General features: G+C 44.5%; 11 protein-coding genes and 1 long non-coding RNA gene across 14 annotated transcripts in view; 7 read left to right on the top strand and 5 right to left on the bottom strand.

The window, feature by feature from the left end:
• The window catches only part of rasip1 (Ras interacting protein 1), a 17,666-nt gene extending 7,810 nt beyond the window's left edge, over positions 1 to 9,856 (top strand). For both annotated transcript variants that reach the window (XM_054741022.2, XM_054741021.2), the window contains exons 13-16: positions 5,738 to 6,026; positions 6,124 to 6,287; positions 8,622 to 8,763; positions 8,842 to 9,856. In XM_054741022.2, the coding sequence (XP_054596997.2) occupies positions 5,738 to 6,026; positions 6,124 to 6,287; positions 8,622 to 8,763; positions 8,842 to 9,020 (774 nt within the window). In that variant the 3' untranslated portion in view covers positions 9,021 to 9,856. The remainder of the gene's footprint in view (positions 1 to 5,737; positions 6,027 to 6,123; positions 6,288 to 8,621; positions 8,764 to 8,841) is intronic.
• Positions 9,857 to 40,921: 31,065 nt separating this feature from the next.
• On the top strand, positions 40,922 to 48,935 carry il11a (interleukin 11a). The gene is made up of 4 exons (XM_015950147.3): positions 40,922 to 41,703; positions 43,980 to 44,075; positions 44,185 to 44,346; positions 46,838 to 48,935. The coding sequence occupies exons 1-4, from the start codon at positions 41,629 to 41,631 to the stop codon at positions 47,015 to 47,017; spliced, it is 513 nt and encodes a 170-aa protein (XP_015805633.3). The 5' UTR covers positions 40,922 to 41,628; the 3' UTR covers positions 47,018 to 48,935.
• A 291-nt stretch (positions 48,936 to 49,226) lies between these two features.
• Positions 49,227 to 61,131, top strand: znf628 (zinc finger protein 628). Its single transcript, XM_015950146.3, has 9 exons — positions 49,227 to 49,394; positions 50,274 to 50,802; positions 51,038 to 51,110; positions 51,204 to 52,127; positions 54,328 to 54,498; positions 54,587 to 54,920; positions 55,832 to 55,986; positions 58,796 to 59,038; positions 59,127 to 61,131. Exons 2-9 carry the CDS (start codon positions 50,432 to 50,434, stop codon positions 60,801 to 60,803), a joined length of 3,948 nt encoding a protein of 1,315 aa, XP_015805632.3. The 5' UTR covers positions 49,227 to 49,394; positions 50,274 to 50,431; the 3' UTR covers positions 60,804 to 61,131.
• Positions 61,132 to 61,670: 539 nt separating this feature from the next.
• On the top strand, positions 61,671 to 63,501 carry nat14 (N-acetyltransferase 14 (GCN5-related, putative)). The gene is made up of 4 exons (XM_015950144.3): positions 61,671 to 61,889; positions 62,188 to 62,301; positions 62,371 to 62,676; positions 62,755 to 63,501. The coding sequence occupies exons 2-4, from the start codon at positions 62,221 to 62,223 to the stop codon at positions 63,190 to 63,192; spliced, it is 825 nt and encodes a 274-aa protein (XP_015805630.1). The 5' UTR covers positions 61,671 to 61,889; positions 62,188 to 62,220; the 3' UTR covers positions 63,193 to 63,501.
• A 2,540-nt stretch (positions 63,502 to 66,041) lies between these two features.
• aicda (activation-induced cytidine deaminase) lies at positions 66,042 to 72,042 on the top strand. The gene is made up of 5 exons (XM_070551096.1): positions 66,042 to 66,133; positions 68,974 to 69,139; positions 71,248 to 71,530; positions 71,678 to 71,793; positions 71,877 to 72,042. The coding sequence occupies exons 1-5, from the start codon at positions 66,042 to 66,044 to the stop codon at positions 71,925 to 71,927; spliced, it is 708 nt and encodes a 235-aa protein (XP_070407197.1). The 3' UTR covers positions 71,928 to 72,042.
• LOC139069878 (uncharacterized) lies at positions 66,123 to 71,678 on the bottom strand. Of its 2 annotated transcripts, XR_011520548.1 has the most exons (4): positions 71,337 to 71,678; positions 70,626 to 70,704; positions 69,050 to 69,126; positions 66,123 to 68,984 (listed from the first exon to the last, which is right to left on the bottom strand). It is a non-coding gene; the product is annotated as an uncharacterized lncRNA (long non-coding RNA). The 2 variants fall into 2 exon arrangements; XR_011520547.1 differs by having other exon boundaries at positions 66,123 to 69,126.
• A 7,054-nt stretch (positions 72,043 to 79,096) lies between the features above and the next one.
• LOC107379412 (adaptin ear-binding coat-associated protein 1) lies at positions 79,097 to 87,731 on the top strand. The gene is made up of 7 exons (XM_015950142.3): positions 79,097 to 79,254; positions 79,937 to 80,037; positions 80,346 to 80,450; positions 82,539 to 82,620; positions 82,714 to 82,822; positions 85,454 to 85,601; positions 86,290 to 87,731. Exons 1-7 carry the CDS (start codon positions 79,154 to 79,156, stop codon positions 86,400 to 86,402), a joined length of 759 nt encoding a protein of 252 aa, XP_015805628.1. The 5' UTR covers positions 79,097 to 79,153; the 3' UTR covers positions 86,403 to 87,731.
• Positions 87,732 to 87,733: 2 nt separating this feature from the next.
• Positions 87,734 to 95,351, bottom strand: mfap5 (microfibril associated protein 5). The gene is made up of 7 exons (XM_015950143.3): positions 94,697 to 95,351; positions 93,810 to 93,885; positions 93,666 to 93,698; positions 93,519 to 93,557; positions 93,363 to 93,450; positions 88,198 to 88,271; positions 87,734 to 88,128 (listed from the first exon to the last, which is right to left on the bottom strand). The coding sequence occupies exons 1-7, from the start codon at positions 94,817 to 94,819 to the stop codon at positions 88,016 to 88,018; spliced, it is 546 nt and encodes a 181-aa protein (XP_015805629.1). The 5' UTR covers positions 94,820 to 95,351; the 3' UTR covers positions 87,734 to 88,015.
• Positions 95,352 to 104,533: 9,182 nt separating this feature from the next.
• On the bottom strand, positions 104,534 to 111,258 carry sbk3 (SH3 domain binding kinase family, member 3). Its single transcript, XM_015950141.3, has 4 exons — positions 110,996 to 111,258; positions 107,930 to 108,077; positions 107,252 to 107,454; positions 104,534 to 106,129 (listed from the first exon to the last, which is right to left on the bottom strand). The coding sequence occupies exons 1-4, from the start codon at positions 110,999 to 111,001 to the stop codon at positions 105,347 to 105,349; spliced, it is 1,140 nt and encodes a 379-aa protein (XP_015805627.1). The 5' UTR covers positions 111,002 to 111,258; the 3' UTR covers positions 104,534 to 105,346.
• A 9,433-nt stretch (positions 111,259 to 120,691) lies between these two features.
• On the bottom strand, positions 120,692 to 122,288 carry LOC107379409 (ferritin, middle subunit). The gene is made up of 4 exons (XM_015950140.3): positions 121,897 to 122,288; positions 121,341 to 121,487; positions 121,120 to 121,245; positions 120,692 to 121,032 (listed from the first exon to the last, which is right to left on the bottom strand). The coding sequence occupies exons 1-4, from the start codon at positions 121,996 to 121,998 to the stop codon at positions 120,883 to 120,885; spliced, it is 525 nt and encodes a 174-aa protein (XP_015805626.3). The 5' UTR covers positions 121,999 to 122,288; the 3' UTR covers positions 120,692 to 120,882.
• Positions 122,289 to 124,962: 2,674 nt separating this feature from the next.
• On the top strand, positions 124,963 to 126,229 carry LOC107379408 (ferritin, middle subunit). The gene is made up of 4 exons (XM_015950139.3): positions 124,963 to 125,161; positions 125,432 to 125,578; positions 125,674 to 125,799; positions 125,888 to 126,229. The coding sequence occupies exons 1-4, from the start codon at positions 125,060 to 125,062 to the stop codon at positions 126,035 to 126,037; spliced, it is 525 nt and encodes a 174-aa protein (XP_015805625.1). The 5' UTR covers positions 124,963 to 125,059; the 3' UTR covers positions 126,038 to 126,229.
• A 5,621-nt stretch (positions 126,230 to 131,850) lies between these two features.
• On the bottom strand, positions 131,851 to 144,018 carry LOC107379407 (meprin A subunit beta). The gene is made up of 18 exons (XM_015950138.3): positions 143,975 to 144,018; positions 143,819 to 143,900; positions 142,464 to 142,482; positions 142,336 to 142,365; positions 142,220 to 142,245; positions 142,057 to 142,135; positions 141,815 to 141,932; positions 141,257 to 141,435; positions 140,929 to 141,147; positions 140,357 to 140,518; positions 139,318 to 139,548; positions 138,792 to 139,241; positions 138,529 to 138,702; positions 138,061 to 138,166; positions 137,909 to 137,953; positions 133,519 to 134,658; positions 132,590 to 132,634; positions 131,851 to 132,240 (listed from the first exon to the last, which is right to left on the bottom strand). The coding sequence occupies exons 2-18, from the start codon at positions 143,885 to 143,887 to the stop codon at positions 132,162 to 132,164; spliced, it is 3,171 nt and encodes a 1,056-aa protein (XP_015805624.3). The 5' UTR covers positions 143,888 to 143,900; positions 143,975 to 144,018; the 3' UTR covers positions 131,851 to 132,161.
• Positions 144,019 to 260,153: the final 116,135 nt, after the last annotated feature.

Below are 260,153 nucleotides of genomic sequence, written 5' to 3'. Positions count from 1 at the left end.
TTTAGAGGCATTACGGTAATCGTACGCAAGTTTAAAGCCAGGAGCACACCGGAGACAGATGCGCCACGGTTTTCGTCTTCATCTTCCTCCGCTTATCCGGGTCCGGGTCGCGGGGGCAGCATCCCAATTAGGGAGCTCCAGGCCGTCCTCTCCCCGGTCTTGTCCACCAGCTCCTCCGGCAGGACCCCAAGGCGTTCCCGGACCAGATTGGAGATGTAACCTCTCCAACGTGTCCTGGGTCGACCCGGGGGCCTTCTGCCGGCAGGACATGCCCGAAACACCTCCCCGGGGAGGCGTCCAGGAGGCATCCTGACCAGATGCCCAAACCACCTCAACTGGCTCCTTTCGATCCGGAGGAGCAGCGGTTCTACTCCGAGTCCCTCCCGAATGTCCGAGCTCCTCACCCTATCTCTAAGGCTGAGCCCGGCCACCCTACGGAGGAAACTCATTTCGGCCGCTTGTATCCGCGATCTCGTTCTTTCGGTCATTACCCAAAGCTCATGACCATAGGTGAGGATTGGGACGTAGATCGACCGGTAAATCGAGAGCCTGGCTTTCTGGCTCAGCTCCCTCTTCCCCACGACAGATCGGCTCAGCGTCCGCATCACTGCAGACGCCGAACCAATCCACCTGTCGATCTCCCGATCCCTCCTACCCTCACTCGTGAACAAGACCCCGAGATACTTAAACTCCTCCACTTGAGGTAGGACCTCTCCCCCGACCCGGAGGTGGCAAGCCACCCTTTTCCGGTCGAGAACCATGGTCTCAGATTTGGAGGTGCTGATCCTCATCCCAGCCGCTTCACATTCGGCCGCGAACCTACCCAGCAAGAGCTGAAGGTCAGAGCTGGATGAAGCTAGGAGGACCACATCATCCGCAAAAAGCAGAGACGAGATTCTCCTGCCACCAAACTCGACACACTCCACACCACGGCTGCGTCTAGAAATTCTGTCCATAAAAGTGATGAACAGAACCGGTGACAAAGGGCAGCCCTGGTGGAGTCCAACCCTCACTGGGAACAGGTCCGACTTACTACCGGCTATGCGGACCAAACTCACGCTCCTCTGGTAAAGGGACTGAATGGCCCTTAACAGAAAGCCACCCACCCCATACTCCTGGAGCGTCCCCCACAGGGTGCCCCTGGGGACACGGTCATAAGCCTTCTCCAAATCCACAAAGCACATGTGGATTGGTTGGGCAAACTCCCATGCCCCCTCCATCACCCTTGCAAGGGTATAGAGCTGGTCCACAGTTCCACGGCCAGGACGAAAACCACATTGCTCCTCTATCTGAGATTCAACTATCGATCGGACCCTCCTCTCCAGTACCTTGGCGTAGACCTTTCCAGGGAGGCTGAGGAGTGTGATCCCCCTATAGTTGGAACACACCCTCAGGTCACCCTTCTTAAAGATGGGGACCACCACCCCGGTCTGCCACTCCCTAGGAACTGCCCCCGATGACCACGCAATGTTGTAGAGACGTGTCAACCATGACAGCCCTACAACATCCATAGCCTTGAGATACCCAGGACGAACCTCATCCGCCCCCGGGGCTCCGCCGCTGTGTAGTTGTTTGACTACCTCAGCAACTTCTGCCCCCGAGATCGGACAGTCCATCCCCAGGCCTCCCAGCTCTGGTTCCTCCTCGGAATGCGCATTGGTGGGATTGAGGAGCTCCTCAAAGTATTCCTTCCACCGTCCGACTATAGCCTCAGTTGACGTCAGCAGCTCCCCATCTCCACTGTAAACAGTGTGAGCGAGTTGCTGCCTTCCTCTCCTGAGGCGCCGGACAGTTTGCCAGAACCTCTTTGGAGCCGATCGATAGTCTTTCTCCATGGCCTCACCAAACTCCTCCCACGCCCGAGATTTTGCCTCGGCAACTGCCACTGCTGCACCCCGCTTGGCTATCCGGTACCTGTCTGCTGCCTCCGGAGACCCACAGACCAGCCACGCCCTGTAGGCTTCCTTCTTCAGCCTGACGGCTCCCCGAACCTCTGGTGTCCACCAGCGGGTACGGGGGTTGCCACCACGACTGGCACCGGCCACCTTACGACCACAGCTAGCAACAGCCGCCTCGACAATCGCAGAGTGGAACAAGGCCCACTCGGACTCAATGTCCCCCACTGCTCTCGGGACGTGGTCAAAGCTCTGCCGGAGGTGGGAGTTGAAGACCGTCTTGACAGGTTCTTCTGCCAGGCGTTCCCAGCAGACCCTCACTATGCGTTTGGGTCTGCCAGGTCTACGCGGCATGTTCCCTTGCCATCTGATCCAACTCACCACCAGGTGGTGATCAGTTGACAGCTCCGCCCCTCTCTTCACTCGGGTGTCCAAAACATACGGCCGCAGGTCAGATGATACGACTACAAAAGCTATCATCGACCTGTGACCTAGGCTGCCCTGGTACCAAGTGTACCGGTGGGCATCCTTATGTTCGAACATGGTGTTCGTTATGGCCAAACTGCGGCTTGCACAGAAGTCCAATAACAAAACACCGCTCGAGTTCAGATTAGGTGGGCCGTTCCTCCCAATCACACCCCTCCAGGTCAAGCTGTCATTGCCCACGTGAGCATTGAAGTCCCCCAGCAGGACAATGGAGTCCCCTGATGGAGCACTATCTAGCACTCGTCCCAGGGACTCCAAAAAGGGTGGGTACTCTGAACTGATATTTGGCCCATAAGCACAAACAACAGTCAGGACCCGTTCCCCGACCCGAAGGCGCAAGGAAGCTACCCTCTTGTCCCCCGGGGTAAACCCCAACACACAGGCAGAGAGTCTCGGGGCTAACAAAAAGCCAACCCCAGCCCTCCGCCTCTCACCCGGAGCAACTCCAGCAAAGTAGAGTGTCCAACCCCTCTCCAGGTCTCGGGTTCCAGAGCCAATGCAATGTGTCGAGGTGAGTCCGACTATATCTAGCCGGTACCGCTCAACCTCTGCCACAAGCTCCGGCTTCTTCCCCGCCAGCGAGGTGACTTTCCATGTCCCAAAAACTAGTTTTCTTGTCCGGGGATTGGACCGCCAAGGCTCCCGCCTTGGTCTGCCACCCGATTCGCATTGCACCGGACCCTTCATGTTCCTCCTGCGGGTGGTGGGTCCACAGTTGGACGAGCCCATGTATCCGGTTCGGGCTGGGCCCGGCCGGGCCCCATGGGCGAAAGCCCGGCCACCAGGCGCTCGCTCACGGGCCCCAACCCCAGGCCTGGCTCCAGGGTGGGACCCCGGTAACCCTCCGGGCCGGGTACTCCGACTCTTCGTTTTAACCGCCATGAAAGATCCTTCGGTTTTGGGATGTTAAATGGCCAAACAGGACGCGCCGCTGAGCGCTTTTCGGAAAGTCACGTGATAGTCACAACATCACGTGGGACTTGACAACAGGACGCGGGAAGTGACTCTATTGTTTATACGTGATCAGACTTGCCGTCGTGTTTTGTGAGACTCTAATTCATTGAAAATGGGTAAGTATGATATTTCTTAGAATATTTTAAGATCAATAGCAGAGGTGAGACCAAGTCACTTCTTTGCAAGTCACACTTCTTTCCAGTGAAGTCTCGAGTCAAGTCCAAGTCAAAGACTACCAAGTCCAAGTCGAGTCCAAAGTCAATGATATGGCAGTCCAAGTCAAGTCCAAGTTCTTAACTTTGAATTGTCAAGTCATAATCAAGTCATCTGTCCAACTTCAATTTAATGACAACGATAATAAATAAATTCCAGGAATAAAGCTTCTTAAAGCTTCATTTATTTGCTCAAACAAGCAGAAAGTGCAACTGAACTTGATTATAAACAAAGTGCTGCTGCATTTAGCAGAACAACATCTAACCAGAACGAAAAAGGATTCATGATTTTTGTCCACGGCGTGCCACTTTTGTGCTAAAATATCAAATATGCTCAAATTATCATCAAGTCAACAGATGCAAGTTGATTCAAGTCATTCCCACAAGTCATTGGCATTCAAGTCTGAGTCAAGTCGTAAGTCTTTATAGATTTTATCAAGTCAAGTCAGAAGTCATTAAAATAATGACTCGAGTCCAAGTCATGTGACTCGAGTCCACACCTCTGATCAGTAGTACTTTAAAGTGATCAAAACTGCGGCTAGGTTTGTGCCGTAAAGCGTTAAATGCCGTAATGTCTGTTGTAAAGTGCGCGGCGCGTGAAATAGAACTGGCACCTATCTTCAGTGCCTTGACGCGGCGCTGCCTGTGTAGCCACTCTCATTAACTATGATGGCTTTGATTTAAAACGACAGCGCTGGTGTGGCGCGTCTGTCTCCGGTATGACCTAGGCTTAAGAGTGTTGGAAGGGGCGGCACTGGTCAAAAATTCTGCATGATTATCCTGCCAAGTGAACCGGGTCTGAGTTGCACTCTGTGATTTCTAAGGTCACCCAAATTTTTTTTTTTTAAATAGGATCATTACTGAGTTATTTTCACATGAAATGCTAGCTTTTACCATTCACTTACATTATGTATGCTAAGCTAACGCTACCAAAATACTGCCAGATGGCTGGGCTGGATGCAAAATGACTTTTCCCACTTATTTAACTCCAGGGAATGTGGCAAAGACTAAATTTCATTTAGGGGTGGAATGTCCCTTTAACAACTCTCTTTGTGATTTATCTGGTGGAAGTCCATTTGTAAGAATCCATCTTTGGTTTTCATCTAAAATACGGTCATGGTGATTTAAAGTAACATCAGAATTCCATCCAATCAGGCGGGGTACACCCTGGACAGAGAGCCAGTCCATCGCAGGGCAACACAGAGACACACAGGACAAACAATCATGCACACACACACTCACACCTAAGGACAATTTAGACAGACCGATCAACCTAACAGTCATGTTTTTGGACTGTGGGAGGAAGCCGGAGTACCCGGAGAGAACCCACGCATTCACAGGGAGAACATGCAAACTCCATGCAGAAAGATCCCAGGCCAGGAAGCGAACGCAGGACCTTCTTGCTACAAGGCAACAGCTCTAACCACTGCGCCACTGCGCAGCCCAACATCAGAGTTCTTAACACAAAAATATAAAAAGTAACCATGTATTGTAGATTTGGGATAAAACTTCCTGCCATTATGTAACGAATCAATAAGAGGGTAAATTGGATTAAATAAATTGCTTAAAAGCTATTTATTTTTATTGTCATTACTAGTGCTGTGACATTATCCATAGCTGTGATAATTATAGAACATCACCTGCTTGGTCTTCACGATGATTAGGCAGAAGATTCTTAGACTCGTTGTTTTTTCAGGGACTGTCATCACTTTGTTTAAGATTCAAGAACCAGTCAGGGGGGTGGGAGACCCAGAGTACAGAAGTCCGTAGACTAACTCCTAGTATGACCAGGTCGGTCCATGATCGCTTTCAGGTAACACAGGTGCACTGGATGGAACCCAGCATATCAAAACAACTCTGAAGGAGCGTCGCAAAATCAGCTTTGCTCTGCAGGAAAAATTACTTGTTGTTCGGCTTCGCAGGTGCAAAATGTCAAAATCCTTCTGGTCAAGGAGGCTTGCTCAGACGGCCGTTTTGAGCTTCTCTCTGTCTGTCTGACTTACTGAGACTGACAGTGAAGCTCTTTTTAAGGCCTGGTGTTATCTCAGAAGTTGCCAAGCATCTCAGAACACAGTCTTCCCGATGCTGGCCTAATGAGAGCAGCTATGATAACAACCATATGTGCACCAAGTTTTCACAGAAAAGCCGAAGTGTATTCAAGTCTTTTTTCTGTCCTATCGGCCCACACAGACCCTGTACTCTCTTCTTCCGGCTCTCCTGGACACAAACCCGTTTTCCAATGAGGAGAAGGAGAAGGAGAAGGATGGAGCTCGGGGTGCAGAGGGAGAGGAGAAAAAAGAAGGAGAAGTGGACGATGAGTCCGTCTTGCCTCCTAAGGTCGCTGGATTGGTGGAAGTGTATCGCTGCTCCCTGATGCTGTCTCGAGAAGCGTGTCTGTCTCCGCCACTCACCTCCCAAACCTTTGGGTACCTCTTCTTCTTCACCAACACTTCCTTGTTGAACACTTTGCTCGAAAGAGGTGAGAGGGATACATCAAGTGCGATAAACATGCTCTCTTGTTTAAAGTCATTTCTGCAATGCTTTGTTTTGTTTCATTCAATTTTTATTCATTCCAGATGGACTGTTTTCATGGTCCAGAGCCGTGCAGATCCGTACCAACCTGGACCTGGTTCTGGACTGGCTACAGGGGGCGGGGTTAGGTGACATCGCCTCAGAGTTTATGAAAAAACTCTCGGTCACAGTCAACTTCCTGTGTATTCCCAAAACACGACTCATTCAGGTAGCACGGCTTCGTGGCTAAATATTTACTAACACTGTCTCCATGCAAGTATGGGTTTGAAACCTGAACCAGAGTGACTAAGGCGACTGTAGGAATCCACAACAAATAAACCCACACATGCTTGAATGCTGACACCTAAAACAGAATTCTGCATACAGGTCAGGAACTTTGTTAAATTGTTACGGTACACCCTGTAATTTGGTATTTAAGCTGGTATAAAAAAAAACGATGGACCAAAAGAATTTAAAAGTTTTTCTTGAAACAAGAATAAACCAAAAAAGAATGAGAGATTTAGTCAGAATTACGATGAAGGGAATATCTGTTCATAGACTGTTGTTGTTCTAGTTTTTTTTTTTTACCTTGAAGAGGCCTTCACAGGCTTAAATTCCCTCTCATTATTCCTGACTTACCGGCCGAGCTACGTTCCTACCCTCACCCATGGTCTTTAGGTATTGACCGAAAGAACGAGATTGCCGATACAAGCGGCCAAAATGAGAAGCTCGGTCACCGGGAGGAGCTCAGAGTAGACCTGCTGCTTCTCCACAACAAGAGGAGCCAGTTGAGGTGGCTCAAAGACCTGGTTAGGATGCCTCATGGACCCATCCCCGGTAAGGTTTTCTGGGCACGTCCAACCGGGAGGAGACCTACAGGAAGACCCAGGACACGCTGGAGCAGGACACGTTAGGTAACACCTTTGGATTCCCTTAGAGGAGCTGGCCCAAGTTGTTGGGGAGAGGGAATTCTGGGCCTCTCTGCTTACATGACCCGACCCCGGATATGTGGAAGAAAATGGATGGATAACCTCTTTATCAAATTATGGCTACCTTGAGCAAGAGATGCACTGATTCTGGGTTTGAAGGCCAATAATGGTTCCTATCAAAGAACTACAAACTTATTTAAAAACCTCGTGAAAGATGGGATGTTGTAGTTTCAGAGTGGCTAGTTCTAATCACCAGCTGATCTTTTGACTCAACATTAGTTCTTATCAGCACTCCAGTGATGATCCACTGAATGTATTTTTCAACAGCAAGTGTGTAAACATTGAATGAACTAAAACGATGTGAGCAGTGTTGTGCCCGAACGTGTTCATTGAACGATCGTTCGTGAATTTGTTCATTTTTTCGTGAACGTGAACTGAACTCGTTCGTATTTTGCCTGACGAACGTAAAAGTGAGTGCTTTTGTCCTGGCGTGCGTGAACGGGTTTGTGAACGCGTTCTTTCGCCGTTCTAGCTCCCGATCTCCACGGAGCATTTCCGGAGCTAAAGCCTAGCTAAAACATCCTGTTAACCAGAATTTATAAAAAGTAGAACCCGCAAATGCGGCCAATCATAGGCAGTAGCGGTTGGTGCAGCGTCTACTCTTCTACGTCTATGCTGTGTGCAGAAGTCAAAGTTCATTCAGAAAAACTGGAAAGAGACTTAACTGAAAGATTATACAGTTTTTAATGTTTAGCACTTTTAATATGTTTAGTTTACTACCTCAGCCTGCTTCCCAAGACTGTTTAATAATTTCCCATAAAAAAATGTTCAAATAATGTTTTCCTCATGTTTTTGAGAATTTACTGTAGGGTAAAAACTGCAGCTGGGTATGAGTGCGGACTGAACAGGTGCCACTGCCAACTACTGGAAAAATATTTCATAAGTTTTATATATATATATATATATAATATATATATAATATATTTATATAATATATAATTATATATATAAAATTATATATATATATATATATATATATATATATATATATATATATATATATATATATATATATATATGAGAAAAAAGAACTATGAACTAGTTCATTTTTGGAACAGTGAACTTAGTTCAAATTTTTTAAATTATGAACAAAGACACGAACTAGTTCATTTTAAAATGTATGAGCTGAACTTTGAACTAGTTCGTTTTTTAAACAACCTTTCCCAACACTGGATACGAGCAGGATACTAACCATTTGTGTTTGTATTTGTCAGTAGAAGTATTGTAGGCACGTTTCTGCTGTCACACCTGACTGGGAAAACCTGTGCCATGTAGGATTGTTTTGATGTGAGCATGAATCTAGTCTTTACTGCTTCAAATTTGCGCCTGTGTGTCTAGACACGTGTCGAAAGGACGTCACAGGGACGAGTAATCAAACCCCGATTCCAACAACCACAACATTCAAGATGGCCGATAACAGCTTCACACCCAATAACATGTTTATGGACAGAAGAATAATAATTCAAATGTTAGAATCCTGAACACACCTTTGTGATAGCTGCTTTGTTCCGTAGTTTTGAAAATAGAAATGTTGACTAATATATAAGCATAACATCAAATATCTGATCTTCTAGTCGTCCTGGGCTAGTCTACAGGAAGAGCATGAGCTCTTAAGTCCTGCCCAACTGCACCACTTGCTCACCCATTACAAGCTGGGACCCACCAGAGCTCCACCTGCATCCTGGGCTCCTCCAACCAGCACAGATCTAAGTGGAGGTCATTTAAACAAAACCAGTACGCATTCATTACTATGTTAAATCTGTTGATTTTAACTTTTATTCTGTTATCTTTTAGACATCTTTGAGAGCTTTCTGGACCACCCTCCTCTTATCTTGCCCAATGAGACGCCGCGCCTCGACCTCTCCCAGCCAATCCCGAGCTCTGAGCTCCAAAAGGAAGTGACACGACTCCGCACCTACTTGTGGGGACTCGATCAGGACGAGCTCCCGGCCAATCAGAGGACTAGGCTTTGAAGAGGAGGGTGAACGCCAGAACAAAGAAGGAAAAGAACAAGACGTGTTTCTTAAATCTGACTTTTTGTTGTATTTCCTCTTATCTTCATATCATTTGATTAACAAATTAAAAATAATATTCTTGAACTAAGCAACTATACTGGGTTTGTTGTGTGTTTAAAGGTGTGGAAAACTTACTTTAAATTTTATTTCTGTTTATAATCGGCCACTCTGAGTTTTTCATACAGGCTGAACATGAAAATAGTCTCCTACACCTATTTCCTGCATTAGCTTCTGACAGAAAATAGGCGGTGAAACTCTAGGATTAGAAAAACCAGACAGATCTACGTCACACTGTCACTTAGCATTCATGGACTCACCCATCTTGACTCACGACAAGGAAGGCTGTTGTTGGTTCAGCGTCCAGGAAACACCAGAGAACATATCGGCTAGTAGAAGCTAACCGTTAGCAACTCCACCACACTGCAGAAGCTCCTCCAGGCTTGTGTTATTTGTGGAGATAAAATCATAATGTTGGACGTCAGTGGTTGAGTTCTGTTGCTGTTATCCAATCTGAGGTGAGATATCCAAACATCAGGAAATAAGACTCCAAATCCTGCCGTCTGAGCTCACCTGTGCTGTGGCTCACTTCCAGTTCCTGGAAACGGTGCACCGGTGTCGCCGTCTCACTGCAAATCTATTGATTAAACGAGAGTTCCACACCTTTAATGGGATTCACTTTAAAACGGAGTAAACATACATATCAGTTATGGTTTCTGTGACTCTTTTACTTGACTTCCACGTCTGTTTTCAAACGACCTGTTTTTAATAAAACACCCAAATTCTTGTCTGAAAGACCAACGGTTTCCGCTTGGCTTTTGTTTCCCACACCAGTGCCCCTGGGGCTTGGCACGCTTCTCAGCTCCCAGGCGCACAGAAATAAATCAAATCAAAACATTCCACAAGGTGGCGACGCAGCACTCGTTCCCCTCTGACGTTAAATGATGAGTCTGCAGGCTTGACTAAGGAGCTGAGACGTTGTCATCTGCTCCAAAAGCACCAGCTCATGCTCTGTAATCGAGTGCCGTTTCACTCAGGGTCATGAGCACACACTCCAGCACCGGAGTTCGCTGTCGTCAGTTCTAAATCCGATTACCCAAAAGCTGAGGAAAGGATTTGATTTTCTCCAGTAAATGACATACATGGACTTGTAGGGTTTCCAGTTTAAGTAGCAACCAGCAGTCAGGTGGCGAAGTTCAACCAGTCGTCAGAATTTCGTCATTTCCGGTCAGTTTCGCTGTCTAGTCTGCCAGACGTCTTATGTAAACACCTCACCTCTGTCTTTGTTTTCAGAAGCTCGCTGACGTCTTACAAGCTGTCGTGCTGCTCCCTTTGGTGTGCAGCCAAACGTTTTCCTCTCTTCCGGTCAGCTCCTCGAACTTCCCTTACAGTAAAAAGCCTGACTTAACACCGGTCCCGTGAGAAAGCCCCGCTTACATCATCCCCGTCGCCTCCGGTTCTCTCCCCTGGTTCCTCGCTGAGCCAGCATCCAAAACACGGACAGTTATAGAGGATGAATCACGTGAGGAAGATCACTGTGTGTGTGTGTGTGAGGGGGGGGGGGGGGGGGGAATAATCAATTAGGTGATTGTGATCACTCTCATTTGAGAGTCGATGTGGTGAATGAGTGAGAGTGAGGCTGTGTTTGTGCGCTAATTTCAGCTTTCCAGCAATGCCGTCTGTAGCGTTGTAATTAAACACAGACGGGGCTCAGACTGGTATAGGTCTGTGCCATGACTGGGTGATAAATACGGCAGTCTGGTGACCGCTGCCTGTTGTGATACGGGAGTCTAACAAAGACGGTTCAGTAAGACGATGACACATTCTGTTTCCTCTGATCTGAACCACTGACTTTCACCCAGATCTACCCAGAAACACACAGACACTTCTTCACCCAGGAGCCCCACACCTGTTGAAGCGGCTCTCTGTAATTAGCTCAGCACAATCATTATTGGTCGATAAAAGGAGGGGGGGGGGGGGTTCAAGACAATGGGGCAGTCATTCAGGACCTATCATCTCCTTCTCTCCCCTCGCTGTAAAGTAATGAGAGATTCGTCCCTTCTTCAAAGAGACGGAGTTTCCTACAAAACAGCTGAGTCAGAGGAGAAAAGAAGCGAGGATGAAAAGAAAAGGAGAACAGTAGGGAGGCGAGTGTGTGCTGTGAGGCTCAGTGGACCACAGTGATTGCGCTCGTTGTAATGAACACAGGAGTAATTTTCAGGAACCAGAAAAAAAAAAACCCCCGTGGCTCTCACACACTTAGCACAAACAGCTACAACCTGGCAGGGCTTCGGTATCTTATCTGGCAACACTTTACCTGAGCCCTGCGTCATCCCAAAGCCTGGAGTACAAAGGGGGTCCTCAAGTCACGCGTAATGTCAGAAGGTCAGAGCGTGAGGTCTTCCAGGGGAAAGGACAAAGCTGCTGAGACGTTTTCTATCAGGAAACCCGAGGAGAAAGTATGAGGTCCAGACTAGAGCGGAGTGTGGTTTGTCATTTAGACGATTAAAAAAGCCCGACTGTATGAGACGCATTCGCCAGAGAGTCAGCTTCTGAACTAAAACAAAGTGAGAGTGGAACATTTTGCACGGCCCGGAGCTGACTCCTGCGTTGAGGCCAGGCAGGAAACGAGGGAGCAGGGGAATCTTTGTTAGGTCACGAGCAGACGGAGAGACAGACTGGGGGTGTAGGAGCTGACCGGAGAGAAGGCCAGAGGTGCAGGGCAGGAAATCTTGTCTGCATCTGACAGACGGTGGATGAAATGGACAGCAGAGCCTCGGCAAGGTGACTAAAAGGCCAGGCGACGGGCTGCGGTTTTCCTCAAGGGACAGATCTGCTTCCTCATGGTGACGTCACCAAAACATCAACGTTGTTTTTGTTTTCTCTTTCGGAGCTCCGGGGTATAAAAGAGCTCCTGTGAGGTCAGAACTTTAAGGCCATCCACTGTTAGTAGGGCAACCAGGTCGAGCTTTAAAGTCTCACCGGCCCTACAACCACCACCACCAACCGCCGTACCTTACCCAGCCCTGCCCGGCCTCGTCTCTACTGGCGGCTGTCTGTCCGAACCTGCTGCTGCTTCTTCTCTCAGGCAGCAGAGCGTTTATGTGTGTGCTGTTCAGTTTGGGACAGAGCCAGTGGCATCAGTTTGGAACCTGCGGTCTTTTCCCCTTTTTTCATCCCCGTCCACCTTTTTCCTTCCTTTCGTCGTCTTCCCTCCTGTTCTCGCTCAGCACCTTTTTCTCGGGCCTGGGGGGCTTGTGGGCCTGCGGGCAGGGGCCTTCTTCCACCAGCCTGGGGCTTCTGTCAGAGTCTTGTTCCATTTTGCGTCATGGTGTTGACTGAACGGACCCCACACTTAACTCCCATAGAGCAATGGGGTTGGGCGGCAGGGCGGCCGGCGTGGGCTAGCCTGGCCCCGTGTTCAACGTGGTAATCTGATGGCAGTGTTTATTTTATGTAGCTCTCCTTTGATGGAGCAGCAAAAGTCTTTGGGCTTTTTGTTTCAGCACTTTCATTGCCAGGTCAGAGGTGCTCGCCGTGGTTACGCTCAGGAAGAATAATATTTGCCCTTATATTCACTCCAAACAGGCTTTTTTCCATATTAGTGTCAGGGATACTCTCTGGGTTTCTACCTTCCACTGATTCGGCACATTGGAGGTAAAGGGAGGTGGCGATGGCGAGGGAGCTGCAACTCAAAGGCATTGCTCCCTGGGGCAAAACCCCGAGTGTTCCCCGTAGGCGTGTTCGGATACCTCGAGCAAACCCCTGTCGCTGTCGAGTGAAGCTCTGAGAGACAAGCCTGTAGCCGTGTGCACGAGTCCCAGTAGTGAAGGAAAAAACGAACTCATAAACACATGAAAACACTCTCCCTCCTGCTTAGCACCCTCGGGCTCCATCTCAGCTGTCAGCCGTCCAAACTTCCCAGGGGTTCTTTTTAATAGAGTTACCAAAAAGAAGGAAAAAAAAGAAACAGTCATCTTCGCGGGCCTTGCACTGCCTCAACTCAAAGCTCACACACCCACCTATGTGCCTTGTGTCAGCTGTTTCAGATGGGTCGAAAAGCCATGAAACCACACCAAGTCGTTATGTGAGATTTTGACCAAAAATATACTAAACAGAGGCAGTCTCTAACGCTCGCTGGATCCAGTTCTGACCCCGGTTTCTTCTGCACAAACACGCCATAAAGCACAGCAGAATTCTCACGGATTGGCCCTTGTATTTTTGTTCTGCACTTATTGTTTCTCCATTAAGCTTTTACCACACAGATCTGACCCAGGAGAGGTCTCGCGTTGTCATGAATGCATGCCTTTCACTTTGAAGATTAATTAATAAAATAGCTTTTGGGAAAGGAAGCCCAGACTGTGGCTGGAAATACTGTTTATCTGTCTCAATATTGGTATTATAATTGGCCAAGGATTACGCTGTGATCATGATATTACAGGAATGAATCGGTTTCATTCAAGATAAGACACCCTGGGGAGTTTTATATGGATAATGTTTCATTTCCTTTCTCAGTTCATTATTTATAATCTGAACACAAAAAGGACTGGGCTAAGGCCAGATGTGAACAATAGGTGAGCATTTAATCACGCACACACACACGCGCACACACACACATACACACACACACGCGCGCACAAAGATTACATAAACAGAAACTAGATCACCATCAACCGTCTTCTCTTATCTTGAATGTGAAGATCCATGCACAGGAAGGATTGTTACACCTCCTGGCTCCCTCCATATATCTCATTATCCACTTTCAGTTTTAACACACTGGACTATTTTCTGCCCCCCCCCCATGTAAAGTATGTACCTAGTAACAACTCAAATTAACCTCTCTTCTGATGTAGTCCAGGGGAAACAACAAGGTAGAGGAGGAAATAACCAGGTTGCATGTAATCTAATTTGTCCTGTTGCAGTTTGGTGACTTGAAACAGTTTTCAGGTGGCTGCTCTGAAAGTCTGTGCCAGCAGCCTGATAGAAATCTACGTAGGCAGTCAACAGGGCACCGATGTAAAGTCTGATTTGCAGAGGAAGCTAATCTGGATCATTGTTTGACCATGTTGTGTCCACGAAATTTGAAAGCTTCTGCAGACGGTGGAACGAGACAGATAGCCAGGTGAGTCAGTCAAACCCAAGGATTTACCGGTCAGAAATGTGAGATGTTGTCATGGGTGATTCTGCAGGTTGAGTGCTTTGCAGTCTTGTTTCTGGTTTTATTGTATTTTTGGTACTTCCTGTTTTATTTTGTGCATTCACTTCCTGTCTCATTACAGGCAGCTTCACGACATGAGGCTCCTCACTAATCTGCCTCATGTCTTGCACCTGGGTCCTGGCTTCTCTATTTAAGCATCTTTGCAACAGTTTCCTTTGCCAGTTTGTCTTCTTCAGTTGAGTACTGTGAACCTGCTCTCAGTAACACTTTGTGAAAGTGTATTTAGTTAGTTTTGGACTTGTTCAGTTGTGCTGTACTGCCAGTAATCCCTTCTGCTGATTAAAACTGTGTGAGCTCTGCATTTGAGTCCTCTTTGTGCTTTGATAGTACAAACTGGCCAAAAATGGACTCAGCAGGCTCTGACTCAGTTTTGGGGGCCCTGGGGGCTCAGGGGAAGAGGCTCCTCCAACAGGAACAACAGATGAGCCTACTGCACCAGGAGATGGGGCAACTCAATGCTCGACATGATCAGTTTGCTACCTCTGTCAGTGATCAACTCAGTTACCTGGTGGAGAAGGTGCAGCAGCTCCAGACCTCTTCAACCCAGCCTCCAGAGAAGAACCACATGCCGCAGCCCCAGAGTAACGAGGTGGAGGTGACTCCTGGAATATTCTCTGCATCCCCTGGCCTATCTGTTCATCTTGCTCGTCCTGAGAGGTTTTCTGGGGACTCTGGTGATTGTCAAGCATTTTTGACACAGTGTAGCCTCCACTTTGAACTGCAGCCCTTCTCTTTCCCCACGGAGAGAGCCAAGATTGCTTTTCTCATCTCCCACCTTTCGGGTAGGGCCGAGGCTTGGGCCACGAGCGAGTGGAAGCGCGACGCGGACATTTGTAAGTCATTTGATCTTTTTACTAAGCGTTTCACTCAAATTTTTCAGCACACCAGGCCTGGGAGGGAGGCTGCCAGAGCTCTATGTCAGCTGCAGCAGAAGAGGAGACGTGTCGCTGATTATGCTATTGAATTTCGTACTTTGGCTGCTGCATGTGACTGGAGTCAATCAGCACTTTTTGATGCCTTTTTGAGTGGTCTTTCCAGTGAACTCAAGGATCTGTTAGCCCCTCTGGATCTGCCAGAGGATTTGGACTCTCTCATCTCTCTGGCGATCAAGATTGACAAGAGGCTCACAGACCAACAACGAGAGAGAGGTTTCGACTTCCCTTCTCCTCCGGACCGGTGGAGGCGGGGCGCTGCTAATGGTGGCTCCAGTTGGCGTGCGTCAGCCCCTGACTCTTCTCTCAACGTGTCCTCAGCTTCATCAGAGGAGCCCATGGTGATTGGCAGAGCCCACCTTTCACCTGAGGAACGTCAACGCCGCTTTCGGGGGGGTCTCTGCCTGTATTGTGGCCAGCCGGGTCACCAAGTCAGCGACTGTCCAGTAAACAAGAAGGGACCTCTAAGGAGGTTTTCGTTGGTGAGTTGCACCTCCTTTTCTAATGACATCCAACGTGCAAGCCCCACTGTCCAGCTCTCCACTCCTGAAAAGACTGTTGAGCTGGTGGTGCTCATTGACTCTGGTGCAGATGTTAACTTGATGGATGCTCAATTTGCAAGACAATTGAACTTAGAGTTTTTGCCTCTTGAAAGGCCCCTGCAGGCTGTCGCCTTGAATGGACATCCGTTGTGCTCTGTGTCTAGTCGAACCCCACCTGTTAAAGTGACTTTCGCTGATAACCATTCTGAAATGATTACGTTTTTCCTGTCTGATTTTCCTCGACACCCGGTCATTTTGGGTCATCCCTGGCTTGTTCGGCATAACCCTAACATAGATTGGTCCTCTGGTTCAATTTTATCTTGGAACTGCGATTGTTTACAGTCTACTCCTGGTAGTACCCCTCCTTCCCAGGTTGTAGGGGTTCTACCAGGCTGTGATTCTGATTTCCCTGATCTGTCTCGGGTTCCCTCTTGTTACCATGACCTTAAGGAGGTTTTTAGCAAGTCACGGGCTGCCTCTTTGCCCCCGCATCGTCCGTATGACTGTGCCATTGACTTGCTACCGGGAACCACGCCCCCTAAGGGTCGCTTGTACCCGTTGTCCTTACCTGAAAGGCAGGTCATGAGGGATTACATTGACACAGCGCTCCGGGCAGGCAAAATCCGTGAATCTTCGTCCCCTGCTGGGGCAGGTTTTTTCTTTGTGACCAAGAAGGACAACACTTAACGTCCGTGTATCGATTACCGGGGTCTCAATGACATCACCATCAAGAACAGGTACCCCCTCCCTCTGGTCTCCTCGGCTTTTGAACTCTTACAAGGTGCTACAGTTTTTACTAAGTTGGATTTGAGGAATGCTTATCACCTTGTGAGAGTGAGGGAGGGGGATGAATGGAAGACTGCCTTTAATACGCCCAGTGGGCATTATGAGTACCTCGTGATGCCTTTTGGTCTCTCTAATGCTCCCGCTGTTTTTCAGGCTCTGATTAATGATGTACTTCGGGACATGCTCAATGATTTTGTTTTTGTGTACCTAGATGATATCCTGATTTTCTCCCCTGATATGCAGTCCCATATCCAGCATGTGCGGAGGGTTCTTCAACGCCTTCTCCAACACCAGCTCTATGTGAAGGCGGAGAAGTGTGCCTTCCACGAGTCGTCTGTTCATTTTCTTGGGCTTGTTGTGAGGCAGGGGGAGATCCAGATGGATCCGACAAAGGTGGAGGCGGTCAAGAACTGGCCGGTCCCTACATCGAGGAGAGAGGTGCAGAGGTTTTTAGGTTTTGCAAACTTTTACCGGCGGTTTATTAGGGGTTTCAGTAGCGTTGCCGCCCCTTTGCACGCTCTGACCTCCCCAAAAGTCAGGTTTCAGTGGTCCTCTCAGGCAGACAAGGCTTTTCTGAGTCTTAAGGACAGTTTCACTTCTGCTCCGATTCTGGTAATGCCTGATGCCCGGTTCCAGTTCATTGTTGAGGTGGATGCCTCCGAGGGGGGAGTGGGGGCTGTTCTCTCTCAGCGCTCCGAGGTGGATCACCGCATTCATCCCTGTGCATTCCTGTCACGCAAGCTGTCTGCCGCTGAGAGGAACTACGACATTGGGGATCGTGAGCTATTGGCCATTAAAGTGGCCTTGGAGGAGTGGCGCCACTGGCTCGAGGGGTCCAAGCTGCCATTCATCGTGTGGACTGACCACAAAAATTTAGAGTCCCTGAGACGGGCCAAGAGGTTGAATCCTCGTCAAGCCAGGTGGGCCTTGTTTTTTTACACGTTTTAACTTCACTGTGTCTTATCGACCCGGTTCGAAGAATGTGAAGCCTGATGCTCTGTCCCGCCTGCCTAACACAGTTTCCTCTGTTCCTGAGGTCCCAGCACCAGTCCTCCCCTTGTCTTGTGTGGTTGGAGCAGTGACCTGGTCTGTGGAGGAGCAGGTGAAGCAGGCAGCTGCTTCGGTTCAGGCCCCTGATGGTTGTCCTGCAAACCGGCTTTTTGTTCCCCCTACCCAGAGGTCTCAGGTTATTCACTGGGCCCATGCTTCCCGTTTTTCGTGCCATCCAGGGGTCAAGAGAACAATGTTTGTAATTCAGCAACGGTTCTGGTGGCCATCTATGAGACATGATGTTGCTGAGTATGTGGCAGCCTGTCCAGTATGTGCTCGACACAAGACCTCCCACACACGTCCTTCGGGCCTACTTCTCCCTCTCCCCGTTCCCACTCGGCCCTGGTCACACATCTCTCTGGATTTTGTTTCCGGGCTACCTGTTTCTGAAGGTAATACCACTATTCTCACTGTAGTCGACAGGTTTTCTAAGATGGTGCACTTCATTCCCCTTTCTAAGTTACCCACGGCCAAGACGACCGCAGAGGTATTGTTGTCTCAGCTTTTAGGAGCCATGGTTTCCCAGTTGACATTGTTTCGGACCGTGGCCCTCAATTCATTTCCCGTTTTTGGAAGGCCTTTTGTTCCCTGTTGGGGTCTTCTGTCAGTCTCTCTTCAGGTTACCATCCCCAGAGTAACGGGCAGGCTGAGAGGCTAAATCAGGAGCTGGGAACCGGTCTACGCATCCTTGCCGCTGAGTGCCCCTCGACGTGGTGTAAGCACCTAGTGTGGGTGGAGTTTGCCCACAACACCTTGCCAACCGCTTCTACAGGTCTTTCCCCATTTCACTGTGTGTATGGTTATCAACCGCCTCTGTTTCCTGCTCTAGAGGGGGAGGTCAGCGTCCCGTCTGCCCATGCCCTTGTTCGGCGTTGTCGTAGGACCTGGGTTAGGGCGCGTCGCACCCTCCTGAGACAATCTACGTCCTACAAGTTGGCTGCTGATCATCTCAGGGTCCCTGCTCCGGCTTACAGGGTGGGACAGAGGGTGTGGCTGTCTACTCGGGACCTTGCCCTCCGTACGGACTCTCGTAAGTTGTCCCCGAGATTTATTGGGCCATTTCCTGTGTCAAAGGTTGTTAACCCTGTGGCTGTTAGACTCAAGCTCCCCAGGTCCATGAAGTGCCACCCGACGTTTCATGTTAGCCGGATTAAGCCGGCCAGGGAGAGTGCGCTGGTTCCTGCCTCCCGGCCCCCTCCTCCCCCCCGGATGGTTGCGGGGTGCCCGGTCTATTCTGTGCGGCGGCTGTTGGCTGTGCGGCATCGGGGTCGTCAGTTCCTCGTTGACTGGGAGGGTTACGGCCCTGAGGAGAGGTCTTGGGTTCCGGCGAGCGATGTTTTGGATCCCTCCCTGATTCGGGACTTTTATGACCGGCACCCGGATGTTCCCGGCCCGTCAGGCGCCGTGCGTGGGGCGGGGGGTGATGTCATGGGTTATTCTGCAGGTTGAGTGCTTTGCAGTCTTGTTTCTGGTTTTATTGTATTTTTGGTACTTCCTGTTTTATTTTGTGCATTCACTTCCTGTCTCATTACAGGCAGCTTCACGACATGAGGCTCCTCACTAATCTGCCTCATGTCTTGCACCTGGGTCCTGGCTTCTCTATTTAAGCATCTTTGCAACAGTTTCCTTTGCCAGTTTGTCTTCTTCAGTTGAGTACTGTGAACCTGCTCTCAGTAACACTTTGTGAAAGTGTATTTAGTTAGTTTTGGACTTGTTCAGTTGTGCTGTACTGCCAGTAATCCCTTCTGCTGATTAAAACTGTGTGAGCTCTGCATTTGAGTCCTCTTTGTGCTTTGATAGATGTGTGTCCTTGTCCCTTTCATCCTATTGGGGATGATCTGGGCTTCGTCATCAGGGGTAATCACCCAAAATGGCTTCGGAATATTTCTAAGTTTCATTTTTACAAGTTGTCCTAAATAAACATTCGTTAATATGCTACTGAAGCGTTAAAAACCAGGTTCACTTGTTTTTGCAACACACTTATAGTGGTCTCTAGTTTAAATTAATGCCTTGTGAGTCAATCACTGTGGGGAAATAAAGTTCTGGTGCTTTTGTTTCAGGAGTAGAAGTTAGCCAAAGCAGAGGGGAGCAGATGGCGGCATGGTTTGGTGACTTGTTTTCTGATTTTCTTACACCTAACTTCTGACTGACACGGCTCCACCACTGACTCTGTTTGCTTTGCAACGCTGATGTTTTATCTCAACAAATAACAAGCCTGAAGTTCTACCATTTTGTGGAGTTGCTAATGCTAACGGTTAGCTTCTAGTAGTGGAGACGCACACTGCTCTCTCCTGAACATTAAATCAGCACAGCCTTCCCCGTCGTTAGCCAAGATGGGTGAGTCCATGAATACAAAATTTTAATATGATGTAGAATTTACTGTATTTTCTAATCTGAATGTTTCCCCTTCTGTTTTACGGTGCCTAGTGCAGGAAACAGGGATAGAAAACTACTGTATATTCACGTTTAGCCTGCATATAAAACTCAGAGTGACCGATCATGTTTAAAAAAACAAATGAAATTTGTTTTTTCAGTGACCTTTGTCTATCAGAAAACCTTGATTTGAGGTGCGAATTTTGGAGTTCACCAAATTCAAGATGGCTACCACAGCTAATCAACCTAAGGCCAACAGGGAAGGACTATTACTCATTTAGTTTTACAGATGGGTCTCATAGTTGCTGAGTCACCTCTAACACATTCTCCAAGCACAACACACCGTGGTGCAAGTAAACTATTGTTACATGTCAGCAAAAATCTTATAAATCAATGGATGAACTTTGATGAAATTCTCAGAGAGTTTCACTGGAAAGAGGTTTACAACTAAGTGTTGGAGTCAGTCCAGTTCAAGATGACTTCTCTCAGTAATCATAGCCAAGGAAAACTGGCTACAGCTTTGTCAGTTTTTAAGATATTGCGCTACATTGTGGTGTGGTGATCCCCAACACATAGCTAGTAGTTACATTTTGTGCCATAAACCTTTGGAGTCAACACTCCCTGTCAGAAAAAAGGTCTAATGAATCACAGGGTGGATTTTAATGAAACTCTCATAAAGTAATCATTGGATGTACATCTGCAACTAATTAACTTTTAGCTAACCATAGCTAATCATCGTCAGCAAGTTCAAAATGGCTACAACTCAGTCTACATTACAAATACTGGGCAAAAATGTAGGCAGTAGTAACTAAGAATCATTCAAAACACTCATATTAAGTGCTAAAAGATAGTCTGAGACTTTGCATTATTACAAGACAGCACATCATGTTATTTTTGAAAATGTACGACTTTGACCAAAACGGGTACATCTCCATTGGATGATATAATTTAACACCCTGTGGGGGAGCCTAAAACACACAGTTAAATTTCACAATCCAATTTCTTTTTTCTATCCTTCCAACACTCTTTAGTGTCAGTTGGTATCTGACCCGGCTTGCATTTGTTCTCTTAAATCCTCCTCTATTGTGCTTATTAGCTTTTTTCCCAATTACCTAGTGTCAGTGTTCCCTGCCATGACTCTGTCTTCATCTTTAGCTTCTAATAGGAAGCCTAAAGCCTGAGTCATGCTTCTGAGGCTGAGGCGGAGACACGCAACGCCATTATACGTCCTTGCGAGCCTGCTGGAGAGCCCTCGCAAGGACGGACAGTCGAACTCTCTTTTCTAAACATCCATCCATCCAAAGGGAGAACGCAAGCTTGTGATTGGTCAGGGCACCTCTGTCATCTACATCGCCGCCATTGCGCCCTCAAAAACATAAAGCGAGCCGAGGATAACTAGGGGCAGACACGAAGAAGTTTGAAGAATACCTCGCGAAAAATCTCTAAAAATATGAACGTTTAATTCCCCCGTGACTGGAGGAGTGAAAAAATACGCAGCGTGTTTTATTTGTGGACGGAAATGACAGAAAACGTGGGTTTAGAGGTGGGGAGTGCATGAAGAAGTGGAGGAGAATGAGAGACAAATTTGTCCGTGTTAAAAGTCTCTTATATACAAAAAACACAATATAAACACACTATCTTGGACAGGATACATGACAGGATACGACAGAACAGCGCTACGCCCTCTGTTGTCCTGGCGGGGAATTGCTTTACAACACTCCCCAGGAGACGGAGAAGTATGAGGGCAAAGTGTCTCCATCTGTGCGTTTGTGTCTCTCCCTTTTGGAGCTGACGGAGAAGTATAAATTCAGCTTTAGTCTCCTCCCTTTCTGGTTGGCTCATGGGTCCCTGGAAGAATGAAAAAATGAATGCAAGTCAACAGGGCTAAAAGAGCTAATTTCTAATCCGCTTTGCCTTATGCCCTGGATCACACAAAAGTTGTACTGCAATTTAAATGAAAACTAATGATGGGTGTTTCGACCATGCTAGTCACATACTTTTAGATTCATCAGCTTGTAAAAGTTCGTAATTAGCATGAGTACAAACTAGAAATCGGCATGTCGCACATGCAACGTCACCACCATCGACATATATACTGGACAATTCGTTTCCATAGGCTCCAATAACACATTTTTGAGGAGAAATGGGAGGTGGCCACCACCGCCATTTTGACCGTGTCGCAGGTTCCGTCAAGCCCAGACAATTCCACAAAAGGAAAGAGAGGTGGAGCTGAGGGTGGGGCTGTAAGGCTGGGATCAACTGATGACACCCGGTCGAATTAGCTACAAGCTAATCAGAAGCTAACCCAAAGCTAACGCGGAGGTGGGAGCTAAGCTAACGGAGGTAGCTACCTAGCTACAACCGGAGTTAACTGTGCACAACACCAGAGCTTGTGAGTCAGAGATACGCCGGGCTGACCGCTGGGTAAAACCGGGTGGAACACAGAGGTATCCCGAGAGCTGCTGAAAGCCGGCAGCCCGCGCAGCAGACAGAAGCTGCGGGGAGGGGAGAAACGGGTGGAAAACATCGGTCTCCCGAGAGCTCCACAAGCCGATAGTCGGAACCCAGCTCCACCAACATGTTATATTTCAACCCATTTTCTAAAGAGCAGCATTATGTTAAATGCACTGGGTTTTACCCTATTACATTTAAATTTCATGGTTAAACAGTACATGTTAAAATCTAAGCTCAGCTCGGCAGTGACCTAAAAAACATAAATATAATTTTACTTATCGAAAAAAATGAAGTGGAGACTCCTTGGACGCTCTATTAGTGCAATTAATGCCACAGCAAGTCATTTTGTCCAACAATTGCACAAAAATATCCAAAAAAGAATACACAAACACAGAGACTCAAAATCCCGAAGCAGTTTCCAGGCCAGACCGAGGCTCTACTGAGGCCTTTCCACGGAGCTAGCTCTGTGGTCACGTGGGTCTGATGCTCATTAATTATACAGAATTTTAGGCTTTTAATACACTTAAACAGAAGAGTGAGAAAAAAATTCACCCCCCTCAGAGTTGTCATGAGTGTAAAACTAGATCATTTAAACCAAAAACATGTTTTGGCACCAGGCTGTAAACATGTTTATTTCTGCTGTGAAATTGGTATTTTTAACATGGGAGTCAATGAGGATTTGCTCGCTTCTGACACCAGCCCCTAGTGGATGAGGGTGGAACTGCAATTTATTTCACTTCCGCATTGGCCTCAATTTCTGTCCCGCATTGTGGGGGCTTGGTCACCACATAATCTCCTCTCCCCTAGCGTAGCTGCTACTTACCACATGACCAGATTTATGGTGGTTCTTTCCTCCTGTGGGAAGTTCGCTGAACTTACAGCCCTTTTCCCTCAGTTTTCTCCGTGTCTGGTTCGATGACGTCACTTTCGTGAAGCGCATTTGTAGTCCTGGACTTATTTTCACATAAAACCTAAAATAGTGTTTCCCCCTGTTTGAAAATAAGCACGTTTTTGATATCAAAATGTGCCTTTAAAATTCATGGACATCATGGGTGAAATCCATGGCACTAAACAAGCGGAATCAGAAAATAGCGTTGTCAGCCCCATTGACTTGCATTTGTTTTTCCGTTCTTCTGCGGGCCCATGGTGCGGAAGTAGGTGGGTGTGACTTAGGCTCCCTATGACAGCCGTTCTCACAGAGCTTATTGTCTTACGGTCAAACCTCAGTTCGGCCTCTTTCATTTCTCAATCTCTCCTCCCTCTATGTCGTCATCCCTCGTTTCTCCCCTGCGAACGTTCGGGCCGGGTTGTTTCTAAGCTTTCGGTCCAGTCTATTACAGGGGATTTCCTTCTTATCGCTCACAGGGCAATTCCAAGCATTCTTGGCATGAAAACTGATTCTGCTGGGGGTCCAGCCAGATGCGAGGGTGTCCGTAAAACAAGGCAGGCGCTGAGGCGAGCCGACAGCATTCATAGTTTCTGACGAGGACGGACGTTGTGATTGATGAGCCGAGAGAGGATGAGGAGCCGAGGAGGAAAAAGAAAAGGAAAAGCATTAAAAGAAAGTGGCGTCTGGGGGATTCTGTCAAGTGCGCTTTGAGCCAAAAATAGAAAATGTTAGATAGCTTTCATTTCTGAGTCCTTGACTCATAGATTGTTATTGATATAAGAGGACATGCAAGGTATTTAAAGTGTTCAGAACATTAAAGTTTATGGCTAATTAGGAACAGCCAAGGGTCAAAGTTCACCTAAACATTGAGAGCAAGAATAGAGGGGTTTGGATAACTTTCATGTCATTCCCTTCAGTCACAGACCTCCCAAGTTAAAGGTGGCTCTAGTTAAACCACCTTTTCACCTCACAAAGAACAAAGGTGGAGAACATAAAACACCAGAGACCTATGGGTTGTCACAGGGCGTGCAGATGAACAAGTCAAAGATATTCTTCAGATGTGTGAACTGCAGAAGATGATGGTGGTTAGGAAGAATGCAGAAAAAACACATAACTGTCATATCTTCTTCTGACCCAAAGATAAGATTACGTGTCCAAAAAGCATAAAGGACAGATGGTTCAGGATTTATATAAACATTTACAGTAACTGTTTTCATTCCACACGAGGATACAAAGACAGGAAAAACAAATATCAGCATGACAACCACAAAATCTAAAATAAGAAGTCAGTGTTTGTCCTGGCATTTCAAAGCTAAAGCTGGGTCCACCTTTTTACCATGTTCAGTCAAAACAAAGCCTCCTAAATCTGGAGTCCAAAACATCTTCAAGCATCAACCTGCTCCCAACCATTGGACTGAGCTCCCTTCAAAGAGCATAAAAGGTGACAACATGAAGTATCTCATAATGGTCTTCCGTGCAAACTGTTGTAGTTTACACATGGATTGCCAATCTTTCTGTGACAATGTTATTTGTAATTATTTTTCCTACTTTCCCTTCACATGTGTAGTATCATTATATCATGCAGGTTTTTATATAATCCGGTGTCGGTACAGGATCTGCTCGGGTGCAGGATCGGCTCGGGGTCCTTCGACTGCCGATGACGTCACATTACTGCAAATCTACTCGGCTTTCACACATACGTTTTGGAAAGACATCAGCAGTTTTGTTAATAAATTCTTGTTGTTAACACCTAAATGTTTTCTTTATAATTGTAATTTGTTAATAAAACACCATATTACCTTTGTTTTGTAAAGAATGTGAAACTGCATAAAACCAACATCGGACTGACACAAAATAGAACAGTTCTTATATGTGAAGCCATATCTGTTTGTATTAATGTGGAGTTCGTCTGTATATTTCCTTAGTTAGTAGTATCTAAATACTTTCTTTGACTCAAAATATTGCTTGGTGTCTTTCAATAAAGTTATTATATTTTATTTTGCCCCATTTCATCAACATCAAGAGCTTTTGAGGGTCACCGTTTATCATTTGCTTATATTTTACACTTCATTTAGAAATTCAAACATATTTTCCCCAAAAAGTGTTGATTTTTGGACTACAGGACTACAACCGCTAAGACCGCAGATTTGTTCTGACCAATCAAAATCATAACGTGATAACGTAACTTCCGTAAGCTTCATGTTCAGCCAATCAACTACTTTGACGTCATCGGCAGTCGAAGGACCCCGAGCCGATCCTGTACCGACACCGGACATAATTTTAGAAGGTATTTTACAATAGGCAGCCAAATCTCCTCTCCTTCCAGTTAAGCTCACGGGTCCCCGGAACAACGAAAAAATTAATGCAAGTGAACGGGGCTGACAAGGGATTTTCTAATCTTACACCCTGAATCGTACATGTTGCATTTCAGTTCAAACGAAAATAAATGATGTGACTTTCAACCATGTCTATCACATACTTTGAGATTTGTTAGTTTGTAGAAATTACTACGAATCAGATGTCGCAGATGTGACATCACTGCAGAATCTCACCCACTTACCACGTAGCCAGACGGTTTGCTTTGATTTTTTTCCACAGGTTCTGTCATCCTGGAAGAAAGAGTCGAAGCTCGCTAAACTCACAACCACTTTCTTCTCCGTGTCTGGTTCGATGATGTCAATATGGTGAAACGCATTTGTAGTTCTATGTGTCTTTTCACACAAAACTTAAAATAACTTTTGCCGTCATTCAAAAATAAGCGCTGTCTTGGCATCAAAATTCACGGACATCATAAATAAAATGCATGGCACATATCGAAGGGGATTGGAAAATAGCTTTTATAGCCCCATTGACTTGCATTAAATTTTTCTTAGTTTCATGGACTCGTGGTCCAGAAGTAGATGGGCGGGACTGAAGTCGGGCGGACACTGCGCAACTTTTTCACTCGTAGCGGTCAGTGAAAGCTACTCATAGCTAAAAAATAAGTTTTTAGCGTCGGACCTAAAAGTATGCTAAAAATAGTAGTTTTTAGACAAAATGCCAGACTTGTCTTGTGTTGTTATTGATGTCTGCTGTCCTTCGGGAGTGCTGTAGAAGGACACACATGGGTTTATGGGGGTTGGAGGAGGAAGACAAAAGACAGAAAGAAAACCAATGTTTTATCAGTTAAGTTTGACATTAATACGCTTTCTTGACAATCCTTGTCATTGTGTGCAAAAACAAAGTGTATTAATAAAAATGACAACGTGTGTTAATAGGCAATTAGCTGGCGAGGAGCGTTGACACATGTTTGCACATGTGCCGTGCGTGGTTCTGGTACTTTTTGGGTCGCTTCAACAGTGCAATACCCTCATGAGGGATGTGCAAAATATCAAACCTGGCCTTTCCATGTAAATCTACTCAGTCATTTTCCCCACATAATAAAATATTCTCCCGGTATTTGTACTTGTAAAGAATTAAATAGATACAGGAGTTGAAGGAGTACGTTAATTCTTATCTTGAGAGCCAATCACTCCCATATGTTTTGGTATTGTCTAATGGGCCATTCCCATCTGTACCGGGTCGGCCCAGGCCAGGTAGCCCCGGTCGGCCCCAGCCTGGCCCGGTTGATTCCACACATCCTTGTCTTAAGCCCATGTGGGCTGATTCTACCCACCAATCAGAGGCTTGCTCTAATGGAAGGTGTGAATTTGCTGTCAGCAGTGGGTGTGTTGGCCCTGGTCGGCCTGAAGCAGACCCCCTCGAGAAGAGGGCTGAGAATGAGCCTTGGTTGGCCCGGAAAAATACCAGGCCACCCAGATATGTAAACAACCTACGTTAACCGGCCCGGGCCGAACCGTTACAGATGGGAATGGCCCATAAATATCAGACCCTATATCAGAAAGGAGAGAAGCAGTTGGACATGGGATTAAGAAAAATCCACAAACTTTATATCTGGGTTTGGTGTCAGAAACCCAACCGGAGAACCTGTACAAAGTTACGGTCGTAGCCAGCGAGAAAACTAACAAGAAGCCATTTTATTATCCGTGTCTCAATGAATGGAGATTATGGAAGAAATATAAAAAGAGGGAAAGAATTACGCATAAATTAAGACTGAAAATGTCAATCGTTGATTTGAGATTAAAGAAATTGGAAAGCATACAAAACCCATGAATAATTTGAATTTTTGCTTTAATATGAATTATGAATTGAACATTTTTTTACGTTATATATTGTGTTGTGCAAGCATTATTTTCCAAGTGATACGGAAAGAAATACTTTAAATAAAGAGTTTTTTTTAAATTAGGTGACAACATGCGGATATGAAATTTCCTCTCCCGTGTTTGCTCTTAGTTATGATGAAATGTACACGGCGTGAATGATGTACAGGAAGCGGACAGTGGAATGAGCGTGTGTTCTGCTACAGCTTGTGTTATCTGCTATCCTAGTGATGAGAGGCAGATTTATGGTTGTCATTGTGTAATGAGCGTTAATTTAATGAATGGCCAGTGATGAAGGGGCCAGAAGTGCGTCAGCATTCAGAAAAAAACAACCAGGCCATGTCACGTTCAAAGGGGGTGGAGGGTTATAAATGGGTTTAAATGCTTAGGTGAACAGTTTCAAAGACGTAAGCGAGTGTGTTCAAGTTTGTGCCTTTGTGTGTGTGAATGTATGTGTGTGCGGTTGTCAATCTACTGGTAAAAGGGCATCCTCTCAACCCCCCATGTGAGTAAGATCCTGTCATGTTGACAAAGTCACTCGGCGGGGCAATCAGTGACATCACACAAGTCGTCTTCCCGCTCCTCTTCAGTCTTTTCCTCGTCGCCTAACCAGAGCCTTCTGACCCTTTCACACGTACCCCCCCCAGCACCCCCCATTTCCCGTGTGTTTGTCGGCGGCTCTGTGCTTCCGTAGAATAACACGACAACGGGCTCAGTGTGTGGCTGACGCAGACGCATGGCGCGCCGGTTAGTAGTGGTCAGCCCTGTGATAGAGAGCACATCACTCACACACACACACACACACACACACACACACACACACACACACACACACACACACACGGAGAAACTCACCGCCACAAAAAAAAATACAAGTGCAAGACAGACAAAGAGTCAGAGAAGCGACGACTCTCGAGGGTAACTACTGAGCATGCCGAGGAATGCACTATAAATAGAACCGTGACTTTCACTAAACTGATTTTATTTCCTCGCTTTAAGATGAAGAAAAGGATCTAATCAGAGCGAGGAGCAGAAAGAGGGATGCAGACAGGACACGCAGTAATGACAGGAGGGGAAAGAATGTTTAGGGCGCCTGAGAATGGTGGTGAAAGGAGCGGGAGTTAGAACCTGAGCTCTGAGACGGGCCTGGGCTCTCCAGAGTCTTAACACCAGTCTGAGATGGAGGGAACACACAGGGTAGATGGAAAGAGTGTTTGCACAGTAAAAAGTTCCCCTTTGCGTGGGTAGCTTTCTTCCCACCCTCTCTCTTCTTCTCCTTCTCACACTCCGTCTGCAAACTCATTGCTTCATCTTGTTCATTTAGAGATTCCCTCAGTGAGAGAGCGGCGGGGGTTGGAGGGGGGAACGTGAGCAGGTGAGAAACAGAACCAGAGAGGGGGGGGGGGAGGATTTCAGCTGACTCGCATCCATCCTTACACTCACACACTGTGTTTTGTCACATACCATAGAGTTTGGTTTCCAAACAAAATGAGCCTTGTAAAATTCTGCTTAATAAAGAGCTGATTTAAAGGGGTTTTCTGCCAGGAGAGACCTTCGCCTCGTGCGCCCTCTTTCATCCCCGCATCCTGCCCTTCGCACGGCTTCGTGGGCCGAGTCAAGGGGGGAAGCCTGCAGTAATGATGCTGGTTAATGTTCTTTTTTAACTGTCTAATAAAAAAGGCAAAGCAACAGATGCACAACAGTCGTATCTGTCTTCAGAAGGGCTGCTCGCTTGGAGACGGAAAGAAGCGATTAACCCAGATGATTTGTAAATCACATCCCCGGAGAGCTTCCTGAACCTAATCCACTCTGGAGCATTAGACTCACACAGTAGCTCAAACGGAGAGTTCTCACTCATCTCTACCTCTGACAAAGAGAAAGTCACGGACGTCACTTTATTGCCTAACGGCTGCAGCCCCCTTCTGTGTGTCACTACCCCTTAAACTATCAACACACTCACTTGCTCTCTGACGTCGTTTGAGGAGTAAGGGGCAAGCAAGGCGCGACGGATAATGAGGTTGCGATGGTGGTGGGCAGCGAGTTGATCTAACGTTACCATGGAATTTCCTCACACTGGACACGCTGCCTCCTGGGAGTTGGATGGAGAGAATGAAACAGGGGGATGAGAGAAACAGAGAGAGGAACAAGAGTGGAGGCGGAGAACATCATGAGGAAACTTTAAAGTGTATAGCGGAGTAAATATTAACCGTAATGAATCGGACATTTAGTTTTCCCTTTGAACGTAATCTCCAGGTTTGTTTAATCAGGCCCTGCTGGAATTCCCTCAAGGAAATGAGAGTGCAACATAAAAATAATGAATCCGTTGTTTCGGCTCCTCCCATAGTCCTGTTTACCGTCGGAGTACCACTGCGTCAAGACCAACATTTTCACTGTTTACTCATGACACACTGAGGTAAGCAGAACATGGGGCTTGACCCTAAAATCCACAAAACGGTTTTATCATCCACCTGGACGTGGAAATTAAGCCGCAGCAATAAAGTTTTATTGAAAACCAAATGAGCGGATTTGGCATTTGTTCTTCTAATCAGACCGCATCCATAATCACAACAAAGCAAACAGTGAAGGAAATTTCCCAACAGGAGAGAAATGTTTCTTCCTTGCCTGTTAAAATTGCCATCAGATCGTGTAATCAATGTTTGATTAATTTATGGCCATTATAGCTCATAGGGCAAGTTTACTGAAGAATCACTTTTGACTTGTTTTCTTTAAAATATGCTCAGTCACTCTGAGTTTCATAGGGATGGGTACCTTTGACATTTGAATCGATTCGGTATTAATTCCCGGTACCTAGAAATTGATACCGGTACTTAATGGTACCAATTTTAGATACTTTTGAGTGTTTAATATTTTAATTCTCTTTTATAATTAAATATATATTTTTCTCAATATGTAACCATATTTGATAAATATCACGATAAATAACATTCAACTGTTTGTTTTTTAACATCGTCCTTGTAGTTTTATAAGCTGATAATTAAACTGAAGCAAACATCCTTACTGTGAACTAAATTTACTGTGTATCTTCATTCCTTTTGCCGTCTTTTTTCATTTGATTTTTCCTACTGGGAAGTTAGAATTTCCGAGGAGAAAGCGAACGCACCATTAGCTGATAACAATGGTGGCAATAGAAGCTAACATATCAAGTTAACGTTGTCTTAAACAGTTTATTTAATTGCTGGAGCAGATTAAAACAATGATGCCTCACACTTAGATCGTTGTTGCTGGTTTCATCTTCACCCAATCACCCGTCGCATTTAGTAAAGTGAAGCTAAACTTTAGAGCGCGTTCATGTTCTTCTAGTAGGAAATTCGGAGTTCCGAGGAGAAAGCGAACGCACCATTAGCTGATAACAACGGTGGCAATGGAAGCTAACATATCAAGCTAACGTTATCTTTAACAGTTTATTTAATTGCTGGAGCAGATTAAAACGATGATGCCTCACACTTAGATCGTTGTTGCTGGTTTCATCTTCACCCAATCACCCGTCGCATTTAGTAAAGTGAAGCCAAACTTAAGAGCACGTTCATGTTCTTCTAGTCGGAAATTCGGAGTTCCGAGGAGAAAGCGAACGCACCATTATCGAAACGGAGGGTAACATATCAAGCTAACGTTATCTTAAACATTTTATTTACCTACCGGAGCAGATTAAGATGAGGATGTCTCACTTAGATCGTTGTCGCTGGTTTCATCATCACCCAGTTACCCATCACATTTAGTGAAGTGGACCCAAGCTTTAGCGTGCGTTCTTTCTACCATGCTGCTCTGTTTACAACTCGCTCTCAGCGACCGACGACATAACGCTCTTGCGCATGCACAGCTGTCTAGGCAAGTTCTCGTTATGAAGGACGGGTACCGAAACGAGGCACCGTTTCAAATGACGTGAATCGGTGCTCAGTCAGTACTATGGAATTCGGTCGGTACCTTAAAAAGTACCGAATTCGGTACCCATCGCTAGAGTTTCACATGAAGGCTGATTGTGAAAATAGTCTTCTACCCCTATTTCCTGCATTAGCCACTGATAGAAAATAGACTGAGAAAAGCTCGGGTCCAAAAAATCAGTCAATTCTATCTTGCACTGGAAATAGCATTCATCGACTCACCCATCTTGGCTCATGACAGGGAAGGCTGTTGTTGATTTAACGTCCCGGAAGCAGCAGAGAACGTCTCGGCTAGTAGAAGCTAACCATCAGCATTAGCCACTCCACCACACGGCAGAACTCCTTCAGATTTGTGTTATTTATGGAGATAAAACATCAACGTTGCAGAAGACACAAAGTCAGCGGTAGAGTCGCGTTGCTTTTAGCCAATCAAAGGAGAGATGTTTGAGTATCGGGAAATAAAAATGAGCAAGATTCCAAAACCTGCCATTTTCTGAGGCCCACTGCTCCGACTAACTTCGCCTTCATCAAACAGGAGCGCCAGAGCTTTTTTCCCACAGACATCAGCTCACAATGCATTAATTTATACTTGAAACCGCTGCAAATGTTGAAAAAACAAGTTAACTTTATCATGAATGTTTGAGTAATTGGTAACGCTTTACAATAAGGGTTTATTTATTCACGTTGCTTGGTGCATTATTAAGAATTAATAAACAAAGGGTCCCTTTATTAATGTAACTGATATTGTTGACTATTAAGTGTCTTTAAGGTTAGGACAAAGGGCCAGGGGGGTGTCTGCTTAGTAATGCATTGCATAATATGGTTAAGCAGTTGTTAATACTATATTTAATAGTTTATTAACGCTTAATAATGCACTAAGTAAATAATAATAAATGAAGGGACTCTTAATGTAAAGTGCTGCAGGATAATTTAGCATTACTTTGATAAAATTTCATTCTTCTTTCAAACATGAGCAAACTGATGGTTACATCCTGACGAGTGGCCACATAAACCTTCCTCCTCCACCAACCTTTTAACCATCATTAAGCTAGCCACCTTCCTTTAGAATTAAGTCATTAAAGACAGGATTTTACTATTTCAAAGACCGTGCCAAGGCATCATTTGTGAGCCTCGCTAATAGAGCTGTTGAGCTTTGCTTAGCTGGCAGGTGCTTCCCAAAACTAAAAGCATGGTTCTGTTGTCCTAGGCACGGTTTTCTACTTCCTGTGAGCTTTTGCTCGTTTGCTTTTCACCCACAAAATTAGGTAATAAATTCTTCAACAGCTTAAAGGGGTGGGTTTTTTTTTATTTTTTTTTTTGTTCCTGCAGCACAGCAGTCAGTGACCTCAGTTTGAAAATTCAGGAGGAAATTCTTCTGGAGAAGTCAAGCTAAGAGTAACTCACAGGAGTTCAAAAGCAAATTTCCACTTTCTAAAGAAACTCACCCAATTAGTTTAAGGAAGAAATGTGAAAATTGTACAATAAGTAACCTTTATTCTCACTTTTTGTGTGAAAATGTTGTTTTTGTTGTTATCGTTTTCTTCATTGAGCAACATTGGTGTTGCTAGGCTAATTGTAGCTCCTGAAATATCCTTGCTGCTGCCAAGCTGAGTCAACCAGGATTTGCTGTCTTTGAACGTTTTTGAACATTTATACAGGGGCGTGTCTAGGGAGTGGCCTGGGGTAGCACATGCCACCCTTGGAATCTGATTGGCCACCCCAGGTGCCACCACACTAATTTACCTTTAAATAGGCTTTTCATTGTCCACAAAAGGATTGAAGGTCTAACAAAAAAAAAGCATAACCATTGGTGCCACTCATGCACAAAGTTGTTTATGTTTATGTTTATTCATTTCGCAGACGCTTTTATCCAAAGCGATGTATAATTTTTATACCCTATAGGGCATGTTGTGATCTGTGGGGGAAACCGGAGTACCCGGAGGAAACCCACGCATGCATGGGGAGAACATGCAACTCCACGCAGAAAGGCGAGTTTTGAACCTGCGACCTTCGTGCTGCGAGGCAACAGTGCTAACCACTGCGCCACCATGCAGCCAAAGTTGTGCCTCACCTGGGCCACCCCATTTTAAAAGATCTGGACACGCCACTGCATTTATAGAATATTAAAATATGACCTTACGGTGATGTTCTGAGTTTCCCAATGACCATTAGAGCTAAGTTGTCTGATGCTTCATGCCTCTGGTAGGGTCACCCATGGTAAACACTTCCTAGGTGTGGGATCGGACAAAGTGCAACCCAAAGACCTTTTATGAAGATTATGACAAATGGAAACAGTGTTCCATCGCCTGGACGTGGGTAACCCGGGCCCACCTCTGGAGCCAGACTTGTGAGTGGGGCATGTTGGCAAGTGTCTGGTGGCCGGGCTGTCACCGATTGAGCACTTTGCGATTTTTCTTTCTGCGACAAGTGAATAAACTTCAATTACTCACTGAAGTGTATTCAGGTGTTCTGGGGAGGAGGGTCCGTTGGATAGTTGAACCTTAGATCCAGGAGGAGCAACGTGGTTTCCGTCCTGGCTGTGGAATGCTGGACCAGCTCTATACCCTTAGGGCGGTCCTGGAGGGTGCGTGGGAGTTCAACCAATCTACATGTGTCTTGTGGATTTGGAGAAGGCATTAGACCAGGTCCATCAGGGGGAACCTGTGGGGAGCTCTTCAGGAGTTTGGGGTACCAGGCCCTCTGATACGGGCTGTTAGGTCCATGTATGATCAGTGTCAGAGCTTGGTCGGCAGTGCTGACAGTAAGTTGGGCTTGTTTCCAATGAGAGTTGAACTCTGCCGAGGCTGCCCTGTTCATAACATTTATGGATAGGATTTCTAAGTGTAGCCCAGGTGCTGAGGGGATCTGTTTTAATGGCCTAAGGACTGAGTCGCTGCTTTATGCAGATGATGTGGTCCTGTTTGCTTCATCAGAACATGATCTCCAGCTTTCGCTGGAGTGGTTCACAGCTGAGCGTGAAGTAACTGGGATGAGAATCAACTCCTCTAAATCCAAGACCATGGTCTTGAGTCAGAAAAGGGTAGAATTCCCACTCCAGATCAGGGACGAGGTCCTACCTCAAGTGGAGGAGTTTAAATATCTCAGGGTCTTGTTGATGAGTGAGGGAAAGATGGAGTGCCAGATCGATAGGTGGATTGGCGCTGCATCTGCAGTGATGAGGGTGTTGTACCAGTCTGTCAGAGTAAAGAGAGAGTTGAGCCGGAAGGCAAAGGTCTTGATCTGTCGTTCAATCTACGTTCCTACCCTCACCGATGATCATAAGCTTTGGGTAGTGACTGAAAGAATGAAACTGCAGATACAAGCGACCAAACAGAGTTTTCTCCGCAGGGCCTCTCCCTTAGAGATAGGGTGAGAAGCTCGGTCATCCGGGAGGGGCTCAGAGTTGATCCGCTGCTCCTCCACATCGAGAGGAACCAGTTCAGGTGCCTCTGGCGCATGGATGTAATTTTCACTTTAGAAGTGGGGGGGACATGGGGGATATCTTTGCGGTATGCTCTAATGGGAAGCAGGCTTCAACACAAACGGTTGTTTTCCACTTGGTCCTAGAGCTCAACCAGTGTCAATTTAATATAGCGTAATATTATTTTTGGATGGTAAAAAGTGCAGGGGTCAAAACTTGACTTTGGAAAAAGTGTCCCCCCCCCAAATTACGTCCATGCTCAGGCGTCTGGCTAGGAGGTCTCCCTGGTGAGGTTTTCCGGGCACATCCAGCCGGGAAGACGCCCAAGGGAAGACCCAGGACACGCTGCAGGAGTTATGTTTCTCAGCTGGCCAGGGAACACCTTGGGATTCCACTGGAGGAGCTGGCCCAAGTGGCTGCTGGCCCCATGACCCAACACCAGATAAGTGGCTGAAAATTGATTGAAGGGAGAGATGGATGGATAGATTTTGTTCAGATTGCTGTTAGAGATTTTTATGACTGAATTTTGCTTAGAAATGAACCCGTTTTATTTCTCAAATCAGTTCTTGCTTAGCTGTTTTTACACGCAGCACACCCTCTCCAGCCCTGAAAAACTCATGTTACATGAACTGCTGAGTCACTGCTGGCCCAGAATAAAGAGCCGCTTTCAAGCAGGGCTCACCCAAAATGTATCGATGTTCAAAAAGTCAGACTAAAGTTTATTCTGCTCAACTTAACCATTGAATCAGGTGTGCTGGAGCAGGAAAACAACAAAAACATGTTATAAATAAATGATAAATGACCCGCACTTGTATAGCGCCTCTCAGAGTAAGGACTCCAAAGCGCTTTACACTACAGAGTATCATTCATCCATTCACACACACATTCACACACTGATGGTGATGAGCTACGATGTAGCCACAGCTGCTCTCTGGGGTGCACTGACAGAGGCGAGGCTGCAGAGCACAGGCGCCACCGGTCCCTCCGACCACCACCAGCAGGCAACGTGGGTTAAGTGTCTTGCCCAAGGACACAACAGCAGAATTCTCTGTCCGGAGCCGGGATCAGACCTGCAACCTTCCGATTACTGGACAACCCGCTCAACCTGCTGAGCTACTGCTGCCCCTGTTGGGCAGAAGCCCTCGATAACCATTCAAACATTTTGTTTGCATGTATATACTGAGAAGTTTTAGGTGACATAATGCCACAGCTTACTTAGTTAACATGGGACCAGTTAAGAACGGGTATCGGCACTGGTCTTACACTGGAACCACTTTGGTGGAAAAGCCATATACGAGAACTTTTTACTGATTTTCCTAATTGAGATCAACACAGTCCCACTTCAAAGTAAGCCAATTACTCCACTAAGAAAAGAAAGAAGGGAAATATCCTTCTTGTGTGTGTGTGTGTGTGTGTGTGTGTGTGTGTGTGTGTGTGTGTGTGTGTGTGTGTGTGTGTGTGTGTGTGTGTGTGTGTGTGTGTGTGTGTGTGTGTGTGTGTGTGTGTGTGTGTGTGTGTGTGTGTGTGTGTGTGTGTGTGTGTGTGTGTGTGTGTGTTGGGGGGGAATGGATGGATCAAGAAAATACTGTGAAATAGTTTTTTTTTTGTCCAAAAGAAGAAACACTTATTTCATCTGGTTGGTTTTTTGCCTTAAAACAGAACCTTTTGAAGCCACTTTTAGTGAAGTGAGCAATCGTGGATTAACCTCGCTAAAGGTGAGTGAGGGGAGTGATGCACTAAAGCCATTTGATCCCTGCGTGGTGCTGTGCGAGTGTGTGAATACATGCCACGGTGCACAGGAAACTTACAGCTTGAGCGACTTGAGGGGAGCTTGTGTGAGTAAAGCTTGTCTGACGAGCGAGTGAGGCGGCTTCCAGGCCGTGTCACAGGTTCTCCTTCCTCTCTGATGTCTTTGAGGTCGTAGTCTGAGCGTCTCACTCTGTTTCTCCTATGGTGGTTTACACAGATTGGTGATGTAATGGTTAGCATATGAAGGCCACACACAAACACACTCTCACACACACACACACAAACACTGATTCTCATGCACATTATGCAGACTCCGCACCACATACCCATAATTACACACATCTACTGAATGCACACCCTTTTACACAAACCCTGGATTCTCCCTTTTCCAGCAGGCGTGCACCGCTGTGCGCCCGCTCTCACGCGCACACAACAAACTACAAACAAAGGTAGTTAATGCTTTTTATTTTTGCATGCTGACAACCAGGCGCGCGTGCACACACTCCTCTGTTCTAAAAAGGCAGAAGGCTGCGTTTGGAGCGTGAGCAGCTAGCGCTGGTGGATGATGGCTCGACATCAGACTGTGTGCTTTCAGAACCACCCAGGAGACCCCCATCATACGGCAACGAGGGAGAGTGACTAACTTCACTCTTTCTTTTCTTCTCTCCCCAGCTGTGTCTTCAAACGTAGCTTTGATGTGGGAAATTAAAAAGAGCGAGTGTGTCGATATCTCCCTACGTCCAACCGCACTCATCTACTTCCTCCCCTTCTCCTTTTCCCAGCTTGTCTCCCATCGAATGTTGACTAGAGAAAACAGAGCATGACCCTTTTCCACCACAACAACTCCACCGCCCACTCTCTGCCACCAGTTGCCTTGGTCTTTTTTCGGAGGGTGTTTGTTTGTCTGCGTCGGCCAGCCGCTGGACTGGCAACTCTGTGTGTATATATGCATGAGTGTGCGAGTGCGCGCTTACAAAGCCCACCACTAATTATTTTCTAACCACACCATGAGTGTATGTCTGTGAATGAGGGTCTCCTAATCTTACACCCACACTCAAAAAATGCTTTTTTTCTTCTTTTTTCCCAGCTTGCTCTGGTGTGTGACTCTTTTATGATGTTCTGTACAGTTGGTGTACAGTATGATGTGCCACACTGAGGACTGGAGACTCATTTTTGCCCTTCTGCACCTGACTGAGTGTTTCCAGGCTGACCTACTAGTGTGGCACAAAGACACAAGCGTGTGGTTTGTGATGCTTCTGCACATATCAGGAATATCTTCAACATTTTCGCTCCATGTGCACGTTTTCAACGTCTCTGTGTGTGTTTCTGTGTACGAGTGTGTGTTCACTCACTGTTTCTATGCAACACATTCGGAGCCCCCTTCCAGCCTGGACAACACCTATCCGTCGCTCACTCTTTCCTTCATCCCGAGGAGGAAAAGAAGGAGCAAAGAAAAGTGGGGGTGGGGGGGGACCATGCTGCTGTCTCAGGAGGAGTTCTAAAAAAGGACTAAAGGGTGAGAAAAGAAGGAGGGAGAACTGTGAATTTCTATTAAAAGAATGTGGTTTATTGATTCAGGTGAATATTGGGCTCAGATGCAGTACCACCCCATGCCACTAGAGGCAAGATGGGAAGTTGGGTTGAGTTCATCCAAGTTTTGTAATAGATACACACGTAGACATGAATACGTAGATGAGCCGTGGAAAGGAGCGCAACAGCATCGCCGCCATATTGGGTGGTTTCCTCGCTCAATTCAATTCAAGTTTTTTTTATAAAGCGCCAAATCACGACAAGAGTCGTCTCAAGTCGCTTCACACAGTAAACATTCCAATACATGTCGGTTCATCAAGCCAATCGGTAAAAGGTTTCCTTCATAAGGAACCCAGCAGGTTGCATCGAGTCACTGACTCGTGTCAGAGTCTTTACAGCAATCCTCATACTAAGCAAGCATTTAGCGACAGTGGAGAGGAAAACTTCCTTTTTACAGGAGTTTTAACAGGAGCCATGACTCAGTCTGGATCGAGGAGACACATTACACACACACACACACACAGACACACACACACACACACACACACACACACACACACACAAGGGTAGGTGACGACATGCACCGTTTTGAGTTGAAATTCTTCCGGTTAACATCACACCTATAGGTTAAATAAGATGCAGTAAAATGCCCGAATGATAGCTGCATGTGTCTGCAGCACTCTTAGACACTCGTTTACGAAGTTTACCTGCTAAATGAAGTTGATTTGGGGGTGAGTTGCTGTTTAAAGCCGTATCGGCTCGTGAGTGGCCGAGCCAGCTGGAGGTGTACCCGAGACATGGCTGCCGTCTAGTGCATTTCAGCCACTTATACAGGCACTTTTGCTGGGTGCCTCATAGCCAGAAGCAATGGCTGATTCAAATTCAACGTAGTGCAGAGTTTTCACCTGAAGAGAGTGCAGTAATGAAGATTGTTAGCAGAATACTTAAGTTTGAAATAAGATGCTAAAATGGCTAAATAATAAATACTACATGTTTCTACAACACTATTAGACACTCGTTTATACTGTAGTTTGTCAGCAGAATTCTAATTTAAGGGTAATATGCTCCCTAAGTGCACATTATTCATCATTTACCATTTAAAGCTGTTATAGCGAAACTGTTATAGCGGAACTGCATACAAGCTAGGCAATGGTCTTCAGGTATCTTCCCTGAGCCACTTCTGAAGGAACTGGAAACCCACGACGCCAGAAAAAAATTAGATGGTGTTAAACACCAGCCACCATTTTCTAGGTCCAATCGTCTTTTGTTTCCTTGAATTCAAATAGTGTTTTTTCTTTTTGGGACTCTGGTGGTTTGTCCTAAAGTTGAAGTGGTAGCAGCCGACTGTTTCTTCTTCTTGAGCGGAGAACCTCTCACACCAGTGGTGTTCTGTTGCTGAATTTGTGAGTGTGTAGTGAGTGGAGGACACAGGAAAGCGCAGGGGTTCGGCAACAACCGGATGGTCCGATGGTTGTTAACTGGTGGAGGTTTTTAGACAAATGCTAAAGAAGCACGCTATTTGTGTTTAATTTTTTATCTTTTATATATATATATATATATATATATATATATATATATATATATATATATATATATATATATATATATATATATAATGTTGGAAGGTTGTTAATAGGCATGGAAAAAAGTTTTAGGCTCATTTGTTTTCCACATTTGCAGCTTTAATTGTTTTAGTTGCAGTTCCACCCCACCCCACTAGGGCATGCTACTGCAACGGATACAAAATCTGCGAGATTAAACAGAAATTCAACAAAATGTTGAGACTGGATCTCCATCCTTAAAAGTGAAGCTGTCGCAAGGAATTAGACTAAAAGGAGAGCAGGAGATAAAATTATTCACCGTTTCACTTTTCATTACAAGAAACAAAAAGAAAGCACGTAAAACGGGAGCAGGATATGCTACTGGAAACAATAGGCTTTTATTCTGCAGTGATAGGGAGAAGTGTGTGTGTGGGGGGGGGGGGGGGGATTTGAAGATAAAAAACTGGCAGATTGAGGCTGATTAGAGCAGGTAGCGGGATGCTATGGAGGAAGTGCTGGGACAGGACGAGAGAAAGTGATAGAGAGAAAAAAAAAGCAACGGAACACTTCTTCAAAGTTTTAGAAACAGAGGCAGGCAGCAGGGAGGGGAAGGACAGAGAGAGAGAGAGAGAGAGAGAGAGAGAGAGAGAGAGAGAGAGAGAGAGAGAGAGAGAGAGAGAGAGAGAGAGAGAGAGAGAGAGAGAGAGAGAGACTGGCTCTCAGTGTGTGTGTGTGTGTGTGTGTGTGTGTGTGTGTGTGTGTGTGTGTGTGTGTGTGTGTGTGTGTGTGTGTGTGTGTGTGTGTGTTTTATGAATGAAGTGAGTCACTGCCGATGTGTCATAGGCCCGTCTTTATAAAGGAAGTTTTAAACAAGCCTAAACACTTCACTGCGCGCAAAAATTGGACTTACCACACTCGCATCCCACTCTCTCCTCTCCCTGCACCGCTGCTGCCTCTTTTTTCTCCAAACTCATCAAGTGCCTCATCTATTCTCTTAAAGAAAAAAACAACACGGGCTCAGCTGAAACTTTACCAAAAGCCTGAAACTTTTATTTTATCCCCGCCGCGTGTTTTGGTGCCCCTCTCCGTGTGCGCGCGCTCTCATCCCTGTGCGCACCCATTCATCCTGCGTCCTGACAACTTTCCTCCTCTGCGAAGAAGAGACCCGGAGCACGTGACCGTTTCCGGACTTTGGTTTATTTATTTGTTTATTTATTTGTTTATTTATTTAATTATTTGTTGGCCTCCACTTGTCTCCCCTCCCTCTCGCGCTGTCTCTCTTGGACCCGAGTCAAAAATGAAACGTAAGTGAGAAATGATTGCAGAATGCTTTGTTTCCAAACTTTTCCTTGACGTGTCCGTATGAAGTGTATTGTTTTGTTTTCTGCGCTCTGCCCGGGTGCACGTGAAAGCCACCCGGGGACACAGACGCTCCTGCGCTGTTATTTTGGCTGTGATTCTTGCGGCTCACCTGTAATTATCATGCATTCATCATCTCAGCCCCGCTTCCCTTCTTTTTCTAACACTATTTGAACTTGAAAGGCTAAAGAATGAATGAGCTTACTGTTCGACTTGGCTGGGACTTTTTAATTTATACCGCCGCCGCTCACGCGCCTATCGGGTTGCAGGTGTGACAATCAGCTGCATTCATCAGCCTTTTGCTTATGGCGAGGAAGTGATGGAGATATTATGTGTCAAAGCCCGACTTTTTAATGCTTTAATGATGCACGCTCAGTCATGTGACTACATGACTTTGGGGATTCCTCTGCCAAGTCTGCAGCCATTGTTTATGTTGGGCTGCATCATCATCATCCTCTCCCCGAGCTGACAGCCGTGGTCCGGAGTCAGGATCATTACGGTGAGATGACAGCGCATCTTCACTAATCGCTTCCGTTTTTTTTCGCCCCTCCAGTGCTGCTGGACTCCTTGTCGCTGCTCTTCTCGCTGATCCTGGCTCAGCTGCCGGTCTTCGCGTCTGCCTCACCCATGAGGAGGTCCAGTGACCTGGACAAGCTCTCCAATCAGACCAAGAATCTGATGAAACTCACTCAGGAGCTGTTGGTAAGTGGAGATAACCTGATCAGCTGACTGTGTTTGATATGGCTCTGTCACTAAATGAAATCTGATGCTAATGTGATCACTCTGAGGGGTGGAAACAGGTTTACTAAGCAGCTTTCATTAATCACTAACTGGCTGTGGAATGTGACTGAGTGATATCACTTTTAATCCACGCTGAAATCTGCAAGTCTGACTCAGCAGCCCCCAGCTGCAGCCAGCAGCAGCTATTACCCCATCACCTCGCTCTAAGACCACAAAACACCAGCTGAGCTAAGATGCGTGAATAATGAAACAGCTCTGGTGACAGTCCCACCTGTTATTGCTAAGCTCCAGACTCGTTGAAATATCATGTTTTCTTAACCAAGTTGGTCCCTAAATCATATTTGTTTACAGTCAAGTGAAAGATCAGATCTGAGGTCAGTGGCGAGCTATCAACTCAGTGAAAAGACAAGCAGGATCACATCTGCAGATCTCTGGTCACGCCGCTGATCTTGATGCTATTTTTGCGTTATGCAAACTTTTGTTCAGAGGATAAAATCAAAAATAGCAACATACTCTCTCTAGTCTTGGCCATTAGATAGTGACTAGACAATGTGTGTGTGTGTGTGTGTTTGTGCGTGTGCATAAATTGGTGACTAAGAACAAGGTTTTTGCTGCTGTGTGAAACCTAAAATCCAAATGTGTAAAAAACCAGTATCGCCAAAGCCTGTTCTGTGTTATACGACGTTCAGAGACATAGAATATTTATTTATAATTTTTTTTCCTCCCACAATTTTTAGTATGGAATTCCACTAAAGAGAGGACAGCGTTAGGAAAAATAAATAGAGTGGGAATCCATGGAAAGTCCCTGCAAATAAGCAACGAAACTGAAGCTTTAAGGAGAGAGGAGTGTGTGAGTGTGTGAGTGTGTGTGCGTGTGTGCGCGTGTGTGTGTGTGTGTGTGTGTGTGTGTGTGAGAGAGAGAGAGAGAGAGAGAGAGAGAGAGAGAGAGAGAGAGAGGTTGTAAATGTGCGTAAATCTGTGCAAGCCAACGTAAAACGTGTGTGTGATGAACTTTCTGTAAGAAGTCCCTGTTATAAAGGTGCAAAGTTTGGTGCTTTACTGTTTATCTCCACCAACAAAAGAGGCCTGATAAAAATCAAAAAAAAGAGATTTATCACATTCAAGCATTTGCATTCAGGAAGAAAAAAGGCTGGATGCTTATAGTTGTGTGGGGGTGAGGTCATGGTCTGCAACGGCGAGAACAAGAAGAAAGGGAGAGGAGAATTAAAGATTGTGCAAAAACTACAATAAATGAGATCAGAAAGCTCGGTGTGTGCGTGCGTGCGTGTGTGTGTGTGTGTGTGTGTGTGTGTGTGTGTGTGTGTGTGTGTGCATGCACATGATGCTGCTTTGCACACCTGGTCTGATGCAAAAGGAGCAAAAAGTGCCAAGGAGATGGGAGGGAGGTTAAAGGATGGACAAAAGCAGCAGAGACAAAACATGTCCAATGTTTTGGACGATAAAACGCGCGCTCTTACGACAGACTGATGTGGAGACATGAGAGACAATGCAGCACATTCATAGCAGCAAACATCAACACGAACAGCGGCACAAAGGACAAAACCATCATAGCAGGTTAAGGAAGCATTAAGCACACTCAACCTGTTTTCCAAAACATTCCTCGGCACTCATCAACCTAATGCTGTTGTGTTCCTCTGCTGATTGAACATGACTCACGCTGCATCCATCATGTCCGTTCGCCCCGCCTGAATCAGGGCTGCATATTTCATCCTAAATTGGACCACTGATGAGCACAGCTGCCCGTTTATGAAGTCAAACACCTGCACTGAGGTGTTTTATCTCCCTCTGCTGGTCGCAGCGAGCATGGCGCCTGTAGCCTGATGATGGTCTACAGCACGAATGGAACTGGACAGCACTCTTGCGTCATTCAGTCTTATTTTAGCCGTGACCCTGGAGTTTCCCTGCAGCCTTGTGTTGTCTGTCCCACTTGGAGCCTTCTTAGTCACTGCGTGTGTTGTTATCCCAACTCCAAGCAGAAAACATCCTGTGGGTTCAGGCCATTTGCTCTTATTGTTGACATTTGGGGTGGCTGAAAGTAGGTGAACTCACACTGAACCTGATTAAGCAGACTCCTCTCAGTGAAAGCCACCATCTATAGAAAACTGCGATCCAGTGGAGATGCCAGACTAATTCTTTCCTCGCGTTGTCGTGGCTCGTTCCAGGATGAGTTCAGTTGCTCTGAAGTAAATGACTAACGGGCCGATTTTCTCTTTCAGAAGGAGCATGCGTTTGACTCAGACGTTGAGTCCCACAGGTTCAGGTCCCTGCCAGAAATGAGCAACAGATCAGCCAATGACCTCACCAGTCTTGAGGTAATGCGCTGATAATGTGGTTGTAATGTACCTCGGTGTGTGCATGTGTAGAAAGAGGGACAGGCCACACCCGTGCAGAGTCTCTAAAGTGTGTCTGTGTTGTTTCCAGCTGAAGCCCACTCTTTCTCAGCTGCACGCCGACCTGAAGCTGTACGAGCATCACTTTGAGTGGCTGAACCGGGTCTCAAAGAAGCACCACCACCCTGCAGTACCCAAACTGATGGAGATGATCAAAGAGATGAAATCGCTCATCATGTTGCTGAATCGTCAGGTAAAGGCTTGAGTTTGTCAACCTGATGCCCTGCGATTTACTTTTTAATAACTGCTATCTCACCTTTTGTCGATAGCTCTAAGACCGACCTCCCTTTGGAGAGTTAGAGCTCAATCTACAACTAGATTGATAAGCTAATGGCTAGTCTAAGGACTGCCATTAATACGAGTTAATTGCTGCTATTTTAAAACAAGTCCAGCCTTTAAAGAAGTGGTTCACTGTAAAACCATTTTTAATTATTATTTCTGATTAGAATTAGTCACGTTGAGCTTTTCATGCAGGCTGAACATGAACACCTATCTCCTGCATTAGCTTCTGATAGAAAACAGATGGTGAAACTTCAGGACTAGAAAATCCTGACAGATCTACGTTAGGGTTGAACGATTAATTGCATATGCAATTAAATTGTGATGTGACAAAAGGAGATTTTCTAATCGCAACGGCTGCAGTTTGACTGGCAGTGAGTGTTTAGCACAATGCTAATATACATTGAAAAACCCGTAGGGATGCTAATGCTAATATCGCTGATGACATTCTTACAAATTACGAATTAGGAACGTGCCAAATTATTACATTTGGAGTCTAATAAAAAGTAAAAACTATTATTAATCAAATAAGTACAGACAGATATTTTAGTAAAGCTAGAAAACTGTAAGAGACTTTAACTCCACTGGCTAGCAGCTATGAACGAAATTGAACTACGGAAGCTCTGCATGGACAAAACGTCAAAAACTCTAAAATCAGAATACTTCAATAAATGGGACACACTTCCTGCGAATCATGGTCCTTCAGTAGCTGCAAAGCATTGCACCTTAAAATACAAAATTTTGTTTTTACTTGTGAGTGAATGACAAATAAACTTGTTGATATATGTAGATAAATATGTAGATACATAAACTTGTTTATATTTAGTACAAGTTACATAGATTTATTTTTTGTTTTGTTTTGTTTCCGTTAGTTGAAAAATGAGAAAGCCCCTTGAGAAAATAATCGTGAATGAAATCGCAGTTGCAATATTGAAGAAAAAAATCGCAATTAGATAATTTTTCAAAATCATTCAGCTCTAATCTATGTCACACTGTCACTTAACAGTCATGGACTCACCCATCTCGACAGGGAAGGCTGTTGTTGGTTTAGCCTCCTGAAAACAGCAAAGAACATCTTGACTAGCAGAAGCTAACCGTTAGCATTAGTAACGCAACTACACAGCAGAAGCTCCTCCAGGCTTGTGTTATTTGTGGAGATAATACATCCATGTCAAAGAGCAAACAATCTCAGTGGTAGAGTCGCATTGCTGTTATCCAATCAGAGGCAAGATGTGTTCAACGCCTTTAACGCTGCCATTAATTTAGCAGAACACTGTAACATATAATTTTTAGATGTTAGCTAGGGGTAATAGTAGCAGCTAGCAGTAGCATTTCTGTTGCAGCCAGAAATAGAATAGAATAGAAAATCCTTTTATTGTCTCTCATTGGGGAGGTTTGGGTGACACAGCAGCTATTATATTAATTATAGGAACAAAAAAAAGGGGATTAAAATAATAATAAAAGAAAACAACAAAACATAACACATAGATACTTTTAAGATTCTAAATATTCAAATATTAAAAGCTAAAAAATGCTGAATATAGGCTCATTAAAAAAATTATAAGTATAATATTACTGTGTGAATTAAAAACAGATGACGGAATATTTACTTTTAATGGGAAAAAAACTGTCCAAATAGTGAGTGTGTGCAGGTATAATGACAACAAAAAAATGTGCAAATCACAAAAAGCTGCAGGACTTAAGGGATGCAAAAGAGATTATTTACTGGGTTTGGTGGGACCAGTGGTAGTTGTAATTGGAAGTAAAGCTGCTGGAGGGAGGACCTGTGATAAGATGCAGCAATATGCCACTAAAGGAGTTTTTCAACTCCACAACAGCTTCATACACGGGATAGATGGGGCCATCGTAGAGCTGGAGAGGTTATTCTGTGGCAGATTTATAGTATTTTAGCTGAAATAATTACGGAAGTATAAATTAGCCGTAGTAGAATTGTTCAGGAAAGGGTCATTTGCATGAAACCCAAAGGGGTTCAACTGAAGGCAAATGGACTTCTTTGGTTTCTTGAAGACGTTTCACTTCAAGAAACTGAAACTATTCCCACAGTTTCAGTCAAGGTCACACCCTCCTGCATTTAATCATTTCAATGACTCACGCACAATAGAGGCTAAAAATTCATCAGGAGGTAGGGAAGAGGGGTATTCATAGGTAGTTTCTGCTCGTTAAGCAACAATAGGCAGCTATTTATAAGTTTGACCCTCGGGCAAGAAGAGAGACGTATTCAAGAAACCAAAGAGGTCCAGTTCCCTTCGTTTGAATCCTTTTGGATTACCGTGACCTGGATGACTGAGAACTTTCACCAGCGTTTGCATGAAATGCTAATGCATGTTTTAAATTGTAGTTTTATAAAGGCAGAATATTCATATTTTTCATTTTCCTCTGAATAGATGCAGAGAATCGACGCGCCAAAGCTGACGTCTGCGACCCCCTCCCTCCCCCCTCACCTCCCCTATCATTTTGACGTCCTGCAGTCCAGTCACGAGCTTCTCCAACACTTCAAGCTCTTCTGTGATTGGGCCTACAGAGCGTTCATCAGCCTCAAACCCAAAGCTTCAGCGGTGCAATGATGATGCATACGGAGCTGAGTCAGAGTGCCACCTACGGAGTTCTGCCTCAGTCACAGGGGAGAACAGAACCGAGTCAGTGCACACTGTAGTCACTCAAGAGGCCCGGATGTTACCGTCCGTGTGAAGAAAGTGTCTTTCTGAGAGCCAATAGGGATGCAGCACACTGCAGCCCATTCTGACCATCAAGATTCCCGTTAAACTGATTCTCTAATCTGTCTCCTAACGCCTTTGTTCATGTCCATGTTATTTATGTATTTATTTATTTATTGACTCTTAGTAATTTATTTATTTTATTTATTTAAATGTGTATTGTGCCATTCTAACTTTAGTTTCTGTACTAACGTGAACCTATATGCCAACACTTTTTGTTCTCTGTCTGTTTTTCCCCACTCTCGTCTCCATGATAATTCAAAACAAAATCTAAAAATATACTAAAAACAACAAAAACATAATACAGTAGCTCTTCATCCATTTGCAGCTCTGGGTAATTTTTTAAACTTCATTTAAACTAACTCAGTTTGCTTTTTATTTACATATTTATTCAGCCAACGTTTTGTCCAGAAGACGTAGCAACCGGGACAGTCGAGCTTCTCGCTCCCTCTCACACAGAGTGCCCTTGAACATTCAGTAATGGTAAAGTTATTTCCAACAAAGTTAAATATGTCATGTGTGGACGATAACCAAAGTGAGGCGAATACTCTTCATTCGTGCCACAGACCAACTTCCTGTTTTAAATGCTGATTCCTGGCGATATTTAACATTGTGGTGAAGCTCTATGAATGCACCCTCTTGCTGAGCACTGATGGTCCTGATTAAATTCTTTGCACAAACCTATTAGGATTAGCCTTCTGAAAAAGTGAGATGGCTGATTTTGAACTTGAGCTTTGAGCCTGGCAGGTTTATTATTTTTGGTTAAACACCCAAAGCCTTCAAATACTATGTATTGTGACGCTATGTTCTGTACAGATGTACATAAATATACAAGAATGTAAATTGTTGTATACAGAGCTTTTTGTGTATTGTGTTATTTTCTACCATATAATGTAGATTAATTTACTTTTATCACTATAATTTTATTCATTCCTATTTTAGTATTTGTTACAGTATTGACTATTTATTTAAGTAACTCGGTGGATCTATTTATTTTGTGCTGCAGTGGAGCAAGTCTCCCTTCCTTTTGTACTTTTATACAGGTTTTTATTCTTATTCACTATTATTGTACTACCACATTTAAATTATGTCTGTAACAGCAAGATGCCTCCTTCAGACACTGATTGGCCTCAATGTGAAAAGTGTGCCTTGGTGAAATAAATGCTAAAGAATGTGCACAGTGGATGTGAGTTTATCTTTCATCTCATCGCAGGCCTGCTCTGGGTCAACAGCAGATAAAACATGAAAACAGTTCACAAAACAGATTTCAGATAAGAAGGTAAAATGCAATTTATTTTTCTGGAAAAACAGGAAAAAACTGTATGAAATTGACAATAAGATTATAGAATTAAACTAAAAATACAATAATTCAGAAAAAACTGATTATTTTATGCATTCAATTAGTTAAAATTATGCTAGTTTAAAGCATAAGGGTGTTGCTGCTGCTAACCATAGACTTGAAAATGTAGATGCCCTATTGGATGCTGAAAGCTCACTCTCCAAAACAAACTGGGGTCATCACAGAGTGAGCAACTATGGCCGTTTTATAACAGCCTATGAATGCAACAGCTGGCGTACTATTGAAAACAGATCATGTTGGGCTACTCTGGGACTTTTCTAGCCTACCTGTTGGGATTTTATATTTATATTTAAATTTAAATGTTTGTTTTATTTTATGCAATTATATATTACCCATCATGCATACTATACGTCTGATTTTGTGAAAAAGCATAATAAAATGTGTATTTTAATTGGGTAGGCACCTTATTCAGTATACATAAAAGCACTGGGGCGATCTCACACCTATCCAAGATGGCGGCCGGACACTACGGCAGCGCCAGTGTCTGTTAAGCCTGTAAGTACTACGTTACCCATAAGTCTCAGCGGCGGGGATAAATACAACATATTTTTGATAATCGAATTTAAAAAAATATATAGTACCATTTTATGTGGTGTTAAATTGGTAAGTTTTGTGTTAGTGATATTCCTTTTCCGGTTTATGTCACGTGGTTTATGTGTCTGTTAAACCACACAGCCAATCACAGTAGCTCTTCTTTTCCACCACAGAGCCAATCAGCGTCGCTTTTGTTGGAAGGCGGTGTCGGGCGGACGACTTCTGTTAGTTTGCGCTGTGTTTATTGTTAAGGTTGTGTGGATTAGCACTGCAGGACCCAGTTTCCTGTACTAATATTTACATTATCACCCGAGGATGCGTTAAAAGGGCGCGGTGAGTACTTCCTCAGCCTGTATCGGTTTCCTTAACGAGCAGTTTAACCACGTTATTTCGCTCTGAGAGTAGCTCCGTTAGCTTAAAACAGGCCACTGGTGCCTCTGTTGGTGCTGTGGAAATAACAACTTAGCATGTTTTCTGATGATCTGCGACGCTGACCGCTTACATTAGGACACAGATGTATCACAGTGTGTGTTAGCTGGAGCCTCTGTGCGGGATTTGTTCTCATTAGGCACCGCACTGCGGGCACGGACAGAGAGCCGATGGCCGGAGGGGAGGACCACCTCCAGGCACGGGGGGGGGGGGGGGGGGGGTTTAGGCAGGCAGGCAGGAATTTAAGGGTGTGGAACACTGAAAGAAACATTTTAAAAAGCTGATTTATGGTTATAATCGGTCACTCTGAGTGTCTCATGCAGGCTGAACATTAAAATAGGCTCCTACACCTATCTCCTGCTTTAGCTTCTAATTGAAAATAGACTGTGAAACTCCAGGATGTGAAAAGCCTGACAGATCTACATCACACTGTCACTTGTTCATAGACTCACCCAACTTGATTCGCGACTGGGAATGCTGTTGGTTTAGCTTCCAGGAAACGGCAGAAAACATCTTGCCTAGTAGAAGCTAATTGTTAGCATTAGTACCTTCACCACACAGCAGAACTCCTTCAGGCATGAGTTATTTGTGGAGATAAAACATCAGTGTTTCAGGGCAAACGGAGTCAGTGGTAGTCATGTTGCTGTTACCCAATCCGAGGCAAGATGTCCAAAAATCAGGAATTAAGACTCCAAAACCTGCCGTCTGAAGCTCAGCTGTGACTTGGCTTACTTCTAAGTCCTGAACTAGGAGTTAACTCTGTTTATTTTCATTTCATGACAGACTTGTTCCAGCATCACTACTTGGTATGGCAGCTGTGGTTTCCAGGGGCTAACAAGAATGGAATCTCTTAGTAAAATGAATGAAAAAAAGGTGAAGCTCAAACCATGATGCTGCACCAGACCTGAGCCCCACTTGCTTCCAAGGAACTCTCTCATCTGATGGCTAACTCTGTGGCCTTGGTGGTCCATGCAGAACTCCTTCCACCTCAGTCCAGCCCTTCCCTCTCCTCTTTCCCTTCCCTTCTTGGCTCAGGAGAGGATGGGGAGGACGACAGGGAAAGAGCGGAGCTGGTGGAGGAGGAAAAGGAGGTAGTAGAAGGAGGACAGGAGGTGGTTCTGGACATCGTAACGTCGGCTCAGCAGTCAGAGCAGTCGGATCATCCTTTCCAGTGTCAGGACTGTGGAAAAAGCTTCAGGTGGTCATCTCGACTGACCCACCACCAGCGCAGCCACAACAACGAGCGACCCTACCGCTGCAACCTCTGCCCCAAGGCCTTCAAGGGCTCCTCTGCTCTGCTTTACCACCAGCGGTACCTAAAACTTAAACCTTTCTGTGAAAAACATTTCATAATAAAGCTTTACAGCTTGTGTTTTTATTGGCATTTCTTTTCAGATTCCCAATTTTACAGCTCATTTCTTTTCCATTTCCTTGAGTATAGCTTATCGTAAATACTAGAAATGTTTTCAATCGTCTTTTTACTGAATATTTAAAACGGCTGATGCCTAACTGTGGTTGCCTCCTTGCTGAGTACATTTATTTTGCAGGTCTCACTCAGGAGAGAAGCCTTATAAATGCCAGGACTGCGGCAAAGCCTTCAAACGCTCGTCTCTTCTCCAGGTGAGAAACCAGACCGGGTTATTTTGTCACCGGTGATTTTATAAACGGAGAAAAAAATTAGGAAGAGCCTTAAAAACGCTGATCTGTCCTCAGGTCCATCAGAGTGTTCACACTGGAGTCCGTACCTTCGTGTGCCCGTACTGCCCCCTGACCTTCAAATGGAGTTCTCACTACCAGTACCACCTGCGCCAGCACACTGGAGAGTGCCCATACCCGTGCGATACTTGCTCCAAAGCTTTCAAGAACTCAAGCAGCCTGCGGCGACACAAAAACGTACATCTCGGCCTCAAGCCGTACACGTGCCAAGTGTGTAACAAGTCCTTCACCCAGTCTACGAACCTGAGGCAGCACATGAGGATACACACGGGCGAGAGGCCGTATGTCTGCGGCGAGTGTGGGCGGAGCTTCACTCATTCGTCGAACCTGGCGCTGCACAAGAACTCCCATTCCAACCTCAACACTGGAGCCAAGGAGAGCAAGAGGGGAGAGGAGGCACGGAAGGGGAGAGGGATAGTGCAGGTGGTGGTTGGGACAGAGGACGTGACATCATCCATGCTTACAGACATGGTCGGGTTTGTGAGCCAAGAAGGAACTGATGGCGTCGGTGTGGGGATGGAAGAAGTGTTTTTGTCAACCATGTCCTCCGGTCAGAACTCAGGCCCTTTCCCCCAGCTCACACTCACTCCTTCTGGGGAGGACGTGTGCACATCCCGGGCCATCGGGACAGAGGTGCACCTGAGCACCAACACCGGGGCCAGTGTGCTGCTGTACAGCTGTGGCAGCTGCAGCCATACGTTTGGCACACGGACAGAGTTAGAGGAGCACCAGGTCATCCACATGGCTCCTGTGGCGCATGGGGCTGGTGGAGAGGCAGGACATGTTGGCGATGGGCTTGTGGGAGCTGGACACCTGCTGGCTGACTTTGAGGAGGTGGTGGAAACTACGTCAGTGGCAGAAGTTGGACACACGGCAGAGGTGCTCCTTGGTTTAACAGAAGGAACAGATGGCTGCGGCACTGTAAGTGGGGGATTAAAGCTTTTATCACTTGAGTAAAAGGGAAACAACAACAATCTAACCTACATCTAGAGCCCACTGGTAGAAAGATCTGATGTAACTAGGGGTAGACCAGTATATCAGGCCCTTATTTAATATTATTTTATATATTAGCATCGGCACATAGACCTTAGCTGATTTAAAGGCAGGCAGATTGCCGGGCAGTCCGGTGCCGCTGCAGAATTTAATTTAAAAGTATATTTTTAGTCCTGAATAACATCTGCATAATTAATGCTCTAAAAATTATTTTCAACTAAACGTCTTTGGTCAGCTCATCGATATGTTTGATTAACTTTAGTTAGAAGTCTGATTTGTTCACTGAGCCGTGCACAAAAATTAAGATTTAAAGCGACGGTGTGTATTTTCCCCGAAGATAGGGGGCATACCTAAATCTAGACCTTACCTACAGATGGCCATTAGGGTCAAAAATCCACGGGAGCGCGGATCGTGCAACCTCCTGCAAAACGACAAGCACATCAGGCTCCCTTTCATCACTGGATACGAGCGAAGAGGTAAATGTGTAAAACGACATTTATGAATGGTGAAAGTTTTGTAACCGCCTGGTACAATTCAGTAAATGTGTTTTGTCCTCACAGGCACCCATAGAAGGAAACGCTGCTTCTAATATGGCGTCCCCCTAGAGACTTAAAGGGGCATTATGGAAGTTTGACAGCCAAAACATGTATAGAAATAATAAATGTCTTCTTCATACATTCTCCTGCAATGCCCTGGTCCTGTAGAATGAGCCCTGGCATTTTTACTGTGATTGCCTGTTTTTCTGTAAAATCACAGAAAAAGAGATGCTCGGGTCGAGCAGGCTGCTTCGTGCGCGTTCACGCTCAGGCATAGCCCGTAGCATTTGCTATCAGTAGCTTTAGCAGCAGAGAGAGGTAGTGCCAACTCAGCGACTTTGTCACTGTTCCTAACGCCTAGCGACGAACCTAGCTACATTTCTGAGGACCCTTGGCTACTTTCTGTAGAACTTTCTTCTAGATATTTCCTGCAAATTAGCAACAAAATAGCCATTTTCGCTCGGAACCATTCTTTGAACGTTGTTTCAGCTGTTATCAAAGATATAAAAGCTACAGATACAAAAGACTCTGGCGCTTTAGCTCATCTAGTAAGACGTCAGACTCCCGTGCGGAAGATCTGGGTTCGAATCTAGATGTGAACAAAATTCATTTAGAGTTTATTTTTTACATTAATGGTATATTTTTTTACAGTAAGATGCCCAAATTTTTATTTGAGACTCGCCGAACGGCATTGAATTCACAGATAAAAAAGATGTGGGTTCAACTTTCATTTTTGAACAATTTTTCAAGCAAGGGAAGGGAATGATCTGAGCATGCAGGAGGACTGACCCATCTTAAACCTTTGTCGGCTGTGCTGAAGAGAAAGGTACAGAACCAAATTATTTAACTAATTAGCTGCGCGTTCCTCTGTCCTCCGGACCACACCCACACACAGAGCTGACTGTCTCAGCTGTTATTTTCATTAAGGAGTGTGCACGTACAGCATGCGCGCCTCGTGCACGAGCCTACTATTGAAGCTGCCATTACGCTTTTGGCCTGAGGGGGCAATCACGAGCATAAAAATTCAAAACTCCGTAAAGTCCCTTTAAAGACTTAGACCTGATGTTTATGGTTATTTGTTAAGAAGCCGCCAATATTTTTCAACAACTGGGCTTCATTTAATTAATTTAATGAACATTTTGATGAGATAATTTTTAAAAACTACACATTGTCACTTTAACTGTTAAATTCTGTGTTCTTCAGTAGTTTATATTAATTCATTTTAGCATGAAAATAATACGGAAAAGTCTAAAAAATCAGCTGACCATCACCTCTGCGTGTCGGCATCTGTACTGGCAACAGAAAAACCAGGATCGGTTGACCTCTAGTTGTAACCCACAAATAGAGTAGAGTAGAAAACCCATTTTTTGTCCCACCGTGGGTACATTTCAGTGTCAAAGCTGCAATTACATTCACAACAGGAGCAAAGAAGAAAAAGGACAAAAAGGCTGTAAAGGAAGTAATCAGGAAGCATGTTTTAAGCAGCTCCAGTGACTCTACAAACACCCATCAGAATTTGTTTTCTGGGTTTGGTCTGACAGATGTATGTTTTCAGATGCATAACTTTATAATTTCCTTTGGTTTGTCCTCAGACTGTGGGCACCACCCAGGCCAAGTTTGACCTGCTGCAGAGTTTCACCGAGGTGACTCAGAGCTCGGAGGCCGTTCCGCCAGAGCCCAGAACCGCATGGGCAGGGCTGTCCTGTGGCTATTGCAACAAGGCCTTCAAGACCAGTGGAGGCCTCAACAGGCATGTGTCGCTGGTGAGAATTACTGTCGAGACGCGTCTTACGTTCATCTATCCCTGACAGGAGTTTTATTTTCTCCCGTGTTTTGCTTTTGCTCCTCCAGATGCATTCTCTTTCATCGCAGTCTCGCTCCCAGTTCAGCTGCTCCGCCTGCGATCGCTCGTTTCCTCTTCTTTCGTCGCTCCTCACCCATCAGCATTCCCACACCCCGGAGCAGCGCCTCCTGGCCGAGGCGGAGGCCGAGATCGTGTGTCCTCCGTCCCTTTCCCTGTCCCTCCCCCTGCCCTCCTCTCCCGGCCAGGCCGACAAGCAGCAGGAGAACCAGAGGGAGATCCATGTCGACATCATTGCAGTCGGCGAGGAGCAGGAGGAGCACCCGCCCAAACCTACCAAAGCCCAAAAGAAGGCAGGAGCTAGCAAGAGCACTCCTGCTGGAGGTGAAGCCCAGAGCTTTTTGGTGTTTGTAGACGAACGCTTCACGTTTCACGAGTTTTGTTGGTTTATTTCGCTGTCCTTTAGTTTTTTTAACGTAAACAAAGCCAGTTTTTTTTTATTCCTGCTTACAAGGAGGAGGGAATTACTGATGTGAGGGAATTCTTTACAGGATTGAAGCTCTGATGCAATCATTGGTTTCCTTTGATACAAAGTCTGCTCTTTGTTCTACACCAGCATACAAAACAATACAATTACAAGAGATTTGAATTAAGTGTTTCTGAAGCATCTGCCAACCCCTCTAAGTGACTATTAGAAGAAGAAGAAAATATCTTTTCTGTAGCGCCTCTCAAGACAAAAATCACGAGGCGCTTCACAAAAACAAAAAAATATAGAAAAATGTAAAAATATAAAAAAGCACTTAGAAAATGTTTAAAAATATATTTAAAATGAGCAAAAATAGGCAATTGGGATTTAAAAGAAAAAATGTTCAGAAAGAGAGAGAGAGAACAGGAAAGAGGGAAATCAGTGGATCCTGAGGAGGGTGGAATAGGTGGGGAGAGCAGAATAAAGAGAGAGTGGTGAAGAAGGTCATACAAAAGCCAGCTTGAACAAGTGAGTCTTCAGCTGCTTTTTAAAGGAGACCACTGAGTCCACTGATCTCAGGCTCAGGGGGAGAGAGTTCCAGAGTCTGGGGGCCACAGCAGCAAATGATCTGTCACCTTTGGTCTTTAGCCTGGTGCTGCACAACCAGTAGGCTTTGATCACTGGACCTCAGGGACCTGCTGGGGGTGTAGGGACTAAGAAGATCACCAATGTAAGATGGTGCTTATTCTGTTGTGTATCTGAACTTTGACCTTTTTAGCTTATAAAATGTGAATTTTTCAAAAACAGCTCTTTATGTTTTTCCGTGCAGAGAGGCCGTATCGCTGTTCTGAATGCGGAAAAGCCTTCAAAGGTTCCTCTGGGCTGAAGTACCACATGAGGGACCACACGGGTGAGAGACCTTACCGCTGCACCGAGTGTGGAAAACGCTTCAAGAGATCCTCGCTGCTCTCCATCCATCAGCGGGTAAATGTCGCCGTTTTGTTCAACTGAAGTGAACCGTATGAAGCACGCTGTCGCTGTTGTAGGAGAGCAGGTATTGTTGTAGCTCGGTTCCTTTGCAAGGGTTCTGGACGTGTCGGGGTGGGTCGTCGTTGGCCAGTATAGACCGTTATGGGTCTGCGATTTCAGGAGAGCACTTCAGTCGCAGTTTAGACTCTCACTTGGCAGGCGGGGTTAAAGAAGATGCATACCGTCGCGTCATCCCAGTGCTGTTCAGAACTAAGTCGTGCAACTACAGTGATCCCTCGTTTGTCGCGGTAGATGCGTTCCAGACCTGGCCGCGATAGGTGAAAATCCGCGAAGTAGGGACACCATATTTACAGTACAGTACTATATTGATTTATTGTATGGTCACATTCTCTTTTTGTGGGTAAAACTCAAGAAAAAAATTTTTTACTTGTTTTTTTTATAGTTACAAAAAGTGCATTTTATGATGAAATTGATGAAAAAAAAACAGGAATTTGTTGATATTTCGCATAGAAAAGTACAGCGAATCTGTGAAAAACAGTGTTGGGAGTAACGCCGTTTAAGTATAACGGCGTTTCTAACGGCGTTTTTTTATAGGTAACGAAATAATCTAATTAATTACTTTTCCCGCCGTTACCGTTACTGGGGACGGAAGGTTGTGCGTTACTATGTGCTTGTCGAACTTTGAGCAACAGCGTGAGGCTTTCTGACCGCAACACTTCAGCTGCAGCCAGGGAGAGAGAGGTGTCGGTAACACACTTACAAACACGATGATGATTGGCCGGGTGGGCGGAGACCCTCACCGTCTCAGTCGCTGCATGCACATCAAAGCAATGATGGGAATAATGCCGTTTAAAATAACCGCGTTAATAAAAAATATTTCTTTCTGTAACGAGCAAACTAATTAATTACGTCTTCTTTTAACAAAACGATCGTTTCTGTTACTGATAAGAAAATGCGTGCGTGAAGCTGTCATCATCAGCTGATCAGGAGCTAAAGAGGCAGATGTTTTCATCCAAGTGCGTCACGGCCCGTGAAGAACGAGGAAGACGTGATGAATATCTACGGCTGCAGACCCCCCGCAGATTTGTTGCTGCAGCAGCAAATCTGCGGATCTGCAGCCGTGCCCTTAGCGTGACAGCGGGACGTCCCGAAGGTCCGCTCACCTGTTCACCGCTCAGACGTCCTGATCTTCTGCCTTCCTAGATCATCCAGCTGTAACCTCCTTCTGATCATGTCTTTAGTCCCGCTGTAACACTGATGCATCAGTTTCAGACGTCATGGAGCTCAGGTGTTATTAGAACTACCTGTGTGTGTTTACCACCCAGCTTCAGCTCTTCTGTGGTTGGGTCTGACCCAAGTTAGTAAATGTAAGTCCTCCATCAGGCTTGTGCCTGTTCTAGTGTCATTTTAAAGGATTTTATTTATTTATTTAACCATTAATAGATGAGCAGCAACAGAAATGCTGCTAAAAACACACAATTATGTGAAGCTGTAAAAATTAGAATACTGTGCAAAATTACATTTATTTCTGTAATTTAACTAGACTGAGAGACCATTTAAAGGCTCGGGAACCTTTACAGGTGTTTCTATTTGCAATTTTAAATTTTAGCTGATTGGGTTTTTGTTAAATATCACACAGTGACCTTTTAATAGTCTAGATTAGTGTAATGTTCCTATTAGTAGTTCCTCCTGTTAAGTGTGTATTTGTTTAAATTATTCAGGTTTACATAAAACATTTGGACATACATTTTATTATGTTCAGTCATTAGTCATTTATAATTTACTATTGTAGTAATTCTTGCATTCTTTAATGAAAAAAGTAACTAAGTAGTTACTTTTGTTGGTAACTAGTTACTTTTATGATCTTGTAACTCAGTTAGTAACTGAGTTACTTTTTTGACAAAGTAATCAGTAACTATAACTAATTACTTTTTTAAAGTAACGTTCCCAACACTGGTGAAAAATACCGCGAATCGGCAAATTTCCCTTGAATAAGGCTCCAAAGAAAAAATCCGCAAAGTCGTGAATCCGCGATAAACGAACCGCAAAGTAGCGAGGGATCACTGTATTCAGTATTTAGTGCTGCAACGAATGGTCTGCAGAGCTAACGACAAAAAGGAAACCAACAGGCTCCACGTGTGACTCAGGCGTGCGGTTGCCGAGTCCACGTCTGCCTCGCTGCCCTGCTTAGCCGGTTTGTGGCCGTAAATAGCGTTCAGCGTGTCGTACCACCTCCGTGTATTTCCCCCGTTTCCACTCCGGCTGCTGCTGTCCCGAACTTTTCTATATTGGGCTTTTCATTTCTTCAGCTCGAACACTGTTTCGATGTCCGATCGAACCCTACGGCTGCCACCCGCTCAGAAGCCTCTCTGAAACGTTTTCATTCCTTGCCGATCCGTCTAGCTCGTCCTGACTGTGGTTATCGTCGACGACGGTGACGAGTGTTTGGAGCTCTGAAGCTGACCAACCCTTGCTGCTACTTGCTGCCATTTTCTCACATCCGTAAACAACCTCTGACAATACAAACAACAGAACTGCGGGCTTTGATTTGCTCGTTGCAGGTAGTGACGTATTGTGTTGTGTGACGCCGCTGCTCCGCTCTAGCCGTAACGCTTCATCGTCCATTGAACCTACAGCAGAAAAGGCCCACGAATGGCGCGGCCCGGGTCGGTGGCATGGGACGATTTTACAATCGGCACAGACGAAACAGCGGGGCGCCTGTCCCGGACCTCGCAGTGGAACCAAGCTATCACGGGGATGTTTCTGCTGTGACATCCGTTTTCTGTTTCACCCTTTCCCCCAGGTGCATACAGGAGTCCGGGCGTTCCAGTGTCCCCACTGCCCTCTCACATTCAAATGGAGCTCTCACTACCAGTACCACTTAAGGCAACACACGGGTGAGAGGCCATATGTGTGTAAAGAGTGTGGCAAGTCCTTCAAGAACACCAGCTGCCTGCGGAGACACAGTCAGATGCATTCAGGACTGAGGCCTTACACCTGCTCCATCTGCTCCAAGTCTTTCTCCCAGACATCAAATCTGAAGCAGGTTGGTGCAGCTGGAAGAGACCCTTGTTGATTCTTAAGCATTTCAAACTGAGTCTCACTGTTTCTTGTTTGTCTTTTCCCGAGAGCAGCATGAACGCACTCATTCTGGCGAGCGGCCCTTCCAGTGCACACACTGCAGTAAAAGCTTTACGCACTCCTCCAACCTGCAGCTCCACCTTCGCACGCATTCGTCTCGCAAGGACTTCAAATGCCCGCACTGCTCCAAGGAGTTTGTCATGCACTCGTATTTGCAGAGACACATCCGTACCCACAGCAACACCGTTTCCGTTTCCACGCCTGGCGGTGGAGGTAAAGACGGCGTGGCGGTGAAAGCTAGTGTGGGAGGAGTCACAGCCACCACAACCCTGCTCAATCCCATCACGCTGGAAACCTCGGGGAACAGCGGCAGTCTGATTGTGTCCCAGCCGGCTCTTAATATCCCCCCCAACACCTCCCAGAACTACTTTATGATTCAGACAACCAACGGCCTGCAGCTTATTCCTCTGTCGTCCCCTACACCCACTCCTCCACCACCACCGCCTCCTCCTCCGTCGCAGTCACAGAACTTTATCCTCCTTCAGTGTCCCTCCAATAACAGCGGCCCGTCTAGATTGATTCTCCTCCCCACAGCGAACAATCCTCCACCAGATCCACAGCCTCTTCCTGTTCTTCAGACCATTCAAGCATTCCAGCCTGTCCTCAACCACACACAGACTCCGATACACCAGTTTTCTGCCGTCTCTCAGCAACAGCAACCCACCAAGATCATAGTTAGCAACGCCGCGCACACTCCGGTGTCCACGCCGACTCACAGCATCCCACCGGGATCCCTGTTGACCAGGCCCATCTTAGGGAGGAGCATCCGGACGGCGCGGGGCAGACGGGGCCGCAAACCCAAGGCTGCTCTTCAGAAACCGTCACCGGCTCCCGTCAGTCAGACTGAAGGTGGAGCTGTTCCAGGAACAAAGTGTAATGTTGGGGATCAGAATGCTGCTAACGCCGACAACGTTTCATCACCAGCATCCCAGTCCACCGACTCCCACCTTCCCCTGTCGACATCTGAACTCGGTGGAGAGAGAAAAGCACTCGTGCTTCAGACTGAGACCGACGGGCAAGAGAATAATGAAAAGGGTGAAGATTTGCAAAGGATGGTGTCTCTTCTGCATGAATGGGATAGGGAAAAACAGGGTGGAGGTCACGGGGATCAGGGGAAGTCATATGTTCTCCGTTTCCACGCTGGGCCACAGGATGGTGCTTCATCCACTTCTTCCTTCAGCCAGGAGCAAGACGGCAGCGTGGAGCTTTCCTGCACGCCTGCCCATGCTTTTGTACCCCTTGACGGGCAGCAGGTGGTGTTTAATTTGGATGATGGAACCAAGATGGAGCAAGAGGATGAGGGGGGTATGCAGATGATAGCTCTGATTGAACGAGGGGGAGAAATGATGGGGGAAGAGGGGGCGAGGTGCAGTGCTGCCATCGACGAGGAAGACGGTGAAATGGAAAGTATATTTCAGCTGGAAAATGGAGATGAGATCGTAATCATTGAGGTCAGCACCAGCAGCCTCAGAGAAGGAGGGACGGAGAGAGGAGTGGAGGGGCAGATGTCACCAGGAAGCGATGAGAAATATGAAAGTGGAACAGCAGATGTGAAGGAGAACTCTGTGAAAGAACACGGCTCTCCGGACAGCACAGAGGTGCAGTTGTCAGCCGAAGCCACAATAAAAAGCAGCTCTATATCTAACTCTGAGGTGGAGATGTTCTCCTAGGTAAGAACAGGGTTTGTGATGACGTGGACGCCTCACTTTGTGGGCCATTTGGTAGCACTTTAGTCATTTATTTTCACCGGGAACTGAGAGCAATCATGCAGTTTGATGAGCATTGTGTTGTAATGCAACGGTGCCACAACTAGAAATGTTATACATTCAAAAAGGCTGAGCAAGGACCTCTGATTACTCCTAAATATAATAATTAACTTATACTGTCACTGGCAGTTTGTTCAAGTACATATGATTTTGTGAATAAATGTTGTACATGCCCAACTTTTCACAGTGTTAATAGCAAATAGTACGGCTTATTAATAAATCTGATACAATACTTTATTGTTTGACTTATTGCATATAAAAGTTTGATCAAAGCCATTCGTTTTGAAAGGTAATCATTCCTAGTTGTTTTTCAATTAGTTTATTTTAAATGAATTTAGAGACAACATACTTTTTGTGTTTTTATAATGCTTTAATAAAGAAAATATATGCTATATAAACAATTATCTTTAAAAAACGATGGCTTTGCATGATGAACGTTTTTATTTTGTTTGAAAAACTCATTTAAATCGCCTTTTTTAACCATAAGAATAATATATTATTTATAGTACTCGCGTATTTTGCGCTGTTATGGGTATTCTCGTATTATTTGCGCAGCAGACTACTGAAGCAATATTCGTATGTTGGAACGTAACATTTTTAGCTAACAGAGGCACGAGATAAGTTTCCAAGACCACCTTAACGAGCTTAATAATTAAATTAGACTTAGATAATTTGTTTAAATATTGTTATTTTTATATTTAAGGCAAATATACTGATTACGCACACGGTGTACGTAGCGCTATCGACGCTTGTTTGTATTCCTGTAGGACTTACGTAGAGCGGATTAGGCGTACGCAAATGACGTAAACCGCCGCGTTTGTAACGTGAAACGTTTCCTAAAACAGCGAATTTGATTCCAGAATGACGTTCTCTCCGCACCAGCGACATTGCGGTTATTGAATGAAACCTTCACGGGCTTCGTGGACAAACAGGGACGCTAGTCCGTGTGTCGCCCGTCCTGGGCTCGATTTGAGCGGCGCCGTGCAGGAGGTAAGCGGGACTGGGATTCGGGGCTGGAGAGTTCACGTGGGTCCGGTTCCTGCAGCCCTAATAACCATACATGGTTCTGAAGCAGATCCTTTAACTTTAACTGCGGTTGATCCAAGTTTGTTGTATAAATGCAGAATAACGGTTCATTCTGTTAATCCCTCATAATCTAGTTGTTTGTTTTACCTTGGGGGTCTGCTTGGTGGTTAAGCTGCTGTGATTGACTGGAACAGCGTTTACACGTGAACTCATTTAAACTCGTCTAGAACATGTTTCAGTCTGATCTATTAAACATACACAGTGAGCCGAAGCTGTTGGATCACGAGGCCTAAACATGGTGAGGCTGGATCTCAACCAGGTGGTGATGAGGAGGATGAAGGAGGATGACATCGAAGCAGTGAAAGCCCTCATCAAGGTTTGTCAAGCCGCTTTCATTGTGCCCATATCAGCTTTTTATTGTAAACTTGTTTTGTTTTCTTTCCAGGAAGGGTGCGAGGGCACCGAGAACCGGCTCATCCTCCACATCCTCACGCGTCCGCTCTGCCTCTTCACCCTGGCTGTTTTCTCTTCAGTGCTGCGTTGCCTCGTCCACTCCTTCATCCTGGCCCTCGCTATTCCCGTCTTCCTGCTCATTGTCTTTCTAAAGATCACCATGCCTCGGTCAACAGGGGTTCTAGGCAGCAGCCGGCCCTATTGGGACTACGTGGGCAGCAGCTACAGAGGGTGTCAGGATGAGATCCTGCAGAATCCCTACAGTAGGATCAGTGGGAAAACACCGGGAAGTAAAAAGGTTTGAAAGCAATAGCTTTGTTTTGTAAACACTTCTGATATTTAATATTGATTTTTCTTTCTTCTTTTTTTTATGTAGCAAAGGCGCAAAATTGGACCTACAGAAAAAGAGATGCCATCAGAGGAGGTCACTGCTGAGCGAGAGCAGGCAGCAGGTCAGGTGTGGGTGGCGGACTGCGAGGGGGAGATCTTGGGCTGCATCTTCCAGGAGAGTGAGACACGCCCGGGCTTCAGGAGGATCTGCAGGCTGGTGACGGGCAGCTGGTATCGCAGGGAGGGTCTCGGTCGAATGCTGGTCCGGAGTCTGGAGCAGAGGGAGCTGGAGACCGGTACACACAGATTATACGCTCACGTCCCCTACCCGTCCAAACTGGCGGAAGCCTTCTTCAAGAAAGTGGGCTATCGACAGCTGGGGGAGGGGACTGATGAAGAAGATGAAGATGAGATAAAAACAGAGACTCCGGAGAGAGGATTTATGGGATACCCCCTCACTAAAGTCTTCTACAAAGATCTGTGAGGGATGCTGGACTTGTGCAGGTAAAGAAAGCTGAAAGGTGTCAAAAACAAAGTGTCTTCTCAGTGTGGTAACGCCTCCTATGGTCGTTTTTTTTCATTATGTGCAAAATGTATTAATTTGTGGAACTTTGTTTAACTTATGCAGGTATTTATTTATTATATGAGTTACTAAAACTCAAATCTCTCATTTGAAACGGCATCTTTCTGTTTTGATAACAGTCTTCATGATTTATTTATGCAAAAACATTACGACGTCTCAGGTGTGCTGTACAAATAACTACACGTGATAAAATAAAACGCTTCTGCAAAAGGTGTCTCCTGCTCAGTTTGTTTCTCTAGCTGAGCTACGTACGGGCGCCTTCGCTCCTTTCTGAAACCGTACAGATGTGTCGGTGTTTACAGTTACTGTATAGGAAATCTGTGTGGTTTTATGTGAATCTGCATCTTTTATCCGAGCGCTCCTCGTCTGTCTCCACTCACTTTCACACAATTGCGGGTTTATTAGTCTGCAGAATTCATCGTCATCTAAATCCAAACGCTTCTAATGAAAATGTGTTACTAATATGTTTTAAATGTCCTAAAGCTCACAGTGCATCAAACGTTCACACAGAAATCCTGTGTGGTTTGCAGGAGACAAGCAGCTCATGAGTGAAACTGCACGCGACCTCCTGCCTGAGGCTAACCTTAATATGGTTAGCAGCTCTCGCGCTTTCCTCTGAGCAGACCGACCCTCCTGCTAACCTCAGACCATCTCAGTGTCGCAGCATTCAGCCACAGATAAAACACTGCCGGATGTTTGCACACCTGTTGTGTGGAGACGAATATAGGCCCTGAGAGAACTGCTAAATCCTGCACGGCACTTTCGTTTTTTCATGAAAAACACAAACCATCTTTACAATATGCACATGTGAGGTTTGCCTTTTTGGAAAACACTGATTTATCTTGCAGGCATAAGAGCTGAGTCACTGAGCTCTAGTCTTTAGACACTTTTAACTTTCCTTCAGCTGAACACTCCCTGATTTAGCTGTAGCTTTCTCAGTGGCCTAGTGGTAGAGTGTCCGTCCTGAGACTGGGAGATCAGGGGTTCGACTCCTAGTCGGGTCATACCAAAGACTTTGAAAAAATGGGACCCAACGCCTCCCTGCTTGACACTCAGCATTAAGGGGTTGGATTGGGGGGTTAAGCCACCAAATGGTTCCCGAGCGCGGCTGTGTCTGCAGCTCACCGCTCCCCCAGGGGATGGGTCAAATGCGGAGAACAAATTTCGCACACACACCTGTGTGTGTGACAACTAATGGGACTTTAACTTTTTAGATTTAATGGCTCAGTGCGGTTATTTTTGGTCATTCATCAGGTTGTTTCCTCGTTGCTGCCGAGCTGCAGACACCTGCAAGCGGAGCCTCTGCCCGCCTGATCTGCAGCTATTATTGTTGTCAGGAAACAGATGTGAGCTCACACACTGGAAAGAAAGTCTGCTTGTAACTGTGGTCTTATGTGTCTGCACGGTACCGATGTGTGTGTGAGTGTGAGTGTGTGTGTGTGTGTGTGGGCGGGTGGGTTTCGGAAAATGTGACTTGGCACTTCCTACACTCGCTTTCTCCCCTCTGACTTTAGGTTAAATGCACATGTCTGGTCTTTGTGGACAACTCCGGCACACAAGACGCAGACAGTGCATGAGAGGAGGGCTGGTAGTGCACGTGAGCGTTCACGTGTGACTGAGAGATGACCTTGGTCAGCTGCGGTTGAGCCCAGAGAGCTGGATGGGAAGTGGTTACATACAGTCTGGCGTTTGATCAGCTCCTTGGAAGTTCAGGGGAGAAAAAAGGATCCATGCAGGCGAGCGCTGTCAGTAAGATGCGAGGCTGCACAGAGCATGCAGACACACTCCTGTGAATCAGTTGAAGCGTTGGGCCACCACACAATCATAGGATCAATTAGAGAAATTTGTTCCAGATGATGTACAGCATATAGACTGTGTTAATGGCATGGCTAACACACAGATGAGCTCCAAAAACAGCCACCCTGGGAAACGGTGAATTCCCCGAGCCACAGAGTGCACCAAAGGGTGAGGGGAGTCATGGGAAAGCCGGATGCCACCGAGAGAGCAGACAGAGCAAAGGAAACACGCTGATGATGTCTGAAAGGCTCACGAGCGAGATTCACACACACACACACACACATGCTGCGGTTGGTCAGGTGGTCCAGCAGACACGTTGGGTGAAGAAGGACGACTACAAATCTGCTCCCAGACGACAGAGTTTGGGAAAACCCAGATCAGGAGACAAGAGAGTTAAGGCCTCTGTGGTCTGGGAACGCCTGTGGCTCCACAGAATGTTGAGGGCCAGAGGAAGTGGGGGACAAGCTAGGCGGGAATCTTTAATGACATGAGGAGAGTGAAGGGGCAGGGTTACAGGAGGTCAATCAAGGTGAGGACATTTGTGCAAGTTTAAAAGGAAATTTGGAAAACTGAAGGGAATTAAATCGGGGTTTGGAAGTTTTCCATCCAACTGGTTAAATTTTCCAGTGGGGAAAAAATATCAGAAAACACTGAGGATTTAAAGGAATAGTTCACTTGTTTAATCAATACATTTGCAGTGGTTTCTATTAAGGAAGAATACCTTGTTAGTCGTTGTCCGGGGTAAAAAAACCACCGGTGCATCATTTCCAGGAACCACATCAGTGAGCCACATCACAGCTGAGCTTCAGACGGCAGGTTGTTGCTGATATTTGCACATCTCGCCACTGATTGGATAACAGCAATGCAACTCTACCGCTGACTTGCAATGCGGACATTTCATCCCCACAATTATCCAAATCCTGGAGGAGTTCTGCTGTGTGGTGAATTTGCTAATGCTAACTCTAGCTTCTACTAGCCAAGATGTTCCCTGCTGTTTCCTGGATGCTAAACCAACAGCAGCCTTCCCCGTCATGAGCCAAAATGGGTGAGTCCATGAATGTTAAGTGACAGTGAGACGTAGATCTGCCAGACTTTCTAATCCTGGAGATTCGCCATCTATTTTCTATCAGAAGCTAATGCAGGAGTTATGTGTAGGAGACTATTTTCATGTTCATCCTGCATGAAAAACTCTTGAGTAACCCATTCTAATCAGAAATAATCATTAAAAATGGCTTTTCAGTGTTCGACACCTTTAAAAAAGTCTGTGCTGCTGTGTAATCTGCCACTCTATGGAACTAGGGTTGGGACAATACCAAGTTTTGTAACTGTGACTCTTGTTAATTAGCATGTAATTCACATTTTGTAACACTTAACTTTCCTTTTGTAACAGGTCATTTAATTTTGTAGCATGTAATTCTCATTCTGTAACATGTAACTTCGGTACGTACCGTATTTTTACGACCATAGGGCGCACCGTGTTATAGGGTGCAGCTTCAGTTACGGGTGTCTTTTTGGTATTTAACACATACAAAAGGCGCACCGGGTTATAGGGCGCGGTACAACGTACCGGTAAAGCATCGGTGCGGGCTCGGGACTCGGAACATATCAGTGCAAACCAGACGTTGTGAAAATTACAAACAGCCAAAAGCATGCTTCACTTTACTGGTCTAGTCCTGGTTCAGACCTGGTTTAGAGCGCACGTGCACTTCCTCATTGCGTGCGCTGACGGCTCGTGCTCTTCTTATGCGCTGTGTTGAAGTTCAGAATGTGTTTAGTTGGTGGATTTAACCACATAAACTTTCCACATGAACAAAATCATATGTGTGTTATTAACAGGCCTAAGAAAATAGTGTGATTTGAATTGTGTTTTATTAAAAAAGGCAGCGGGAGCAAATATGAGTTCGGTTGTGCTTTATTTGAGTGCTATTAATTAATAATTAGATCCATCAAAGTCCTCATCTTCTGTATCTGATAAGAACAACTGGGCTAGAGTACAGTCACACACACCAGTTTCGCTCTCGTCACAGTCAGAGTCTGTCTCGCTGCCGTCCGTCTCCTCGTGAATGAAGCCGGCTTTTGCAAAAGCCCGAACAACAGTACAAGCAGACACATTAGCCCAAGCTTCCTCCACTTGCGAACCATGGACTCATTAATGCTGAATTCTCTCGCCGCCGCTCTATTCCCGTGTTTCTCCGCGTAGCTGTTCGCTTGCAGTTTAAACTGTGCTTCATAGGCGTGTCTCTCAGCAGGTGCCATTCTCAGGGTTGTCAGGACAATGTTCAGCATACCGCGCAAACCTGCCCTTTTGAACTATTCAGGGTCTGTCTTCGTTCATGTCCGCACGTTCTCGCCACGCCCCTTGCCGTTCTTGCCACGCCCCTTGCCTCCTACTACGTTTGCGTCTCACAACAACACAATAGGCGCACCGCACCATAGGGCGCGGCGTACATTTTGGAGAAAATTTAAGACTTTTAGGTGCACCTTATGGTCGTGAAAATATGGTAATATGAAACTTTTATTTAGTAGCTTGCAGAAAACAATCAATGTACAACTTTCAAAACACAAATCTCAGTCTACAGTTACAAACATTTCGTCCCAATTCTAGCTTGCTTCCAACAGGAATCGTCTTGAGCAGGAATCCAAGACTCATGATTGGCTGGTCAGACATAGCTTGTCATTGGTTGCTTGGGAAGGAAGCTAGAATTGGGACAAAATGTTTCTAACTGTAGACTGAGATGTGTGTTTTGAGAGTTGTGATTTAAAACGTGTACATTGATTGTTTTTTTGCAAGTTACAAAATGAAAATTTCATGTTACGTGTCAAATGTTACGTGTTACAAAACAAGAATTGCGTGCTACAAAACGTAAGTTAAAATTACAAAATATGTTACTGGTTGCAAAGCTTTGTACAAGTTACCTGTAATATTGTCCCAATCGTAGTTCCATACTACTCATTCTAGCAATAAATAAATAAAAATCAAAGAAAAGTGAAAAAAAAATCCTTTCTTTAAATAAAATAAAATAAAGCAATATTCAAATTTTGAGCTGATTTGTGCTGCAGAAAGTGACAACCACCTCTTCTGCATCACGCCCGCTCAAACTGACTGAAAATTGTTTCTGTCCAACCAGAAGCTGTCTCTGCTTTATGCAGGATGTTTATGATTAGAGGTGTAGATTCTCAGTTCCCCCCTCCTTAACCCCCTAAAGACACACACACACACACACACACACACACACACACACACACACACACACACACACACACACACACACACACACACACACACACACACACACACACACACACATTCACTTTTTCTCATTTTCCTCCATTTAATCCCGAGTGACGAAGCAAAGCGCATCTTTCAAAATGATCACAAAGCTCGACAGGTGAGACAGACATGCATTTTATTCATCTGTTGCATTTTTCTGCCTTTTTCTCACGTTGCACACGCAAATCGGGTTCAAAGAATGAATCGGGAAGTTTATTCTTAAAGCATTTACTACACTAGCCTCCTTTAATGACATTTTATTCATGAACGCTCAGGTTTCAGTATTAATAATTGATGAACGACTGTCTTGGTTTCACTAAAAGTTGTGAAACTGAGAGCGAGAGAAAGGTTTGTTAGTGAATGTTAGTTGTTGTCTGAATGCCCACTGTTCACATTCAGCAAACCGCAGACTTTACATGTTTGTCTTGCTTTCTTTTCAAATGAATCTAAAGAATTTGAACAGATTTTCTCACAGATAAATAAACAGTTCAGCTCCTTATTTAATCCTTCTGATTGAGAAAACAGCTGCTCTTTAAACGTGATCCGTCTTTAGTCTGCTGAGCGACATTGGCTTATAAAAAAAGGAAATCTCCTCTTTTCCCTGTTTGTTCCAGCATTCTCCTGCCTAAAAAGAAGTTCATCTATCATTATAAGAACATGCGCTGGGCGAGAGGTCGGTGTGAGACGTACCTGTGTTTTGTGGTGAAAAGGCGAGCGGGCCCAGACTCCTTGTCCTTTGACTTTGGACATCTTCGCAATCGCAATGGCTGTCATGTGGAGGTAAATAAGCAGCGAAGAGATGATAAATAACTGAACACATTGTGATTTTATGTAATAAAACTGTACATCATGATATATAGAAAATTGGGTTTTCGATTCTTACATTTTCTTCAGATTTTATTACATTGCAGACATTAAAACACACAATATATCTAAAGTTTTATTTCATTTTAAAACTAAAAAAACAAAGTTTTGGCTGCTTTGTAATGAAGCCATTCCTTCTCACAAACCTCCCAGCCAGCACACATATAGGTGGGCTCCATATGGAATATATATGGGTCCCAACAGGGTTTGGCTGCAGTTTCCACAGTGGCCCCATGGGGGCTTGCCCAGAAAGGTTTTTGCCCACATAGATTTTAACAGGCCCTACATGGGTTTTCAGAGGGTTTGACATTGGCAAATTAAAATCTTTGCTAGCAACCCCCCGTGGAGCCACCATGGAAACTGCGGACAAACCCTTATGGGGCCCATTCGGCTTCCCCATATATATTCTATATGGGGCCCACCTACGTGGGCTGGCTGGGCTAAAATACAATAAAATGTTGAAATGGCGATGTTTTTATAGGCAGGCCTACGTGGAATTAATATTGAGCACAAAAAAGAGGATGTGTGTTTCATCTTGAGGTCTAAATATGCCGCTCTGAAATGTTGAATCACTTTCCGATGATTATGATCCCCACACAGCCATCACATCTGCCCTGATGCAACCCCAAACACCATAAAAACAGTGTTTTTTTTTTTTCATTTTTGAATGGGAAACTTTGATTTTCTTAACTTTTGGGCATATTTTAAGTGAAGGTTTTTTTTTGGATGACTTCCAGCTCAGAGAACACACTTTGGCATAAGGTACTTAAAAGTCAACTTGTTTGTATCTTTAATACATTTGCAGCAGTTGCTAGTAGAAACGAATGTCTTGTAAGTTGCTCTCTGGGGAAAAAAAGCTCCGGCGTGCCTGTTTCAGGAAGTAGAAATCAGCTGGGGGAGAAAGTAGCTTCCGACGGCAGGATTTGGAGTCTTACCTCCTGATATTTGGACATCTCGCCGCCTGTGATAGGATAACAGCAACACAACTTTACCACTGACTCTGTTTGCAACGTTGATGTTTTATCTCCACAAATACCACAAGCCTGGAGAAGTTCTGCTGTGTGGTGGAGATGCTAACGCTAACCGTTAGCTTATACTAGCCAAGACATTCTCTGCTGTTTTCTGGACGCTAAAACAACAACAGCCTTCCCCGTCATGAGCCAAGATAAGTGAGTTCATGTTAAGTGACAGTGTGATGTAGGTCTGTCAGGCTTTTCGGAAACCGAGCAATTTTCCATCTAATAGAAGCTAATGCAGGAAATAGGGGTAGAAGACTATGTTCACGTTCTGAAACAGTGACAGATCATTTTTAAAACAATGAGTAAAAGCAGTTTCTCAGTGAAATTGGTCTTTAGCATAAACCCTAAACATTTTAGGAGGAGTTTAAGGATAAAACAGTTACCGGAGCTTGACTCACACTTTCCAAAAGACACCCTCGTCCAGCTGATGATCCACTGTTCTTGATCCTGTCGGCTGAGGCCCTAAAAATGAAAGGTGTTACTCATTTCAACTATGTTTCTGTTATATGATGTATGTAAGTGAAGCTGATAAAACAAAATTTAACTACAATGCAGTAAAAGTCTAATTAATTGTAAAAATCTGGATTGTTATCCCGACTAACTCAAACTCCCATAGAGACCCATTTGAGGTTTAGATGTGGGTGACGGTGGCACAGGAGTTAAGTGCTCACCTCGTAATCAGAAGGTTGCAGGTTCGAGCCCCGCTCAGTCTGCCGCTGTGGCTGTCGTTGTGTCCTTGGGCAAGACACTTAACCCACCTTTCCTGCTGGTGGTGATCGGAGGGACCGGTAGCACCAGTGCTCAGCTGCCTCGCCTCTGTCAGTGCGCCCCAGGGCAGCTGTGGCTCCATCGTAGCTCATCCCCACCAGTGTGTGAATGTGTGTGTGAATGGGTGAATGACTGATTGTGTTGTAAAGCGCCTTGGGGGGTTCCAGGACTCTAGAAGGCGCTATATCAGACCATTTACAAAAGTGCCTTATGTTTGTGTTCTTGCGTTTTCTGTAGTTGTTGTTTCTGCGCCACCTGGGAGCCCTGTGCCCAGGCTTGTGGGGTTATGGAGTAACTGGTGAGAAAAAAGTCAGCTACTCCATTACCTGGTTTTGCTCCTGGTCTCCCTGCGCCAACTGCTCCTTCCGACTGGCCCAGTTCCTCACCCAGACGCCCAATCTCCGCCTCAGGATCTTTGTCTCTCGTCTCTACTTCTGCGACTTGGAGGACAGTCGTGAAAGAGAAGGCCTGAGATTGCTGAAGAAGACTGGCGTGCACATCACTGTCATGAGCTACAAGGGTGAGGGAGGGAAACAGGGCCCATGAGGCGAAGTTTGAGACCAGTTAAATGCATTTGGTTTGGTTTGGTTTAAAAAAATCACAATTTATCTTCATTTCTGGATTTTAAAACCATGATTTTTTTTTTTTTTTGCTCATCTTTCTCCAGATTACTTCTACTGCTGGCAGACCTTTGTGGCTCGTAATCAGACCAAGTTCAAGCCTTGGGAAGGTCTTCACCAAAATGCTGTTCGCCTGTCCAGGAAACTCAACCGCATTCTCCAGGTACAACTTTAATCACACAACTCGTTTCCTTTCTGGATACCACTTTTGATCATGTTCCTTCTTTCTTCTATTTCTTTCCGTAGCCCTGCGAGACAGAAGATTTAAGAGATGCTTTCAAGCTTCTCGGACTGTGAAACTTTCTTCGGACCTTCTCTGGTGTTGGCATTAAGTCTGAAAAGAAACATGTCAGTGTTGGGTTTATCACTACAACCGCTAAACTGAGAAAAAATAAAGTTGTAGCAAGGCTTGCCATTTTAGTTAGCTGCTGCTTGCTGTTTCTGTAGCTTGATGTGAAAATACAGTTGAAGATAACACATCTCAGCCAGGTCATGCTAGTCATGTTTGTTTTACCTGCTAAAATAAAGTCAGACAAAAATGTATAAATATTGTTTTGTGTTATTGAAGTTAGCAGCAATGTTAGCTTTTTGTTAGCTTGTTATCCATTAGCTCTGCTAATGATTAGAAGGTGGAACATTGAGGGAGACTGATTATCTCAAATTAGAATTAATTGAGGCAAACATCCCGCCTCTGACTGGCTAACATCAGCGTGACTCTTCCACTGCCTTTGTTAACAAAACTCAAGATAATGTAAAACATTTTCTGTGGTAAAAAAAAACCCGCAACATAGACAGTTTATTTCCACAAATACTACCAGTCTGGTAGTTCTCTGCCAGATTCTGGAGTTGCTAATGCTAACGGTTAGCTTCTACTAGTCGAGATGCACAGTGCTCTCTCCTGGCCGCTAAATCAATGCAACCTACTGTGTTCGCAAGCTAAGATGGGCGAGGCCATGAAAGATAACTCTCCCTGTGAGGTAGAAGAAACTGTTTTTTTCTGACCCAAGCATTTTTCTGTCTACTTTCTTACTACGGCTAATGCAGTCGATAGACGTTAAAGAAAATATTCACGTTCATGCATGCATGGAAAACTCAGAGTAACTGATCTAATCTGAAAAAGCAAAAGTATCTCAGCAAAAAAGACCTTTAAGACTGAATACCTCCAGCTGCTCTCAGCAATGAATGCAAGAAGCTTCACAACTGCACCCCTCCAATCAGGGTCAAGGTGGGAGTTTGTTTATATCAGACATGCAAGATTGAAATGTTATACTACAGAAGCTGCTGTCCGATGTTTTCTGATGACTCTGTAGTGGTTGGATCAATCACTGAGGGAGATGAGGCTGAGTACAGGGTAGCAGTGAACAGCTGTTTAGTGAGTAGTATTCTCAAGTTTCAGTCTCCCCTCTGCAACTGAGAAATCAAATTTAATCAGGGAATCCAAATTATCCACCTGTCTGCTTGACCTTCTCCCCACAGCGCTACTTAAAGCCTGTCTTCCATCATTGGTTCCTCTCATATCCACCATCATTTACTCTTCGCTGAGTACCGGAGTTATTCCTGCAGCATTAAAAACTGCCTGTATCACTCCGATTCTCAAAAAGCCCGATGCGGATCCCACCAGCTTTGATCATCTTCGTCCAATATCTAAATTACCATTTATTTCCAAAATCCTTGAAAAAGTTGTTGCTTCTCAGCTTCACTCATATCTCAATTCTCATAATCTATATGAACAATTCCAATCTGGTTTCAGACCACAACACAGCACGGAGACAGCACTAGTAAAAATCACAAATTATCTACTAATGGCAGCAGACTCAGGCCATCTCTCCATTCTGGTTTTACTAGATCTAAGTGCTGCATTTGACACCATTTCTCACAGCACACTTCTCAAAAGATTAGCATCTATCGGCATTAGTCACACATCCCTAGCCTGGTTCACCTCATACATATCGGATCATACTCAGTTCATTCAACTTCAGTCTCACTCTTCTAGTTCTTCCCCGGTTACTGCAGGAGTTCCCCAAGGCTCAGTTCTAGGCCCTCTTTTATTTATCATCTATTTGCTCCCCCTTGGTTACATTTTCCGCAAATACAACGTTGATTTTCACTGTTATGCTGGTGACACCCAGCTGTACATTTCCTCCAATCCAAATGCATCCCTTCCACCAATCTACCTCTCTAACTGTCTATCTGAAATTAGATCTTGGCTCTCTCAGAACCTATTTAAACTAAACAGCAATAAAACGGAACTCCTACTCATTGGCACCGCTTCTGTTTAAAAAAATTCTCCCAACTTCTCTATCAATATTGACGACTCCACAGTTCACCCATCCTTACAGGTAAAAAGTCTTGGTGTCATACTAGATGGTACACTTTCATTCCAATCTCACATTAACCATGTTACTCGAGTCGCATATTACCATCTTCGCAATATAAACAGACTCCGTCCTTTTCTCACGCCTCATGCTGCTGCATTCCTCGTTCATATTCTCGTCACCTCTCGCGTCGACTATTGTAATTCCCTTCTGTTTGGTCTCCCAACTAAATCCCTTCATAAACTCCAACTTCTCCAGAACTCTGCAGCACACATCATTACTGGGACCCCCTCAAGAAATCACATCACTCCTGTTCTTAAAAACCTACACTGGTTGCCAATAGAAACCAGGATCATATACAAGATCCTACTACTTACATTTAAATCTGTACATAGCATGGCTCCACTTTATCTATGTAACTTACTAACTATTGCAACCACTTCCCGATCTCTTAGATCCCCATCTGCACTCCATCTGGTTCAACCTCGAGCTCGCCTTACCACCATGGGGAGCAGAGCTTTCAGTTGCTCTGCTCCACGGCTCTGGAGCTCACTTCCCTCTGCCATTAGAAATATGGACTCTTTTCCATTATTCAAGGCACACCTCAGAACCCACTTATTCAAACAAGTTTATTCCCTTTAGACCTAGACTTTAGAATTGTTTCAAATTTGAATGTATCATGTTTGTTCTTATTGCCCTATCTAACCTCTGTTGTTTTTTGTTTTTATATTTGTAAGGGGACCTTGGGTTTTTGAGAAAGGTGCCCTCAAATAAAATGTATTATTATTATTATTATTATTATTACATCTGCAGCTTTGTGTAGCAAAGACTAAATATTTTACTGGAAGGCCAGAATGGAAATGATAGATTATTAAAATATATCTTGTCATGTTAATTGGGCCAAGAACAGGACATTTTGTAAGCATGGTCAAAGTTGTCTCTATTTTCAAAGACAGCTGAGGTCTTTTAACATCTGTCAGAAGAAGCTTGTGATGTTTTCTTAATCTGTGGTGGCTGGTGCGATTCTTCACGCTGTGTCATGCTGGTGCAGCAGTCTGAAGGTGGTGGACACCAACAGGATGAATAAACTGATAAACAGAAGGTTGGTGATGTAGTCGGAGTGGAGCTGTCTGTGTCTGACAAGAAAATGCTGCAATAAAAGGTAACATCAATCAATCAATCAATCAAATTGTATTTGTATAGCACCTTCTACAACATTATCGGAAGCCCAAGGTGCTGAACAACATCATTAAAAGAAAAACATTTCCAGTACATGGGCATAAAAGCATGATAAAAACATAAAATCATAAAATATCAAGCAAACACTATTACAGATAAGAGATATCGGAATAAGACTAATCGATAAAAAAACAAATGTCGGACAAAATAAAACCAAGCATCTGGGTTAAAAAGAAGAATAGTTAAAACCATAATGTTAGGGCAATTCAAATGACCCTAGCGCTAAAACGCAATCAAATAAAAATGAGTCTTTAAACGAGACTTAAAGACTTGAAGGGATGGTGCCTGCCTAATGCTCAGTGGCAATTCGTTCCACAGAGTTGGAGCCAAAATAGAAAAAGCACGACAACCCCTCGATCGAAATTTCGACCGGGGGACCACCAGAAGTTCCTGCTCGGCTGAGCGAAGACACCGAGATGGAGCATACCTGTTCAAAAGCGCAGTAATGTACGAGGGGGCACTGCCCTGGAGGGCCTTATAAACGAGAGTTAAGATTTTAAACTGAGCTCGATATTTTACCGGGAGCCAGTGCAGAGCATCCAGCACTGGGGTAATGTGCTCTCGACATCTAGTGCCTGTCAGGAACCTAGCCACAGAGTTCTGCACATAAACATAAAAAAAGATTAACTCCATTATATGTAGATGAGGGGCAGGAGCTATAGTATATTTTTCCTCAATTCACTTTTATCTACCATCTAATCAAAACAACCATTCACACTACACAGGTCCTTCTAAAAAATTAGCATATTGTGATAAAGTTCATTATTTTCTGTAATGTACTGAAAAACATTAGACTTTCATATATAGTAGATTCATTACACACAACTGAAGTAGTTCAAGCCTTTTGTTGTTTCTAATATTGATGATTTTGGTATACAGCTCATGAAAACCCCAAATTCTTATCTCAAACAATTAGCATATCATGAAAAGGTTCTCTACACGAGTTATTAACCGTATCATCTGAATCAACTAATTCACTCTTGTAATGTCATGAAGGAGCTATTCCTCCGAGGGTTATTTAGCCTCTCTCCACAGATGCCTCTGACACAGTACTAATCTGCATGAGACAGCCTCAAGGTCATGCATTCGCTTCTAAACTGCTTCCTTTCCAGCTCAAGAGAAGAAGGACGATAAAAGACTCTTTCCTTTTAATAAATCAAAAGATCTCTATTTTTAATAAAGCTAATCAAACAAAGTGTTAATCAATAATATAATCTTGACCAATCTGTGAAATAACAATGTTATGATTAATATGCTTTAATAAGTAATATGACTTAATCTAGCTGCACTAGACATTCTGACTACTCAAAATGTAAACGCATGACACATTGTGTACTCATCCAATCAGAACCTTCCTTTCTGAAGCGTGGCATAGTCTCTGTGGTGTTTATAAATCTGCCAACTTTGATTCGACCAGAAATCAAAACATCCAGATTAATAAAACCAGTCCCACGCCATCTTAGTTCAGTTCTCTGAGTTCTCTACAGTTCACCGCGTGCTAAGCGAAGTATCGGACCGGCCATCCGGACTTCCTTTTTAAGCAAAGAACCGACAAGCTGGATAAAATCTGTTGCATTTTACCAACCAAGCAACGGTTCCTTTCAGAATAAAAGCTGAACTCACTGACCAAAGTGGGGTCCATCTGACGCTGTGAATCAACTGTCGCTTTTTACCTGGAGACAATCCAAAGACTAGTCTGTCGTACTGCTGACGCTGTTTCTCCGGGATCTGGTACCGAAAGGGGGGTCCGAGGACCTGGCATTCTGGATCTGTACGGAGGTCTCATCTCAAGGGTATGTGTAGAGCGACAAATATGGCATCTCATGTGTTTATGAAACTCCGATTAAACTCTGATCATAGCTAAAAGCAAAACATCACAACATCATTCAGACTTGCTTCTCCAGATACGAGAGTTCTGATTACAACATCACTCACACATACACCATCCATCTCAAGTCTCATTGACACCAGATCCATTCATCACTTAGAGCTTAGAGTTACTCTTGCTTAAAATTCTTTTAAATTGTTTAGAAATAAATCTTCTTAAACGTTTTAAAGGTGACTCTCTCTTCTCTTGTCTCTGAGTTAATACAAATGTTACATAATCCCTGCAATAAAAAGTCCCAATCTTCTGGTTAAAATAACCCAACGGTCCGTAAGGTTGATTTCATATTTACTATGGAATTTTACGTCTTACGGGTCCTTAATTAGATGTAAATTAACTCTTTTACACTCTAAACACCTGCAAAAGATTCCAGAGGCTTTTAAAAACTCCCAACCTGGTTCATTACTCAAAACCGCAATCATGGGTAAGACTGCTGTCCAGAAGGCCATCACTGACACCCTCAAGCAAGTGGGTAAGACACAGAAAGACATTTCTGACCGAATAAACTGTTCCCAGAGTGCTGTATCAAGGCACCTCAGTGGGAAGTGTGTGGGAAGGAAAAAGTGTGGCAGAAAACGCTGCACAACGAGAAGAGGTGACCGGACTCTGAGGAAGATTGTGGAGAAGGACCGATTCCAGACCTTGGGCGACCTGCGGAAGCAGGGACTGAGTCTGGAGTAGAAACATCCAGAGCCACCGTGTACAGGCGTGTGCAGGAAATGGGCTACAGGTGCTGCGTTCCCCAGGTCAAGCCACTTTTGAACCAGAAACAGCAGCAGAAGCGCCTGACCTGGGCTACAGAGAAGCAGCACTGGACTGTTGCTCAGTGGTCCAAAGTACTTTATTTCGGATGAAAGCAAATTGTGCATGTCATTCAGAAATCAAGGTGCCAGAGTCTGGAGGAAGACTGGGCAGAGGGAAATGCCAAAATGCCTGAAGTCCAGTGTCAATTACCCCACAATCAGTGATGGTCTGGAGTGCCATGTCAGCTGCTGGTGTTGGTCCACTGTGTTTTATCAAGGGCAGGGTCAATGCAGCTAGCTATCAGGAGATTTTGGAGCACTTCATGCTTCCATCTGCTGAAAAGCTTTATGGAGATGAAGATTTCATTTTTCAGCACGACCTGGCACCTCCTCACAGTGCCAAAACCACTGGTAAATGGTTTACTGACCATGGTATTACTGTGCTCAACTGGCCTGCCAACTCTCCTGACCTGAACCCCATAGAGAATCTGTGGGATAGTGTGAAGAGAAAGTTGAGAGACGTAAGAACCAACACTGTGGATGAGCTATTGAAGCATCCTGGGCCTCCATAACACTTCAGCAGACTGATTGCCTCCATGCCATGCCGCATTGAAGCAGTCATTCCTGCAACAGGATTTCCGACCAAGTATTGAGCATAACTGAACATAATTATTTGAAGGTTGACTTTTTTTGTATTAAAAACACTTTTCTTTTATTGGTAGGATGAAATATGCAAATTTTTTGAGAAAGGAATTTTGGGTTTTCATGAGCTGTATGCCACAATCATCAATATTAGAAACAATAAAAGGCTTGAACTACCTCAGTTGTGTGTAATGAATCTAATATATATGAAAGTCTAATGTTTATCAGTACATTGCAGACAATAATGAACTTCATCATAATATGCAAATTTTTTTAGAAGGACCTATATTTAATCAATTTCCCTCTGGGATTAATAAAGTATTTTTGAATTTGAATTGAATATATATATATATATATATATATATATATATATATATATATATATATATATATATATATATATATATATATATATATATATATATATACATATATATATATATACATATATATTATTTCATATATTTCACATATATATTTTTTTCAGTATACATTTTCAGTATTTTATTTAAATTTAAATTCCTCCTCACTGAGGAAGAGATGTGGTGGTGCCCTGAATCACAAGCGCACCATCTAAAACGGTGAAAATGGCGCAGAGAGTAGAGTGCGCTCTTACGCCATGAGTTACGGTTACGTTTCCGTTAACGCTGCACGGACACAAAATTACCGCCACCAGCACCACCGGCTTACTCAGTCAAGATGGCGACGGAGGGTCAGTTCGAGTATGAGTCGGTGCTGTGTGTCAAACCTGAAGTCAGCGTTTACCGAATTCCACCGAGGACATCTAACCGGGCCATCAGGTGAGGAGGGGGACTGGCTTGTTTTTGTCTCAGCATCCGCGCGAGCTGTGTCCGCGAGGAGTCTGTTCCACCGCATCACGTGACGTAAGGGTTTGTTATGCTATGCGTTAGCAAGGTCATAAAGAAACGACTAGCCAACACACAAACATATAAACCGGGCATGTCGCCGTGTCATCCTAGTGGGTATAAAACTGAAGGCAGATTTTTAAGTGTCCGCTTGTTCTTTCCCTAAATTATAAGATAAATATTTAACACTGACGTCCTCTTAATATATTTTTATTACAACGGTTTATTGTACTTTTCGGCCCTCGTTTACCTGCATGGACGTTTCAGCAGAGCATCCCGGAAGCTAGAGGACTTGCTCAAGGACACTTCAGCAAGGATGCTCTAACTCAAAATGTCTTCTTGACTGACAGCAGAATTATTCCGCTGAATGTTTTATCAGGTGCAGCTTCTTTTGACTGAGAAATACACAAAACACCAGTTCACCAGCCAGTAAACTGGTGACCCCAGTGAGTAAGCGTACGTGTTTATGTAACATTTTAACCTTATGTGTCGGGAAAGCCTGTGATGCTGCTCATAAAGTATGTGGAGAGACTGAGTGGGATAATTCCTAACAGGACATTTTCATCTGTCAACATCAGACTTAAACTGTTTACCTGCATCATCTGTTGTTCCTCAGGGCTGCTGATTGGAAGCTGGACGCTCCTGATTGGACAGGGCGCATGCGCGTGACAGCTCGGGGTAAAGTGGCCTATGTGAAACTGGAGGACAAAATTTCTGGTGAGAGACGAGCAGACGGGACAGAGTTGGTGTTTACTCCCACTGCTGTAAATCACTTCACTGTGTAGTCTTCTGCTTTACCACCTGCTCTCTGTTAGTCATCTAATCCAAGGTTACAGACCAGGCAGTTTGTGTTGGACTGACGAGGGTGCATCACTGTTTTTCTCCAGGCACGCACTTCATTTGGCTTATTTTAATCTCACATGTGCACTGACAGTTTAATCCACCTCGTCATGGAGGTTTTCGTACTTTCGAGTCCCTCCTGGTGATTCAGTTTTAATTGCCACCTGTCCTGTTTTAATGTACAGGGGAGCTGTTTGCCCAAGCGCCCGTGGAGGAGTACCCTGGCATTGCAGTAGAAACAGTCAGTGACTCAAGTCGTTACTTTGTGCTTCGAATCCAAGATGACAACAGTGAGTCAGCTTTTAGCAAAGCTATAAATATTCCATCTGTGCTTTTAGAAAATGTCACTTGTGAGCTAAACGTGTTAATTAGTGCATAGCTGTGCTTTCCAGAATACCTGTGGAGTATTTATGTAAAGCTACAAAATTCTCAAAGGAATAATCACACAAGCAACTCATTTGGATTGGATTTGAAGGGATTGTGGAGAAAAAAAATCATGACATTGTTATTTTGGTGGATTATTTAATTTGATTAGCTACACAAAGAGTTATGAAATACAGAGTTCACATTTTAAGGAGACCGCAGACTCCAATTGAGTACGGAACGGTTGTAAGTAAAGTGTGTTTATAAAGCACTTATCACAGAAAGAAAAATCACAAGGTGCTTCACAAAGGTCAACAAAACAAATCATAAAGTCATAAAATGATCATCAAAAACAATATATATATATATATATATATATATATATATATATATAATTAAATGAAAGATACTTAAAATGAGAAAAACACAAAAGATTTAAGTAAAAACCGTTTTCATTAACATCAGAAGGAGACAGTTTCAACATTTAAAGGCCAAGTTCACTTAGAAACCGTTTTTTAACTTATTTTTTTAAAGGTAGTGGCCAGACTTGAACTTGAAGGAGTTCCCAGAGGTGTTTGGGTCGCAGGCTGTAATGCACATAACACACAAGCTTACATTAGAAAGAAGGACAACACCTGTCACTACACCAGCCCTCTATGTGACAGCACACCTCCCATTTGCTCATCGTCCCAATAGGTGGGCCGCCTATTGGGGACCACTGCTCCATACAATGGCGAGTGTCTCCCTTGTTTTGTCAACTCCGCCTACTGGTTACTCGTATATTGCAGTGTGTGAATGCATCGTGTTAATTTTGGGGGATGCACACTTCAAATCATCACAAGTTATGCAAGGCAGCCATTTTAAACATGCGCACGCGTCGTTAAACGGCAAGTATATTCCAGGCCTTAGCATTCATGGACTCGCCTAACTTGGCCTGCTGCGGGAAAGACTGTTGTTTATTTAGTGTCCAGGAAAGAGCAGAGCACATCTAGGCTAGTAGAAGCTAACTGTTAGCAACTCCATCACACAGCAGAACTCCTTTAGGATTTTGTTATTTGTCGAGATAAAAAAAATCAACTTTAAAAAGTAAATGGAGACCGTGGTAGAGTGAGGATGCTGTTAGCCAATCAGAGATGAGATGTTGAAATATCAGGAAATAAGACTCCAACACCTGCCGTATTCTGCTCCCCTCTGCTATGGCTTACATATACTTCCTGACAAAGGAGCACAAAAGCTTTTCCCCCCACAGAGATTGTCTCACAAGACCTGCAATCTAGGGAACTTGGTCTTTAATAGTGATACAAATTGTGTTCACAATGAATAGATTGTCTTAGCTCTCCAGCTGTTAGCCCTTTGGTCATATGGATCAATATTGTTTATAGTGGTCAGCTTAGCTAAATATCGATCCCTGGCATCTTTGCTAAGTTTTTCTAGATCGGGTATTTGATACCAGAATGCTATCACACAGCACTCTCTTCTCTTTTCCTACAGCCTGTTTAGTTCCCATCACCATCCAAGATGGCACTGGGGGAGGGTTGTCATCTAACTGAATAAAACCAGTAGCAGAATCCAGTTTTCTAATTCCATTCTCAGAAAAGAACCAAATAATGGGATTGAGTAACCATCAGAACAAACGTCCAATATTCTATTTGCCGAAATAGTGGTGGGCATTCTGAGGTCAGGAACGACAAAATAAGAGCATTCCTGCAAAGCAGAATGGGACAAAACAGTTTGTAATCCTATTTTTCTTTCAATTGTTTTGGTTTTGGAATTAAAATTGAAGTTTGAAGGCAGATGTCATTGATTTTACAGCCAGAATGTGTAGTGCTGTTAATATACTCGCACTTCTCACCTAGCTTGTATGTCGTAGCTTACAAAACTTTTATTTTTTCTTTTACAAATGTACCATGTGCTTTGCAAATGTACAGAGTAGGTCAACAGCCAGCCAATAAGGATATAGAACGTATAATAATTGTTTCAACTGTCCTACTGTTTTTTTCTTTTATCATGCGAAGGCCGTAGTGCATTCATTGGCATTGGGTTTGGAGATCGAGGAGACGCATTTGACTTCAACGTTGCTCTTCAAGACCATTTTAAGTATGCAGCATCGTAACATCAACAGTAAAGGAATCACTTGTTTTGGTGTTGCTTCTAACCTGGCTGATGTTTTTGCCTTTCTGTCCATCTTAGATGGGTAAAGCAAGAAAATGAACTGACGAAACAGGCACAGGCTCCAGACTCCATTCCTAAACTGGACCTGAGCTTCAAAGAGGGCCAAACGATAACTTTAAATATCGGGGTACGTAAACAGTTTAATGGACTTTAATCTCGAAATGTCAAAAATTCTTTTAGGTTAGTGTTTAGGCTTTTAGAAATGAAGTTTGTTATAGAACTGTGTTTCTGCTGCTTTGAAATAGGATTGGGCTGTGAGTTTCACATGCAGGCTGAACGTGCGTAACGAACCCCGTGTCCTGCGTTAGCAGGGGGAATGCTCGGTAGAGGTGTGAATCTTCACTTGTCTCCCGATTCGATTCGATTACGATTATTGGGTCAACGATTCAATTCGATTCGATATCCCGATGCATCACGATTATTTCATATTGATTTGTTTTCGTCGATAAATAGAAGATGTCAGATAATTGCATTTTATTTTTTTTTAATCTAAAACGTAATTGACACAACCTGCCATCTCTCAAAAGCTCTCCATTCACAACAGGTTAGGACAAAACATTTAAGAAGATTTAACAAAGTAAAACATCTGTTTCCTGGTTCAACAGCACGCCTCAGGCTGAGAAAAACACGCTTTGCAAAAACTCACAAAATCTAAAAAAGTACTGAAAACCTACAGGACACATAATGTAATAATACAATACATAATGTGTTCATATATGAGTGTTTAATGTCTCTGAGCAGCTCTAGAGTCAGATATTTATGCCACAGTTGAAGGGTGTCAGAAATAACACCAAATGAAATGTTTGACTTAGTTTATTTTATTTGAACCCAGTGGTTCATTTCTGAAATGTTGGAGAATGAATCAAGTTCTGTTTGATGCAGAAAATAATAAAACATAAAACAAATTCTACACTTCCAATAATATTTAAGATGTGTGTTTTATTCTTCCTGATAATAACACCAGCAGAAGGCTGTGGGCTGGATTAGGATTAAATTACCCAGATGATGGATCTCCTTCACTAACCAGCTAACTACAAACCTTTCCACTAACCTGTCCTGTGTGACCCTCACCCTTTAACCCTCATGTCCATGCTGTCTCTGGAGGAGCAGATAGGAGACAAGTCTCCTGTAACCTAAAATGAACCAAAGCAGCTTCCTCCCAGTTTCTCTTTCAGCTGAATTTAACATCAGTTTATCAGTCATTTATTGTCATTTCTACCACATGTGCAAGACATACAGAGAAACAAAACAAAAGAATAAAGTGGAACAAGAACTTCTATTTCTCTCTCCTTTTAACTTCTCCGTGTCCCTAAATAAAAGATGATTATGCTGCAGCCGCCGTCACTGACCCCGCCCCCTCCCCAAGACCGGATCCCCCTACATTACAACAAGCAGTCTGACTGAGCGCTTCCAGGAGAAATAATAATTAAATTATGAAAATAATAACGCGTGTTTGGAGCATCGGTTTGGAGGAGCGTCCTCCGATCGTCTCTCTTGTGTGAGCAGACAGTGTCTCTCTCTCTCTCTCTCTCTCTCTGTCGCTGATCGAGCAAGCGGAGCGCCGCACGACAACCTGCTCAATTAACATAATTCACGGCCCAAATCCAACAGAACCGGTCGGGCTGATTCGGTTCCGGTTTGGTCTCGGGTTACAACTCTAGCGCTCAGCCCTGCAGTACCACAGCCGGAGGTAAATGTGGAGGACGCTCACTCTGACAGATTTGGATGCGGCGCTGGTGCCGCCGTTAAAAAAACAAGACTACATTCCACTATAATCGATTATGGCGTACTCTTCTATGATGCAGAATCGTTTATGTCCGCATCCCGATGCATCGATTATTTGATTATTTTCCTCAGCTCTAATGCTCGGGGCGATAAAAGCCACACAGATCTATGTCACACTGTAAATTAGCATTCAGGGACTCGCCCCTCTTAGCATTAGCAATTCCACAACATGGCCGAACTCCTTCAGGCATGTGTTATTTGTGGAGATAAAACCTCAACGTTGCAAAGAATAACCGGGTCTGTGGTAGAGTCGCGTTGCTGTTAGCAAATCATAAGCGAGGTGTCTGAATATCAGGAAATGACGAGTAAGACTCCAAATGCTGCAGTTTTCTGCTCTCTGCTCCTCCGACTAACTTTTACTTCCTGAAACGGCACTGCTAGAGCGATTTTTCATGGAGACAGACTCGCAATACATTAACTCATTCACCGCCAGCCGTTTCCTGATCAGAAAAGCCCTTCGCTGCCAGCGTTTTTCAGCATTTTCACAGTTTTTTTTAAGAGTCACAGAACGTCGTGCGCTAAGATGATGTCGACGCCAAAACAACCAAAACAAAGAGTAGACTCACCTCTTACATCGGGAAGAATCCGCACGTTTCAAGCGTTATCCTTTCTTTCATAATCCGTTGTCGAATTGTGATCGGCTGAAGCCCTTCCGGTTCGCGCCTCACTTTTTTTCACAGCAGCGGCGCCAAAACGATCTCCTAACACATGGATTTTCTGCTTCCTGATCACGTGACGTGTGACGTACGCGGATAAAGATCAGCTTTAGAGCTGGGATGTTTGTTCTCACGGTGCTGGGGCTCGTTCCGACGCCCACACAGTAAAAAAGTGCAATGCAGCGAACGGCTGGATTTAAAATGACGACTTTGTCGTCATTGGCAGTGAACGAGTTAATGTGCACTAGAGACAACTGCAGATGTGTTGAGACTGGATTTGGTCTTTAAGAAGTTGTATTTCTGTGGTTTTAATATAGCAATCAAAGAAAAGGGACCGGTCTCGTCCACAAAGTTCAGGAGGTTTGGGCCTCCTTCCTCCTCCACCTGGTGGAAAACTGGCCCCGCCCCCTTCGTCCAGATCTACCAATCACAACACACAGCCATCAGTGGGAGGAAGTGACACAGGTAGGTCCTTTATTCTTCTAAGCCATGAAATATTGTGGCAATCATGAAACTAGGTGTTCTTTACTTTAGCAGAAATGAAATGCATTTAATCGATATTAGTAAAAAATAATAAGGACTTTTGTTTTATTGTGATAAATTACTAGTAACAACAAGTTACTTTAACACACACGGCTACATGAGTCCTATCTGGTCCCTTGATGCATCCTCTCCTCAGAATCATAAACCACATTCTGCACTTGTAACTTCACTCTGTCCGGTTTCATCTGCTGAGATTTAAAGATGCTTCTCTCCTGAGATCTCTGCAGCCGTCTGTGTTTAATTAAAGCGAGAGGAATTTTGGTTTTGGTGCCCGAAACATTTCAAAAATTCTACAGAACTCGTGTTATCAAAGAAGACTTATTTTTAATATGGTGTGTGGTTACTGCAGAGTAAAAGAGGAAATGTTTGTGCGAAGACTCACCGCCTCCGAGGTTCAAAGCTCACTTTATTAATGTGACTGGTGTTGGATAAACAGAGAGCAGAGATCTTCCAGCCGTTTTATTTCTTTAATTTTTCATTCAGTTTTTGCTCATAGATTTAAGAAAATGCTTAAAATAAATACTTTTAATTGTTCTGTGTGTATATTCAACCGATTACAAACACAAATAGTAAAATCCAGTCTTTTATTTTTGTTATTTCTCACCACCAGGTACTTTATTAGACCTGGACTCCAGCAACTCCAACTCAGCGGCTCCGTTCAACCCCACCTCCACGGCCGGCTCCGACCTGTGGGGGGACTTTGACTCCGTGTCCCAGCAGTAAAAAAAAAAAAAAAAAAAAAAAGACGTTTATTCTGTTTTACTTCCTGTTTCCTCGCTGTAAAACCATGCAGCACTTGTTGGGAATTACTTTTCCCCATTCTGGGGTCCCGCGTTTCTCCCTGCCGAGCAGGGTAACCCTCTGTCGTTTTATGTTGCTCTGAATTCCTCGCTGCAGAGTCTTGAACAATAGAACGGGTAGAAGCTCGACTCATCTCAGTAGATCTCGGATCTTTTTTCTTTGTTCTTTTCCCTCTTCCTCCTACCTGCAGCAGTGTATTAGCTACTTGCTATTGCTAGTCTACATATAGATATATCAGAAGATGCATAATCGTGTCCGTTACATCTAATTAAATATATAATAAAATAGATTTGTATGTACAGAGAAGATTTATTTTAAATGAGTGTATATATGGGGTCAGTAGTTTCGTCGGTGATGTGCCGTAGCTCGTTCTTCTTCGTGTCTCCAGCTGTGGGACTGACTTTATGCACTGACCGTGTCTTTGTTAGTAATTCATAAATTTCAGCGCTTAGGTTGTCTTGTGTTCATTTGGGGTTAATGTGAAGTTCACCACAAAAGGGGTTTGCTTACGAGTCCCATCAGGCCGCAGCTCCTCGGCTCTTGTGGCCGCGCAGCTGCTCAACACCAACTCCGGTGGGGATTGGGAGCGGGAGTCGAGCCTTCTGTAAATCAAGACACGTTGACGTTGAAGCATGGGATGAGAGAGGGTGTTGGGAAACGAAGAAATACTTTTATCTTCACCTCAAGGGAAAGAGGAGATTATTTATTCCATGTTATGTCATTTCCACTCAGCACAGCTGTTTAAGCTGTGCCCGGTGAGTCACGGGGGTCGCGACCGCCGTTTCCTCTAAGAACAGCTCCGTCTCTGTTCGGTGAGTCTGAGGAAGACCTCGACTGCTTCATGTATTTAACAGGTGATCAGGTAATGCATCTCAGCCAGATTAACTGTGAACTTCAGTACATTTATTGTTTTGGTACGCAGGAAAAAGCAACCGAACCAAGCTAATGTGTGTTTCCCGGACTGTTCTGTTGTGATATTATGTAGTAAATTATGGATTAAGTTTCACTTCTATCACATGCACGTGTGTTGGTGTGTGGTGATGGATGTTGCTTGGAGCACAAAAAAAAGTACGAGTGTTTGTTTATTGTCTAAATATATGCACTTGTCTCAGATGTTACTAGTCGTTCAAACTGTAAACGTGTGGAAATAAATATGCAAAGAAGAAAATACAGAAAACACTCATGACACAAGCAGCCATGTTTGCTTTGGGGAGAGTAGAGTGGGGAAAATAAACGTAGAAATGCTCAGAAGCTGGTTTTCTTGTATTTTATTTGCTGCCGTAGTGTGTAGAATATTTATCATTTACAGTCATGAAGTCACTCCGTGCTGCTACAGGCCCATTACTACAGTAGCTTAACCAGAAGAGACATGGTCGGAGTCCAGAAACACACGTGAAATGAGCACAGCTTCAACATTCAGAGCGCTTAGGTTGTCTTGTGTTCATTTGGGATTAATGTAATGTAAACAGAGAAATGACAGAACACGTGTTGACAAGAGAAAGAAGGGAGCCCCAACTCCAGAACGCTGGAATCCTTCAGGCCTGGTTTGCCCACGTTTTGATGTTTCCACTGCGATTGCGGCAGCGTTTCCTTGTAGTTGATCTCTCGAGACGTCTGGGCCACCCGGACAACTCTCTGCAAAGTTCAGCTGTCAAGATAAAAGGTTGTTTAATGTAACTAATGCTTAATTAGTTTTTTCGAATGAAAACAGTCTCACCTCTCAGGTACTCGTCTTGTTGGCAGACCGTCCTCGTACAGATCTCGTTGTTGATCACGTAAACACGAGGCAGGCTGCGTCAGCAATGGGATTAAACAACATTAAGTTTGTTTTTGTTGTTTTAAATATTCAAACAAGCTTTTTTAGCAGTTTAAGATATACACAAGTAGAGTTTAGGTGCTTGTAGAGTTTTTATGCATTTGAACGTCTTTGATGCCTTTAGAAAGTAAATAAAATTCATGTTATAAATCATGTAACAAGATGGCATAAATGAGTCAAATGCATGGACGTAATTTGGGGGGGGGGGGCAGGGGGGACATGTCCCCCCCCACTTTTTCAAAAGTCAAGTTTTGACCCCTGCACTTTTTACCATCCAAAAACAATATTACGCTATACCCCCCCCCCCCCCCCCCCCCACCTCTAAAGTGAAAATTACGTCCTTGGTCAAATGTGACTGAAAAATACAGGTAAAACAGGAAAAGATTGGAATGTGGTACACAAGTCCATTTATTTCAGTAATGCAGTTTAGACTGAGAGACTATCTAAAGCAGGGGCATTCAATTCCAGTCCTGGAGGGCCAGAACACAGTACATTTTAGTTGTTTCTTGGCTCCAACACACTTTATTCAGTAGTTGAGTCACCTTTGCAGCAGCTCATCAGGCTCTGCAGAAACCTGTTCATCTTCTGATCGAAATCAAGTGTTGAAACAGCTAAAACTAAATTGTGCTGGATATTTATGGAACTAGGATTGGGACAAAATAACATTTAATGCGTACCAAGTTTTGTAACTGTGACTTTTGTTGCAATTAATTCTCATTTTGTAACACGTAACTTCGGTACGTAACATGAAACTTTGATTTAGTAGCTTGCAGGAAAAAAAATCAATGTACAAGTTTCAAATCACAACTTGAAAAACACAAATCTCAGTCTACAGTTACAAACTCAAGCCTGCAAGTACAAAACATTTTGTCCCAAATGGACAGGAATCCAAGATTCATGATTGGCTGGCCAGAAAAAAAAAGCCTGCCATTGGCTCTTTGGGAAGGAAGCTAGACTTGAGACAAAATGTTTTATACTTGTTTTGTAACTGTAGACTGAGATGTGTGTATTGAAGGTTGTGATTTGAAACTTGTACATTGATTTTTTTGCAAGTTACAAAATGAAGGTTTCATGTTACGCATCAAATGTTACGTGTTACTAAATGAAAGTTACAGTTGCAAAACATGTTACAGGTTACAAAGCTTTGTACAAGTTACATGTAATATCGATCCAATCCTAGTTCCATAGTTACCGGCTCTCCAGGCCCGGAATTGAACCTTTTGCAGGTGTTTTGGGTTAATTAGCTGGAGTGTGACACTTTCCCTAACCCTAACCCTTTCACAGTATTCTAATTGAGATTTTAAATGTGGGGTTTTCACAAACTGTAAGTCATTCATCACAATAACTAATAAAGGCTTGGAATATTTGGCTTTACATTGAATTAGGCTATTTTATGTATTAGTTCAACCTTCTAAGATGAATTATTCGCATAAATGAACTTTTGTATGATTTCCAAAGGAGTTCAAATGAAGGCAACTGGACTTCTTTGGTTTCTTGAAGACGTTTTGCTTCTGATGCAAGGAGCTTCTTCAGTTGTGACTGGAATATGGGAGGTCGAGTTTATAAGCTGTAGCTGTCTGTTGTTGCTTAACGAGCTGAAACTGCTTATGAATACCCCTCCTCTCTACCCCCCGAGGAGTTGTTGATGTCATTAGGTCCTTTTATGTTAGAATGGCTGCTTTGATTAGATGCAGGAGGGTGGGACCTAGTCCGAAACTGCTTTGGAATTCTGTTTTGAGATGCATTGTTGGTGCTGGAAAGGTGAAACCTGAGACCTCAAAAAAAAAAAAAAAAAAACTGAGACCTCCTTCTCTGTTGGTCTTTCCCGTTTGACATAGAGTGTGTTTACATGCAGCCAGTAACCCTTTTAAAACCCGAATATTCACAATAACCCGGTTCCGCGGGTCCATGTAAACACCGCCAAAAACCCGGATATGCTCATAACCGGGTTTTTAAAAACCCGATTACTACACCTGGGGTAACCCTTTTCTAACCCGAATGTTTGGTCGTGTAAACGCATATCGGGATATCCCCATCAAAGTGTGTGTTCTGCGCATGCTCTGTTCGCAAGGAATCTTGGTCTTTTGAGTAGCGAGATGTCTTGTATGCGCCAGAACACTGGAAGTAAACAACAAGTTGGGAGCAACATGGCGAGTCACGGCACAGCACCACACTTTTGGAGTGATGAGGAAACTAAAGCGCAAACAAACGCGGTCGCTATCTCTTCCGAACTGGGAAACATGTTGTTTTCACGGATACCGGAACAAGAAGAACCGGAAATGACGCATATTGCGTCTGGACGTAGTCCATATGTCCTGACGCTACCCCAACGTCCGCATTTAAATCGGGTTATGCAAGTTAGAGGTAACTCTTTCTATTTATGCTTGTAAACGGGTTATTCTGATCAACTCAGAAACCCGAATACCGACCTTAACCTGATCATAACCCGGATATTGGCTGCATGTAAACGTAGTCATAGATAGCTTCCTTTACTCCTTTCTCAAACCATCTCTGTCCAGAACATTGTCATTTTCTAAAGTGTGTTCCTTGTCCTTCAGGTGTAGGTGGACTGCAGAGTTTTAACCTGAAGAGGTGGCTCTCCTGTGTTGTGCCATGCTCATTATAGTTTAGTTTCCCTGCACTGTTGCCTTCATTTGAACCCTTTGGATTACCATGACCAGGATGACTGAGAACGTTCACTGGCATTTGTATGATATGCTAATTTTTGGAGCTTAACTTTCTACCTCGATGAAAAGCAGGAGAAACAAAAAGTAAGAGTGTATGTATTTTTTACTTAGTGGGTTAACAGGTGTGAGTTAGTGCCAAGTTTCATGTGTTGTGGAAAAGTTTATAGGACATGTTTCCTATAAGGTCACAAAAATGGTTTCAAAATCTTGATACTTATTTTAAAAGTTTGATGACCTGCACGGTGACAGAGAAATGCTGGATATCTCACAAGCAAACAAAATCCACCTTGTCCGCAAGCAAAGCTGGGCACACTGGTGTGCATTTCAGAGCTGCAGCAGTTAAAGCCACTGGTCTGCAAGATGGGGTGTGTTTTCAGGACGTTTGGGACCAAAGTAAAACATTTTACTTTAAATAAGGCAACAGGAAATCCAGCATAGATGCCTGATTCTACCTGTCAGGCATGGTGGAGGTACAATCATGGTTTAGGCCCATTTAGTTGTATCAAGGCAGCAAACAATGCTACGAGGATTTCTGAATTAACCCAGTAAATGTAAAATCCCAGAACATGTTTGTGAACTAAAATTTCATTATGGAGGAAAAGGATTGAATCAAGAATCCTGGTTTGTCTTTTGTGATGAAAATCTGGAAAAATAATCTCCAAGGAGAAACAAGAACATTTATACTGGAAACATGTTGTTGCAAGGAAAGCTGCCAAAAGGTGAAATATTTTGTTTTTAAAATCCATGAAGTCTGGCGCCACACAGTTTATTGCATGACTCTTTGTTGTTGTTTTGGTAGATTTTCTTGGATATAAATCTGTTTTGGATTTTTGAGATCATTGTTTTGACAGAAGGAAATCATTTGCTCTTTGCACAAAGTCTGTGCATGCAGTTATACTGTGCAGATATAGGGTTTCCTCCAGGGGCGCCTCCAGCAAATTTTGATAGGGGTGGCCAGATGGGGCCAAAGAACTTTTTGGGGCGGCTCACCAAGTTTGTCCACCAAATTGTGGTAACTCTGGGAGAGTTCAGCCTGTGGCGATGCATTCCATTACTCCTTTATTCATTTTTATTAAAAATAAATAAATAAAAAGTACGTATCCAAAACATCCATCCATCCATTTTCATCCACTTATCCGGAGTCGGGTCGTGGGGACAGTAGCCTGAGTCGAGAGGCCAAGACTTCCCTCTCCCCAGCCACTTGGGCCAGCTCCTCCGGGGGAATCCCAAGGCGTTCCCTGGCCAGGTGAGAGACATAGTCCCTTCACCGTGTCCTGGGTCTACCTTCAGGCCTTCTGCCGGTTGGACGTGCCCGGAAACACTCACTAGGGAGGCATCCAGGAGGCATCCTGACCAGATTCCCGAGCCACCTCAACTGGCTCCTCTCGATGTGGAGGAGCAGCGGGTCTACTCCAAGCCCCTCCCGGATGACAGAGCTTCTCACCCTATCTCTAAGGGAGAGCCCAGCCACTCTTCGGAGAAAACTCATTTCGGCCGCTTTTATCCGCGGTCTCGTTCTTTTGGTCATTACCCAAAACTCATGACCATAGATGAGGGTAGGAAGGTAGATCGACCGGTAAATCGAGAGCTTCGCCTTCTGACTCAGCTCTCTATTCACCACGACAGACCGGTACAACGCCCGCATCACTGCAGATGCAGCACCAATCCGCCTATCGATCTCACGCTCCAGCTTTCCCTCACTCGTTAACAAGACCCCGAGATACTTGAACTCCTCCACTTGGGGCAGGACATCGTCCCTGACCCGGAGAAGGCATTCTACTCTTTTCCGAATCAAGACCATGGTCTCAGATTTAGATTTAAAAAAATTTAATTTACATTTTACAAACAATCATTTCAGAAAAATACAGTTATTTAAAATGTTATTTCAAATTTTATCTTAAAATGTATTTTTTTATTTCACCTGTTGCTGTGTTCAGAGAAAACAATGGAGATTAAAACTTTTTAAAATGGTGATAAGAAGAAACATGCATTTTTTAATTCTGATTATTTCTTTACTCACTATTTGTATTATTTTTATTTCATTTTACAATTTTGTTTTGAATAAATAAGATCAATTTATGGTTTGAGTGAACATTAATACGATTTATTAACACTGGCTTTTCCTGGGGGGGTTGCAGCAATTCCATGGCCACCCCTGGGCACCCCTTGTGGGCGCCATTGGTTTCCTCACCATAACATGTTTGATTACTTTAGCTAATGCACACACATATCAGTGCTCATTCACATCGGGATTATTTTACGGTAAATGAACAGACAACAACCCTGAAATATATAGTAAAGGAATGCAATTTAAGCAAAAAGAAGCATTTTTAAAATTGCAAACAAAAGGACCCAAAGAGAGCTTTTATGTCAGATTACCTGTAAAGACAAAGCCTGCCAATACATCTCTTCACTGGTCTCTGAACCGAGTACATCCTGGTGCAAGGATACATCTCCCCTCTGCAGTCTGCAGAGGAGGAAAGAAGTGTTTGAGCACAACTAAAGGTCAAAAGGTGAGATAGTGGCGTCACTCACTGGCCGGTAGCGGGGTGGCTCCCGGTTGCTCAGCGCTTTCTAGAAACAATGAAAGAAAATAGGATCAGACCAGGGAGGAAAACATCCTCCAGCTGACAGAAGTCTGTCATCCTGATCAAAAGTGGGACTTCTGAGGAGAACGTTTACCGCGCGTTTGGGCCTGGACCACAGCTGTGAGCGCTGCGGAACAGAAACCAGATGAGGGGAGTGTTTCGCAGAATAAAAACAAACACGCAGCGACTCAACCGTAATTAAGTACAGTGACTTGTGTGTTCGTTTTGGCAGCGTTACCGTGGAAACTGCAGAGGAGCAGGACCGCTGGGAGGCTGCCCATTTCCTTCGACTTGTGAGAGGTGAACTTTACAAGCTGCAGGAAGAGGAAGAGAGTTGGGATGATTTCACATGCTGGAACCGCTGAATATCCTCTCTATGCCGTTTATGTTTCCTTTATTCCTCACGCATATGAATGCTCCCCACACTCTGAGTCACTGTAATGTTTTCCTTCAGGCTTTGCCTCAGTTAAAAACACAGATGTGCAGTGGAGTGGGATGTTTTAGGAAGTTTTCACAGCTATAAAAGTGGGCCTGAGCTCATTTTCCTATGTTTATTTAATCTAGAATTTATTGAAAGCTTGTAAACAGGTTGATAAAGTAGCAGCGGAGCGGCGAAGGAAAACGCCTCACCTCCGTAAATGTGTTTTTCTCCCTCGCCCGACTCCTTGATCCCCTCCCCGCTCTCCCGCCCAGCACCATTCCTCGTGTGATGTGTCAGAGTAACTTCGGAGTCGAAAATGTGAGTCCTTTCAAAAGAATGTGTTTTTTGGGCCCTGTTTGAGCCCCCCCCCCCCCCCCCCCCTACCCCTCTCTTGCAGTCGCACATTCTTTCCCCAGCTTTATTTTCTAAGAGGATGTCCACGTCCCTCAAATACGTAACCATCGCTAGCCAGTTACCTTTCCTCTGAAGTTCTCAGCAGGGATAGTTTACTGGAAACCGGTTTTCTTGTTGCACTAGACTTCGGATACAAAGCGTTTGTTTGGAAGTGGATCGGTTTCCCAGCCAAGAATTCTCCTACAACTCCTTACATCCTTCAGCCTTTGGATTGGAGTTTTCCTCCATCTGTTGATGTTCCTGTGTGCGTTTTCTAACAGAATGTGGAAAAATAATGAACTTGTACTCACGACTTTTGCTGTCGTCCACAACCGCTTTGGTTTTGTGAATCTTTTGTCTTCTCTTCTTTCTCCTCCCTCCATCTCCTGCACCCTCCTCTTCTTCTCCCTCTTCCTCCTCCTCCTCCTCCTCATCACAGATTCATGTTTTTGATCCGTTTCTTGCAACAGTTGGGTTAACTTTCATAACCAACATAGAAAATTCTCATTTCCAGTCTCATAATGTTTTTGTAGAACATTTGTAGGTGGATGCTTGCATAGATGGGGTGCTGTTTGTAAAGTTAATCAGACTTCAACAGCAGTAATTTGGGTTATTTAGCCTGCCAGAAGAGATAAAAACAGGAGTTCATGTTGTAACAACCTGTGGTTGTCACCTCACTACACAGTTCCTCCCACCACTTTCACCCAGCCAACGTCCTGATTGCAATTCCCTGTGCACCTGTGTGGATTACTCCACTCCGCCCTTTAACTGCCTGCATATCTCGCTCATTTCCCTCTCAGCCCCCTGCGAGAAGCAGCGTGATGTGAAGGAGCTGGAAAGCAAAGAACCGACTATTTAAATGTTGTCCTACCGAGCACTGAGGTTGTTAATCCCTCTACGCTGGAATCCAGACTTTAATTAACGGAAGGAAACGTTAACTTAACGAGTTAACTTTCGCTATTGGAAGCCGACGTCATCGCCAAGACACCACTTTATCTGGTCAACCCGACAACAGATGAAGAACTTACCTTCTGTGGACGGCCAGCCGAAGAAATCCTCATCTCGCTCCACAAGTTCTATCAAAACTAAAAACATTGTGAGAGTCTTGCTGCTCCTCATTGGGTTCCTTAAAGTCACCCTGTCAGTTTATTTTTATTGTGTACTAATCCGTATACCAGGCCTGACCTCGGGATGAAGAATAAATAAATGGACTTCTGAAAAAGTTCAACTCAAGAATTGCCCGCCTGAACTTTTGATATTTTTGGTGTTTTTCTTTGTTAATCAGGTTTTTTCTTTAAAGAGCAAGTCACCCCCAAATCAACTTTTTATTTCTGGTAATCTATATAAATGCATGTCTAATCGTGCTGCAGACATGCAGACGTGGTCAATAGTTTTGCACTTTAGTGCATTTTAGTTAAAATGTACATTTTCTGCCTAAAACTGTCAGTGTTGTGCCGTTGTCAGGTGAAAACTCTGCGCTGCATTTGAATTTAAATCTGCCATCACTATTGGCTAAGAGGTACTCTAGAACGTTAGCTGGTACCATATGATGTCACAATGTTGTTGTGAGCCTGTGTGTGTGTGTGTGGCTGTGTCTCAATTCAGGGTCTGCATCCTTCGTCGACCGGATTCGTCGGCCGGTTACGTCACAGCGCCGCGACCAGGCCTGTCCCAATTCGAAGACTCCTTCAAATGCGGTCGACGAATTCGGCCTTCTTTTTGCCTGAATGAAGGATGGGTCCGGTGTATCCTTCAATGGTTCACATTTCCCAAGATGCCTTGCGGGTCGGACGGTAGAACTTTTAAAAACAATGGCGGACAGTGAAGCGGGAGCTGTCGGAGAGGATTGCGCATATAAATGTCAGTATAAACTTGAAAACTGTTAGGTTAAGGGCTTTTTGTGATACATGAACGTTATTTTAGTTTGAAATGTCACAGTAGAAGTGCTTGTATTGCGGTCTCGGCTCGTATGTTCGGCCGCTCGGTGTCGTACTTCTCCCGCTACGTTTTCCCCCTGATTTTAATAGAAGTTTGTATTTTAGGGACAAAAGAGAAAACCAGGGAATTTATTAAGCTTAGGGCGGATATGGACCACATGTTCACCGGAGCAAAGTATTCGGCGGCTGTGGCATGTATATACAATAACATCTCATATTTTAAAAACTCGTTTGACTTTAGTTTTTTCTGCGAAAACATGAAAGGAATAACCCGTTGTCCTCTTTTCTCTAACTTTTCTCTTCCTGTTTTGTTTTTTTACATGTTTGTTAAGACTATTCTGGAGGAAATGGGCATCCAGGGGAAGGTGACAGCGATGACCAGCTTCTGGAGCTGATCAGGGAGGACAAGAGGCTGCAGAGGGAGGCAGAGCAGCAGAGGGCACAGGAGAGAAGGGAGAACGTTGACAGGCTTTTTACTTTGCTAGAAAAAAATGGTTAAGAAAGATTAAACATGTACATATAAAAGAAATATCTAAATAAAATCAGTTCTGTATTAAACTCTTGAATTTTATTTTTGTTTACAAATGTGAATTGTTTAATATTACAGGGTATCCCGCTGGGTCTTGAAAAGTCTTAAAAGGTGATAAATCGGTTTTGGTCAAATTAAGACCTTTAGAAAGTATTAAAAACTATTATCACATCTTTGCTCAGGCTCAGCTTGTCGAAAGTATTTTCTCTGAATTAGCTCTCCAGCAGTCAAGGAAATGATTAAAAAGCTAAATAAAACGCCATCGTTAAAAGTTCCTTCTCCCTTCTGCTCAGCGGTTCCACGGTTGCTAGGCGACGGAACGTTTGCCGAGGGAGTGGCGGTAATTCATGAGGGCTAGGCATGTCCAAATTCACAGCCGTTAACATCCGGTCTACTCGGCCGATGGAGGACCCAGCCCACATCGGCCGAGTAGGCTGGGTCCTGCGAAGGATGCAGACCCTGAATTGAGACACAGCGTGTGTGTATTTGTCAGCGGCTCCGCCCACCCGGTCTCCTAGGCAACAGCATTTGTTGCATTTTTCAAACAGGAAGTGGGAGTTGAGTAATTCTCTGGTAGGGGGTGACTTGCTCTTTAAGTTTGTACAAGGGTATATATCTAGCAATGTATGTCCTTGAGTAGCGGGTTTATTAAATCATTCCTTTAATTATTAAAACATCCTATAAGTCAGGAGGGAGACCTGACTGGCACCCCCAAAAACCATTTAATACATTTATAAATGTCACAGTTATCAACTATTTTGCAAGCAGTTTATTTAAAATTACAACGAATTATTTTATAAACTAAAGATTTAGTTTGGGAATTAAATATTTAGACAAGACAGCTTTAGCACATTCCATACACAGAGACAAAGTGCTGTCCAGGTACAGGAAAAACAGTGAAAACATAAAATAGTGAATTTTAAAATCAACGTGACAACATAAAACTGTATATTATTAAATCTAATGTAAAATACACAAATAAAATTGGATTTTAATGAAGAAAATTTTAAGCATAGAGCTGTTACAGTGCAGAAAGTAAAAATGGGAAACAATCATTCAAAGGTAGATTTAGTTCAGACCTAAACTTTCATTTTCCAAACTAAATATTTAGCTCCAAACTAAATATTTAGCAGGGAAATAATTATTTGTTTAAATAACAAATGTTTATTTTGTAGCTAAATATGTAGTTAGGAAACTGATTTTGTAATCTTAATATTTAATTTGGTGCTAAATATTTAGTTTGAAAACTGAACATTTGACTCCAAACTAGATGTTTAGAACAAATCTAAATATTTAGTTGTCAAACTAAACGTTTGACTCCCAATATTTAGATTAAATTTAAATATTGAGTTTGTAAAGTTAAATAATTAGTTTGGAAAATAAACATAGGTCTGACTTAAATATATATTTTCCAAATTAAATATGTCAAAACAAATATTTAGCTTGCTAACTAAATATTTTGTTGTGAACTTTGACATTTATAAATGTATGGATGATGCGGTGAAAATGTTACAATTTTTTACTTTACAAAGGGCACCCCATATTGATAAGCATCTCTTTTGCACCCAAAAAGTGATCAAATTCAAGTGTTTCTGTTGGTGACAAACTTGATAATAAAGGACCCTGTGTGTTCTTGCAAATTATGGTTTGTTTTGTTGCAAAAACTCCCTTTTTATTGAGCCCATCATAGTCCTGTAGAAATAAAAATTACATGTTTCAACATCAAAACACTTGCTTTTGCATATTGCATGTACAAATCCAGTATGATGTCTTTATTGCTTAAGGGTCTCTAAAAATCAAATAACTTCAAATAAAATACACCCAAGTATGTACTGACATCAGAGTTCCTTTGTAAATGTGAAGATTTTAGATATTTAAGTCTTACAAAGATTTTCATTATCACTAGAGCCTTTTTTATTTGCAGTCTTTCAGGAAAAGAAACTCTCAACAGACCCGACGATTGCCCTTTGTGTGATACTCAACGCCAACAGCAGAGGGAGCAGTACTCAAAGAAAAAATTCATGAGAAATTAAGTATTTTCTAGGCTTCTCTGTACCTGCAATTTAACAGTTACCAGAGATGATAATTAAGCTGTTTGCTGTTGGTGATGATGAAAAGTATTTGTGTTCATACAAAGACACAAAATCAATTAAAACAAAAAAAAATCTTGTTTTTCTTGGTGGGTTTTGGGATCTTGTTACTCAAAATGTACTCCAGTGGAAATTACACCGTGCCCTGCATGAATCTTAAGGTGGAATCGGATCCACGATAAGCTGCCATAAGTTCCTCTGTCAACATCTCGAGCGTTTTTGGAGCGCCGTGGTCTGAGTGTCCAAATCAGTGTCTCCCAAATCACTTGGAAAACGAAACCTTAGATCGTCTGCAGGAATATTTCAGATTCATCCACTTGATGCTGTAAAATTATTAATTAACTGTGCATCATACACCGGATTACTAAGATTGTGTAAGCTGTCAAATTTTACTCATCGTGTAAAGATGCAGCTGACACCAAAGGTCATATATTTTTGACCCTTTGTCTGTGAGATCCTTTGTGCTTTTCCATGGGGACGGTTATAGCATCTACAGGAGCGAAACTTGATCTCTGGACTGGACTAATATAAATGTTACCACACACACACACATGAAAACAACACTACTGGCTGTCCTGGTGGAGCTGCTGGGCTCAAGAGGGGACATACTCATCATCCTCTTGACATTTTGGGGTTACGTGGTGGGCTCCAGGGAGAGCCAGGCCAGCGGGGTGTCTCTAACAAGGTCGAGCGGGCGAGGCCGATGACAGCTTGACAGATGAGGGCACAGTAAGCAAAAGGAGATAAGGAAAGGACCCAAGCGATCATGTGATCGATCCTTTGGAAACATCCACGTGAGGAGAAAAACGAGGTGGAGGTGAAGTTAGAGAAGAGAGACAGGTGGGGGATGGCAGGTGGTGCGCTAGCTAGGAAGCTAAAGCGGTTAAAAGAAGCATGCCAGATTGTAAACAGATGATAATCTCTTGACTTGTTTATTAGGTTGATGGCATTGCAGGATACATGCCAGATCTATATACACCAGTCTTTATTTCACCCCAACGCCTCTCCCTCCTCCAGTCCACTTCTGTTCGCTCACCTCTGACTTTTACGATACAGAAACACTGTTCTGTGACGATCTGTGTCTTTAGTTCTCAGGATCAAATGTTTTAGCTGCGTACAGGGGATGCGTTTCACTCATTTGACGCCACAAATTCTTATTTTTGCTCTACTCTGAGCCATCCATCTGGCTCTGATATCTGGCTCGCTTTTGGGATGTCGTTCACACGACAGGTGACTTCGTCATTCGATATCTGGCCCCGCACAATTCGACACCGTCTGTATTTCTCTGCGTTGACAGCCTTTAGAGATCAGGAGCCTTTGAAAACAATAAATTTTGCGTTTGTCGGTATAATTTTACATCAGAAGTTGCTTTAAAGTTGGCAGCGCAGTGCAAGTGTGAACTTTTGCACTAAAGCATGAGCATGAACTCCGTCTCGCTGATATTATACGTGTGAATGCAATACACTTGGGTGCCCAGGTTGGATACGATGTCAGTTATATTCACTTGGAAGCGCACACACACGGGTAAAATGAGCTTCACTGGCTAAACACTGGATTTCAGCCGGTGCCAGCAGCACACACGTGTAGTCCTTCCCCCTGTTTTCATCCTCTCGGCTAGCTGTCCATCTGAAGTTCCAGTAGATTTGCACCTCGATCAGCATCTTCAGGGCCGGCTCTCCACTGTCGCTGTGGTCTAGCTTAGACATGTGTTTTCATCCATCAGTCTGTGGTTCTCATGTAATATTCTACCTGAGTATCACATGTTCCTAGTTCCTGTTTATGCTAGAAAAAAAGGCCAATTTGTTCCTCTGGTTGCTAAAAGACTTAAAATTTTAATTCTTGACCTAAATTACTGGATAAAAATTATATTTAGTCAAAACTTGTATTCATTTTCTCTTCAAGTTTTTTGAGTCCTTTTGGGAAATGCGTATTCACTGCATTTGACCCATTGTAACATTAGTAAAGCTTGGTTTATGCTTGATGCATTCACTTTCCGCTTGGTGATGCGGCTCGCGGATGGAACGCGCTTCACAACTCGCAGCGTTATATGGTTCATGCGGCTTGTCTCTGCTGTGAGCCAATATTCTCCCAAACTGTAGGGGGCAGCATGGAGCTCTACGGCATGCATCCAACACTACACCATAGTAGAAGTAAAAACCGTTGTTTACAACATGGCATTTCAGCAGTTTTTAACAGCGTCCTCGTCTTTTCCGACAGTGCGAGCTATTTCTCTCCAAGAATTATTAACAACATGTTGATCACGGTGATCTTTGAGAGCTGAATCATACAAATGTCTGTGTTTACGAACCTCTGCCATACTAGTTCTTGCCGGTCCGCCATGTTTTTCTGCGTCCGACCGTCCACGTGGTTAAGGTTGGTTTATGCTTGACACGTCTGCGAGGTTCGCACGGCTCCGCGTGGCGAAATTGTGTCATTTTAACAACCACACCCCTCCACCGCGTCTCCGCACGGCCCAAAATTTCCGCAACGCATACATTTCTAATGGCTATGGCTGAATGGGGAGGTCAAAGGCCATAGGATCGATATCCAGTCCCAGCAGACCACGTGCCGTAACATCCCTAGGTAAGATGCTGAACCCAAGACCCAAAGTCCCCCACCCCCACCCCCCACCCCCAGGCGTGATGCAAATTACTGCCCACAGCTCCTTAAAGGTTGGTTCATGCTTGACGCGTCCACGAGGTCCGCACGGCTCCGCGCGGAAAAGTTGCGTCATTTTAACAACCACGCCCCTCCACAGCGCCTCCGCACGGCCCAAAATTTCCGCACTGCGCACCTAGGAAATTTTCTAACCACACGGACGGTCAGACGAGGAAAAACATGGCGGACCGGCAAGAACTAGTATGGCAGAGGTTCGTAAATACAGACATTTGTATGATTCAGCTCTCAAAGATCACCGTGATCAACATGTTGTTAATACTTCTTGGAGAGAAATAGCTCGCACTGTCGGAAAAGACGAGGACGCTGTTAAAAATGCTGGAATGACATGTTGTAAACAACAGTAATTTTTACTTCTACTATGGTGTAGTGTTGGATGCATGCCGTAGAGCTCCATGCTGCCCCCTACAGTTTGGGAGAATATTGGCTCACCGCAGAGACAAGCCGCATGAACCATAAACGCTGCAAGTTGTGAAGCGCGTTCCATCCGCGAGCCGCATCACCGCGCGGAAAGTGAATGTGTGTGTGTGTGTGTGTGTGTGTGGGGGGGGGGGGGGGGGGGGGCACTTTGGGTCTTGGGTTCAGCATCATACCTAGGGATGTTACGGCACGTGGTCTGCTGGGACTGATATCGGTCCTATGGCCTTTGACCCCCCCATTCAGCCATAGCCATTAGAAATGTATCACGCAACTACTCCTGCATTAGCTTCTGATAGAAAATAGACGGTGAAACTCTAGGATTTGAAAAGTCTGACAGATCTACGCCACACTGTCACTGGACTCACCCATCTTGCTTCATGACAGGGAAGGCTGTTATTGGTTTAGCATTCAAGAAACAGCAGAGAACATCTCGGCTAGTAGAAGCTAACCATTAGCGTTAGCAACTACACCACACAGCAGAAGCTCCTCCAGGCTTGTGTTTTTTGTGGAGATAAAACATCAATGTTGCTAGTCAGTCGTAGAGTCATGTTGCTGTTATCCAATCCGGTGCAAGATGTGCAAATATCGGGAAATAAGACTCCAAAACCTACCGTCCGAACCTCAGCTGTGACGCGACTTACAAGGCATTTATTCCTACTAGAGACCACAGCAAATGTATTGAATAAATGAGTCTTCCACAGCTTTTCTGCTGGTTGAAAGTGGAATTAAATTAGCTGCAGCCTTCTGAAGCTCGCGCTAAAAACAGCTAATGCTAACACAACCCAATTGATATTAAATAAGCCACAAAGTAAAATGAGCCATATTGTCCTATGGTCAATACAAAACATGTTCATAAAGGTCTTTGCATAAAATCCATCTCACATAAATGAGTGACAGCAATTTTAGTTTTTGACAGTTTCAGTACCTTCCAGAATTAGCCGTGTCAGGGCTCTATTACTTTAAGAAAAAAATGCTGGAGCTGGCCACACCCATCCATCTCCCGCTCAGGCTGCTATGAGCTGAGAAGCTCTGATATCTGGGAGGGACTTTGATTAGAGCTGCTGCTCCTCCAGAAACAGCCCTCTTTTGCACGCAACAGATGGTTATATGCTAATTTCTCCACTTGTGATGTCATAAATGAAGACTTTTTAAAACACCTTCTTTAAGACACATAATTACTAAAACCAAACACTGACAGAAAACGTGTTTTTGTCACATCTGGTTTATAGAAGAGGTAGAAACCCACATGGCAACAAAAAATGATACAAAAATGTGAGTTTTGTGTATTATTTCCCATTTAAGCCGAGACTTAAAACTGGACACTGACTCTACAAGAGGGGAGCCTGAAAACTGAAAGATCTGCCTCCTGTTCTACTTTTAGAAACTCAAGGAATCAAAACTAGCAGCCTTACAACAATTTTCTGTCGGGAACATCTGGATCTTCGTTAGTAGGTTAAGTTTCGTCCTTTAGAGCTCCGTAGGTTAAAGGTGAATTTTTGATTTTAACTCTGGATCTTTCTAATGCAGTGATGCTAAAATTAAAGAAACATGATCTCTACTCTCAAATCTCAGCAGAACTCTGGCAGCATCAGCTGGAAACCTCTAAGACCACATTTGAACATCCAGACAATACATATATGCAAGTCTAGAATAATAAATAATAAATTGTTTTGTTTTGCATTATTTTAGATCAGGATGAGATTTGAAGGTCCTGGTCCAAGATCTCTGCAAGTCGATGCCATCTAAATGAGGGTCAGAGTCTGAAGGAGATCTGACGGGAAGATGACAGAAAAGACAAGTTATAAAGAGGGGGCGGGGTCAAACAATAATCAGCGCAAAGTGCTGAGATGAAAGCAAAAGCGAGCTGAAGGCATAAACGGACAAGCTGATAAGATTGGCCTGACTTTAGAGGCCTGTGGGTTCCAGATAGTCAGAGGGAGGCAGTGATGTGCACGCTGTGTGAATAGATGGGCCTGGGATCTATTTATAAATCCATCTGGAGAGAGTGACCCTCAGCGGGGAGGTCAGCAGAGGCCCTGCTGGCACGTTCCTGCTGCACATTAGCAGTTGCTACTAACAGGGACACTCTCCAAACACAGACCGGGATTTTGTACACGTCGCAAAGTGCTGAATTTAATTTATCGTCAGAGTTGCGACGAAATGAGAGAATTTTATAGTTTTTATGATGTGACAAGTGCTTTGCATTGGCAGCGGCATCAAAGGATGTCTCTGCACACATTTTGTCGTAGCCAGAACTTGTTGTGACGCTGGCCAAAAGCACAGAAGTCACACTCGTGCATCCGCAGGTGTCAAAGTGTTTCCATCGGCCACCTATCATGGACAACTTTAGGCTTAGATGTTAGTCATGTCTCTTAGCAGGTCAACAGCAGCAGACCTGGAAGAAGAGCCTCCTGGTTATAATGTCAAGAAATACCGTTTGCTCCATTTTTAGATGTGCTTGTCAGTTGTGCAATAAACACAAATCTCTCACTGAAACCCTTTTTGAAATATTTCATTTTATTGAGATGTGTGTAGAAACGTACAGAAATGACAAAATCCAGGTTTTGAGTTCACATTCATTAAACACACGTGAGCTCAGAGTGAAAATAGAAACGTCAAAATAAGCCCAAAAATAATTTCAGACTTTATTTGTAATGAACTAAGTTAAGAAAATAAAAATATGCACCTAGATTGTGTTTTTGTTAGAAACTTATAAGAATAAAGTATTAAACAGCCACTGTGCAACAAGTTTAAACAGAAAATTCTGAAGCAAAAGCAGCAGAAGGCCATTTGTTCACAGTCAGGGGCGGTTCTAGGAGGGGCCCAAGGGTGGCCCCGACAGAAAGCTTGGCCCCCTGTGGGCCTCCTGCTGAGGGCAGAGCCTAAGCAATAATAAGTGAAGCTGTAAAGAGAAGTTTAGACTCATATTTTCATGTTGTCACTGAAAAAAAAAACACTTTTTGCAAATTAGTTAGTTTGAAACTGACTGAAAAGTTGTTGTAACTAAAGGAACTGTAACTGAATAGTCATCATATTACTGTAACTACTCACTGAAATTTGAAAACCTTGAAGGAAATGTTCGTAGTGTTTTCTTACAAATGCTAATGCACACCATACCTCTAAAACCAAGTTTGAGGGTGCGTCACATTGTGTGCACCAGCAAAATGCGCGCGCGCGCACACACACACACACACACACACACACACACACATACACACAAAGTATAAAAGTATTAACATACTGATCTGAGATATTTACAAATGTGAAAAAGCAGCACCTTATATGAACAAAACTGTACGAGACTGAACTTCATCGCTCTCCTCTTCCCTCCCTGAGCAGCTCTTTTTCTACTCCTCCCGTTTCTCTGATTTTCTTAGCCTCCTTCTCTGCCTCCTCTGCTCTCCTCCACTCCTCCTTTGCCGTCTTCATGAGCCACGGCCCTCCCAGGTAGCTCAGGATCTCCTCAGGACTTCCTCTGAGTTGCGGCTCAGGATGGAGCAGCTCCTTTAAGAGAGTCATCACCAGTGGGCTGAGGCCCTCGAACTGTGATGGAGGAGGGTTTTCCTTTTGGTTCTGCTCCATGATGGAGTAATGATCAATGTCCTCCTCATCCCTCCACCTCACACCTCTTGCTTTGTCCTTTTCAGCCTCGATGTCAAACCACTTCTTGTATTTACAGTAGTCAGGATTATCGTGAGTGCTCTCCCCCCAGGGGAAGCAGCCGGTCAGCAGGCAGTAGACCAGCACACCGAGAGCCCAGCTGTCAATGCAGGTCTGAACCGTCACCCAGATGTCCTCCACCTCCTCCTCAATCCCCTCATTAAACCTCCACGCCATCTCCTTCTCAGCCTGTTTAACAGCTTCCACCTCCGGGGTGCAGAAAGGCGACTCGTACCACACAGCTCTAACCGTGGTGCCAACAGCCCGAGCCAGGCCGAAGTCACCCAGTTTCACCCAGCGGCAGGCGCTGTCGCACAGGAAGATGTTCTCGGGTTTGATGTCACGGTGGACGAAGCCCAGAGAGTGGAGGTGTGTGACGGCACCACTCAGCTGGGACATCACCCTTTGGACGCAGTCTTCATCCACCCCAACCTGGAACAACCAGAAGAACCAGCGATTAAAGACCAAGTTCACTCATTTTTTGAATACATCAATGGTCTCTAGTATAAATGAATTCATTGCTAAGTCCATCTCTGAGGAAAAATAGCTCTGGCATTTCTGTTTCAGGAAGTAGACAGGAAATGGAGTCTACTTCCTGAAATTCGGACATTTTGTCTCTGTTTAACGGCAACACGACTCTACCACTAACTCTGTTTGCTCTGCAATGTTGATGTTTTATCCCCACAAAAAACACACGCCTGGAGGAGTTTTGCTGGAGTTGCTAATGCTAACCGTTAGCTTCTACTAACTGAGATGCACTCTACTCTTTCCTGGGAGCTAAACCAACACCACTGTCGTGAGCAAAGATGGGTGAGTCCATGAATGCTAATTTGCAGTGTGACATAGATCCGACAGGCTTTTCTAATCGGAGCGTTTCGCCATCTATTTTCTATCGGCGGCTAATGCAGGGAATAGAGGCAGAAGACTACTTTAACATTTAGCCTGCATGTGAAACTCAGAGTGATTGCTTATATTTCAAAAATAACAAGTAAAAAACAGTTTCCCAGTGAACTTGGCCTTTAAACGGGGTGAATCAGCACCAACTGAGCTCGTTTTAGATTTTCTAAATAAATAAAAAACCTCATAGTTGAAGAAAGTCAATGCTGTAGGTTGGCAGGCAAACTCTAACTGAACAGGACTTTGAATCACTTTTGGCCCATACTCAATCAAACCTGCGTCACCAGCACACTTTGTGGTGCTCATGGAAATCCCTACTTTACTGGATGTTCTCCTCATGCATGGTGCTCTTATTCTTATCAGGCCTCTTTTGTGTTTCTGGCAGAGGCTCAAACACAGAAATAGGTCTGCTGGAGACTTATCAAGCACGTTCTGAAGTTTTTACTGGCAGAAGAGGAGGGTCTGTAAGTCTGGATAAGCTGTGACCACAGAGAAAAGTGCATGAAAAGCCAGCTGAAGCACCACTTTTACCCGTTTCACTGTACTGATTAGGAATTTTTATGAACATTGCTTTATGCAATAAAACTATTTATTAAATATTTTTCCTGCAACTTATTGGGATTTAAATTCTGGACATGAACAGCCCGCTTGACTGACCTCTGACACGATGACGCTGTAGAGATCGCCGTAGAGACACGCCTGCTGGGCAAAAACGTAGTAGGACGGCGTGGAGAAGAAGATGCCGAGAGCCCGTGTCAGAGAAGGATGGGTGCAGTAGGAGAGTGAGAGATTGTATTCGCGCAGGAACGACGTGAGGGACGTGGTCTGTCGTGGGAAGAACTTCAGAGCCATGGGAGTTCCTGATGGAAAAGAGCCAACAGTAATAATGTTGAATCATGCACTATTTAATCAACATTGGGCTGTATTTCTCATCCATCATTTACACCGTTAGCAAATATAATCTCCCTATAGGAACTTTGTCCCACAGTTTAACTGCAGATGCTGCAACTCGACTCCAGAAAACTCAAAGCGTTTTGTCAGAGCAACACACTGTAAACCCGAATAAGTTCCCAGATCTAAAAAATTTTGAGGGAGTCAATTGCCTCAATTTTTTTTAATTTTGATACTGAAAATTTTAAGTTTTCCTGAATTAAATTTCTTAGTAAATTTTACTCATGCATTTGAAGTTTATTAAATTAAAATTGCTCATCCAATCAACTCAAAATATTTTAGTTACCAGAAGCACAAAAAGTTGAACAAACCCACGCAAAATCAGATCTTTAACTCCCCCCCCCCCCCATTCAGCTTCTACATTACAGAAAAAAAAACACTGACCTCTTTTCCTGTGCACAGCCAGCATGACTTTTCCGTAGGATCCCTGTCCCAGAAGCTTTAGCACCTGGAAGTGTTTGGATACCTTCAGACTGGGCAAGGACTGCGCTGACAGGAAGCATAGCTCGTCAAGTTCCTGACCTGCTGCAGCCTGGACACATGCAAAACAGACACACAAATCCAGTCATCGCCGTGATCGGGCTCGGGATTTGGTTCTGTAGCATCAAGAGAAATAAGAGCTTCACCAGGATGTGGTGACAGATAACTACAAAGAATCAAGTGTGCTCCTGCAGCTGCACATGGGCCTGAAACTGGAGGAGACTTGGAGCACATGAAGTCTCGTATACGTTTCGTCAAACGTTCGTGAGTTTTCCTGCTTTAGGGAACTGTATGGAAGGATATCAAAGCTTGTGGGATTTGTTTGATAATGTTATATGTTGTGTTGATTATCTCTAGTTCTAATCTGGTGTGATCTTTACTAATTAGGAATGTTAGATGTCGGCTTTTTTTGCTGATATCCGATATACCGATTTAGTCTAACGCCTAATTTCCGACACTGATATAAACTAATAAATGCAGGGTCAACCCCTCATAAAAAAGACAAACTAAGTTATTTTAGGTAACTAACATCACACGCCTCCTATCATTTAAAACATAAACATTATCTGTGCAAAATAAGACAATTGCTTCAATTTAAAGTAACATTAAATAGTTTAAAATGTAAGCTACGGCGTTAACATTGATCACAGTGATTGTCGAGTTATAAACTTGACCGGTTTCATATTTAACACCACTCTGCACCAATCTGCTGACTAAAAACCACACTTGATAGTTTTATGGAGCAGGTAGGGGTTGTAGGGGGCGCTCCTGCTTAACCTGCTGTATCGCTGTTAGCTGTTATGATAGCAGTTGGCATTTTCAGTTCACCGACTGCCAATAAAAAGCACAAGAAGAAGAAAACTAAGAAGTTTGTTTTTTGTTGGCAGCCTGGAAGTAAAAGTAAAAGAGTAATGACTTTGAAGGTGAAGCAAAGCGCTAAACCCAGAGTGAACACTGGTCAGGCCTACGCTAGCTTGAGGGAGCCAAAGCTGTAAAAGGCTACAAAATCCCAGACTGATGGTGACCTGGCTTTGTTGCTTCATGCTTTGTGGTTTATTTTAGTATTAGTTCGCTCATGTTAGCATTAGCTTGTTGTAAGCGCTAGCTACAGCAGCCTGCAGTAGGGTTGACTACCACAGTTGTAATTCCACTTTCAACCAGTAGGGCAGAGGAGCAGGAAACTGCTCTGTTCATTTAAATTAGGCCAGTTGCACCAAACAAACCATCTCAAAAACTAAACGTCGGCTCTGCCATATTGTGACGTTTGAGTAAGAGAAGAAGCTGAAGAGTTTGATGTGTATGGGATCTAAAAGTTGTGTCATTAAAAGAGTAAAAACCGACAAAGATCATTTCTGATATTACACTTTGATGGAAATAGCGGACAAGCTTGTTACTGATGAATAAATCCCTGACATGTCTCTAAAACAATAAGAACATTTGTCCCAGTCATTTACTCAGTGTTTCCATCATCATCCTCGATTTTGTGACAATTCCCTTTGATGTTGACCACCCCTCGAACACATGCTCCAGTAAATATGACAGGTGTGAACAGCTAAAGCACGCAGCCTAGCACAAAAGATAAAACGATCAGAGGTGGATTACATATTTGTACTTGTGACCTTCCCACATGTTGCATTTCCACAGGAATGTCTGAGTCTTTCATCACCAACACACAAAACGACTCATAATTTCAGAAACTATAGAATAATCGGCTTTATGTGCAGCAAAGGTGAGCTGATATGCACAAGTGTTACTAGAACCAGATTATTCTGGGATTCTTGTGCACAATTTCACCTTTCTAAATAAGAGCATAGAGGAAGTCACAAGCTTGTAAAACACAGCTAGCATAATAACCTAAAATGTGTTTTCAGTCATGCATTTAATATATATGGTGCAGTTCAAGAAATTAAGTGTAGTGCTGTCCTGAAACCTCAGCTGATTGTTATCCACAGCACTGTTAATGTCCTGCAGCTGCCTTTCATTCAACACATAAATGAAATAGAGATATTCTGTTTAGGAAATTGTTTTTAATCAGGTCACAGTTTGGTTAAAGGATTCAGCGCTTCTGTTTGGTGCCGAGTCATCTAAAAGTTGCATCAGGAGCACATAAGCTGACCTGATTAACTGTTATTTTATGGCCTTTGGCATAAAACAGCAAGTGGTACAGGGTTGCATTAGCAGCTCTAATTGAGCTGATATCGTAACAAGTTTGAGGTCTGGTGAAATTATTTGACACATAAAGCTGAAAGTCTTCAACGGCATGTTTCCATTGTGTCTGTGCAATTTAGCAGTCATTGCATGTATGTAAATGAGTAAAAATGTGATTGCACGTGCAAAAGTAAATGCATTTACAGTGAAGAAAAATCCTTATTTGTATTTTTATGTCAAAGATTAAAACTTGTATTCTTTAGTTGTTTTCTTCAGACTTTGTTTCTTAATTCTACAGCTGCTTCTACACCCCTTCTTAATTTAGCAATTAAAAATTTTTAATTATTCAGGCATTAAAAAAAGCTTCAAAACTCTCAGGATGCATCAGTTTTAAATATGAGCTTTAGGTGCTTTGTTTTCAGTTTGGATCTGTGATAACCACCTATGTCAACTTTTTGGCACCAATTGGTTCCAGAAGAGCTAAAAAAAAACTTTCATAGACTAACTACACTCATTTCAATCAGGATCTTCTAGTTTTTCTTATTTAATAATTCAGTTTTTTTTGAGCATCGAATGTTTGTTTTAGACACCTTGCAATTAGTACTTTATTAATTTTCTTAATTTACAGCACACTATGCTGTCCATCACAGCCAGGTAGGAGAACTGGGTCGAGGACGCCATATTCCAAAGAAAACTCAGATATTCACTAAACTGAAGTACTAACCAAGACAAGTTTGCAAAGTCCTTGGAAGTAAAAACGACTCAAGTAAGAGGTGATCTCAAACTGAGCTTGGTGAAATGACAAGAAAAATGTTTACTTACTGTCATTTTTGATTCAGTTGGATGATCTTTGTTCAGTCTGCATTGATTCTTTTCATCATCTAATCAGAACCTCCGAAATTTGGCTGCTGCTGACACCGAGAGTTGAACTTCAAGCTTCTGCTCTGTGGTTCTTGTCCAGCAGCTTTAAAGACGCTCAATGTTTACTGGAAACTCAGATATAGGCTGTGTTCCTCTCCCCAGGAGACACACTTGAGCTCGCTCTTTTCCCACTCTGGTGCCAACACCCTCCCTCCGCCGTCATTCTGGCTAACATGCATGAACCAGTTACGAGGTATTCCAACCCTCTCCCCCACCTTCCCTGTGTGCCCCTCTCCCTCTGCTAATGTACAACCCTGTTACTATTTCACAGCACATGAAGTCTTCATTCCTTTTCCTCAGGTGTCACTTTTAAGTAAACACCTCTTTACCCCTCCTTCAGGTTTTAGTCTCTGGAATACCCTAGAACAGAATTAAAGTGGCATCATTGATTGAATCATTAGAGGTCATCTTATCAAAAATTTCCAGCATTTCAAATATACTGAACTTTATTGCTGGTTTGATTGCGTTTTGTTTTACACAGGAACTCCTCAGGGATCCTAACAAACTCAGACCTCAAATAACACTGGCTTTAATTAGCGTTAGAATTTTTATTGCATGGTCCCTTCAGCAAAGATAAGCCAAGCCAGGGAGTCACCTTGTCATTAAGACATTTGACAGAAAAGGTTAGATCAAGGAGTTTTACACAAGTGAGGTTAGAAAGTGGTAGATTTTAGACACCGTCGCCGTCCTCGTCGCCGCCGCCCACGGTCGCCGTCCTCGTCGCCTCCGCCCACGGTCGTCTCGTTGCAGCCGGACTCATCCTCGAAGTGTACACCTTCTGCCAAATACGTGCTCTCGTTTTCATTTCTGAACTTGCAAGTTTTCCAAACAATTGTTCGTTTTCACTTCGTTAGTTTCCAGCTCTGAAAAGGTAAAAAATAATTAGTTTCTTCCTTGTAGTGCCATCGAAAACTAATTTTAGTGCTTCTGAAATCTGCTTACCTTGATCACTCAACATGGACTACATCGACTGGATTTGAGGTGCATTTTTTTAGTGATGCAATAGGAGACATGCCTGTATAAGATAATAGCATTTAGCAATGGGCAATCAGGCAGTTCAATTTCTAAACCGTTCCAACCACTGAAGTCACTTACCCGCACTCTCCAGCATCACTCCAACTTTTTGACTTTTAGCATTTTGCAAAGAGAAGCCTGTAAACAGAACAGAAAATTTCTAAAATAAACCCAGTACAATTTGTGGATCACAACTCAACAACAGTTTCTTTTTGCACTAAATTAAATTAACCCTTTAAAAGTAAAACAAACCTGTAGCAAGACAAGCTACCAGCACGCAGCACAGTAAAACCCAACTAAAGGCTGATTCATGCTTCTCCGTCAGCTCCAACAGGGACAGACACGCACGGATTATCGGAAGCGTTTTGCTCTCATACTTCTCCGTCTCCTGGGGAGTGTTGCAAAGCAATTCCCCGCCAGGACAATAGAGGGCGTAGCGCTGTTCTGTGGTATCCTGTCAAGTATCGGTCCAAGATAGTGTGTTTATATTGTTTTTTTGCATATAAGAGACTTTTTAACACAGACAAATTTGTCTCATTCTCCTCCACCTCTTCTTGTTCTCACCACCTCTAAACCCATGTTTCCTGTCATTTCCGTCCACAAATAAAACGCTTGCCGCGTATCTTTTCACTCCTCCAGTCACGGGGGAATTAAACGTTCATATTTTAGAGTTTTGTCGCGAGGTATTCTTCAAGCTTCTCCGTGTCTGCCGCTAGTTATCCTTGGCTCTCTTTGTTTTTGAGGGCGCAATGGAGGTGGTGTAGACAACAGAGGCATCCTGACCAATCACAAGCTTGCATTCTCCGTCTCAACAGACGGATGTTTAAAAAAGTGGGCTCGACTCTGTACGTACTTGCGTGCCTGCCGGGGCCCTACGTGAGGACGGATAATGGCGTTGCGTGTCTCTGCACTGATGCAGACGGAGAAGCATGAATCAGCCTTAACTTCCATTGTTGCTGTCACCCAGGGAAAGCGAAACCTGTACAGGTGACACTTAAATGGGCTGCATGGTGGCGCAGTGGTTAGCACTGTTGCCTCGCAGCACGAAGGTTGCAGGTTCGAAACTCGGCTGCGGCCTTTCTGCGTGGAGTTGCTTGTTCTCCCCATGCATGCGTGGGTTTCCTCCGGGTACTCCGGTTCCCCCCACAGATCACAACACGCCCTATAGGTTATAAATTGTAAGTTGCTTTGGATAAAAGCGTCTGCTAAATAAATAAACATAAACATAAATGAGTCATTTCAGCAGGTTTCACAGCTGTTCGTCATCAAGCCTAATCAGAACCTCCTTCAGGAGACTTCATGCTCCATGGCATTCATGTGGAAATGGTCATCGATCCAGCTGAATCCAACATTTGTTGATTAATGCACCAGTTAATCATTTAAACCCCATTCACCATGAATCAGTCTTTCTCACAGACAGATTATCAATGAACCCAATCAGAGCTTTCACACCAGTTCCAGTGCGTTGTGAAACCAGATGCGGAGCTCTAGAAAATTTCTACGTGGAGTCTATTTTTTCTGGACACTGATTGACATGAAGTTAAACGATTACAGGCAGACAGGAAGTGAGACGTGGTTCAGTTATTAATGAACACAGTATCAGTTCACAGTGTATGATAGTTCACATTATTTTCACAAGTATATCTTTAAATGTAGTTTGTTGAATTTATAATCGTTTTACGCTCCTGCGAGAGCAAATTTCTGGAGATGTTCACCACATGAACCGCAGTTGGTGGGAATGGCGGTCCATCCCGAAGCTGTACGGACATCGGACCGCATCCGTTTCGTACTCAGTGTGAACAAGGCGTTTCGATCCCAGGATTATTTACTAACACATTCCTGAAGAAATCATTGTCAACATGGGATTATCTAACATTTTGTCCAAACAACAGGAATATTGGGGATCTGATAAACTCTATAGTTCTGCTCCAGTGAAGCCCAGGGGTCTCATTTATCAAGCTTGCTTACGCACAAAACGGGTCGGAAAACTGCGTAAGCAACTTTCCACGCAAACTTTGGAATTTACTAAAGAAAACGTAACGGAAAAATGTGCGCAACTTTAAGTTGACTAAGGACCTGGCTTACGCACATTTTGGACATGGAGAGCACCTGCAGTGCTGCTGCTGAGAAGAATAAAATTATGAAATCCTGCAGCATTATCACTTGTACCGCTTCGTTTTCACACAGAACAAGACCCCACACACGCGCGCGTACACACACACACACATGCGCACGCATGCACACACACACACATGCGCACGCATGCACACACACACACATGCGCACGCACGCACACACACGCACACACACACACACATGCGCACGCACGCACACACACGCACACACACACACACACATGCGCACGCATGCACACACACACACATGCGCACGCACGCACACACACGCACACACACACACACACACACACACACACACACACACACACACACACACACACACAGCCTGAAGCGCAGATTATGGAATGCAGAATATCAGCAGGGGGACAGATTGAGACAGAATGTCATGCGTCTGTAACAGTGAGTGTCCTGTCGCTGTGACCCGATTGATCATGCGCCCTGGCTACTTGTACAGGGGAGATCTCCGTTTGGCTGACTGGTTAGTGCATGGGACTTTCACCTGGGAGTCTGGGGATCAGCTCCTGATTGGACCATTAACTTTTTTCTATCTGCCACAGATCTCTCTGAAGAATTCACAACATTGACGGCTTCAGCAACGCTGTGCCACTCCGTGGATTTTCTCTTATTTGTTTTGCAAAAGCACTTCATTTCACTTCTCCACCTCACCCACAGGTACCTTCATTTCTGCTCCTGTGAAATTGCGCTTCCTTGATCTGCCTTGATCTAAGGTCGCCATGTCAGTGGTGGAACGCTGCAACAGCCGGCTTATGTATATGCATGAGATCCATAAGGCCCTTTGCATTGACCATTTATGGCAGTAAGTGGGCGTGGTGAGGGCGGGATGTGACTAAAAGCAGTTGAGAAACATTCTAGTCTCTGATGTATGAAGCGGAGATTGTGTGCAGCTGTGCGTACTCCATGTTTGATAGATCACAAACCTACTTGGCGTAAGTACATTTTTTTTGCTCAGCTTAAGTACGGTTTTAGTAAGGATTCTACTCAATGTTTGATAAATGAGACCCCTGAGCCTTTTACAGTAACACTAGGGTTTGCTGCTCCTCCCTCCTGGTTGAAACTTACAACTACAACTGTCATAAACACCTCTACAGCAGCTTTCTGCAGCTAATGCTAACAACAAGCTAACACTAATACTTGAATAACACTCTAAGTAAAAAGATCCCCATCACTGGACAAAAATATTATTACTTACAAGTCCAGCAGCAACAAAGCCAGGTCAGTTCATAACTTACTTTTGGTTCCTTAAACTAGCGTAATCTGTGCCGATATTTTCTGTGGTTTTAGCTCTTTTGCTTCTGAAGCTTTACGTGCAGGCTCAAGCGTGATGCCAACAAAACAGAAAATTTATTTTTCTTCTTATTTTTACTGATGATCATCGAACCAAAAAGGCTAACTGCTAGCATAAATGGTAAATGACTTGTGTTTGTATAGCGCCTTCTTAAGGTTCTAAAATCCCCTCAAGGCGCTTCACAGCACAATCAGTCATCCACATAACAATTAGCATAACAGCTAACAGCGCTCCCCTATAGGGTGCCTACCCGCTCCACAAAACTGTTAAGTACGGTTTTTGTCAGCAGAGTGCTGTTCAGGGTGAGGTTGGTATGGTTTACTCACACAATCACTAAAATCCACTTTTAAAGTGTTAAAAACTGCTTTGCTTTGTGTGCCTACATGCAATCTGAATTATCCATCCATCCATTTTCATCCGCTTATCCGGAGTCGGGTCATGGGGGCAGCAGCCTAAGTCGAGAGGCCCAGACTTCCCTCTCCCCAGTCACTTTTTCCAGCTCTTCCAGGGGAATCCCAAGGCGTTCCCTGGCCAGGTGAGAGACATAGTCCCTCCAACGTGTCCTGGGTCTCCCTTTAGGCCTCCTCCCGGTTGGACGTGCCTGGAAAACCTCACCAGGGAAGCTTCCATCCTGACCAGATGCCAACTGGCTCCTCTCGACATGGAGGAGCAGCAGATCTACTCCGAGCCCCTCCCAGATGACCGAGCTTCTCACCTTATCTCTGAGAGAGAGCACAGCCACCCTGCGGAGAAAACTCATTTCAGCCGCTTGTATCCGTGATCTCGTTCTTTCGGTCATTACCCAAAGCTCGTGACCATAGGTGAGGGAACGGTAACTCAAGAGCATTGCCTTTCGGCACCAATCTGCCTGTCGATCTCACGCTCCCTCTTTCCCTCACTCGTGAACAAGACCCTGAGAAACTTAAACTCCTCCACTTGCGGCAGGACCGCGTCCTCATAATCTGAATTATTTACACATCATTTCCACCAGCTGTCTCTCATTTAATAGTGAATTTCCTCCAGCAGAATCACTTATATCACAGGGCTTTTTTAAATAGTCGAGCTTTTCATGTATTTTGTGTTCCTTCGTTTTTCCTCACTCCCTCTTTTAACAGTCCCCTTTTTAAAATTTTTGTGAATGTTTTATTTTAAATCACCACAAAATAACACAGCTAACAGCTGAAACCATGACACCTGCTTTGTACTGTACTCTGTTTCCCGTTTCGCACCAGCAGGAGGTCAGGCCTCTGCTTTAGCTACCAGAGTTCTCACACCCTCCTACTCTTTCCGTTCACGTCCACAGAGTTCATGTAGTACGCACATACTGGAGGATTATTGCAACTGTGCATTATGTAACACAAACACATGGCTGCTATCACAGCTTGTTGTCTCTGCTCAGGTTTCTATAGCAGCGCTGCTGTGTCCACCACCGATATGCTCGTTAATGCTCACACCACAGGGGGCTTAAGGCCTCTGTTGTGACAACCAGCTTCTCTAACTAAATCACAGCTTTCAGTATCTCAGTGAGCCAGAGAGCTGCTGCCATTCACGAGTACTGACTGAAACTATATAGAGCCTGTGCTGATGAGTGATCGGGCTCAAAGGAGTTTTCACACGAGACGACCTTCTCTGAAAAGTCACTGAGGAATTATTTAATGTAGAATATTTGTTGCTCTTTCCACACGCCAGAGGCGTGTTGTTGCATCCCTCGTGGGGCCTATTTACGAGTGATTTTGAATTCTACCATAGAAAAAAACAAATGCTTCTTAGGAATTACTTACTGTGATGACATTAGCATGATTTCTATCGGTAAGTGACTCATTTATGTAATAAAGGGTATACAATATGGCTACTTTTCTGCAAGGCTGTATTGTGGACCAGCTCTGTATCATTAGGGGGTCCTGGGGTGTGTGTGGGACTTCACCCAATCAATCTACATGTGTTTTGTAATTTACCTAAGTCCTCTGGGGTCCATGTTGGGGGTACTCCAGGGGTATGGGGTACCAGGCCCTCTTATACGGGCTCTGTATGACCGATGTCAAAGCTTGGTCCGCGTCGCCGTCAATCGGGCTCGTTTGCGAGAGCTGGACTCCACCAAGGCTGGCGTTTGTCAGCAATTCTGTTGTTTTGGTTCAAGGATCAGGTCTCTGCTTTTTGCATGTGATGTGGTCCTGTTGGCTTCATCAGAACGTGATCTCCAGCTTCCGCTGGAGTGGTTTGCAGCTGATTGTCAAGCGCCCAGGATGGAAATAACCACCTCTACATCAAAGACCATGATCCTGAGTAGGAAAAGGGTAAAATGCCTTCTCTGGGTCAGGGATGAGTTCCTGCCTCAAGTGAAGAAGTTTAAGTATCTCAGGTTAACCAAGACAGAGCAAGAGATCAACATGCAGATTGGTGCTGCATCTACAGTGACGTGGGTGTTGTACTGGTCTGTCCTGGTGAATACAGAGTTGACCTGGAAGGCTACACTCTCAATTTACTGGTCGATCTATGTTCCAACCCTCATCTATGGCCACGAGCTTTGGCAGTGACCCAAAGAATGATACAATTAACCAAAACTTGTTTTCTCCACAGGATGCCTGGGCTTTCTCTTAGAGATACGGTGAGAAGCTTGGTCATCCAGAAGGGGCTCAGAGCTGCTCCTCCACATTGAGAGAAGAAGAAGAAGAAGAAGAAGAAGAAGAAGAAGAAGAAGAAGAAGAAGAAGAAGAAGAAGAAGAAGAAGAAAAATAACAAGGCTCTTCACAAAAACACAAAAAAATATGTAAAAAAAAAAGAATTTAGAAAATGGTTAAAAAATATTTTAAATGAGCAAAAAACAGACAGTTGTGATTTAAAAATGTAAAGAAAGAGAGAGTGAACAGGAAAGACGGAAATCAGTGGATCCTGAGGAAGGTGGAATAGGTGGGGAGAGCAGAATAAAGAGAGTGGTGAAGAAGGTCATACAAAAGCCAGCTTGAACAAGTGAGTCTTCAGCTGCTTTTTAAAGGAGACCACTGAGTCCACTGATCTCAGGCTCAGGGGGAGAGAGTTCCAGAGTCTGGGGGCCACAGCAGCAAATGATCTGTCACCGTTGGTCTTTAGCCTGGTGCTGCACAACCAGTAGGCTTTGATCACTGGACCTCAGGGACCTGCTGGGGGTGTAGGGAATAAGATGTAAGATGGTGCTTGTCCATGTAAGGCCCTATAGACCAGAACCAGGATCTTGAAATGAACCCTGAAGTTGACTGGCAGCCAGTGAAGCTGGAGGAGAAGCGGGGTGATGTGGGTGTGTTTGGAGGACTTGGTCAGAAGCCGAGCACAGGCGTTCTGAACCACCTGTAGACGGTTCAGGGAGGTTCTGCTCAGACACGTGAAAAGAGAGTTACAGTAGTCTAAGCGTGAGGAGATGAAGGTGTGGAGAAATGTCTCAAGTTCAGAGCGGGACAGAATGGGACTCAGCTTAGCAATGTTCCTGAGATGGAAGAAGGAAGAGCGAACAGGAGAACTGACATGAGAATCCAGGGTGAGAGCTGGATCAAAGGTCACACCAAGATTCCTTACAGAAGGTTTGGTGTGGGAAGCAAGCTGACCAAGAGAGTCTCTGACTTTGGGAACCAGCTTGTCTGGGGCACAGATGAGGATCTCAGTCTTATCTTCATTCATTTGTAGAAAGCTCCCAGCCATCCAGGTTTCAATAGAGTCTAAGCAGGTGTGTAGCAGCTGCAGCTTAGACATCTCATGGGGCTTAAAGGAGATGTACAGTTGGATGTCATCTGCATAAAGATGGTAGGAGATTCCTTTGAAGGAGCTCAGGATGTGCTGAAGAGGAAGCAGATAGAGGAGGAAGAGCAGAGGCCCCAGCACAGAACCTTGTGGGACACCATGGGTAAGAGAGGTGGTGGAGGACCTAAACTTGGAGACGGCCACAGAAAAGGAATGCTCAGAAAGATAAGAGGATAACCACTCCAGTGCAGTTCCTGATAGGCCTACCCAGTCTCTCAGTCTCTCCAGTAGCAGGTGATGGTCAACAGTGTCAAAGGCTGCAGTCAGGTCCAGCAGGACCAGAACAGAACAGTCTCCTGCATCACTGTGAGTCAGAAGGTCATTAGAGACCCTAAAAAGAGCTGTTTCAGTAGAATGAGCTCTACGAAAACCTGACTGGAAGCTATCATAGATGTTATATTCATTAAGAGCAGCTGTGAGCTGTTTAGCCACAACCTTTTCCAAGAGGAGCCAGTTGAGGTGGCTCGGGCATCTGGCTAGGATGCCTCCTGGACGCCTCCCTGGTGGGCGTGTCCAACCAGGAGGAGACTGCCTCAAGAAGGACTCGGGGCATGATGAAGAGACTATGTTTCTCGTCTGGCCTGGAAACTCCTTGGGATTCTCCCAGAGGCGCTGGCACAAATGGCTGAGGAGAGGGAAGTCTGAGCCTCTCTTCTTAGTAGACAATGGACGGACGGACGGACGGACAGACAGACAGATAGATGTGTCATGGTCTGCGTCTCCCCTCATGTGTCTCCTTGTGTTCTCCATCCCTCTCTAGGTTCTCCTTTTGTGTCTCCTAGCACCCTCATGTGTCTTTTGTCTGTGTCTCATTTATGTGTCTCCTGTTTGCAGTCATCCAGATCATTCCTCCCAGGTTCTGTGTCCTTGTAGCTCCAGCCCATTTCTGTCCCCAGCTCCCTCCTGGTTTTTCTTCATGTCTCTTAGTCTCCCCACCTTAGTTTCTATAGGACTTTTATTTCAGTTGTGTGTGTGTGTGTGTGTGTGTGTGTGTGTGTGTGTGTGTTTGTGTGTGTGTGTGTCCTTCCCCAGCTCGGTGTGTGTGTGTGTGTGTGTGTGTGTGTGTGTGTGTGTGTGTGTGTCTGTAAATGATTGTTGTAATGTTTTGATTTTTGCTCTGCTGTCTTGCTCTTAATTTGTGTTATTTTTGTTGTAAAGGAGGACCCACTCGAAAAAGAGATGTTTCATCTCAAGTGGTTATTCCTCCGTATAAAATTAGGTTTTAAAAAAAAATTAATAAATCTGAAGAAAAACCTCTGAAGATGCCTACAGGTTACGGGCGATAATGTGAACTAGATGCGAGTTGTCCTCACGTCGTTAAGAGGACTAGCTGGACTTGTATTATTCACGAGTCACAACGAAAAACAAAAGTTCAGCTGAAAACATTTATTCAGATCAGAACAGGAAGTAGAAACAGGCCCACAAGTTAATAATCCATTCTCAACACCATCTTCAGACAGCTGAGAGGTTCAGTGATGTTTGAAAGGTTTAGTTTGATCAACAGATGAAGCGGAAGCTTGTTTAACATAAAACCTGTTGGTTATTTTCACTTCTAGGCCTTTTTAGCTCTCCAGGGTGTGCTTGTCAAACAGGTACTCGGCCATCTTGTTGGTGTTGGCATCCATCTTGGTCAGATTGGTGATGTGATCGCCAAGCTTCTTGATGGCTTCCACCTGCTTGTTCAGGTAGTGGCTCTCCAGGAAGTCACACAGCTGGAAATCAAATGGAATTCTCTTTAAAAATCCAGAAACTGTGGTAAAACGTCAAATTCTAGATTAAACACTTCAGGTCAAACTTACATGAGGGTCTTTGTGATCAGAGGCCTGCTTGTGCAGATCCAGAAGAGCCTGGTTGACGTTCTTCTCCAGCTGCAAAGCACACTGCATGGCCTCCAGGCCAGTTCCCCACTCATCACGCTCTGGTTTCTGCAACAACAACAACGGATGATTATGTATAAGCCATCATGCAAGAACAGGAGTTTAACATCAGAAAGTAGCAGACTGGGTGTGTTTGGGCTCACCTTTACATCCTGGAGGAAGACACGTCCTCCCCGCTTGTTCTGAAAGGACAGCAGCTTCTCAGCATTCTCCCTCTCCTCGCTGCTGTTCTCCTTGAAGAAATGAGCAAACCCTGGAAGGGCCACATCATCACGGGAGAAGTAGAAGGCCTGTTGGGGGAGGTTGGACCGCAGAAAAGCTCTTATGAGGACAATTTACCATCTCTGTCAGGAATAAACTGCAGTAGTGATAGCTGAGCAGACTCCTCTGCTGCCACCTACAGGAACGTTGCAGCAGCTGCAGGCATGAAATCTGGTCCGCAAACATTCAGTTTGCAAGACAAAGATTTATCTGTGACCTTGTTACGTTCACTTGGTCACCAAGTGCTGAGCATTGATTCTTTAGTGCTGAAGAGACAAATGTTCCTGTGATGTCACAGTAGGAAGAGATCCTTATCCAGGTTGAGTTATTTACATGTCAGTAACTAAAACAGGTTAACATTGTCATACCTAATTCTGATTTCTGAGCAACCAAAACAGCTCCAGTAAGTCGTAACAACGCGTAGATGTAGTTTCTTACCATGGAGGTGTAGGTGTAGGAGGCAAACAGCTCCAGGTTGGCCATCTTGTTGATGGCGGCCTCACAGTCGCGGTGGTAGTTCTGACGCACCTGAGACTCCATTTCTGCTGCTGGTTTTGAGGCTGAAGGTCGGCTGAAGACAACGACGTTCCGTTCAAACACTGTTGAAGCAAGAACTCCTTGAGGCTTTGTTCACCGGTGTGAGATGGTCGCCAAGAGCTTCCTGTATTTATGCACCGCAGCAGGTATCCTGACAGGTGCAACGTTTGCAACATTTCAGCCAATCAGCAAGAGAGGAACTCATCAGAGAGTAAAATCTGTAACAAAAGCTGATGACGTCATTAAATTTACATGACCCTCCTCACCTCAGTTCTTGGAAATGAGAGTTTTTCTGGGCTGTAATCTGACCTGCTGACAGTCAGGATGACAATAGATTTGTAGCGTCTCACAAAGCGAAAAACTCAAATATGTTGAATGAAATTTAATTTCAAGCCTAAATATGAGGGTGTTTCTGACCTGACGTGTAAATGCCTTAAGTGATGCTGCTAATTGTGTAGAAAAATAAAACATTTACGACATGAGTGTTTTCTTTAAGTTACCCTGCACCATTTCTCCTAGAGTGCTCATGTAGCTGGTGTCTCACCAAAATAACACTAAAAGCTTCTTTATCTGAACCAACAGAGAAACATGGATGTGGGCAAAATTGTTAGTGCCCTTCACTCACTGGAAAAAAAGAAACCTGCAATGGTCACAAAATTAACAAAAATTTAAAATATTTTTAATAATACATACAAAATATATTTAACCAATGAAAGATAGATATTGCTTTTCAATAAAAAAAACACTCAAGGCCTGGACAGAAATGATGGTACCCCAGACACCCTTTCATCACTGGCAACGAGCGAAAAGGGTAAATGAGTAAAACCACGTTTATGAATGGCGAAAGTTTTGTAACTGCTTGTTACAAGTCAGTAAATGTGTTTTGTCCTCACAGGCTCCTGTAGAAAGAAACAATATATCTAATTCACCCAGAGACTTAGACCCGCACCCATGTACATTTATCGTTATATGCTACGAAGCCACCAATATTTTCAACAACTGGGCATCATTTGGTTCACCTTCAACCACATTTTGATGGATATTTTCAGAGATTAATGAGATTAATGGTAAAAACGACACATTGTCACTTTGGTCACTCACATCCATTCATGACAATTTAGATTAGTTTTTTAAGACAATGATGCTAGAAGCTTCAGCAATTGTTTTTCACTTTCATTTATTCATTTTGATTTCCGGAAATCATCTCAAGACGTGACACACAGTGGGGTCATGACCCCAACTTTGGGAAATGCTGTGATAAAGCCAGTATAATAAATAAATTCCAGAATTAAAGCTTCATTTATTTGCTCAAACAAGCAGAAAGTGCAACTGAATCTGATTCCAAACAAAGTGCTGCTGCATTTAGCAGAACAAACCCAGAACGAAGAATGATTCATGGTTTTTGTCCATGTCGGGCCACTTTTGTGCTAAAATATCAAATATGCTCAAGTTATCATCGAGTCAACAGATGCAAGTCGATTCAAGTCGCAAGTCATTGACGTTCAAGTCCGAGTCAAGTCGTAAGTCTTTATAGATTTTATCAAGTCAAGTCAGCAGTCATTAAAATAACGACTCGAGTCTGACTCGAGTCCAAGTCATGTGACTCGAGTCCCCACCTCTGGTTTTTGATGTTGATATTTTGTGTGCCCAAATCTAAAATGTTATAAAAGACTAAAACATGAAAAAGCTGGGTCAGATTTAACATCCACAGAGTGATTCAGCACTTATGTTAAGTTTTTGCAGAGTCATGTCACATGGTTCATTACAGAAACAGAACCACCACATGGTGCTGTGTCATTGTTGTGACTCAGCATTCTGCTGCTGTGGCAGCTGACCATAAATGAAGTCAGACGTCATCCTGACAGCCCACACGTGCTTCAAATCCAGCTGCTTTCATGCTGATTGTTGACAAAACAGAACTTTGAGGGTAAATCTAATCATTTCAGCTGATGTAGTCGAATATGGCGGCAGATGTTCATGACAACTAAAGACCGAAATGATCCTGTAAAGGTAAAAACAGTTAATTTAGAAGGTGTTTGGTCTCTCAGATGGAGGTTTGGTCTTCTGGAACACACACACACATGCACATGCATGCACACACAAACACACACTTTGATAATTCTGCTGAAACCCCTGATTTGGTTTTAGAATTTCTCCTCTAAAGCCCGTTTCACACCGATAACATCTTCCAGACGGACTTCCATTCACACCGACTGCGGTTTGTCTCCATAGATCTGCTCACACAAGAGCACCAATGATTAGAAATTTGATATAACATGTTTAAGAATATAGGCTAAAATATCATGAACTGAACTGATATCTCCATCGTTAATTAAAAAAAAACTAAAGGTGGCAAAAATAATGCAAAACAGGTTTTATTCTGAAATATACCTGGTGCACCTCAAATAAATACATCTCACTTCCTGTCATGTAATTTCTTTAACTTAATAACGTCTAGAAAAAATCAACTCTATGCAGAAACTTTTTGAAGGTCAATCCAGAGCTGGTGTGAATTAGACTCAATTATATTTGCTCCATGTGAAGCTGTATGGATAGTGTAAGTCTTATTTTGTAGACACCAGCTCCACGAGTGCTCTAGAAGAAAAGTTGCAGGCTAGTTTAAAGAAAACACACATGGTTTCTACACAATTAGCAGCATCATTTAAGTCAGTCAAACATCAGACTTAGGCTACAAATTAAACGTATTTGAGATTTTCCCTTTGTGAGACGCTACAAATCCCTTATCATCCTGACTGTCAGCAGGTCAGATTACAGCCCTGAAAAAGTTTCAACACTAAATCCCAAGAACTGAGGTGAGGAGGGTCATGGAAATTTAATGACTTCATCGGCTTTTGTTACAGCGTTTTCTCACTTGCTGATTGGCTGAAATTTACAGTGATGTTGCACCTGTCAGGATACCTGCTGTGGTGCATAAATACAAGAAGCCCTTCGCTAATATCTCACACCGGGGACCGAAGTCTGAAGGAGTTCTTGCTACAACCGTGAAGGGACATCATTGTTTTGTGTTTTCAGCCGACCTTCAGCCTCAAAACCAGCAGCAGAAATGGAGTCTCAGGTGCGTCAGAACTACCACCGCGACTGTGAGGCCGCCATCAACAAGATGGTCAACCTGGAGCTGTTTGCCTCCTACACCTACACCTCCATGGTAAGAAACTACATCACAGGAACATCTCTTCAGCACTAAAGAATCAATGCTCAGCACTTGGTGACCAAGTGAAAGTAACAAGGTCACAGATGCATTTTTGTCTTGCAAACTGAATGTTTGCAGACCAGATTTCATGCCTGCAGCTGCTGCAACATTCCTGTAGGTGGCAGCAGAGGAGTCTGCTCAGCTATCACTACTGCAGTTTATTCCTGACAGAGATGGTAAATTGTCCTCATAAGAGCTTTTCTGCGGTCCAACCTCCCCCACCAGGCCTTCTACTTCTCCCGTGATGATGTGGCCCTTCCAGGGTTTGCTCATTTCTTCAAGGAGAACAGCAGCGAGGAGAGGGAGCATGCTGAGAAGCTGCTGTCCTTTCAGAACAAGCGGGGAGGACGTGTCTTCCTCCAGGATGTAAAGGTGAGCCCAAACACACCCAGTCTGCTACTTTCTGATGTTAAACTCCTGTTCTTGCATGATGGCTTATACATAATCCTCCATTGTTGTTGTTGCAGAAACCAGAGCGTGATGAGTGGGGAACTGGCCTGGAGGCCATGCAGTGTGCTTTGCAGCTGGAGAAGAACGTCAACCAGGCTCTTCTGGATCTGCACAAGCAGGCCTCTGATCACAAAGACCCTCATGTAAGTTTGACCTGAAGTGTTTAATCTAGAATTTGACGTTTTACCACAGTTTCTGGATTTTTAAAAGAGAATTCCATTTGATTTCCAGCTGTGTGACTTCCTGGAGAGCCACTACCTGAACAAGCAGGTGGAAGCCATCAAGAAGCTTGGCGATCACATCACCAATCTGACCAAGATGGATGCCAACACCAACAAGATGGCCGAGTACCTGTTTGACAAGCACACCCTGGAGAGCTAAAAAAGGCCTAGAAATGAAAATAACCAACAGGTTTTATGTTAAACAAGCTTCCGCTTCATCTGTTGATCAAAGTAAACCTTTCAAACATCACTGAACCTCTCAGCTGTCTGAAGATGGTGTTGAGAATGGATTATTAACTTGTGGGCCTGTTTCTACTTCCTGTTCTGATCTGAATAAATGTTTTCAGCTGAACTTTTGTTTTTCGTTGTGACTCGTGAATAATACAAGTCCAGCTAGTCCTCTTAACGACGTGAGGACAACTCGCATCTAGTTCACATTATCTCCCGTAACCTGTAGGCATCTTCAGAGGTTTTTCTTCAGATTTATTAATTTTTTTTAAACATAATTTTATACGGAGGAATAACCACTTGAGATGAAACATCTCTTTTTCGAGTGGGTCCTCCTTTACAACAAAAAGAACACAAATTAAGAGCAAGACAGCAGAGCAAAAATCTAAACATTACAACAATCATTTACAGACACACACACACACACACACACACACACACACACACCCTCAAAGGCTCACAATACTTCACACCACACCACACTAATTTTCAGACGCATCCCAGAAGCGGCACGCCGCACCGCGCTGCTGAAGATAAGGTCGGGTTCTGTTTCTTGTGTAAAGGATGGGTCATTTACATCTTAATTATGAACCATAAAATGTGAGATTCCATAGAAATATGAAATAGCAGTCTGATGGATCTTTGAATATTTTAACCAGAATATCAGAACTTTTTATTGCAGGGTTTAAGCGACACTTCGTATTAACTCCGAGGAAAGAGAGAGAGTCAGGTTTATAATAGTTACGAACTTTATTTCTACACAATTTAAACAAGACTAACTTTAACACTCTGTGTACTGATGGACTAAGGTGGAGTGAGACGTGATGAACGATGATGGTGTGTGTGTGGAATGTTATTATCAGAATCTTAAGATCCGGAGAAGCATTTAGTTCTGAGTGGGAGTGAATGTTTCACGCTAAACTTTTGTAGGAGATTTATAACACACATGAAACGCCATCTGTCGGTCGTACCCCAGGGGAAGCCTCTGATAGATCCAGAATGTCGAGGTCCTCTTGGACCCTCCTTGGAACCGAAGCCGGTAGAAAAGCAGCGGTGCCGACCAAACTAGTTTTGGAATGCTTCCAGATCATGTCAGGTTCATTGGTGTCTCCGAGACCCTGAAGGGGTCGTGAGGTTCAGCTTTTATTCTGAAGGAACCGTTGTGGTCAGGTGTACTTGCAACAGATTTTATCCAGCTTGTCGAGGTTCTTGTTGGCTGAAGAGGAAGTCCGGATGGCTTGTCCGAGACTTCTCTAGAACGCTTTGAACAAAAGAAAAGGTGGCGTGGAATAGTTTTTATAATTGTCATATTTTGGTTTACTGGCGAATCAGAATTTGACATGCAAAAGAGGGTTTATACAAACATCACAGAAAACCACGCCTCGCGCCAGAAACAAAGGTTCTGATTGGATCAGACAAAAGGAGATGTGTCGTGTGGCTTTAACATTGCGTGTCATCAGTGTCTAGTGCAAATGTCCAGGATTATAATAACTTGTAAAATATTACTGATCACAGGATTATAATATCAAGTAATAACATTGTCATTTCACAGACTGATTGAACATTGGGCTCACATTATTATTGGTAATTAACGAAGTTGTTGATTATGTGTTTATCAAAAGAGAGTTCTTCGTCTTCGTCTTGAGCTGTAACAGATGTGAAGCAGTTCAGATGAGCAGAGTGCATGAAAGACCTTGGCCACTATCTCATGTAGATTAGGCTGTCAGAGACTTTATGTCTTTGCTCGAGCAGACGCAGCAGATCATGACCTTAAGGTCAAAAACAGGACATTCATGACGCTACACTTGCCACGAGCCGCTTCTGGGATATGTCAGTTACCTCAGTTAACATAGGGCTAGACAGGAAATCACACACAGTTTCAGTCTAAATTCCCTGTATTTTTCAAAATAAAAGTATTGCAGAAAAAGACCCACTGCAATTAGCACATTATCCAAACGTGGGGGTGTAGGACCCCCTCATCTACCTGCAGCACTGGGCTCTGAATCACCTCGAGATGCAAAAATTCACTGTGAGAATCATGTATTTTAACTTCTCAAGTGTCTTCAATGCCACCCAACACATCTACTGCAGCAGAGGATGAGGGGTGCAGGAGTGGCAAACATCTGACTGCATGGACCATCAACTACCTCACAAACAGGCCACAGTACGTGAGGCTGCACAACTGTGTGTCTAAAGTGGTTGTGTGCAGTACGGGAGCTCCACAGGGTATGTTGCTCTCACCCTTTCTTTTCACCTCGGACTTCACCTAAACACCAGCAGCTGTCATCTCCAGAAGTTCCCTCTGATGACTTGGCCTTTGTCAGTTGTGTGTCTGAGGGGAATGACCTGGAGTACAGGTCAGTCATCATGGACTTTGTGGACTTGTATTAGCATTACTAATATTACTACATAAGCATTACTGGAACACCAGTAAAACACAGGAAAGGGTGATTGACTTATAGAGAAACACTCTGAAATTGTTCAAGTGAGTCATCCTTATTCATAGGATGGAAAAATGTAATGAAAATGCATGAGTGATTCCAGTTGTCTGAACGAATTTCAAAGTTGCTAAATGTGGCGGGCCTAGCAGGTGCTCTTGCGAAAAGGAAAAGAAAAAAATGGCCTTGTCTAAAAACGCCCGCATGACTGATGATTTTAATTGTGAACATTAATTTTCTGCATTTACAAACATTGGTTTCCAAGCAGGGGTGCACAGTGGCACTGTGGTTATTGCTGTTGCTGTGCAACAAGAAGGTCTTGGGTTCAAACCCCAATCTGGGGTCTTTCTGCATGGAGTTTGCATTTTCTCCTTGTGCATGCATGGGTTCTCTCCAGGTACCCTAGCCTTTTCTCACAGTCCAAAACATGACTGTCAGATTGATTGGTTTCTCTACATTGTTCTTAGGTGTGTGTGTGTGTGTGTGTGTGTGTGTGTGTGTGTGTGTGTGTGTGTGTGTGTGTGTGTGTGTGTGTGTGTGTGTGTGTGTGTGTGTGTGTGTGTGTGTGTGTGTGTGTGTGTGTGAGATTTGTTGTTTGTCCTGTGTCTCTCTGTGTTGCCCTGTGATGGCCTGGCAATCTGTCCAGGGTATACCTTGCCTGTTTGCCTGAAGATAGCTGCAGATAGCGGGTATAAAATGAATGGATGGATCCAATCGGAGGAGCTATTAGTTTGGTTCTGAGGCATGCTACCAACCACAACACAAAGTACAATATATTCATATTTGGCATGTGGTAAAGAAAGGAAATTCCTCAGAACAGACTTTGGTGAATAGTAGGGATGAGCGAGTACACCACTATCTGTATCTGTATCTGTTCAACCAACTAAATTATCTGTATCTGTACTCGGAATGGGCGTGACATAACCCGGACGTGGGCGTGGTTTAACTGGAAGTGGGTGTGGTTTACATCAATATATTACTTTAAGTCTGAAATTGCTATGGATTGATCAGAAGTTGATATGTGTATTGTTTATTTGAAAACTATTTACAGAGCAGCCTCAGAATTGAGATTAAATATTTTTGATCACAATAGTAAAGGAACTATTTCAGAAAAAGTGTTTCAATAAAATCAGAACATTAATATTTAAGTGCATGGCTTAATACATCTGAACTCATGCAGTAGGAACTAGGAAATATGAAATGCTAGAACCAGACACAACTTTATGTATATTTTTTCATTTTAATTTAATTAAACAGGTTTTTTACTTAACGTTCTTGGCATTTAGCCCCACACAAAGTTAAACAAAACAATGTTGATTAAGGTGTGTGTGTCTGAGGGAGATAGAGAGGGTGAGAGGGAGAGAGATGGAGTAAAAAAACACCGACCGGAGCGGAGGTAGTGAGTGACTGATGCAGCACGTCAGCTGTCTTGTCAAATGCACCATGTAAGATACGTAAAAAGTAACTTTAAATGTTCAACCGAAAAAGAGGCGAGCTGAAGAAAACCAAGGGAAAACTGAAGAAACGTGAGCAGCAGTGAAGCGATCACAGCGAGATCCGTTACTGTCTGTGTGTGTGCGTGGATGAGCCGGACGGACTGCGCTCCCAGCCGGCTAGAGAGTTTTGTGTGTAGGGAGGGGCGGGCGCTCTATGTGACTGGCCAATCACAGAGCGTGAAGACAGTCAGTTACCCAATGAGGATTTTCCTTCAGCACGATTACAGATATTTACTAGGTTTACTCGTTTCATGCTCGTATTCGTGAAAAATGCTTTATCCGGCTCATCCCTATTTATTACTTTACTTATTATTTTTCTTGTTTTGATACTTATCATTTTTTGTCTTGAGTTACTTGATTTGTACCCTATTGGTCCTTATGACTACTGAGATGATCACCTTTCCTTGTTTTACCCCTTTTCTATTCCTTGATTCGTGATTGAAGTAGCTTTCAAAGTTAATGGTGACAAGTTATGGAAGTGGATAATATAATTTTACTTATTTTTATTTTCCTCATTTAATTTTGTTTTGCTTAGTTGCTTCCTTTTGTTTGGTTATCCATTTCGGATAAACAGGAGGGAATGTAATGGGAAAATTTATGTTTATTAATTCTTGATCATGGACTCAATCAACTGAATGTAAATGTATTGCTCTATGCCTCTTTGCATGACACACACACACACACAAGACACACACACACACACACACACACACACACACACACACACACATATTCTTGACTTCCCACACACACACAATCTCTCTCCTCTCTCTCTCTCTCTCTCTCTCTCTCTCTCTCTCTCTCTCTCTTTCTCTCTCTCTCTCTCTCTCTCTCTCTTTCTCTCTCTATCTATCTCTTGGTATAAATAAACTCTGTGACTGGATGTTCGGGGTATTTTGCCTCGTGCATCATGCCACAGTTATAACTGTTTGACTTGTTTGCTCATTGTCTCCTTCTCTTTTCACTATAGGAAATGGGTTATTGATAAACATATTGAGAAAATCCATGACAGTTGTCTTCGGTGTGTGGGGAGACATTGACATGCCGAGTTTGCAACATTCTTCATTTTGTAATGGGTGGGTTTTCAGGTGGTGAAATAAGTTCGTGGTACTGCTACGTTTTGTGGCTATCATTTTCTGGCATGTCTAGTAAATTACCACATTTTGTTCCATGTCCTCCTTGCGAAATGTAAACCATCGCCAGATTATTGATCCAGTACTGTTTTTCTTTGGAACTTGCTCGTCTGACTCCGCTAAAGTTCTCGCTTGCTCATCTGAAGCTGCCGCCATATTCTTTTCATTCTTTTCAACACGCACCCTCTATGTAGTCAGCGAAGAATGACGTGACCTGGCTGGAGCATGCTGATAGGGGTGTCAACATCAACGTTTTACCGGTTGGAAGGGGGATTTGTGATGCATTGGCATGGTGTGGGAGTTATTTTTTAACAAATTGGACTCTCACAGCTATGACAGTTTTTACTCGATGGTTGAGATAGAGCAATTTTAACCACCGTACGTCCAAAAACACGTGATACATCGAGTATATTCGATATAGCGCCCACCCCTACTACTGAGATCTGTCTATGGGTCCTGGTCCGACTAGGTCCAAAAGGGTTCAGAATAAAGCAACTGAACCTTTTGGATTACCCTGACCTGGATGACTGAGAACCTTCACCAGCGTATTCCCAGACTATATTCACACACATCTTTTATTCTAACTTGTTACAAGCCACCAGAACACAAAGTTAAATACGTGTATTAGTATGGAGTTGACTACACAATGTAAAGAAGGAAAAATCATCAGACTCAGACTTTGATCAACTTTTTATCAGGTAAATCAAGAGCTATAATTCTGCACTTTCATAATAAAAAGAAATATCATTTTGGTCTATCACTGCTTTAACAAAATCCACATCCAACAAGATTATGGACCCATCACAAAACAGCATCAATGACATAAAATTAACAAAACGACAAAAAATGCACAATTTTCCCAACATAATTATGTGTGTATAGCATTCTTCTTTTCAAATCTCTTTTAGGAAACAACAGTAAAAATAACATTTGCAAAGAATTTCTTGGTGCTTTTACTACAAAGACTGGATGTAAATAGTCAATCTACATTAAGGCACAAAAAGCATCACTGCCAGCAGGAGAATGAGGACCGGAGACGCCAACTTTCCAGGAGAGGAGCCAGAAAGTCTACGGCACAAAATAAAAAAAATATTAATAAGAAAAACGCTTAAACATGAAATGCATTTTATTAGCATTAAAGACCTTCTAACACGGGTACTCAAATACAAGTGAAACTGAAGGGTCTAGGAGAGGGAATGCTGTTCGAAAAAGTATTAAATTGAGTATTAAATTGAGAAATGACTGAGCCAGTAATATGACATTCCTATTGAGTACCACTGCCTTATAAACTTTGAAAATTTCATAAGCTGTGTTAAAACATGCTATACATTACTTTATACACAAGTATGACACTACTTTCTTTGGAGTGCTAGAAAGCTTTTATACATGTTAAATGTTGGAACAAATATGGGGATACCTGGCAGCTTCTGTCACAGTTGGGTTACTGGTGGCAGGTAAGATCCTGTTAAAGTCACAGAAATAAATTAATAGGTTAGACACAGGATGCTTGTTTTCTATGTATTAATCTGTTTTGTCGTGATTTAATACCAAGCTCTTTAAAAAAATGTTTTATCTGGTTAGGGATCCTTGTTTTGAACTAATACAGCTTTTCTCGATTGCTTAAACACTATAACCAATCCTTTGAACTCAAATTCCAAAACCATAATGTTATTTTACAAAAGCACACCCATTCCCCTAAACTATGCACACTATTCCCCTGCTTTACACCTTATACATTGAATTTTTACCTAGCTCTGCATCACACTGTTAAAAGTTGAAGTACAACATTTGTGTGATTCAGGGCGTAAGGCAAAGCGGATAAGAAAATAGCTTTTGCCCATTCACTTCCATTCATAGTTTCTTTGTTATAGGGACCCATGGGTCGACCAGAAGGGGAGGAGACCATGGCTCCCTATTTAGTGGCCAACATGGCAGAACACATTCAGCCTTATGTTGTTTGTGGAAATAAAACATCAGCATTGCATTCTTTACTCAAGAAACAAGAGAGAATTTTGGCAGTGGAAGAGTCAGGTTGCTGTTAGTCAATCAGATGCGGGATGTCTGCATGTCTCAAACATACACCCCCCACCCACCCTGGAAAACTTATACTCATTCCTGCTAGAGACCATAGTAAAATAATTAATGATTGGTGTGTATGCCCACTTTAAATAATGCAACTAAATTGTGACGTTTAACTGTCATTTGTGTATATTTTGTTGCCTGTAACTATAATTTATGATCATACCAACTAAAGCTTTTCAAGTGTTAATCATTGCAGTATAAACATGGCTGGATTGCTATAAAAAGAAAATTTAAAGTCCAAAACACGTAGATATGTGGACATACCTGTTGTTATTTGGTGTTTTGGAAGTTGGTCTGATGGTGGTTGTTGTCGTGGACGTTGTGGTGGATTTAGTTGTGGGTGTTGTGGAAGTTGTTGTGGTGGATTTGGTTGTGGGCGTTGTGGTGGTCGTTGCTGTGGTGGGTTTAGTTGTGGGTGTTGTGGAAGTTGTTGTGGTGGATTTGGTTGTGAGTGTTGTGGTGGTCGTTGCTGTGGTGGATTTTGTTGTGGGTGTTGTGGAAGTTGCTGTGGTGGATTTTGTTGTGGGTGTAGTGGTGGTTGTTGCTGTGGTGGATTTAGTTGTGGGTGTTGTGGAAGTTGCTGTGGTGGATTTTGTTGTGGGTGTTGTGGTGGTTGTTGCTGTGGTGGATTTTGTTGTGGGTGTTGTGGTGGTTGTTGCTGTGGTGGATTTAGTTGTGGGTGTTGTGGAAGTTGCTGTGGTGGATTTTGTTGTGGGTGTTGTGGTGGTTGTTGCTGTGGTGGATTTTGTTGTGGGTGTAGTGGTGGTCGTTGCTGTGGTGGACTTTGTTGTGGGTGCTGTGGTGGTCGTTGTGGTGGATTTAGTTGTGGGTGTTGTGGTGGTTGTTGCTGTGGTGGACTTTGTTGTGGGTGTTGTGGTGGTCGTTGTGGTGGATTTTGTTGTGGGTGTAGTGGTGGTCGTTGCTGTGGTGGATTTTGTTGTGGGTGTTGTGGTGGTCGTTGCTGTGGTGGATTTTGTTGTGGGTGTTGTGGTGGTCGTTGCTGTGGTGGATTTTGTTGTGGGTGTTGTGGTGGTTGTTGCTGTGGTGGATTTTGTTGTGGGTGTTGTGGTGGTTGTTGTGGTGGATTTTGTTGTGGGTGTTGTGGTGGTCGTTACTGTGGTGGACTTTGTTGTGGGTGTTATGGTGGTCGTTGTTGTGGTGGATTTTGTTGTGGGTGTTGTGGTGGTCGTTACTGTGGTGGATTTTGTTGTGGGTGTTGTGGTGGTTGTTGTTGTGGTGGATTTTGTTGTGGGTGTTGTGGTGGTTGTTGTGGTGGATTTTGTTGTGGGTGTTGTGGTGGTCGTTGCTGTGGTGGATTTTGTTGTGGGTGTTGTGGTGGTCGTTGCTGTGGTGGATTTTGTTGATGAGATGATAGTAGAGCTAGACGAGATGGTTGATGAAATCCTGCAACGGGTAAAAAAATATTTTACAGAATGCACTCTGGTTATAGCAATCCCTATTGAAAAATGTTAGGTAGATCTATCAGTCAGCTATGACCAGAACTTGTGGTCCCAAACTTGCTTAAAAACTTTTAAAATGATCAGACACCCCAATTTACAATTAATTCAGTACAAAATCCTACACAGAGTACACTATACAGGCATCAGATGTTCAGGATGGGTTTTTGTCGCCTGACACCTGCACAAACAACATTCCTGACAATTACATTCACGCACTGTGGTCCTGTCCACTTGTCCAGAAATTCTGGGGTTGAGTATGTGAAGACCTGTCAAAATGTCTGAAATGTCATATCCCAACTGCCCCCTCTCTTTGTTTGCTGGGAAACCTGGATGATGTCCCGATTGAAACATCTTTGGTTCATGTGGTTCTGACTGCCATATGCATCGCAAAGGAAACTATCCTCTGTGACTCTTGAGGGGGGCTTTTCTGGTTGCAGTCTCCCTGGGGTCCCTGCGCTCTGGGGCAGCCCCTGAATCTCTGAGACTTGGAGCTCCTTCCATCTCCTAGCATCTTTGAGGTCCAAATCTGTGGTCCCTCACACTCTCTGTTGGATGCTCCTATAGAGAAACCTTACATGTACAAGAGCGGGTACGCACATAGTTGCTCACATGGTGCTCTCATAAGTATGGACTTGAGCACGTTCAACACGTCGGCTGTGGTAAGCACTGTGATTTATTATCGTGATTGTTCACTAAAACAATGTTGATTTTATATTTCCTCATCAGGTTGACACAGTGATAGTTTGCTTCTGTTGTATTGCTGTGTATCCCTCTTCTTTTTTTTTCTCTCTCCTTCTGCAGGTCTAGAAGCAGACACCTCTGTCTCCGTGTCCGGTCGGAATTATAAGCATTCAAAAAACAATAACAATAAAGTTTCAAGTATCAGGCGTGACATTAAATGCAGATGTTTTGATGCTCCACCTGAGTAAATCTGTAAGGCTTGTCACCAGTATTCAGACATTAGTTCTGTTTGCTTCACAGCCAGACAGTTCATGAGGGGGGGGGGGGGGGGGGGGGGGAATAGACTCTGGTTAAACACCAAGCTCCACCTTAATTGTAACCGTTAGCATTTCAAACCCCTTTAAAGACTATGTGCACTTTTTGTGCAGATCACAGAACACCTCTCACAAAACTGTCTGCTTGATCCATACCAATCTGGGATCAAAAAGGGCCACTCCACTGAAACAGCTCTGTTAGCAATGACAGAATTCTTAAAAGAAGGTAGAGGGCCTGCCAAATTCTCGGTACTTATCCTGCTTGATTTATCGGCTGCATTTGACTCTGTCAACCATGGCTTACTTTTGTCCATATGCTCTAGCATGGGCATCACAGGGAAAACACACTCCTGTTTTGAATCGTACCTCACAGGATGATCATTCAGTGCATCTTGGCTAGGACAATCTTCTGCTGTTCGACATCTTGCTACAGGAGTCCCCCAGGGCTCTGTAGGACTTCTTCTCTTTGACACATACACCATCTCACTGGGTAAGATCATTCGATCTCATGGCTTCTCCTACTACTGCTATGCTGATGACACCCAGCTCTATCTGTCATTCTTGCCGGCCGACTACGCAGTTTCTGCACAAATCTCGGACTGTTTTTCTGACATATCAATATGGATGAAATCCCACCATTTCCAATTCAATCTCTCTAAAACGGAATTAATTGTCATCCCAGTGGAACCATCCATACGGCACAATATTCAAATCCATTCAAATCCGTGTGTGCGTGTGCTAAGCCCCGGATCTTCTTCAATCCTAAATACGCCCCTGGTCCACACCTCATGCGCAAATGCAGACAGAACTTACCAGGGAGAAAATGAACAGACACGAATGACTGTGTGTTAATTATATATTTTTTGGTGAAGCCACTTAGAAACTTAGAAAATGTTACTGTAGCCATGTGCAGAATGCAGCCGGAGTTCATGAATAATCAGCGATCTGCCTGCCGCTCTCTGCATCTCTGCTCAAAATCCCCGCTACGCTGAGTCCATATAATATAGGTAGAAACTGGATCTCTTTTGTGCTCCTTCTGGGTGTGTAAGTTAAGGGCATCGGGGAGCCTGACAACCAAGTGGCTCTCCTGTAATTTGAACCCAGTATCCAACTCCAGATCGGGGCTTGGATCGGGAAGTAAAGCCCGAGTCCTGATCAGTCTGAAACCACTTGATCGGGGCCGATCAGATCGGGACATCCCTATCCAGAATGCTGTGGCACGTCTGGTCTTCAATCAACCTAAAAGAGCATGTCACCCCTCTGTTCATTGAGCTCCATGCATGCTACCGCTAGCTGCACACATGAAATTCAAATCGCTAGCACTAGCATACAAGCCCTGGATGGTACGGCTCCCATCTACCCAAATCCTCTTGCAAAGGCTTAAGTCATGGCGCGGCCGCTGTGGTCATTGAAGGATCGTCAACAAGGAGTGCTTACACCACACTCAGGACACTACAGACTCTTTTCGTGTATCGTTCCACAGATGTGGAACGACCTACCAAGCACTAGTGGAACAGGGGCATCCTTGTCGATTTTCAAGAAACTCCTGAAGACCCAGCTCTTCAGAAAGCATCTTCTAAACTAGGACCCTCCCTGCACCCGTCCCCCACTCCACTGCACACTCCATGTTCGCTTCCCTCTATGATTGATTATTCTGCCTCAATGCCACCTAGAATTGACTGAATAGTGTTTGTTGTTAGCCTTAGGGGCAACCTCCAGGCTTGATTATCACTTTGGAGAAAAGCGTCTGCTAAATACATAAACATATATAGCCATCGATGACGGTCCTAATGTCCATTGAAACATCCTTCATGTTTCCATTTTTAGAAAAGTTTTCTTTTTCTCTTCAGACTGTTAAAATCCATCTGAAGAATCCATTAGAATTAATTTAGATTATTGTGCTTTTATTGTGATTTTTAGATTTTATGAAATTCTAAGGACTGTATTTGTTTTGTTTTGTGTGTATGAAGTGTTTTGGGTGTCTTGCATTGATGCTTCATTTGAATAAATGATGATGGTAATGATGATGATAATGATGATGACGAAGTTACACAACTTTCCCACCACAATAAGAAGCAAGATGTAGTTAAATCATCTGAGATATCTAGTGGAGGCCAACACCAAGTATGCTGCATCATGTGGCAGACGGCTTCTTTTCACAGCCAAAAACATTTGACGTTACTTTAAATTTGGAGTTACCTGTTGTCTAGTGTTGTAAGACGAGGAGCGGTAGTCGAGGCAGACCTGCAAAATTCGAAAAAATTGTATCAAAGGTAAATTCTACATTTCTCTCATATTTTGTTTTAAATTTTACTTTTTGCTTTCAAAAGATATTTGACAAAATGTCTCACTGTGGCAAGCAGGGGCCTTCACTGGGAACCGATGGAGGATTTTTTACATCCACTGGTCTCACTTGAGGGCACGGTAGAGTACTTCCATTAATAAGTGGAGTGAGATCTGCTCAAAAACAAGCAGAAAAGTCATTAAAAGCAAATGTGTCACTAGTAAAATATTCTACACTCTGTTTATTCAAGTATTGTCTTTTTGAAACAAAGTGTATAAAAAAGGCATTATTATTATCATTATTATTATTATTAGGACTACTACGACTACTACTACTACTACTTTTATTATTATTATTATTATTATTATTACCAGTACCCTCTCTAATCACAATAATTAAAATAAAAAATAAGTTTAAAAATGAACTGGTTGTGGTGTGTCATTTTCAGTATAAAAGCACGTAAACATTCATTATTATATTTCAGTTTCAGACGCATTTCACATTTTTTCGATAAAAAAACAAAGCTGTAACTCACCCTCAAAGTTGAACATGAAAATGGCGCTCCCTCCCTTGAGGACCTCTCTAGTTTGCAAATCATTGATTTGTGCAAAATATGAGTATCCCCACAGAGGTTTACCGTAGACTAACTCCCCATTGTCATAAAACACTCCTACTCCAGTCTCACGTGGATTACTCCACACATTTGTACCTGATTTTAGAAAATACACATAGCACAAAAATAAATGTATGTGTAAATTTCTTTTTCTTTTTTAAATTTTAATTTAAATGTCAACTTACCACCGTAGAGTTGGGTTTCATCACTGACAAAATTTGATTGCTTAGTCATCTGTTCCTGCTTGTTGGGCGTTTGATCCAGTAACTGGAAATTCATTTGCCGTTTTAGGCAGGGCCACTGCAGCTGGTTGTCATTTACACCAGATAAGAGTTGAACATACATTCCAACAAACGTTTTGTAAAGTATAGCAGCTACCCTATAAGCATAGCCATTTTTGGAATACTGCCGTGGGCTGTAAATTCTGGTTCCAGATGCATCAGTGTTTAAACGATTCACCAGATTGTCAATCTGCAGGATTACATGTGGACACTCAGTCTCGGAGAGATTAATGTCGTCAATTGAAAAGCCACCTTTGGAGCTTCCTGCACCTTTCCGAACCTCAAACACCACCTGAAATTTCGTGGTGGCATTCAGAGAAACAACATGGAGCTTCCAGTAAGATGTCTGTGGTCCTGTAACACAGAGTTTATATTTATACTTGGAGAAAAATGCAAGTATTAAATAACTACCTTCATATTTTGGCATTACCTTGAACCTGACCCACCAGGCGGAGGATTCCTGTTGAATCCTTGTCATTTTGAAACTCTCTGATCCAGATGTTGAGGGCATCAGACTCATTCCCACTGTTAAAGTAGTAGAACTGCAGGCACTGGACATTACATCCCCTTTTAGGACTCATAACCTTGGTCTCCAACCGAGCTGAATCTCCTTGTTGACCTGATGCTGTGCTAGCGTGCATGAAGTATCCCGTCTCCTGATCTGGAATGATGTCCAAAATAATGTTATGGTGGATTCTCTCTTGCAATGGACATAAACATTTGGACTGATTGAGATGTACGTTATAGGTGCACAGCCTGCGGAAATAAGTCCATCAAGACAAATGAAACCAACATGAAATAATTTGAAAAGTTCTTAAAGCTGCTATAGCAAATTTAAAAAAATAGCTTATTTTTTCATCCCTCTTTTGTTTTAACATAGTACAGCTATAAATATGTGGTGGAGATATAAAAATGTTTTTTTTAAGTAATAAAGTGGTTCTCTCGCGTTTGTCTAAAAGCCTCTGCCAATAGCAAGATTTTGACCAAAATCTACCGTTGAACCATCCGGTTGTTGGTCTCACCGACCCACCACAATACCCTGGGTCTTCCACTTGCGTGTTTAGCAACAGAACAACAGAAATGGTGTGAGAGGAGAAACAGCCGGCTGCTACCACTTCAACTTTAGGACAAACTACCAGAGTCCCAAAAAGAAAAACACCATTTGAAGTCACGAACAATAAAAGACAGTTGGACCTAGAAAATGGTGACTAATGTTTAGCTCTCTCTCGTATCCTCTGACATCGCAGGTTTCAAGTTCTGGTGGACTGGACACGGATCCAAGGAAGATTCCCGATGAAAGGAGTGAGGTTTCTGTGACCTTGTTTGTCTTCTAAACCTAACTTGTTCTGTAGATTCGCAAGAACAGCTTTAAGGCGTCTTATTACAATGAAAGGGTATTTTCATGTTGATTTCAGTTATGTTTGTTGTATGTCTTTTCAAATAAATTGTTTTAAACTTTAAAATATTACTTTGATTTCCACTTCCAGTAGGTAAAGTGGTGTGATCTGAGCTTGGACCTGCCGTAACCTGGGTAACAACTTTCCAGGGATTTCCACCCTGTGAGCACTGGTTCATCTGGCACGTGGTCCCATTAGAAAAGCCACAATACAACATGAATGCAACGGTTGAGTCTGTGGAAAAAGCAGACATGTTTTTTTCATAATGATATATATATATATATATTCTCTCTTTTTATTTCAAACAAATAAAACAATACATATAGTAATTTCCAACTTAGATAACTCATCACAACCATAATTGTTCGAAAAGAAATAGGAAGAAGTATAGCTTATTTCACCTATCCCTAAATCAATTTACTCATACTTAAAAAATTTAAAATATCAGAATACAACAACTTCTGGACACAACATCACAACACAACAACACGAATTTCAATAATGTTAATATATATTATAACTCCAGTACATATACAAATTAGTGCGCAGGGTTCAGGGACTACAAAGAGGGGACCGCCTATTGAGGACCACTGACTTAAAACATTGCTAACATCCAACACATTCAGCTCTCTGTAGATACTCACTGCAGTGGTAGAGCAAGTTCAACTCTTTAACATCCAGGGAACTCATTTCCAGGTTTTGGCCAATCACATCTTGGTATTTTGGATCTATGGTAATGACTGTTGATCCATTGCCATTGGTGAATGCATCTTTGCCATAGTGCATCACTGACCAGTAGTCATATGGTGTTCCATGGGCGGTGCTGACCGAACTGCTTACTTTATCAAAATTATGTTGTTGACCTGCATGAGAGAGAACTGCTGCTTAGACAACACTGTACAAGTTGATTTGATTTTGATGGTAGACGTCAATAGTTCAAGCTAATGTGTATGTGTTGGGCAACAGTTTAACCTGATAAAATGTTGCTCCATATGATCTGCACGTAATCGTCTCTGTCATATCGAGACTGTTCATGGTAGAAGCCCAGAGCATGAAGAATCTCATGTTCAGCAATGGAAATCCAATCACAGCCTGCTCCAATCGAGAGGTCCTGTCCATTAAGGAACTGCCGACCAATATAAGACCAACATCTACAATAAAAAAAACACTGATCAGTAAAAGTGGCATTATGTTTTGTTAATAATACCTGACTTTGAATGATCTTATATCAAATACATTTTTCTAGGTCATTGAAAGAAGCATTAGGCTAGCTTGTGAAAATTGCACCATTTTCAATAACCTGCTATTTCACCCCAACCTTCTGACTCAGCCTGTATTTGATCATTATAAAAGTATGAGGGGAAACAATGTTTCATGTTTGTGGTATTTTTGTGAGCTTCCTTCCCTCTCAGCACCGCACCGATTTCCAACCCACTACAGGACATGTAAATAAGGGCCCAGTACAGTGTGGGACTTATAGGGTATGTCATAAGCTAGTCATAATGTGAAAGCAAAATCAGAAATACATACCCAGTCAGCTTCTGGATTTTAAGATAATAGGTCTCTGAGTCGTGTACTTTGAAATCAATGCATGACTTCACTCTGAACTGGTCCAGTGCTCTCACGATGACTCCTTTTGCATTCAGGTCTTTAATTATCCCCAAAAAGTGGTGAAATAAGGAAACAAAGACATGAAAGTTACTTATTTAATTTCATATTATATAAAAGGCAGTATGGGTAATGTTGTGTTATTAAAAACAAATCATATTTACCAAGACTTTGGTCCAACACATAGGAGACTGGGGATGTCCACAGTATCGTCTCATCAATAACTGTACTGCGAGTGTTTCTCTGAGACAAACAGCAGAAAATGTGAGAAACAAATACTTACAAGATCAAATACAATGTAATCTTGGTTTTTTGTGGAAAACGTACCCGCTTAATGTCGTTATAAAATACATCTGAGACAGAGCAAAGGACAGCAGTTGAACATTGTTATATATGAAAACAAAGCAACAAATATCTACTAACACGAGGAAAAATTTACTCACCATCTGGAATCTTAGAGTGTTCGCCAACATCTACAAAAAATCAGAAGATTTTTCTTTTGAAATTTACATTATTCACAAAAAAAAAACTATTAATAAATCTGAAAAAATAAAGGATTGGTAGAACTTACCCACTATCTCTACTTCCAGCTGAAATAAAACAAGAAAAATCAATGTTTAAAAAAGTCAGTCAACGTGTTTGGTGTTCTTAAAGCCCCAGTGTGTAATATTTTTACTGGTGTACTATCAAATTCTGTGAATCCAGTTCACAAAGTTGTCCCTTTTCATCAACATTTCTTACCAACATGAATTCTAAACATTCCTTTCAGCTTGAAATTCATCATTTTTAAATACATAAACTGTGGTCGATGCTCCATGGTCATCTACCATCTTGAAATACAGTAGCTATTTACGCACATACGAGCTCTGCGTTTGCACTATGACTATAACCTGAAAGAAGCAGCAGAGGGCAGCAGTTTGCCCTGGAAGCATGGAGTTGCCAATTCAAACCAAAAGATTCAGCCAACAAACATCGAAATCGAAAGACACGTCAAATCTGTCAGGTCGTCCTCATGTAATCACACTCGGCAGCCATATTTCATGAAATCCCCACCCCCTTTTAGCTGGACACCAGCCTACAAGTAGTGTCCCTAGATCCCTGTGTCTCCTCAAGTTTTTCATTCATCTCTTCTTCATACTAGAGCTCCCGATCTGGTCCCAATGTATCAGTGCCAACGGCTTTTTGCAAGACATGTCCTATAGTTCCTTCTACCTGAGTCTCTTCTCCTCCTGCAGCCTGCCGTCTCTCTCCCAACAGGCTCCAGTGCTCAACCACAATGACCTTCGCTCCTTCTCCACCAATGATTACATCAACCGTACACCGCAGTTATCTGCAGTTAATCCAAGGCCTCAGGAACTCCTACAGATCATTCACAATGTAGCTCCTAAATGGTGCTGATGGAGCCCCTCCAAGATCCATCTGGTTTGGTTATTTCGCAGCGGCCCACGGTTGTGTCTAGCTGGTGGCTAAGCGGCAGCTAGTGATGGCTGCTCTATCTCTCCACCACGTCTCCCACCTCACGCTAACCTTCCTCAGCTAGCCGATGGCTAACAAGCAGCCAGTAATGGCAGCCAGCTTGTTTACAACACCACTACTCCCGGATCCAAGGAGCCCCCCGTGCTAACACCACCCTTCCTACATGTGTGAATTGGTGATAGGGTCAAGGACAGAAAATATATACTTTTCAAAAAAGTGTTTATGTAGTTATTCCACAAATACTTGTAATACAGTTTAACAACTTTGGTAAATTTTACGCATAAATAAATGTCGATAAATAGCTACCATTTTGATATAACGAGAAAAGAAGAGTGGATTAAAAATACTGCATAAAATCAGAATTATTAAAGCTTATAATTGAGCTTTCCATCCCTTTTTAATGCTGCACTTTTCAAATAAAAACTTTTCTGAGAACAATAATTAACTTACTGTTTTGAGGGAGAAAGTTGATGTTACTGCCACGTTTGCCATAAGGATAATGAAGCGTTTCATTTCCATGGTGAGTCTTGGACTGGAAGAAAGTAAATGAAACACATTAATATTAACTTTTCATTTATTAATGATTTTATTTAATGTGTCTCTCACCTTGGTTTACATACAGCCTTGTCGATCTGCCTTCCAGCTTCAAATAAGATGCTCCACCTTGGCAGGTTTTTAAAGGACCGGAACGTCACAAAGCAGGTTGGATTGTTTCAAAGAACCCGCAGCACAGTGACTGTCATTGTTTAAAGTTATGTCAGTTATGTCAGTAAACCATAATTTTTACGGTAGATGTAAGCAAATATTTTTGTCATTGTCACGTAGTTTACAGTGGTGTGAAAAACTATTTGCCCCTTCCTGATTTCTTATTCTTTTGCATGTTTGTCACACAAAATGTTTCTGATCATCAAACACATTTAACCGTTAGTCAAAGATAACACAAGTAAACACAAAATGCAGTTTTGAAATGATGGTTTTTATTATTTAGGGAGAGAAAAAAATCCAAACCTACATTGCCCTGTGTGAAAAAATAATTGCCCCCCCCCCCCCCCCCGTTAAAAAATAACCCAACTGTGGTGTTTCACACCTGAGTTCAATTTCTGTAGCCACCCCCAAGCCTGATTACTGCCAAATCTGTTTCAATCAAGAAATCGCTTAAATATGAGCTGCCTGACACAGAGAAGTAGACCAAAAGCACCTCAAAAGCTAGACATCATGCCAAGATCCAAAGAAATTCAAGAACAGATGAGAACAAAAGTAATTGAGATCTATCGGTCTGGTAAAGGTTATAAAGCCATTTCTAAAGAGTCAGGTTTATAATAGTAAGAAATTATTTTATTAAAATTGTAACACAACAAGTGAACTAAGCATTTACCATGAATGGATGGAGCTAAAGGTGATGTAGGAACCTATGTGTAAATGAGGTGTTGGTCAGTACTTCCGAATCTCGGAAAGTGTTGTCTCCGGATGAAAAAGAATTTGGTTTGCCCTAAAGTATGATGTTATTTTCAGAAGCACATTCAGACGCAATCTCTCTGTGTTCTTCCTCACCCTTGATGACCCTCATCACGGATCTGGAAGTCAGAGAGGTCGGATGACCTTGGGGTACCCAGGTCCGGTAGACTGACCGCAAACACTAACTTCTCCAGTCCAAAAGATGTCACCAGGCAGCACAGGTTGGTTGGAATCAGCTTGCGTCTCAGGAATAACTCTTCAGGAGTTGAACACCGAATTTGCCCAACCAATCTACATGTGTTTTGTGGATTTGGAGAAGGCGTTTGACCGCGTCACTCGGGGGGCCCTGTGGGGGGTGCTCCGGGAGTATGGGGTACCAGGCCCTCTGATGCGGGCTGTTATGTCCCTGTATGACCAGTATCAGAGCTTGGTCCGCATTGCCGGCAGTAAGTCGGGCTCGTTCCCAGTGAGAGTTGGACTCCGCCAAGGCTGCCCTTTGTCACCGATTCTGTTCATAACCTTTATGGACAGGATTTCTAGGCGCAGCCAAGGTGTGGAGGGCATCCATTTTGGTGGCCTGAGGATCAGGTCTCTGCTTTTTGCAGATGTTGTGGTCCTGTTGGCTTCATCAGAACGTGATCTTCAGCTTTCGCTGGAGCAGTTCGCAGCCGAGTGTGAAGCAGCTGGGATGAGAATCAGCTCCTCTAAATCTGAGACCATGGTCTTGATTCAGAAAAGGGTAGAATGCCTTCTCTGGGTTAGGGATGAGGTTCTGCCCCAAGTGGAGGAGTTTAAGTATCTCGGGGTCTTGTTCCAGAGTGAGGGAAAGCTGGAGCGTGAGATCGATCGGCGGATTGGTGCTGCATCTGCAGTGATGCAGGCGTTGTACCGGTCTGTCGTGGTGAAGAGAGAGCTGAGTCAGAAGGCGAAGCTCTTGATTTACCGGTCGATCTACGTTCCTACCCTCAGCTATGGTCATGAGCTTTGGGTAGTGACCGAAAGAATGAGATCGCGGATACAAGCAGCCGAAATGAGTTTTCTACGAAGAGTGGCTCTCCCTTAGAGATAGGGTGAGATGCTCGGCCATTCGGGAGGGGCTCAGAGTAGACCTGCTGCTCCTCCTCATTGAGAGGAGCCAGTTGAGGTGGCTCAGGCATCTTGTCAGGATGCCTCCTGGACGCCTCCCTGGTGAGGTTTTCTGGGCACGTCTAACCGGGAGGAGACCTAGGACCTAGACCCAGGACATGGTGGAAGGACTATGTCTCTCACCTGGCCAGGGAACGCCTCGGGATTCCCCCGGAGGAGCTGGCCCAAATGGCTGGGGAGAGGGAAGTCTGGGCCTCTCGCCTTAGGCTACTGCCCCCGCGACCCGACTCCGGATAAGCGGATGAAAATGGATGGATGGATGGATGACTTGCATTCATTTTTTCGTTCCTCCGGGGGCCCATGATGCAGAAGTGACTTAGGCTCCCTATTTTGACAGAATTGTGTGACATCTTTGTTACAACTTGACATGTGATTATGTACATCACTGGAACTCTGTTGTTTCAAAGGCAACTCAAAACCAGTTGCTTAAAAAAAGTCTCACGAAAAGCTTAAAGTCACAGCTGCAGCCATGGCAAAGACAAAGAAACTTTTCAGAAGACAAGCATGAAGAGAATTTTAAAAATGTTGCATGTATCAGCATATATGGCTTTGTATCCCTTTGACAACTGATTCTGTTAAGCCTGATTTATACTTCTCCGTCTGTGTCGGTGAGGAGACACGCAACGGGGTGGATGCAAGTGGCCAAAATTAGTTTTCTCTGCAGGGTGTCTGGGCTCTCCCTTAGAGAAAGGGTGAGAAGCTCTGTCAACTGGGTCATCTGAGTAGATCCACTGCTCCTCAACATTGAGAGGAGCAAGTTGAGGGGGCTCTGGCATCTGGTTAGGGTGGTTAGGGGTGTCCCTACGCTGCTGTGGACTTCCGTTTATCTTGGACATAACTAACTTTTTATTGCAATTGAAGCCGCGATCATTACGTTTTTTTTAACAAGCCGCTCCTAATGGTGAACGTTCCCCACAATCCCTTTACACTCTGTGGTGATCTGACCTGCAGCTCTAATGGAGAGAAGCTACAGAAGCGCGGCAGCACTCCAGTTATCCATCTCAGCTGATTTTGTTCAAAAAGCAAAACTTACAGCCTGTTTTACTTTCATCTTCAATATAGTTGCCGGCCAGAGTTCACCAGTAATTCCCCACGTCATCATGACACCTCCCTCTGCTGTGCTAAGGCGCAATCGCCGTTCCTATAATTACCGCAATATTACTACCAAGCAAGGCAGAATGAATGCTGTAAAATTTGTGCGACACCATGGCACATTTATGAGTGTGGCAGTGCGAGCGTCCTGTCAGTGTCCTGATTGATCATGCTCCCTGGCTACTTGGCCAAGGGGCTGTCCCTTTGGCTGACTGGTATCATGACGCATGACTCTCAGCAGGGAGTCTGGGGATTGAATCCCGCCCGGGCCCTCATTTCTCCTCCTTGCCAAATAAGACACACTGTTGCGGTAATATTACGCCGATTTGCCGGAACAGTGTTTCTTGTAAAAAGGGCTTACATTTCTCAGCTGGCCAGGGAACGCCTTGGGATTTCCTTGAAAGAGCTTACCCGAGTGGCTGGGAGAGAGAAGTCTGGACCTCCCAGCTTAGGCTGCTGCCCCCGCGACCCGGCCCTGGATAAGTGGACAAGATTGAATAGATGGACGGATGGTTCATATTCCAAATGCCTGAAAACAGCACAACTACCTTTCCCTGGTCTTTAATTCAGCATGAGAGTCTTTTCCATGTTGTGTATTGTTTTTAATGTTTTTAAATAATCTGAAGCACTTTGGCCAGTTTTATACTGTTGTAAGGTATAAAGCTGCCTTGCCTTGCCCTCTTATGGAAAACCAGACACTACACGTGACTGTAAACATTTAGGAGAAACAGAGGAATGTCTGACTGGATTTTATTTTTTTTAGATGTTTCGTGACTGTATAACTCTGTCAACAAACTCATTGTTTTACTGTCTTTTCAGCTGGTCCAAACAGGTGTTCCTGTCTGTCAGGAACAATGTCACGTCACAGGTTTTAACATTCAAAGGTCTTATTATCCTCATTATCAGCTCTCAACAATACAGATGTAACTTTAAGGCACTTTTTAAAATTGAATTGTTTGTTATAAAAATGGTTTCTCGGTCTGGTGAATTAAACAAACCTTACTAAAAAGGGAAAAGCCAAAGAATTAATGCAAGTTGTTTCAGAGTCACTGTGTCTGCAGCAGCACTGTCACACCACAGGTTCTTCCAATCAGCCATGACAGGTCAGTCAACCAAGTCTGTTCTACTTGAAACAACATTCCTGTCTCAAAAGCTCTTTCTACTAAAATCTAGTACGGTTAGTTCCAGCATGCCTAATTAACGTTCTTATTTGTTCTGGTTACCGTACACATCCACCTGAGTATGAGGAACTCTAAAGGAGACCTCTAGTGGGACACATTGTCTGCAGAAATCTGGGGTTTTTCCTGAGAACATTATTATTTTTAAATACAGAGGAGGTTGAAAATACTGAGAATGAGTCATTTGTACCAGAAACCAGTGTTAGATGTCAAATTGCTTAATTATGGTGTTAAAACTGCCCTGTCAACCTTTATCTGGTTTGATGTACGGTAACAACCTGCACAATGCTCTAGCATTATGTCCAACCTGATGGGATATGAAGGATCACAGTTTCATTCAAAAGGTGGAAAATAAATCAATAGAAACCTACAGTCTTTCAAGTTTTACATGTTTGTTTAAAGTTAATTAACACAGGAAATCCTAAAGAATCTATGTGAATATTTACACTTGAAAATATTTACAGGTTTGTTGATGAAAGTCAGTAGTTACCCATTCTATTTTTATTTTAATTTTATTAATTTTGTTTTTATTAATTTTTTTTTTACTTTAAAATTTTTATTCTTTTTTTTCCTCTTGCATCATTTCTACAATCCTATCTTTTGGGACGCATATCATTGGCTTTATCAACGAACACGGCACACAAGAAGATTGTTTTCTTTGTCACCACCATGTCTGAGGTATATGACGCAAAGAAAAATCACAGAGGTCAGATAATTGTCATAGCATGTGTCCTCTGTCTCCTCAGTCTCTTCCATTTGTTAGCTTACGTTTATCTCAGCTTCCACTTGTTTGCCATACCTGCCCACTTCTCATCTCCCAGTCAGCTTCCACTCCCCCAGATTCATTCCCAGTTTATTCCTTCAATTTCTCAGGTATTAAGCGTTAAGTTTTTGTGATCTTTTAATTTATAAGTCATGTATTTTTCTAGATGCATTGTGTGTTCATAGCGTAGCTTATAGGTGATCTGAGTTTTTCTCTCTGAATGGTTTAAAAAGTCTAGGCTACCATTAGCTTAGCGGCTAAGCTAAAAGGACAGCTTTGTAAACTCCATTAGCTTAGCCGCTTTATTTTCTTCATATAGATAAATTACAGGTCCCAGATAACAGACAAGGACTATTCAGATAGAAGTAAAGTATAAACTAATTAGTAACTATGATACATGTACACAGTATGTATGCACATGTTCTTCTTCCAGCTCTTGGAGAGTACAGACGCTTTTTTCCTCCTCTCCTCCCTATCTTATCCCAAGGCTCTTTGTCTGTCTTTGGTTGCACGGAGCTTCTGCATTTTTTCTGGAAACTGGAAATTATTAAAACTGGACCTGGTCAGTTGGTCTCTCAACGCGATTGACAAGATTTTTTCCAGTGATGAGAACGGGAGAAGGGGCTCCCGGTTGCCTCTCTGGGACAGAGCCAGCTGGGCATATCATGGACTCCTGCAAACAGTGGAACCTGATCTGCCTCTCTCAACTGTCTGTAGAGGATTCTGAAGACGTCTGGATATTCGTGGTTTTGGTGTCAGGATTCCTGCTGTTTGGCCTGAGTGGTTACCTGGCTTACCAGAAAATTGATGAGCTTTCGAGGAATATTGGCTAAATCCCGGAGCTCAGGGATGGATTACACCGAACTGTGAACACACAGACTCATATAATTGTCTAAATGAGTCGTTGGAACTTGGAACTTTGGCTGAGATTCAGGCTCTGGCACAGAAGAGTTGACGGAATAGCACGGTTGGGAATGGATTAATTATGCCATTACTGGATCTAGAGGGGTTGGAGACCAACAGAACTTTAAGACAAAGAGGAAATTATCTCTGTCTGGCCCCAAAGCAATTTCTTATCTGAATCTGGTGCCCTTGAGCCTGTGAAGCTGAAGTGATTACTCCCCCTCAGAAGAAATGCGGAATGCTGCCGTCGCCATGGCCACTCTGTCTCCCTATCCTAGCCTGGGCAGGACTGCGACCGGTGAAGGCCGTTTAATCGTTTCCAGGAGTCACTGTGCTCTCTAAACCCAACTACCTCCCTCCCCTGTCCAAACAGAGGTGACGAGTGCTGCTCATTGCGGATGCATGCACTGATGTGTGGAGAGTCCCCAACCCTACCTCCCCACCTAGTGGACACCTATGTTGTGTTATGTCTGAAGTCTGTTGCATTTCTGTCTGAGGTGTTTTTTGCATAGCAAAGCTGCCCTCCCTGTGGAGGGTAACTGAAGTGCCATTTTTTCCTCCACCTGACTCAATCCTCATATATAAAACCCTCTGATCTCGATTAAGGTAGCGTGACTCGGGTTGCGAATGACCACAGTCACCAATTCTTGTCATGTGTCTATGCCTATGTATGTATGTCTGATCTCAGAATTGTGTGTACTGAAATTCTAATTTCCCTCTGGGATTAATAAAGCATCTTTGATAAAAGTACAAGCAATAGAAGACATGCACACACACACACATTTCATTTAATTTCATTTCATTTATTTATAAAGCCCCTTCTGCGACCAATGCAGACGCCCAAGGTGCTGAACACAACACAATAAAAACATAAAACCATCAGAATAAAATATAACAATCGTAAAACCAACATGAAATCAATTAAAAGAGGAGAGTAAAAGCAAAAAATAAAATCCTGAAAAAGATTAAGAGGCCAGGGCATCGAAACCGGGTAAAATTTGCTAATCCTGAAATGCCTTGACAAAAAATGGGTCTAAAGGCGAGTCTTAAAAAACCCCAACGAGGGTGACTGACGCACCAGTCAACTTGTTCCAAAGTACAGGTGCCAACACCGAGAATGCACGGTCCCCCCGTGACCTGCACTTAGTGCGTGGAACGATCAACAGCTCACAGAGGTGGAAAGTAACAAATTACATGTACTCACGTTACTGTAATTGAGTAGCTTTTTTGCATATTTATACTTTTTAAGTCGTTTTTAAAAGCTGTACTTTTACTTTTACTCGAGTAAGTTTTTAAAAAAGAATTGTAATTCGCTACTTTTTAAATCAGATCCGTTACTGAGTAAAAACAAATTATAGGCTTAATAAATTAAAAATATTGCGTGTAGCAGCGTCGGAACAGAAAGAGACACCTGCATGAGCGCTGCGTCTAAAGGTGGGGGGTGTGGGTGCACACTTCTGCTCCAAAACGTCAGTTCAGTCCCTGTGATTCACTCGCTGTTTACTTCCTTCTCCTATGGAAAACTTTTTGGGGGAAAACCTGGTCGTTCGCTGGGGAATAAAACCTTGCTTTTAAAGGATTTTTTTTTATCGATAATGGATTAACTTTGTTCTGCATGACGGAGACGTTGGTCCCACCGGGTGAGTCAGTGACACTTGCTGAACTTTGTCCGTCAAATTGTTCTGTTGTGAATGAGCCCAGACTGTCGGGTCGAGGTGGGGGCCTATTGACTATGTACTCATCCTCCCTCCCTCTCAAGCGCCTCCCGCGCTCTTCACCCCCCACCAGCTTTGAGGTCTCTGTTTTTGAACTCTGTCTCTCCCCTCCAATTCTTTTTATTCTGTGTTACCGACCACCAAAATATAACTCTGCTTTTATTACGGACTTTTCTGACCTTTTAGCTGAATATCTCCCCAGGTATGACCAAGGTATTATCCTTGGTGATTTTAATATTCACGTTTGTTGTTTGTCGAATCCTCTGGTGAGAGATTTCTCAGATGTTTTGGTTTCATTTGGCCTCCAGCAACTGGTCAATGTTCCTACTCATGAGCACTCTCACACACTGGATTTAGTTTTATCATTTGGACTGAAGGTGCAGGACTTGGTTGTTCACCCGGTCAGTTTTTCAGATAATTTCTCAGTTGTTTTTAACATCTCTGCCATGTTGCCTGTGGTGAGAAGGCAGGCTTCTCGCTACTCAAGGCACATCTCTCCCTCCACACCTGCCTCACTACTGTCCATCCTGGAGGTTGAATGATCTAATCCTTCCTCATCTGGGATCACCACGGATGTAGATGAGCTTTAAATTCTTTTAATTTGACTTGTTCTGTTGCTCTGGACTCAGTCGCTCCCCTCAAACTTAAACGGAAGAAAACCACCTCTGATCCTTGGCTGAACAATGAAACATGCAGCCTCAGGCGGCGGGCGCTGGAAAGAAGGTGGAAAAAGGACAAGCTACTAATCTCACAGCAGCTTCTGATGGATGCCCTTGACCTGTATCAGAAAAGTGTTGGATCAGCCAGGAACAAATACTTTGCATGCATAATCTCTCAGCACCACGGTGATCAGCATAAACTTTATAGCATTGTCAACTCCATCTTGTCAATAACTGAACCTGGTAGTGTTAATCCCTCTGTGTCATTGTGTGCTGAAATCCATACCTTCTTTCTTCACAAAGTCCGGGACATTAGGGATAGTCTTGTGCAACCAGGATCTGGCTGTCCTGATGTACCACCAGAACCTCCCTCATTCTCTAACTTTACTCCCATCTCTCTTAGTGAATTGTCAGATCTGATTGGAAATATGAAACCAGCAGGTCCTCCTGAGGACCCTCTCCCCCGAGGATGGTGGGTGATATCATCCCTATTTTGGGCCCCGCCATCTTAGACATTTTTAACTCTAGCTTGGCTACTGGGGTGTTTCCTACTTCTTTTAAAAAAGCGGTTGTGCAACCAATTTAAAAAAAAACCTGGTTTAGACAACTCAAACCTTGCAAATTTTCGGCCAATCTCTAAATTACCATTTTTGTCTAAGGTCCTTGAAAAGATTGTTTATTCACAGATCACAGCACACATGAATAGCTTTTCTCTGGTTGATGTGTTCCAGTCTGGGTTTAGGCCACTTCACAGTACCGAATCAACCCTTCTTCGCGTGACCAATGACATCCTGGTGGCTACTGACTCTGGGTCGCCTGTTTTGCTCCTACTATTAGATCTTTCTGCAGCGTTTGATCCTGTTGATCACGATATTTTGCTGGATATACTTGAGTCATGGGTAGGGCTTAGGGGTACCTCACTTCAGTGGTTCTGCTCATACCTGTCAAACTGAGTTTTCAAGGTCCAGTTGGGTAATTGTTCCTCTACATTCCTTCCACTTCCATGGGGAGTCCCACAGGGATCTGTGCTTGGGCATCTCCTGTTTTCAATTTACCCCCCCCCCCCCCCCCCCACACCTCCCCCACCCCCGGGTTTCATCCTGAGGAAATATGGCCTGGGCTATCATATTTATGCAGATGATTGCCAGATCTACCTGGCTTTGAACAAACCAGGCTCCCTCTCTCTTCTGGACCAATGTTTGGCTGAAGTGAGGGTTTGGCTTGCCAACAATTTCCTTAAGCTAAATGATTCTAAGTCTGAGGCACTCCTGATGACCCCTAACAAAACCACACACGTATCTTCTGATTTGGCCACTCTCCCATATGACCCCAAGCAGTGTGTTACCAACCTGGGGGTGAAACTGGATACACACTTGTCCATGGGCCCTCAGATTAACGCAGTGGTCAGATCGTGTTTTTATCAGCTGCGCAGACTAGTTTGCTTAAAACCAATCCTGAAACGAGCACACCTGGAATCTGTAATTCATGCTTTTATCATCTCCCGATTGGATTATGCAAATTCCACTTTAATTGGTTTACCTGCCTCCACACTTAACAGGCTTCAGGCCGTACAAAACGCGGCAGCCAGGTTTTTAACAAACACCCCCAGAAGAGACCATATCACACCTGTACTGGCGCAGCTCCACTGGCTACCCGTAAACTTCAGAGTCAAGTTTAAAATCCTGACTTTTGTTTTTAAGGCCCTGAAAGGTCTGGCTCTGGATTACCTGTCAGATCTTGTGACTCGTTATGTGCCAAACCGGGCGTTGAGGTCTCCCGATTGCATGCTGCTTCCCGTTCCAACAATGAAATAGAAAATGCGGGGGCAGCATGCTTTTGTCTACGCTGCTCCGACACTCTGGAATGCTCTTCCTCTTTCAGTGAGGCTGGCACCATCCCTCCTCCGGTTCAAGTCGCTACTTAAGGCTCACTTTTATGACCAGGCATTTTTAAATCCCTGACTTTTATTGTTTTACTATGTGTCTTTTATTGACCATGATTATCTGCCTTGTTGTGCATTTTATTGTTGACCGTGTTTTGTTTTATATTGTGTTTTTACTTTTTATTCTGTACAGCACTTTGGTCGGCTGCCATGCTGTTTTAAAATGTGCTTTATAAATAAAGTTGGTATGGTATGGTATGGTAAGCTAACCTGGCAGGCTAGCTAGTGGTGAAACAGTTTGCGGGGGAAAGTCGCACAGTGGATGAATGCACTCATGAGTGGAGGCTAACGCTGTGCGGGCATGATCCTCATCTAAGGAAGCAGCACACATGGTGAGTATCCCACGTAGAGATTTTGTTCCCGTGGGGCAGAGCTTGGGGCTTTCCTCTTCAACATCACCTTTAGCTGCAGTAGCCATTTTCAGATACCTCTGGTAAGCTGTGTCAGTGCTCTCAAAGCTTGTGCTTGTTAACATACGATATTGCTACCAGAGTGTGTCGGGTATTGCTACTCAACAAAGATTTTTGTGGCTAGTTGAGAGAAATATTGCTACTTTCATGAGCTACTGGGCAACCGTATGGCTGGGAACTAGCACCCGGTGACAGTTTAGCTTAGTGCCCAGTGGAACAGTTGTATAAAGGCTTCTAAGAGAAGCAAGAAGAGGAGTTTGAATGATGAGTGATGCCATGCCAGCCCAGTTATAGGGTGAGGGTCTGACTCCTCTTGTCATAGACGTCAGCTATCCCAGTAAACCATGGCTGGTGTAATGATATTTAAGTTCTGATGAGTTTACGCAGGAGGTGTTTCCCATAGTGAGACGTCAAATGAATGTTATGAAAAAGAACTATTTGGATAGAATGACAACATCTCAAAAGCATAAAAAAGAAGAGTGGATTAAAAATACTGCATAAAATCAGATTTTATTAAAGCTTGTAATTAGGCCCGAGCAGCGAAAGCGCTGCGAAGGCCTCTTGTTTTTGCTCTGTTTATTATTATTAGGCCCGAGCAGCGAAAGCGCTGCGAAGGCCTCTTGTTTTTGCTCTGTTTATTCTTTTTTATTTATTATTCTTAGCCCGCTTTGAACGGCTTTTTGGGGACCTTAACATACCCCAAAACTCACAATATTTTGCACACATGTCAGGCCTGGTGAAAAATTTGATATTTTAAAGGTCCCAAAAAAATCGCAAAGAAAATGGCTGAACAGCGCCCCCTAGAAAGTGAAAAAAAACCCTCTCCATAAAGCTTAGTTTATCGTACAGTTATGAAATTTGGTACACTTGTAGTACTCAACAGTCCGCACAGAAAAGTCTCTTGCAAGCATGGTCAATATCAAACAGGAAGTCGGCCATTTTGGGTTGAAATGGCGATTTTTTGCCGTTTTGGCTGTTTTTAGGGTCCGTTTCTGATTGGATTGCTCGATCATTTTTCGCACGATCGTCTCAAAAATTGTGTAAAATTGCTCAGAAGAGATGGAGGAACAAATTGAGACAATAAAATTGACTTTTCGTAATTACTGAAGGGGCGGGGCCAGGCCTCGAAGTTTGACTACTCGCCAAAAACTTTTAAATTGCTATAACTTAATAACTGAAAGGAATAGAATTACCAAACTTTCTGTGGTCATTCGTCATCCAGCCACAAAGTAAATTGAATGGTCGGATGATGACATCACACAAGCCCCGCCCCCTCAGGACCAAAAAGGTCAAGTTTTACTGTGAAAGGTCCCAAATTGCCCCATTTCACTTAATCACCACAAACTTGTAGCTGGTAACTCAAGACAAGTGGAGGTTGCTTGGCGTCACTTTATGGGAGTTTTCGGCAGAAGGCGGGGCTGTGGCGGCGCGGCGAAGTCAGGCGTACCGCCATGGCCTTACGTTTGCCTTCCATTTCGTCATTTCTAAAGATATCGTCATGAAACTTGTTGTGAGTGATCCTAGTCCGGCCCCTCAAAAGATCTGATGTGAACATCCGGTGGGCGTGGCCTATTTTCTGAAATAGCGCCCCCTAGGACCATTAAAACTGTCAGCCCCAAGCCATGCTTTGACTGAGGAGTACGAAATTTGGTACACTAATGTGGTGTCTCAGGACCTACAAAAAAGTCTCTTGGAGCCAAGTGCAAAGTTGCACAGGAAGTCGGCCATTTTGGTCCAAGTACGCAATTTAGTGGTTTTCGCACACGTTGTTTGGAGAGTGATGCTCCGTCGCCATTTTCACCAATCTCCTTCAAACTTCTGCCATCTGCTCTTAAGACATAGAGGAAAAAATTCAACCGTCGGATTTTTCAAAAGTTGAAAGGTGTGGGCGTGGCTAAGCCTCAAACTTTGACCTGTCGCCGCACCACTCTTTTTTTCACAGCTCCCTACTGGACTCCTTTTACCCAATCAGCAGGAGTCTCTGGCAAATAGCAGTAGACAACTTGAGGTCACTTGGTATCCAGTACTGGAAGGTTTCAAAAAAAGGCAGGGCTTTGGGAGCATGGCGAAAATCGCCATCACGCCATGGAAATACGTTTGCCTCTCATTTCTTCATTTATCGTGATATCGTTACGAAACTTCTGGTGAGTGATCCTAGTCTGACCACAAAGAGACATAGACAGCTGAAATATGTGGGCGTGGCCTAATTTCTGAAATAGCGCCCCCTAGGACCATTTAAACTAATAGCCCCAAGCCATGCTTTGACTGAGGATTACGAAATTTGGTACACTAATGTGGTGTCCCAGGACCTACAAAAAAGTCTCTTGGAGCCAATCACAAAATTGCACAGGAAGTCGGCCATTTTGGTCCAAGTACGCGATTTAGTGGTTTTCGCACACGTTGTTTGGAGAGTGATGCTCCGTCGCCCTTTTCACCAATCGCCTTCAAACTTCTGCTATATACTCTTAAGGCATAGGGGAAAAAATTCAACCGTCGGATTTTTCAAAAGTTGAAAGGTGTGGGCGTGGCTAAGCCTCAAACTTTGACCTGTCGCCGCACCACTCTTTTTTTCACAGCTCCCTACTGGACTCCTTTTACCCAATCAGCAGGAGTCTCTGGCAAATAGCAGTAGACAACTTGAGGTCACTTGGTATCCAGTACTGGAAGGTTTCAAAAAAAGGCGGGGCTTTGGGAGCATGGCGAAAATCGCCAGCACGCCATGGAAATACGTTTGCCTCTCATTTCTTCATTTATCGTGATATTGTTACGAAACTTCTGGTGAGTGATCCTAGTCTGACCCCAAAGAGACATAGACAGCTGAAATATGTGGGCGTGGCCTAATTTCTGAAATAGCGCCCCCTAGGACCATTTAAACTATTAGCCCCAAGCCATGCTTTCACTGAGGATTACGAAATTTGGTACACTAATGTGGTGTCCCAGGACCTACAAAAAAGTCTCTTGGAGCCAAGCACAAAATTGCACAGGAAGTCGGCCATTTTGGTCCAAGTACGCGATTTAGTGGTTTTCGCACACGTTGTTTGAAGAGTGATGCTCCTTCGCCCTTTTCACCAATCGCCTTCAAACTTCTGCTATATACTCTTAAGGCATAGGGGAAAAAAGTCAACCGTCGGATTTTTGTAAAGTTGAAAGGTGTGGGCGTGGCTAAGCCTCAAACTTTGACCTTTCGCCATTACTTGACTTAATAACTCCCATGTGCATGATCAGATCTTTTTCGAACTTTGTCTGTGTGATCATTGACCATATCTGTAAACAATGACAATGTGGACAGCTGACATCATCTAAGCCCCGCCCCCTGACTAAAGGAAGTTATTATTTTATGCTGAAATATCCATATTTGTCCCCTCTAATTTAGTCAACATGACACCTAGGTCATGCACTGTCTTCATGATGCTGTAATGGCCATTCAAATCTGATAGCTTTCCAGAAAGGGAGGGGCTTTGATGCCATGGCGAATTCTGGCGTAACGCCGTAACCTTACAATTCAATTTAATGGTGAGCTCAGAGGGGATGCTTAGTCAGGGTGAGGTGCGGACTAGGAGGCCATTTGCTGTTTCCGGTGACGGGATGATTGACGTTTCTGTTCTGCCACACATGCCCTGGTGCCCCGGGCTGCCGGCCAGGCCGGAGCGGCGCGGAGCTGCGAGGGCCGAACGACGCTGCTTGCAGCTTTAATTAGGCCCGAGCAGCGAAGCGCTGCGAAGGCCTATTGTATCTGCTCCGTTTATTAGGCCCGAGCAGCGAAGCGCTGCGAAGGCCTATTGTATCTGCTCCGTTTATTAGGCCCGAGCAGCGAAGCGCTGCGAAGGCCTATTGTATCTGCTCCGTTTATTATTATTATTTTTTTTTTTCTTTCTTTTTTTTTCTTCCGCGTCTTTGGATGGCCTTTAGGGGGTCTTAGCATATCCAAAAAGTCACCAAATTCTGGCCCAATATAGAAAGTGCGTGAAATTTACGTATTTCACTGGCAACGTGAAAGTTGGTAAAAAAATGTTTCAACAGCGCCCCCTGGAAAATTAAAAATACCCCTCCGCTTTGACCTTTTTTCATAGTAGAGTGATGAAATTTGGTACACTTGTAGAACTCAACAATACGCACAGAAAAGCCTCTTGCACGCATGGTCAATATCAAACAGGAAGTCGGCCATTTTGGACTAAAGTGGCCATTTTGACCCCGTTTTGGCCATTTCTAGGGTCTATATTTGGTTGAACAGTTTGGTCATTTTTCGCACGATCGTCTCAAAAATAGTGTGCGATCGAACAGAAGCGATGGACGATTAAAATGAGACAATAAAATTGACTTTTCGTAAATACTGAAGGGGCGGGACCAGGCCTCAAAGTTCGAGCACTCGCCAAAAAAATTCAAATTGCTATAGATTCATAAATGAAAGAATTACAGTTAAAGAAATGTTCTATGGACAATCGACGTCGCCCTCCGAAGACAAATGAATGGTCGTTTGATGATGTCACATAAGCCCCGCCCCCTCAGGACTTAAAAGGTGAAGTTTTACTGGGAAATTTTCCAAAATTCGCCCTTTCAAATAATCATCCCAGATTTGTAGCAGGTAACTGAAGACAAGTTAGGGTTGCTTGGCGTCACTTTATGGGAGTTTTCTGCAGAAGGCGGGGCTGTGGCGGTGCGGCGAAGTCAGGTGTACCGCTTAGGCCTTACGTTTGCCTCCCATTTCGTCATTTCTAAAGATATCACCACATCACTTCTTGGGAGTGATCCTAGTCCAGCCCCAAAAAGAATCTGATGTGAACATCCGGTGGGCGTGGCCTATTTTCTGAAATAGCGCCCCCTAGGACCATTAAAACTGTCAGCCCCAAGCCATACTTTGGCTGAGGATTACGAAATTTGGTACACTAATGTGGTGTCTCAGGACCTACAAAAAAGTCTCTTGGAGCCAAGTGCAAAGTCGCACAGGAAGTCGGCCATTTTGGTCAAAGTACTCGATTTAGTGGTATTCGCACACGTTGTTTGGAGAGTGTTGCACCATCACCCTTTTCACCAATCACCTTCAAACATCTGCTATACACTCTTAAGACATAGATGAAAAAATTCAACCGTCGGATTTTATATAAGTATAAAGGTGTGGGCGTGGCTAAGCCTCAAACTTTGACCTGTCGCCACGCCACTCTTTTTTTCACAGCTCCCTATCGGACTCCTTTTAACCAATCACCAGCAATCACTGGCAAATAGCAGCAGACAAGTTGAGGTCACTTGGTCTATAGTACTGGCAGGTTTCGAATAAAGGCGGGGCTTTGGGAGCATGGCGAAATTCGCCATCACGCCATGGAAATACGTTTGTCTCTCATTTCTTCAATCATTGTGACATCGCCACACAATTTCTGATGAGTGATCCTACTCTGACCCTTAATAGAACTGCACAGCTGAAGTTTGTGGGCGTGGCCTATTTAATGAAATAGCGCCCCCTAGGACCATTAAAACTGTCAGCCCCAAGCCATGCTTTGACTGAGGATTACGAAATTTGATACACTAATGTGGGGTCTCAGGACCTACAAAAAAGTCTCTTGGAGCCAAGTGCAAAGTCGCGCAGGAAGTCGGCCATTTTGGTCCAAGTACTCGATTTAGTGGTATTCGCACACGTTGTTTGGAGAGTGGTGCACCATTGCCCTTTTCACCAATCGCCTTCAAACATCTGCTATATACTCTTAAGACATAGATGAAAAAATTCAACCGTCGGATTTTATATAAGTATAAAGGTGTGGGCGTGGCTAAGCCTCAAACTTTGACCTGTCGCCACGCCACTCTTTTTTTCACAGCTCCCTATTGGACTCCTTTTAACCAATCACCAGCAATCACTGGCAAATGGCAGCAGACAAGTTGAGGTCACTTGATCTGTAGTACTGGCAGGTTTTGAATAAAGGCGGGGCTTTGGGAGCATGGCGAAATTCGCCATCACGCCATGAAAATACGTTTGTCTCTCATTTCTTCAATCATTGTGACATCACAACAAAATGTCTGATGAGTGATCCTAGTCTGACCCCCAATAGAAATGGACAGCTGAAGTTTGTGGGCGTGGCCTATTTTCTTAAATAGCGCCCCCTAGGACCATTAAAACTGTCAGCCCCAAGCCATGCTTTGACTGAGGATTACGAAATTTGATACACTAATGTGGGGTCTCAGGACCTACAAAAAAGTCTCTTGGAGCCAAGTACAAAGTCGCACAGGAAGTCGGCCATTTTGGTCCAAGTACTCGATTTAGTGGTTTTCGCACACGTTGTTTGGAGAGTGTTGCACCTTCGCCCTTTTCACCAATCGCCTTCAAACTTCTGCTATATACTCTTAAGACAAAGGGAGAAAAATTCAACCATCGGATTTTATATAAGTATAAAAGTGTGGGCGTGGCTAAGCCTCAAACTTTGACCTTTCGCCATTACATCACTTGACTTAACTCCCATGTGCATGATCAGATCTATATCAAACTGTGTCTGTGTGATCATTGACCACATCTCAAGACAATGACAATGTGGACAGCTGACATCACCTAAGCCCCGCCCCCTGACTACAGGAAGTCTATTTTTTATGGTGAAATGCCCATATTTGTCCCCTCTAATTTAGTCAACATGACACTAAGGTCATGCACTGTCTTCATGATGTTGTAATGACCATTCAGATCTGCTAGCTTTTCAGAAAGGGAGGGGCTTTGATGCCATGGCGATTTCTTACTCTGACCCCTAATAGACATGGACAGCTGAAGTTTGTGGGCGTGGCCTATTTTCTGAAATAGCGCCCCCCTAGGACCATTAAAACAATCAGCCCCAAGCCATGCTTTGACTGAGGATCACGAAATTTGGCACACTAATGTAGTGTCTCAGGACCTACAAAAAAGTCTCTTGGAGCCAAGTACAATGTCGCACAGGAGGTCGGCCATTTTTGTCCAAGTTCTCGATTTAGTGGTTTTCGCACACGTTATGAGGAGAATGATGTCTCGTCGTCCTTTCCACCGATCACCTTCAAACTCCTGCTATATACTCTTAAGACATAGAGGAAAAAATTCAACCGTTGGATTTTAAATAAGTATAAAGGTGTGGGCGTGGCTAAGCCTCAAACTTTGACCAGTCGCCATTATGTTACTTGACTTAATAACTCCCATGTGCATGATCAGATCAATTTCAAATTTTGTCTGTGTGATCACTGACCCCATCTGAAGACAGTGACAATGTGGACAGCTTACATCACCTAAGCCCGCCCCCTGACTACAGGAAGTCTACTGTTTTATGGTGAAATGTCCATATTTGTCCCCTCTAATTTAGTCAAGATGACACTAAGGTCATGCACTGTCTTCATGATGTTGTAATGACCATTCAGATCTGATAGCTTTCCAGAAAGGGAGGGGCTTTTATGCCATGGCGAATTCTGGCGTAACGCCGTAACCTTACAATTCAATTTAATGGTGAGCTCAGAGGGGATGCTGAGTCAGGGTGAGGTGCGGACTAGGAGGCCATTTGCGGATTCTGGCGTCGGGGTGGTTGACGATTCTGTTCTGCCAGACGTGCCCTGGTGCCCCGGGCTGCTGGCCAGGCCGGAGCGGCGCAGAGCTGCGAGGGCCGAACGACGCTGCTTGCAGCTTTAATTAGGCCCGAGCAGTGAAGCTGCGAAGGCCTATTGTATCTGCTCCGTTTATTATTTTTTTTCTTTTTTTTTTTCTTTCTTTTTTTTTCTTCCGCGTCTTTGGATGGCCTTTAGGGGGTCTTAGCATATCCAAAAACTCACCAAATTCTGGCCCAATATAGAAAGTGCGTGAAATTTACGTATTTCACTGGCAACGTGAAAGTTGGTAAAAAATTGTTTCAACAGCGCCCCCTGGAAAATTAAAAATACCCCTCCGCTTTGACCTTTTTTCATAGTAGAGTGATGAAATTTGGTACACTTGTAGAACTCAACAATACGCACAGAAAAGCCTCTTGCACCCATGGTCAATATCAAACAGGAAGTCGGCCATTTTGGACTAAAGTGGCCATTTTGACACCGTTTTGGCCATTTCTAGGGTCTATATTTGGTTGAACAGTTTGGTCATTTTTCGCACGATCGTCTCAAAAATAGTGTGCGATCGAACAGAAGCGATGGACGATTAAAATGAGACAATAAAATTGACTTTTCGTAAATACTGAAGGGGCGGGACCAGGCCTCAAAGTTCGAGCACTCGCCAAAAAAATTCAAATTGCTATAGATTCATAAATGAAAGAATTACAGTTAAAGAAATCTTCTATGGACAATTGTCGTCGCCCTCCGAAGACAAATGAATGGTCGATTGATGATGTCACATAAGCCCCGCCCCCTCAGGACTTAAAAGGTCAAGTTTTACTAGGAAATTTCCCAAAATTCGCCCTTTCAAATAATCACCCCAAATTTGTAGCAGGTCACTGAAGACAAGTTGGGGTTGCTTGGCGTCACTTTATGGGAGTTTTCTGTAGAAGGCGGGGCTGTGGCGGCGCGGCGAAGTCAGGCGTACCGACGTGGCCTTACGTTTGCCTCCCATTTCGTCATTTCTAGAGATATCGCCACGAAACGTCTTGGGAGTGATCCTAGTCCGGCCCCCCAAAAAATGTGATGTGAACATCCGGTGGGCGTGGCCTATTTTCTGAAATAGCGCCCTCTAGGACCATTAAAACTGCCAGCCCCAAGCCATGCTTTGACTGACGAGTACAAAATTTGGTACACTAATGTGGTGTCTCAGGACCTACAAAAAAGTCTCTTGGAGCCAAGTGCAATGTCGCACAGGAAGTCGGCCATTTTGGTCCAAGTGCGCGATTTAGTGGTTTTCGCACACGTTGTTTGGAGAGTGATGCTCCGTTGCCCTTTTCACCAATTGCCTTCACACTTCTGCTATATACTCTTAAGACATAGATGAAAAAATTCAGCCGTCGGATTTTAAATAAGTATAAAGGTGTGGGTGTGGCTAAGCCTCAAACTTTGACCTGTCGCCACGCCACTCTTTTTTTCACAGCTCCCTATTGGACTCCTTTTAACCAATCACCACCAAACAGTGGCAAATAGCAGCAGACAAGTTGAGGTCACTTAGTCTATAGTACTGGCAGGTTTCGAATAAAGGCGGGGCTTTGAGAGCATGGCAAAATTCGCCATCACGCCATGGAAATACGTTTGTCTCTCATTTCTTCAATCATTGTGACATCGCCACACAAGTTCTGATGAGTGATCCTACTCTGACCCCTAATAGAATTGGATAGCTGAAGTTTGTGGGCGTGGCCTATTTTCTGAAACAGCGCCCCCTAGGACCATTAAAACAGTCAGCCCCAAGCCATGCTTTGACTGAGGTTCACAAAATTTGGCACACTAATGTAGTGTATCAGGACCTACAAAAAAGTCTCTTGGAGCCAAGCGCAATGTCGCACAGGAGGTCGGCCATTTTGGTCCAAGTACTCAATTTAGTGGTTTTCGCACACGTTATTAGGAGAATGATATCTCCTCGCCCTTTCCACCGATCACCTTCAAACTTCTGCTATATACTCTTAAGACATAGAGGAAAAAATTCAACCGTCGGATTTTAAATAAGTATAAAGGTGTGGGCGTGGCTAAGCCTCAAACTTTGACCAGTCGCCATTACCTTATTTGACTTAACAACTCCCATGTGCATGATCAGATCAATTTCATACTTTGTCTGTGTGATCACTGACCACATCTGAAGACAGTGACAATGTGGACAGCTGACATCACCTAAGCCCCGCCCCCTGACTACAGGAAGTCTATTGTTTTATGGTGAACTGCCCATATTTGTCCCCTCTAATTTAGTCAAGATGACACTAAGGTCATGCACTGTCTTCATGATTCTGTAATGACCATTCAGACCTGATGGCTTTTCAGAAAGGGAGGGGCTTTGATGCCACGGCGAATTCTGTTCTGGTGGACGTTTCTGTTCCGCGGACGTGCCCTGGTGTCCCAGGCTGCCGGCCAGGAAGGGGCGCGGAGCAGGGTTTGGAAAGCGTCGGGGATGGAGCGAAGGGGGTACGGACGGAGGACGAGCAGCTTCACTGCGAGGGCCGAACGACGCTGCTTGCAGCTTTAATTAGGCCCGAGCAGTGAAGCTGCGAAGGCCTATTGTATCTGCTCCGTTTCTTCTTATTATTATTCTTTTTTCTTCCGCGTCTTTGAATGGCCTTTAGGGGGTCTTAGCATATCCAAAAAGTCACCAAATTCTGGCCCAATATAGAAAGTGCGTGAAATTTACGTATTTCACTGGCGATGTGAAAGTTCGTCAAAAAGTGACTGAACAGCGCCCCCTAGAAAGTGAAAAATACCCCTCTCCATAAAGCTTAGTTTATCGTACAGTTATGAAATTTGGTATACTTGTAGTACTCAACAGTCCGCACAGAAAAGTCTCTTGCAACCATGGTCAATATCAAACAGGAAGTCGGCCATTTTGGAGTAAAGTGGCCATTTTGACCCCGTTTTGGCCATTTCTAGGGTCTATATTTGGTTGAACAGTTTGGTCATTTTTCGCACCATCGTCTCAAAAATTGTGCGAGATCGAACAGAATCGATGGACGATTCAAATGAGACAATAAAATTGACTTTTCGTAAATACTGAAGGGGCGGGGCCAGGCCTCAAAGTTCGAACACTCGCCAAAAAAATTCAAATTGCTATAATTTCATAAATGAAAGAATTACGGTTAAAGAAATGTTCTGTGGACAATTGTCATCGCCCTCCGAAGACAAATGAATGGTCGATTGATGATGTCACATAAGCCCCGCCCCCTCAGGACTTAAAAGGTCAAGTTTTACTGGGAAATTTTCCAAAATTCGCCCTTTCCAATAATCACCCCAAATTTGTAGCGGGTAACTGAAGACAAGTTGGGGTTGCTTGGCTTCACTTTATGGGAGTTTTCTGCAGAAGGCGGGGCTGTGGCGGCGCGGCGAATTCAGGCGTACCACTTAGGCCTTACGTTTGCCTCCCATTTCGTCATTTCTAGAGATATCGCCACGAAGCTTCTTGTGAGTGATCCTAGTCTGGCCCCCCAAAAGATCTGATGTGAAATTCCGGTGGGCGTGGTCTATTTTCTGAAATAGCGCCCCCTAGGACCATTAAAACTGACAGCCCCAAGCCATGCTTTGACTGAGGATTACGAAATTTGGTACACTAATGTGGTGTCTCAGGACCTACAAAAAAGTCTCTTGGAGCCAAGTGCATTGTCGCACAGGAAGTCGGCCATTTTGGTCCAAGTGCGCAATTTAGTGGTTTTCGCACACGTTGTTTGGAGAGTGATGCTCCGTCGCCCTTTTCACCAATTGCCTTCACACTTCGGCTACATACTCTTAACACATAGATGAAAAAATTCAACCGTCGGATTTTAAATAAGTATAAAGGTGTGGGCGTGGCTAAGCCTCAAACTTTGACCTGTCGCCACGCCACTCTTTTTTTTCACAGCTCCCTATTGGACTCCTTTTAACCAATCACCACCAAACAGTGGCGAATAGCAGCAGACAAGTTGAGGTCACTTGGTCTATAGTACTGGCAGGTTTCGAATAAAGGCGGGGCTTTGGAAGAATGGCGAAATTCGCCATCACGACATGGAAATACGTTTGTCTCTCATTTCTTCAGTCATTGTGACATCGCCATACAAGTTCTGATGAGTGATCCTACTCTGACCCCTAATAGAATTGGACAGCTGAAGTTTGTGGGCGTGGCCTATTTTCTGAAACAGCGCCCCCTAGGACCATTAAAACAGTCAGCCCCAAGCCATGCTTTGACTGAGGATCACAAAATTTGGCACACTAATGTAGTGTACCAGGACCTACAAAAAAGTCTCTTGGAGCCAAGCACAATGTCGCACAGGAGGTCGGCCATTTTGGTCCAAGTACTCAATTTAGTGGTTTTCGCACACGTTATTAGGAGAATGATATCTCCTCGCCCTTTCCACCGATCACCTTCAAACCTCTGCTATATACTCTTAAGACATAGAGGAAAAAATTCAACCGTCGGATTTTAAATAAGTATAAAGGTGTGGGCGTGGCTAAGCCTCAAACTTTGACCAGTCGCCATTACCTTATTTGACTTAACAACTCCCATGTGCATGATCAGATCAATTTCATACTTTGTCTGTGTGATCACTGACCACATCTGAAGACAGTGACAATGTGGACAGCTGACATCACCTAAGCCCCGCCCCCTGACTACAGGAAGTCAACTGTTTTATGGTGAAATGCCCATATTTGTTCCCTCTAATTTAGTCAAGATGACACTAAGGTCATGCACTGTCTTCATGATGTTGTAATGACCATTCAGATCTGATAGCTTTTCAGAAAGGCAGGGGCTTTGATGCCATGGCGATTTCTGACGTGACACTGTGACCTTACGTTTGACTGTAACTTCCACAAACAGCCTCCGACTTGCCCGAGACTGAACATCGCATCACCAGTGTGGTAAAGATAGAGTATCTCCTAGTGGTGAGACGTGTAATGGTGGGCTCAGAGGGGATGCTGAGTCAGGGTAAGGTGTGGACGAGGAGGCCGTTCACGGTTTCTGGTGTCGGGGTGGTTGACTTTCTGTTCCGCCAGACGTTCCCTGGTGCCCCCGGCTGCCGGCCAGGACGGAGAAGCGCGGAGCTGGGTTTGGAGAGCGTCGGGGATGGAGCGGAGGGGGTGCGGAAGGAGGGCGAGCAGCTTCGCTGCGAGGGCCGAACGACGCTGCTTGCAGCTTTAATTAGGCCCGAGCAGCGAAAGCGCTGCGAAGGCCTCTTGTTTTTGCTCTGATTAGGCCCGAGCAGCGAAAGCGCTGCGAAGGCCTCTTGTTTTTGCTCTGATTATTATTATTTTTTGTTATTCCGTGCCCCCTTTGAACAGCTTTTTGGGGACCTTAACATACCCCAAAACTCACAATATTTTGCACACTTGTCAGGCCTGGTGAAAAATTTGATATTTTAAAGGTCCCGAAAAAATCGCAAAGAAAATGGCTGAACAGCGCCCCCTACAAAGTGAAAAAAACCCCTCTCCATAAAGCTTAGTTTATCGTACAGTTATGAAATTTGGTACACTTGTAGTACTCAACAGTCCGCACAGAAAAGTCTCTTGCAACCATGGTCAATATCAAACAGGAAGTCGGCCATTTTGGGTTGAAATGGCGATTTTTTGCCGTTTTTGCCGTTTTTAGGGTCCGTTTCTGATTGGATTGCTCGATCATTTTTCGCACGATCGTCTCAAAAATTGTGTAAAATTGCTCAGAAGGGATGGGCGAACAAAATGAGATAAGGATTCTGAGTTTTCGTATATGTTGAAGGGGCGGAGCCAGGCCTCGAAGTTTGACTACTCGCCAAAAATATTTAAATTGCTATAACTTCATAACTGAATGGAATAGAGTTACCAAACTTTCTGTGGTCATTCGTCATCCACCCACAAAGTAAATTGAATGGTCGGATGATGACATCACACAAGCCCCGCCCCCTCAGGACCAAAAAGATCAAGTTTTACTGTGAAAGGTCCCAAATTGCCCCATTTCACTTAATCACCACAAATTTGTAGCTGGTAACTCAAGACAAGTGGGGGTTGCTTGGCGTCACTTTATGGGAGTTTTCGGCAGAGGGCGGGGCTGTGGCGGCGCGGCGAATTCAGGCGTACCGCCTTGGCCTTACGTTTGCCTCCCATTTCGTCATTTCCAAAGATATCGTCACGAAACTTCTTGTGAGTGATCCTAGTCCGGCCCATCAAAAGATCTGATGTGAACATCCGGTGGGCGTGGCCTATTTTCTGAAATAGCGCCCCCTAGGACCATTAAAACTGTCAGCCCCAAGCCATGCTTTGACTGAGGATTACGAAATATGGTACACTAATGTGCTGTCTCAGGACCTACAAAAAAGTCTCTTGGAGCCAAGTGCAAAGTCGCACAGGAAGTCGGCCATTTTGGTCCAAGTACGCGATTTAGTGGTTTTCGCACACGTTGTTTGGAGAGTGATGCTCCGTCGCCCTTTTCACCATTCTCCTTCAAACTTCTGCTATGTACTCGTAAGACATAGGGAAAAAAATTCAACCGTCGGATTTTTCAAAAGTTGAAAGGTGTGGGCGTGGCTAAGCCTCAAACTTTGACCTGCCGCCACGCCACTCTTTTTTTCACAGCTCCCTACTGGACTCCTTTTACCCAATCACCAGGATTCTGTGGGAAACAGCAGTAGACAACTTGAGGTTACTTGGTCTCCAGTACTGGCAGGTTTTGAAAAAAGGCGGGGCTTTGGGAGCATGGCGAAAATCGCCATCACGCCATGGAAATACGTTTGCCTCTCATTTCTTCAGTTATCGTGATATCGCTCCGACACTTCTGGTGAGTGATCCTAGTCTGACCCCCAAGAGAAGTAGACAGCTGAAGTTTGTGGGCGTGGCCTATTCTCTTAAATAGCGCCCCCTAGGTCCATTTAAACTAATAGCCCCAAGCCAAGCTTTGACTGAGGATTGCGAAATTTGGTACACTAATGTGGTGTCTCAGGACCTACAAAAAAGTCTCTTGGAGCCAAGTGCAAAGTCGCACAGGAAGTCGGCCATTTTGGTCCAAGTACGCGATTTAGTGGTTTTCGCACACGTTGTTTGGAGAGTGATGCTCCGTCGCCCTTTTCACCAATCTCCTTCAAACTTCTGCTATATACTCTTAAGACATAGGGGAAAAAATTCAACCGTCGGATTTTTCAAAAGTTGAAAGGTGTGGGCGTGGCTAAGCCTCAAACTTTGACCTGTCGCCACGCCACTCTTTTTTTCACAGCTCCCTACTGGACTCCTTTTACCCAATCACCAGGATTCTGTGGGAAACAGCAGTAGACAACTTGAGGTTACTTAGTCTCCAGTACTGGCAGGTTTTGAAAAAAGGCGGGGCTTTGGGAGCATGGCGAAAATCGCCATCACGCCATGGAAATACGTTTGCCTCTCATTTCTTCAGTTATCGTGATATCGCTACGAAACTTCTGGTGAGTGATCCTAGTCTGACCCCCAAGAGAAATAGACAGCTGAAGTTTGTGGGCGTGGCCTATTCTCTTAAATAGCGCCCCCTAGGACCATTTAAACTAATAGCCCCAAGCCATGCTTTGACTGAGGATTACGAAATTTGGTACACTAATGTGGTGTCTCAGGACCTACAAAAAAGTCTCTTGGAGCCAGGACAAAGTCGCACAGGAAGTCGGCCATTTTGGTCCAAGTACGCGATTTAGTGGTTTTCGCACACGTTGTTTGGAGAGTGATGCTCTGTCGCCCTTTTCACCAATCACTTTCAAACTTCTGCTGTATACTCATACGACGTAGGGGAAAAAATTCAACCGTCGGATTTTTCAAAAGTTGAAAGGTGTGGGCGTGGCTAAGCCTCAAACTTTGACCTTTCGCCATTACTTTACTTGACTTAATAACTCCCATGTGCATGATCAGATCTTTTTCAAACTTTGTCTGTGTGATCATTGACCATATCTGTAAAAAATGACAATGTGGACAGCTGACATCACCTAAGCCCCGCCCCCTGACTACAGGAAGTCTATTTTTTATTCTGAAATACCCATATTTGTCCCCTCTAATTTAGTGAACATGACACTAAGGTCATACACTGTCTTCATGATGTTGTAATGACCATTCAGATCTGATTGCTTTCCAGAAAGGGAGGGGCTTTTATGCCATGGCGAATTCTGGCGTAACGCCGTAACCTTACAATTCAATTTAATGGTGAGCTCAGAGGGGATGCTGAGTCAGGGTGAGGTGCGGACTAGGAAGCCATTTGCAGATTCTGGCGTCGGGGTGGTTGACGATTCTGTTCTGCCAGACGTGCCCTGGTGCCCCGGGCTGCTGGCCAGGCCGGAGCGGCGCAGAGCTGCGAGGGCCGAACGACGCTGCTTGCAGCTTTAATTAGGCCCGAGCAGCGAAAGCGCTGCGAAGGCCTCTTGTTTTTGCTCTGATTATTATTATTTTTTGTTATTCCGTGCCCCCTTTGAACAGCTTTTTGGGGACCTTAACATACCCCAAAACTCACAATATTTTGCACACTTGTCAGGCCTGGTGAAAAATTTGATATTTTAAAGGTCCCAAAAAAATCGCAAAGAAAATGGCTGAACAGCGCCCCCTACAAAGTGAAAAAAACCCCTCTCCATAAAGCTTAGTTTATCGTACAGTTATGAAATTTGGTACACTTGTAGTACTCAACAGTCCGCACAGAAAAGTCTCTTGCAACCATGGTCAATATCAAACAGGAAGTCGGCCATTTTGGGTTGAAATGGCGATTTTTTGCCGTTTTTGCCGTTTTTAGGGTCCGTTTCTGATTGGATTGCTCGATCATTTTTCGCACGATCGTCTCAAAAATTGTGTAAAATTGCTCAGAAGGGATGGGCGAACAAAATGAGATAAGGATTCTGAGTTTTCGTATATGTTGAAGGGGCGGAGCCAGGCCTCGAAGTTTGACTACTCGCCAAAAATATTTAAATTGCTATAACTTCATAACTGAATGGAATAGAGTTACCAAACTTTCTGTGGTCATTCGTCATCCACCCACAAAGTAAATTGAAAGGTCGGATGATGACATCACACAAGCCCCGCCCCCTCAGGACCAAAAAGATCAAGTTTTACTGTGAAAGGTCCCAAATTGCCCCATTTCACTTAATCACCACAAATTTGTAGCTGGTAACTCAAGACAAGTGGGGGTTGCTTGGCGTCACTTTATGGGAGTTTTCGGCAGAGGGCGGGGCTGTGGTGGCGCGGCGAATTCAGGCGTACCGCCTTGGCCTTACGTTTGCCTCCCATTTCGTCATTTCCAAAGATATCGTCACGAAACTTCTTGTGAGTGATCCTAGTCCGGCCCCCCAAAAGATCTGATGTGAACATCTGGTGGGCGTGGCCTATTTTCTGAAATAGCGCCCCCTAGGACCATTAAAACTATTAGCCCCAAGCCATGCTTTGACTGAGGATTACGAAATTTGGTACACTAATGTGGTGTCTCAGGACCTACAAAAAAGTCTCTTGGAGTCAAGTTCAAAGTCGCACAGGAAGTCGGCCATTTTGGATCAAGTACGCGATTTAGTGGTTTTCGCACACGTTGTTTGGAGAGTGATGCTCCGTCGCCCTTTTCACCAATCTCCTTCAAACTTCTGCTATATACCCTTAAGACATAGGGGAAAAAATTCAACCGTCGGATTTTTCAAAAGTTGAAAGGTGTGGGCGTGGCTAAGCCTCAAACTTTGACCTGTCGCCACGCTACTCTTTTTTTCACAGCTCCCTACTGGACTCCTTTTACCCAATCACCAGGATTCTGTGGCAAACAGCAGTAGACAAGTTGAGGTTACTTGGTCTCCAGTACTGGCAGGTTTTGAAAAAAGGCGGGGCTTTGGGACCATGGCGAAAATCGCCATCACGCCATGGAAATACGTTTGTCTCTCATTTCTTCAGTTATCGTGATATTGCTACGAAACTTCTGGTGAGTGATCCTAGTCTGAGCTCCAAGAGAAATAGACAGCTGAATTTTGTGGGCGTGGCCTATGTTTTGAAATAGCGCCCCCTAGGACCATTTAAACTATTAGCCCCAAGCCATGCTTTGACTGAGGATTACGAAATTTGGTACACTAATGTGGTGTCTCAGGACCTACAAAAAAGTCTCTTGGAGTCAAGTTCAAAGTCGCACAGGAAGTCGGCCATTTTGGATCAAGTACGCGATTTAGTGGTTTTCGCACACGTTGTTTGGAGAGTGATGCTCCGTCGCCCTTTTCACCAATCTCCTTCAAACTTCTGCTATATACCCTTAAGACATAGGGGAAAAAATTTAACCGTCGGATTTTTCAAAAGTTGAAAGGTGTGGGCGTGGCTAAGCCTCAAACTTTGACCTGTCGCCACGCTACTCTTTTTTTCACAGCTCCCTACTGGACTCCTTTTACCCAATCACCAGGATTCTGTGGCAAACAGCAGTAGACAAGTTGAGGTTACTTGGTCTCCAGTACTGACAGGTTTTGAAAAAAGGCGGGGCTTTGGGACCATGGCGAAAATCGCCATCACGCCATGGAAATACGTTTGTCTCATTTCTTCAGTTATCGTGATATTGCTACGAAACTTCTGGTGAGTGATCCTAGTCTGAGCTCCAAGAGAAATAGACAGCTGAAGTTTGTGGGCGTGGCCTATATTCTTAAATAGCGCCCCCTAGAGCCATTAAAACTTTCAGCCCCAAGCCATGCTTTGACTGAGGATTACGAAATTTGGTACACTAATGTGGGGTCTCAGGACCTACAAAAAAGTCTCTTGGAGCCAAGCGTAAAGTCGCACAGGAAGTCGGCCATTTTGGTGCAAGTACGTGATTTAGTGGTTTTCGCACACATTGTTTGGAGAGTGATGCTCCGTCGCCCTTTTCACCAATCACCTTCAAACTTCTGCAATACACTCTTAAGACATAGGGGAAAAAATTCAACCGTCGGATTTTTCAAAAGTTGAAAGGTGTGGGCGTGGCTAAGCCTCAAACGTTGACCTTTCGCCATTACTTTACTTGACTTAATAACTCCCATGTGCATGATCAGATCTTTTTCGAACTTTGTCTGTGTGATCATTGACCATATCTGTAAACAATGACAATGTGGACAGCTGACATCACCTAAGCCCCGCCCCCTGACTACAGGAATTTATTTTTTATGCTGAAATGCCCATATTTGTCCCCTCTAATTTAGTCAACATGACCCTAAGGTCATGCACTGTCTTCATGATGCTGTAATGACCATTCAGATCTGATAGCTTTCCAGAAAGGGAGGGGCTTTGATGCCATGGCGAATTCTGGCGTAACGCCGTAATCTTAATATTCAATTTAATGGTGAGCTCAGAGGGGATGCTGAGTCAGGGTGAGGTGCAGACTAGGAGGCCATTCGCGGTTTCTGGTGTCGGGGTGGTTGACGTTTCTGTTCTGTCAGACGTGCACTGGTGCCCCGGGCTGCCGTCCAGACCGGAGCGGCGCGGAGCTGCGAGGGCCGAACGACGCTGCTTGCAGCTTTAATTATTATTATTTTTTGTTATTCCGTGCCCCCTTTGAACAGCTTTTTGGGGACCTTAACATACCCCAAAACTCACAATATTTTGCACACTTGTCAGGCCTGGTGAAAAATTTGATATTTTAAAGGTCCCAAAAAAATCGCAAAGAAAATGGCTGAACAGCGCCCCCTACAAAGTGAAAAAACCCCCTCTCCATAAAGCTTAGTTTATCGTACAGTTATGAAATTTGGTACACTTGTAGTACTCAACAGTCCGCACAGAAAAGTCTCTTGCAACCATGGTCAATATCAAACAGGAAGTCGGCCATTTTGGGTTGAAATGGCGATTTTTTGCCGTTTTTGCCGTTTTTAGGGTCCGTTTCTGATTGGATTGCTCGATCATTTTTCGCACGATCGTCTCAAAAATTGTGTAAAATTGCTCAGAAGGGATGGGCGAACAAAATGAGATAAGGATTCTGAGTTTTCGTATATGTTGAAGGGGCGGAGCCAGGCCTCGAAGTTTGACTACTCGCCAAAAATATTTAAAATGCTATAACTTCATAACTGAATGGAATAGAGTTACCAAACTTTCTGTGGTCATTCGTCATCCACCCACAAAGTAAATTGAATGGTCGGATGATGACATCACACAAGCCCCGCCCCCTCAGGACCAAAAAGATCAAGTTTTACTGTGAAAGGTCCCAAATTGCCCCATTTCACTTAATCACCACAAATTTGTAGCTGGTAACTCAAGACAAGTGGGGGTTGCTTGGCGTCACTTTATGGGAGTTTTCGGCAGAGGGCGGGGCTGTGGCGGCGCGGCGAATTCAGGCGTACCGCCTTGGCCTTACGTTTGCCTCCCATTTCGTCATTTCCAAAGATATCGTCACGAAACTTCTTGTGAGTGATCCTAGTCCGGCCCCCCAAAAGATCTGATGTGAACATCTGGTGGGCGTGGCCTATTTTCTGAAATAGCGCCCCCTAGGACCATTAAAACTGTCAGCCCCAAGCCATGCTTTGACTGAGGATTACGAAATTTGGTACACTAATGTGGTGTCTCAGGACCTACAAAAAAGTCTCTTGGAGCCAAGTGCAAAGTTGCACAGGAAGTCGGCCATTTTGGTCCAAGTACGCAATTTAGTGGTTTTCGCACACGTTGTTTGGAGAGTGATGCTCCGTCGCCATTTTCACCAATCTCCTTCAAACTTCTGCCATCTGCTCTTAAGACATAGAGGAAAAAATTCAACCGTCGGATTTTTCAAAAGTTGAAAGGTGTGGGCGTGGCTAAGCCTCAAACTTTGACCTGTCGCCGCGCCACTCTTTTTTTCACAGCTCCCTACTGGACTCCTTTTACCCAATCAGCAGGAGTCTCTGGCAAATAGCAGTAGACAACTTGAGGTCACTTGGTCTCCAGTACTGGAAGGTTTCAAAAAAAGGCAGGGCTTTGGGAGCATGGCGAAAATCGCCATCACGCTATGGAAATACGTTTGCCTCTCATTTCTTCATTTATCGTGATATCATTACGAAACTTCTGGTGAGTGATCCTAGTCTGACCCCAAAGAGACATAGACAGCTGAAATATGTGGGCGTGGCCTAATTTCTGAAATAGCGCCCCCTAGGACCATTTAAACTAATAGCCCCAAGCCATGCTTTGACTGAGGATTACGAAATTTGGTACACTAATGTGGTGTCCCAGGGCCTACAAAAAAGTCTCTTGGAGCCAAGCACAAAATTGCACAGGAAGTCGGCCATTTTGGTCCAAGTACGCGATTTAGTGGTTTTCGCACACGTTGTTTGGAGAGTGATGCTCCGTCGCCCTTTTCACCAATCGCCTTCAAACTTCTGCTATATACTCTTAAGGCATAGGGGAAAAAATTCAACCGTCGGATTTTTCAAAAGTTGAAAGGTGTGGGCGTGGCTAAGCCTCAAACTTTGACCTGTCGCCGCGCCACTCTTTTTTTCACAGCTCCCTACTGGACTCCTTTTACCCAATCAGCAGGAGTCTCTGGCAAATAGCAGTAGACAACTTGAGGTCACTTGGTATCCAGTACTGGAAGGTTTCAAAAAAAGGCAGGGCTTTGGGAGCATGGCGAAAATCGCCATCACGCCATGGTAATACGTTTGCCTCTCATTTCTTCATTTATCGTGATATCGTTACGAAACTTCTGGTGAGTGATCCTAGTCTGACCCCAAAGAGACATAGACAGCTGAAATATGTGGGCGTGGCCTAATTTCTGAAATAGCGCCCCCTAGGACCATTTAAACTAATAGCCCCAAGCCATGCTTTGACTGAGGATTACGAAATTTGGTACACTAATGTGGAGTCTCAGGACCTAGAAAAAAGTCTCTTGGAGCCAAGTCCAAAGTCGCACAGGAAGTCGGCCATTTTGGTCCAAGTACGCGATTTAGTTGTTTTCGCACATGTTGTTTGGAGAGTGATGCTCCGTCGCCCTTTTCACCAATCGCCTTCAAACTTCTGCTATATACTCTTAAGGCATAGGGGAAAAAATTCAACCGTTGGATTTTTCAAAAGTTGAAAGGTGTGGGCGTGGCTAAGCCTCAAACTTTGACCTGTCGCCGCGCCACTCTTTTTTTCACAGCTCCCTACTGGACTCCTTTTACCCAATCAGCAGGAGTCTCTGGCAAATAGCAGTAGACAACTTGAGGTCACTTGGTATCCAGTACTGGAAGGTTTCAAAAAAAGGCAGGGCTTTGGGAGCATGGCGAAAATCGCCATCACGCCATGGTAATACGTTTGCCTCTCATTTCTTCATTTATCGTGATATCGTTACGAAACTTCTGGTGAGTGATCCTAGTCTGACCCCAAAGAGACATAGACAGCTGAAATATGTGGGCGTGGCCTAATTTCTGAAATAGCGCCCCCTAGGACCATTTAAACTAATAGCCCCAAGCCATGCTTTGACTGAGGATTACGAAATTTGGTACACTAATGTGGAGTCTCAGGACCTACAAAAAAGTCTCTTGGAGCCAAGTCCAAAGTCGCACAGGAAGTCGGCCATTTTGGTCCAAGTACGCGATTTAGTTGTTTTGGTACACGTTGTTTGGAGAGTGATGCTCCGTTGCTCTTTTCACCAATCGCTTTCACACTTCTGCTATATACTCTTAAGACGTAGGGAAAAAATTCAACCGTCGGATTTTTCAAAAGTTGAAAGGTGTGGGCGTGGCTAAGCCTCAAACTTTGACCTGTCGCCACGCCACTCTTTTTTTCACAGCTCCCTACTGGACTCCTTTTACCCAATCAGCAGGAATCTCTGGCAAATAGCAGTAGACAACGTGAGGTCACTTGGTCTCCAGTACTGGCAGGTTTCAAAAAAAGGCGGGGCTTTGGGAGCATGGCGAAAATCGCCATCACGCCATGGAAATACGTTTGCCTCTCATTTCTTCAGTTATCGTGATATCACTACGAAACGTCTGGTGAGTGATCCTAGTCTGACCCCAAGAGAAATAGACAGCTGAAGTTTGTGGGCGTGGCCTATTTCCGTAAATAGCGCCCCCTAGGACCTTTTAAACTAATAGCCCCAAGCCATGCTTTGACTGAGGATTACGAAATTTGGTACACTAATGTGTTGTCTCAGGAAAAAAAGTCTCTTGGAGCCAAGTGCAAAGTCGTACAGGAAGTCGGCCATTTTGGTCCAAGTACTCAATTTAGTGGTTTTCGCAGACATTGTTTGGAGTATTATGCCCCATCGTCCTTTTCACCAATTGCCTTCAAACTCCTGCTATATCCTCTTAAGACATAGGGGAAAAAATTCAACCGTCGGATTTTTCAAAAGTTGAAAGGTGTGGGCGTGGCTAACCCTCAAACTTTGACCTTTCGCCATTACATTTCTTGGCTTAATAACTCCCATGTGCATGATCTAATCTATATCAAACTTTGTCTGTGTGATCACTGACCACATCTGAAGACAATGCCAATGTGGACAGCTGACATCCCCGAAGTCCCGCCCTCTACTACAGGAAGTCTATTGTTTTATGGTGAAATGCCCATATTTGTCATGATCTGAAAGCTTTCCAGCGGCCCTAGATAAGTTTAACCTACAATAACTTCAAACAACGTGGTCAGAAAAGCATTACAGTTGGTCTGTGTCATCAGATCCACGAGAGTCGTAAAGGTAGAGTATGCCCTAGTTGTGAGACGTGTAATATAATGGTGTCCTCAGAGGGGATGCTGAGTCAGGGTGAGGTGCGGACGAGGTGATCGTTTGCGGTTTCTGGTGTCGGGGTGGTCGACGTTTCTGTTCCGCGGACGTGCCCTAGTGCCCCGGGCTGCCGGCCAGGCCGGAGCGGTGCGGAGCTGCGAGGGCCGAACGACGCTGCTTGCAGCTTTAATTAGGCCCGAGCAGCGAAAGCGCTGCGAAGGCCTCTTGTTTTTGCTCTGATTATTATTATTTTTTGTTATTCCGTGCCCCCTTTGAACAGCTTTTTGGGGACCTTAACATACCCCAAAACTCACAATATTTTGCACACTTGTCAGGCCTGGTGAAAAATTTGATATTTTAAAGGTCCCAAAAAAATCGCAAAGAAAATGGCTGAACAGCGCCCCCTACAAAGTGAAAAAAACCCCTCTCCATAAAGCTTAGTTTATCGTACAGTTATGAAATTTGGTACACTTGTAGTACTCAACAGTCCGCACAGAAAAGTCTCTTGCAACCATGGTCAATATCAAACAGGAAGTCGGCCATTTTGGGTTGAAATGGCGATTTTTTGCCGTTTTTGCCGTTTTTAGGGTCCGTTTCTGATTGGATTGCTCGATCATTTTTCGCACGATCGTCTCAAAAATTGTGTAAAATTGCTCAGAAGGGATGGGCGAACAAAATGAGATAAGGATTCTGAGTTTTCGTATATGTTGAAGGGGCGGAGCCAGGCCTCGAAGTTTGACTACTCGCCAAAAATATTTAAATTGCTATAACTTCATAACTGAATGGAATAGAGTTACCAAACTTTCTGTGGTCATTCGTCATCCACCCACAAAGTAAATTGAAAGGTCGGATGATGACATCACACAAGCCCCGCCCCCTCAGGACCAAAAAGATCAAGTTTTACTGTGAAAGGTCCCAAATTGCCCCATTTCACTTAATCACCACAAATTTGTAGCTGGTAACTCAAGACAAGTGGGGGTTGCTTGGCGTCACTTTATGGGAGTTTTCGGCAGAGGGCGGGGCTGTGGTGGCGCGGCGAATTCAGGCGTACCGCCTTGGCCTTACGTTTGCCTCCCATTTCGTCATTTCCAAAGATATCGTCACGAAACTTCTTGTGAGTGATCCTAGTCCGGCCCCCCAAAAGATCTGATGTGAACATCTGGTGGGCGTGGCCTATTTTCTGAAATAGCGCCCCCTAGGACCATTAAAACTATTAGCCCCAAGCCATGCTTTGACTGAGGATTACGAAATTTGGTACACTAATGTGGTGTCTCAGGACCTACAAAAAAGTCTCTTGGAGTCAAGTTCAAAGTCGCACAGGAAGTCGGCCATTTTGGATCAAGTACGCGATTTAGTGGTTTTCGCACACGTTGTTTGGAGAGTGATGCTCCGTCGCCCTTTTCACCAATCTCCTTCAAACTTCTGCTATATACCCTTAAGACATAGGGGAAAAAATTCAACCGTCGGATTTTTCAAAAGTTGAAAGGTGTGGGCGTGGCTAAGCCTCAAACTTTGACCTGTCGCCACGCTACTCTTTTTTTCACAGCTCCCTACTGGACTCCTTTTACCCAATCACCAGGATTCTGTGGCAAACAGCAGTAGACAAGTTGAGGTTACTTGGTCTCCAGTACTGGCAGGTTTTGAAAAAAGGCGGGGCTTTGGGACCATGGCGAAAATCGCCATCACGCCATGGAAATACGTTTGTCTCTCATTTCTTCAGTTATCGTGATATTGCTACGAAACTTCTGGTGAGTGATCCTAGTCTGAGCTCCAAGAGAAATAGACAGCTGAATTTTGTGGGCGTGGCCTATGTTTTGAAATAGCGCCCCCTAGGACCATTTAAACTATTAGCCCCAAGCCATGCTTTGACTGAGGATTACGAAATTTGGTACACTAATGTGGTGTCTCAGGACCTACAAAAAAGTCTCTTGGAGTCAAGTTCAAAGTCGCACAGGAAGTCGGCCATTTTGGATCAAGTACGCGATTTAGTGGTTTTCGCACACGTTGTTTGGAGAGTGATGCTCCGTCGCCCTTTTCACCAATCTCCTTCAAACTTCTGCTATATACCCTTAAGACATAGGGGAAAAAATTTAACCGTCGGATTTTTCAAAAGTTGAAAGGTGTGGGCGTGGCTAAGCCTCAAACTTTGACCTGTCGCCACGCTACTCTTTTTTTCACAGCTCCCTACTGGACTCCTTTTACCCAATCACCAGGATTCTGTGGCAAACAGCAGTAGACAAGTTGAGGTTACTTGGTCTCCAGTACTGGCAGGTTTTGAAAAAAGGCGGGGCTTTGGGACCATGGCGAAAATCGCCATCACGCCATGGAAATACGTTTGTCTCATTTCTTCAGTTATCGTGATATTGCTACGAAACTTCTGGTGAGTGATCCTAGTCTGAGCTCCAAGAGAAATAGACAGCTGAAGTTTGTGGGCGTGGCCTATATTCTTAAATAGCGCCCCCTAGAGCCATTAAAACTTTCAGCCCCAAGCCATGCTTTGACTGAGGATTACGAAATTTGGTACACTAATGTGGGGTCTCAGGACCTACAAAAAAGTCTCTTGGAGCCAAGCGTAAAGTCGCACAGGAAGTCGGCCATTTTGGTGCAAGTACGTGATTTAGTGGTTTTCGCACACATTGTTTGGAGAGTGATGCTCCGTCGCCCTTTTCACCAATCACCTTCAAACTTCTGCAATACACTCTTAAGACATAGGGGAAAAAATTCAACCGTCGGATTTTTCAAAAGTTGAAAGGTGTGGGCGTGGCTAAGCCTCAAACGTTGACCTTTCGCCATTACTTTACTTGACTTAATAACTCCCATGTGCATGATCAGATCTTTTTCGAACTTTGTCTGTGTGATCATTGACCATATCTGTAAACAATGACAATGTGGACAGCTGACATCACCTAAGCCCCGCCCCCTGACTACAGGAATTTATTTTTTATGCTGAAATGCCCATATTTGTCCCCTCTAATTTAGTCAACATGACCCTAAGGTCATGCACTGTCTTCATGATGCTGTAATGACCATTCAGATCTGATAGCTTTCCAGAAAGGGAGGGGCTTTGATGCCATGGCGAATTCTGGCGTAACGCCGTAATCTTAATATTCAATTTAATGGTGAGCTCAGAGGGGATGCTGAGTCAGGGTGAGGTGCAGACTAGGAGGCCATTCGCGGTTTCTGGTGTCGGGGTGGTTGACGTTTCTGTTCTGTCAGACGTGCACTGGTGCCCCGGGCTGCCGTCCAGACCGGAGCGGCGCGGAGCTGCGAGGGCCGAACGACGCTGCTTGCAGCTTTAATTAGGCCCGAGCAGCGAAAGCGCTGCGAAGGCCTCTTGTTTTTGCTCTGATTATTATTAGGCCCGAGCAGCGAAAGCGCTGCGAAGGCCTCTTGTTTTTGCTCTGATTATTATTATTTTTTGTTATTCCGTGCCCCCTTTGAACAGCTTTTTGGGGACCTTAACATACCCCAAAACTCACAATATTTTGCACACTTGTCAGGCCTGGTGAAAAATTTGATATTTTAAAGGTCCCAAAAAAATCGCAAAGAAAATGGCTGAACAGCGCCCCCTACAAAGTGAAAAAAACCCCTCTCCATAAAGCTTAGTTTATCGTACAGTTATGAAATTTGGTACACTTGTAGTACTCAACAGTCCGCACAGAAAAGTCTCTTGCAACCATGGTCAATATCAAACAGGAAGTCGGCCATTTTGGGTTGAAATGGCGATTTTTTGCCGTTTTTGCCGTTTTTAGGGTCCGTTTCTGATTGGATTGCTCGATCATTTTTCGCACGATCGTCTCAAAAATTGTGTAAAATTGCTCAGAAGGGATGGGCGAACAAAATGAGATAAGGATTCTGAGTTTTCGTATATGTTGAAGGGGCGGAGCCAGGCCTCGAAGTTTGACTACTCGCCAAAAATATTTAAATTGCTATAACTTCATAACTGAATGGAATAGAGTTACCAAACTTTCTGTGGTCATTCGTCATCCACCCACAAAGTAAATTGAAAGGTCGGATGATGACATCACACAAGCCCCGCCCCCTCAGGACCAAAAAGATCAAGTTTTACTGTGAAAGGTCCCAAATTGCCCCATTTCACTTAATCACCACAAATTTGTAGCTGGTAACTCAAGACAAGTGGGGGTTGCTTGGCGTCACTTTATGGGAGTTTTCGGCAGAGGGCGGGGCTGTGGTGGCGCGGCGAATTCAGGCGTACCGCCTTGGCCTTACGTTTGCCTCCCATTTCGTCATTTCCAAAGATATCGTCACGAAACTTCTTGTGAGTGATCCTAGTCCGGCCCCCCAAAAGATCTGATGTGAACATCTGGTGGGCGTGGCCTATTTTCTGAAATAGCGCCCCCTAGGACCATTAAAACTATTAGCCCCAAGCCATGCTTTGACTGAGGATTACGAAATTTGGTACACTAATGTGGTGTCTCAGGACCTACAAAAAAGTCTCTTGGAGTCAAGTTCAAAGTCGCACAGGAAGTCGGCCATTTTGGATCAAGTACGCGATTTAGTGGTTTTCGCACACGTTGTTTGGAGAGTGATGCTCCGTCGCCCTTTTCACCAATCTCCTTCAAACTTCTGCTATATACCCTTAAGACATAGGGGAAAAAATTCAACCGTCGGATTTTTCAAAAGTTGAAAGGTGTGGGCGTGGCTAAGCCTCAAACTTTGACCTGTCGCCACGCTACTCTTTTTTTCACAGCTCCCTACTGGACTCCTTTTACCCAATCACCAGGATTCTGTGGCAAACAGCAGTAGACAAGTTGAGGTTACTTGGTCTCCAGTACTGGCAGGTTTTGAAAAAAGGCGGGGCTTTGGGACCATGGCGAAAATCGCCATCACGCCATGGAAATACGTTTGTCTCTCATTTCTTCAGTTATCGTGATATTGCTACGAAACTTCTGGTGAGTGATCCTAGTCTGAGCTCCAAGAGAAATAGACAGCTGAATTTTGTGGGCGTGGCCTATGTTTTGAAATAGCGCCCCCTAGGACCATTTAAACTATTAGCCCCAAGCCATGCTTTGACTGAGGATTACGAAATTTGGTACACTAATGTGGTGTCTCAGGACCTACAAAAAAGTCTCTTGGAGTCAAGTTCAAAGTCGCACAGGAAGTCGGCCATTTTGGATCAAGTACGCGATTTAGTGGTTTTCGCACACGTTGTTTGGAGAGTGATGCTCCGTCGCCCTTTTCACCAATCTCCTTCAAACTTCTGCTATATACCCTTAAGACATAGGGGAAAAAATTTAACCGTCGGATTTTTCAAAAGTTGAAAGGTGTGGGCGTGGCTAAGCCTCAAACTTTGACCTGTCGCCACGCTACTCTTTTTTTCACAGCTCCCTACTGGACTCCTTTTACCCAATCACCAGGATTCTGTGGCAAACAGCAGTAGACAAGTTGAGGTTACTTGGTCTCCAGTACTGACAGGTTTTGAAAAAAGGCGGGGCTTTGGGACCATGGCGAAAATCGCCATCACGCCATGGAAATACGTTTGTCTCATTTCTTCAGTTATCGTGATATTGCTACGAAACTTCTGGTGAGTGATCCTAGTCTGAGCTCCAAGAGAAATAGACAGCTGAAGTTTGTGGGCGTGGCCTATATTCTTAAATAGCGCCCCCTAGAGCCATTAAAACTTTCAGCCCCAAGCCATGCTTTGACTGAGGATTACGAAATTTGGTACACTAATGTGGGGTCTCAGGACCTACAAAAAAGTCTCTTGGAGCCAAGCGTAAAGTCGCACAGGAAGTCGGCCATTTTGGTGCAAGTACGTGATTTAGTGGTTTTCGCACACATTGTTTGGAGAGTGATGCTCCGTCGCCCTTTTCACCAATCACCTTCAAACTTCTGCAATACACTCTTAAGACATAGGGGAAAAAATTCAACCGTCGGATTTTTCAAAAGTTGAAAGGTGTGGGCGTGGCTAAGCCTCAAACGTTGACCTTTCGCCATTACTTTACTTGACTTAATAACTCCCATGTGCATGATCAGATCTTTTTCGAACTTTGTCTGTGTGATCATTGACCATATCTGTAAACAATGACAATGTGGACAGCTGACATCACCTAAGCCCCGCCCCCTGACTACAGGAATTTATTTTTTATGCTGAAATGCCCATATTTGTCCCCTCTAATTTAGTCAACATGACCCTAAGGTCATGCACTGTCTTCATGATGCTGTAATGACCATTCAGATCTGATAGCTTTCCAGAAAGGGAGGGGCTTTGATGCCATGGCGAATTCTGGCGTAACGCCGTAATCTTAATATTCAATTTAATGGTGAGCTCAGAGGGGATGCTGAGTCAGGGTGAGGTGCAGACTAGGAGGCCATTCGCGGTTTCTGGTGTCGGGGTGGTTGACGTTTCTGTTCTGTCAGACGTGCACTGGTGCCCCGGGCTGCCGTCCAGACCGGAGCGGCGCGGAGCTGCGAGGGCCGAACGACGCTGCTTGCAGCTTTAATTATTATTATTTTTTGTTATTCCGTGCCCCCTTTGAACAGCTTTTTGGGGACCTTAACATACCCCAAAACTCACAATATTTTGCACACTTGTCAGGCCTGGTGAAAAATTTGATATTTTAAAGGTCCCAAAAAAATCGCAAAGAAAATGGCTGAACAGCGCCCCCTACAAAGTGAAAAAACCCCCTCTCCATAAAGCTTAGTTTATCGTACAGTTATGAAATTTGGTACACTTGTAGTACTCAACAGTCCGCACAGAAAAGTCTCTTGCAACCATGGTCAATATCAAACAGGAAGTCGGCCATTTTGGGTTGAAATGGCGATTTTTTGCCGTTTTTGCCGTTTTTAGGGTCCGTTTCTGATTGGATTGCTCGATCATTTTTCGCACGATCGTCTCAAAAATTGTGTAAAATTGCTCAGAAGGGATGGGCGAACAAAATGAGATAAGGATTCTGAGTTTTCGTATATGTTGAAGGGGCGGAGCCAGGCCTCGAAGTTTGACTACTCGCCAAAAATATTTAAAATGCTATAACTTCATAACTGAATGGAATAGAGTTACCAAACTTTCTGTGGTCATTCGTCATCCACCCACAAAGTAAATTGAATGGTCGGATGATGACATCACACAAGCCCCGCCCCCTCAGGACCAAAAAGATCAAGTTTTACTGTGAAAGGTCCCAAATTGCCCCATTTCACTTAATCACCACAAATTTGTAGCTGGTAACTCAAGACAAGTGGGGGTTGCTTGGCGTCACTTTATGGGAGTTTTCGGCAGAGGGCGGGGCTGTGGCGGCGCGGCGAATTCAGGCGTACCGCCTTGGCCTTACGTTTGCCTCCCATTTCGTCATTTCCAAAGATATCGTCACGAAACTTCTTGTGAGTGATCCTAGTCCGGCCCCCCAAAAGATCTGATGTGAACATCTGGTGGGCGTGGCCTATTTTCTGAAATAGCGCCCCCTAGGACCATTAAAACTGTCAGCCCCAAGCCATGCTTTGACTGAGGATTACGAAATTTGGTACACTAATGTGGTGTCTCAGGACCTACAAAAAAGTCTCTTGGAGCCAAGTGCAAAGTTGCACAGGAAGTCGGCCATTTTGGTCCAAGTACGCAATTTAGTGGTTTTCGCACACGTTGTTTGGAGAGTGATGCTCCGTCGCCATTTTCACCAATCTCCTTCAAACTTCTGCCATCTGCTCTTAAGACATAGAGGAAAAAATTCAACCGTCGGATTTTTCAAAAGTTGAAAGGTGTGGGCGTGGCTAAGCCTCAAACTTTGACCTGTCGCCGCGCCACTCTTTTTTTCACAGCTCCCTACTGGACTCCTTTTACCCAATCAGCAGGAGTCTCTGGCAAATAGCAGTAGACAACTTGAGGTCACTTGGTCTCCAGTACTGGAAGGTTTCAAAAAAAGGCAGGGCTTTGGGAGCATGGCGAAAATCGCCATCACGCTATGGAAATACGTTTGCCTCTCATTTCTTCATTTATCGTGATATCATTACGAAACTTCTGGTGAGTGATCCTAGTCTGACCCCAAAGAGACATAGACAGCTGAAATATGTGGGCGTGGCCTAATTTCTGAAATAGCGCCCCCTAGGACCATTTAAACTAATAGCCCCAAGCCATGCTTTGACTGAGGATTACGAAATTTGGTACACTAATGTGGTGTCCCAGGGCCTACAAAAAAGTCTCTTGGAGCCAAGCACAAAATTGCACAGGAAGTCGGCCATTTTGGTCCAAGTACGCGATTTAGTGGTTTTCGCACACGTTGTTTGGAGAGTGATGCTCCGTCGCCCTTTTCACCAATCGCCTTCAAACTTCTGCTATATACTCTTAAGGCATAGGGGAAAAAATTCAACCGTCGGATTTTTCAAAAGTTGAAAGGTGTGGGCGTGGCTAAGCCTCAAACTTTGACCTGTCGCCGCGCCACTCTTTTTTTCACAGCTCCCTACTGGACTCCTTTTACCCAATCAGCAGGAGTCTCTGGCAAATAGCAGTAGACAACTTGAGGTCACTTGGTATCCAGTACTGGAAGGTTTCAAAAAAAGGCAGGGCTTTGGGAGCATGGCGAAAATCGCCATCACGCCATGGTAATACGTTTGCCTCTCATTTCTTCATTTATCGTGATATCGTTACGAAACTTCTGGTGAGTGATCCTAGTCTGACCCCAAAGAGACATAGACAGCTGAAATATGTGGGCGTGGCCTAATTTCTGAAATAGCGCCCCCTAGGACCATTTAAACTAATAGCCCCAAGCCATGCTTTGACTGAGGATTACGAAATTTGGTACACTAATGTGGAGTCTCAGGACCTAGAAAAAAGTCTCTTGGAGCCAAGTCCAAAGTCGCACAGGAAGTCGGCCATTTTGGTCCAAGTACGCGATTTAGTTGTTTTCGCACATGTTGTTTGGAGAGTGATGCTCCGTCGCCCTTTTCACCAATCGCCTTCAAACTTCTGCTATATACTCTTAAGGCATAGGGGAAAAAATTCAACCGTTGGATTTTTCAAAAGTTGAAAGGTGTGGGCGTGGCTAAGCCTCAAACTTTGACCTGTCGCCGCGCCACTCTTTTTTTCACAGCTCCCTACTGGACTCCTTTTACCCAATCAGCAGGAGTCTCTGGCAAATAGCAGTAGACAACTTGAGGTCACTTGGTATCCAGTACTGGAAGGTTTCAAAAAAAGGCAGGGCTTTGGGAGCATGGCGAAAATCGCCATCACGCCATGGTAATACGTTTGCCTCTCATTTCTTCATTTATCGTGATATCGTTACGAAACTTCTGGTGAGTGATCCTAGTCTGACCCCAAAGAGACATAGACAGCTGAAATATGTGGGCGTGGCCTAATTTCTGAAATAGCGCCCCCTAGGACCATTTAAACTAATAGCCCCAAGCCATGCTTTGACTGAGGATTACGAAATTTGGTACACTAATGTGGAGTCTCAGGACCTACAAAAAAGTCTCTTGGAGCCAAGTCCAAAGTCGCACAGGAAGTCGGCCATTTTGGTCCAAGTACGCGATTTAGTTGTTTTGGTACACGTTGTTTGGAGAGTGATGCTCCGTTGCTCTTTTCACCAATCGCTTTCACACTTCTGCTATATACTCTTAAGACGTAGGGAAAAAATTCAACCGTCGGATTTTTCAAAAGTTGAAAGGTGTGGGCGTGGCTAAGCCTCAAACTTTGACCTGTCGCCACGCCACTCTTTTTTTCACAGCTCCCTACTGGACTCCTTTTACCCAATCAGCAGGAATCTCTGGCAAATAGCAGTAGACAACGTGAGGTCACTTGGTCTCCAGTACTGGCAGGTTTCAAAAAAAGGCGGGGCTTTGGGAGCATGGCGAAAATCGCCATCACGCCATGGAAATACGTTTGCCTCTCATTTCTTCAGTTATCGTGATATCACTACGAAACGTCTGGTGAGTGATCCTAGTCTGACCCCAAGAGAAATAGACAGCTGAAGTTTGTGGGCGTGGCCTATTTCCGTAAATAGCGCCCCCTAGGACCTTTTAAACTAATAGCCCCAAGCCATGCTTTGACTGAGGATTACGAAATTTGGTACACTAATGTGTTGTCTCAGGAAAAAAAGTCTCTTGGAGCCAAGTGCAAAGTCGTACAGGAAGTCGGCCATTTTGGTCCAAGTACTCAATTTAGTGGTTTTCGCAGACATTGTTTGGAGTATTATGCCCCATCGTCCTTTTCACCAATTGCCTTCAAACTCCTGCTATATCCTCTTAAGACATAGGGGAAAAAATTCAACCGTCGGATTTTTCAAAAGTTGAAAGGTGTGGGCGTGGCTAACCCTCAAACTTTGACCTTTCGCCATTACATTTCTTGGCTTAATAACTCCCATGTGCATGATCTAATCTATATCAAACTTTGTCTGTGTGATCACTGACCACATCTGAAGACAATGCCAATGTGGACAGCTGACATCCCCGAAGTCCCGCCCTCTACTACAGGAAGTCTATTGTTTTATGGTGAAATGCCCATATTTGTCATGATCTGAAAGCTTTCCAGCGGCCCTAGATAAGTTTAACCTACAATAACTTCAAACAACGTGGTCAGAAAAGCATTACAGTTGGTCTGTGTCATCAGATCCACGAGAGTCGTAAAGGTAGAGTATGCCCTAGTTGTGAGACGTGTAATATAATGGTGTCCTCAGAGGGGATGCTGAGTCAGGGTGAGGTGCGGACGAGGTGATCGTTTGCGGTTTCTGGTGTCGGGGTGGTCGACGTTTCTGTTCCGCGGACGTGCCCTAGTGCCCCGGGCTGCCGGCCAGGCCGGAGCGGTGCGGAGCTGCGAGGGCCGAACGACGCTGCTTGCAGCTTTAATTAGGCCCGAGCAGCGAAAGCGCTGCGAAGGCCTCTTGTTTTTGCTCTGATTATTATTATTTTTTGTTATTCCGTGCCCCCTTTGAACAGCTTTTTGGGGACCTTAACATACCCCAAAACTCACAATATTTTGCACACTTGTCAGGCCTGGTGAAAAATTTGATATTTTAAAGGTCCCAAAAAAATCGCAAAGAAAATGGCTGAACAGCGCCCCCTACAAAGTGAAAAAAACCCCTCTCCATAAAGCTTAGTTTATCGTACAGTTATGAAATTTGGTACACTTGTAGTACTCAACAGTCCGCACAGAAAAGTCTCTTGCAACCATGGTCAATATCAAACAGGAAGTCGGCCATTTTGGGTTGAAATGGCGATTTTTTGCCGTTTTTGCCGTTTTTAGGGTCCGTTTCTGATTGGATTGCTCGATCATTTTTCGCACGATCGTCTCAAAAATTGTGTAAAATTGCTCAGAAGGGATGGGCGAACAAAATGAGATAAGGATTCTGAGTTTTCGTATATGTTGAAGGGGCGGAGCCAGGCCTCGAAGTTTGACTACTCGCCAAAAATATTTAAATTGCTATAACTTCATAACTGAATGGAATAGAGTTACCAAACTTTCTGTGGTCATTCGTCATCCACCCACAAAGTAAATTGAAAGGTCGGATGATGACATCACACAAGCCCCGCCCCCTCAGGACCAAAAAGATCAAGTTTTACTGTGAAAGGTCCCAAATTGCCCCATTTCACTTAATCACCACAAATTTGTAGCTGGTAACTCAAGACAAGTGGGGGTTGCTTGGCGTCACTTTATGGGAGTTTTCGGCAGAGGGCGGGGCTGTGGTGGCGCGGCGAATTCAGGCGTACCGCCTTGGCCTTACGTTTGCCTCCCATTTCGTCATTTCCAAAGATATCGTCACGAAACTTCTTGTGAGTGATCCTAGTCCGGCCCCCCAAAAGATCTGATGTGAACATCTGGTGGGCGTGGCCTATTTTCTGAAATAGCGCCCCCTAGGACCATTAAAACTATTAGCCCCAAGCCATGCTTTGACTGAGGATTACGAAATTTGGTACACTAATGTGGTGTCTCAGGACCTACAAAAAAGTCTCTTGGAGTCAAGTTCAAAGTCGCACAGGAAGTCGGCCATTTTGGATCAAGTACGCGATTTAGTGGTTTTCGCACACGTTGTTTGGAGAGTGATGCTCCGTCGCCCTTTTCACCAATCTCCTTCAAACTTCTGCTATATACCCTTAAGACATAGGGGAAAAAATTCAACCGTCGGATTTTTCAAAAGTTGAAAGGTGTGGGCGTGGCTAAGCCTCAAACTTTGACCTGTCGCCACGCTACTCTTTTTTTCACAGCTCCCTACTGGACTCCTTTTACCCAATCACCAGGATTCTGTGGCAAACAGCAGTAGACAAGTTGAGGTTACTTGGTCTCCAGTACTGGCAGGTTTTGAAAAAAGGCGGGGCTTTGGGACCATGGCGAAAATCGCCATCACGCCATGGAAATACGTTTGTCTCTCATTTCTTCAGTTATCGTGATATTGCTACGAAACTTCTGGTGAGTGATCCTAGTCTGAGCTCCAAGAGAAATAGACAGCTGAATTTTGTGGGCGTGGCCTATGTTTTGAAATAGCGCCCCCTAGGACCATTTAAACTATTAGCCCCAAGCCATGCTTTGACTGAGGATTACGAAATTTGGTACACTAATGTGGTGTCTCAGGACCTACAAAAAAGTCTCTTGGAGTCAAGTTCAAAGTCGCACAGGAAGTCGGCCATTTTGGATCAAGTACGCGATTTAGTGGTTTTCGCACACGTTGTTTGGAGAGTGATGCTCCGTCGCCCTTTTCACCAATCTCCTTCAAACTTCTGCTATATACCCTTAAGACATAGGGGAAAAAATTTAACCGTCGGATTTTTCAAAAGTTGAAAGGTGTGGGCGTGGCTAAGCCTCAAACTTTGACCTGTCGCCACGCTACTCTTTTTTTCACAGCTCCCTACTGGACTCCTTTTACCCAATCACCAGGATTCTGTGGCAAACAGCAGTAGACAAGTTGAGGTTACTTGGTCTCCAGTACTGGCAGGTTTTGAAAAAAGGCGGGGCTTTGGGACCATGGCGAAAATCGCCATCACGCCATGGAAATACGTTTGTCTCATTTCTTCAGTTATCGTGATATTGCTACGAAACTTCTGGTGAGTGATCCTAGTCTGAGCTCCAAGAGAAATAGACAGCTGAAGTTTGTGGGCGTGGCCTATATTCTTAAATAGCGCCCCCTAGAGCCATTAAAACTTTCAGCCCCAAGCCATGCTTTGACTGAGGATTACGAAATTTGGTACACTAATGTGGGGTCTCAGGACCTACAAAAAAGTCTCTTGGAGCCAAGCGTAAAGTCGCACAGGAAGTCGGCCATTTTGGTGCAAGTACGTGATTTAGTGGTTTTCGCACACATTGTTTGGAGAGTGATGCTCCGTCGCCCTTTTCACCAATCACCTTCAAACTTCTGCAATACACTCTTAAGACATAGGGGAAAAAATTCAACCGTCGGATTTTTCAAAAGTTGAAAGGTGTGGGCGTGGCTAAGCCTCAAACGTTGACCTTTCGCCATTACTTTACTTGACTTAATAACTCCCATGTGCATGATCAGATCTTTTTCGAACTTTGTCTGTGTGATCATTGACCATATCTGTAAACAATGACAATGTGGACAGCTGACATCACCTAAGCCCCGCCCCCTGACTACAGGAATTTATTTTTTATGCTGAAATGCCCATATTTGTCCCCTCTAATTTAGTCAACATGACCCTAAGGTCATGCACTGTCTTCATGATGCTGTAATGACCATTCAGATCTGATAGCTTTCCAGAAAGGGAGGGGCTTTGATGCCATGGCGAATTCTGGCGTAACGCCGTAATCTTAATATTCAATTTAATGGTGAGCTCAGAGGGGATGCTGAGTCAGGGTGAGGTGCAGACTAGGAGGCCATTCGCGGTTTCTGGTGTCGGGGTGGTTGACGTTTCTGTTCTGTCAGACGTGCACTGGTGCCCCGGGCTGCCGTCCAGACCGGAGCGGCGCGGAGCTGCGAGGGCCGAACGACGCTGCTTGCAGCTTTAATTAGGCCCGAGCAGCGAAAGCGCTGCGAAGGCCTCTTGTTTTTGCTCTGATTATTATTAGGCCCGAGCAGCGAAAGCGCTGCGAAGGCCTCTTGTTTTTGCTCTGATTATTATTATTTTTTGTTATTCCGTGCCCCCTTTGAACAGCTTTTTGGGGACCTTAACATACCCCAAAACTCACAATATTTTGCACACTTGTCAGGCCTGGTGAAAAATTTGATATTTTAAAGGTCCCAAAAAAATCGCAAAGAAAATGGCTGAACAGCGCCCCCTACAAAGTGAAAAAAACCCCTCTCCATAAAGCTTAGTTTATCGTACAGTTATGAAATTTGGTACACTTGTAGTACTCAACAGTCCGCACAGAAAAGTCTCTTGCAACCATGGTCAATATCAAACAGGAAGTCGGCCATTTTGGGTTGAAATGGCGATTTTTTGCCGTTTTTGCCGTTTTTAGGGTCCGTTTCTGATTGGATTGCTCGATCATTTTTCGCACGATCGTCTCAAAAATTGTGTAAAATTGCTCAGAAGGGATGGGCGAACAAAATGAGATAAGGATTCTGAGTTTTCGTATATGTTGAAGGGGCGGAGCCAGGCCTCGAAGTTTGACTACTCGCCAAAAATATTTAAATTGCTATAACTTCATAACTGAATGGAATAGAGTTACCAAACTTTCTGTGGTCATTCGTCATCCACCCACAAAGTAAATTGAAAGGTCGGATGATGACATCACACAAGCCCCGCCCCCTCAGGACCAAAAAGATCAAGTTTTACTGTGAAAGGTCCCAAATTGCCCCATTTCACTTAATCACCACAAATTTGTAGCTGGTAACTCAAGACAAGTGGGGGTTGCTTGGCGTCACTTTATGGGAGTTTTCGGCAGAGGGCGGGGCTGTGGTGGCGCGGCGAATTCAGGCGTACCGCCTTGGCCTTACGTTTGCCTCCCATTTCGTCATTTCCAAAGATATCGTCACGAAACTTCTTGTGAGTGATCCTAGTCCGGCCCCCCAAAAGATCTGATGTGAACATCTGGTGGGCGTGGCCTATTTTCTGAAATAGCGCCCCCTAGGACCATTAAAACTATTAGCCCCAAGCCATGCTTTGACTGAGGATTACGAAATTTGGTACACTAATGTGGTGTCTCAGGACCTACAAAAAAGTCTCTTGGAGTCAAGTTCAAAGTCGCACAGGAAGTCGGCCATTTTGGATCAAGTACGCGATTTAGTGGTTTTCGCACACGTTGTTTGGAGAGTGATGCTCCGTCGCCCTTTTCACCAATCTCCTTCAAACTTCTGCTATATACCCTTAAGACATAGGGGAAAAAATTCAACCGTCGGATTTTTCAAAAGTTGAAAGGTGTGGGCGTGGCTAAGCCTCAAACTTTGACCTGTCGCCACGCTACTCTTTTTTTCACAGCTCCCTACTGGACTCCTTTTACCCAATCACCAGGATTCTGTGGCAAACAGCAGTAGACAAGTTGAGGTTACTTGGTCTCCAGTACTGGCAGGTTTTGAAAAAAGGCGGGGCTTTGGGACCATGGCGAAAATCGCCATCACGCCATGGAAATACGTTTGTCTCTCATTTCTTCAGTTATCGTGATATTGCTACGAAACTTCTGGTGAGTGATCCTAGTCTGAGCTCCAAGAGAAATAGACAGCTGAATTTTGTGGGCGTGGCCTATGTTTTGAAATAGCGCCCCCTAGGACCATTTAAACTATTAGCCCCAAGCCATGCTTTGACTGAGGATTACGAAATTTGGTACACTAATGTGGTGTCTCAGGACCTACAAAAAAGTCTCTTGGAGTCAAGTTCAAAGTCGCACAGGAAGTCGGCCATTTTGGATCAAGTACGCGATTTAGTGGTTTTCGCACACGTTGTTTGGAGAGTGATGCTCCGTCGCCCTTTTCACCAATCTCCTTCAAACTTCTGCTATATACCCTTAAGACATAGGGGAAAAAATTTAACCGTCGGATTTTTCAAAAGTTGAAAGGTGTGGGCGTGGCTAAGCCTCAAACTTTGACCTGTCGCCACGCTACTCTTTTTTTCACAGCTCCCTACTGGACTCCTTTTACCCAATCACCAGGATTCTGTGGCAAACAGCAGTAGACAAGTTGAGGTTACTTGGTCTCCAGTACTGGCAGGTTTTGAAAAAAGGCGGGGCTTTGGGACCATGGCGAAAATCGCCATCACGCCATGGAAATACGTTTGTCTCATTTCTTCAGTTATCGTGATATTGCTACGAAACTTCTGGTGAGTGATCCTAGTCTGAGCTCCAAGAGAAATAGACAGCTGAAGTTTGTGGGCGTGGCCTATATTCTTAAATAGCGCCCCCTAGAGCCATTAAAACTTTCAGCCCCAAGCCATGCTTTGACTGAGGATTACGAAATTTGGTACACTAATGTGGGGTCTCAGGACCTACAAAAAAGTCTCTTGGAGCCAAGCGTAAAGTCGCACAGGAAGTCGGCCATTTTGGTGCAAGTACGTGATTTAGTGGTTTTCGCACACATTGTTTGGAGAGTGATGCTCCGTCGCCCTTTTCACCAATCACCTTCAAACTTCTGCAATACACTCTTAAGACATAGGGGAAAAAATTCAACCGTCGGATTTTTCAAAAGTTGAAAGGTGTGGGCGTGGCTAAGCCTCAAACGTTGACCTTTCGCCATTACTTTACTTGACTTAATAACTCCCATGTGCATGATCAGATCTTTTTCGAACTTTGTCTGTGTGATCATTGACCATATCTGTAAACAATGACAATGTGGACAGCTGACATCACCTAAGCCCCGCCCCCTGACTACAGGAATTTATTTTTTATGCTGAAATGCCCATATTTGTCCCCTCTAATTTAGTCAACATGACCCTAAGGTCATGCACTGTCTTCATGATGCTGTAATGACCATTCAGATCTGATAGCTTTCCAGAAAGGGAGGGGCTTTGATGCCATGGCGAATTCTGGCGTAACGCCGTAATCTTAATATTCAATTTAATGGTGAGCTCAGAGGGGATGCTGAGTCAGGGTGAGGTGCAGACTAGGAGGCCATTCGCGGTTTCTGGTGTCGGGGTGGTTGACGTTTCTGTTCTGTCAGACGTGCACTGGTGCCCCGGGCTGCCGTCCAGACCGGAGCGGCGCGGAGCTGCGAGGGCCGAACGACGCTGCTTGCAGCTTTAATTAGGCCCGAGCAGCGAAAGCGCTGCGAAGGCCTCTTGTTTTTGCTCTGATTATTATTAGGCCCGAGCAGCGAAAGCGCTGCGAAGGCCTCTTGTTTTTGCTCTGATTATTATTATTTTTTGTTATTCCGTGCCCCCTTTGAACAGCTTTTTGGGGACCTTAACATACCCCAAAACTCACAATATTTTGCACACTTGTCAGGCCTGGTGAAAAATTTGATATTTTAAAGGTCCCAAAAAAATCGCAAAGAAAATGGCTGAACAGCGCCCCCTACAAAGTGAAAAAAACCCCTCTCCATAAAGCTTAGTTTATCGTACAGTTATGAAATTTGGTACACTTGTAGTACTCAACAGTCCGCACAGAAAAGTCTCTTGCAACCATGGTCAATATCAAACAGGAAGTCGGCCATTTTGGGTTGAAATGGCGATTTTTTGCCGTTTTTGCCGTTTTTAGGGTCCGTTTCTGATTGGATTGCTCGATCATTTTTCGCACGATCGTCTCAAAAATTGTGTAAAATTGCTCAGAAGGGATGGGCGAACAAAATGAGATAAGGATTCTGAGTTTTCGTATATGTTGAAGGGGCGGAGCCAGGCCTCGAAGTTTGACTACTCGCCAAAAATATTTAAATTGCTATAACTTCATAACTGAATGGAATAGAGTTACCAAACTTTCTGTGGTCATTCGTCATCCACCCACAAAGTAAATTGAAAGGTCGGATGATGACATCACACAAGCCCCGCCCCCTCAGGACCAAAAAGATCAAGTTTTACTGTGAAAGGTCCCAAATTGCCCCATTTCACTTAATCACCACAAATTTGTAGCTGGTAACTCAAGACAAGTGGGGGTTGCTTGGCGTCACTTTATGGGAGTTTTCGGCAGAGGGCGGGGCTGTGGTGGCGCGGCGAATTCAGGCGTACCGCCTTGGCCTTACGTTTGCCTCCCATTTCGTCATTTCCAAAGATATCGTCACGAAACTTCTTGTGAGTGATCCTAGTCCGGCCCCCCAAAAGATCTGATGTGAACATCTGGTGGGCGTGGCCTATTTTCTGAAATAGCGCCCCCTAGGACCATTAAAACTATTAGCCCCAAGCCATGCTTTGACTGAGGATTACGAAATTTGGTACACTAATGTGGTGTCTCAGGACCTACAAAAAAGTCTCTTGGAGTCAAGTTCAAAGTCGCACAGGAAGTCGGCCATTTTGGATCAAGTACGCGATTTAGTGGTTTTCGCACACGTTGTTTGGAGAGTGATGCTCCGTCGCCCTTTTCACCAATCTCCTTCAAACTTCTGCTATATACCCTTAAGACATAGGGGAAAAAATTCAACCGTCGGATTTTTCAAAAGTTGAAAGGTGTGGGCGTGGCTAAGCCTCAAACTTTGACCTGTCGCCACGCTACTCTTTTTTTCACAGCTCCCTACTGGACTCCTTTTACCCAATCACCAGGATTCTGTGGCAAACAGCAGTAGACAAGTTGAGGTTACTTGGTCTCCAGTACTGGCAGGTTTTGAAAAAAGGCGGGGCTTTGGGACCATGGCGAAAATCGCCATCACGCCATGGAAATACGTTTGTCTCTCATTTCTTCAGTTATCGTGATATTGCTACGAAACTTCTGGTGAGTGATCCTAGTCTGAGCTCCAAGAGAAATAGACAGCTGAATTTTGTGGGCGTGGCCTATGTTTTGAAATAGCGCCCCCTAGGACCATTTAAACTATTAGCCCCAAGCCATGCTTTGACTGAGGATTACGAAATTTGGTACACTAATGTGGTGTCTCAGGACCTACAAAAAAGTCTCTTGGAGTCAAGTTCAAAGTCGCACAGGAAGTCGGCCATTTTGGATCAAGTACGCGATTTAGTGGTTTTCGCACACGTTGTTTGGAGAGTGATGCTCCGTCGCCCTTTTCACCAATCTCCTTCAAACTTCTGCTATATACCCTTAAGACATAGGGGAAAAAATTTAACCGTCGGATTTTTCAAAAGTTGAAAGGTGTGGGCGTGGCTAAGCCTCAAACTTTGACCTGTCGCCACGCTACTCTTTTTTTCACAGCTCCCTACTGGACTCCTTTTACCCAATCACCAGGATTCTGTGGCAAACAGCAGTAGACAAGTTGAGGTTACTTGGTCTCCAGTACTGGCAGGTTTTGAAAAAAGGCGGGGCTTTGGGACCATGGCGAAAATCGCCATCACGCCATGGAAATACGTTTGTCTCATTTCTTCAGTTATCGTGATATTGCTACGAAACTTCTGGTGAGTGATCCTAGTCTGAGCTCCAAGAGAAATAGACAGCTGAAGTTTGTGGGCGTGGCCTATATTCTTAAATAGCGCCCCCTAGAGCCATTAAAACTTTCAGCCCCAAGCCATGCTTTGACTGAGGATTACGAAATTTGGTACACTAATGTGGGGTCTCAGGACCTACAAAAAAGTCTCTTGGAGCCAAGCGTAAAGTCGCACAGGAAGTCGGCCATTTTGGTGCAAGTACGTGATTTAGTGGTTTTCGCACACATTGTTTGGAGAGTGATGCTCCGTCGCCCTTTTCACCAATCACCTTCAAACTTCTGCAATACACTCTTAAGACATAGGGGAAAAAATTCAACCGTCGGATTTTTCAAAAGTTGAAAGGTGTGGGCGTGGCTAAGCCTCAAACGTTGACCTTTCGCCATTACTTTACTTGACTTAATAACTCCCATGTGCATGATCAGATCTTTTTCGAACTTTGTCTGTGTGATCATTGACCATATCTGTAAACAATGACAATGTGGACAGCTGACATCACCTAAGCCACGCCCCCTGACTACAGGAATTTATTTTTTATGCTGAAATGCCCATATTTGTCCCCTCTAATTTAGTCAACATGACCCTAAGGTCATGCACTGTCTTCATGATGCTGTAATGACCATTCAGATCTGATAGCTTTCCAGAAAGGGAGGGGCTTTGATGCCATGGCGAATTCTGGCGTAACGCCGTAATCTTAATATTCAATTTAATGGTGAGCTCAGAGGGGATGCTGAGTCAGGGTGAGGTGCAGACTAGGAGGCCATTCGCGGTTTCTGGTGTCGGGGTGGTTGACGTTTCTGTTCTGTCAGACGTGCACTGGTGCGACGGCAGACCGGAGCGGCGCGGAGCTGCGAGGGCCGAACGACGCTGCTTGCAGCTTTAATTATTATTATTCTTTTTTCTTCCGCGTCTTTGGGTGGCCTTTAGGGGGTCTTAGCATATCCAAAAAGTCACCAAATTCTGGCTCAATATAGAAAGTGCGTGAAATTTACGTATTTCACTGGCGATGTGAAAGTTCATAAAAAAGTGGCTCGACAGTGCCCCCTAGAAAGTGAAAAATACCCCTCTCCATAAAGCTTAGTTTATCGTACAGTTATGAAATTTGGTATACTGATAATCCTCAACAGTCCACACAGAAAAGCCTCTTGCAACCATGGTCAATATAAAACAGGAAGTCGGCCATTTTGGGTTGAAATGAGGATTTTTAGCCGTTTTGGCCAATTCTAGGGTCTATATTTGGTTGAACAGTTTGGTCATTTTTCGCACCATCGTCTCAAAAATAGTGCGAGATCGAACAGAAGCGATGGACGATTCAAATGAGACAATAAAATTGACTTTTCGTAAATACTGAAGGGGCGGGGCCAGGCCTCAAAGTTCGAGCACTCGCCAAAAAAATTCAAATTGCTATAATTTCACAAATGAAAGAATTACAGTTAAAACAATTTCTAAGGACAATTGCCATCGCCCCCCGAAGACAAATGAATGGTCGATAGATGATGTCACACAAGCCCCGCCCCCTCAGGACTTAAAAGGTCAAGTTTTACTGGGAAATTTTCCAAAATTCGCCCTTTCAAATAATCACCCCAAATTTGTAGCAGGTAACTGAAGACAAGTTGGGGTTGCTTGGCGTCACTTTATGGGAGTTTTCTGCAGAAGGCGGGGCTGTGGCGGCGCGGCGAAGTCAGGCGTACCGCTTAGGCCTTACGTTTGCCTCCCATTTCGTCATTTCTAAAGATATCGCCACAAAACTTCTTGGGAGTGATCCCAGTCCTGCCCCCCAAAAAATGTGATGTGAAAATCCTGTGGGCGTGGCCTATTTTCTGAAATAGCGCCCTCTAGGACCATTAAAACTGTCAGCCCCAAGCCAGGCTTTGACTGAGGATTACGAAATTTGGTACACTAATGTGGTGTCTCAGGACCTACAAAAAAGTCTCTTGGAGCCAAGCACCAAGTCGCACAGGAAGTCGGCCATTTTGGTCCAAGTACTCGATTTAGTGGTTTTCGCACACGTTGTTTGGAGAGTGTTGCACCATCGCCCTTTTCACCAATCACCTTCAAACATCTGCTATACACTCTTAAGACATAGATGAAAAAATTCAACCGTCGGATTTTAAATAAGTATAAAGGTGTGGGCGTGGCTAAGCCTCAAATTTGACCTGTCGCCACGCCACCCTTTTTTTCACAGCTCCCTATTGGACTCCTTTTAACCAATCACCAGCAATCACTGGCAAATAGCAGCAGACAAGTTGAGGTCACTTGGTTTATAGTACTGGCAGGTTTCGAATAAAGGCGGGGCTTTGGGAGCATGGCGAAATTCACCATCACGCCATGGAAATACGTTTGTCTCTCATTTCTTCAATCATTGTTACATCACCACACAATTTCTGATGAGTGATCTTACTCTGACCCCTAATAGAATTGGACAGCTGAAGTTTGTGGGCGTGGCCTATTTTCTGAAATAGCGCCCCCTAGGACCATTAAAACTATCAGCCCCAAGCCATGCTTTGACTGAGGATCACGAAATTTGGCACACTAATGTAGTGTCTCAGGACCTACAAAAAAGTCTCTTGGAGCCAAGTCCAATGTCGCACAGGAGGTCGGCCATTTTGGTCCAAGTACTCGATTTAGTGGTTTTCCCACACGTTATTAGGAGAATGATGTCTCGTCGTCCTTTCCACCGATCACCTTCAAACTCCTGCTATATACTCTTAAGACATAGAGGAAAAAATTCAACCGTCGGATTTTAAATAAGTATAAAGGTGTGGGCGTGGCTAAGCCTCAAACTTTGACCAGTCGCCATTACGTTACTTGACTTAATAACTCCCATGTGCATGATCAGATCAATTTCAAACTTTGTCTGTGTGATCACTGACCACATCTGAAGACAGTGACAATGTGGACAGCTGACATCACCTAAGCCCCGCCCCCTGACTACAGGAAGTCTACTGTTTTATGGTGAAATGCCCATATTTGTCCCCTCTAATTTAGTCAACATGACACTAAGGTCATGCACTGTCTTCATGATGTTGTAATGACCATTCAGATCTGATAGCTTTTCAGAAAGGGAGGGGCTTTGATGCCATGGCGATTTCTGGCGTGAAGCTGTGACCTTACGTTTGACTGTAACTTCCACAAACAGCCTCCGATTTGCCCGAGACTGAACATCACATCACCAGTGTGGTAAAGATAGAGTATCTCCTAGTGGTGAGACGTGTAATGGTGGGCTCAGAGGGGATGCTGAGTCAGGGTGAGGTGTGGACGAGGAGGCCATTCACGGTTTCTGGTGTCGGGGTGGTTGACTGTCTGTTCTGCCAGACGTGCCCTGGTGCTCCCGGCTGCCGGACAGGATGGAGAAGCGCAGAGCTGGGTTTGGAGAGCGTCGGGGATGGAGCGGAGGGGGTGCGGAAGGAGGGCGAGCTGCTTCGCTGCGAGGGCCGAACGACGCTGCTTGCAGCTTTAATTAGGCCCGAGCAGTGAAGCTGCGAAGGCCTATTGTATCTGCTCCGTTTATTATTATTTTTTTTTTTTTTCTTTTTTTTTCTTCCGCGTCTTTGGATGGCCTTTAGGGGGTCTTAGCATATCCAAAAAGTCACCAAATTCTGGCCCAATATAGAAAGTGCGTGAAATTTACGTATTTCACTGGCAACGTGAAAGTTGGTAAAAAAATGTTTCAACAGCGCCCCCTGGAAAATTAAAAATACCCCTCCGCTTTGACCTTTTTTCATAGTAGAGTGATGAAATTTGGTACACTTGTAGAACTCAACAATACGCACAGAAAAGCCTCTTGCACCCATGGTCAATATCAAACAGGAAGTCGGCCATTTTGGACTAAAGTGGCCATTTTGACCCCGTTTTGGCCATTTCTAGGGTCTATATTTGGTTTAACAGTTTGGTCATTTTTCGCACGATCGTCTCAAAAATAGTGTGCGATCGAACAGAAGCGATGGACGATTAAAATGAGACAATAAAATTGACTTTTCGTAAATACTGAAGGGGCGGGACCAGGCCTCAAAGTTCGAGCACTCGCCAAAAAAATTCAAATTGCTATAGATTCATAAATGAAAGAATTACAGTTAAAGAAATGTTCTAAGGACAATCGTCGTCGACCTCCGAAGACAAATGAATGGTCGATTGATGATGTCACATAAGCCCCGCCCCCTCAGGACTTAAAAGGTCAAGATTTACTGGGAAATTTTCCAAAATTCGCCCTTTCCAATAACCACCCCAAATTTGTAGCGGGTAACTGAAGACAAGTTGGGGTTGCTTGGCGTCACTTTATGGGAGTTTTCTCCAGAAGGCGGGGCTGTGGCGGCGCGGCGAAGTCAGGCGTACCGCTTAGGCCTTACGTTTGCCTCCCATTTCGTCATTTCTAGAGATATCGCCACAAAACCTCTTGGGAGTGATCCTAGTTCAGCCCCCCACAAAATGTGATGTGAACATCCGGTGGGCGTGGCATATTTTCTGAAATAGCGCCCCCTAGGACCATTAAAACTGTCAGCCCCAAGTCATGCTTTGACTGAGGATTATGAAATTTGGCACACTAATGTGGTGTCTCAGGACCTACAAAAAAGTCTCTTGGAGCCAAGTGCAAAGTCGCACAGGAAGTCGGCCATTTTGGTCCAAGTACTCGATTTAGTGGTTTTCGCACACGTTGTTTGGAGAGTGATGCTCCATCGCCCTTTTCACCAATCGCCTTCAAACTTCTGCTATAGACTCTTAAGACATAAAGGAAAAAATTCAACCGTCGGATTTTAAATAAGTATAAAGGTGTGGGCGTGGCTAAGCCTCAAACTTTGACCTGTCACCACGCCACTCTTTTTTTCACAGCTACCTATTGGACTCCTTTTACCCAATCGCCAGCAATCTCTGGCGAATAGCAGCTGACAAGTTGAGGTCACTTAGTCTCCAGTACTGGCAGGTTTTGAAAAAAGGCGGGGCTTTGGGAGCATGGCAAAATTCACCATCACGCCATGGCAATACGTTTGCCTCTCATTTCTTCAATTATCGTGCCATCACCACAAAATGTCTGGTGAGTGATCCTAGTCTGACCCCCAATAGATTTGGACAGCTGTAGTTTGTGGGCGTGGCCTATTTTCTGAAATGGCGCCCTCTAGGACCATTAAAACTGTCAGCCCCTAGCCATGCTTTGACTGAGGAGTACGAAATCTGGTACACTAATGTGGTGTCTCCGGTCCTACAAAAAAGTCTCTTGGAGCCAAGTGCAAAGTCGCACAGGAAGTCGGCCATTTTGGTCCAAGTAGTCGATTTAGTGGTTTTCGCACACGTTGTTTGGAGAGTGTTACACCATTGCCCTTTTCACCAATCACCATCAAACTTCTGCTATAGACTCTTAAGACAAAGGGGAAAAAATTCAACCTACGGATTTTAAATAAGTATAAAGGTGTGGGCGTGGCTAAGCCTCAAACTTTGACCTGTCGCCACGCCACTCTTTTTTTCACAGCTCCCTATTGGACTCCTTTTAACCAATCACCAGCAATCACTGGCAAATAGCAGCAGACAAGTTGAGGTCACTTGGTCTATAGTACTGGCAGCTTTCGAATAAAGGCGGGGCTTTGGGAGCATGGCGAAATTCGCCATCACGCCATGGAAATACGTTTGTCTCTCATTTCTTCAATCATTGTGACATCGCCACACAATTTCTGATGAGTGATCCTACTCTGACCCCTAATAGAATTGGACAGCTGAAGTTTGTGGGCGTGGCCTATTTTCTGAAATAGCGCCCCCTAGGACCATTAAAACTGTCAGCCCCAAGCCGTGCTTTGACTGAGGATCACGAAATTTGGCACACTAATGTAGTGTCTCAGGACCTACAAAAAAGTCTCTTGGAGCCAAGCGCAATGTCGCACAGGAGGTCGGCCATTTTGGTCCAAGTACTCGATTTAGTGGTTTTCGCACACGTTATTAGGAGAATGATGTCTCGTCGCCCTTTCCACCGATCACCTTCAAACTCTTGCTATATACTCTTAAGACATAGAGGAAAAGATTCAACCGTCGGATTTTAAATAAGTATAAAGGTGTGGGCGTGGCTAAGCCTCAAACTTTGACCAGTCGCCATTACGTTACTTGACTCAATAACTCCCTTGTGCATGATCAGATCAATTTCAAACTTTGTCCGTGTGATCACTGACCACATCTGAAGACAGTGACAATGTGGACAGCTGGCATCACCTAAGCCCCGCCCCCTGACTACAGGAAGTCTTCTGTTTTATGGTGAAATGCCCATATTTGTCCCCTCTAATTTAGTCAACATGACACTAAGGTCATGCACTGTCTTCATGATGTTCTAATGACTATTCAGATCTGATAGCTTTTCAGAAAGGGAGGAGCTTTGATGCCATGGCGATTTCTGGCGTGACGCTGTGACCTTACGTTTGACTGTAACTTCCACAAACAGCCTCCGATTTGCCAGAGACTGAACATCACATCACCAGTGTGGTAAAGATAGAGTATCTCCTAGTGGTGAGACGTGTAATGCTGGGCTCAGAGGGGATGCTGAATCAGGGTGAGGTGTGGACGAGGAGGCCGTTCACGGTTTCTGGTGTCGGGGTGGTTGACTTTCTGTTCTGCCAGACGTGCCCTGGTGCCCCCGGCTGCCGTCCAGGATGGACAAGCGCGGAGCTGGGTTTGGAGAGCGTCGGGGATGGAGCGGAGGGGGTGCGGAAGGAGGGCGAGCAGCTTCGCTGCGAGGGCCGAACGACGCTGCTTGCAGCTTTAATTATTATTACGCTTTCTTTTTTCTTCCGCGTCTTTGGGTGGCCTTTAGGGGGTCTTAGCATATCCAAAAAGTCACCAAATTCTGGCCCAATATAGAAAGTGCGTGAAATTTACGTATTTCACTGGCGATGTGAAAGTTGATAAAAAAGTGGCTCGACAGCGCCCCCTAAAGAGTGAAAAATACCCCTCTCCATAAAGCTTAGTTTATCGTACAGTTATGAAATTTGGTATACTGGTACTACTCAACAGTCCGCACAAAAAAGCCTCTTGCAACCATGGTCAATATAAAACAGGAAGTCGGCCATTTTGGGTTGAAATGGCGATTTTTAGCCGTTTTGGCCATTTCTAGGGTCTATATTTGGTTGAACAGTTTCGTCATTTTTCGTACCATAGTCTCAAAAATAGTGTGCCATCGAACAGAAGCGATGGACGCTTCAAATGAGAAAATAAAATTGACTTTTCGTAAATACTGAAGGGGCGGGGCCAGGCCTCAAAGTTCGAGCACTCGCCAAAAAAATTCAAATTGCTATAATTTCACAAATGAAAGAATTACAGTTAAAGTAACTTTCTATGGATAATCGTCATCGCCCCCCGAAGACAAATGAATGGTCGCTGGATGATGTCACACAAGCCCCGCCCCCTCAGGACTTAAAACGTCAAGTTTTACTGGGAAATTTTCCAAAATTCGCCCTGTCGAATAATCAGCCCGAATTTGTAGCAGGTAACTGAAGAGAAGTTGGCGTTGCTTGACGTCACTTTATGGGTGTTTTCTGCAGAAGGCGGGGCTGTGGCGACGCGGCGAAGTCAGGCGTACCGCCGTGACCATACATGTGCCTCCCATGTCGTCATTTCTATAGATACAGTCACGAAACGTCTTGTGAGTGATCCTAGTCCGGCCCCCCAAAAGATCTCATGTGAACATCAAATGGGCGTGGCCTATTTTCTGAAATAGCGCCCCCTAGGTCCATTAAAACTGTCAGCCCCAAGCCATGCTTTGACTGAGGAGTACGAAATTTGGTACACTAATGTGGGGTCTCAGGACCTACAAAAAAGTCTCTTTGAGCCAAGTGCAAAGTCGCACAGGAAGTCGGCCATTTTGGTCCAATTACTCGATTTAGTGGTTTTCACACACGTTATTAGGAGAATGATGTCTCGTCGTCCTTTCCACCTATCACCTTCAAACTCCTGCTATATAATCTTAAGACATAGAGGAAAAAATTCAACCGTCGGATTTTATACAAGTATAAAGGTGTGGGCGTGGCTAAGCCTCAAACTTTGACCTTTCGCCATTACATTACTTGACTTAACAACTCCCATGTGCATGATCAGATCTATATCAAACTCCGTCTGTGTGATCATTGACCACATCTCAAGACAATGACAATGTGGACAGCTGACATCACCTATGCCCCGCCCCCTGACTACAGGAAGTCTATTTTTTAATGGTGAAATGCCCATATTTGTCCCCTCTACTTTAGTCAACATGACACTAAGGTCATGCACTGTCTTCATGATGTTGTAATGACCATTCAGATCTGATAGCTTTTCAGAAAGGGAAGGGCTTTGATGCCACGGCGAATTCTGGCGTGATGCCGTGACCTTACGTTTGACTGTAACTTCCACTAACAACCTCCGATCTGCCCGAGACTGAACATGGCAATCAACAATCATGCCCTTTATTCAACGAGGCACACACCGTTGGTGAAAGTTGTGTAATGTCACCACAGCGCCCCCTACACACCATTAAAACTGTAATAACTCCTACAGACGAGGTCGTAACTGCACCAAACTTGCTATGTGTACTCACACAATGGCACCCACCACAGTCCTGTGGTAAGTTGTTGATATTGCTTTAGCTCCGCCCCCTGACAGATATTAGGCCCTTAATAACACATGCATGATGCAATTCACACCAAACTGCACACAAATGACTGTCATCAACCTACAAACTTCTTCATGGAATAATTCTTAAATTTGGGACAGCGCCCCCTAGATACAAAAAACCTTTGTAACTTCTGCAAAAAAGTTCCAAACTACATCAAACATTGTGGGAGTCATCACACATCTGCAATCAACACATGTATGTGATCACTTGTTCAATTCACTTTAACTCCACCCACTTACAGCTTTTTGTCTCTAGATGACCCATGCAACGTTTGATTGATTCCAAATTAACAGAAAACCATCTTTGATGACCAAAGATGACCTCTATGGCATTTACTTGTAAATGGTCACAACGCCCCCTAGATGGGTTCAAACTTTATTAACTTCTAAAGTCAAAGTCAGAATGGCATTATACTTGGCTTGTGACATCACGTGACTGCACCAAACACATTGATGTGGTTGTTGATTCAAATCCCTGTAGCTCCGCCCCTTTCAGCTCACTGGCTTTAGATAACACACACAACGTCCGTTTGATGCCAAAATAACAGAAAACTGTCCTTGTCAACCAAAGCTGACCTCAATGGGATTTTTCTGTAATTGATCACAGCGCCCCCTAGATAACTTTAACTTTCGAAAACTTTAATAAATATGGGCAAAAAAGCACTAAAGTTGGTCTGTGTCATCACACCAACAGTGTGCTAAAGATAAAGTATGCCCTAGTGGTGAGACATGTAATATAATGGTAGGCTCGGAGGGGATGCTGATTCAGGGTGAGGTGTGGATGAGGTGACTGTTAGCTTTTCTTGGTGTCAGGGTGGTGGACGTTTCAGTCCGTGGACGTGCCCTGGTGCCCCGTGCTGCCGGCCAGGACGGAGCGGCGGGGAGTTGGGTTTGGAGAGCATCGGGGATGGAGCGGAGGGGGTGCGGAAGGAGGGTGAGCATCTTCGCTGCGAGGGCCGAACGACGCTGCTTGCAGCTTTAATTAGGCCCGAGCAGTGAAGCTGCGAAGGCCTATTGTATCTGCTCCGTTTCTTCTTATTAGGCCCGAGCAGTGAAGCTGCGAAGGCCTATTGTATCTGCTCCGTTTATTATTACGCTTTCTTTCTTTCTTTTTTCTTCCGCGTCTTTGACTGGCCTTTAGGGGGTCTTAGCATATCCAAAAAGTCACCAAATTCTGGCCCAATATTGAAAGTGCGTGAAATTTACGTATTTCACTGGCAATGTGAAAGTTCATAAAAGAATGGCTGAACAGCGCCCCCTAGAAAGTGAAAAATACCCCTCTCCATAAAGCTTAGTTTATCGTACAGTTATGAAATTTGGTACACTTGTAGAACTCAACAATACGCACAGAAAAGCCTCTTGCATCCATGGTCAATATCAAACAGGAAGTCGGCCATTTTGGACTAAAGTGGCCATTTTGACCCTGTTTCGGCCATTTCTTGGGTCTATATTTGGTTGAACAGTTTGGTCATTTTTCGCACGATCGTCTCAAAAATAGTGTGCGATCGAACAGAAGCGACGGACGATTAAAATGAGACAATAAAATTGACTTTTCGTAAATACTGAAGGGGCGGGACCAGGCCTCAAAGTTCGAGCACTCGCCAAAAAAATTCAAATTGCTATAATTTCATAAATGAAAGAATTACAGTTAAAGTAACTTTCTATGGACAATCATCATCGCCCCCCGAAGACAAATGAATGGTCAATTGATGATGTCACATAAGCCCCGCCCCTTCAGGACTTAAAAGGTCAAGTTTTACTGGGAAATTTTCCAAAATTTGCCCTTTCAAATAATCATCCCAAATTTGTATCAGGTAACTGAAGACAAGTTGGGGTTGCTTGGCGTCACTTTATGGGAGTTTTCTGCAGAAGGCGGGGCTGTGGCGGCGCGGCGAACTCAGGCGTACCACTTAGGCCTTACGTTTGCCTCCCATTTCGTCATTTCTAGAGATATCGCCACGAAACTTCTTGTGAGTGATGCTAGTCCGGCCCCCCAAAAAATCTGATGTGACATTCCGGTGGGCGTGGTCTATTTGTTGAAATAGCGCCCCCTAGGACCATTAAAACTGACAGCCCCAAGCCATGCTTTGACTGAGGATTACGAAATGTGGTACACTAATGTGGTGTCTCAGGACCTACAAAAAAGTCTCTTGGAGCCAAGTGCAAAGTCGCACAGGAAGTCGGCCATTTTGGTCCAAGTGCGTGATTTAGTGGTTTTCGCACACGTTGTTTGGAGAGTGATGCTCCGTCGCCCTTTTCACCAATCGCCTTCACACTTCTGCTATATACTCTTAAGACATAGATGAAAAAATTCAACCGTCGGATTTTAAATAAGTATAAAGGTGTGGGCGTGGCTAAGCCTCAAACTCTGACTTGTCGCCACGCCACTCTTTTTTTCACAGTTCCCTATTGGACTCCTTTTATCCAATCACCACCAAACAGTGGCAAATAGCAGCAGACAAGTTGAGGTCACTAGGTCTATAGTACTGGCAGGTTTCGAATAAAGGCGGGGCTTTGGGAGCATGGCGAAATTCGCCATCACGCCATGGAAATACGTTTGTCTCTCATTTCTTCAATCATTGTGACATTGCCACACAATTTCTGATGAGTGATCCTACTCTGACCCCTAATATAATTGGACAGCTGAAGTTTGTGGGCGTGGCCTATTTTCCAAAACAGTGCCCCCTAGGACCATTAAAACAGTCAGCCCCAAGCCATGCTTTGACTGAGGATCACAAAATTTGGCACACTAATGTAGTGTCTCAGGACCTACAAAAAAGTCTCTTGGAGCCAAGCGCAATGTCGCACAGGAGGTCGGCCATTTTGGTGCAATTACTCAATTAAGTGGTTTTCGCACACGTTATAAGGAGAATGATATCTCCTCGCCCTTTCCACCGATCACCTTCAAACTCCTGCTATATACTCTTAAGACATAGAGGAAAAAATTCAACCGTCGGATTTTAAATAAGTATAAAGGTATGGGCGTGGCTAAGCCTCAAACTTTGACCAGTCGCCATTACTTTATTTGACTTAATAACTCCCATGTGCATGATCAGATCAATTTCATACTTTGTCTGTGTGATCACTGACCACATCTGAAGACAGTGACAATGTGGACAGCTGACATCACCTAAGCCCCGCCCCCTGACTAAAGGAAGTCTATTGTTTTATGGTGAACTGCCCATATTTGTCCCCTCTAATTTAGTCAAGATGACACTAAGGTCATGCACTGTCTTCATGATGTTGTAATGACCATTCAGATCTGATAGCTTTTCAGAAAGTGAGGGGCTTTGATGCCATGGCGATTTCTGGCGTGACGCTGTGACCTTACGTTTGACTGTAACTTCCACAAACAGCCTCCGATTTGCCCGAGACTGAACATCACATCACCAGTGTGGTAAAGATAGAGTATCTCCTAGGGGTGAGACATGTAATGGTGGGCTCAGAAGGGATGCTGAGTCAGGGTGAGGTGTGGACGAGGAGGCCTTTCACGGTTTCCGGTGTTGGGGTGGCTGACTTTCTGTTCCGACAGGCATGCCCTGATGCCCTCGGCTGCCGGCCAGGATGGAGAAGCGCGGAGCCGGGTTTGGAGAGCGTCGGGGATGGAGCGGAGGGGGTGCTGAAGGAGGGCGAGCAGCTTCGCTGCGAGGGCCGAACGACGCTGCTTGCAGCTTTAATTATTAGGCCCGAGCAGTGAAGCTGCGAAGGCCTATTGTATCTGCTCCGTTTCTTCTTATTAGGCCCGAGCAGCGAAAGCGCTGCGAAGGCCTCTTGTTTTTGCTCTGATTATTATTATTTTTTGTTATTCCGTGCCCCCTTTGAACAGCTTTTTGGGGACCTTAACATACCCCAAAACTCACAATATTTTGCACACTTGTCAGGCCTGGTGAAAAATTTGATATTTTAAAGGTCCCAAAAAAATCGCAAAGAAAATGGCTGAACAGCGCCCCCTACAAAGTGAAAAAAACCCCTCTCCATAAAGCTTAGTTTATCGTACAGTTATGAAATTTGGTACACTTGTAGTACTCAACAGTCCGCACAGAAAAGTCTCTTGCAACCATGGTCAATATCAAACAGGAAGTCGGCCATTTTGGGTTGAAATGGCGATTTTTTGCCGTTTTTGCCGTTTTTAGGGTCCGTTTCTGATTGGATTGCTCGAACATTTTTCGCACGATCGTCTCAAAAATTGTGTAAAATTGCTCAGAAGGGATGGGCGAACAAAATGAGATAAGGATTCTGAGTTTTCGTATATGTTGAAGGGGCGGAGCCAGGCCTCGAAGTTTGACTACTCGCCAAAAATATTTAAATTGCTATAACTTCATAACTGAATGGAATAGAGTTACCAAACTTTCTGTGGTCATTTGTCATCCCCCCACAAAGTAAATTGAATGGTCGGATGATGACATCACACAAGCCCCGCCCCCTCAGGACCAAAAAGATCAAGTTTTACTGTGAAAGGTCCCAAATTGCCCCATTTCACTTAATCACCACAAATTTGTAGCTGGTAACTCAAGACAAGTGGGGGTTGCTTGGCGTCACTTTATGGGAGTTTTCGGCAGAGGGCGGGGCTGTGGCGGCGCGGCGAATTCAGGCGTACCGCCTTGGCCTTACGTTTGCCTCCCATTTCGTCATTTCCAAAGATATCGTCACGAAACTTCTTGTGAGTGATCCTAGTCCGGCCCCCCAAAAGATCTGATGTGAACATCCGGTGGGCGTGGCCTATTTTCTGAAATAGCGCCCCCTAGGACCATTAAAACTGTCAGCCCCAAGCCATGCTTTGACTGAGGATTACGAAATTTGGTACACTAATGTGGTGTCTCAGGACCTACAAAAAAGTCTCTTGGACCCAAGTGCAAAGTCGCACAGGAAGTCGGCCATTTTGGTCCAAGTACGCGATTTACTGGTTTTCGCACACCTTGTTTGGAGAGTGATGCTCCGTCGCCCTTTTCACCAATCTCCTTGAAACGTCTGCTATATACTCTTAAGACAAAGAGGAAAAAATTCAACCGTCGGATTTTTCAAAAGTTTAACGGTGTGGGCGTGGCTAAGCCTCAAACTTTGACCTGTCGCCACGCCACTCATTTTTTCACAGCTCCCTACTGGACTCCTTTTACCCAATCAGCAGGAATCTCTGGCAAACAGCAGTAGACAACTTGAGGTCACTTGGTATCCAGTACTGGCAGGTTTCAAAAAAAGGCGGGGCTTCAGGAGCATGGCGAAAATCGCCATCACGCCATGGAAGTATGTTTGCCTCTCATTTCTTCAGTTATCGTGATATTGCTACGAAACTTCTGGTGCGTGATCCTAGTCTGACCCCCAAGCGACATAGATATCTGAATTTAGTGGGCGTGGCCTATTTTCTTAAATAGCGCCCCCTAGGACCATTTAAACTAATAGCCCCAAGCTATGCTTTGACTGAGGATTACGAAATTTGGTACACTAATGTGGTGTCTCAGGACCTACAAAAAAGTCTCTTGGAGCCAAGCGCAAAGTCGCACAGGAAGTCGGCCATTTTGGTCCAAGTGCGCGATTTAGTGGTTTTCGCACACGTTGTTTGGAGAGTGATGCTCCGTCGCCCTTTTCACCAATCTCCTTCAAACTTCTGCTATATACTCTTAAGACATAGGGGAAAAAATTCAACCGTCGGATTTTTCAAAAGTTGAAAGATGTGGGCGTGGCTAAGCCTCAAACTTTGACCTGTCGCCACGCCACTCTTTTTTTCACAGCTCCCTACTGGACTCCTTTTACCCAAACACCAGGATTCTGTGGCAAACAGCAGTAGACAAGTTGAGGTTACTTTGTCTCCAGTACTGGCAGGTTTTGAAAAAAGGCGGGGCTTTGGGAGCATGGCGAAAATCGCCATCACGCCATGGAAATACGTTTGCCTCTCATTTCTTAAGTTATCGAGATATCACCTCGAAATTTGTTGTGAGTGATCCTAGTCTGACCCCCAATAGAAATGGACAGCTAAAATTTGTGGGCGTGGCCATTTTTCTGAAATAGCGCCCCCTAGGACCATTAAAACTGTCAGCCCCTAGCCATTCTTTGACTGAGGATTACGAAATTTGGTACACTAATGAGGTGTCTCCGGACCTACAAAAAAGTCTCTTGGAGCCAAGTGCAAAGTCGCACAGGAAGTCGGCCATTTTGGTCCAAGTACGCGATTTAGTTGTTTTGGCACACGTTGTTTGGAGAGTGATGCTCCGTTGCCCTTTTCACCAATCGCCTTCAAACTTCTGCTATTTACTCTTAAGACATAGGAGAAAAAATTCAACCGTCGGATTTTTCAAAAGTTGAAAGGTGTGGGCGTGGCTAAGTCTCAAACTTTGACCTTTCGCCATTACTTTACTTGACTTAATAACTCCCATGTGCATGATCAGATCTTTTTCGAACTTTGTCTGTGTGATCATTGACCATATCTTTAAACAATGACAATGTGGACAGCTGACATCACCTAAGCCCCGCCCCCTGAATACAGGAAGTCTATTGTTTTATGCTGAAATGCCCATATTTGTCCCCTCTAATTTAGTCAACATGACACTAAGGTCATGCACGGTCTTCATGATGCTGTAATGACCATTCAGATCTGATAGCTTTCCAGATAGGGAGGGGCTTTGATGCCATGGCGAATTCTGGCGTAACGCCGTAACCTTACAATTCAATTTAATGGTGAGCTCAGAGGGGATGCTGAGTCAGGGTGAGGTGCGGACGAGGAGGCCATTTGCGGTTTCTGGTGTCGGGGTGGTTGACGTTTCTGTTCTGCCAGACGTGCCCTGGTGCCCCGGGCTGCCGGCCAGGCCGGAGCGGCGCGGAGCTGCGAGGGCCGAACGACGCTGCTTGCAGCTTTAATTATTATTCTTTTTTCTTCCGCGTCTTTGAATGGCCTTTAGGGGGTCTTAGCATATCCAAAAAGTCACCAAATTCTGGCCCAATATAGAAAGTGCGTGAAATTTACGTATTTCACTGGCGATGTGAAAGTTCGTCAAAAAGTGACTGAACAGCGCCCCCTAGAAAGTGAAAAATACCCCTCTCCATAAAGCTTAGTTTATCGTACAGTTATGAAATTTGGTATACTTGTAGTACTCAACAGTCCGCACAGAAAAGTCTCTTGCAACCATGGTCAATATCAAACAGGAAGTCGGCCATTTTGGAGTAAAGTGGCCATTTTGACCCCGTTTTGGCCATTTCTAGGGTCTATATTTGGTTGAACAGTTTGGTCATTTTTCGCACCATCGTCTCAAAAATTGTGCGAGATCGAACAGAATCGATGGACGATTCAAATGAGACAATAAAATTGACTTTTCGTAAATACTGAAGGGGCGGGGCCAGGCCTCAAAGTTCGAACACTCGCCAAAAAAATTCAAATTGCTATAATTTCATAAATGAAAGAATTACGGTTAAAGAAATGTTCTGTGGACAATTGTCATCGCCCTCCGAAGACAAATGAATGGTCGATTGATGATGTCACATAAGCCCCGCCCCCTCAGGACTTAAAAGGTCAAGTTTTACTGGGAAATTTTCCAAAATTCGCCCTTTCCAATAATCACCCCAAATTTGTAGCGGGTAACTGAAGACAAGTTGGGGTTGCTTGGCTTCACTTTATGGGAGTTTTCTGCAGAAGGCGGGGCTGTGGCGGCGCGGCGAATTCAGGCGTACCACTTAGGCCTTACGTTTGCCTCCCATTTCGTCATTTCTAGAGATATCGCCACGAAGCTTCTTGTGAGTGATCCTAGTCTGGCCCCCCAAAAGATCTGATGTGAAATTCCGGTGGGCGTGGTCTATTTTCTGAAATAGCGCCCCCTAGGACCATTAAAACTGACAGCCCCAAGCCATGCTTTGACTGAGGATTACGAAATTTGGTACACTAATGTGGTGTCTCAGGACCTACAAAAAAGTCTCTTGGAGCCAAGTGCATTGTCGCACAGGAAGTCGGCCATTTTGGTCCAAGTGCGCAATTTAGTGGTTTTCGCACACGTTGTTTGGAGAGTGATGCTCCGTCGCCCTTTTCACCAATTGCCTTCACACTTCGGCTACATACTCTTAACACATAGATGAAAAAATTCAACCGTCGGATTTTAAATAAGTATAAAGGTGTGGGCGTGGCTAAGCCTCAAACTTTGACCTGTCGCCACGCCACTCTTTTTTTTCACAGCTCCCTATTGGACTCCTTTTAACCAATCACCACCAAACAGTGGCGAATAGCAGCAGACAAGTTGAGGTCACTTGGTCTATAGTACTGGCAGGTTTCGAATAAAGGCGGGGCTTTGGAAGAATGGCGAAATTCGCCATCACGACATGGAAATACGTTTGTCTCTCATTTCTTCAGTCATTGTGACATCGCCATACAAGTTCTGATGAGTGATCCTACTCTGACCCCTAATAGAATTGGACAGCTGAAGTTTGTGGGCGTGGCCTATTTTCTGAAACAGCGCCCCCTAGGACCATTAAAACAGTCAGCCCCAAGCCATGCTTTGACTGAGGATCACAAAATTTGGCACACTAATGTAGTGTACCAGGACCTACAAAAAAGTCTCTTGGAGCCAAGCACAATGTCGCACAGGAGGTCGGCCATTTTGGTCCAAGTACTCAATTTAGTGGTTTTCGCACACGTTATTAGGAGAATGATATCTCCTCGCCCTTTCCACCGATCACCTTCAAACCTCTGCTATATACTCTTAAGACATAGAGGAAAAAATTCAACCGTCGGATTTTAAATAAGTATAAAGGTGTGGGCGTGGCTAAGCCTCAAACTTTGACCAGTCGCCATTACCTTATTTGACTTAACAACTCCCATGTGCATGATCAGATCAATTTCATACTTTGTCTGTGTGATCACTGACCACATCTGAAGACAGTGACAATGTGGACAGCTGACATCACCTAAGCCCCGCCCCCTGACTACAGGAAGTCAACTGTTTTATGGTGAAATGCCCATATTTGTTCCCTCTAATTTAGTCAAGATGACACTAAGGTCATGCACTGTCTTCATGATGTTGTAATGACCATTCAGATCTGATAGCTTTTCAGAAAGGCAGGGGCTTTGATGCCATGGCGATTTCTGACGTGACACTGTGACCTTACGTTTGACTGTAACTTCCACAAACAGCCTCCGACTTGCCCGAGACTGAACATCGCATCACCAGTGTGGTAAAGATAGAGTATCTCCTAGTGGTGAGACGTGTAATGGTGGGCTCAGAGGGGATGCTGAGTCAGGGTAAGGTGTGGACGAGGAGGCCGTTCACGGTTTCTGGTGTCGGGGTGGTTGACTTTCTGTTCCGCCAGACGTTCCCTGGTGCCCCCGGCTGCCGGCCAGGACGGAGAAGCGCGGAGCTGGGTTTGGAGAGCATCGGGGATGGAGCGGAGGGGGTGCGGAAGGAGGGCGAGCAGCTTCGCTGCGAGGGCCGAACGACGCTGCTTGCAGCTTTAATTAGGCCCGAGCAGCGAAAGCGCTGCGAAGGCCTCTTGTTTTTGCTCTGATTATTATTATTTTTTGTTATTCCGTGCCCCCTTTGAACAGCTTTTTGGGGACCTTAACATACCCCAAAACTCACAATATTTTGCACACTTGTCAGGCCTGGTGAAAAATTTGATATTTTAAAGGTACCAAAAAAATCGCAAAGAAAATGGCTGAACAGCGCCCCCTACAAAGTGAAAAAAACCCCTCTCCATAAAGCTTAGTTTATCGTACAGTTATGAAATTTGGTACACTTGTAGTACTCAACAGTCCGCACAGAAAAGTCTCTTGCAACCATGGTCAATATCAAACAGAGAGTCGGCCATTTTGGGTTGAAATGGCGATTTTTTGCCGTTTTTGCCGTTTTTAGGGTCCGTTTCTGATTGGATTGCTCGATCATTTTTCGCACGATCGTCTCAAAAATTGTGTAAAATTGCTCAGAAGGGATGGGCGAACAAAATGAGATAAGGATTCTGAGTTTTCGTATATGTTGAAGGGGCGGAGCCAGGCCTCGAAGTTTGACTACTCGCCAAAAATATTTAAATTGCTATAACTTCATAACTGAATGGAATAGAGTTACCAAACTTTCTGTGGTCATTCGTCATCCACCCACAAAGTAAATTGAATGGTCGGATGATGACATCACACAAGCCCCGCCCCCTCAGGACCAAAAAGATCAAGTTTTACTGTGAAAGGTCCCAAATTGCCCCATTTCACTTAATCACCACAAATTTGTAGCTGGTAACTCAAGACAAGTGGGGGTTGCTTGGCGTCACTTTATGGGAGTTTTCGGCAGAGGGCGGGGCTGTGGCGGCGCGGCGAATTCAGGCGTACCGCCTTGGCCTTACGTTTGCCTCCCATTTCGTCATTTCCAAAGATATCGTCACGAAACTTCTTGTGAGTGATCCTAGTCCGGCCCCCCAAAAGATCTGATGTGAACATCTGGTGGGCGTGGCCTATTTTCTGAAATAGCGCCCCCTAGGACCATTAAAACTGTCAGCCCCAAGCCATGCTTTGACTGAGGATTACGAAATTTGGTACACTAATGTGGTGTCTCAGGACCTACAAAAAAGTCTCTTGAAGCCAAGTGCAAAGTCGCACAGGAAGTCGGCCATTTTGGTCCAAGTACGCGATTTAGTGGTTTTCGCACACGTTGTTTGGAGAGTGATGCTCCGTCGCCCTTTTCACCAATCTCCTTCAAACTTCTGCTATATATTCTTAAGACATAGGGGAAAAAATTCAACCGTCGGATTTTTCAAAAGTTGAAAGGTGTGGGCGTGGCTAAGCCTCAAACTTTGACCTGCCGCCACGCCACTCTTTTTTTCACAGCTCCCTACTGGACTCCTTTTACCTAATCACCAGGATTCTGTGGGAAACAGCAGTAGACAACTTGAGGTTACTTGGTCTCCAGTACTGGCAGGTTTTGAAAAAAGGCGGGGCTTTGGGAGCATGGCGAAAATCGCCATCACGCCATGGAAATACGTTTGCCTCTCATTTCTTCAGTTATCGTGATATCGCTCCGACACTTCTGGTGAGTGATCCTAGTCTGACCCCCAAGAGAAATAGACAGCTGAAGTTTGTGGGCGTGGCCTATTCTCTTAAATAGCGCCCCCAAGGACCATTTAAACTAATAGCCCCAAGCCAAGCTTTGACTGAGGATTACGAAATTTGGTACACTAATGTGGTGTCTCAGTACCTAGAAAAAAGTCTCTTGGAGCCAAGTGCAAAGTCGCACAGGAAGTCGGCCATTTTGGTCCACGTACGCGATTTAGTGGTTTTCGCACACGTTGTTTGGAGAGTGATGCTTCGTCGCCCTTTTCACCAATCTCCTTCAAACTTCTGCTATATACTCTTAAGACATAGGGGAAAAAATTCAACCGTCGGATTTTTCAAAAGTTGAAAGGTGTGGGCGTGCCTAAGCCTCAAACGTTGACCTGTCGCCACGCCACTCTTTTTTTCACAGCTCCCTACTGGACTCCTTTTACCCAATCACCAGGATTCTGTGGGAAACAGCAGTAGACAGCTTGAGGTTACTTAGTCTCCAGTACTGGCAGGTTTTGAAAAAAGGCGGGGCTTTGGGAGCATGGCGAAAATCGCCATCACGCCATGGAAATACGTTTGCCTCTCATTTCTTCAGTTATCGTGATATCGCTACGAAACTTCTGGTGAGTGATCCTAGTCTGACCCCCAAGAGAAATAGACAGCTGAAGTTTGTGGGCGTGGCCTATTCTCTTAAATAGCGCCCCCTAGGACCATTTAAACTAATAGCCCCAAGCCATGCTTTGACTGAGGATTACGAAATTTGGTACACTAATGTGGTGTCTCAGGACCTACAAAAAAGCCTCTTGGAGCCAAGCGCAAAGTCGCACAGGAAGTCGGCCATTTTGGTCCAAGTACGCGATTTAGTGGTTTTCGCACACGTTGTTTGGAGAGTGATGCTCCGTCGCCCTTTTCACCAATCACTTTCAAACTTCTGCTGTATACTCTTAAGACGTAGGGTAAAAAATTCAACCGTCGGATTTTTCAAAAGTTGAAAGGTGTGGGCGTGGCTAAGCCTCAAACTTTGACCTTTCGCCATTACTTTACTTGACTTAATAACTCCCATGAGCATGATCAGATCTTTTTCAAACTTTGTCTGTGTGATAATTGACCATATCTGTAAAAAATGACAATGTGGACAGCTGACATCACCTAAGCCCCGCCCCCTGACTACAGGAATTCTATTTTTTTATGCTGAAATGCCCATATTTGTCCCCTCTAATTTAGTCAACAAGTCACCAAGGTCATGCACTGTCTTCATGATGCTGTATTGACCATTCAGATCTGATAGCTTTCCAGAAAGGGAGGGGCTTTGATGCCTTGGTGAATTCTGGCGTAACGCCGTAACCTTACAAATCATTTTAATGGTGAGCTCAGAGGGGATGCTGAGTCAGGGTGAGGTGCGGACTAGGAGGCCATTCGCGGATTCTAGTGTCGGGGTGGTTGACGTTTCTGTTCTGCCAGACGTGCCTTGGTGCCCCGGGCTGCCGGTCAGGCCGGAGCGGCGCGGAGCTGCGAGGGCCGAACGACGCTGCTTGCAGCTTTAATTATTATTATTCTTTTTTCTTCCGCGTCTTTGGGTGGCCTTTAGGGGGTCTTAGCATATCCAAAAAGTCACCAAATTCTGGCTCAATATAGAAAGTGCGTGAAATTTACGTATTTCACTGGCGATGTGAAAGTTCATAAAAAAGTGGCTCGACAGTGCCCCCTAGAAAGTGAAAAATACCCCTCTCCATAAAGCTTAGTTTATCGTACAGTTATGAAATTTGGTATACTGATAATACTCAACAGTCCGCACAGAAAAGCCTCTTGCAACCATGGTCAATATAAAACAGGAAGTCGGCCATTTTGGGTTGAAATGAGGATTTTTAGCCGTTTTGGCCAATTCTAGGGTCTATATTTGGTTGAACAGTTTGGTCATTTTTCGCACCATCGTCTCAAAAATAGTGCGAGATCGAACAGAAGCGATGGACGATTCAAATGAGACAATAAAATTGACTTTTCGTAAATACTGAAGGGGCGGGGCCAGGCCTCAAAGTTCGAGCACTCGCCAAAAAAATTCAAATTGCTATAATTTCACAAATGAAAGAATTACAGTTAAAACAATTTCTAAGGACAATTGCCATCGCCCCCCGAAGACAAATGAATGGTCGATAGATGATGTCACACAAGCCCCGCCCCCTCAGGACTTAAAAGGTCAAGTTTTACTGGGAAATTTTCCAAAATTCGCCCTTTCAAATAATCACCCCAAATTTGTAGCAGGTAACTGAAGACAAGTTGGGGTTGCTTGGCGTCACTTTATGGGAGTTTTCTGCAGAAGGCGGGGCTGTGGCGGCGCGGCGAAGTCAGGCGTACCGCTTAGGCCTTACGTTTGCCTCCCATTTCGTCATTTCTAAAGATATCGCCACAAAACTTCTTGGGAGTGATCCTAGTCCTGCCCCCCAAAAAATGTGATGTGAAAATCCTGTGGGCGTGGCCTATTTTCTGAAATAGCGCCCTCTAGGAACATTAAAACTGTCAGCCCCAAGCCAGGCTTTGACTGAGGATTACGAAATTTGGTACACTAATGTGGTGTCTCAGGACCTACAAAAAAGTCTCTTGGAGCCAAGCACCAAGTCGCACAGGAAGTCGGCCATTTTGGTCCAAGTACTCGATTTAGTGGTTTTCGCACACGTTGTTTGGAGAGTGTTGCACCATCGCCCTTTTCACCAATCACCTTCAAACATCTGCTATACACTCTTAAGACATAGATGAAAAAATTCAACCGTCGGATTTTAAATAAGTATAAAGGTGTGGGCGTGGCTAAGCCTCAAACTTTGACCTGTCGCCACGCCACTCTTTTTTCACAGCTCCCTATTGGACTTCTTTTAACCAATCACCAGCAATCACTGGCAAATAGCAGCAGACAAGTTGAGGTCACTTGGTTTATAGTACTGGCAGGTTTCGAATAAAGGCGGGGCTTTGGGAGCATGGCGAAATTCACCATCACGCCATGGAAATACGTTTGTCTCTCATTTCTTCAATCATTGTTACATCACCACACAATTTCTGATGAGTGATCTTACTCTGACCCCTAATAGAATTGGACAGCTGAAGTTTGTGGGCGTGGCCTATTTTCTGAAATAGCGCCCCCTAGGACCATTAAAACTATCAGCCCCAAGCCATGCTTTGACTGAGGATCACGAAATTTGGCACACTAATGTAGTGTCTCAGGACCTACAAAAAAGTCTCTTGGAGCCAAGTCCAATGTCGCACAGGAGGTCGGCCATTTTGGTCCAAGTACTCGATTTAGTGGTTTTCCCACACGTTATTAGGAGAATGATGTCTCGTCGTCCTTTCCACCGATCACCTTCAAACTCCTGCTATATACTCTTAAGACATAGAGGAAAAAATTCAACTGTCGGATTTTAAATAAGTATAAAGGTGTGGGCGTGGCTAAGCCTCAAACTTTGACCAGTCGCCATTACGTTACTTGACTTAACTCCCATGTGCATGATCAGATCAATTTCAAACTTTGTCTGTGTGATCACTGACCACATCTGAAGACAGTGACAATGTGGACAGCTGACATCACCTAAGCCCCGCCCCCTGACTACAGGAAGTCTACTGTTTTATGGTGAAATGCCCATATTTGTCCCCTCTAATTTAGTCAACATGACACTAAGGTCATGCACTGTCTTCATGATGTTGTAATGACCATTCAGATCTGATAGCTTTTCAGAAAGGGAGGGGCTTTGATGCCATGGCGATTTCTGGCGTGAAGCTGTGACCTTACGTTTGACTGTAACTTCCACAAACAGCCTCCGATTTGCCCGAGACTGAACATCACATCACCAGTGTGGTAAAGATAGAGTATCTCCTAGTGGTGAGACGTGTAATGGTGGGCTCAGAGGGGATGCTGAGTCAGGGTGAGGTGTGGACGAGGAGGCCATTGACGGTTTCTGGTGTCGGGGTGGTTGACTGTCTGTTCTGCCAGACGTGCCCTGGTGCTCCCGGCTGCCGGCCAGGATGGAGAAGCGCAGAGCTGGGTTTGGAGAGCGTCGGGGATGGAGCGGAGGGGGTGCGGAAGGAGGGCGAGCTGCTTCGCTGCGAGGGCCGAACGACGCTGCTTGCAGCTTTAATTAGGCCCGAGCAGTGAAGCTGCGAAGGCCTATTGTATCTGCTCCGTTTATTATTAGGCCCGAGCAGCGAAGCGCTGCGAAGGCCTATTGTATCTGCTCCGTTTATTATTATTACGCTTTCTTTTTTCTTCCGCGTCTTTGGGTGGCCTTTAGGGGGTCTTAGCATATCCAAAAAGTCACCAAATTCTGGCCCAATATAGAAAGTGCGTGAAATTTACGTATTTCACTGGCGATGTGAAAGTTGATAAAAAAGTGGCTCGACAGCGCCCCCTAAAGAGTGAAAAATACCCCTCTCCATAAAGCTTAGTTTATCGTACAGTTATGAAATTTGGTATACTGGTACTACTCAACAGTCCGCACAAAAAAGCCTCTTGCAACCATGGTCAATATAAAACAGGAAGTCGGCCATTTTGGGTTGAAATGGCGATTTTTAGCCGTTTTGGCCATTTCTAGGGTCTATATTTGGTTGAACAGTTTCGTCATTTTTCGTACCATAGTCTCAAAAATAGTGTGCCATCGAACAGAAGCGATGGACGCTTCAAATGAGAAAATAAAATTGACTTTTCGTAAATACTGAAGGGGCGGGGCCAGGCCTCAAAGTTCGAGCACTCGCCAAAAAAATTCAAATTGCTATAATTTCACAAATGAAAGAATTACAGTTAAAGTAACTTTCTATGGATAATCGTCATCGCCCCCCGAAGACAAATGAATGGTCGCTGGATGATGTCACACAAGCCCCGCCCCCTCAGGACTTAAAACGTCAAGTTTTACTGGGAAATTTTCCAAAATTCGCCCTGTCGAATAATCAGCCCGAATTTGTAGCAGGTAACTGAAGAGAAGTTGGCGTTGCTTGACGTCACTTTATGGGTGTTTTCTGCAGAAGGCGGGGCTGTGGCGACGCGGCGAAGTCAGGCGTACCGCCGTGACCATACATGTGCCTCCCATGTCGTCATTTCTATAGATACAGTCACGAAACGTCTTGTGAGTGATCCTAGTCCGGCCCCCCAAAAGATCTCATGTGAACATCAAATGGGCGTGGCCTATTTTCTGAAATAGCGCCCCCTAGGTCCATTAAAACTGTCAGCCCCAAGCCATGCTTTGACTGAGGAGTACGAAATTTGGTACACTAATGTGGGGTCTCAGGACCTACAAAAAAGTCTCTTTGAGCCAAGTGCAAAGTCGCACAGGAAGTTGGCCATTTTGGTCCAATTACTCGATTTAGTGGTTTTCACACACGTTATTAGGAGAATGATGTCTCGTCGTCCTTTCCACCTATCACCTTCAAACTCCTGCTATATAATCTTAAGACATAGAGGAAAAAATTCAACCGTCGGATTTTATACAAGTATAAAGGTGTGGGCGTGGCTAAGCCTCAAACTTTGACCTTTCGCCATTACATTACTTGACTTAACAACTCCCATGTGCATGATCAGATCTATATCAAACTCCGTCTGTGTGATCATTGACCACATCTCAAGACAATGACAATGTGGACAGCTGACATCACCTATGCCCCGCCCCCTGACTACAGGAAGTCTATTTTTTAATGGTGAAATGCCCATATTTGTCCCCTCTACTTTAGTCAACATGACACTAAGGTCATGCACTGTCTTCATGATGTTGTAATGACCATTCAGATCTGATAGCTTTTCAGAAAGGGAAGGGCTTTGATGCCACGGCGAATTCTGGCGTGACGCCGTGACCTTACGTTTGACTGTAACTTCCACTAACAACCTCCGATCTGCCCGAGACTGAACATGGCAATCAACAATCATGCCCTTTATTCAACGAGGCACACACCGTTGGTGAAAGTTGTGTAATGTCACCACAGCGCCCCCTACACACCATTAAAACTGTAATAACTCCTACAGACGAGGTCGTAACTGCACCAAACTTGCTATGTGTACTCACACAATGGCACCCACCACAGTCCTGTGGTAAGTTGTTGATATTGCTTTAGCTCCGCCCCCTGACAGATATTAGGCCCTTAATAACACATGCATGATGCAATTCACACCAAACTGCACACAAATGACTGTCATCAACCTACAAACTTCTTCATGGAATAATTCTTAAATTTGGGACAGCGCCCCCTAGATACAAAAAACCTTTGTAACTTCTGCAAAAAAGTTCCAAACTACATCAAACATTGTGGGAGTCATCACACATCTGCAATCAACACATGTATGTGATCACTTGTTCAATTCACTTTAACTCCACCCACTTACAGCTTTTTGTCTCTAGATGACCCATGCAACGTTTGATTGATTCCAAATTAACAGAAAACCATCTTTGATGACCAAAGATGACCTCTATGGCATTTACTTGTAAATGGTCACAACGCCCCCTAGATGGGTTCAAACTTTATTAACTTCTAAAGTCAAAGTCAGAATGGCATTATACTTGGCTTGTGACATCACGTGACTGCACCAAACACATTGATGTGGTTGTTGATTCAAATCCCTGTAGCTCCGCCCCTTTCAGCTCACTGGCTTTAGATAACACACACAACGTCCGTTTGATGCCAAAATAACAGAAAACTGTCCTTGTCAACCAAAGCTGACCTCAATGGGATTTTTCTGTAATTGATCACAGCGCCCCCTAGATAACTTTAACTTTCGAAAACTTTAATAAATATGGGCAAAAAAGCACTAAAGTTGGTCTGTGTCATCACACCAACAGTGTGCTAAAGATAAAGTATGCCCTAGTGGTGAGACATGTAATATAATGGTAGGCTCGGAGGGGATGCTGATTCAGGGTGAGGTGTGGATGAGGTGACTGTTAGCTTTTCTTGGTGTCAGGGTGGTGGACGTTTCAGTCCGTGGACGTGCCCTGGTGCCCCGTGCTGCCGGCCAGGACGGAGCGGCGGGGAGTTGGGTTTGGAGAGCATCGGGGATGGAGCGGAGGGGGTGCGGAAGGAGGGTGAGCATCTTCGCTGCGAGGGCCGAACGACGCTGCTTGCAGCTTTAATTTTTTTTCTTTTTTTTTTTCTTTCTTTTTTTTTCTTCCGCGTCTTTGGATGGCCTTTAGGGGGTCTTAGCATATCCAAAAACTCACCAAATTCTGGCCCAATATAGAAAGTGCGTGAAATTTACGTATTTCACTGGCAACGTGAAAGTTGGTAAAAAATTGTTTCAACAGCGCCCCCTGGAAAATTAAAAATACCCCTCCGCTTTGACCTTTTTTCATAGTAGAGTGATGAAATTTGGTACACTTGTAGAACTCAACAATACGCACAGAAAAGCCTCTTGCACCCATGGTCAATATCAAACAGGAAGTCGGCCATTTTGGACTAAAGTGGCCATTTTGACCCCATTTTGGCCATTTCTAGGGTCTATATTTGGTTGAACAGTTTGGTCATTTTTCGCACGATCGTCTCAAAAATAGTGTGCGATCGAACAGAAGCGATGGACGATTAAAATGAGACAATAAAATTGACTTTTCGTAAATACTGAAGGGGCGGGACCAGGCCTCAAAGTTCGAGCACTCGCCAAAAAAATTCAAATTGCTATAGATTCATAAATGAAAGAATTACAGTTAAAGAAATGTTCTATGGACAATTGTCGTCGCCCTCCGAAGACAAATGAATGGTCGATTGATGATGTCACATAAGCCCCGCCCCCTCAGGACTTAAAAGGTCAAGTTTTACTAGGAAATTTCCCAAAATTCGCCCTTTCAAATAATCACCCCAAATTTGTAGCAGGTCACTGAAGACAAGTTGGGGTTGCTTGCCGTCACTTTATGGGAGTTTTCTGCAGAAGGCGGGGCTGTGGCGGCGCGGCGAAGTCAGGCGTACCGACGTGGCCTTACGTTTGCCTCCCATTTCGTCATTTCTAGAGATATCGCCACGAAACGTCTTGGGAGTGATCCTAGTCCGGCCCCCCCAAAAATGTGATGTGAACATCCGGTGGGCGTGGCCTATTTTCTGAAATAGCGCCCTCTAGGACCATTAAAACTGCCAGCCCCAAGCCATGCTTTGACTGACGAGTACAAAATTTGGTACACTAATGTGGTGTCTCAGGACCTACAAAAAAGTCTCTTGGAGCCAAGTGCAATGTCGCACAGGAAGTCGGCCATTTTGGTCCAAGTGCACGATTTAGTGGTTTTCGCACACGTTGTTTGGAGAGTGATGCTCCGTCGCCCTTTTCACCAATTGCCTTCACACTTCTGCTATATACTCTTAAGACATAGATGAAAAAATTCAGCCGTCGGATTTTAAATAAGTATAAAGGTGTGGGCGTGGCTAAGCCTCAAACTTTGACCTGTCGCCACGCCACTCTTTTTTTCACAGCTCCCTATTGGACTACTTTTAACCAATCACCACCAAACAGTGGCAAATAGCAGCAGACAAGTTGAGGTCACTTAGTCTATAGTACTGGCAGGTTTCGAATAAAGGCGGGGCTTTGAGAGCATGGCAAAATTCGCCATCACGCCATGGAAATACGTTTGTCTCTCATTTCTTCAATCATTGTGACATCGCCACACAAGTTCTGATGAGTGATCCTACTCTGACCCCTAATAGAACTGGGCAGCAGAAATTTGTGGGCGTGGCCTATTTTCTGAAATAGCGCCCCCTAGGTCCATTAAAACTGTCAGCCCCAAGCCTTGCTTTGACTGAGGAGTACGAAATTTGGTACACTAATGTGGTGTCTCAGGACCTACAAAAAAGTCTCTTGGAGTCAAGTGCGAAGTCGCACAGGAAGTCGGCCATTTTGGTCCAAGTACTGGATTTAGTGGTTTTCGCACACGTTGTTTGGAGAAGGATGCTCCATCACCCTTTTCACCAATCACTTTCAAACATCTGTTATCCACTCTTAAGACATAGATGAAAAAATTCAACCGTCGGATTTTAAATAAGTATAAAGCTGTGGGCGTGGCTAAGCCTCAAACTTTGACCTGTCGCCACGCCACTCTTTTTTTCACAGCTCCCTATTGGGCTCCTTTTAACCAATCACCAGCAATCACTGGCTAATAGCAGCAGACAAGTTGAGGTCACTTGTTCTATAGTACTGGCAGGTTTCGAGTAAAGGCGGGGCTTTGGGAGCATGGCGAATTTCGCCATCACGCCATGGATATATGTTTGTCTCTCATTTCTTCAATTATTGTCACATCGCCACACAACTTCTGATGAGTGATCCTACTCTGACCCCCAATAGAAATGGACAGCTGAAGTTTGTGGGCGTGGCCTATTTTCTGAAATAGCGCCCCCTAGGACCATTAAAACTGTCAGCCCCAAGCCTTGCTTTGACTGAGGATCACGAAATTTGGCACACTAATGTAGTGTCTCAGGACCTACAAAAAAGTCTCTTGGAGCCAAGCGCAATGTCGCACAGGAGGTCAGCCATTTTGGTCCAAGTACGCGATTTAGTGGTTTTCGCACACGTTATTAGGAGAATGATATCTCGTCGCACTTTCCACCGATCACCTTCAAACTCCTGCTATATACTCTTAAGACATAAAGGAAAAAATTCAACCGTCGGATTTTAAATAAGTATAAAGGTGTGGGCGTGGCTAAGCCTCAAACTTTGACCAGTCGCCATTTCGTTACTTGACTTAATAACTCCCATGTGCATGATCAGATCAATTTCAAACTTTGTCTGTGTGATCACTGACCACATCTCAAGACAGTGACAATGTGGACAGCTGGCATCACCTAAGCCCCGCCCCCTGACTACAGGAAGTCTACTGTTTTATGGTGAAATGCCCATATTTGTCCCCTCTAATTTAGTCAACATGACACTAAGGTCATGCACTGTCTTCATGATGTTGTAATGACCATTCAGATCTGATAGCTTTTCAGAAAGGGAGGGGCTTTGATGCCATGGCGAATTCTGGCGTGACGCTGTGACCTTACGTTTGACTGTAACTTCCACTAACAGCCTCCGATCTGCCCGAGACTGAACATCACATCACCAGTGTGGTAAAGATAGAGTATCTCCTAGTGGTGAGACGTGTAATGGTGGGCTCAGAGGGGATGCTGAGTCAGGGTGAGGTGTGGACGAGGAGGCCGTTCACGGTTTCTGGTGTCGGGGTGGTTGACTTTCTGTTCTGCCAGACGTGCCCTGGTGCCCCCGGCTGCCGGCCTGGATGGAGAAGCGCTGAGCTGGGTTTGGAGAGTGTCGGGGATGGAGCGGAGGGGGTGCGGAAGGAGGGCGAGCAGCTTCGCTGCGAGGGCCGAACGACGCTGCTTGCAGCTTTAATTAGGCCCGAGCAGCGAAGCGCTGCGAAGGCCTATTGTATCTGCTCCGTTTATTTTTAGGCCCGAGCAGCGAAAGCGCTGCGAAGGCCTCTTGTTTTTGCTCTGATTAGGCCCGAGCAGCGAAAGCGCTGCGAAGGCCTCTTGTTTTTGCTCTGATTATTATTAGGCCCGAGCAGCGAAAGCGCTGCGAAGGCCTCTTGTTTTTGCTCTGATTAGGCCCGAGCAGCGAAAGCGCTGCGAAGGCCTCTTGTTTTTGCTCTGATTATTATTATTTTTTGTTATTCCGTGCCCCCTTTGAACAGCTTTTTGGGGACCTTAACATACCCCAAAACTCACAATATTTTGCACACTTGTCAGGCCTGGTGAAAAATTTGATATTTTAAAGGTCCCAAAAAAATCGCAAAGAAAATGGCTGAACAGCGCCCCCTACAAAGTGAAAAAAACCCCTCTCCATAAAGCTTAGTTTATCGTACAGTTATGAAATTTGGTACACTTGTAGTACTCAACAGTCCGCACAGAAAAGTCTCTTGCAACCATGGTCAATATCAAACAGGAAGTCGGCCATTTTGGGTTGAAATGGCGATTTTTTGCCGTTTTTGCCGTTTTTAGGGTCCGTTTCTGATTGGATTGCTCGATCATTTTTCGCACGATCGTCTCAAAAATTGTGTAAAATTGCTCAGAAGGGATGGGCGAACAAAATGAGATAAGGATTCTGAGTTTTCGTATATGTTGAAGGGGCGGAGCCAGGCCTCGAAGTTTGACTACTCGCCAAAAATATTTAAATTGCTATAACTTCATAACTGAATGGAATAGAGTTACCAAACTTTCTGTGGTCATTCGTCATCCACCCACAAAGTAAATTGAAAGGTCGGATGATGACATCACACAAGCCCCGCCCCCTCAGGACCAAAAAGATCAAGTTTTACTGTGAAAGGTCCCAAATTGCCCCATTTCACTTAATCACCACAAATTTGTAGCTGGTAACTCAAGACAAGTGGGGGTTGCTTGGCGTCACTTTATGGGAGTTTTCGGCAGAGGGCGGGGCTGTGGTGGCGCGGCGAATTCAGGCGTACCGCCTTGGCCTTACGTTTGCCTCCCATTTCGTCATTTCCAAAGATATCGTCACGAAACTTCTTGTGAGTGATCCTAGTCCGGCCCCCCAAAAGATCTGATGTGAACATCTGGTGGGCGTGGCCTATTTTCTGAAATAGCGCCCCCTAGGACCATTAAAACTATTAGCCCCAAGCCATGCTTTGACTGAGGATTACGAAATTTGGTACACTAATGTGGTGTCTCAGGACCTACAAAAAAGTCTCTTGGAGTCAAGTTCAAAGTCGCACAGGAAGTCGGCCATTTTGGATCAAGTACGCGATTTAGTGGTTTTCGCACACGTTGTTTGGAGAGTGATGCTCCGTCGCCCTTTTCACCAATCTCCTTCAAACTTCTGCTATATACCCTTAAGACATAGGGGAAAAAATTCAACCGTCGGATTTTTCAAAAGTTGAAAGGTGTGGGCGTGGCTAAGCCTCAAACTTTGACCTGTCGCCACGCTACTCTTTTTTTCACAGCTCCCTACTGGACTCCTTTTACCCAATCACCAGGATTCTGTGGCAAACAGCAGTAGACAAGTTGAGGTTACTTGGTCTCCAGTACTGGCAGGTTTTGAAAAAAGGCGGGGCTTTGGGACCATGGCGAAAATCGCCATCACGCCATGGAAATACGTTTGTCTCTCATTTCTTCAGTTATCGTGATATTGCTACGAAACTTCTGGTGAGTGATCCTAGTCTGAGCTCCAAGAGAAATAGACAGCTGAATTTTGTGGGCGTGGCCTATGTTTTGAAATAGCGCCCCCTAGGACCATTTAAACTATTAGCCCCAAGCCATGCTTTGACTGAGGATTACGAAATTTGGTACACTAATGTGGTGTCTCAGGACCTACAAAAAAGTCTCTTGGAGTCAAGTTCAAAGTCGCACAGGAAGTCGGCCATTTTGGATCAAGTACGCGATTTAGTGGTTTTCGCACACGTTGTTTGGAGAGTGATGCTCCGTCGCCCTTTTCACCAATCTCCTTCAAACTTCTGCTATATACCCTTAAGACATAGGGGAAAAAATTTAACCGTCGGATTTTTCAAAAGTTGAAAGGTGTGGGCGTGGCTAAGCCTCAAACTTTGACCTGTCGCCACGCTACTCTTTTTTTCACAGCTCCCTACTGGACTCCTTTTACCCAATCACCAGGATTCTGTGGCAAACAGCAGTAGACAAGTTGAGGTTACTTGGTCTCCAGTACTGGCAGGTTTTGAAAAAAGGCGGGGCTTTGGGACCATGGCGAAAATCGCCATCACGCCATGGAAATACGTTTGTCTCATTTCTTCAGTTATCGTGATATTGCTACGAAACTTCTGGTGAGTGATCCTAGTCTGAGCTCCAAGAGAAATAGACAGCTGAAGTTTGTGGGCGTGGCCTATATTCTTAAATAGCGCCCCCTAGAGCCATTAAAACTTTCAGCCCCAAGCCATGCTTTGACTGAGGATTACGAAATTTGGTACACTAATGTGGGGTCTCAGGACCTACAAAAAAGTCTCTTGGAGCCAAGCGTAAAGTCGCACAGGAAGTCGGCCATTTTGGTGCAAGTACGTGATTTAGTGGTTTTCGCACACATTGTTTGGAGAGTGATGCTCCGTCGCCCTTTTCACCAATCACCTTCAAACTTCTGCAATACACTCTTAAGACATAGGGGAAAAAATTCAACCGTCGGATTTTTCAAAAGTTGAAAGGTGTGGGCGTGGCTAAGCCTCAAACGTTGACCTTTCGCCATTACTTTACTTGACTTAATAACTCCCATGTGCATGATCAGATCTTTTTCGAACTTTGTCTGTGTGATCATTGACCATATCTGTAAACAATGACAATGTGGACAGCTGACATCACCTAAGCCCCGCCCCCTGACTACAGGAATTTATTTTTTATGCTGAAATGCCCATATTTGTCCCCTCTAATTTAGTCAACATGACCCTAAGGTCATGCACTGTCTTCATGATGCTGTAATGACCATTCAGATCTGATAGCTTTTCAGAAAGGGAGGGGCTTTGATGCCATGGCGAATTCTGGCGTAACGCCGTAATCTTAATATTCAATTTAATGGTGAGCTCAGAGGGGATGCTGAGTCAGGGTGAGGTGCAGACTAGGAGGCCATTCGCGGTTTCTGGTGTCGGGGTGGTTGACGTTTCTGTTCTGTCAGACGTGCACTGGTGCGACGGCAGACCGGAGCGGCGCGGAGCTGCGAGGGCCGAACGACGCTGCTTGCAGCTTTAATTAGGCCCGAGCAGCGAAAGCGCTGCGAAGGCCTCTTGTTTTTGCTCTGATTATTATTATTTTTTGTTATTCCGTGCCCCCTTTGAACAGCTTTTTGGGGACCTTAACATACCCCAAAACTCACAATATTTTGCACACTTGTCAGGCCTGGTGAAAAATTTGATATTTTAAAGGTCCCAAAAAAATCGCAAAGAAAATGGCTGAACAGCGCCCCCTACAAAGTGAAAAAAACCCCTCTCCATAAAGCTTAGTTTATCGTACAGTTATGAAATTTGGTACACTTGTAGTACTCAACAGTCCGCACAGAAAAGTCTCTTGCAACCATGGTCAATATCAAACAGGAAGTCGGCCATTTTGGGTTGAAATGGCGATTTTTTGCCGTTTTTGCCGTTTTTAGGGTCCGTTTCTGATTGGATTGCTCGATCATTTTTCGCACGATCGTCTCAAAAATTGTGTAAAATTGCTCAGAAGGGATGGGCGAACAAAATGAGATAAGGATTCTGAGTTTTCGTATATGTTGAAGGGGCGGAGCCAGGCCTCGAAGTTTGACTACTCGCCAAAAATATTTAAATTGCTATAACTTCATAACTGAATGGAATAGAGTTACCAAACTTTCTGTGGTCATTCGTCATCCACCCACAAAGTAAATTGAAAGGTCGGATGATGACATCACACAAGCCCCGCCCCCTCAGGACCAAAAAGATCAAGTTTTACTGTGAAAGGTCCCAAATTGCCCCATTTCACTTAATCACCACAAATTTGTAGCTGGTAACTCAAGACAAGTGGGGGTTGCTTGGCGTCACTTTATGGGAGTTTTCGGCAGAGGGCGGGGCTGTGGTGGCGCGGCGAATTCAGGCGTACCGCCTTGGCCTTACGTTTGCCTCCCATTTCGTCATTTCCAAAGATATCGTCACGAAACTTCTTGTGAGTGATCCTAGTCCGGCCCCCCAAAAGATCTGATGTGAACATCTGGTGGGCGTGGCCTATTTTCTGAAATAGCGCCCCCTAGGACCATTAAAACTATTAGCCCCAAGCCATGCTTTGACTGAGGATTACGAAATTTGGTACACTAATGTGGTGTCTCAGGACCTACAAAAAAGTCTCTTGGAGTCAAGTTCAAAGTCGCACAGGAAGTCGGCCATTTTGGATCAAGTACGCGATTTAGTGGTTTTCGCACACGTTGTTTGGAGAGTGATGCTCCGTCGCCCTTTTCACCAATCTCCTTCAAACTTCTGCTATATACCCTTAAGACATAGGGGAAAAAATTCAACCGTCGGATTTTTCAAAAGTTGAAAGGTGTGGGCGTGGCTAAGCCTCAAACTTTGACCTGTCGCCACGCTACTCTTTTTTTCACAGCTCCCTACTGGACTCCTTTTACCCAATCACCAGGATTCTGTGGCAAACAGCAGTAGACAAGTTGAGGTTACTTGGTCTCCAGTACTGGCAGGTTTTGAAAAAAGGCGGGGCTTTGGGACCATGGCGAAAATCGCCATCACGCCATGGAAATACGTTTGTCTCTCATTTCTTCAGTTATCGTGATATTGCTACGAAACTTCTGGTGAGTGATCCTAGTCTGAGCTCCAAGAGAAATAGACAGCTGAATTTTGTGGGCGTGGCCTATGTTTTGAAATAGCGCCCCCTAGGACCATTTAAACTATTAGCCCCAAGCCATGCTTTGACTGAGGATTACGAAATTTGGTACACTAATGTGGTGTCTCAGGACCTACAAAAAAGTCTCTTGGAGTCAAGTTCAAAGTCGCACAGGAAGTCGGCCATTTTGGATCAAGTACGCGATTTAGTGGTTTTCGCACACGTTGTTTGGAGAGTGATGCTCCGTCGCCCTTTTCACCAATCTCCTTCAAACTTCTGCTATATACCCTTAAGACATAGGGGAAAAAATTTAACCGTCGGATTTTTCAAAAGTTGAAAGGTGTGGGCGTGGCTAAGCCTCAAACTTTGACCTGTCGCCACGCTACTCTTTTTTTCACAGCTCCCTACTGGACTCCTTTTACCCAATCACCAGGATTCTGTGGCAAACAGCAGTAGACAAGTTGAGGTTACTTGGTCTCCAGTACTGGCAGGTTTTGAAAAAAGGCGGGGCTTTGGGACCATGGCGAAAATCGCCATCACGCCATGGAAATACGTTTGTCTCATTTCTTCAGTTATCGTGATATTGCTACGAAACTTCTGGTGAGTGATCCTAGTCTGAGCTCCAAGAGAAATAGACAGCTGAAGTTTGTGGGCGTGGCCTATATTCTTAAATAGCGCCCCCTAGAGCCATTAAAACTTTCAGCCCCAAGCCATGCTTTGACTGAGGATTACGAAATTTGGTACACTAATGTGGGGTCTCAGGACCTACAAAAAAGTCTCTTGGAGCCAAGCGTAAAGTCGCACAGGAAGTCGGCCATTTTGGTGCAAGTACGTGATTTAGTGGTTTTCGCACACATTGTTTGGAGAGTGATGCTCCGTCGCCCTTTTCACCAATCACCTTCAAACTTCTGCAATACACTCTTAAGACATAGGGGAAAAAATTCAACCGTCGGATTTTTCAAAAGTTGAAAGGTGTGGGCGTGGCTAAGCCTCAAACGTTGACCTTTCGCCATTACTTTACTTGACTTAATAACTCCCATGTGCATGATCAGATCTTTTTCGAACTTTGTCTGTGTGATCATTGACCATATCTGTAAACAATGACAATGTGGACAGCTGACATCACCTAAGCCCCGCCCCCTGACTACAGGAATTTATTTTTTATGCTGAAATGCCCATATTTGTCCCCTCTAATTTAGTCAACATGACCCTAAGGTCATGCACTGTCTTCATGATGCTGTAATGACCATTCAGATCTGATAGCTTTCCAGAAAGGGAGGGGCTTTGATGCCATGGCGAATTCTGGCGTAACGCCGTAATCTTAATATTCAATTTAATGGTGAGCTCAGAGGGGATGCTGAGTCAGGGTGAGGTGCAGACTAGGAGGCCATTCGCGGTTTCTGGTGTCGGGGTGATTGACGTTTCTGTTCTGTTAGACGTGCACTGGTGCGATGGCAGACCGGAGCGGCGCGGAGCTGCGAGGGCCGAACGACGCTGCTTGCAGCTTTAATTAGGCCCGAGCAGCGAAAGCGCTGCGAAGGCCTCTTGTTTTTGCTCTGATTATTATTATTTTTTGTTATTCCGTGCCCCCTTTGAACAGCTTTTTGGGGACCTTAACATACCCCAAAACTCACAATATTTTGCACACTTGTCAGGCCTGGTGAAAAATTTGATATTTTAAAGGTCCCAAAAAAATCGCAAAGAAAATGGCTGAACAGCGCCCCCTACAAAGTGAAAAAAACCCCTCTCCATAAAGCTTAGTTTATCGTACAGTTATGAAATTTGGTACACTTGTAGTACTCAACAGTCCGCACAGAAAAGTCTCTTGCAACCATGGTCAATATCAAACAGGAAGTCGGCCATTTTGGGTTGAAATGGCGATTTTTTGCCGTTTTTGCCGTTTTTAGGGTCCGTTTCTGATTGGATTGCTCGATCATTTTTCGCACGATCGTCTCAAAAATTGTGTAAAATTGCTCAGAAGGGATGGGCGAACAAAATGAGATAAGGATTCTGAGTTTTCGTATATGTTGAAGGGGCGGAGCCAGGCCTCGAAGTTTGACTACTCGCCAAAAATATTTAAATTGCTATAACTTCATAACTGAATGGAATAGAGTTACCAAACTTTCTGTGGTCATTCGTCATCCACCCACAAAGTAAATTGAATGGTCGGATGATGACATCACACAAGCCCCGCCCCCTCAGGACCAAAAAGATCAAGTTTTACTGTGAAAGGTCCCAAATTGCCCCATTTCACTTAATCACCACAAATTTGTAGCTGGTAACTCAAGACAAGTGGGGGTTGCTTGGCGTCACTTTATGGGAGTTTTCGGCAGAGGGCGGGGCTGTGGCGGCGCGGCGAATTCAGGCGTACCGCCTTGGCCTTACGTTTGCCTCCCATTTCGTCATTTCCAAAGATATCGTCACAAAACTTCTTGTGAGTGATCCTAGTCCGGCCCCCCAAAAGATCTGATGTGAACATCTGGTGGGCGTGGCCTATTTTCTGAAATAGCGCCCCCTACGACCATTAAAACTGTCAGCCCCAAGCCATGCTTTGACTGAGGATTACGAAATTTGGTACACTAATGTGGTGTCTCAGGACCTACAAAAAAGTCTCTTGAAGCCAAGTGCAAAGTCGCACAGGAAGTCGGCCATTTTGGTCCAAGTGCGCGATTTAGTGGTTTTCACACACGTTGTTTGGAGAGTGATACTCCGTCGCCCTTTTCACCAATCACTTTCAAACTTCTGCTATATAGTCTTAAGACATAGAGGAAAAAATTCAACCGTCGGATTTTAAATAAGTATAAAGGTGTGGGCGTGGCTAAGCCTCAAACTTTGACCTTTCGCCACGCCACTCTTTTTTTCACAGCTCCTTATTGGACTCCTTTTACCCAATCACCAGGAATCTCTGGTAAATAGCAGCAGGCAAGTTGAGGTCACTTGGTCTCCAGTACTGGAAGGTTTTGCAAAAAGGCGGGGCTTTGGGAGCATGGCGAAATTCGCCATCACGCCATGGAAATACGTTTGCCTCTCATTTCTTCATTTATCGTGATATCACCTCGACCATTGTTGTGAGTGATCCTAGTCTGACCCCCAATAGAAAAGGTCAGCTTAAGTTTGTGGGCGTGGCCTATTTTCTGTATTAGCGCCCCCTAGGACCATTAAAACTGTCAGCCCCAAGCCATGCTTTGACTGAGGATTACGAAATTTGGTACACTAATGTGGTGTCTCAGGACCTACAAAAAAGTCTCTTGGAGCCAAGTGCAAAGTCGCACAGGAAGTCGGCCATTTTGGTCCAAGTGCGCGATTTAGTGGTTTTCACACACGTTGTTTGGAGAGTGATGCTCCGTCGCCCTTTTCACCAATCGCCTTCGAGCTTCTGCTATATACTCTTAAGACATAGAGGAAAAAATTCAACCGTCGGATTTTAAATAAGTATAAAGGTGTGGGCGTGGCTAAGCCTCAAACTTTGACCTTTCGCCACGCCACTCTTTTTTTCACAGCTCCCTATTGGACTCCTTTTACCCAATCACCTGGAATCTCTGGTAAATAGCAGCTGACAAGTTGAGGTCACTTGGTCTACAGTACTGGCAGGTTTTGAAAAAAGGCGGGGCTTTGGGAGCATGGCGAAATTCGCCATCACGCCATGGCAAGACGTTTGCCTCTCATTTCTTCAATTATCGTGACATCGCCACAAAATGTCTGGTGAGTGATCCTAGTCTGACCCCCAATAGAAATGGGCATCTGAGATTTGTGGGCGTGGCCTATATTCTGAAATAGCGCCCCCTAGGACCATTAAAACTGTCAGCCCCAAGACAAGGTTTGACTGAGGATTACGAAAATTGGTACACTCATGTAGGGTCTCTGGCCCTACAAAAAAGTCTCTTGGAGCCAAGCGCAATTTCGCACAGGAGGTCGGCCATTTTGGTCCAAGTACTCGATTTAGTGGTTTTCGCACACGTTGTTTGGACATTGATGGCCCGTTGCCCTTTACACCAATCACCTTCAAACTTATGCTATGTACTTTTAAGTCAAAGGGGAAAAAATTCAACCGTCGGATTTTAAATAAGTATAAAGGTGTGGGCGTGGCTAAGCCTCAAACTTTGACCTTTCGCCATGACATTACTTGACTTAATAACTCCCATGTGCATGATCAGATCTAATTCAAACTTTGTCTGTGTGATCACTGACCACATCTCAAGACAACGACAATGTGGACAGCTGACATCACCTAAGCCCCGCCCCCTGACAACAGGAAGTCTATTGTTTTATGGTGAAATGCCCATATTTGTCCCCTCTAATTTAATGAAAATGACACTCAGGTCATACAGTGTCTTCATGATGTTTTAAAGACCATTCAGATCTGATAGCTTTCCAGAAAGGGAGGGGCTTTGATGCCATGGTGAATGCTGGCGTGACGCCATGACCTTACATTTGACTGTAACTTCCACAAACGGCCTCCGATTTGCCCGAAACTGAATATGGCAATGAACAATCATGCCCTTTAGCCAATGAGGCACAAACGGTTGGTGAATGTTATATAATGTCACCAAAGCTGACCTCAATGGGACTTTTCTGTAGTTGGTCACAGCGCCACCTAGATAACGTTATCCTTCGATAACTTTAAAAAACATGGTCAGAATAGCATTAAAGTTGGTCACTGTCATCACACCACCAGTGTGGTAAAGATAGAGGATTCCCTAGTGGTGAGACATAAAATATAATGGTGGGCTCAAAGGGGATGCTGAGTCAGGGTGAGTTGCGGACAAGGTGGCCGTTAGCAGTTTCTGGTGTTGGGGTGGTCGACGTTTGTGTTCTGCGGACGTGCCCTGGTGCCCCGGGCTGCCGGCCAGGCCGGAGCGGCGCGGAGCTGCGAGGGCCGAACGACGCTGCTTGCAGCTTTAATTTTTGCTCTGATTATTATTATTTTTTGTTATTCCGTGCCCCCTTTGAACAGCTTTTTGGGGACCTTAACATACCCCAAAACTCACAATATTTTGCACACTTGTCAGGCCTGGTGAAAAATTTGATATTTTAAAGGTCCCAAAAAAATCGCAAAGAAAATGGCTGAACAGCGCCCCCTACAAAGTGAAAAAAAACCCTCTCCATAAAGCTTAGTTTATCGTACAGTTATGAAATTTGGTACACTTGTAGTACTCAACAGTCCGCACAGAAAAGTCTCTTGCAACCATGGTCAATATCAAACAGGAAGTCGGCCATTTTGGGTTGAAATGGCGATTTTTTGCCGTTTTTGCCGTTTTTAGGGTCCGTTTCTGATTGGATTGCTCGATCATTTTTCGCACGATCGTCTCAAAAATTGTGTAAAATTGCTCAGAAGGGATGGGCGAACAAAATGAGATAAGGATTCTGAGTTTTCGTATATGTTGAAGGGGCGGAGCCAGGCCTCGAAGTTTGACTACTCGCCAAAAATATTTAAATTGCTATAACTTCATAACTGAATGGAATAGAGTTACCAAACTTTCTGTGGTCATTCGTCATCCACCCACAAAGTAAATTGAATGGTCGGATGATGACATCACACAAGCCCCGCCCCCTCAGGACCAAAAAGATCAAGTTTTACTGTGAAAGGTCCCAAATTGCCCCATTTCACTTAATCACCACAAAATTGTAGCTGGTAACTCAAGACAAGTGGGGGTTGCTTGGCGTCACTTTATGGGAGTTTTCGGCAGAGGGCGGGGCTGTGGCGGCGCGGCGAATTCAGGCGTACCGCCTTGGCCTTACGTTTGCCTCCCATTTCGTCATTTCCAAAGATATCGTCACGAAACTTCTTGTGAGTGATCCTAGTCCGGCCCCCCAAAAGATCTGATGTGAACATCTGGTGGGCGTGGCCTATTTTCTGAAATAGCGCCCCCTAGGACCATTGAAACTGTCAGCCCCAAGCCATGCTTTGACTGAGGATTACGAAATTTGGTACACTAATGTGGTGTCTCAGGACCTACAAAAAAGTCTCTTGAAGCCAAGTGCAAAGTCGCACAGGAAGTCGGCCATTTTGGTCCAAGTGCGCGATTTAGTGGTTTTCACACACGTTGTTTGGAGAGTGATACTCCGTCGCCCTTTTCACCAATCACTTTCAAACTTCTGCTATATAGTCTTAAGACATAGAGGAAAAAATTCAACCATCGGATTTTAAATAAGTATAAAGGTGTGGGCGTGGCTAAGCCTCAAACTTTGACCTTTCGCCACGCCACTCTTTTTTTCACAGCTCCTTATTGGACTCCTTTTACCCAATCACCAGGAATCTCTGGTAAATAGCAGCAGGCAAGTTGAGGTCACTTGGTCTCCAGTACTGGAAGGTTTTGCAAAAAGGCGGGGCTTTGGGAGCATGGCGAAATTTGCCATCACGCCATGGAAATACGTTTGCCTCTCATTTCTTCATTTATCGTGATATCACCTCGACCATTGTTGTGAGTGATCCTAGTCTGACCCCCATTAGAAAAGGTCAGCTTAAGTTTGTGGGCGTGGCCTATTTTCTGTATTAGCGCCCCCTAGGACCATTAAAACTGTCAGCCCCAAGCCATGCTTTGACTGAGGATTACGAAATTTGGTACACTAATGTGGTGTCTCAGGACCTACAAAAAAGTCTCTTGGAGCCAAGTGCAAAGTCACACAGGAAGTCGGCCATTTTGGTCCAAGTACGCGATTTAGTGGTTTTCGCACACGTTGTTTGGAGAGTGATGCTCCGTCGCCCTTTTCACCATTCTCCTTCAAACTTCTGCTATGTACTCGTAAGACATAGGGAAAAAAATTCAACCGTCGGATTTTTCAAAAGTTGAAAGGTGTGGGCGTGGCTAAGCCTCAAACTTTGACCTGCCGCCACGCCACTCTTTTTTTCACAGCTCCCTACTGGACTCCTTTTACCCAATCACCAGGATTCTGTGGGAAACAGCAGTAGACAACTTGAGGTTACTTGGTCTCCAGTACTGGCAGGTTTTGAAAAAAGGCGGGGCTTTGGGAGCATGGCGAAAATCGCCATCACGCCATGGAAATACGTTTGCCTCTCATTTCTTCAGTTATCGTGATATCGCTCCGACACTTCTGGTGAGTGATCCTAGTCTGACCCCCAAGAGAAGTAGACAGCTGAAGTTTGTGGGCGTGGCCTATTCTCTTAAATAGCGCCCCCTAGGTCCATTTAAACTAATAGCCCCAAGCCAAGCTTTGACTGAGGATTGCGAAATTTGGTACACTAATGTGGTGTCTCAGGACCTACAAAAAAGTCTCTTGGAGCCAAGTGCAAAGTCGCACAGGAAGTCGGCCATTTTGGTCCAAGTACGCGATTTAGTGGTTTTCGCACACGTTGTTTGGAGAGTGATGCTCCGTCGCCCTTTTCACCAATCTCCTTCAAACTTCTGCTATATACTCTTAAGACATAGGGGAAAAAATTCAACCGTCGGATTTTTCAAAAGTTGAAAGGTGTGGGCGTGGCTAAGCCTCAAACTTTGACCTGTCGCCACGCCACTCTTTTTTTCACAGCTCCCTACTGGACTCCTTTTACCCAATCACCAGGATTCTGTGGGAAACAGCAGTAGACAACTTGAGGTTACTTAGTCTCCAGTACTGGCAGGTTTTGAAAAAAGGCGGGGCTTTGGGAGCATGGCGAAAATCGCCATCACGCCATGGAAATACGTTTGCCTCTCATTTCTTCAGTTATCGTGATATCGCTACGAAACTTCTGGTGAGTGATCCTAGTCTGACCCCCAAGAGAAATAGACAGCTGAAGTTTGTGGGCGTGGCCTATTCTCTTAAATAGCGCCCCCTAGGACCATTTAAACTAATAGCCCCAAGCCATGCTTTGACTGAGGATTACGAAATTTGGTACACTAATGTGGTGTCTCAGGACCTACAAAAAAGTCTCTTGGAGCCAGGACAAAGTCGCACAGGAAGTCGGCCATTTTGGTCCAAGTACGCGATTTAGTGGTTTTCGCACACGTTGTTTGGAGAGTGATGCTCTGTCGCCCTTTTCACCAATCACTTTCAAACTTCTGCTGTATACTCATACGACGTAGGGGAAAAAATTCAACCGTCGGATTTTTCAAAAGTTGAAAGGTGTGGGCGTGGCTAAGCCTCAAACTTTGACCTTTCGCCATTACTTTACTTGACTTAATAACTCCCATGTGCATGATCAGATCTTTTTCAAACTTTGTCTGTGTGATCATTGACCATATCTGTAAAAAATGACAATGTGGACAGCTGACATCACCTAAGCCCCGCCCCCTGACTACAGGAAGTCTATTTTTTATTCTGAAATACCCATATTAGTCCCCTCTAATTTAGTGAACATGACACTAAGGTCATACACTGTCTTCATGATGTTGTAATGACCATTCAGATCTGATTGCTTTCCAGAAAGGGAGGGGCTTTTATGCCATGGCGAATTCTGGCGTAACGCCGTAACCTTACAATTCAATTTAATGGTGAGCTCAGAGGGGATGCTGAGTCAGGGTGAGGTGCGGACTAGGAAGCCATTTGCAGATTCTGGCGTCGGGGTGGTTGACGATTCTGTTCTGCCAGACGTGCCCTGGTGCCCCGGGCTGCTGGCCAGGCCGGAGCGGCGCAGAGCTGCGAGGGCCGAACGACGCTGCTTGCAGCTTTAATTAGGCCCGAGCAGCGAAAGCGCTGCGAAGGCCTCTTGTTTTTGCTCTGAGTATTTTTTGTTATTCCGTGCCCCCTTTGAACAGCTTTTTGGGGACCTTAACATACCCCAAAACTCACAATATTTTGCAAACTTGTCAGGCCTGGTGAAAAATTTGATATTTTAAAGGTCACAAAAAAATCGCAAAGAAAATGGCTGAACAGCGCCCCCTAGAAAGTGAAAAAAAACCCTCTCCATAAAGCTTAGTTTATCGTACAGTTATGAAATTTGGTACACTTGTAGTACTCAACAGTCCGCACAGAAAAGTCTCTTGCAAGCATGGTCAATATCAAACAGGAAGTCGGCCATTTTGGGTTGAAATGGCGATTTTTAGCCGTTTTTGCCGTTTTTAGGGTCCGTTTCTGATTGGATTGCTCGATCATTTTTCGCACGATCAACTCAAAAATTGTGTAAAATTGCTCAGAAGGGATGGGCGAACAAAATGAGACAAGGATTCTGACTTTTCGTATATGTTGAAGGGGCGGGGCAAGGCCTCGAAGTTTGACTACTCGCCAAAAAAATTTAAATTGCTATAACTTCATAACTGAATGGAGTAGAGTTACCAAACTTTCTGTGGTCATTTGTCATCCACCCACAAAGTAAGTTGAATAGTCGGATGATGACATCACACAAGCCCCGCCCCCTCAGGACCAAAAAGGTCAAGTTTTACTGTGAAAGGTCCCAAATGGCCCCATTTCACTCAATCACCACAAATTTGTAGCTGGTAACTCAAGACAAGTGGGGGTTGCTTTGTGTCACTTCATGGGAGTTTTCGGCAGAGGGCGGGGCTGTGGCGGCGCGGCGAAGTCAGGCGTACTGCCGTGGCCTTACGTTTGCCTCCCATTTCGTCACTTCTAAAGATATCGCCACGAAACTTCTTGTGAGTGATCCTAGTCCTCCCCCACAAAATATCTGATGTGAACATCCGGTGGGCGTGGCCTATTTTCTGAAATAGCGCCCCCTAGGACCATTAAAACTGTCAGCCCCAAGCCATGCTTTGACTGAGGATTACGAAATTTGGTACACTAATGCGGTGTCTCAGGACCTACAAAAAAGTCTCTTGGAGCCAAGTGCAAAGTCGCACAGGAAGTCGGCCATTTTGGTCCAAGTGCGCGATTTAGTGGTTTTCGCACACGTTGTTTGGAGAGTGATGCTCCGTCGCCCTTTTCACCAATCTCCTTCAAACTTCTGCTATATACTCTTAAGACATAGGGGAAAAAATTCAACCGTCGGATTTTTCAAAAGTTGAAAGATGTGGGCGTGGCTAAGCCTCAAACTTTGACCTGTCGCCACGCCACTCTTTTTTTCACAGCTCCCTACTGGACTCCTTTTACCCAAACACCAGGATTCTGTGGCAAACAGCAGTAGACAAGTTGAGGTTACATTGTCTCCAGTACTGGCAGGTTTCGAAAAAAGGTGGGAATTTGGGAGCATGGCGAAAATCGCCATCACGCCATGGAAATACGTTTGCCTCTCATTTCTTAAGTTATCGAGATATCACCTCGAAATTTGTTGTGAGTGATCCTAGTCTGACCCCCAATAGAAATGGACAGCTAAAATTTGTGGGCGTGGCCAATTTTCTGAAATAGCGCCCCCTAGGACCATTAAAACTGTCAGCCCCAAGCCATGCTTTGACTGAGGATTACGAAATTTGGTACACTAATGTGGTGTCTCAGGACCTACAAAAAAGTCTCTTGGAGCCAAGGGCAAAAACGCACAGGAAGTCGGCCATTTTGGTCCAAGTGCGCGATTTAGTGGTTTTCGCACACGTTGTTTGGAGAGTGATGCTCCGTCGCCCTTTTCACCAATCTCCTTCAAACTTCTGCTATATACTCTTAAGACATAGGGGAAAAAATTCAACCGTCGGATTTTTCAAAAGTTGAAAGATGTGGGCGTGGCTAAGCCTCAAACTTTGACCTGTCGCCACGCCACTCGTTTTTCACAGCTCCCTACTGGACTCCTTTTACCCAAACACCAGGATTCTGTGGCAAACAGCAGTAGACAAGTTGAGGTTACTTTGTCTCCAGTACTGGCAGGTTTCGAAAAAAGGCGGGGCTTTGGGAGCATGGCGAAAATCGCCATCACGCCATGGAAATACGTTTGCCTCTCATTTCTTAAGTTATCGAGATATCACCTCGAAATTTGTTGTGAGTGATCCTAGTCTGACCCCCAATAGAAATGGACAGCTAAAATGTGTGGGCGTGGCCAATTGTCTGAAATAGCGCCCCCTAGGACCATTAAAACTGTCAGCCCCAAACCATGCTTTGACTGAGGATTACGAAATTTGGTACACTAATGTGGTGTCTCAGGACCTACAAAAAATTCTCTTGGAGCCAAGGGCAAAAACGCACAGGAAGTCGGCCATTTTGGTCCAAGTGCGCGATTTAGTGGTTTTCGCACACGTTGTTTGGAGAGTGATGCTCCGTCGCCCTTTTCACCAATCGCCTTCAAACTTCTGCTATATACTCTTAAGACGTAGGGGAAAAAATTCAACCGTCGGATTTTTCAAAAGTTGAAAGGTGTGGGCGTGGCTAAGCCTCAAACTTTGACCTTTCGCCATGCCACTCTTATTTTCACAGCTCCCTATTGGACTCCTTTTACCCAATCACCAGGAATCTCAGGCAAATAGCAGTAGACCACTTGAGATCACTTGGTATGCAGTACTGGCAGGTTTCGAAAAAAGGCGGGGCTTTGGGAGCATGGCGAAAATCGCCATCACGCCATGGCAATACGTTTGCCTCTCATTTCTTCAGTTATCGTGATATTGCTACTAAACTTCTGGTGAGTGATCCTATTCTGACCCCCAAGAGAAATTCACAGCTGTGTTTGTGGGCGTGGCCTATTTTCTCAAATAGCGCCCACTAGAGCCATTAAAACTGTCAGCCCCAAGCCAAGCTTTGACTGAGGTTTACGAAATTTGGTACACTAATGTGGTGTCTCAGGACCTACAAAAAAGTCTCCCGGAGCCAAGCGCAAAGTCGCACAGGAAGTCGGCCATTTTGGTCCAAATACTCGATTTAGTGGTTTTCTCACACATTGTATGGACAGTGATGCTCCATCGTCCTTTTCACCAATCTCCTTCAAATTTCTGCTATATACTCTTAAGACATAGAGGAAAAAATTCAACCGTCGGATTTTTCAAAAGTTGAAAGGTGTGGGCGTGGCTAAGCCTCAAACTTTAACCTTTCGCCATTACATTACATGACTTAATAACTCCCAAGTGCATGAACAGATCTATTTCAAACTTTGTCTGTGTGATCACTGACCACATCTCAAGACAACGACAATGTGGACAGCTGACATCACCTAAGCCACGCCCCCTGACAACAGGAAGTATATTGTTTTATGGTGAAATACCCATATTTGTCCCATCTAATTTAGTGAACATGACACTAAGGTCATACACTGTCTTCATGATGTTGTAATGACCATTCAGATCTGATAGCTTTCCAGAAAGGGAGGGGATTTGATGCCATGGTGAATGCTGGCATGACGCCATGACCGTATATTTGACTGTAACTTCCACAAACGGCCTCCGATTTGCCCGAGACTGAACATGGCAATGAACAATCATGCCCTTTAGCCAATGAGGCACAAACGGTTGGTGAATGTTATATAATGTCACCAAAGCTGACCTCAATGGGACTTTTCTGTAGTTGGTCACAGCGCCCCCTAGATAACGTTATCCTTCAAAAACTTTAAAAAACATGGTCAGAATAGCATTAAAGTTGGTCACTGTCATCACATCACCAGTGTGGTTAAGATAGAGGATTCCCTAGTGGTGAGACATAAAATATAATGGTGGGCTCAAAGGGGATGCTGAGTCAGGGTGAGGTGCGGACGAGGTGGCCGTTAGCAGTTTCGGGTGTCGGGGTGGTCGATGTTTCTGTTTCGCAGACGTAGCCTGGTGCCCCGGGCTGCCGGCCAGGCCGGAGCGGCGCGGAGCTGCGAGGGCCGAACGACGCTGCTTGCAGCTTTAATTATTATTATTTTTTGTTATTCCGTGCCCCCTTTGAACAGCTTTTTGGGGACCTTAACATACCCCAAAACTCACAATATTTTGCACACTTGTCAGGCCTGGTGAAAAATTTGATATTTTAAAGGTCCCAAAAAAATCGCAAAGAAAATGGCTGAACAGCGCCCCCTACAAAGTGAAAAAAAACCCTCTCCATAAAGCTTAGTTTATCGTACAGTTATGAAATTTGGTACACTTGTAGTACTCAACAGTCCGCACAGAAAAGTCTCTTGCAACCATGGTCAATATCAAACAGGAAGTCGGCCATTTTGGGTTGAAATGGCAATTTTTTGCCGTTTTTGCCGTTTTTAGGGTCCGTCTCTGATTGGATTGCTCGATCATTTTTCGCACGATCGTCTCAAAAATTGTGTAAAATTGCTCAGAAGGGATGGGCGAACAAAATGAGATAAGGATTCTGAGTTTTCGTATATGTTGAAGGGGCGGAGCCAGGCCTCAAAGTTTGACTACTCGCCAAAAAAATTTAAATTGCTATAACTTCATAATTGAATGGAATAGAGTTACCAAACTTTGTGTGGTCATTTGTCATCGACCCACAAAGTAAATTGAATGGTCGGTTGATGACATCACACAAGCCCCGCCCCCTCAGGACCAAAAAGGTCAAGTTTTACTGTGAAAGGTCCCAAATTGCCCCATTTCACTTAATCACCACAAATTTGGAGCTGGTAACTCAAGGCAAGTGGGGGTTGCTTGGCGTCACTTTATGGGAGTTTTCGGCAGAGGGCGGGGCTGTGGCGGCGCGGCGAAGTAAGGCGTACCGCCGTGGCCTTACGTTTGCCTCCCATTTCTTTATTTCTAAAGATGTCGTCACGAAACTTCTTGTGAGTGATCCTAGTCTGGCCCCCCAAAAAATCTGACGTGAACATCCGGTGGGCGTGGCCAATTTTCTGAAATAGCGCCCCCTAGGACCATTAAAACTGTCAGCCCCAAGCCATGCTTTGACTGAGGATTACGAAATTTGGTACACTAATGTGGTGTCTCAGGACCTACAAAAAAGTCTCTTGGAGCCAAGTGCAAAGTCGCACAGGAAGTCGGCCATTTTGGTCCAAGTGCGCGATTTAGTTGTTTTCGCACACGTTGTTTGGAGAGTGATGCTCCGTCGCCCTTTTCACCAATCTCCTTCAAACTTCTGCTATATACTCTTAAGACATAGGGGAAAAAATTCAACCGTCGGATTTTTCAAAAGTTGAAAGGTGTGGGCGTGGCTAAGCCTCAAACTTTGAACTGTCGCCACGCCACTCTTTTTTTCACAGCTCCCTACTGGACTCCTTTTACCCAAACACCAGGATTCTGTGGCAAACAGCAGTAGACAACTTGAGGTTACTTGGTCTCCAGTACTGGCAGGTTTTGAAAAAAGGCGGGGCTTTGGGAGCATGGCGAAAATCACCATCACGCCATGGAAATACGTTTGCCTCTCATTCCTTAAGTTATCGAGATATCACCTCGAAATTTGTTGTGAGTGATCCTAGTCTGACCCCCAATAGAAATGGACAGCTAAAATTTGTGGGCGTGGCCAATTTTCTGAAATAGCGCCCTCTAGGACCATTAAAACTGCCAGCCCCTAGCCATGCTTTGACTGAGGATTACGAAATTTGGTAAACTAATGTGGAGTCTCAGGACCTACAAAAAAGTCTCTTGGAGCCAAGTCCAAAGTCGCACAGGAAGTCGGCCATTTTGGTACAAGTACGCGATTTAGATGTTTTGGTATACGTTGTTTGGAGAGTGATGCTCCGTTGCTTTTTTCACCAATCGCTTTCACACTTCTGCTATATACTCTTAAGACGTAGGGGAAAAAATTCAACCGTCGCATTTTTCAAAAGTTGAAAGGTGTGGGCGTGGCTAAGCCTCAAACTTTGACCTGTCGCCACGCCACTCTTTTTTTCACAGCTCCCTACTGGACTCCTTTTACCCAATCAGCAGGAATCTCTGGCAAATAGCAGTAGACAACGTGAGGTCACTTGGTCTCCAGTACTGGCAGGTTTCAAAAAAAGGCGGGGCTTTGGGAGCATGGCGAAAATCGCCATCACGCCATGGAAATACGTTTGCCTCTCATTTCTTCAGTTATCGTGATATCACTACGAAACTTCTGGTGAGTGATCCTAGTCTGACCCCAAGAGAAATAGACAGCTGAAGTTTGTGGGCGTGGCCTATTTCCTTAAATAGCGCCCCCTAGGACCTTTTAAACTAATAGCCCCAAGCCATGCTTTGACTGAGGATTACGAAATTTGGTACACTAATGTGTTGTCTCAGGAAAAAAAGTCTCTTGGAGCCAAGTGCAAAATCGTACAGGAAGTCGGCCATTTTGGTCCAAGTACTCAATTTAGTGGTTTTCGCAGACATTGTTTGGAGTATTATGCCCCATCGTCCTTTTCACCAATTGCCTTCAAACTCCTGCTATATCCTCTTAAGACATAGGGGAAAAAATTCAACCGTCGGATTTTTCAAAAGTTGAAAGGTGTGGGCGTGGCTAACCCTCAAACTTTGACCTTTCGCCATTACATTTCTTGGCTTAATAACTCCCATGTGCATGATCTAATCTATATCAAACTTTGTCTGTGTGATCACTGACCACATCTGAAGACAATGCCAATGTGGACAGCTGACATCCCCTAAGTCCCGCCCTCTACTACAGGAAGTCTATTGTTTTATGGTGAAATGCCCATATTTGTCATGATCTGAAAGCTTTCCAGCGGCCCTAGATAAGTTTAACCTACAATAACTTCAAACAACGTGGTCAGAAAAGCATTACAGTTGGTCTGTGTCATCAGATCCACGAGAGTCGTAAAGGTAGAGTATGCCCTAGTTGTGAGACGTGTAATATAATGGTGTCCTCAGAGGGGATGCTGAGTCAGGGTGAGGTGCGGACGAGGTGATCGTTTGCGGTTTCTGGTGTCGGGGTGGTCGACGTTTCTGTTCCGTGGACGTGCCCTAGTGCCCCGGGCTGCCGGCCAGGCCGGAGCGGCGCGGAGCTGCGAGGGCCGAACGACGCTGCTTGCAGCTTTAATTATTTTTTGTTATTCCGTGCCCCCTTTGAACAGCTTTTTGGGGACCTTAACATACCCCAAAACTCACAATATTTTGCACACTTGTCAGGCCTGGTGAAAAATTTGATATTTTAAAGGTCCCAAAAAAATCGCAAAGAAAATGGCTGAACAGCGCCCCCTACAAAGTGAAAAAAACCCCTCTCCATAAAGCTTAGTTTATCGTACAGTTATGAAATTTGGTACACTTGTAGTACTCAACAGTCCGCACAGAAAAGTCTCTTGCAACCATGGTCAATATCAAACAGGAAGTCGGCCATTTTGGGTTGAAATGGCGATTTTTTGCCGTTTTTGCCGTTTTTAGGGTCCGTTTCTGATTGGATTGCTCGATCATTTTTCGCACGATCGTCTCAAAAATTGTGTGAAATTGCTCAGAAGGGATGGGCGAACAAAATGAGATAAGGATTCTGAGTTTTCGTATATGTTGAAGGGGCGGAGCCAGGCCTCGAAGTTTGACTACTCGCCAAAAATATTTAAATTGCTATAACTTCATAACTGAATGGAATAGAGTTACCAAACTTTCTGTGGTCATTCGTCATCCACCCACAAAGTAAATTGAAAGGTCGGATGATGACATCACACAAGCCCCGCCCCCTCAGGACCAAAAAGATCAAGTTTTACTGTGAAAGGTCCCAAATTGCCCCATTTCACTTAATCACCACAAATTTGTAGCTGGTAACTCAAGACAAGTGGGGGTTGCTTGGCGTCACTTTATGGGAGTTTTCGGCAGAGGGCGGGGCTGTGGTGGCGCGGCGAATTCAGGCGTACCGCCTTGGCCTTACGTTTGCCTCCCATTTCGTCATTTCCAAAGATATCGTCACGAAACTTCTTGTGAGTGATCCTAGTCCGGCCCCCCAAAAGATCTGATGTGAACATCTGGTGGGCGTGGCCTATTTTCTGAAATAGCGCCCCCTAGGACCATTAAAACTATTAGCCCCAAGCCATGCTTTGACTGAGGATTACGAAATTTGGTACACTAATGTGGTGTCTCAGGACCTACAAAAAAGTCTCTTGGAGTCAAGTTCAAAGTCGCACAGGAAGTCGGCCATTTTGGATCAAGTACGCGATTTAGTGGTTTTCGCACACGTTGTTTGGAGAGTGATGCTCCGTCGCCCTTTTCACCAATCTCCTTCAAACTTCTGCTATATACCCTTAAGACATAGGGGAAAAAATTCAACCGTCGGATTTTTCAAAAGTTGAAAGGTGTGGGCGTGGCTAAGCCTCAAACTTTGACCTGTCGCCACGCTACTCTTTTTTTCACAGCTCCCTACTGGACTCCTTTTACCCAATCACCAGGATTCTGTGGCAAACATCAGTAGACAAGTTGAGGTTACTTGGTCTCCAGTACTGGCAGGTTTTGAAAAAAGGCGGGGCTTTGGGACCATGGCGAAAATCGCCATCACGCCATGGAAATACGTTTGTCTCTCATTTCTTCAGTTATCGTGATATTGCTACGAAACTTCTGGTGAGTGATCCTAGTCTGAGCTCCAAGAGAAATAGACAGCTGAATTTTGTGGGCGTGGCCTATGTTTTGAAATAGCGCCCCCTAGGACCATTTAAACTATTAGCCCCAAGCCATGCTTTGACTGAGGATTACGAAATTTGGTACACTAATGTGGTGTCTCAGGACCTACAAAAAAGTCTCTTGGAGTCAAGTTCAAAGTCGCACAGGAAGTCGGCCATTTTGGATCAAGTACGCGATTTAGTGGTTTTCGCACACGTTGTTTGGAGAGTGATGCTCCGTCGCCCTTTTCACCAATCTCCTTCAAACTTCTGCTATATACCCTTAAGACATAGGGGAAAAAATTTAACCGTCGGATTTTTCAAAAGTTGAAAGGTGTGGGCGTGGCTAAGCCTCAAACTTTGACCTGTCGCCACGCTACTCTTTTTTTCACAGCTCCCTACTGGACTCCTTTTACCCAATCACCAGGATTCTGTGGCAAACAGCAGTAGACAAGTTGAGGTTACTTGGTCTCCAGTACTGGCAGGTTTTGAAAAAAGGCGGGGCTTTGGGACCATGGCGAAAATCGCCATCACGCCATGGAAATACGTTTGTCTCATTTCTTCAGTTATCGTGATATTGCTACGAAACTTCTGGTGAGTGATCCTAGTCTGAGCTCCAAGAGAAATAGACAGCTGAAGTTTGTTGGCGTGGCCTATATTCTTAAATAGCGCCCCCTAGAGCCATTAAAACTTTCAGCCCCAAGCCATGCTTTGACTGAGGATTACGAAATTTGGTACACTAATGTGGGGTCTCAGGACCTACAAAAAAGTCTCTTGGAGCCAAGCGTAAAGTCGCACAGGAAGTCGGCCATTTTGGTGCAAGTACGTGATTTAGTGGTTTTCGCACACATTGTTTGGAGAGTGATGCTCCGTCGCCCTTTTCACCAATCACCTTCAAACTTCTGCAATACACTCTTAAGACATAGGGGAAAAAATTCAACCGTCGGATTTTTCAAAAGTTGAAAGGTGTGGGCGTGGCTAAGCCTCAAACGTTGACCTTTCGCCATTACTTTACTTGACTTAATAACTCCCATGTGCATGATCAGATCTTTTTCGAACTTTGTCTGTGTGATCATTGACCATATCTGTAAACAATGACAATGTGGACAGCTGACATCACCTAAGCCCCGCCCCCTGACTACAGGAATTTATTTTTTATGCTGAAATGCCCATATTTGTCCCCTCTAATTTAGTCAACATGACCCTAAGGTCATGCACTGTCTTCATGATGCTGTAATGACCATTCAGATCTGATAGCTTTCCAGAAAGGGAGGGGCTTTGATGCCATGGCGAATTCTGGCGTAACGCCGTAATCTTAATATTCAATTTAATGGTGAGCTCAGAGGGGATGCTGAGTCAGGGTGAGGTGCAGACTAGGAGGCCATTCGCGGTTTCTGGTGTCGGGGTGGTTGACGTTTCTGTTCTGTCAGACGTGCACTGGTGCGACGGCAGACCGGAGCGGCGCGGAGCTGCGAGGGCCGAACGACGCTGCTTGCAGCTTTAATTAGGCCCGAGCAGCGAAAGCGCTGCGAAGGCCTCTTGTTTTTGCTCTGATTATTATTAGGCCCGAGCAGCGAAAGCGCTGCGAAGGCCTCTTGTTTTTGCTCTGATTATTATTATTTTTTGTTATTCCGTGCCCCCTTTGAACAGCTTTTTGGGGACCTTAACATACCCCAAAACTCACAATATTTTGCACACTTGTCAGGCCTGGTGAAAAATTTGATATTTTAAAGGTCCCAAAAAAATCGCAAAGAAAATGGCTGAACAGCGCCCCCTACAAAGTGAAAAAAACCCCTCTCCATAAAGCTTAGTTTATCGTACAGTTATGAAATTTGGTACACTTGTAGTACTCAACAGTCCGCACAGAAAAGTCTCTTGCAACCATGGTCAATATCAAACAGGAAGTCGGCCATTTTGGGTTGAAATGGCGATTTTTTGCCGTTTTTGCCGTTTTTAGGGTCCGTTTCTGATTGGATTGCTCGATCATTTTTCGCACGATCGTCTCAAAAATTGTGTAAAATTGCTCAGAAGGGATGGGCGAACAAAATGAGATAAGGATTCTGAGTTTTCGTATATGTTGAAGGGGCGGAGCCAGGCCTCGAAGTTTGACTACTCGCCAAAAATATTTAAATTGCTATAACTTCATAACTGAATGGAATAGAGTTACCAAACTTTCTGTGGTCATTCGTCATCCACCCACAAAGTAAATTGAAAGGTCGGATGATGACATCACACAAGCCCCGCCCCCTCAGGACCAAAAAGATCAAGTTTTACTGTGAAAGGTCCCAAATTGCCCCATTTCACTTAATCACCACAAATTTGTAGCTGGTAACTCAAGACAAGTGGGGGTTGCTTGGCGTCACTTTATGGGAGTTTTCGGCAGAGGGCGGGGCTGTGGTGGCGCGGCGAATTCAGGCGTACCGCCTTGGCCTTACGTTTGCCTCCCATTTCGTCATTTCCAAAGATATCGTCACGAAACTTCTTGTGAGTGATCCTAGTCCGGCCCCCCAAAAGATCTGATGTGAACATCTGGTGGGCGTGGCCTATTTTCTGAAATAGCGCCCCCTAGGACCATTAAAACTATTAGCCCCAAGCCATGCTTTGACTGAGGATTACGAAATTTGGTACACTAATGTGGTGTCTCAGGACCTACAAAAAAGTCTCTTGGAGTCAAGTTCAAAGTCGCACAGGAAGTCGGCCATTTTGGATCAAGTACGCGATTTAGTGGTTTTCGCACACGTTGTTTGGAGAGTGATGCTCCGTCGCCCTTTTCACCAATCTCCTTCAAACTTCTGCTATATACCCTTAAGACATAGGGGAAAAAATTCAACCGTCGGATTTTTCAAAAGTTGAAAGGTGTGGGCGTGGCTAAGCCTCAAACTTTGACCTGTCGCCACGCTACTCTTTTTTTCACAGCTCCCTACTGGACTCCTTTTACCCAATCACCAGGATTCTGTGGCAAACAGCAGTAGACAAGTTGAGGTTACTTGGTCTCCAGTACTGGCAGGTTTTGAAAAAAGGCGGGGCTTTGGGACCATGGCGAAAATCGCCATCACGCCATGGAAATACGTTTGTCTCTCATTTCTTCAGTTATCGTGATATTGCTACGAAACTTCTGGTGAGTGATCCTAGTCTGAGCTCCAAGAGAAATAGACAGCTGAATTTTGTGGGCGTGGCCTATGTTTTGAAATAGCGCCCCCTAGGACCATTTAAACTATTAGCCCCAAGCCATGCTTTGACTGAGGATTACGAAATTTGGTACACTAATGTGGTGTCTCAGGACCTACAAAAAAGTCTCTTGGAGTCAAGTTCAAAGTCGCACAGGAAGTCGGCCATTTTGGATCAAGTACGCGATTTAGTGGTTTTCGCACACGTTGTTTGGAGAGTGATGCTCCGTCGCCCTTTTCACCAATCTCCTTCAAACTTCTGCTATATACCCTTAAGACATAGGGGAAAAAATTTAACCGTCGGATTTTTCAAAAGTTGAAAGGTGTGGGCGTGGCTAAGCCTCAAACTTTGACCTGTCGCCACGCTACTCTTTTTTTCACAGCTCCCTACTGGACTCCTTTTACCCAATCACCAGGATTCTGTGGCAAACAGCAGTAGACAAGTTGAGGTTACTTGGTCTCCAGTACTGGCAGGTTTTGAAAAAAGGCGGGGCTTTGGGACCATGGCGAAAATCGCCATCACGCCATGGAAATACGTTTGTCTCATTTCTTCAGTTATCGTGATATTGCTACGAAACTTCTGGTGAGTGATCCTAGTCTGAGCTCCAAGAGAAATAGACAGCTGAAGTTTGTGGGCGTGGCCTATATTCTTAAATAGCGCCCCCTAGAGCCATTAAAACTTTCAGCCCCAAGCCATGCTTTGACTGAGGATTACGAAATTTGGTACACTAATGTGGGGTCTCAGGACCTACAAAAAAGTCTCTTGGAGCCAAGCGTAAAGTCGCACAGGAAGTCGGCCATTTTGGTGCAAGTACGTGATTTAGTGGTTTTCGCACACATTGTTTGGAGAGTGATGCTCCGTCGCCCTTTTCACCAATCACCTTCAAACTTCTGCAATACACTCTTAAGACATAGGGGAAAAAATTCAACCGTCGGATTTTTCAAAAGTTGAAAGGTGTGGGCGTGGCTAAGCCTCAAACGTTGACCTTTCGCCATTACTTTACTTGACTTAATAACTCCCATGTGCATGATCAGATCTTTTTCGAACTTTGTCTGTGTGATCATTGACCATATCTGTAAACAATGACAATGTGGACAGCTGACATCACCTAAGCCCCGCCCCCTGACTACAGGAATTTATTTTTTATGCTGAAATGCCCATATTTGTCCCCTCTAATTTAGTCAACATGACCCTAAGGTCATGCACTGTCTTCATGATGCTGTAATGACCATTCAGATCTGATAGCTTTCCAGAAAGGGAGGGGCTTTGATGCCATGGCGAATTCTGGCGTAACGCCGTAATCTTAATATTCAATTTAATGGTGAGCTCAGAGGGGATGCTGAGTCAGGGTGAGGTGCAGACTAGGAGGCCATTCGCGGTTTCTGGTGTCGGGGTGGTTGACGTTTCTGTTCTGTCAGACGTGCACTGGTGCGACGGCAGACCGGAGCGGCGCGGAGCTGCGAGGGCCGAACGACGCTGCTTGCAGCTTTAATTATTTTTTGTTATTCCGTGCCCCCTTTGAACAGCTTTTTGGGGACCTTAACATACCCCAAAACTCACAATATTTTGCACACTTGTCAGGCCTGGTGAAAAATTTGATATTTTAAAGGTCCCAAAAAAATCGCAAAGAAAATGGCTGAACAGCGCCCCCTACAAAGTGAAAAAAAACCCTCTCCATAAAGCTTAGTTTATCGTACAGTTATGAAATTTGGTACACTTGTAGTACTCAACAGTCCGCACAGAAAAGTCTCTTGCAACCATGGTCAATATCAAACAGGAAGTCGGCCATTTTGGGTTGAAATGGCGATTTTTTGCCGTTTTTGCCGTTTTTAGGGTCCGTTTCTGATTGGATTGCTCGATCATTTTTCGCACGATCGTCTCAAAAATTGTGTAAAATTGCTCAGAAGGGATGGGCGAACAAAATGAGATAAGGATTCTGAGTTTTCGTATATGTTGAAGGGGCGGAGCCAGGCCTCGAAGTTTGACTACTCGCCAAAAATATTTAAATTGCTATAACTTCATAACTGAATGGAATAGAGTTACCAAACTTTCTGTGGTCATTCGTCATCCACCCACAAAGTAAATTGAAAGGTCGGATGATGACATCACACAAGCCCCGCCCCCTCAGGACCAAAAAGATCAAGTTTTACTGTGAAAGGTCCCAAATTGCCCCATTTCACTTAATCACCACAAATTTGTAGCTGGTAACTCAAGACAAGTGGGGGTTGCTTGGCGTCACTTTATGGGAGTTTTCGGCAGAGGGCGGGGCTGTGGTGGCGCGGCGAATTCAGGCGTACCGCCTTGGCCTTACGTTTGCCTCCCATTTCGTCATTTCCAAAGATATCGTCACGAAACTTCTTGTGAGTGATCCTAGTCCGGCCCCCCAAAAGATCTGATGTGAACATCTGGTGGGCGTGGCCTATTTTCTGAAATAGCGCCCCCTAGGACCATTAAAACTATTAGCCCCAAGCCATGCTTTGACTGAGGATTACGAAATTTGGTACACTAATGTGGTGTCTCAGGACCTACAAAAAAGTCTCTTGGAGTCAAGTTCAAAGTCGCACAGGAAGTCGGCCATTTTGGATCAAGTACGCGATTTAGTGGTTTTCGCACACGTTGTTTGGAGAGTGATGCTCCGTCGCCCTTTTCACCAATCTCCTTCAAACTTCTGCTATATACCCTTAAGACATAGGGGAAAAAATTCAACCGTCGGATTTTTCAAAAGTTGAAAGGTGTGGGCGTGGCTAAGCCTCAAACTTTGACCTGTCGCCACGCTACTCTTTTTTTCACAGCTCCCTACTGGACTCCTTTTACCCAATCACCAGGATTCTGTGGCAAACAGCAGTAGACAAGTTGAGGTTACTTGGTCTCCAGTACTGGCAGGTTTTGAAAAAAGGCGGGGCTTTGGGACCATGGCGAAAATCGCCATCACGCCATGGAAATACGTTTGTCTCTCATTTCTTCAGTTATCGTGATATTGCTACGAAACTTCTGGTGAGTGATCCTAGTCTGAGCTCCAAGAGAAATAGACAGCTGAATTTTGTGGGCGTGGCCTATGTTTTGAAATAGCGCCCCCTAGGACCATTTAAACTATTAGCCCCAAGCCATGCTTTGACTGAGGATTACGAAATTTGGTACACTAATGTGGTGTCTCAGGACCTACAAAAAAGTCTCTTGGAGTCAAGTTCAAAGTCGCACAGGAAGTCGGCCATTTTGGATCAAGTACGCGATTTAGTGGTTTTCGCACACGTTGTTTGGAGAGTGATGCTCCGTCGCCCTTTTCACCAATCTCCTTCAAACTTCTGCTATATACCCTTAAGACATAGGGGAAAAAATTTAACCGTCGGATTTTTCAAAAGTTGAAAGGTGTGGGCGTGGCTAAGCCTCAAACTTTGACCTGTCGCCACGCTACTCTTTTTTTCACAGCTCCCTACTGGACTCCTTTTACCCAATCACCAGGATTCTGTGGCAAACAGCAGTAGACAAGTTGAGGTTACTTGGTCTCCAGTACTGGCAGGTTTTGAAAAAAGGCGGGGCTTTGGGACCATGGCGAAAATCGCCATCACGCCATGGAAATACGTTTGTCTCATTTCTTCAGTTATCGTGATATTGCTACGAAACTTCTGGTGAGTGATCCTAGTCTGAGCTCCAAGAGAAATAGACAGCTGAAGTTTGTGGGCGTGGCCTATATTCTTAAATAGCGCCCCCTAGAGCCATTAAAACTTTCAGCCCCAAGCCATGCTTTGACTGAGGATTACGAAATTTGGTACACTAATGTGGGGTCTCAGGACCTACAAAAAAGTCTCTTGGAGCCAAGCGTAAAGTCGCACAGGAAGTCGGCCATTTTGGTGCAAGTACGTGATTTAGTGGTTTTCGCACACATTGTTTGGAGAGTGATGCTCCGTCGCCCTTTTCACCAATCACCTTCAAACTTCTGCAATACACTCTTAAGACATAGGGGAAAAAATTCAACCGTCGGATTTTTCAAAAGTTGAAAGGTGTGGGCGTGGCTAAGCCTCAAACGTTGACCTTTCGCCATTACTTTACTTGACTTAATAACTCCCATGTGCATGATCAGATCTTTTTCGAACTTTGTCTGTGTGATCATTGACCATATCTGTAAACAATGACAATGTGGACAGCTGACATCACCTAAGCCCCGCCCCCTGACTACAGGAATTTATTTTTTATGCTGAAATGCCCATATTTGTCCCCTCTAATTTAGTCAACATGACCCTAAGGTCATGCACTGTCTTCATGATGCTGTAATGACCATTCAGATCTGATAGCTTTCCAGAAAGGGAGGGGCTTTGATGCCATGGCGAATTCTGGCGTAACGCCGTAATCTTAATATTCAATTTAATGGTGAGCTCAGAGGGGATGCTGAGTCAGGGTGAGGTGCAGACTAGGAGGCCATTCGCGGTTTCTGGTGTCGGGGTGGTTGACGTTTCTGTTCTGTCAGACGTGCACTGGTGCCCCGGGCTGCCGTCCAGACCGGAGCGGCGCGGAGCTGCGAGGGCCGAACGACGCTGCTTGCAGCTTTAATTTTCTTTCTTTCTTCTTTTTTTTTCTTTTTTTTTCTTCCGCGTCTTTGGACGGCCTTTAGGGGGTCTTAGCATATCCAAAAACTCACCAAATTCTGGCCCAATATAGAAAGTGCGTGAAATTTACGTATTTCACTGGCAATGTGAAAGTTGGTATAAAAGTGTTTCAACAGCGCCCCCTGGAAAATTAAAAATACCCCTCCGCATTGACCTTTTTTCATAGTAGAGTGATAAAATTTGGTACACCTGTAGAATTCAACAATACGCACAGAAAAGCCTCTTGCACCCATGGTCAATATCAAACAGGAAGTCGGCCATTTTGGACTAAAGTGGCCATTTTTACCCCATTTTGGCCATTTCTAGGCTCCATATTTGGTTAAACAGTTTGGTCATTTTTCGCACGATTGTCTCAAAAATAATGTGCGATCGAACAGAAGCGATGGACGAATCAAATGAGAAAATAAAACTGACTTTTCGTAAATACTGAAGAGGCGGGGCCAGGCCTCAAAGTTCGAGCACTCGCCAAAAAAATTCAAATTGCTATAATTTCATAAATGAAAGAATTACAGTTACAGTAATTTTCTATGGACAATCGTCATCGCCCCCCGAAGACAAATGAATGGTTGATTGATGATGTCACATAAGCCCCGCCCCCTCACGCCTTAAAAGGTCAAGTTTTACTGGGAAATTGTCCAAAATTCGCCCTTTCAACTAATCACCCCATATTTCTAGCAGGAAACTGAAGACAAGTTGGGGTTGCTTGGCGTCACTTTATGGGAGTTTTCTCCAGAAGGCGGGGCTGTGGCGGCGCGGCGAAGTCAGGCGTACCGACGTGGCCTTACGTTTGCCTACCATTTCGTCATTTCTAGAGATATCGCCACAAAACCTCTTGTGAGTGATCCTAGTCCAGCCTCCAAAAAAATTTGATGTGAACATCCGGTGGGCGTGGCCTATTTTCTGAAATAGCGCCCCCTAGGACCATTAAAACTGTCAGCCCCAAGCCATGCTTTGACTGAGGATTTCGAAATTTGGTACACTAATGTGGTGTCTCAGGACCTACAAAAAAGTCTCTTGGAGCCAAGTGCAAAGTTGCACAGGAAGTCAGCCATTTTGGTCCAAGTACTCGATTTACTGGTTTTCGCACACGTTGTTTGGAGAGTGATGCTCCATCGCCCTTTTCACCAATCGCCTTCAAGCTTCTGCTATATACTCTTAAGACATAAAGGAAAATTTTCAACCGTCGGATTTTAAATAAGTATAAAGGTGTGGGCGTGGCTAAGCCTCAAACTTTGACCTGTCGCCACGCCACTCTTTTTTTCACAGCTCCCTATTGGATTCCTTTTACCCAATCAACAGCAATCTCTGGCAAATAGCAGCTGACAAGTTGAGGTCACTTGGTCTGCAGTACTGGCAGGTTTCGAAAAAAGGCAGGGCTTTGGGAGCATGGCGAAATTTGCCATCACGCCATGGCAATACGTTTGCCTCTCATTTCTTCAATTATCGTAACATCGCCACAAAATGTCTGGTGAGTGATCTGAGTCTGACCCCCAATAGAACTGGACAGCTGAAGTTTGTGGGCGTGGCCTATTTTCTGAAATAGCGCCCCCTAGGACCATTAAAACTGTCAGCCCCAAGCCAAGCTTTGACTGAGGATCACGAAATTTGGTACACTAATGTAGTGTCTCAGGACCTACAAAAAAGTCTCTTGGAGCCAAGTGCAAAGTCGCACAGGAGGTCGGCCATTTTGGTCCAAGTACTTGATTTAGTGGTTTTCGCACATGTTGTTTGGACCTTGATGCCCCGTCGCCCTTTTCACCGATCACCTTCAAACATCTGCTATGTGCTCTTAAGACAAAGGGGTAAAAATTCAACCGTCGGATTTTAAATAAGTATCAAGGTGTGGGCGTGGCTAAGCCTCAAACTTTGACCTTTCGCCATTACATTACTTGACTTAACTCCCATGTGCATGATCAGATCGTATATCAAACGTTGTCTGTGTGATCACTGACCACATCTGAAGACAATGATAATGTGGACAGCTGACATCACCTATGCCCCGCCCCCTGACTATTGGAAGTCTAGTTTTATGGTGAAATGCCCATATTTGTCCCCTCTAATTTAGTCAACATGACACTAAGGTCATGCACTGTCTTCATGATGTTGTAATGACCATTCAGATCTGCTAGCTTTTCAGAAAGGGAGGGGCTTTGATGCCATGGCGAATTCTGGCATGACGCCGTGACCTTACAATTCAATTTAATGGTGAGCTCAGAGGGGATGCTGAGTCAGGGTGAGGTGCGGACTAGGAGGCCATTTGCGGTTTCTGGTGTCGGGGTGGTTGACGTTTCTGTTCTGCCAGACGTGCCCTGGTGCCCCGGGCTGCCGGCCAGGCCGGAGCGGCGCGGAGCTGCGAGGGCCGAACGACGCTGCTTGCAGCTTTAATTATTATTATTTTTTGTTATTCCGTGCCCCCTTTGAACAGCTTTTTGGGGACCTTAACATACCCCAAAACTCACAATATTTTGCACACTTGTCAGGCCTGGTGAAAAATTTGATATTTTAAAGGTCCCAAAAAAATCGCAAAGAAAATGGCTGAACAGCGCCCCCTACAAAGTGAAAAAAACCCCTCTCCATAAAGCTTAGTTTATCGTACAGTTATGAAATTTGGTACACTTTTAGTACTCAACAGTCCGCACAGAAAAGTCTCTTGCAACCATGGTCAATATCAAACAGGAAGTCGGCCATTTTGGGTTGAAATGGCGATTTTTTGCCGTTTTTGCCGTTTTTAGGGTCCGTTTCTGATTGGATTGCTCGATCATTTTTCGCACGATCGTCTCAAAAATTGTGTAAAATTGCTCAGAAGGGATGGGCGAACAAAATGAGATAAGGATTCTGAGTTTTCGTATATGTTGAAGGGGCGGAGCCAGGCCTCGAAGTTTGACTACTCGCCAAAAATATTTAAATTGCTATAACTTCATAACTGAATGGAATAGAGTTACCAAACTTTCTGTGGTCATTCGTCATCCACCCACAAAGTAAATTGAAAGGTCGGATGATGACATCACACAAGCCCCGCCCCCTCAGGACCAAAAAGATCAAGTTTTACTGTGAAAGGTCCCAAATTGCCCCATTTCACTTAATCACCACAAATTTGTAGCTGGTAACTCAAGACAAGTGGGGGTTGCTTGGCGTCACTTTATGGGAGTTTTCGGCAGAGGGCGGGGCTGTGGTGGCGCGGCGAATTCAGGCGTACCGCCTTGGCCTTACGTTTGCCTCCCATTTCGTCATTTCCAAAGATATCGTCACGAAA

The sequence above is a fragment of the Nothobranchius furzeri genome, chromosome 5 (assembly GCF_043380555.1).
Source record: "Nothobranchius furzeri strain GRZ-AD chromosome 5, NfurGRZ-RIMD1, whole genome shotgun sequence".
In the NCBI taxonomy this organism is placed as follows: domain Eukaryota; kingdom Metazoa; phylum Chordata; class Actinopteri; order Cyprinodontiformes; family Nothobranchiidae; genus Nothobranchius; species Nothobranchius furzeri.
The sequence above is the reverse complement of the archived record's forward strand: the minus strand, read 5'-3'. Positions and strand labels throughout refer to the sequence as shown.

Excerpts from the sequence above, each read along its gene's own strand:
- LOC107379409 (XM_015950140.3), bottom strand. The coding sequence starts at position 121,998 with ATGGAGTCTCAGGTGCGTCAGAACTACCACCGCGACTGTGAGGCCGCC. Across the intron at positions 121,488-121,896 it reads CCTACACCTACACCTCCATG|GCCTTCTACTTCTCCCGTGA; the intron begins GTAAGAAACTAC and ends CTCCCCCAACAG. Across the intron at positions 121,033-121,119 it reads CTGATCACAAAGACCCTCAT|CTGTGTGACTTCCTGGAGAG; the intron begins GTAAGTTTGACC and ends TTTGATTTCCAG.
- LOC107379412 (XM_015950142.3), top strand. The coding sequence starts at position 79,154 with ATGGCGACGGAGGGTCAGTTCGAGTATGAGTCGGTGCTGTGTGTCAAA. Across the intron at positions 80,038-80,345 it reads ACTGGAGGACAAAATTTCTG|GGGAGCTGTTTGCCCAAGCG; the intron begins GTGAGAGACGAG and ends TTTAATGTACAG. Across the intron at positions 85,602-86,289 it reads AGTGGGAGGAAGTGACACAG|GTACTTTATTAGACCTGGAC; the intron begins GTAGGTCCTTTA and ends TCTCACCACCAG.
- LOC107379408 (XM_015950139.3), top strand. The coding sequence starts at position 125,060 with ATGGAGTCTCAGGTGCGTCAGAACTACCACCGCGACTGTGAGGCCGCC. Across the intron at positions 125,579-125,673 it reads TCTTCCTCCAGGATGTAAAG|AAACCAGAGCGTGATGAGTG; the intron begins GTGAGCCCAAAC and ends TTGTTGTTGCAG. Across the intron at positions 125,800-125,887 it reads CTGATCACAAAGACCCTCAT|CTGTGTGACTTCCTGGAGAG; the intron begins GTAAGTTTGACC and ends TTTGATTTCCAG.
- LOC107379407 (XM_015950138.3), bottom strand. The coding sequence starts at position 143,887 with ATGGAAATGAAACGCTTCATTATCCTTATGGCAAACGTGGCAGTAACA. Across the intron at positions 140,519-140,928 it reads GAACTTGCTCTACCACTGCA|ACTCAACCGTTGCATTCATG; the intron begins GTGAGTATCTAC and ends CTTTTTCCACAG. Across the intron at positions 137,954-138,060 it reads GAAGGCCCCTGCTTGCCACA|GTCTGCCTCGACTACCGCTC; the intron begins GTGAGACATTTT and ends CGAATTTTGCAG.
- znf628 (XM_015950146.3), top strand. The coding sequence starts at position 50,432 with ATGGCTAACTCTGTGGCCTTGGTGGTCCATGCAGAACTCCTTCCACCT. Across the intron at positions 52,128-54,327 it reads GAACAGATGGCTGCGGCACT|ACTGTGGGCACCACCCAGGC; the intron begins GTAAGTGGGGGA and ends GTTTGTCCTCAG. Across the intron at positions 54,499-54,586 it reads TCAACAGGCATGTGTCGCTG|ATGCATTCTCTTTCATCGCA; the intron begins GTGAGAATTACT and ends TTGCTCCTCCAG.
- mfap5 (XM_015950143.3), bottom strand. The coding sequence starts at position 94,819 with ATGAGGAGGAGGAGGAGGAGGAAGAGGGAGAAGAAGAGGAGGGTGCAG. Across the intron at positions 93,451-93,518 it reads AGCCACCCCGCTACCGGCCA|ACTGCAGAGGGGAGATGTAT; the intron begins GTGAGTGACGCC and ends CCTCCTCTGCAG. Across the intron at positions 88,129-88,197 it reads ACAAGACGAGTACCTGAGAG|CTGAACTTTGCAGAGAGTTG; the intron begins GTGAGACTGTTT and ends TTATCTTGACAG.
- sbk3 (XM_015950141.3), bottom strand. Across the intron at positions 107,455-107,929 it reads GGCTGTGCACAGGAAAAGAG|GAACTCCCATGGCTCTGAAG; the intron begins GTCAGTGTTTTT and ends CTTTTCCATCAG. Across the intron at positions 106,130-107,251 it reads ACAGCGTCATCGTGTCAGAG|GTTGGGGTGGATGAAGACTG; the intron begins GTCAGTCAAGCG and ends TGGTTGTTCCAG.
- nat14 (XM_015950144.3), top strand. The coding sequence starts at position 62,221 with ATGGTGAGGCTGGATCTCAACCAGGTGGTGATGAGGAGGATGAAGGAG. Across the intron at positions 62,302-62,370 it reads CAGTGAAAGCCCTCATCAAG|GAAGGGTGCGAGGGCACCGA; the intron begins GTTTGTCAAGCC and ends TTTTCTTTCCAG. Across the intron at positions 62,677-62,754 it reads AAACACCGGGAAGTAAAAAG|CAAAGGCGCAAAATTGGACC; the intron begins GTTTGAAAGCAA and ends TTTTTTATGTAG.
- il11a (XM_015950147.3), top strand. The coding sequence starts at position 41,629 with ATGAGGAGGTCCAGTGACCTGGACAAGCTCTCCAATCAGACCAAGAAT. Across the intron at positions 41,704-43,979 it reads AACTCACTCAGGAGCTGTTG|AAGGAGCATGCGTTTGACTC; the intron begins GTAAGTGGAGAT and ends TTTCTCTTTCAG. Across the intron at positions 44,076-44,184 it reads ATGACCTCACCAGTCTTGAG|CTGAAGCCCACTCTTTCTCA; the intron begins GTAATGCGCTGA and ends TGTTGTTTCCAG.
- aicda (XM_070551096.1), top strand. The coding sequence starts at position 66,042 with ATGCTAACTCTAGCTTCTACTAGCCAAGATGTTCCCTGCTGTTTCCTG. Across the intron at positions 66,134-68,973 it reads CCCGTCATGAGCCAAAATGG|CATTCTCCTGCCTAAAAAGA; the intron begins GTGAGTCCATGA and ends TGTTTGTTCCAG. Across the intron at positions 69,140-71,247 it reads GCAATGGCTGTCATGTGGAG|TTGTTGTTTCTGCGCCACCT; the intron begins GTAAATAAGCAG and ends CGTTTTCTGTAG.